At 41.7% G+C, this 252,896-nt stretch overlaps 1 protein-coding gene across 4 annotated transcripts; it reads right to left on the bottom strand.

The window, feature by feature from the left end:
* Window positions 1-18,097: 18,097 nt before the first annotated feature.
* Window positions 18,098-192,570, bottom strand: GRIK1 (glutamate ionotropic receptor kainate type subunit 1). Of its 4 annotated transcripts, none has more exons than XM_074600499.1 (17): window positions 192,297-192,570; window positions 97,627-97,794; window positions 95,063-95,320; window positions 88,256-88,437; window positions 77,272-77,325; window positions 75,381-75,554; window positions 72,041-72,184; window positions 55,496-55,603; window positions 51,126-51,239; window positions 49,734-49,937; window positions 48,921-49,144; window positions 43,527-43,645; window positions 39,106-39,323; window positions 33,697-33,922; window positions 29,044-29,294; window positions 26,492-26,657; window positions 18,098-18,583 (listed from the first exon to the last, which is right to left on the bottom strand). In XM_074600499.1, exons 1-16 carry the CDS (start codon window positions 192,424-192,426, stop codon window positions 26,508-26,510), a joined length of 2,724 nt encoding a protein of 907 aa, XP_074456600.1. In that variant the 5' UTR covers window positions 192,427-192,570; the 3' UTR covers window positions 18,098-18,583; window positions 26,492-26,507. The 4 variants fall into 4 exon arrangements, 3 of the variants coding, with proteins under 3 accessions (XP_074456600.1, XP_074456585.1, XP_074456592.1); XM_074600484.1 differs by lacking the exon at window positions 26,492-26,657 and adding an exon at window positions 54,251-54,295; XM_074600491.1 differs by lacking the exon at window positions 26,492-26,657.
* Window positions 192,571-252,896: the final 60,326 nt, after the last annotated feature.

Genomic DNA, 252,896 nt, shown 5'->3' on the forward strand with positions numbered 1-252,896 from the left:
CTGGGGGCTGTTCTTTTATTAGTAGGTGAAATAACAACTATATTACATAAAGCACACATGAAATTTCTCCCTCAAACTCACTAGTCTGTTCAAATGCCTGTAGTCCCAACTCGTCCCTGGCTGCTGCAGAGGTGACCCTGGCAGGCGGGAGCCTCAGGCCACCCCTACCGCGGAGCAAAGCCCCGTGATGGTGCGGCTGCAGCACCAGGGGAAGCACATCTTCACGCCGCATGGACATGGGCATGCACGCACACACACACGCTGCCATCGCTCATCTTCCTTCCTTTCCTGGCAGGGGAAGTGGATTCATGCATCGGGCACATCACTCGGCGAGCATCCTCGCCCTGGTTTTCTGTATATGCTCTGCCTTGTTGAATGGGTACTTTATAATTTTAAGTAAGGAGGTCTGCTAGCTGGTACGATGCTCTTCAGGAGGGGTTCACGTACTCCATCACTCTTGAAGAAGAGAGTACTGCTTAGTGTCAATAAGAGTGACAATATAAGTGTTTTCAGACTTGCGCAGCTCATCTAATTGTTTAAAGAAGCATCAGTCTAAACTAGAAGACTTCATCGATGGATGCAGCATAACCACGCCTGTCTGTATGATATAAAACCTATATGATACAGACTTTAGCATGTATCTGTAGTCTTTGGGCATGAAAGGTATGCTTTAGTCCTTATTATTTAAGGATTTAAATGAGGAGAAGACAAATGAATTTGGAAATTCCTGTGAGACTTTGCTATTCCTAACTTTCATTCTTGGCTCTGCCACACATGTCTTATGTGACCTTGATCAAATTGCTTAACACCTCTGAAATGGGCTACTCCGCGTAAATTAGTGGTAATAGATTTTTCTCTGCTTTCACTTGCAAATTCTATTTTAAGTGGATGGGAAGTGTCATCTGCTTACTTTGGTTCTATATTTTACTCATGAGCTGTGCTTAGCATAATGTGACCTGACTTCAGCTGAAGCCTTTGGTAGTCTTATACTACTATTATGACTGGGGACCGAGCAGTTTAGTTTAAGTGATGTAGTAAATGACAACTGCTTGAAAACCTGATATGAGTGATCACATTTTAATCCTCTTTGAAAAAAGTTATTTTTAATGCATACCTATCTTAATAAAAAGTTGTAAATTCATGCCTCTACCTAAGCTGGAGCAGTCTGCAAGTTCAAAGTGCCAGATTTCTAAGAGGCTGTTATCAATCACGATTTTTCTGATCTAGCCAAAGTAAGACAGAAAATCTCAGGAGGATTCTCTCCTCCATGAAATTTGTTGACTAGTTTTTCAGCCTCTGAGAGTTTATGGGAAACCGCATGCCTGTCAATAGTTATTACCTTTGAGACTTCCATGCAACTGTAGAAATACGCAGTGCCCCATTGGCTATTTTAGTCTTTCTTGGGTCATTTGTTGAGTTGTGAAATCAAGTTTTGTCTCACCTGTTTAAATAAGTCGAAAAAACTTCCTCAAAGTCTCCACTTTTGTTTCTACACGGTAGCATTGCAGAACTGTTTGATTCCTCAGTTGCTCAATAGTGAAGATGTCAAAGATCAACTTGGTACGTGGATCTAGATATGGAAAGGTCGGGATTTGAGAAAAGATGAAGAATTCTTGGCTTGTAACAGTTCAAAAACTTACTGCATGCATCTGGTCTTGTAGCTACAATATTTTTTGCAACACAATTAGGGCTGAAGTGCCTTCTTTTGGAAAATGGACTTGCCTCTGTATACTGCTTTTCATAAGATAATGGAGGTTGATGTTATCTTCCTCTGTTCCCATGGGCTTTCTTTAGTTTATGGGATTAGATTTCTTACCCAGGCACCCTATCTCTTTTCCTTCATCTGCTATTGATCTAATCAACAGCAATAAAAAAAGTCACAATTTCTTTCTTGTTTTTATATCCAAAGGAAAACTCTTAGGAAACCACTAATGTTCCTACTTCTCCCGAGAAGGGGACCACCCTGAGTCACTTAGGGTTCTCTTTGATTGAAGGAATTAAAGATCGACATCTGTCAGGAATATGTGGGTATCTGCAGCTGTGCTTTGGTGCAGGGGAACTGGGTGACCTCTCAAGACTCCTTCCAGTTCAATTTTCTGATCTCCCTATATAGCATTGCAATACATCTAGAAAGAGCAGAAAAGATCCTGCATGTATCCCATTATTGTGGTCTTTTTTCAATAACACTGGAAAGGTCAGATTTGAAGAGAAAAATCCCCATGCAACCTTTAACTACCATGTTGCTGTTGATACATTAATCTTCCATACTTTTTTAAAGATCACAACAAAGCAAAAAGCAGCAGAATAAAAGCAGGTGTACGACAGTTGCATGAGGAAACTCAGACAGATGTTTCACCAAGAGTAGAAATTTGAGCTCTTGCACAACAGAGAGAAAAACAGAGTTTTACCATGCAGAAATGCTTCATAGATAGGAAATGTGTATTTTTGCTTGGGATCACCTGGAAATACATGGAACCACTGAAGTAGGGATAATAGGCTTGGGTCAATAAGCGTAAAGCCAAACGCGTAGAAGAACACGTTTATATATAAAGCACAAGTTTCTCTCCTTTCCACCGGTGCTATACATTATAATATTTCTTCAGATGGTATAGCTGGGAGTCAGACTGGCAGATGCTTCAGAATAGATTGTCCCCATCTGCTTTTCCACCTCAGCGGCTAAACCTAGCCTCAGAAACCCTCATGTTTCTTTATCTAGTTTCAAATGAAAGATAATATTTGACATTAACTATCACGGTAAGTTGCTACCTGCAGAGGTGACGGATTTACTAAATCAATGTAAATCCAGGAATTTATTAAAAAAAATGAATAAACATCGATCATCTATTAATATTAAGAATGATGCGTCTTGCTGCTGCTTTGGCTCTGGATTAGCATCATCGTTTATTAACATTTTGAAGTAGCACTAAAAAATGGAGAATGCTCAAATCTGTACCTGAATAATCCACAAAAAATCTTCTCTGAGAGAACCTCAGAGGTAAGGAAAGCAGAAACAGAAAGGATGCATAGTTATCAGACAAGATTTATGCAGTGAGTTCAACACCTCATTTTACCCACTTTATATGCATTTTGTATAAATCAAAGGTCATGTTTTAAGTCTATGTTAAATCATCAAATAGCTCTTTTCAAAATGTCAGCAATTCATTGCACAAATAGCCTGCCAAATAATAGTTAATCAATTGTAAATGGCATGCAGATTCTCATGTAAACTTTGGGGAAATTGTTAACCTCAGCTAAACGTAGATATTTTTTAATGGAAAGTCACTTCGTACCCTTTCTTTGCCTGATTTAAACTGGGCAAAGCTCTGATATAAATCATTTCAGAAATGTGGGTTATCCTGAAAAGTCATATTTGATCTTATTAGCATAACTGTACTCTTCATTGCTCTACACAATAGTTCCTTGCTGCATAAAATCAGCATCTTCACAGATCCATGTCACTAGCTTAGGGAATAAATTGAGTCAAACCCTGAAAAATAAAATATTTGTGTAATTACAATAACCCTGGATTTTTCCCTATTTTTTCTAGGATGGGGAATGGCGCATAAGGAGTTGTGTGAGTTGTCTGGTTCTGTCAAAATACAGCCCTTGAGCTCTTAGCAAGACCAGCTCTCCTCTCATTTGCGCTGAGGTTTTCGGGAACTGCCTCCCTTTCCTTCTTCTCTTTCTCTTTCCAGCATTTCAGCTCCCTTCCCTTCACTTCCCCACCACATCAGCTTTGTCTAGGCTGATGTTCATTCGGAGTCAATTTTCTTTATAGCCCATTCTGCTCACATGCGGGCATAGGATTTTCTTTTCCCACTAGCACCTTCCCTCCTTTATTTTCTCACCTATTATTTCTCCTGTTGAAGTAGCATCTCACTCACCCTCCTTTTCAATGGCTTTGCCTTTTCCTGCAGAATCTCATTCAGGACTGCAGCTTCTTTGTCGCTATTTCCCTCTTTTGCTGTGTCTTTTAGGCAGCTTAGGTCACTGCTCCAGGGCTCTTCTACCAGCATGGAACTTTTGCCTGGCTCCAGGACCAGCCCCACTGGTGGGGGCTTCATGGAGTGCTCCAGAGCTCCTGGCCCCAATCACACCATCCTGCAGCCACTCTCCCAGGGGAGGCAAAGCAGCAAACCCATCCAGGAATCAGAGAGAGAGAGGTTTCAGCCCATGGCTGGGAAGACATATAAAGGGAAACTTGGCCACTGGTTGTCACAGGGGAGCGGGACAAAGGTTGGGTGAGAAGTATAGTGTTAAGCCACCTTTATCCAAGGACCTCATCCCATCTGTTTTCCCATTACTGGATTTTTCTGCGGGAGAAAACAGACTTTCGAGTATACTTGTAGCTCACTATGCTTGTAGCTCACTTGTAATTGGGAACACACATAATTTTCTGGTGCAATGGCACGCTTGTTCCCTCTTGTCTGACATTTTCTGCTCAGCCATGCCAATTCTCCTCACATCTTCCTTCCCTTTGCAGCTCTGCCTGGCGCTTTGCGTCTCCGCTTCTCAATGGCAAGCTTATTTCTGATCATGTTGAGGAAAACTCTCTTGCCCTCCAGTGGGTGTTGGAGTCATAATATCTTTCCAGTTCATTTTTCCTGCCACCCCGGTGCCCCACTGCTGCACTCTGAACCTCTGCTGTGCTTTAGATTTGCCACTTCTTACCCCTAATTTATGGTCATTAGTTAGTCAGCAGCCGGAGTTGCTTTTATTTCAGCCCATTATTCTGTGATATAAGTAGCCAGGATCAAAGTATCTGCTGATGTATGTTATCCTTGCTTTCTAGCACTTGAGATACTGATCACCTCTTCCTGTTGATGATGGGAACTGACAGCATGCTACAAGCATTGCACTGCTGCGTACAACTAAATAAATAGAGTATGCTCTGGCTTGGCTCTGGCTGGTTGAGTTACATGCCCTTTCTCTCTCCCTGGTTCACCCTGCCCTTGGATCGGCACACATTCTCCTCTGCAGAGCCCTGGGGAGGGACATGCGGTGGGGCTGGGGCTGGTGGTCCCAAGACGAGCTGTTCCCTTGAGTCCTGTGGGTGCTGGGAGGCACGGTGCCCAGAAGGGGATATTCAGGTGACCATGTTTGAGGTACATGCCTTGCAGAGGGCATCACTTCACTTCTATAATGGCATTTTGGAGTGGCAGACATTATCAAAGTTAGAAGCCCAGGAGGTCACTAGCTGCAGTGATGCTCCAGCGGGGCTGCATGCCACCTGTTCCAGGCCACCATGGGAGGGACAGAAAGTTTGTCTTAGTTGTATGCCAGGCAGTGCTGCCAACTCAGAAAAACTTTATTATGAGAATGGTGTGTTTAGAGACCATTTGTCTTCCCCAAGGCAGGTTCACATTGACCAAGGCAATCCTAAGAGAGCTCTGGCCTGTTCAGCTTCAGGCCTTTTACACCCCCTCCAGACAACCTGCTCCAATGCCTCTGTGTCATTAATGTCCTTCTTCTAGCTAAAGTCTCAATCTGTTCCTTCTTATCTCTGTGCTGCAGATAGGGAATAGTATTTATCTCTGGAGGAACCTTTCATATATTTGAAAATCGTCGTGTTTCCCTTCAAACATTGCTGGACTAAACAACCTCAGTTCTTTCATCTGCCCACAGGGGAGATGCTTTTGGACCTCTGGCTGTTGTCACTGCTCTTCTCTACACCCTTTAATCTCAAAGTACAGCACCCAGATCTGGGCACGGTACTCCACCTGGACCAAAGCAGAGCACGCTAGAGAGGTGTCAGGGTGCTCCTTGCACATGCACTGCCATCTATCCAGCCTGGCATGTTTCCTTTCTTACACAGCAGTACGAACAGTCATTTATAATTCTTTGATGGCTTTCTGAAGTAGTGCTGCACATTCATTTGCTGTCTGTCTTGCGCATAGGCAGCTGGTTATTCATACACTAAATTGGTGCTTCACAGTTGGCCTTCCTGAATTGCATCCTACCTGTGGCAGAGGAGTTTTCCACTCTGGCAAGATCAATTTGCCACATCATCCTGCCCTCCAGAGTACTTGTGGATACTCTAAAGTTGGGATACTCTGCAAATAGGTTTATTATGTTCCACCAGTCAAAGTATTTATGGAAACGATGAATAGGTACTAAAATATTGTCTTGGTTTGAGGTGAAACAGAACCAGTTTTCTGTTCAGTAACTTTACTTTTCAGTTAAGCCTCTTCTAACTAACTGAACTCTCTGAAGTTAATAGCATATGGTTCAGACGCTGTTCACTCCCAGAGTGATGAGACCTGATTGTTTCTAATTTATGCCAAGGAATGGTATCCAGGGAGGCCGTTGCTTATACTTACTGCTATAACGACCAAGGTCAGCTAACTTTGTTATTTGCCCCCTTGGAAGGTCAGAAGTAGAAAAGTGTAGAGGGGTCACACCTGTGGGTAGGAGTGGACAGGACAGGTGACACAAAACTGACCAACAGGGTATTCCGTCCCATCTGCTCAGTATAAAAGCTGAGGGATCAAAGGGTCAGCCTCTTTCTTCAATGGCCAGCATCTGAGGAGGACTCTGTCTGTCTGTCTGCTTTGTTCCTGATCCGTGCATTCCTAAATCCAGATCTGGAATCCAGCTCCCATCCGTTGCTGTGTCCAGTCTGGGACTGTTCCAGTGCCTGCTGGTGACGTGACTGTCATCCTGGGAGCTTGATATGGTTTTGTGTACATTGTATATATTTCATTGTTTCCTTTTTATTATTTTATTAATATTTTTATTAAAGTAGTTTAGTTTTCTTTTAAACTCATAAGTCTCTTTCTCTCTCTTCCTCCTGTCCCTGAAGGGAGATGGTTTCCCTTTTCTGAAGGGAGAGAGGTTAGGGAGCACCTGTCCTTCATTTCAGTGGCCAGTCCTGCCCAAACCACGACAAGTACTGAATGTCTGTTTTGACATTCTGTTCAGTGTGATACATTTCCAACGAACTAGTTCCTTGGGACTGTAAAGGTGATGCAAACAGTATTGTATTAGACATAGAAACCATTAGGTGTATGACTGAGTTGGTTCTTTAATAACTAAAAATAATTTGTCCATAAGCTTTTTGCCTGCTGTGCCACTGTGGCATTAAGAAGTGGTTCAGTAATGCCTGTCATCTCACTAGGATAGTGCTGAAGAACTTAAAAATTAATTTCTTGATGTAAGCTTACCATCTTTCTTACAGTCACTGCTTGTCATTAGACAAAATCTGGGATCTGTTATCAGGTACTTCATCTTCAAACTTTTTCATAGAACAGCTGAATATGTCCCATCCAGACAGTCTACACAACATAGAAACAATTTCACTCATCAGACTTAGCCGTCCACCCGCCTGAAATCTACTATGTTTAAATCCTACGGATGAATTTCAGGTAGTTAAAGTTGTTTCAGCCTTGATGATAGAAATTGGTACTGGGCCTGTGTCTATCCTGCAAAGCAGAGTCAAATGCAGAAACAAACAAGTTAAGCTGGTGCCTCTGCATCACGCAGCACAGTTTAGGTACATTAGGTGAGGAACTGCCTCCAGTTGTGGCACTACTATGTTCTCCAGTGGCATGGGCATCCTTGTCCAGTGTCCCTCTTGAACACTGGAAGCTTGCCTTAGTGGGTCCATACCTCCACAGGAAAGCCCAAGGGCAAAAGCCCCTCCAACCTCACTACCTCCTACTCTGTGGTAGGGAAGTAGCCTAAACTGCTGTTACGAATATTTGCTTTCACTATGGCATTTGTTACAGAGGTAGACCCCTGTGGGCATGTTTTTCACACTTTTAATTTTTTAACAAAATCATGCATGTGAGGTAAATATATTGGTGAGATGCTGGTAGCTACCTTCAGAGAGAAAGTTGAAAGCAATAGAAATAATTAATGTATTCCTCCTGTTGAATGTCTCTTAGTTAGCATTAGGTCTCATTAAAATAAATAGAAGGAATACAGAACTAAAGGACATATATACACTGAATTTAGCCCTTAGATAATTGTGTCAAACAGGTCATGCTAGTTAGGAATTGATTTAAAACAATTTTAATTTGATAATGCCAGCTGTCACTAGGTGCTGCTGTCAGGGATTGTCTTCCAGTTCATTTTCCTTTGTAGGCGAGCGAGTCTTGACCCTTAAAATGCCAGTGTGCTAGCTCTGGGCTGTACAGCCAGGCTCTGTGCAGGTTTGTGGAGATGGGGGTACTTTGCACGTTAAGAAAAGAAAATGGAAAAGATAATTTAGCCATCAATTGAATCACCATTTAATGAAACAGTCAGATAAAGCTTCATATCGCTGGACTATCTGAAGGCCTTCTAAGTAGACTGCAGTTATTGAACTCCAGATATACACTGAAATGAGTAGATAACTTAGACATCTAGTGGATAGCAAAGATCACCTTACAGGGTTCAGTCTCTGACTGGGTTAACATTTTTATATGAAGAAAAGTAGATAGTAGCTTGGGAAACGCAGGGGCAGTGACAGCACGCTGGGAAAGCTTTCCTCAGAGCATCCCCTAGAGATGCTCAGACTGATTTAATAATCGCAGAAAGATTATTTAATCTATCATGAACCTGGGTATTAATTTTTTCAAGATAAGTAATTCTCTGTTTATTTTGAAAGGGAAGCTGGGGAAGCAGAAAACAAGCGTGTCTGTAAAGAAAGCTGTCATTTCTGGGGACTTAATGTGGTGATATCTTTTTGACAGGAGAATCATCTGTCAAATGCATGTGACACTGGATCCTTGTGCTTTCTCTTTCCTCTCAAAAGGAGTAGAACCACTTAATTGTGCTGTTGTGCTGGTGGAGGTGTAGAATGTTTGTTAAAGTAAATAGCAGCCTACTCAACGCCTCCAAGTGTGAAATCCTCTGTAAGGATTTGCAGGATGCAGATGTTCTCCCCATCCCTCTGCCCTGGTCTGTGGGGGACTGATACCCAGCCTCTGCCTTCTGAGCAGGCCATTAATCTGACGTGCAATCTGATTGAATGAAACGGGGTAAATCCCTGTTGGATAACAAAATGCTAGATTAGCAGTTAGGAAACCTTGTGATTAGAGAGATTAACTGCTAAAGACATAATTCTTTCAGATATAAAGCCTCCACTTTCATTTAGAGCTGGTAGCCCGTGAAAAGCTACTGCACTAGCAATTAGGAAACTGTAAACGTGCTGACCTGCCGAAGGGTGACTGAAGCTTAAGATAACTTTGGTAGCAGTATTTCTTGCTGTTTCCTTGTTAGGCACCCCATTTTTCTTTCTCTGGACATTTAAGGCTTTGCCTTCTCAAAAAAGATGCTGTTTTCTTTGAAGAAAAGGGGATTCAGTGCTGGCTACCGCAAGGAGCAAAAGTCCCTCACTTTGGCTTTATCATTTCATTAGGTATAGGACAATAGCTTTTAAGGAAGGATGTGGCTGTAAAGATCAAAGGGTTCCCCACAATTTTCCAACCACCTGCTGGAAATCTACCACTGGATGTTAAAGGTTACAATATCCTCCTCTAGTGGCACTTGCAAAAGCCATAATTTAAAAAAATAATTGTTGAAATATGATACATGCTTTAATAGACACCGTTAAATTAGTTGGCTAGTTTAGTTCAGTATAGACATGATCTTTATTTAGTTTTCGCTTTGAGATGGCAAGCAGGAGCTTTAGAAGGTATATGATAAATATTTTTGCAAACATTTCTGTACCTTTTTCCAAGTGCCAGGTGAGAGTTCAGCACTCATCTCCTCTAAGCACATGTGCATAAAACCTGAAAATGTGGTAACTGCTAAATGAAAGGGAAATATTAATATTTTGTAGAAACCTGAACTGAAAGCTTTTGGGGATTCCTGTGTTTATACCAAGTTCCCTTTTTCTACAGAATAAAGATGATTAAAAAAGGAAAACAGGGAATGCAGAACAGAGAGAAAAAACCTTCATAGAGGATGTATTAGGGATACATTTAACAGGCAGCATTAAATGTGATTTCTCACGTTTCTCCTTTTCCAGAGACATGATAGGCAAGTCATTAGAATTAAGCTAAATGACACTCAGAGGTGTCATTTTCGGGTAAAAAAACCCCCACAACCACCTTGATCTAAGCAACTGCTTTTGAATATTCTGCTAGGAATTAACTGCATCTTCGGGCTTCTAAATTCTTTAAACAGCACAGCTCATATTTGATTTAACAAACAGAGAATTTTTCTAGATAGCCTTCCGTGTCTCACTCCCACTGAAACCAAGACATACTTTCCCCTACACAGACAGGAGGAGTTAAGGGTTCATGCAGCGTGACTAAAGCACTCTGGACATCACTCAGAGTAGTTTCTCTAGTCAGTATTTTCAGCAGCAGGGTGCTGTGTGCATGAGTGAAGACCTCTGGGGAGAAGTTTCAACTCCATCTGTGGATAATTCATTAAAAATTTTCCACTGTCACTGCTTGGGAACTAAGGAGCTCAAGACCAGCTTGCCAGAGCTAAGTTTTACAAGTCTTCATTATCTCCATTGCCATCCTGCAACAAGCAGGAACAAGTCTCCCCGTACAAGGCTTTTCTCCCTCCAGTTGTGCTGGTTTGCTGCACCCCTTCACACGGTTAAAACATCATCCACAGTGCTCTCATCTGGTCCTGCCTCACTGGTGTTTGAGATCAGAATGTCTCCTTAACACTGCCGTTCCCAGGAAACTGGAAAACAGGCAGGCTGCTCTGGGATGGAAATCTGCATTTGTTCTTAGGATGTCCTTAGAAATAACTTGAAAACATCTTAATGCCTTTGCAGCAGGGTTGGTTTCTCTCACAATTTTTGGAAACCATAGAACACTTTTGCTGCAGGAATGTGGTTTTCAGCAGAAACCTAAGCACCAAAACCACAAAAAAACCCAGACATGACAGCTTTGCATGCTATTGCTTTGTAGAAAAAACAGTGCTGAGGGAGAAAAAGCGTATCTAGGCCTCTTACAGTGTCTGCTTTACTACATATTTTTTAACTAGCAGAGTCTGATGTCAGTTGTGGGCAGAGCCCAAAGGAAATAAAATGGGTCAACGGGTGAGTAATTGGGTTATTTCAACCAATTACTGGAATGAGTGATGACTCACCAGGCTGGAGCTCATTTGGAAGTTGGGGATGGTGGGGACCCAGTAACCTTGTAAATGCTCCTTACCCTATCCCTCTGCAAACCTCAGTGGCATCCCAGCTTTTAGCACTTTACCCATCCCTGTAATTCTCCTTGCAGTTTTCAAGGCGAAGAGGCCTCCCTGCTGTAAGTGTTCTGGTGCTATTAATAACAAAATCCCCATTTCTGTAACCGATGCTCAAGTGCGCTTGTGGGGTGGAGGTGCTACAGCCGCATGACTGTCCTGGCAGCCTGCCCCCAACACGTTTGGCTGCCCAGGTGTTGTGTGTCTGCAGCTTCTGGCACCACATTGCTCTAAAATACGTGAAATTGCTACAGTCAGACCTATCCTTGTCCCTCGCTATTGAATTTTGCCCCCCGTCCATCAATCCAGGTTGTGCCCCGAGGATACACAGGCCTGCCTGGAGAGAGGCGCAGCTGCCCTGGTCTGGCAGAGAGGCGAAGCAGGGAGTAAGGCCTCCCCCCGAGTTCCCAGCAGGGCTTGACCCAAGGCTCAGCCCTTCCCCGGAGTCCCTGGGAGAGCCAGCACTCCCACCTCTCCCAAGGGTGACATCTACTTGATGGTCTGCTCAGCAGGACACCCAAGGGGGTACACCACGCACCTACAGCAATGCAAAGCCCTCTGAGATCCTGCCTTTTGGCGGTGGTGGTGTGGACATGCTGTGCACTGAAGCAGGACAGTTGCGGATTGGGGGAATCCGCAGTCAAAGCCAGCCCTGTCCTCGCTCCTAGGAAGGAATGAATTTGGGTACTGCCTGGGGATGAAAAAGTAGATGGCAGACATACAGCTTTCCCCAAATCCCAACAGCAGAGCAATCCAGGGCAGGGAGGGGGGAGCGTGGCCATGCTTACCTGGGGGTGTACCTGTTTCCCTCCTCAGGGGGCTCAGGATGGGGGAACCAGAAGGGACACCAGCAGTCATTTATGTTCCAGCTGCAGTTGCATAAAGCCAGTTTGCCAACTGCATTTCCCCAAAGCGGGTAAGGTTTCTGGGTGCCATCCCCTTGGAGGGCCTCCATCCTGAGCTACGCTAAGGGAGGGGGAGCTCCAGCCTTCATAGGAGTCCAGCTCCTGGAAAACAGATCCAAGCTCTCCTTTGCTTTTGAAAGCCTTGGCTAAAGACATGTACTGCATCACGCAAGGCAGGTCTGTCTGAAGCAAAAAAACTTAGCAGCTTCCAAACAGCAGCTTCTCTGAAACCACTGGGGAGTCAAGAAGCGTTATGAGCTGCTGCATGCTTTTATTTATGGATTTCAGAGCGGATGAGCACAGTATTATCTGGTTCAGGTGTTTCTGTAATTGTGATTCATTAGGATAACCACAGCATTGGGTGGCTGGCACCTCTGTGCACCTGCTGGGCTGGTGTCAGTGCTCTCAGCCGTGATAGGAAACATATGGCTGTACTGGCTTGTTCCAGATTTTTTTTCCTCCTTTTGTAGTCTCTTTGCAATGTATTTGTTGGCCTCTACAGCTTTGACGGTGTCGTTGCAAGCAGCCTTGCAGACCAGCGCAATGAGTTTTATCTGCTCGTCCTCCCCGAGCAGGATTGCCCATGTGCTCCTGGTGGTGCACGGCTGCCACAGGGACCCACGCAGGTGCGGGCTGGGCTGACAGAACCTCTCTTACCCGGGGAACCATTTCTTCTCCACGGAGAATGAAGGATATTTAGTCCTTACTGAGGATATCTGTGGGTTTCATATTATTCCGAGTCGGGCTGGAAATCTGGCCTTCCCCCAGACCTCAGCCTGTGGGAGGCTGCTCTACACCACCAGCTCTGAGCCTGCACGTGGGTCTGGGCTATACGTACACACCACAGATGAGTTGCCCAAGTGTGAGCATCATGTCCTGGACTGTGTGACTGCTATCAAAATCTAGAAATACAAGGGAGAGCTTCACATCTTAACACTGATAGCTGTACAACGTTTGCGCTAGCGTTAACGGAGTTTGGATTTGGGGAGGTGACGAGAGGCGAACAGGAATGTGGCTCGAGTCAGAATTCATCAGCAGGCAAAAACATATGCGTCTTCATTAATCGATGGGGCTAAAATAAAATTGCAGTCCTTTGATGGCTGTAAGTGATGTATCTCTAAATAGTGGCAGTTCTGATCACTGAGAAATCCCGACTCCTGCAAGCTTGACAGAGAGTAATTAAGGGACAAGCTCAGCAGTCAATAAATGCCCCACGGGATTACAGGTTCACAGCAGACCCATGAGATGCAGTCCTCTGACAAAGGCCCCGAAAGGTAGTAAGCTGATCCTCATTTGTTCTGCAGTAGCTTATCAATCATGCTATTGGGCCCTGAGCACACAGCTTAAACAGTTGCTTATATATTTCCGATATTCCTTCTTTTCCACTGATCCTACCTTCCCACTTTCTCAAGAAAGTTAAGGGATGCTAAATAATCCTTACTAAGGCCACTGACTAGCGGTGGGTGGCTGTACGAGAAAGATCACCTGGCACTAAAACAAGGCCATTTCTGGAATGAAACACATTAAAGCTATTCAACAGCATCTGTCAATATTGTATTTCTCTTTTATAAACAATGAGGATGCATGCCTGCTGCTGCCAAGATGGAGATCTAATGAGGACATTGGCTTTCCTAATGGGTAATCTCTAACCAGGCTTCTCTGCTGCTGTATGCTGCCATGCAGGAAAAAAGGCAGGAAAATAATATTTGTTGGTATACGGTGAAAAGGTCAAAGTAATCATAACTGCTACTGCGTCGATATGTAAGATTGCCCTGTGCTTGTCCCTCCTGCCTCAAGACAAAGTAGCTTTCTCAGTCATGGTGTGAATTTACAAGTAGAATCTTAAGCTAAGGAAAACATTTCTAGTGACACAGCTTGGTTTGCTGGAGGGAAGGTGCTTTAGAGAAGGATTTGATTTTGCTTTGAACACATCTACATACAGAAAATACGAAGAGCAGCGTGGCTGTGAATGTAGCAGACCCAGTGGACTGTATGTGCACGGATGCGTGGAGCTGGGACCTGGCCGAGCGGCGAACGAGCAGCCTAGTTGGCGATCTAAACATGTTTGGAAGAGGGTAGAAAAGGTCACATCTCTGAAGCAGGATGGCACTTGGCTGAATCCTTAATAGCCAGTGGGATTTAAATGCGCCCCTACGCATTTTCCTTAGTTACAATTTTAGCCAACTGAAATATAAAATATTCTGTTGAATTAAGGTGGGAGACACGGTGGTCTTAAGCTCCCTGCAGGTCTGCCACTGCTCTGAGCTGTGCTCATGGCCAATGCCAGTGGGGCATGGGGACATCCCGGGAGCCCAGGAAACGGCCCCCACGGGGCAGCGGGTCACCACTGGCCTGAGGTGGGAGCAAGCACTGGGAGCAAGCGTCCTTTGAACTCCTTCGTAGTCTCATATTAATCCTTTCCGTAGTTTCTTAAAAGGAGGCCAAGTGGCATGAGAGTCACAGGCCACCAAAGTGGTGCCATACTGCTGATTTGAGAGAGAGAGGCATATATATACAGTGGCTATAGTAGATAGATAGACAGACAGACAGACAGACAAGCAGGCAGGCAGACAGACAGACAGATAGATAGATAGTCTGACAAAGAAAACCTTGCCTGGGGGCACAGGTCAGACTGATAGGGTAACCTGTCTCTGAATCACTAAAATCACACAGAGAATCACTCTGAATCACTGAGCATTGGGTTAGGCCAGCGGTCCATGGCTGCTTGGAGGTTTTAGGGAACCTACGTTTGCTAGGGTGGTTCAAACCTCAATTCCACCCAGTCTTTTGGGGAAAATTTATACAGGGGAGTGGGTGGGGATTTTATAACCAGTTACAAAGCTGCATTCTTGGAGCTGGCAGGGAAGGGTTAAGCCACACATCGTGATGTGCTGTTTCAGGAAACCATAGCTGGTTAGTTAGCACCTTTGCAGTACCTATAGCTTGTTAAGCTGCCATCCCAGTTTAACACAGAAACTCCCTGACATGCCGTGACTCTTTCAAGCTACTAAAAAGGAAAAAAGGAAATCAAAGAAAAAACAAATATGCTTTATTTATTGTTAGCCCACTGTCATGTATTTCTTCCCAGACAGGAGAGAGCTTCTTTTTTTTTTTCCCACAGCACCTCTAACACCTCTGTATTAGAGGTGCTGTGGAAATGTATTTGAAATGTAAGAAGTAACCAAACAAAGTATCGTCTCTTAGTTTCAGGAAAACGTTAGCAGATTTTTAAAAAACTGAACTTGGAATTCTTTAACCTCAGGGTCTAAGCCATAGAACAGTGTTTGTTTGTTTTGGTTTTCTTTTTTTTAAAAAAGGCCTGATCATAAATCTTTTATCACTTTGAACTCACTTAGTTAAAAATATCTTAGCTGAAGGCTGTGAATGGCAGGGCCATAGACTTCTGCAGCATGAAAAATAATCACGAGCTTTTCAATCATGATATTAGAATGGTGCTGGTGGTCTGAACGGTCTATTTGTAACCTGATGATGACATAAATAAATAAAACTACCTTTGGAAGTATGAAAGCACCTTATTATAAGATCCTTGATGAGGGTCTCAGGGCCAGGGGCTGTTTTTCTTAATTATTGCTTATCAACTCAATGTGTCACTGCAGTATGCAGGAGACCAAACTTCCCAAAAGCAACCAGTGATGTTAAAGCTTCCTACTGCAGTCATTTTAAAAGAGACCCTTCTCCTTCCTTTCCCAGAGGATGACTGCACCAAACCTACTGAGAGAAACTCATGGAAGACAGACACAGTCCAAAAGAAATGCTGTAAAACAGCAATAATAATTCCTGTCTTCAAAGGAAGGAAAAGAAGAATCAAGGGAGTTTTAAGCCAGCCAGCTTAACTTTAGTTGGCCAGCAAACTACTCGCATGAAATAACTGTTTTGCAAGTAATTGGTAGGAAATGAGCAAGAGTTAATAAGAATCTGTCAAAGACAGGTCTTGTTAATCTGATGAATTTCCTTCTGTAACAGCTTAATGGGCCCTGTGGGTGAGGAAAGGGGTCCTCCATTTCAATTTTAATAAGCCTTTGATCCTGTCCTGTGTGACATTTTCATAAACAAGTAGGGCAATAGGCCAGATGACATATGCGGTAGCCAAAGTGCTATTAACTGTCCTATTAACTCCCAGACTTTCACTGTCAAAATCAGAGGGTATCTACAGGGGTCTGTCCACCAGCTGTGTCTCCTTTATGGATGGCTTTTAGCGAGTATGTTTACTAAATTTGCAGGTACCGCCAAGCTGGTTCAAGCAACCAGCATGGCTGGGGACAAGCTGATCTTGACAAACTTGAGAAAAAGTCCAGAAAAAAACCAAAACAAAAACATCACAAAAATGTGCAATTTCATACAGCCACGGCCCTAATCTCAGGCTGGAATGATCATTGCCTACGTCACGGAGGGGTTACCCACCTTACCCAATTCAGTCACGGAGGTCTCCTCATGAGGTGTGTGAGCAGCAGTATGGGCCTTTGAGACACAAGAAGATGTTTTCTGCCCAACTCAACACGGGTGGAAAAGTGGATCTGGTTTGGGGCATTGTGTTCTGAGAAGGATATGGAGTAAGTACAGAGAACTTTGGGCAAAGCAGTGGTAGTGGCAAGAGGTTTGGAAAACTTGACCCCTGTGGAAAGGCTAAATGAAATGGAAATGAAATGGACGTATCTTCTAGTCTATAGTAATATCAAAATATATGAAGCAAGGCTTTTGTACGCAATACTGTTTGTTGCAGATTGACTTTGCCATGCAGCACAGCGTAAAAGCTCCCAGGGGGCTGCAGGGGCCAATGGTGTCAGGTGAAAGTGGAGAAGAGATTTCTCCACTCAGCGGCTTTCACATTACTTTCTCCTTTTGCAGAGGAAATGGCCACAGATGCAAGGGAAAGGTAATCAATGGTAAGCACAAAGTTTGCTGGGGGAATATAAGGACAAGAAAATCTAACACTTCGTTGAAGCACCTGGGTAATGAATGTTGCCACAAGTTGAAGCAAATACTGTTGATACAACTCTGGCTTGCCCATCTCCATGTGCTGTACAAAAAAAGCAACCAGTGGCTCCAGTCTTTTGGTTCCCTTTTTCCAGACTTGCCTTAGGATTAGAGGTGGTCACAGTGGTGGGATTGCCCCGGACAGACAAGGTCTATATATATAACCCAGTGTGTAGGAAGGCAGGGGTCCAGCTCCCAGCTGCTGGGCGCAAAGGTCGCCCATCTCCTACACCCACCCTCGTCCCTTGAAGGGTGGATGTGCCTGCATTTCACCCATTTCCTTTTACAGGCATCCTCAGAGCTAACCAGCTGGCACCAATAAAAGCCCCAGGAACAACAGAATTTATCACAGAGACAAGATAGCAATAAATATAAATGTGTTTCACCTCATTGCAATATAAAGGAACAGGTTGGGGGGGGGGGGGATCTGCTGCTATAATGCATCACTGTTCTTCAGACAAAGGTTTCTTTACAAAAAAAGACTTAATTTCTCCTTCACTGTTAAAACATTTTGCTGGTGCCCCCAGCCGTTGCAAGAAAAGGTTTCGATTCCAGAGCATTGGCTGTATTCCTGTCAGATGTTGTTATCTTTGTGGTCAGGATTTGTTATAAATTGGATATTCTTGGCTCTAATTTCTAAAGGATTTTCATTTTGAAGTCAAGAATTGTTTTATTGGTATCAGGAGCTGGAGGATATGGCAGTGTGATGATGTTCACTTTTGTGATTTTGGTTTTTCCTTTTGAACGTCTAGCACCTGGAGCCATGGCATTACCTAATAATCTTATTTTATAAGAAATGAAAAAGGGAGAAGATAAGGGAAAACAAGTTTCTCACAGAAAAGAACCCAAAGAGTGTTCCTTACAATATGAGAGAAAATAAAAATAACTCATTGTTGGATACCTTTGTATTTAATACATTTTTGTAGTCATTATTTATAAGTTAATTGTATGAATTTTTACTTTGGTTATCTGGGTCCTGGTTTCTAAACAACTGTGTTCAGTAGAACTGCAATCTTTTCTTCAAAAGGAAAACAAAGTTCCACTCCCAGATTATTGGAAAAAAGAACCCTGTCTCTTGTTTATTTATTTATTTAGAAAGCACATACAGCGATGCATGAGGAGGGGAAGAGAGATGCAAAACAGGTGAGCATACAAATCCATCTCAAAAGAAATAGTGAGACACTTCCCAGACGATTAGTAGTACATCAGTCTATGTGAGCATTGAAACTGTTGTACCTCTAGATTAAAAACAGAAACCACAGAGAATTTCTGAAGAACAAGGTAAATGTCTATATTTCAGAAATCCCACCACAATCAACTTGTAGGCAGCAATGTTTTTGTTCTGTTTTTTGTTCCTGATATTTCCTCAGAGGGGTCTCTCTTGCTCACGCTATGGTTTCTTTCCTCAGTGTCCGCCGCTGGTGACAAGTAAGGATACTTGTGAATGAAGATTTCCCCTTCGTTCTCGACCTTTTCTTTAACTTCTTCTGATGCTTGAGTGAAATTCCAAGCTCCTCCATTATCGCGTTGAAAGAAAGACACTGGTGGAATATGGAAACGGCATTAAACACTTCTCACGGAAGGCAGAGTTTGGCCATACCCTTTGCACAAGTGCTGGCTTTTAGAAGCAAGGACCCGAGCTCTTACTGGCGGGCTCAGAAAGCTGCTCTGGTGGGTTCTGCCAGCTTTGAATAAGCCCCTAAGGTATAATAGGTGACTGTATAAGTCATGTTTTTTGCCTAACTTGGCTTCCACTGAATTTAACTTTTGCTTAACTAAAGCTGGTTATGAATGTTTCTGAAATTCTACACGGATGCGTTTGTGATGTTTTGGTGGCTTCATGTCATAAAACTTACCCTTTTTCAGTAGGTAAATTTCCTCCTGACCTTAAAAGAAAGAAAAATCTTCTTTTTTAAATCACATGTACCTTAGCCACAAAAGAATGAGTATATTAGAGAAAGCAAAGAACATCATTCTTGAAGGTACCTTTGTGGTTTAGTTATTTTCCCCTCACAAAATGAACAGACATTTCTAAAATATAGCACAGTCCTCAATCTTCTTTTTCCTTTGGAAAGAATATTTTTCAAATATTGTGTGTTGAAGAAAGGATAAAATTATCACAAGAATAAGGTAGCTGAATAGTTTAGAAAGAAAGCAGAAATCTTTTTTCTTCTCACCATCACAATATTAACAAAGGCATTTGGGTAAGTGGAAACATCCTTTAAAATCTACAGCTGGAATAATTACATGTAGCACAAACAACCACAGAGATGCTTTAAGCGGAAGTATCTAGCAATGCAAAACAAAATGTTCTATGCAAATATATATAAATAGGTTATTTATATATAAAATAAAGTGATAGTAGCAGCATGAAACAAAGCTTTAACCACCTTACCTTCAAGTTGCATAAATCCTTCCCACCAAACCCTTTCTAGAACTGCAGAAGTGACCAGCTTTAAAACAACTGGTTAAAACTACAGTTCTTGTGAAATGACAGCAACAGCACACAGACGTGGTTCTCTGTATCAAACACAAATTCCCTTCTAGAGTGATACCAATGCAAGGTAAGCAGTGTTCAGTTCTCAACCAGTAATACTCCAATAGTGACCTCAGTTATACAGGGCTAAAAAAGGTAAAAACAGGCATATTATTTGAAAAGGAGAAAACCCAAGCTTTCCTAGCAGCCAGCTATTCTAGGGGAATATTTTCAAATGCGAAAGAGAAGTACGAGGGAACCTGGATCAAGATTAAATCATTTGTTTAAGGTAGCAAAGAATCCCAGAGAAGTGGATCCCACACAAGGTGCTGCTTCCTCTCCAGTATAAACTCTCCCTATAATGTATGTAACCCTGGTTCTGCAAATGAGCTCAAGACAAGCTCAAGCTTGTGTGTGTATTTTAAATGTGTATGATCTCGCATATATCGTCATGTCCATTTTTTGGGATGGGCTGCATACAGACTAAGATCCCATAGTATGTTAAATCTATAGTTTAACATGCTCTTCCTTTGAGATGCTTAATTTTTGTTCATCTAAGATTTTTAAGTGTACATAAATTAAACTACTATTAATTCATGGCAGCCCCAAAACGTAATAGATGTAGGCCAGGGCAATGTACTGCTTTTTTTTCAAATTACTGTCTGGTAATAGCCAGCAATTTGCTGGTGCAATTACCATTTAAATATGCCCTTTGACAATGTAATATAGGAATTTCAGCATTGCTGGAGTTAAGAGTCAACGGTGTCTGCTGCAGCCCCTTGCCCTCTGGAAGCACCAGGCGAAGCAGGAATCATCCTAATACGGACACTATTTCTATATTGCTTCAGGACTTTTTAGAGAGTAGCACCACTTCTTTCCAAGCTAATAAAACTATATGCTCTAAGTGGCTGACTTAGCATGGATAATTTTTCTCTACTATCTTAGTTTTAATTGAGCTTTTAAAATCTAGATTGCAAAGTGATTCCAGAACTCCATGGCAAATAAGGAAAGGATCATATTAACCATTTCTAGGACTGATCATGTTTATTTTATTTTCTTTCCCTGTTGTTCTTACTAACCTATGTGTTGTGTGTGTATTTAATAATAGCCATCAGTCTCTGCAATGTCCATACAGGGATGATTTCTGCATATGAAACAGTACATTTTACTGCCTTGTTAATAGGCTTGTATTTTAATTTTCCAAACTGATTCATATTATTCAGACTATGCAATTATCATAATGCCTTTCAATTTCATATCAACAAAATAGTCCCATGAAGATCATTTTGCATCTGCAGATAGATATTTAAAACATATTGCTGACATTAAGTATGTGAGGTTTTTAGTATCTGACTACATGATTGGTGAAGTGCCTACTGGTTCCACTTTGAACTGTGTTTTGAATTTTAAAATAAATATTATCGGAAAGACTTCATGACATTCTTAGGAATGCCTTTGATGTTTAGGTCTTGTCTAAAAATTAGGCTTTTGCCTAATTGTTCATCAATAGCCGTTACATCTAAAACTGAATATAAAAACATTACTCTTCTTGTTGATGATCTTTTCTGTAAACGAGTCATGTTTATCCATTCCATGAAGTATGGAATAGGCCATTCAAAATCTGAAAGGGGTCTGCCTTATCAAGAGTCTCTCCCATCCTACGTTGGCAGTGCAAGGCCCCAGTGGGCTGGGTATCCACAAGAGAGGTCGAAACACACACGCTCAACACAGATGGGAATGGGTTTGGCCGTCCTACAGGGACACTGGGTTGGGAGAGGGACAGGAGTAGGGTTTGCAGTGGTACCTTCCCGGGTCTAACACCTTGCCGCTCCTGCTCCTGGCTTTGTAAAAGCACAAAAACAGTTTTACTTTTACCGTCGTGTTATACTTAGTTTTGAGGGACTTAAAGCACCATTGGCATGAGTTTTGTCAATCTGAAGTCATGAAATAAATGTAGATTTAAGACCCTGGATTGATCCTTCAAAGGTATTCCAATGGTTATGGACATAACTATGACTCTGATCAATTTTGTGCATATTCCTGTCTGAGATCCTACCACCTATGAGAAAGCCAGCTGGAGGTGGCAAAGAGCATTACAAATGTGGGAGACATGGGGCTTTCTTTGCCCCTCTGCCTTCACACAGAACTTCAGACAGTGTAAAAGAGCAATCTGAGATGATACTTTGAACTTTCAGGGGTCTGGCTACTCATTCAGAAGGACAATTACACATTAACTTTGTTTTGAGCCCCAGGAAGCATAGCTCAAGATCCTATTTATCTCGAAGCTTGTCCGTGCAATCAGAAAACTGAACAGATGTCTGAAAAATGGAATTGCCCTGAACTTTTCAAGCAGTAGAAAACTGTGGTACACAGCAAGTACAAACTCAGCCAGAATGCTGTAGGATTTACAGGAAAATCACAAGCAAGAAACACTTTCAGTGAGGACTCCCAAGATGGCCCTCTGAACAGCACCGTGTCTGCAGCATAATTACAGTAGCCTTTAAAAAGGGGATGGTGACATTAAAATTCCATTTAAAAGGGGAATATACTGTTCTTTTAGTCTCATATTTGGATAGCCAGACTTAAAGGGTTTCTTTAAAAAGCTATTTTTTTACATGCTGTTAAGTTCACTTTTGAGGTCTTGCCGAGAATGAGAGCAGAGTAGGCACAGAGCAATATATTTAACAACAGAGTAGTAAGTTTAACATTTTGCTTTTAGTCAGCTTGACTTTCTCATTCTAGCAGTGTCAAAATGCTGCAGGACATGGTACGTGAGGCTAAAAGGAAATGTCATACTTTAAAAACAGATAGGTTTTGCTCTCCTTGTGATATGAGACTCTTTGCCCTTTGGTCGTTTCAGCAGGCTATAAAGGTCATGAAGCTCCCAAATCCTTCCTTAGACTCCCATACAGAAGACTGTGTTAAGCTTTAGGAGAATTATAGATTCAGAATTTAAAAGATAACATAAAATAAAGTAGAAACAAGACTGAAATAAAAGACTCTGTAGTCAGGCTTTATCAATCTGTTAGTTATGCTGCTGGGTGACCACTAGGGAAAAAACTTTTCAATTGCATTTTATTAACACCTTGCAAAAATAAAAAAATAAAAAAAAAATAAAAAAAATAATCCAGTGCACTGTGTTGGAGAACTGAGAACTATGAAAATTGAAGAATGTGGGCCAGATTTTATTCTGGGAGAACACCTGACAAGCTCAGGCACAGAGGAGGAAGCGCAGAAGTCAGGATTTTTCTTCTGCAGTGCTCTCATCTCCGCGAAGGACCCATAGCTGGGACACTGACATATGTCTTCTGCTGAAAGAAAAGAGATTTGTTTGTGCCTAATGCACCGAAGGAAAAATATCCAAAATAGTTTCTCCTAGTGAGCAAACTGCTGTTGTGGCACATTAAGAATCTGTTTGAGTATTCTGTCACTGATGGCTAATTGCATGAGGAGCTCACTAAATTAAGTCTTTTAAACTGTCAGAGTCTATTGAACAGTGAGTGTCAAAACAGTATGACAATAATCCATGGATTATTTTAACTCTTCCTCAGTTACGTTAACTGTTCCTCAGTTTCCTGTTTACAAGGAAAAAAAAATCAATAAAGCTACTTGCTGGTCTCAGAAACCATCTAAACATGAATGGGACTGCTCAGTGAAGGCACAGATGGCCACAGTCGTGTTTGGAGGTGGGGTTGTGGCCTGAAAATGGAGGGACTCATTGAAGAGGGAGAATTTGCAGACCTGAAAAATTCACAAAAATTCTGTTTTGCAAGAACCTCACTGAGACAGGGGATTTCTTTCTTCTAGCCCTTCTCCTCCTTTGTTTCCAAAGAGCTAAAGATGTGAAGCTTTAAGGCTTTGATCCGAGAGAGAAGGCACCAGCACACGATACCATGGCAGTACTTTGAGGAAATATCAGCCTAGTTGGGGAAAGCGTTATCGCTGTGCTTGGTCTAGTTCTGCCGTGCAGGCCATGTTGTTAATCCACCCTCATCCTGGCTCTTTGAGGTGGTGATCATATTGCCTTCATTCCCCACATTCTTCAACTGTCTCGGCCTTTCTCCTTCCTTCCCCCTGCCCCTTTGCCTACTTGGATTGCAGGCTGTGTGATGAGGGCAGGAACTGCCGCTAAATAAAGGTAGGCATGCTGACCCAGCCAAACCAACCTGGCGATGGCTTGGGACTAGCTCATTCATGGACCCTTTGCTTTCAATCGTAGATAGCTTCTGTGTGTCAAAGCATGTGGTGTTTTTTGCAAACACTTATTAATTGTAATATTTGGGGAGTTCTGAGTAAAATGCAGCAACAGCAAACCAAAAATTAATATAAAATTACATAAGGGAATGCTCATAGCAATTTTTTCTCCCAAAATAGCTCTGGCTACGCTTTACTGGTACCGCAGTGCCACAACTGATGGAGTCTGTTGTGGCTCATCCATCACAGGCAGAGTTGTTGGCTCTGTGCTGATTGCACAGCAAGGTCCCCGCGCTGACATACACCTGAGAAAGGATCTGGTTTCATTATTGGGGCCTGAATGCAGTTGCAAGGCTGCAAGTTAGGAAGATGCAACGGTGACCATCTGCATTTGCGAATATTTTTTTTTTGTGGCCAAGTATAGCAGTCATAGAAGCTTAGAGTGCTGAAATGTAGAAAATCTTTGAATGCTTTAACACTTCTTCTTGAAGCTTGTTATGTCTGTGCAGGAGTCCCCCCAGGTGCCACGCACTTCATGGGAGATGCTATGGGCTGTGCCTTCCTTGAGCCTCGCTGTTAACCTGAAGGCACCCGCCTTTTCCTGGAGCCACGGCAAACCTTGCAAAAACTGCCTTTACGTGCATGGATTTGTTAGTGCCTGGGTGGCATGCCGGCTCTTCACTGCCTCAGCTGCTGGCATAGCTGATAAGGAGCAAGTAAGGCTTTTTAATAACTCTTTTTGTAGCTAGGTATAAAGCTCCATCAGGGAAAGGAGGACCTGCTTTATAGTTCCCACAGGCAAGCCAAAGTCTGTGAGGTTGTCTGTGGGGACAGCTAGACATGGGGAAATGGTGACTGTTACTAGCAATGTGACTGTTTCCTTGACAGATATGAAAATGTTTACCCAAAATAGACAGAAACTTTCTGGATTCTGTGTTCATCTAAACAGCGATTAGAAAACTGGTCGAAGCTGCAACCTGGAGGATTTCTTGCGTAGAGCAATGATGGAGATAAACACATTAGGAATTTTCCTTCTCCTCTGAGAGTTGAGAGAAGCTGAATTTAATTAGTTTTAAGTCTCTTCTACTGGGAAACTGCAGACAAAAGTGCTTTCTTAAATCGAGGATACAGAAGATCTAATTCAGGTCTTTGTTGGTAAGAAGGCTCATTTTATGAAGAGCCAAAGCTTTCAAGGCCCTATTCAAACAAGTTAAAAAGCCATTTTGAACAAGGCAATTTCTTGCAGCGTCTGGAGCTGAGCATAAACACTCACATACATGGATGAGCACTGTCAGAGAAGAATTGGTACAGCCTAGCTATGAGCAGTACATCTTCGTCACCAAAAAATACTTAAGCTTACTGCCAGCATAAATAGCGCTGACCAAAAATTGTAACATGAATATGCTCTGGCTTTTGTCAGGAGCCAGGAATGAGAGCAACAATTCGAGAGGTGAGCAGAGCTTCGCCACAGCACTTCAGTGATTGAGTGTGAAGGCATCCACTCCAACAAGTTTTCTAATTGCAGCAGAGTCCAGAATGGCCCCTCAATAAAACAGATCATTAACTCATTTGATGAGGAGGAACTGCAGTGGGCAAGAAAACATAAAGTAGGTGTGAGGGGTGGGAAAGGAATTGGTGAAACTGGTGGTACGCTGGGATATAATGAAATACAGACAAAAGGTAATCAGGTTTTGAAAACATGGTGGTTTGCCACGCTTCATGACATCCTACGAGCCAGCATTTCTGTACATTTTGTGTACCTCAAATTGTTGTCATATGTTTTTCGGTGGCAACAACAGATCCAGTCCATTGTTTCCTGCCCTGTCAGTCCCCAGACTGGCTGAGGACTAGAGGAAACTAGAGGAAACTGTTATTCTTCCAGGGTATAAAAAGCATCCAGTGCAAACCTCCTACAGAAAAGTTTCCTTCCATGTTTCAATACGCAAAGCATGCCAAGGCTTTACTGTTTGATATAAATTGACATCCTGATTTTGCCATAAAGGAGTTTTCTATGTTACAAAGCCTTACAATAGTAAACCTCATGAATTGCTCAAGCCAAGTCAACACGGTTATTCTGTGAAAGGTATATACCGGGGGTGCCTGAGGGTGCTTTTGTCGAATATGTTCCTAAATGTTAATGGATACATGGCATAAAATTTAACTGATAGATATGATTTTGTGCTATGATAGTTACTTGGAGGCTTTGCCTAATGAATTTTAAATGGATGAATTAAAATTCATTAAATATTGACACTGGGAATAAGATATGCCAGCTAAAAATCTCTGGCTGCTTATAATAGGGGTTCAGAAAGTTAATGGAGCCCTGCAGGTTATTTTCTGAAGGTTTATAAAGAGCTGCCTGCCCCACTTGCTGAATGCTTTGGCAGAGACCAAGCAAAATATTTCTCCATGCTTTTAGTAATGAGACTGCCATTGGTTTACTCGGGTTTGGTAGGGGATGAAAAGGAGTTAAATAATTTTCTTACCTGAAAAAGGTGAATCACCCCATGAAATGACAAGATAACAATTGTACATAGAGACTGTGATAACTCTTAAAATCTGCTACAGTCTATTGCACTCACTCTTTGTTGTAGGTAAAATTATTTTCTGTGATATGCATTTAAACTGCCCAAATTTCCAGGACTTTGACAATTTGCATTAGATAAGCTTATCTCCTGCTGAAGCAAGAGGCACTTTGAAGTCATTAACTATGTGTTGGTGAGTACAATCTTTGCCATTATATGCACGGTTTAAGTTTAATGCTTTCCATTGGACACACCTTTTTTCTTTCCTGACTACACAGTGTGAATTGAGGGCTGTGTTCGAATCCCTCGCTCCTCTCGGATTAACTTGCCACAGTCTAACTCCGTAGATAAGGTGGTGCCAGAGGTGGAGTTGGATGGATGAGTTTGCTTACATTGTAGTCCGTAAAAGAAACAAAAGGCCTTGCATGCAAGAAAAGAAAAATGGAGAAAACAAATAAATGATAGAAGTAAAATTAAAAGCACACATGAGAATGAGATTCAAAAGTTATCTAAATCAAAAGAGTTTCTATTTATGGAAGCAGAAAAGTCATAGATTGTATTCGACTCATGCTTTGGATTAGCTTAGTGATAATATACACTGTATAGCATTTTCTGTCTAAGCTTCTTATTTCACCAGAATAAAAATCAAACAAACAGAGAAATCAGAAGGTAACACAGGAATCGCTGGTATTCTACTTTCTTTAAAATTACCTCTGGAAAAGAAGTAGGAGGTTGCCACATTAGCTCACTTAAAGATTTTAATTATTAAGAGACCGCATATAATAAGCAACACATTGCTGTGAACCAGTAGTACAGTTTCAGAAATCGTATATGTATATAGGTACCCCTGAATACTACGTTAATCACCCAACATACTGCTAAGCAAATTAACACTCCCTCATGATGTAAAGCTTCAGGTCTACTTCGATTATGACTTCAGGAATGCATTGCCTTTCCCAGACTCCTGAAAAGTTTCCAGGATATTCTGCACCATGTTAGCATTTAAGTTAAGCATTTTAATTAGCTGCACCTGTTTTCCAAAATATGTTGGAATGAAAGATCTCCTGAGACACGAAGGAAACAAAGATATTGATACACTCTTCATGTATTTTGTGCTAAAATTGTTCTATAGGATTAAAGTATTGCAGAAAGCTGCAATATGTGCAAAATACATTCATCCCTTATCTCTGACTTATTCCAAAACAGGGATGCTTTCATTAATATGGCCTGCAAAACTGCTTCATGGGAACTGTGTCTGCTCGTAGAAAGTGGTACTGCCTTTAATGAGATCTTGCTCAGACACATGTTGAGATGTCTGCACAGCCAGGAGCTGCCCTCACCTGCAGGATACTGTGAGGACCGAGTCCACTGACATTGGCGTTAGGTGTCATGGACCCAAAATAACACTAATAGCCATTTGGAAAATGAAGATGCATGGTAGGATTCAGCTCACTTCCTTCCAGCTGTCTGAACAGCAGGCGTGTAGCCTTAGCTTACAGTGATCCTTTACCAGCAGCAAGGAGATACAGGTGATTTATCCTATCCAAAATCAGATGTTGTCCTCTTGAGGCCTTCAGCCCTGTCTGCTTATTTTTATTCAGGTGTCAATCCCTCTCACGACCCAGCAGCACTGCTGTATGCAGTGTAAACTGCACCTTGGAGACTGGTTCAAAATGTTCTCCTTCTCCTCCCACCCATCCCTGCTGCCTTCATTAAGTTTCTTTTTCTCCACTGTCATTTCTGGCATTTATGTCATCAGCCTTGCAGGATTACACCTTGGATCAAGAGGATGAACTGTCCACAGAAAAGCTCCTGCCTTTCCCATCTGAAGTGCAAAGTGAGCTTAAACACCTCACTTTGAAGTAGATGCCTCATGTCTAGAAACCTAAAGTCAGGTGATATGAACACTCCTCTTGGTGACTGGTGATTGGGCCACTGATCCTTCAGTGCAAGGTCACCCTTGTCCCTATGATAAGTCCTCTTGAAGTGGAGAGGATCAGGGCAGCTATAGCAGTTGAGCCAAACAGGGCCACACCAGGGTCTAGGAGATGGTCAGAACCAAACCGGCACCAGGGAAGGCAGCCAGAGTAAGAGAGCTGGCAGACAACTTCAAGAACAGACTCTGAATTGCTGCTCATGCCTTGTTTCTTTCACAGCGGCTGGTGGTCCGGTAAATGGGTGTTTACACTCTGTTTTAATGATTGATTCTATCTCACAAACTGCTGTAATACTCAAGGCATGATTTATACACAGCATTTCCTTTGTTTTCCCTCTGCCCTTTTAAATTGCTCACTACGCTTCAGTGGAGCTATAACCAGAATTTCTTTGGCTCCATAATCTTACTTTACTGTGGCATCCATCATCTTTCAGTAGGTTTCCCTGCTTTGAAGTGAAGAAAATGCTTTCTAGAGCAAGAGAAAAATTACGCTTTGGGGTTTGGAAGTACATTCCTGTTGTTACTCAAAAGGCTGATGCTAATGCTGTATTAAAAAAAAAATAAGCCAGTTGTGGTGTTTTCCTTTCCAACATAAATTATACTTGAAGTCTTAAAGATCAAGCAGAAACTGTTTGAGAAATTAATTGCTCTTGTTCTGCACTGCCATACTAAACAGCACTAATTGGACTGTGGGTGAGGTACTTCCCTGTTCTTTTTAATAAATTATTTGTCTTTAGAGCCAGAAATGCATGGTGAGAGTTCAGCAATACGAAATCTGCACTCCAGCAAAGAGACTTACAGTGCAATCACCTCCCCGTCCACAAACCTCAGCCTCCCAGAAACATGAGCAAGCTGGAAATGATGACTCACCTGCTCAATATCGCTGTTTTTCCTTGATTTATATATAAATTCACCGATGGCTACAAACACCGAAAGAACAAGCCCCGCAGCGAGCACTATGAAGATGCCCCCAATATTCTCCACCCCGAGAGCGCTGGCTTCCTTGCTGTCCTCCTCAGGGCAGCCGTTGCCTCGCCACCACTTTTCCTTCATCATGTGCAGCTTTCCCTCCTCCTGCAGCTGGAGGATGGCGATGGTGATCTTGTCTCTGTAAGGAGACCCTGCAAGGTGGGAGAGCAAGACCCGTCAGTGCTGGTTGCAGCAAAGCGAAGGCAGGGAGGGAACAAGCTGCTGCTATCCCTTATCACAAGATTGATTATTCCAGTTAGAAAGTCTTGGTTTCTCTTCAGCTGGAAGGGGGAAGACGACTGACTATCTGTTGGTTTCTGCCTGGGGACTGGAAAGCAGAAGGCTCCTTTGGTGTGGTTATTTGTTTGAGAATTCATTATAATTTCTAGGGTCTCCTACTGAGGTTTATTTAAGCCTTGGCAGTGGGTTTTCTTGCTAATTCATTCCTCCATATCACGGTTGAATATTGCTTTGAGCATCCTTTGAGACTTCCTGCTTTGCATCTCTTCTATTTATTTCAACATCTGTTTATTTTTCCTACTGCATGTAAAATGAGTAGCTGTCTAAGAAAAGCCCAGTCAGTCAGACACGTTCTCTTCTCATTTATACCTGCATAAGCCCACAACTCCACTTCAGCTACCTTACAGCTTATAAGAACACAAGGCGACCGAGTCTTTTTTTACGTGACTTGCAACAATATTGGCAAGCTGCAAGCTGAAAATAGCAACTATTTCATGCTTTTTATTTGCAGGCCAACAGCTTGCTAAGTGATGTGTCTTCGGGCTCAACAGAATTAATGGGCCTGTACAGTATCTGGCAAATAGAGGGGTCACGTTGGGCGGTTCAGTCTGTTTAGGTTTGCCTCTCACGCGCTCTGCTCTGGCTCTCCATCTTCCAAAAATCTCTGCCACCTGCAAGTCCCTTCAGCCAGCTTGTGCTCTTGCAGAATCACAAGTCTGTAGCCCTAAAGGGGGACAAGGGGGAGCCTTCCCCTTCGCCCCGCTTCTGGAGCAGCACCTAGTTAAAGGAAATTGCTACCAGTTCTCTTTTCCCATGTTGCCAGAAGATGAAGTTCTCAACAATAATAGCAGCAAACCTGTTTTTAATTATAACAGACAAGTGGGAGTTGGGTTTGGCATTTAGAGAGAGACTTTCCTTTACGGGGCAAGGAATTTATGAGAGCAAGCAGGCAAGGGTTACAAGAAAGGCTGTTTGGCTCTAAAACCACATATGTGCCGCCAAATCCTGCCATGTTGGACTTCCTACAGTTGGAAGTGTTTAGTATCTGGGCTGAAATACAGGGTCGCCAGTCCCTTGTCCGTGTAGCTAACTACCATCCATCCTTTCCTCTCCTTTAGCACATTAATAAGACTGTTTTCTTAAGCTGTAGTTTCAACAAAAGTCACATTTTGCTGCAAATTAAGGCAGTTGCAATTATCAATCAGATCAAGGTAAACAAACTTTTAAGGCAGAACGTGTGCCAGAATTTCAGTGATAGCGTGACACGCATAGACACAGACACAGGAAAACTCTCACCAGGCAACACTTTTGTGTCTCAATGCATCTAATAGCCTTGGAAATGTGGCCTCACAGCTTCAGTTTTCTTTCTTATATTGCCATGCAGGAAATTATTAAAAATAATTGTACCATGAATGCAAGTCCCCCTCTCTGCTTTCCATTTCCTTTAGCCCGCAGCATTGTCTGAGGAGAATCAGTGTGAAAAACATTGCAGTTCTTCATTTGTTGCGCCAACACTCAGCTATTTTTCAGTGTATCTTACTGCCAGCACTAGGACATGCTGTGACCACAGATGCCAATAGACATGTGTCAGATTATACAAAGTCCATCTGGGAAGCCAGCAATCGGCAGCCACTGCTTGAGGTAGCCAGCTTTGAAAGGAAAATACGCCTGCTGTAAGAATAGATGGCTTCTAAGCATGCTATTAAAGAACCAAAAATAAGCGCAACAGAAAACAAAACAGAAACACCTTTAAAATTATCTTTACACAGAGAAGTGAATTATTACCACAAAATTATTACCCATGAGTGGCAGCGCCTCTCAAAAGAAAGAGCAGAATTGTTTCTACCTTAGGAGAGGTTTGTCGCCCTGATAGTTGGAGTCTGTTAGATTGTAGGACTCATCTATTTTCCCTTGTCTGAAAGGACATATCTGTTAGGTAAAGTGAAGCAGCCTGAGTCGCAACGCAGGATTTGTGGGGATGTTCATTCTTTCTTGTGATGTTTATGTTGCCAGCAGGATTATCACAATTCATCTGGAGGGTAACAGGTACATCTATATTTCTACACATGCTTTTGAAGTTTGTCAAGCGTGCCTGCAGTGTTCGACTGGTGATGTTTTATTGGTGAGCACTAAAACCGCACACAAATCCATCTCAACACCTCTTTGAATATTCAGCATACCATTTATGGCCTCTGAGCTATTAACAACCTACATCTCAGGCCAAGAAATGCATCTCTCCACTTTCTTAGCAGTCTCCCAAGTAACTGGTAATAGCTTTAATGTTCAAATTACTAGCATCAGCACTGGCAGTGATACTGGAATTAATACCTGTCCTGACATCTATAATAATGTTGTTTCCTTCAGCCAGATTCCTCCCAGGGTGACATTTTGCATAGGTTTTGCTTAGAGGTGCTTTTGCTACAGCAGTACTTCCAGAGGGCATTAAGTTCACCACCAACCATCACTGCAGATTTTTCATTAGTAATGGTCTTTGCCAAGAATCTGATGAACGCCCTCCTCTCTGTGACACATCAGCTCCGTAATAAACATAAGTTGAGATGTTCCTTGATACACCTAAATCCCCTTTATCCTAACTCAGCACTAAGGAGTAGGAAGAGAGCCTGTATCTGCAGTTTTTTACCTGCAGAAGATGCTCTGATAAAATAGTACATTTCCTGGACTCATAGAACTTTCAAAAATTCTCCTTCCTGTTTTTTTGGGAGCCAAGTAGTGATGGTATTAATCTCATTCGCTGGAAATTTTGGAGTGTGAGGCATACTTTTGCTGCTGCAAACCCTAGCCATGTGGTTGTGCATTCTCCTGAAGGAACGAATGCAGACCAGTTAAGACTTGCTGAAACTTTTGTGTTAAGTCACAGGCAAGTCTTCTTTTTTTGTTCCCATACAGCTTCTGTAATCAATAGTCATGAACGTTATGAGAAAAATAACAGAGCCTTTGGGGTCTATCTGAATAGTGGAAGGATCTCCATGTCTTATCTTGTTTATGAAATCAATCGTTTCAGAATTTAAGATGCCTGATGGCACTGAATTGTTCCACAGTGCTTGGAGATATCTATTCCCCTGAATTTTGCTGGTTTTCCTTAAGAAAAAAATTAAGGCACATTTATCATATAAGAAACATCTTATAAATATATTTCACAGCTGTATTTCCAATGGATGCACTCTCTGAGGATTACCATCTGTTCCAATTATTCCTTCATTGTTCTTGGTTTAAAGTGTGGCAGCTTTATAACTGCAATGAAACTCTTCCTGTACATTTGTCTTTATTCATGATTTTAGCTTTTGTATCATTTTCCTCAGGGTGAGAAGGCTGTTGTCATGTAGCCAGTGGAAAAATATACTTAAAATGTTATCTATACGACAATCTGTCTGAGGTACTCGTAGCATAAAGAATCACAGTTCAAAGTGCAGTGGTCTTTCTCCCTTATTGGTGCCTGGTCTACCAAGCAACCGATGGACCAAATACTTCACCTGTTATATCCCTGTAAGGTGATATTGCCTTGAATAATTCCCCTGAAGACAATAAAATTGCATAGCTATTAACTGAACACGGCATGGCAAATGCATGTATGAGCAGTATGGAGATGCATATTATACAGGAAAAAGATCTGGCTGCCCAGTACCGATTATTCATGACAACACAGCATAAAAAACTGACACTATTTATAATTCTCTACAATTGGAAAATCTTGGAAATGGCACCAGATTTGCTAAAAAAAAGGTCTACTGGAAAGAGCACACAGAGACTGGGAGTCCTAAGACTCTGCTTAGCTAAAAGCACTGAAATCCCTGATGCAGATTCAGAACCTTGCAATTGCTTCTCACTGTTCTTGTGTATTGCTCCGAGGTCACGAAATAGATCAGAAATTCATCTCCTTTCATGCAGCTTTCTTTGGGGTACATTGGACATGACATTTGTCCTGATCACTTCCACTTTCCCAGAGATACTACCTGACTTCTCAAACTAAACCGAATTTCAGTAGAGCGACTTGCACCTTGAGCAGCATGGAGAATACCCAGTTTGCTACGAATGGGATGCTCCAGAAGGCAAAGCAGGTCACTCCACCTCATTCTGCAGATGCAGCCTGCACTGCTATATTCCCTCTTGCTTGCAGAGACCGCTTGCAGATCAGCAGGGCAAGAGTAGATGTTTTGCCTAAAAGGAGGCTCCTAGGGCATGTTTCAATGAGAAAAGTTTCTAAAAGAGTAAGACATGATTCAAACGGCCATCTAACCTTCTGAAGGGGATAGTGCTGGATGTGCTCCACAACACCTGTGCTGGAAAGCATCTTACCAATAGGGGTTCCCACGCCGTAGCCTTTCGAATCAATGAGCCCCCCGATCTGGGTGAGATTGCAGTTTCTCTGAGTCACGTACTCTATGCTGGTCGACTCCATTAGCAGAGCATAGTCTGTTGTGAGCACACGCTGGATTCCCTCATCGTTGTTCTTCACCAGTGCTGTCTGCTGCCTGCTGCTCATGAACGCCCACATCTTCTCATATGTTGATATTTTGGATTTCTAAGGAGGGAAAATTAGGGCACAGAATCAAACCTGCACTCAAATTACACTTGTAAATATTCCTCAGCCTTTTGTTGTGACCAATACCAATAGCACACCTTGAATGAAAGAGAATTGGTAGCAGGGTTTTCCCTCCTGCAGCCTTTCTCTCTTACTGTGCTTTATGCTGAAGAATCTCTTTTTTCAATTCCTTTGCAGTGCCAGGAACTTCATTACTGACACAACTCTCGAGTGCTTTGACGTTTTTTGGGGTTAATGCTGTTACACGGATTACAGCACATAACCCAGCTAAAGTAGTGCAGCTGGACACTGTTGCACTCAGAAGCAGTGCTTCTGCCTGTCAGAGCAAACACACTACTCCAAAAACCTGGCGATGAATAAAGTACTGACTCTTTCGTATTGCTATCACTTGCCTAGAAGTCATGTATTTCAAGAATAAAGCTTGAGAAAAAAACCCAAAGCGGCTTCTGAGCAAACTTCTGCTTTCTGCTTTCCATTGCAATCAGACTTCATCCTTCTCCCACGGAAGTTAAGGGGGGGGTTGCCAGGAGGATTGTGTTTGTGTCCTGTGTCAATGTCCAGCTGCACAGGGAAGAGCGATGCCAGAAGCCCCAGCCACCTCCATACCGTGTTGAACATCCCTTCCTCCCCGCTCCTTTCCCCGCGCTGTGGGAGCCCGCAAGGGACACAGGCACCCCGCAGGGAAAGGCAGTGCTGGTGCCCCCTTGTTCCCACTTCTGCCTTTGTCGGAGGACATGAAAAGAGAAAATGAACCTGCTCAGGGATGTGCTGGAGCCCTGTGCCTGTGACCCTCAAGATGAGCTACCTACAAAGCAAAAAACCTTCAAGCGCTCGCACGGTACTAACATGATTAAACCTCTCTCTTCCTTTTATGCTCTCAAACATCATCTCTTTTGGATTAAATATCAAGGTAGACCTACAGAACAGCTGGACCATTAGAAACTGTCAATAGAAACGATCTTGTCTCAAGATGGCAAAGCCAACCATTGCCGAGCTACTCTGTGCTGCGGCCCAGCATGAGCCAGAAACACACAAACCAACTTTTTAACGTACATATGAGTTGAAGGTCCTCCACACGCTTATGTCTCCTCAGTTCTGGGCGGTATATCCTCACTTCCCTCATAGGCTCTATCTTCATTTTTTAGACATCATAGCTGATTTTAGGCTCACTGTGTGGAGACCATATGTGCTTTTTAAACACCAGTGTCTGGGGGATTCCTGTGAGAAGTTGATTTTCTGGTTCTTTGAGCTTTAAATGTTAATATGTTTCACCTGTAAATTCAACACCTGTGAATGCCACCTAAATTCCATCTACATTTGGTGAGCCACAGGATACCGCTAAACTTTGAAGATGGTTATGTGGATCTTTACTAGTAGAAACAATTTTTACTGCTAAGTTGGGAATATTTTTTGAAATTGATGACAAGTTTATGCAGTAGATTGAGTCTGATATTGAGTTTACTGGATTTGAATTTACTGAATTTACTGGATATTGAATTTACTGAATTTCCTTATTCAGACAAGTTTGAAAGAAAGATCTTAGCTTCTTGACTTCCCAACTCCCATTTTTCTATCAGGATAGATCATATGCCAAATTCTGGCGTTTGAATTCTCATTGATTTCAGTTGAAACATGTCTGCACATCAGAAGGTAGGAGCTGGCAAGAGTTGCAACATGAGATTAAGATCTATTATCACAGAGGGGCAAAAAAGCAATAGAAGATCTATAGATGTGTTAAAAATAGAGCAGGACAGCAGTCTGGAGAAATATGTGTGTGTCACTATTTGTGGATGTGAAACATCTTGCCTTCAGTTGGACTTCTCCCAAATTTGGACATGCACACAGATGGTGAATCCTGACTGAGATCCCGCTGGCTTGCCTGCCTAGAACTCCATCCTCTCAGTGGAGCACTCCTTAACTGTCCAGGCCCTGTTTTCTGGGTATTTTCATCTGGTGTGGACAGATCTGGGATCTGTGTACAGAGAGGAGGATGAGTCTGAGGTTCCTTCAAAGTCATAATTCCATTTTTTCCCCAAAATAACTTTAATTCCTTTTGTTTCCATTCCCCCACCCACCCACACTACCTGGCTAGGCACCATAGTCACTGCGTCTTTAGCAATATTTTTTCTGGGGACACTATTACAACAGGGATATTAGTGTAAGGTATTGTGGAAAACCACAACTGTTAGTATATGCATTATGAACAAGACTAAATAAAAAGTGATGTAAGTTAGAACAAATGCAAATAGAGTTTTCAGAAAAGCAGTGGAAGTACCTCGCTTTCCTCATATGGTTCCTAACCTGCCTCGCATCCAGTAGGTACATTGTGCAATATCATCTTTCAGGGGCTTCCTGCTGCTACTTTAAGCACAAAGTCCTAAACCAAAGCTCTTCAAGGTTTGCTTCCTGCCAGGATCTTTTTCTGCACTTGATGTCTTCAGAAATCCTTTTGCCATGTGTGTCTCTTACAGTCCTGAAAATCAGACTCATCTGGTCTTTGCATCTCATGTTCTACATGACAGGCACTCTCTTGTTCTTCTCTCCTCCATAGTGAGTAACGCCTGGAGGATCATGGTTTTGCTTTAAAAAATGGTGTTCTGAAAGAGTTGTTTCTCTGGCTGTTTCTCTGGGCATTTCTTTGTTTAAGTACTGGGCATAGCACTTGAAATAAGAACCTTCCTTAGTGCAACCCAGCCCTGCACTACTCTCCTGCAGGACATCTTAGCTGCTGTTGCAAGCTGGTCGTGCTAATTCCTCCTTTCCTTTTCCCTGTCACCATCACATCAGCACTCCCAGGTCGCAGGACTGTCTCTGCGGCACAGGCTGCCCATCATGAAAAGCACCTTTCACGCCAGCTCAGCTGCTCCAGCCCTTGAATCGCAGGGGCATGGCTGTCGTGGGGAGCCCTGGGCGTTTGAGTGCTCTCAGAGTCCGTCACGGCATGGGGCAGCCCGGGGGAAATTGTCCAGGCCAGTTCACAGCTCCCAAGAAAGAGGCAGAGTTATTTCAGGTGTCTTCTCTAGAATCGGTATGGCAAAGATGTTTTTTTTTAAACTATATGGTAATACACATGCAGAGCATGAATGGGAGTAACTGCTGCCCATAAACCCTTGCTCCTGCCTTCTCCTCATTCCCAGGTCTCTCACTGGTGTGTGAGCGTGTGTGTGCTTACTTAGCTCAAGAAGCATATGCAGTATTTTACAGTCCAAAGGAGGCAAAGTCATGCCCTCACAGAGCATGCAGTCTTCCTTTTGCATACATAGGTACCTGTCGTCTTTATCATACAGAGATTTGATTGTTTTTTTAAGTTTTGGACAGCGTAAAAAAATCCTAATCTTGTGAGGATCTTGAAAGGCTTCTGTAATAAAAATAATAACACCTTTTATATAACCCTGTGTGTGTCTCACTGGTTTACAAGTGTGATAAATTGTATTTTTCATCTATCTTTCACTATGTCACCTTCACTCTGCCAGAGAATCCATCTCCATTCTTTACTAAAACCAGTCTCCTTTCACTTATGTTTGTATATATGTGCATTTCAGGCACGAGTCAGCTAGCATGTATAGCATAGAAATATTTAATCACTTTGAAACTTTTTTTTAAAGGCTTACATTCTTTTAAGCCTACAAATTTTAACCTCAGCGATTAATAGTGCAAAAAAATCAGTGTAAAGCTGGAAAGAGCTCTAGAAATTTGTTCTGAACTTCTCATGCTGAAAGAAGCTATTTCCTCTGAAAACAGGTTTGGAAGGTTTCGCTCTGACACTGAACATGACTTCAGAATAGCAATGACAGTGACTGGGCAGCGAAGAGCTCGTAGACCAAGGGAGCTTCCCAGAGTCCTTCAGAAGGTGGCACAGGCTGCTTCCTACTGCCTCACATTCCCGATGGGAGTCCAGGACTTGCCTTACGCAATTTCCAGGATTATCTCCAGCTGGGTTTCCCAGCATATCTTAATGGAAATGTCAGCTCATCATTTCAAGAGCTGACTATAACGAGGCTCTGGAAAATGCTGTGGTTTGTGCATTTCTTTCAGGGTGGAAGCATTTCTATTCAGCCACAGGAGAGCCATTACAAGGCCAGTTCACCCCTGACAGCTCCATCAGGGGTAGCCTACCATCGCATCTGTTACGTGATTGAAACATCCTTGACAAGCATTCCTTTTGAGAGATGACCCAAATACTTTAGCCACGTCCCTTTTTTGTCTGCGTGCGTGGAAGCACTTTGCCTCGTGTGGAAGCAGAAGGGTTTGTGGTTAAAGCTCAGGCTGGAGCAGCAGGGGCTTGGGTTCCCAGCACCGGGGGCTGAAGCTGCTCACTCCTGCACACAAAAGTGTGGCACGACTACTATTTTGCCCCACATGCTGCTTCCCCATGGCCCTTCAGCCTCTTCAAAGGCATATTTGACTATCTATAAACACCATTCCTAGATGCTACAGTGAAAAGCGTGATACCAGTTCATTCAGGGCTTAACTTCCCTGCTGAGACTGCCGATGAAGCTGCTAATTAATTCTAATTGTCACGGGATTTTTCTGCGTATATGCTATATTTATAGCTTGTTGGCTTTTACGTTGACATTTTATGAGATTAACCCATTTTTTATGTAATTAATACTAATAGTGAAAAAAAAATTGCAGTTATCTACAAAGCAATTAGCCACAGAAAATGATCTTTTACTTACAGATGTCTTCATGTGCGTATGTGGCCCATATATTAATAGTCTGTGTAATATTGACCACGGACCATTTTAAAAAAGGGACAAAAAACCTTGCATTTTGACTGCCTGCAGTATTTTTCTGGTGCAAACATGCCCTTCAGAAGTGATCTTAGCCAAGTGGCTGTAAGAAGCTGAGATCCCACCCTGAGAAGCAACCTGGAGCAGACTGTTCCCATGTCCATGCCCTCGTCCCCTTCAGATTCTCCCATCAAAGGCATGAGTTTGCCCCTCACAGCAGTATAGCATCAGATTATTTCTCCATATGTCTTGGGGGAAAATCTCCCGTCTTTTACATTAATATTGCTGAAGAATCCTCTATGGATTTGGGCAAATGATGTATTTACCTATTATACTAATCCTTCCAAGTGTTACGATTCCACCTCACCCTTTAGCACTGGAGGGCCATGAGTCAGTCTGACCGTACAGAGCTGGCTGATGCCATCTTACCTTGAAGAAGGTCATTGTGGATCCATCTCTAACAGCCCCATACTCTATCTTGGTTTGCTTTGCCAAATCATCTGCTGAGTCGATGGGGGATTCCATCCTCTCCACGGTCAGGAAGGCAGCCAGGTTGGCAGTATAGGATGAGATTATGATTAAGGTGAAAAACCACCATATTCCTCCAACTATTCTGGTAGAAAGAGCTTTGGGCATCAGCTCTGATCCTGTTACAATATCATCAAAACAATCATATTAAAAGGGTGCTGAAAGATGCCTTTCCTGATACCACAGACTGTTTTTAGGCACAGAATGCTTTTATGAGCTGTAGCATGATAAAATGATTTAAACAATAATCTCACAGATGCACAGCTAACATTTATAATGGTAACACACTGTGAAGGGGATGTATGCCATGATACATGACAAATGGAATTATCCTTGGGTCTAAGCCCCATTAGATCTCTGAGCTAATGCTCACTGTGGTATTAACCTCTTACATCCCCAGCAAGCTACGCTAGTATTTTTGTCTGTTCCCTGAATCCCTTTTTGCCAGTGTACTGTAATCAATTTTTTAATTAGAGATCTGTAGCAGAATGCTACTCTGCTTACAAGCTACCTGGCAGAAATCCCTTACGAGAGAAACCTGCCCTGTGCATCCTATCGACACACCTAAGCAGAAACAGGGCGATCAATACGGTTCCAGTGAACTCATCAACCTGTGTGAACCTGGGCTCAGAACCCAGAACACGTCTTATTGCAAACGTGCGGTTTGAAAATTCAGAGGGTGAATGGACGTATCCTTTGGACCCACAGGGCAATGCAAAATTTTGGACAGTGTATTTAACACTCATTCCTGCTGAAAAGGTTTTAGCAGATCTGCCGGCATGTCACACGGACAAATATAAAAGTGATCTGCCATTGTCATAAAACCCTACAGAACAGTACGAGTGGGTGTTAAGTGCGCTGAAACGGCTTCTAATCATCTCAGACAAACTGTATTTAAGCCTCACAGGTACTCATATTTCTAAGCATTCTGATGCAAGTTTTGTGCTGTTTTTTTTTCTGGAGGCATCCCCACTGAACTTAGCTCATTCTGTGGGATTCAAGAATCTGGTTCAGCAAAGCACTTAGAGAGCCACCTGAATACTTTTGACTTCAAAGTTAAGCCTTTGCATAATTATCTTGTTGATGAAGGATGGACTTAAGAAAGTACTTAAGTGCCTGTGAATGGAGATCTCAGCACGTAAAGCTTTTCATGTGACAAACGTATTTCTATCACTGGAAAAATGTGTTGACATATTGTCTCTCCCCAGCAATTTAATGATTTCTGTAAGAAATCTAAACATGTTACAGAGAATATTTTCAGACTTTGCATAAACTCTGAATGTGACTTTTGGGGGAAAGACCAAAAGGGTAAAAACTTTCCAAACAACCAACAAACAGATTTAACTTAGCTTTGTAAACAAACACATAGACATGTCTCTTAAAGGTCAAAGCTAAGCATAGCCCAAGGGTTTGAGTAGGTTGACAGAATTGCCAAACTGCAAGAGCAGATGCTCTGCCTGTGCAGCCCTGTGCAGCCCTGGTGCTGCACGGATTTCAAATTAAGCCAGCAGTCTAAAAGCAGAAACTCTCGCTTGAAATTTCTGAGTCCAAATGTACCCGTTTCAAGAGCTGTAGCTCTGTCTGGGTTTATGTTTGTGGTCTGTTGTATTTTTCTTGCTTTTCAGACTAGATTATTTTTTTCCAGTACGATGAAATCTCTTCCGTTTTTGTATTGTTGCTCTCAGGAAAAGTGTGTGTTTATTTCTAAGCTGGGGTTGACCTGCAAAAGCTGGCTTCTAGGAGTGCTGATTCAGGTCATCCTGAAGGTTTGGGTTTTTTTAAGCTTAGACAGCTATAAAAATATAATTTCTACACTTGGACCCTGACGTAATACCTAGCTCTGACATATACATCCCAGTAACGCACAATAGCCAGATACCTTGCAGATATCTTAACAAGCAACCATGAAATCTGCCGGCGCAGACTTACAGCAGCACAAGAGAGTAGGCGGAGAACTCCTGTGTGCTCAATTTGTGGGGTGAGATGCCAAACCTCCTGTGATTTCCTCTAGCAAAAAGTTGTTTGGGAAAAAGCAGCAGAATACATTCAGTTCAATTAAGCTCAAGACGCCAGAGTGTATTAATTATGCAGTGAGCTACGGTTCTGCTTTTGTGAGGTGCTGAGCGCACTCTGCTCCCAGCTGAACCAAGCGAGCCCGGCATCTCTTTTGATCACTCCCATGATTATTTCAACGTTCACCTTTTCGAGGGCCTTGACTCCAGCGAAAAGCACTAATATATGCTCCACGCTCACCGCCTTTGCCCTGAGCCTTCTCTTTACCGGGATAGTCCTGGTCTGACCCATCGCTTGGCTGAACTGGGGCTCTGACGGATAGCTTGCCTTTCTGAAAGTGATGGTTTTTTTCTGAATGGATTGGATGAAATGTGCCCTGTTTGGATGCTTTCAGAGTATGCATAACACATCTGAGACTTTCAGGGGAAAAACAGGGGAAGTAACGTCTAAATAAAAAACGTTGCTAGCAAGACTCGGGGTTCAGAGACAATACTTGCTGAAGTCTCTCTAGTGCCTTTTTATGGCAGACATGACAGCCAATCCTGATCCAGACTTTGCTCACGCTCTGTAGAAAAGAGAAAGTCTGATCATCACATTTTAAAATTTAATAACAAGTGGCTTCCAATCAAGCATAACAAGCAGCTGCTGCCAACAAGAAAGAGCATAACGGTAGATGCAGAGTTTCACAACCATTCACATCATGTTCAAACTCTTCACATTAACAATGATGCACTTACAATCACACGCACCACAAGTTTGTACATGGAAACATTTGTGTTGCCTTACAAATGTTTTTTTTTCTTTCTTTCTTTATTTCTCTCTCTCTCTCTCTCTCTCTTTCTTTCTTTTGTTTTGTTTTTAATCTTCTTGAAAGACAAGCAGAGTCTGGTTGGGGCTGACTGTCATGTACCCAAGGTAGTGGTAACGAGCAGACACTGCATCCCACAGTTTGCTGTGGATGATGGTAAACTCCAAAAAAGGCAGTACATCGAAACACAGAATCCTGGGTCACTTTCACACACAGGGCAATCACAGTTATATACACACACCTGCCTGATACTGTAAAACCTCAGCCTGTGTTTTACTGATAAATTGGAAGGAAAACAAAACAAAAAAGCGAAACAGAACGGCTCTTCCTTCACCCAACCTCCTTCAAAGTAATTTCTGTGAGGAAGCTCTATGTCCTGTCAATACATTAGTGCACCAATAAAAGCAAGTGCATCTTAGGTATAATACAAAACTTATTCCCAAGCATATCTAGGAAAAATCCTCATCATGTTTTGTTTTTTTTTTTACTGCTACTCATTTCTGTTAAAGAGGGAAGAATAAACTGTACCTGGATGAATGCAGAGATGATTTTATTTTCCTTACTTAAATGTTTAGGAATTTAATACCAAGGTACTGCTGGGCTTTCCTCTGAATTGCCTTTTTAGTTGTTGCTGTGGGGTGGGGTTTTTTTTGTTCAGCTTTGATTCAACTTGAAATGTTTGTCAGAAAATATTTTCATTCTTTTCAGTGGACCCCAGTTTTGGTGAATAGTGATTTAACTGGAAACCTTAGAACATACACGCCATAAACAAATGTGTTTAGTACACATATCTGTTTGACTTCCCACATGGAGTAAGCTTCACTGCCCTTCCTTGTCAACTGAGCAAAACGTCAGCTGTTTCCAAAATCATCACCAACAGGGACTTGTGACTGGGTTAAGTTAATGCTTCTAGGGTTGGATGCATTTACAGAAGGATGGGACTCATACCTGCAGAAAAGCCATAGAAAAAAAAGTTTGGGTTTGGTTTTGGTTTTAAACAAAGTGTTTGACAAATGCCAACAAACTTAACAACCTTTCTGAAGAAAGAGCATCTTTTTTTTTTTTTGTTTGGCAGTTAAAACAGTTTTTCTAGGGTAGCTAAGGCTGTTACTGCTTCTGTTGGGATGGAGCCCAACCTTTTCCTGTCGCCAAACCTCTTGTACCAATACACTCAACTTCAGCATGAAGCACTTCATATCCCTCCTGTCATTATTTTACGTTTCAGCTCCAGAAACTCCCGTGCGGCCCTGTCTGCTTCCCTTTCTCTCAGGTGCTTCCCCTCCTGCCTCCTGCTGCCTCCCTGTTCTGGGTTTCACAGGGTCCCCTCCTCTGCCTGCTCCTGGTGGCAGCAGCACGTCGTTTTCTTCCTGTATTCTACCGCTTAGTTTCTGAGATCGGGTTTTACAGTATATGCTGTATTTACAGAGGGTGGAGTTTACCAGCACAGAAGCCCTTGAGCAGACTGTGGGACGTGTGCGATAACGAAGTGTAACCGGTGTACCTTGCTGCATGAGAGCTCCAACTCCAAACCAGAAACTATTTAGTAAAGTAAAATTGTTTTCCACCACATCTGAGTCTGGATTGCACGGGTGGGGGTTATACCATTCATATGGTGTAAACCTGTGGCAGTTAACAGAAACAATCTGTAAACATCAAATAGAGTACACACAGCGGCAGCAAACCTGCTGAACAACGCACAAAGAGAGGAGGTTAATGAAGGGAAGGCGAAAAAAGAAAACCCCAGCTGAAAGGCTGTCCGCGGGACGTCTCGCAGCTGCCTCCTGCAAGCTGTGGAGCTGCGCTGCGGGGCCAAGAGCCCTTCGCACGGTCCCGGACCCAGCACCGGCCTACGCCTCGCTCCCTCCTCCCGTGCTGGGCTTAGAGGCTGCCGCAACGCCCCACGGCTCTCCTTCCCACACCGCCAGCAGACAGACAGACAGACATTTGCAGGGGCTGGGGGTGGGTGGAGGGACAACTGGAAGCCACGTAGCTGTTCCTTAGTAAGGCCTTTAGGAAATACTGAAGGACTAGCAGCCCTCTAAAGGCAACCATGGCCAGCTGTACGTAGTTGAGATGCTGGATGCTGAACGCGCTCTGCCTGCCGAAGTCATTTGAAGGCATTTGGGAGCAATCGCAGGGCCCGAAAGGCGTAGGGCCACGTTGTCAGCATTGCGGGAAGAGAATTACGCGGAGGATTATTGCCTTTAACGGAAGAACTCCACTCTGTTCCCTGCACACGCCGTCCTGCAACTGCAAGCGCTGCCCCTCCTGCCCCTCCATCTTGGCAGAGCTGCCTTAAGGACCACGTCTCCCCAAGGTGCCTCGACTGCTGCTGCTTCCCACCCCTGCCGGGCTTGCTGCACGCTTTCTCATGAAGTTTATGAATATAGCTTTAATTGACAATGTCACGCCGATACATTTTAATTACTGTTTCAACTATATAATTAAGCACTGAGTTTATGCAGGGTTGCAAGCAGAGGGCCTTGCTTAGCTGGAGTAATGAGCTCTGATAGTAATGAACCCACTAACTGAAACAGTAAGTAGCTTAGGATGCCATTAGCTGCACAATATTACCATTACTAGTATCATGGTATTAAAAATTGTGACACAGGCGCAATTTTCAGATTCAAGATACAGCAGTTCTGCATACACTGGTTTAAAAAAAAAGCAGTTATCGGGTTATATGTTTCAAATTTGTGCTGGAATAATGGAAACAACTGTTGTGGAGTAACAAAATTGGTCCCAACTCAGTTCGTGCACATGTGGGGAAACACATCCTTAACGAGAGACCCAGAGTTAGGACCTGTAGGTTGCCTAAGCTGCCGACCGCCATAGAAGTGAAGAGGTCCCATGCTGAGCGTTCACCCGCAGGGTCCTCGAGTATAGTTAGCATGGGACTGTAAGAACGTGCACAAATAACTCCTTCCAACCTGACTGGGAAGCCCGAGGCTGGGGTCTTGTATCGTTTCAGGCAGCACAACAACCACGTTCAGTAGGCTGGACCAAATGTCTCCATCACCAAAAGAGCAAAACGGCAGTTGCTAGACAGTGGCAATGAAGTTCTGGCAGCAAAACTCTTTCTGCCAGACTGGAAAGATTTTTATAGCTGTGGGTATATATTTTAATGTGGTACTAGGGTATATGTTTCTTTTTCACCTTGAAACAAAGCTGATTTTCTTCTTGTGTTTCTATTGCTGTGCTGAACTCTAAGAAGAGGCTGGTTTACAATTCTGCTTTGCTTCACTGCTCAGGCCTTCTGTTTTCCTGTCCTGGTTCCTGTTTCTCTTTCCTGCCCCCTGGTTTTCTCCCTCTTTGGACCTTCAGCAGTGGCTATGCTGAAGTTTCTGATAAAGATGAGATGTTCAAGGTCGCCTAAGCAACCTATATAGGCTCTGTGTGACATTATTCACCTCTGGTGGTGACCTCAGCTACCTAGTGCTACCATCGACTCCAACAGCACAGCTGATATGGCATTAGCAGTAAAGGGAAATTTTGGCAGAAAGTGCCACGTTCATTCACTGAACAGGAAAAGAGCTTTGTCAGTCTGTAAACCTTCACAGTGATAAAAGCTTCAGTGTTTGAGTTTAAAAATTAGTGTAACAATGACAGGGCTACATAAGGCTCAAAGACAAATGAGAAATTATTCAGTTGCCAAAAAGTCTGAAGAAAGAACTGGAAGATTATCCCAGTCTGTGAAAATTATTCCCAATTATTTGTCTTCCATGAACTGATGTCAAAATACTGTTAACCATTTAATTTACTATGGCACTGTTAAAAAGTGGATGCTTACTGAGGTTCTTAAAACTAATCTAACCAATATTTGCTGAAACACTTGGCAAATCTTGCAGAAATCTTGACGTATTCGAAGATATGAAGAGCTCTAGACATAGACTGTAAGAATTGCTTAGCTTCTTGTAGTAAATTAAAATTTATGAAGTCTAAAGTAAATTAAGATGACATGTGAACACAGTTTTGTGTACTTCAGCCTATATAGTCACAATCTAATTAGGCTCTGCTTTTAGGCATCGGTTCAAAAAAACCATTTATGTCAGAAAAAATGTAACCATTCAGAAAATGATGTTAACTACTTTGCTGAACTAGTGGGTTCTTTTCCTCTTTTCCTAAAATAGGTGGGTTATGAGAATGATATGCAAACTTGATATATTTAAGTTGTTACAAGTTGGGCTTTGTGCTGTGTATTATGAATGTGGGGGCGTCTATACCTTCAACGACGTGTCAGCCTTTTAGATAATTTTAGCCACATTTGGCAAATAGGTAGAGGCCTTAGAGGTTATTACGCTCCTGCAAGTGTTGTGAAACATTGCAGTGGTAGCCCCACTAGGAGAGAAGCTGCAGGATGAGCTCACAACTTGTTACGTATTAGTTAATCCGCATGGGAAAGATCGCCTATAAATCCTTCAGCTGCAGGGAAAGCAAACAAACAGACAAACAAACTTCAACTGGCGATCGCAATTCACCATGAGACACCAATCTGCAGGGAAATCAGGGTCCATTAGTTACGCTGCTCCTGGAACTACTGCTTTTTAGAAAGATTTAAGAAACAAAACATAACACAGTTACATAGGACAAACCTATGGATTTGCCCAAAGGCTACACTCTGATTTGGAGCAATATTTAACAGCCATGAGAGAAAAGCAAACAGGTTTCACAGCTGATGATTTGTGAGTTTCCCGGTGCATTTCCCTTTGGTTTGCTCCTGGCCACGCATCTGCATGTAGGCAGCTCTGCGAGCAGACAGACGAACCCCGATGCTTATTTATTCTTGCAAAGTTGATGCTGTTATTTTAAAAAATAAAAGTGCGGAGGATAACTCAGGCTTTGTATTCCCTTCTGCCTGTTCTGAGGTGGAGAGGACTGTGGGATGTTTTTAGTCTTGGCACACAACCGCAGAAAAGTCAATCTGTCACAGTCGAGCAGATTTAATATTAGTCATGAATGAGATCATGATTTGCGTACAGTAAGAGTTCTTATTTATGGTACAGTGAGCCACTGCAAGAGCTTGTGGGAAGTAATGACTAATTGTATACAGTCCCATAGCTGCCAGGGATGGATGAACTCTTTCTTTTCACGTAGGGCCAACACTAATAAGTTAACCCATGACCTCTCCTCCTCTGATTCCCTCCTCCTTCTCCACAGTCCTAGCAGTTTAAAGGAAAAAGCAAATCCCACAAATTTCTGTACTTTGGTACTGGTATAGAAACATGCAAACAAGCAAAGCGTTCCCATAGGTTGTCCATCTGGAACAAGGGTTGTTCAGTGAACCATGGAGAAATGTATGTTTGAGGCCAGTCACTCTCATCAGGACCGGTCTTGTGAATAAAGGTTTTGCAGGGCTGTGTCTCTTGATTAAAAGAAAACAGTGAATCAGAGGAAAAGCAGCAAGAGCTTCAGTTGGCCTGGCTCACACAGAAGTGGAAGTCAGGCACAATGTGCTATATTATCAGAATTAATGATTCTGATTACAATTATTTTATGACTTTTGAATGAGGTATATGTACGCATACGTTGCAGCATACACATTATTGCTTACTTCTTAAAGTTGAATGCAATCATTTGAAATAAAAACTGCAGCATTTCTGTTACTTTTGCTGTGATGTGAATGTGTGGACTTCCAATGATTAATCACTTCAGTTCTTATATTTCATAGTATAAATGTTTTCTCAGGCTATTTTCCATGCACTTTATTAATGTGGAATATTATGTTGATGTATATGCAAATCAATACACAACAGAAGTGGGGAAAAGCTTGATTAGGGATCCTCAGTAAACAAAACCAAAACATGAATCTCTGTGAAGCACTAGTAAAGATATTTATGTTTTAAATTATGAATAGGAAAAAATGAAGGATGGGATGAGATTAAATAAACAGAGTTGGAAATTAGATTCCAAGGTCACTATCTGAAGAAAAGGACAATAACTATGCCAGTTCAGAGTCCAGGTTTATTGAGGAGTATGCAAAAAGGTATGCTTCAAACGATCAATTTCCTCTAACAAGTTTCTAAGTTCATTTTCCTTCAAATTTGGTTTGCTCTCATTCAAAGCCCTAGAGCAACTGACTCCTGGACTGTGGTCCATGGTGTCTGAGGCCATGATAAGTAGCTCGTATCCGGTTTGTGAAACCATATCAGCTGTTCAGAGTTTTTAAGGTAAAGCTCAATCGTAAGGGTATAGAGTACTCTGCTGCCCCTCTGGAGATGTGACTGTGGTCCACTGGCCCAGAACCTTTGTGGCACACCTGCCTTTGAGAACTTTATGAGCTTTTGGCTTCATTTGGAAAAGTGGTGCGTATGTGTTTATTTCCTGATTTTTTGGAATAGGGAACATCACTGGGAGCCTGCCACTGACAGGCAGGGTGCGCCTCAGGACTGCGCAGGGAGAGAGCCTGGGGTATACTTCACCTTGCAGATTGTCCCCTTAGGTTCCCAGTCACGTTATCTCTTATTTTCAAGGGGAAGTTAGCTGAGCTAATTAACATCCTTCAGCAAAAATACGTTCACATCCTCTTTCTTACCTTTTAACTGTATGCACTGCTAGTGGAAAAGAGAAGTGCTTACATGCAAGTAATATAAACTGCTTTGCAACATGTAGTCTGCCGAGGTGCTGTGTACTGGCAAAGAAAGGCTGACGCATTTCATTGGATATTTCTGTCCATTCAGCCCTTAAGGAAAGTAGAATCTCATCACATTGCAATATACAAAAGTGATAGCAGTGTAGATGTGAAAATACCAAGAGACTTTCTAGAACGTTATGCTTTAGGACTGGATAAAACCCTTAGGATAGTATTATACTGTGTCTACTTTGCAGAGCGCATGCAACACCTATGGGAGGACAGGTAGTTAATGTGGATGCATCTAAAACTACTTTTGTGACTTACCTTGCAATGACAAAGAGGACGCAACTGACTCCAAGGCAGGCTAGGAGAACATACATCCAAATATCAGGAGAAAGAGGGTTTAAAAAGGAGAAAACACCAGGGTTTGTCCCATTGGGCTTCCGGTACAAGATACTGATTCCCAGCGTCATGAAGGGCTTGGAAAAATCAATTACTTTCTCTCTTACATAGGTAATAGTGAGAGGAGCAACGGCCAGATCAGCTTTCTGAAAACACAAATGGGAAAATACTCATTCTTTTTCATGTTCAGCAAACGCAATACTATTCCTTCCATTTTTCCCCCCAAGCATTAAAAACTAAACCAAATTCGACTATAAATCTGAAGTGTGTGACAAAATTTAACATTGCTAGGCTATTACTGGGTACATGATATTCATCTCTCTCTTTTTGCAGGCAGAGGGATATTCGTGACTTTCATGTGAGTAGGAGAGGTGTGATGTGGGGCTCAGTCCTGCGCAAGGGGGCAGACTGCCAGTGAGGACTGGCACAGCGTCTGGGCGGGGGCTACATCCACAGATCAGAGGTGAGCTTGGCATTGAAGTTTGTAGCCAAGGGGTGGGCAGGACCTGTGCTAGCTCAGTGCCCGCTGCCCCACCCCAGGTGGAGGTTCCCCCCAACACACGCGAACTGTTGGTTCAGACATACTGACGCAACTTCCTACTCTGACAAGTGGCAATAAAGACAGAGCAGAGGCTCTAAAAAAAAGGAAAACCAATGCAAACATTTCATTTAGGCTGGCTTCATACAAAATACCACAGGTGAAAGGAGAATAAAGAGAGAAGGATTCAATCTTACATGATCTATGAGTTCTTTGACCATCCCATTCCACTCTCCTTTGTCATTCTGGGCTCCATATTTACCATCAGAAACTAGTTTGACCTCATAGATGAAGCCCAAAATATTTGACAGCTCCTTTAGTAAGTCCAGGCAGTAACCCTCGAATCTGTCATTTCCATACAAGGGCTTGTCAGACTTCTTGTACATAACATAGGGATCTTCCTATAGAAAAAGACAGCAGACATGTAGCAATAGAAATGAGGCTTGTTTCAGATTATATCAGCTTCTCTAAATTATGTGAATATTTTATAAATGGATTGCAATTACACGGAAACCAGTAATTTACCGTGTCCATTAAAACCTGGTTTAGGTGTGTTAACAAGTTGACTGAATCAATTAATGATAAGCATAAACGCCCTAATTTTCAGTGGAACAGACCATTCAAAGCTCCCATGAGCTTTAATTAAAGTAGTGCTTAGCAGCTCCAAAATCAGATACAAGGTCTGTACTCTACATTGTCCCACCCTAAGGGACAGGAAGGGATGTTGAAGGAGAGAGAAGCCTAAATAACAGAAGAAGGAGAATCTAAAACTGGATATTCTGTGATAAATAAATCTTTATTGAAAAAAATCTTCAAATGTATAAAATAGCTGTGAGTTGAGCAGGTATTCATATGAGAGAATGGAGAACAGCACAAGTAGATTGCAAACTACCTTGTTGCTTTTCTTTTTAAAGGATTTTGGACAGAATGTCAGGGAAAGCAGGTTTCTGCAGTTTAATGTGGCAAAAGACCTCTGGCAATAGAAGAGGAGTGTAGAGGGACCCTTTGAGCGCTTTCCCTCCTGAGGAATTAGGCAGAGTAATTGAAAAAAGTGGCTTTACTGGCCAGGCAGAAAGCATGAGGCTGAACAACTTCTGAACACCCAGTTGCATATTTTCCATTTATCATAGTAAGGTCATACCTCAATCTGTCTATCCACTGTTTGCTCCTTTCTTTCAGTCCTCTTCGTCTCACTTTCAGTAAAAAGCAAGGATGTATAAACACAGACTGCAAAGCTGAGTATTTGCATGCGTTAATTCTTTGGGGAAAAAAAAGCATGCAGGGGTCATCTCTGAAATATTGAAGTAAGCTAAACAATTTTGGAGGTGGAGGTTCCTAAAAGGTTCCATTGGCAATGGGGCATTTTTGAATCCATCTTGTGGATGGATGAATGTGTATGTCGATTCCGAGTCTAAATCAAAAAATTTGCTTGCAAACAGGGTACTTTAACAAAACATTGTTTAGCGTGGAGGAAAACAGCCGTGGAGTGCAGGGCGGAGGTGGCAAAGGTGGCCACAGAGAGCCACCATCAGCAACACCTGCATCCCACAGTGCGGGTGGTGGTGCCACCTCTGCCCAGCGAGACTTACCAAAATGGTGGTGACAATAAGCGTCCGGTTAGCCAAGGAATCTGTGATGTTGGTTGATCGGTCCTTGTTGCTGTCTGTCATGTTAAGGCCACTGTATGAGTTCCAAACCCCAATCTGCGCAAAAGAGAGCAGGTGAGCGGCTGCCTAGCCCCAGCAAGCCGAAACATTTCCCTAAACGCTTACCGCCTAGGAAGAGCGCTCTGGTTCTAGTCACCACAGAAAGAGACAGCAGCAGCACAAAAAGCTAGAGAAGGGAAACAGCTGTAGATCTGAATAAGGCAGCAACATCAAATGGCTGATTTAGAAAACACAGGGAACATATCGCCCTTTCAAAAGCAGGTGGAAATGAGTAAGCTGTAAGAGTATAAGGCATGTCAATACAGTGGTGTATTAGCCAATTTGCTACAGAAGTGGAACACGTTGACTTTGTTTCCTGCTAAAAAATGTCAAATGTCTATTTTTCTGTGTTTTTTTTTTTTACTTTTGTAAATGGTAGAGTTGAAACATATGGCAAGACCTCTCTTTTCCAATACAACAGATTAAAATCTTGAATAAATATGTTGAAGCAGATTGATGGATGCACTGGCCTTTTGCTTCCACTGTGCCTTCAGCAGGTTTAGCAAAGATTATTCTGTCATTTCTTGACTACGATATATGACCGAGCTAGCAAGGTGATACCGTTTCACCTACTGATTAGTATTTGCTCAGGAAATACAAGCGGCCAAAGACAAATTCCTTTCTATCCCCAGAGATAGCGAAGAATTCCTGTATTTAATGTCCAACCCAAAGCCTCAAGGGAAAGATCTTTGTGATTTCAGTGGATTTGGGTCTACGCCTTGTGAGGGCAGAAATTATAACCATGTTGACTTATTCAGATAAATATTTACTTAACATAAACACAATCTGAAAGCATCTTCTTTTTTTGCCTTTGGATTTACATACACAGCATGGCTGAGGGCTGATGTGAGAAAACTCTGGGCAAGGGGCTGGCTCAGGCAGTTTGGTTTATATCTGGACATTTGTGGAGAGCACCAAACGGATGGCGTGGGGGACTGACATTGGCCATCCACAGAGCCATTTGCATCGCCGGCCGCTCTGCCAGCATGTTTCAGCTCTACCCAGGAAGGATCTGCTTCCAGATCCTCCCTGCTGGGATTGCCAGTGAAGCTGCCAAGTAAATCTAAGACAAAATCCACTGACACCTCCTGTGTACTGAAGGTCTCTGTCTGCCATCAGATGCTCAGTCATTTCAGACCCAGGACTCTTTTTCTTTGGTTGTTAACCGAGACGGAGGTTGTGTTGCCTTTGTACCAAACCCAGCAGATTAGTTTGTGCCTGCTGAGTGTGGATTTGGGATAACAACTGTATAATTTCAAACAGACTTTGGGTTTCTGTCCCTGGGTTCCGTTGCTTTTGCCTTTCACAAACTTTTTTTCCAAAGTATGCTCAATGGGGATAGTCATGCCATTTTTTTAATTTATTTTTTCAAGCATTTATCAATCATTCCCTTTGTTTCCAAAACTAGACCAGGTTGGGAAACTGATCCGAAAAGTACATACGAAATAAAAGGTTGGATATTATGATAGCCTGTGCCAGGAATATAGTAAATAACCAGTGTCCTTGAATTTGCACCAAGGTGGCTGACTTAATCAAAAAGCCGTTCTGCTCGCTGTTACTGACTTGATATGCTTTTATCGGCTGGCAGCAGGGAAGAGGAGAACAACCATGAAGAACATGGAGCGACACAGTCACAGTGCATACAAAATACACCAGGAAACCACTCTACGTCTGGATAAAAGAATGACACCGCAGGTCAACCTTGATTAGAGCGATGGAGGAGGTCGGAGGGGCACTGGAAGAATGAGGCCAAGGTAGTACATCACTATGGTGAATCCAGGGGATTTATTGCAGTTTAGTGACAAGCTTGAGAGGTGTCATAAGCCCTTTTCAGTAAGTCTGTGCTCTGAACCAATTGTAATTTGGTTTAAATCAATTCAGCGTAGCACGAAATGCCTAGAGTCAAAAGTGAGATTGGTTCAATAGCGTTCTGCATGTCAGGTAGGATGATCTATTCATCAGTAATGAGGGAAATGGGGTGCCTTTGTGCCTTAGCCTGATTCACTGAAGATTAAAACAAGGTTATTAAATATGTGCTTTATAAGAACAACTAAAAGAGTGCTATAGATTGTTTTGCACTGGTGTACTCTGTAGTATTAAAATCCCTCACAGAACAACCCAAAACCACAACCTTTTTTAACTGTGTAGGTGGGAGGGGTGGGAAATAATAAGATTTGTGTGAAATATATACAAAAAACAATTCTAAGCGTTGTAAGAAATTTTTATCTTGTGACTCCAGAACACTTTAAACAGGGTGAATGCAGTTGTTTTCTTCTCCTTACAGTACAGCAACTGTGGGTTGTACCTCCAGTGGTGATCAGTGCATGGAGCTGGTCTCTGATTCCCACTTCGGTGCCTTTTCCACCAGGCAGAGGCACCTCATGTTAAAAGAGGGCTAAGACTCCTGGGGTAATTTAGATCTTTTATGAACAAGCTTAGTTCCCATTTCCATATGTTAGTGAGTGACAGCACCCACCTAATCATCTACATAATTTTCTGTAAGGAGCTAATAACACACTCATCAGAATTTTGAGTCAACAATGCTTGAACTTTGCCTGCACAGTATGCATTTTGTGGGAGGCAAAAAACCCCCCCAAGCCTGCATGTTAAAGCAGTCCTTGCTGCTGATGTAAATACACATCTGAAATGGTGTAAATTTACTACTTGTCGTGAACCTTAGATGAATCAGGATCCCTCCTGATAATAGGTGAGAAAAAGACTGCTTTTTCTGCAGCCAGGAGCCTCTACTCAAAGAGAGGAAAGGCACAGCTCCCAAGAAATAAAATAATAATTAAAACAAAAAAAAATTTGGTGAAAAAGCTGAATCCTGCCAAGATCTTTTTACTATTTGGAATTAACAGTGTCTTAAATTGGGATGAAGGTTATTCTACCAGAAAAAGTCATACTCTCAGATAGACTGTTGTCTCTAAACTGCAATATGAAAGTCACTGTCAAAACCCAAAGGATGAGTCTGAAGACCCAGCCCAAAGGTTTTTTTGTGTACAAACCTTCTTCCACACTTTATATAAATGATTAGAAACCTCGCCAGCAGCCTTGGTACAGAGAGAAATAAACAGAGTGCTTCATTAAAAATGAAAAGAGAACCAGACTGGAGAGCCATGTGGGAGCAATTACATTTAAAGTCTCAATTAACCCATTAACAATTATCATTCGGCGTCAAGCCAGTGTACGCAGAGTAAGGGACAACGATGTCTCCAGCTGACATGAGCTGGTGGTGTTACCTGGGTTAGGGATTTTTGGATGCCCACAGCAACCAGCTCCTGGGGAGGGAGCCCTGTGGTGCCCGTTGGAAGCCCATGTTTGGTGGCTGAGGGCCAGGGCAAGGCCATCCTGCCTCCCTCCAGGGCCCTGCAAGACCCCCTCAGTCTCCAGCACAGATCCTGGTTGACCATGATGGGGTTCAGATGCCAGCAGCAATGCTGTCCGGCTAGAGTAAAACAGGGCCAAAAGCATCCGTGACTTTGGGCCTTTTCCTATGGTCTCTGCAAGTCAAGGAGCACTCCCTGCCTTACACCTCTGCATCTTCAGGAGAATTTATAAGTGGTAAAGTAAGGAAAACAAGACCTTTGACATGGATTTTTTTTTTCCCAGAGGCATGCTTCCCTGAGTGTCCTGAAGGAATGTGAATTTTATTTGTCTTTTGTTTGAATGCAGAACCAGTTTCTGAAATTGTATCATGCAGAACTTTCTGTTTTCAAACAAAGATGCTACAACTCACTCAGTCCCGTGTAGTCTCATCATTTCAGTGCAATTTATGATAAGCAGTTAGGGATGTAAGAGAAAAATAACTGATATAATCTCAAAAACATGAAGAATTTTTAATATCTCAACTCTTTTTGGGGTTATTACTCAATCACCTTCTTTCCTCTCTCCCTCATGTCACATTTATTAAAAGACATACATGTAAGATACGCCTAGGTTTTATCTATATACACGAATTTACCAGACTAAGTTACAGTGGCATGAACTGAGGATAATGTGCACTTAAAATAATTATTCCCATTCAGACAATTATTGCCAGTCCCAAATTCCCATCCCATACCTTGAAATGCAAAGTACACATTGTAAAATAACAAAACAATCTTAGTAGCTCTGTTTTAACTTTGACTTAAATAATCTTGTGAATAGTGGTTTTTACGCCAAGCACGGGAGATCCAAGCTGCAGAGAATGGACTCTCTTATGCCCCTGTCAAATTAGAGTTTTGTCATTGTTTTACAAACGATCTGGTTACCTTTTCTGTTCCTTCCTCCTTGAGGCTAATTATGTCCAAATCAAAATCTTTCCGCAAGCCGTCTGTTTTGTTGAAGGTTATGCGCCCTGTCAGGCCATCCCAGCGTGCCTGCATGAACACAAAAACACTCTTCCCTGTAATGATTAGTAGGAACTACTCTGAAGCCATAAAAAATATTGCATTTTAAATTAACAGCAGCATTGAATCACTTCCAAATAACATATGTAGCTTTGTTATTTTGATAAAAAACACTTTCCTCATCTTTTTTGTTATCTAGTTTCTCTTCAATATGTTTTGCATTTTACAATCAGGCACAAGTTTGTGGCAGCTTATATATATTGATTTACGTATGTCTAGTACTGTATATATAAAGATACAGTGAAGAGAAAGAAAGAGAATAAAATATGTATTACATGTGCCCAAAGACAAGACAGTTTTGCATTGCCTAAGTAGAATCATAGAATCATAGAATCTTTATGGTTGGAAAGGACCTTTGAGATCATCGAGTCCAACCATACACACACACAAAAAAAACCCCTACAATCTCTGTTACTAGAGCATGCCCTGAAGTGCCAAATCTACACGTTTCTTAAATACCTCTAGGGATGGTGACTCAACCTCCTTTCAGGTAGTTGTAGAGGACAATGAGGTCTCCCCTCAGCCTCCTCTTCTCCAAACTAAACATGCCCAGTTCCTTCAGCCTCTCCTCATATGACCTGGTCTCCAGACCCCTCACCAGCCTGGTAGCTCTCCTCTGGACCCGCTCCAGCACTTCAATGTCCCTCTTGTACAGACGGGCCCAGAACTGAACACAGTACTCGAGGTGAGGCCTCACCAGTGATGAGTACAGAGGTACCATCACCCTCCCTACTCCTGCTGGCCACGCTATTCCTGATACAAGCCAGAATGCTGTTGGCCTTCTTGGCCACCTGGGCACACTGCTGGCTCATGTTAAGCTGGCCGTCCACCAGCACCCCCAAGTCCTTTTCTGATGGGCAGCTTTCCAGCCACTCTTTCCCAAGTATTCACTAAGAAATTAAAAAAGGAGTCTGCTTTGCCTGAACTTTGGGTCTGAACCTTGGCATATAACAGTTTAAATCCACCAGCCTTGCTGGAGTGATCCTCTTTACCCCCAACAAGGACCTTTTAAGTTCTCCATGATGAATGGCAAACTAATGGCAATTGGTGCTGAATGGGAGTCCCCAGAAGGTCTTTAATGAATGAAGGTGGCTAACTAACCCAAATCACCAAAGCTTTCTCAACACTTCATAGAATCACAGAGTGGTTTGTGTTGGAAGGGACCTTAAAGATCATCCAGTTTCAACCCCCCTGCCATGGGCAGGGACACCTCCCACTAGACCAGGCTGCTCAAAGCCCCATCCAGCCTGGCCTTGAACACCTCCAGGGATGGGACATCCACAACTTCTCTGGGAAACCTGTTCCAGTGCCTCACCACCCTCACAGGAAAGAATTTCTTCCTAATATCTAAATTAAATCTCCCCTCTTTCAGTTTAAAACCTTTACTCCTTGTCCTGTTACTACACTCCCTGATCAAGAGTCCCTCCTCATCTTTCCTGTAGGCCCCCTTTAGGTACTGGAAGGCTGTTATAAGGTCTCCTTAGAGCCTTCTCTTCTCCAGGCTGAACAACCCCAACTTTCTCAGCCTGTCCTCATAGCAGAAGTTCTCCAGCCTTCTCATCATCTTTGTGGCCTCCTCTGGACCCACTCCAACAGGTCCATGTCCTTCTTATGTTGGGGACTCCAGAGATGGATGCAGTCCGCCAGGTGGGGTCTCATGAGTAGAGGGGCAGAATCACCTCCCTCGATCTGCTGGCCGTGCTTCTTTTGACGCAGCCCAGGATGCGGTTGGTTTTCTGGGCTGTGAACATGCATTGCCAGCTCGTGTTGAGCTACTCATCAACCAACATCCCCGAGTCCTTCTCCTTAGGGCTGTTCTCAATCCGTTCTCCTCCCAGCCTGTATTTGTGCTTGGGATTGCCCCATTACCCCTGGGATACCCATCCCATTACCCCTGGGATGCTACAGTTGTGCATTTCCTAGTATTGTGTGATAGATACTGCCCCTGCTTCTAAGGGCCCATAAATCCAGATTTCTCCAGGAAGGTATAAATGAAAGAAGGGGTTTTGTCATTCTTTCCTGGTTTCCTGGACAGGTTGTGATTAAATCTCCCCCACCAGCACTGGTCTCCTGATGTCCTTGGACCTTGCTGCAAATCCCAGCTGAATTGTTTCACTAATCCCTACTCAGTTTGCATCACCGAGGAAGAAGGCACAAGTTCCCGTGTAAGCAAATGAGGTGTATCATTCCTAATAGGAGCACTGCCACTGCCTGTGCTCACAGATGTTGATGGCATAATGATGATGGCTCTAAAAGCAGGCTTTCAGGAAAAATTCACCCAGCCACAGAGACCTAATAAAAACTTTGTAGTGTAAGATAACACACAAGTCTTACTTGAGAGTTTGAAGTACAGCATACACGTTGCATATGATCGGTTTTCATCCAGGCAGCATTTTACTGTTCTGTCATAATTCAGTAAAATCACTTTTTTCTTGTTTTAAACATTAGAATCAGGAGTAAGTTAAAGTGGTGGACTTCGTGCATCAGCCCATATAGCCACGATGATTCCCTGTGCTGGGAAGGATTCCCATCCTTCACAGCAACAGGATCAATGTCCAGAAGTAACTTCCTCTGCAATTTAAGTTTTCTGTACCTTGTAGGCTTACCAGCAAGCTCACTTTCTTTTAAATGAGAGCTATCTGTCTCTCATATAGCCCCCATTTTGTCCCCAAAGCTGAAGCTTATCTATAAAAGAAGGTATTTGATGTATTTCAAACTGCAGATGATTTTTCTAATCTATTTTTGGGAGCTCCCACATTAGATTAAATTCTTGAAAGATACAAGAAAGGCTGATGATAAATGATGGCAGAGTTCCTTCATGTGTGTCAGCCATATAATTCTTAAATTACAAGCTTTTCTATTGAGCATTGTTATTTGCTTCATTTAATTTCTTGTAAACAGATGACATAAGGAAAGCTGCATTAAAAATCAGCAGAGTTACAGACCGGTGTCTTCCCTTCCTGTTAAATCTAAATTCTAGCTCTGAATCTGCAGGATTTAACCTCAGATGCTGGGGTGTTATCACCATGTGTCTCAGAAAAATTCAGTCCATCTAGAATTTTGTGGAAATATAGCAGGATTTCTAAGCATGCTTAAGTAGCACAAGAATGGAAAAGTGCAAATGCAACAGATTTTCTATGAGACGTTCTATCTTAATGACATGGGAACATATGAAAATCTCAGCTGTAAACAGTGAAACACTTGCGGTTTTGTATGCTGATATAATTAAGATTGCAGGAGGGGACACGTATGAATGCATTTCATTATGTAATATCTCTTTTCTAGTCTGTCTTTTTATTACTCTGACATGACCCCTATCTCTTATTCATAAAGATGGAACATTTTTTAAAATATGATCTTTAGAGATCAATTCCTCCTCAGAGGGCAATTTGCTTCTGTGAAATGCTCACATTTATTGATTACATATCAGATGCTCAGCTTCTCTGCTAACGTGATGCGATCTTGAATAAAGGAACCAATATGTTATTTTTGGAAATGGTACCAGGAGCATACACGTCCAGTCTTGTAAAAAAGATTAATATGGTCAAATGCTAGCTCACTTTTTAAAATAGGCTTTGGTGCTTCTACCCCGCACTAAAGAAAGGAATGTAAGGAAAAGATGTTACAAGCTGCATAGGCGTATGCTTAAATTTCAAGATAGCAGAGAAGTGCATATAGCCTTCGTCTAACTTAAGTCCCACTTAGACCATCAAATAATGACCCAAATGTGACTTAAATTATAAACAGGACTCAGGGAGTGCTTCTCAGAAGAGTTAAACTTAAATGTTGAAGGGGTTTTTCAGACCCTAATTGTGAGGCACAGCCTCAAACACCATTTGAATTCTAAGTTTACTTTCTGATTTTTATTGGTATTTGAGTCCAGTGAGCTTAATTTAATTTCTGACTTCAAGACAGTCGTGGTGTTTGTGTGTGCAGCACGTCTAGACAGACCTGATCAGAAACAAAAGTTTTCTTTAAGAAACAAAAGGAGGGATGAGCTAGGAACCTACAGTCCATCCCAGGCCTTCCAAAGCCTATGGTAAAACTTCCAAGCTTTTAATATGATTTGAGTCCTAAAGCACAACTGCCTGCTGCATGCAAAGGCAGTGAAATGTGTCATTGTTCCAAAAATCATAGCTGTGTGCCACCACTTCTAGATGCCTGTCAGGCAAATCGGGGATGCAGGTACCTATTAGGCACTGTGTTCAGGCAAACAGAATAGGCAGCAGTCGCACAGTTCTCAAATGCAATTAACAAACAGAAATGAAGCAGAACTTCCTGAATAGTCAGAAACCACACAACTGTTTGATACAGCAATGAGATTTTGTGCTTTTAGATGCAAGATTTATAGCAATTTTAATGTTTCTAGTGACACTCGATGTTAAATGTTACAGGATATAATAAAAGTTGAATCGGAACCTAATCATGTAATTCATCAGAAGAAATTGCTTTTTTGCACTCTGTCCTTGCTTTAATATTAGAAGAACTAAGGGCACAATTTGAAACTCTTGCAGAGAGAATGTGTTTTCGATTTGGTTTGTATAATTTTGAGTATAGCTTGCAGCTTAATTAAAAAATGTGATTTTCAGTGGCTTCTGTTTGTAACATTCTTTCCTTGTCTTAGATCTTATTTATACAAGGTTGCAGGCTGTCTCTGACAACAGAACCATGAGGAAATGCTGTTCTTTTGGGAGTTTGGTTAGCAGCAGAAGGGCAATGCAGTGTTCAGCTGAGGACCAAAATAAGGTCTCACAGTCTTCAATACTGAGTTTTATCATATAATTATTATTCATATTTCTAAGCTGTAAACCCTTGATGACTTTCTCCTGTTTATTAAACAAAATGAGGAATTAACCCAATATCTTGATTTCAACTGGTAGTTGAGAAGCAAACCATACAGAACCAGCAGCTACTAAGACCCTTTCTTACTAAGCGTTGAAAAGGTAGTAGATGGAAGAGATTACAGCTAAGTCTTCAGTCCTCTCTGAAGGCTGTCAGGTACCTGACATGGCAAAAATATCCAAAGCATCCTAATTAAAACTGTGAAACTTTCTATTTTTTCTACTTTAAAAAATTAAGATTGTGGGTAAGCTGCAAACTGACATCTGGGGTTAATTATTCAAATTAGAATATTGGTTTCCATATAAATATATTGATGGAAAATAATGATGACTGGAAAATGAAGCTGACTCAGCTTCTACTTCAGCTTCAAACACTCCAGAATTTTGCTATCAATTCATACCACCATCACATGGTCTTTATATCAATTTTCAGACCATCATCTTGAATCAATTACTATAGCAGCCTTAGTTTCAGCCAAAGCCAACCAAGGGTTCAATCACAGAATCGATTAGTTCAGCTTCTACCAGACTTACTAAGGTAAAACAATAGGTACATTTCATATTCTGGTTTTTTTTTTGTCTCAACCAGACCTCACTTTTATTTCCAGATTTGTATTAGCAAGGTATAACTAGCTCAAGAAATCATAATGCAAGGTGTATATAGTGCATTGACTGAGTAAATACTCAGCTTTATGATATAGCCTCAATGGGATATAGCCAATTTTGTAGATACTTAATTGCACTACTGTACACAAAAGTGTCAGTCTTTCTCATTGTTTGCATTTTTATTATGTATTTGTTTTTTTCTTAGTCAATATATGTTTATCCAAATATTTTAGTAAACTGTTTATCTGCCTATGGCATATTTCTCTTTCTGAGTCCAGTGTCACAGTGACAAATACTGGATAGTTGTGTTTCAAATTAGAAAACTAGTTTTTTCAAGGTCTTTTTAAAGTGTTCAAAGTGCCCTCGCAATAAAAGCATGCAAAGGCATAATCTTGTTTTAACTTTTTAAACTATTATGTTTAATAACGTTTCATAATGTGCAGACATCTCCGCTCCTTTATTAATATTCCACTTATTCCAATAACGTGTGAAATAAAACAGTTTTTCTGAACCTGTTCTGTAGACCTCCACTTGTAATTAATCAAGCAATCTCTTTAGAGTTCCAAACTCAAGCTTTAACCTTTTATTGTTCCCACTGTTCAACAAATAAGACGCCCCATTTTGAACGTATGTCCAGAGCTAATGTTAGAAGAAAACATCTGAAACACAAATATGCACCCACAAATGCAAATAAAACTGTAACTGTATCACAGAATATGTGTACATATTGAATCTGCTCTAAATGGTATAAGGAGAAACTGTCATAACTCTTAACAATTTTTAAAAATATATAGACAAAAGGAGATGATAAAACTTCTGAGCGAAAAGCCAAGAAGAGCTATTTTAGCACAATATTGTGGCAGAAAATGAACTGTTCTGTTGTTCAGCTCCAAACCCCTGCACAATACCAGGCTCAAGCCTGGCTTTGTGCAAGATATTCAGACACTTTGCATCTGCCACTGAAGCCTGAATTATTGTTTAATATGAAAGTATTGTAAACGGATGATAAACAATGTCTTATGTGAAGACTATTCTTGAATATAAGTGCAATGCTAAATGACAGCCGCCTTCATTCAAAAGCCTTACAATGCATCAGGGCACACAAAAAAAAAACCCTACTGCAATTGACTTGAGAAATTCCCAAAGTAGACAATGGGTCATGTGTAGTTATTTATTTTGTAAAACTGTCTGTATCTTTAAGCGCCTCTCTCTTTTTCTTTTTTTTTTTTTTCCTCTTGCTGTTTATGTGTAACTTGAACATTTGGAAACCTTGCCCTAAAGGCATGCAATTAGCAGCGTTTTTTCTACAGATTTAATGGGAGCTTGGAACAGAAATTGGTTATCTGGACTCTTCAGTATGGGAGAAGGACATTCAGAAGCTAGAGTGAAGTCTAATCGAAGATAAGGATATTTTCCTGTCTACCCAGTTTTGTCAATGGGATTATCTTGACCTTTGGTAGGTTGCTTTCCCAAGCGTGTTCAAGGTAACCTACAAAGGCAAGTAATTGGACTGATTTTTTTTCCCTTCGTTTTAATGATGGATATATAGGCCAACTATATCTGTATTTTTAATTTTTGGTATCATGATTTATTTGTTTATGTATTATCAGAGATTACTAGGCAAAACTGAACATCAGTTATTGATTTAATGTACTTTATAATTAACCACAGTTGTGAAGTAAAAGGTATTATCTTACATCACAATCATGCTGGTGTTTTTCTTTCTTTTTTTTAATGATGAATGAAACATAAAGAAAAAATTATCGGCAATCATCTGATCTGGAATTCAGGAAGCATAAGTATTCAACTCCCCAAATTATGTTTGCTCATTTACCATTGCACAGGGGCAGAAACATACTAACATCATAGTCTTTTTGTACCTCTATATATTTTAAAATGAATGCATTATGTGTTTGCACTGAGATTGAGAAATTTGTTCTGCTTCTGTGCTGGTCTACCAAAATGAGCAACTTGAAAGGAAAGCAGTCTTGTCCTGAAGAGGGACTTACTTAGCATCATATTTTCCTTTAGCCACCATCTGACTAGAACATTTAACTTCACCTAAACATTAGCAACCTAGAGTGAACGACAGCAAAGCAACCTCTGCAAGTGCTAGTGTCTCCATGCCACTTCTGCAGATGAGTACACATGGGGATCTCATACCAGGTGTACCAGAATGACAGACCCATTCTGTTTAATCAGCGTTACCTGCTTATAAAGAAGGTGAACACCTATTTTAGTTTTGAACTGATAATCCGAAATTTCTGACAAGGGCTGTGGTGCTAACTGACATCCAAATGCAGGGGTGGGCGATGATTTCTCCTCCATTTGGTCTTAGACTTGTTAACTTCAGAGCATCAGAGCAGAACTCTGATGGTTACAGAATTATTGACAATGATTGATGCACATATACAAGGGACATCAACTGTGTTGTGTGACGGCAAGGGACAAGACAGTGTGTGAGCTCTTTTTCTGATGGGGATTTTTTTTCCCCACTCCAAACTATTGCTTCTTGACTACAGAATCAGGTATCTGAAAAATCTATAAAACTTAGGCATACCTAAACCTACTGTGGCTACATGCTCAGAATACTACAGATCACTTTTCTACCACAAAATCTTCCAAAAACATAAATAACAATACCACTATATACTAACCAGAATGGTAATGACTATGGAAAAATTAACTTTAGTTTTCCTTTGATTTTCTTTCCTTTTGGAAGAGAAAGCTCCTGCTTTATTAGAATTGCAGAGACAGTTGATAGATTTAAGTGATAATGATATTGCTTCTAGTTACAGTGGAAATCATAATGTGCTCTGAGCCACACATCAACTTATGAGCTCTTACAATTAATCCTCTTATTAAAAGAGATCCTCAAGGATTACGGAATATAGTGAGTGCGTGTATGAGTTTTCCATTATCCTAGTCCAAATCCAGCATAACAGATGTAATAAAAAGAATTTCAGCATTCCCCATTACAGGGTTTTATCTACCCCACTGAAAATCATGATGCTTCATAGTCTCTTTACTTGGAAGGGGTCCAGGACTGGAACAGTCTGGGCACTGGAATGTAAAAGAGGAGGTGGGGGGGAGGCTTGTTCTTGTTTAGGCAGCTGTTTTAAGACTGAGCACACCCCTGCCTTGAAACAGAAGAGAGGAATGGTGGGTAAATAGAGATGGGGGATTTCTTAGGAAAGTCACAGGCTGTTCCATGAGCTGCTCAACAGCACACATTTCCAAAGCAGTGGCTGAGATTAATGACGTTCAGGAGTAGTCATAGGAAAGATTTTCAGTGTGGCAAATTTGACAAATGAACCCTGAATACTTGAGAATAACGGCTTAGGTGGTTTCATTTCAGAGCATATGTTTGAAAAGCCTTTGAGTTCCTTTAAAGCTTACACGTACCAGCTTGCTTTACACCAATACCAGAGATGAGGGAGTGGGCGTGCGGAACTGGAAGGGAAGGTCAAACCTTGCCATCCATTTTTTCTAGAAAGAGCAGAGTCTGTCTTACCATTCATGAACATGACTGTCACTGAAGTGTCTGGGTGGGATTGCTGTTGACTATGAACTTGGAAAGTGTAACTTTACACTACTGTGCTAATGGGGATTGGGAACCTCTCGCACCGCTTGTACGGGCAAGACAGTACATAAAGAAATCCTGTTCCACACAGCTAACAGGCTAAATACACTAAAAGTAGACAAAAGCTGTCATCCGTCTCTTACAGAGGGGAATCACAGCATTTCCAGCTACAGGACTTCTTCACCTAGGTTTTAGGTCCTGCTGCTTTTGTTTTAGAGTGGTGTGGTAGCTACAAGCATGGATGGTGAACAGCCTGATCATGTCAGCACATTGGAAATGCCTACCAAACAGTGACCAGTTTTGCCTTATCAGGTAACCACGGCACAGGTTTTGGAGCTGTCCTGAAGTGATTTGCTCATGGTTGCACAGAGTCTGTGGCAGAGCCAGGAGCCAAATCCAAAGCTCTGGCACTCCCACCCATCATCTTGAGTGGGAAATGTCCTCCCCAGCAGAGCTGTTGTTCTATCTGTAATGGAATGACAGCAACCCATTGAACAACGGAGATGACAAGGAGCCTGTGGGGGCTTCATGTGGTGCAAAGCACTGTGTCATTTCCACCTGACATAATGGGACCCAAGTGTTGGCAAATCTGTGAATGAGTAAGTATGGGGTGGTGTAGTTGAGGAACAGATTGTTTCAATGAGAGTACACTGCTCCAAAACCTAAATCATCTGCATTTGTTATCTTGTAAGCTGTTTGAAGCAAAGACTGCAGACTGAATGGTTCGATGGTGATGTGACTAGGGCTCCTGGGAGCTTTTCCAATACAAATATCATCTAGTTTAGGCCATGCACTAACACTTCAATTGAAATACCAGTGTGGTGTAAATGATGAGCACTTTTAGTAGGCTAGGACATATAAAATATGTTCTGAAGAAAGGTTTTGCGTAGCAAATATCAAAATATCCTGCACATATTCAGATAAAATCACTTTCTAGTAGTTCTTGCTCATTTTTCATAAACAAATCTACTTTCCAGGTAATATTTAAGAAAGTAAAAAAGGAAAGGAATAAAATACATATAATCTTTTAGTCAGATTTCTTGTTTTGATTTTAGATATCATAGTATCAGAACCTTTAAAATAATTTTTTATCAATTCAACATGTATTTATTCTTAGTATGCAAGTTCTTGGACCATTATTTTGCAATCTGTGGATAGATCATTGCATAAATTAAGTGATTTTCCATTTGAAATTTGATTTCAGAATAGGAATCCCTATTGGCATTAACATCAGCCATACATTATCTTCATGGAAAGCTGACCTTTATTTCCTAATAAATCATCGTGGGATGCAAGTCTAGCAGTTGTTTTGTTTGTTCTTTTAATTAAGAGTTTTCAGTTTAAAGCAACAGACAGTAATAGGCTTATATCAGAAACGCATGCATTACTTCATGGGCAAGAAGTAAGTTTTTAAAAAGTAAAATGAAGAAAAATGTTTGTTTCAATGAGAGTAGATCAAATTCTAATATCAAATTATCTGGCGAGAGAAGTCCTACCAAAGTAAATAACTGGTTTTCTTCAGTTTAACTAAATATTGCAGAATCAGAGCCCAGAGAATAAATGCAGCCAGTACACATAGATGCTGTAATTGGATCAACACCAAAACACAACGACAAAGATGCAGCAGAAGAGATGCTATTTTATGTTTTGGAGCTGAAATATTGCCTTCTTTCCCCAGTCACATGCATAGAGATTTCTGTGTAGCAGAAAGATCGTGTGACTGACACGCAGACCTTTCCTCATACGGCAGAGGAGATGGGGAGTTCTTGGGTCTTCTGACATCCAGAGTCTTGTACTGCTCACTTCTTTTTTTGTTCCACCCTGTAGACTTTTAATCCCATGAAAATACTCTTACATGTTGATTTTGGTAGTAATAAAAGACCATGAAACAAAAGAAATATTCTGTTCTCTTACAAGATGTTTTGAGATCCTTTGTTTGGAGACGCTGCCAATTTTGACCAAAAAAATTTGATTAACATCTCCCCAGATGGACTGCTTTCCCTTCTGTCTTATTATAAATTTGTACTTTTCCTGTAATGAAAAATCTTCAGTTCCTTCTTCTTCCAATGATGTTCTATGTTTGTTTTATATTTAGTTAGTTATTATCAAGAATCCCCTGAAAATTACAACCTGTGATTTGGTACCAGTTAATCAAGACTTCATGTGTTCCTGCCCTTTCATCAAAATGTTAGTCAGCTCATCAAATTTGGACAAAGTCAACCTGGACGTGGTCATACCATCTTCAACTCATTAGTTCTGTCTTCTCTTCCCTGCACCAGAGCTTCCCAGGAAATCTAGCAGTCCTGAGGATGGTTGCTCGCTGCCTCTGTACCAAGAGAAAACAAACTGGCAGGTTGTCACCTGCACTGGTGGTCGGAATGAGAGAGTAGGAACTTGCCATCCATCTAAAGTGCTGGATAAACGTCAAACGGTTCAGAGATTTAATGGATATAAACTTTTAAACATTTATGTGATGAAAAAAGCCAATATCTGAGAGCTGCAAAACAGCACTAAAAATGTGAGAAAACAGAGAAATCTACTGCTTTCTTATTGTTGAACAGCCAGATCTAGAAGAACTGTGTATATAGCAGATACCTCAGGACAGACGTGAGTTTCTAAATCATTTGTACGCTCTCAGCACAGGAGAGGTAGTCATGCAGATGGTTTTGGAGGCACGTATGGGCTAGCAGGCGACTAACGCACAGAATCGTCTTCACTCAGAAGAATTATTACAAAGAAGTAGAGCCAGAGACTTGAAAGATAGGCAGTCGTGGTACCCATCTTGTTGCTTTTTATGGTTATTAGTTCATTGGTTAATTGGTTAATTGGTTCAACTTAGAGGATTCTCAAGTCTTGCCTGTGATGCAGGTCTTCACAACTCTTTTTTGTGGTGACTGGAAAATATAATGCCTCCCTGTTTCCTAGTCTTCCTAATTATGCTGATGGAGAAGCCTCTTTCTCTACAGAGCAAGGCTATCATTTGCTTAAATGTATTGAGTTTGTAATTTAGGAATGACACGCTGAATTATCATAATGATTTCAAAAAGCAGGCAAAATAACAACTTAAGATAATAAAGATGTCCTTGTTGCATAATTTCATTTCTTGATGCTGAGTCAGTTTCTGTCCTCTTGCACAGGGAAGGACTGGATAGATCTCCTTTTTTTATTAATTTTACTCTTGAAGCAGACTGTCATCTACAGACCCGAGTCACACAATGCTAGATGCTTTAAAAACTGTAGAATGTGTTCAACATCTGCATTACTCTTCCTGTATACTAATAAGCTAATTTAAGGTCTTATTTTAAGTCCTTAACAATGAAAAATAGTGTAATAATGGAAGCAGGCTTCTTCAGGGACTTAATTTTACTAGTCCTTGGCTTTGTAGCAGGCTGGAGACTTTCTGTGATACATACTATTGATTACTTGCAGAAAAGAGAATCAACTAGCAGAACTATGGAAAACCCTTTATAAATTTTAAGGGAAGAGTTTCTTGAGCTTGAAGGCATATGAGTGAGGCTGGCTTTCCAGTCTAACTGGGACCTCTTCACTCAGAAGAATTATTACAAATGGCTTGAGACAGAGGCTTGAAAGTTTTACAGTCATGGTAGTGCCTGTATGACCAAGTCCACTTATCTTGCTGATTTCTGTGGTCATTACATTAGCCTACACAAAGAGCTAGTTCCGCTCAGAGGATTCTCGCGAGCTTTTAATGTCACACCACGAAAGGAAGGCTTTATTCAATTACTTGATGCAGAATCTAGATGGATTGCTCTCACTCCTGGTCTCTCCTAACTAGGGGTGCTTGAAATGCATCTTGTCAAAAACACAACATAAACTGAAATGTAGAAGTAAATGCTTCAGAGTTCTTTTAATCTGAGATTTGTGTTTGTGATTCTGTTTGAGGGGATTTAGTAAAGTCACTAAAGATAAAGTCTTCTGCAATACTTCTCTATACAGAAGTTCTTTTAATTGTTACTGGATTTGAGTGAGTGGAGCTCACATTGATTTAGGTGATAATTGAATAACAGACAATCATTATTTGGGGCTTGTCTCACACTTTAAAGGGGACATGACCAGGGAATTTGATCATTCAATTATAAACACCTGTTTCATGCTTACACACATTTTTCTGTTAGGATAAGCGGAATCATGCTTTCTCTCCTTATTCCCTTTCTGAAGAATGACCTCCTTTTTCTTTCTAGGCATGGGTAAGATGTAGTCCCTGCAAATGCTTCCATAAGGGCTAAAAGATTAAAATATCATTTAGATATCAATGACATTAGGCTGCTGAGAAAGACGAGCTTCTGACAAGGATTTACTTTTCATTAAAAAGATCTTCATGAGCTATTATGGAAGTGTCTTGATCCCAGACAGTGTATTTTATGTAATATCCTCCTTCGCAGGAACTAGCTGATGACCTTTCTGACCTCAAAGCCAGCCTCAGGGCTGTGGGGCTTTGGTCAGGCTTGCTTTTCTCTGCAAATTTCCAAATGCTTCCTGCAACCAGCATTAGCTCCTGAGCTCTTTAGAGCATAGAAGATTACTCTTTTTGTTGCTGTAATTGATTATTCTGTAGCTTCAAACATTTCTACTGGTTCTTTTCTCCTATAGTCTCTCTGGTAGTACTTCAAGTCTTAGTTATTAAGAAAAATAGGCAGTGGATCTGCTACTCCCATTACCTGCATACTTACCTGAAATGCTAAGGCTGGGGAAGGCGTATTCTCACATTGAACTAGCTATCTTTTGTTTCCACATACTCTGAAAATTCAGAAACCGACTCCAATGTACATGTATTTAGACCACCATAAATCAAAAGGCAGTATTTTGCCCTAGGATCTCCACTTTCCAGTTGCTTTCAAGAAGAAGCTAACTTGTGTGTACCTGAGGATCAGATATGACCTGAACCTTGACTGCCCAACAGGACAGTGACAGGTTGAAAAAAAGTTAATTTATCATCTGCTGAGTGAAGAGACAAGCAGCCTATCAGCTGCTATACAAGTCAGAAGCTTTCCACCTTAACCTCTGCTCATGTCCAGGTGGGTTCTGAGATCCTTTTTATTCCTATCAGCCTGGCATTTTATAGCTTTAGCCCACAAAGCAAATAAGATGACTGCAGTTCTTATCACGACAGAAATAAAAAGCAAAAACCCACCACAGAGCCACTGAAGTACTTGCTAAGCTCTAGCACCCACAGGACTCGTTGCAGGCAACCTCTTTGTCTGAAACTTGTTTAGACTACCGTACAGAATATTTGTCTTTAGACCCATCTGTAAAATGCCTTCACAGACTGTCAGTACCATATCACAAAATACTAAAATTAAGTTTTATTTATGTGGGCCCAAAGCATCATTCTGCCTGCTTGACTTTTTTTCTCTGTACCTATTCACTTGATTCCTAATTTATACAGTTCATCTATCCTTGTTGAGCAAGCCAGATCCTAACATGAACCGGGGAGGCCCAAATGTACTTGCTATTTAGTTTCCAACACCTGTTATAATCTTTATGGGAAATGTAATACTGCCTTATTAAACATTATCCTGTACTTTTAGCAACTGTCTTTCTTGGCTAGAACAGAAACAGGAAGATAAGGCTCTTGGAGTATTTAAATCAGTGTTTTACTGACCATGAAAGACACTATCTGCAAAGCAATCAGTAATTAGCTCACATATCTCACTCCATGCAAGAGAAGCTAGCTGTACATGATAAATGGAAACTGTATAACTGTTTAAGCTTTGAATTGGATCTGCTGAGGTACATCTGGTGCTCTTGGTCAAAGTGCTTCTTCTTGCTTAGGATTCAGGATCCTTATGCTATATACTTAGCACCAACCAAAATAAGTAGGTCACCACTGTAGAATTATGCACGTGCATTCACTGATACAAAGTCTTTCGCTAACTTCCACTTTCATTACAATTATTCTTAAAATGCACCAGAAATTGTATCAGCAGCAATGATACCTCATTTAGTCTGAGGTTGAGAAATACAAGAGCAAAGGTTCCCACTTAGATCAAATCAGAAGGGAAGGAGGAAGATCATCATCTTTATTACAGACACTTGTGGGACAATTTTCTCCTGTCTTTCACTGTTCCTGCTATAGTCTTCCCACCTCCTCCCCAACAGGGGAGCTGAATGGAGCATGGCTGATGTCAGCGTGAGAGAAATAATTTTTACCAATGCTGCTTCCCTGTCTCCTTTGGGTGTTCCCAGGATTGTGTCGCAGTGAGGAAAGTATCTCAAAACTTCCTTAATTCTCAAGTCAGGTCCCTGAGTACTGGGGTGACTCTTGTCTTTTCTTTATACTTTCAAAAAAAGAAGCTTACAAGGAAACCTTAAAATCTATAAAACACCCTGTATGGCGAGTACTGATTCAGTAACTTTCAATCATTTCTGTGTAAGTGAATCACTGTGTCGTATATTGCCTGTGTCAATTCTAAAAAGTTTACTTAGAAAGGTTTGGAGAAGGTGATGACAGCTCTTCTACATGTTCTGTAACCACCACATGTCTTGTCTTTCAGTTTGCTCCTAATATATTCCTCTTTTCAGGTGTATGTCCCGATGTGCTGCCACCACTTACCTTGGACCTCAGCCTACAGGTCCTGTTCCACCTACACAAGTGCTAATGAATGGGGTTTGATAGGAATCACACTGTCATGGACAAGAACTGGAGCAAAAGATGAAATATATACAGGAAACTCCACATAATTTCCAATTTCCATTTCCACACACTTCCCTAAAGGAAAAGTTTAGATTTGAAATTCATAATAAAGACTGAATTTTTGGAAGAGTGAAGGCATTTCAGCTAAAACATGTATTTTTTATCTGTGGATCAAGATAGCTCAGTGATGCATTCTTACGAGATAGCGCATGACTTCATGAAGCAATTTACTTCTTTAGAAACACTGTCTGCAGTATTTTCTGGATATTGTATTATTGTGTGTCCCGATCAAACAACCACAAACCAATTGGAATTAAGTGGTGAAACAAGGACAGAGCTACAGACTCACTTTTCCTTCAATTTCTACAATGCTTGTTGTTAGTTATCTCATATTTTTAGAAATTATAAACATCCACAATAAACACCAACCGAGTAAAAAATGTGGGAAGCCTTACGGTGTGTTAGTGTGAGATTTAATCGCACCTTAGGTTTAACAGTTTCTTTTTTTGAAAGACCAGAAAAAGTCTCCACCAAAACACAAGCTACAGCCTTGTGTCTGCAAATCAATGTTTCTCTGCTAGGAAGGTGAGGAAGAATTGGACATCTGAGTGCCAGAAACCAGAACATAGCACTTGACAAAGAGCAGGGAGCAGCAAGACAGTCAGTGCGGTAAAGAAGAAAGGAAGGATTATGATGATGATAAGCAGATGGTCTACACTTGCCTCTTTTATCAGATTCATAAATCTGGGTCCAAAACGCCATGGCTTGTGTCTGTGGCACTGCAGGGAGCTGACAGTCATTTGGGAGGCACGCTGGGAGGCCACTGCTACCATGTAAACAGCATCGTACATCAGAGCTGCTTCAGTCTGCAAGAAAAAACAGAAAGGCTTTCTTTAGTGTATGCCTTTGTGCCCAGTCCCTGCTTTTCTCTGCTGAGAACCATTTCTCTGGGCTGCTGTTATGGAAAAGGCCACTACTGGGCTCTCCATGGAAACCTGAGATGTAACAAAGTCCATGTTTTTTTCAGCTTATATTAATCTGGCCTGGGGCCTTATGGGAGGGCTGCCCAAGTGAGGCCCATACTAGCTCCTCATCGCTGCTCTTATCATGGCACTTATGGGATTGCTTTCTTCCCCAAGCGGTAGGCAGGCCCTGCTCTCCAGGGAAATCAATCCCACTGAGCTCCTGCTAGGCATCCCACCAGACAGGTATCTACTGCCTCTAAGTGTCTACTGCTCTCAAGGACCTTGGCTTTTGGCATGAATACGTGCAATGGCCCTACCAAGATTTGGCCAGAGCTCCTCCCCTGCCATACCTCCCATGCCATCTTAGAGAAAGATTAACCGTCCTTTCCAGATGCCTTTTTTGGTGTTGAAGTTGGACTTACACATCTATCTTCTGTTGTCTAAGAGAGGACAGATGAATACAGCCCTTAGATACCTAAACATTACTAAAATTACTGGATGCTGGTTGTGCATCTGTGTTTCCTCTGAGAATGGGTTTATTGGTTTAAAAGCATGCCCAATAAGCCTCAAACTGAGATCGCACACTCTGTCATCCTTTATCACTGGGAAGTTTTAGAAAAATCTTGTCTTCACCTGCACTGTGCTTCAGTGCTCTCATGTGTGAGGTGGGAATGGCCATGTTTCCCTTAATGCACAGGGGTGATGTAAAAATGAAGGGCGTAATTACCTTTCTTGTAAAGCTACTGAATAATTAAGTAGGGCTTTAAAAACAAGTACTAACTCTGCAGATGAGAAACTGGATTCATTTATATGATGTGCAGAGCTAATCCATTTTTTATTCCTTTCCCATGCAATTCCTTTGGGAAATTAACAGATTTGATTCTTTGTCTGTTTCATTTACCTAAGTAAATTACAACAGCATCGGTCTTATCAGCATTGGAGTTTTTTGCTGGCAATCAAATGTGATCTGAATTTATCAACTAATCTTACTATACTGCAGATGAGGAATTGCTCTCGACACGCTAGTCAGGATCTGCCCAAAACAATGCTCCCACAATCGGAGTAAATTGAAAACATTATAAAAGGTGAGGCAGGCAGGAGGAGACAATAACAGCTGTTCTCAGAGTCAAGTGTCTTAAAACAGATAGTTGTTCCAAGCAGACCCAGAGACTAACGGCCTGATGCAAAATCCCTCAAAATCAATGGAAAGATTCCCATCAATGTCAATGGACTTCAGATCAGTTTTTACATTAGACTGGGAACACGTCCATTCAGGATTGATTATTGCTTGATCGCTGGAGTCCCAGCCTGCCTGTGTCCCAGGTCTAGAGACTCTGGACACACTTGGTGAAAATGCTTCAGTGCACCTCACCTTAGGGTCATATCTGGGACCGCTGGTGCTTTTACTAGATAACATGGTGCATCCCAGTTTTTGTACGTTGGCAGCATTGCCAGACTTTGCTGCTTGAATCTTGTGCTTTTGTAACTTGTCACTCATCCATCCTGCCATGCAGCAACTGGGAGGTTATATTACCTCCCTTACCCTTTTATTTCCCACCTCCCTGCTGTTCTGTTTTAGGGCTGGGTGTTGCATGGAAGAACAAAAGGTCACCTAGTTTTCTGAAGCAAACTGCCTTATATTGATGCCTGTACTGATGCATAAGAAAGGGACTAAGAGTTAGTCCTGGAACTTGTTTTTCTGATTTTCACATTCGATTAAAATTATTGCAAAGAAACTCAAGAAACCCACTAGAACAACTATGCCTCTGTGTGCAATTTGGGCATAAAGTGGGATGTGAACTCAAAGCTGTCTTGGTTATGCCCCACTGAATTCCTGCAAGCTGACATCAGGTCAAACAATATAGCGAGAACCAGAAGGGAGAAATCCTGCATTAACAATATCACATGTAATCCTGATCTCCTTATACTGTGCAGCTTTTCATAGCCTTATTGTCTAATGAAATATAGCAGTATTGTAGCTCTCCATCAAACTGAATAAGCAGAAATTGCTATGAACATTTAAATGATCACAGCCAACTAGGAAGATGCTTTCCTTAGTGCTCATGCTGCTTCAGAGCATCAAAGACACTAAGAGATTATAGAGATGCAAAGGAGAGCATAAGAGTCTAGTAAGAACTTTGGTTTTCCTAGTTTTGCAGCTGGGTGAATACAGGTGAATAACCATGTGTAAATAGCCATCCTGGCAGGTCCTGTGTATTCGCATCAGAAGGTCCCAGGGACAGCTTTCTCCCCTGCTTTGCCTATGAGTGAGCACAATAGCACTGCCCAAACAACATTTTTTTTTAAAATGTTAGAGATAGCACACATAATGCATTTCTCTTCAGGATGTCAGGATGTTTCAAAATTTTCCCTGCAATCATCTGCATTAAAGTCTATTTCATATCACTTCAAACTCCACTCACTACATACGACACGTTATCTCATATTGCAAAAAGATGGCAACCCTTCACCCCACAAAACTGAATAGAGTCATGCTATCCATGTAATTGTTCCTATTCTTTCCTTTACCTCTTGAGGGAGTGGTAGGGAGGAAATTCTAATTTCCTGGCTTGATGATACCTTTCATTTATCTTTAAATTACATCTTAAAAGCCGGAGTTGCTGTGGATGATGGAAATGAAGAGAAAGGGCACTTTTCCAATTTAAAAATGCTATTACCTATCCACATGTACAATATCTTTCCCTGCAGGTTATAAATCGTACACCTGCTCTGAAAGTTTTTTATTTCCTGTTATGTCCTTCACTCCAAGCAGAACATTATTAGAGAAACGAGGCAGCAGTATATACATCTGACAACAATAAGATGAATGATGTTAGCTGGATGGCACCATGATGGAGAATTGCCACTCATCTCTAGAGCTGCCCAAGAGTGGTTTGTCACACAGATGAGGACAACATTGGTTCATGAGGAAAATGCATTTCGGCATAGACGTGGGTAAGAGCAAGTCGTTTTTGGGGATGCTGCTTCAGCATTTGCATTGTGAAATAAAGCAGTAATGGGATCGGTTCACATCTGGTAGAACAGCATTACGAAGCGCGTTGTAGACACCCCTGCATCGTTGTGCTTGTTCACTTACTGTCATCATGCCATCGAGGAGGCCAGTCTCTGGTTTTGGTGGCGCCTGCAGACGCTCCATTGACCATTTCTCAATGACCGAAGAAACTTGCGGGTTCTCGACATTGAGGAGGCGAAACCCTGTCATATTTACTCCGCTGTATCTGTAGGGTTCCAGGTCTAATGCAAATAGATCCTAAATCACCGTTAAGAAAACAGACAAAACCAGATGTAGTATTTTCAAAGCAAAATGCTTGGAAAGTACAATTAGGCCAAAAAGTGCATTTGATTTTCAATCCAAAGCTTACGTGCTGTTTTTTCCCCTGTGAATGCTCTGCTTGCCTTCAAAGCCTAGTCATGACCGCTTCAGTTATAAATCTGAATAAACCAAAGCTGTGTGAAACTTACGACAAACTACATATCTGCTTTTTGGAATGTAAAAATCAGTTCCCTGTAACAATGCTATTTTGCAAGCAACCTGCACAGCAGTATCTAATTTTAATTTATAGCAGTCCTCTTAACAGTGTTACAGCTCTGACAAACCAACATGAGGTATTAGCTGGCCAATGTCAAGCTTATTTCTCAACTCAGGGAAGGAAAATTCCAAGACATGTCGAGAGCGATACACTTTTACTACTTATGAATCCCATTTTTCTCCTGCCTTGCCTCCTTCAGGTGACTTGCTGCCTGTATGTCTAATGGACGTGTCAGGCCAGTGCACAGTAAGTCCATGTGCTTCAGTGCTCAGCGTTTACAGGGCAGGAAAATAATGGGTATTCCAAGTAATATAATTGTGTGGCACACTCTGCAGCTGTATTTAGCAGGCAGTGGAAATATGATAACTGCTTCTCAAAGCCTGAAGGCTGCTTTTCAAAACAACTTTTTGCTCATCGCGGCAGAGCAGTAAAATGACAAATGTGTTGGTCATGGTTTAATACCACAGTAACCGTCAAAATGCCAACATTTACAATAGCACAACACCAAGACACCACAAGTACTGCTTACTGCTTGTTCTAATATGTGCTCTCTGCTATCTCACGCATATTGTTAGTGGTGGTTACCACTTTATGTTAGATTGTTTATTGTATTGTTTATTGTATAAAACAGTAAGTTCCACAGTTAATTCTAAATTTTCACATTTTTCGTGATGTTAAACTGGCCTCGAAGAGAACTATTTCAAATTACTATTTAAGTTCCAAACAGCTAGATAGTCTTTTCCGACTAATGAATTGACTGTTGGATTCAAAATGATGTTTCCCTTCCATGTAAAATTTTATATGGAAAGGAAATAAAGAATAAACAGATGCGCATGATATAATTCAGCTCTTTAGAACTGTTCTAGCAATGTCGGTTCTTTGCTGTCTTTCTAGTCTCCAATGCAAATGGATTGAGATATATTTATATATAGCATATATAGCATATAAGTTAAAATATAAGAAAAATGTGCTGAAATAAGTATTTATAGATTTGTACCATGAAAGAAAATTTAGGGATTTTCTTTTACTATGAAATATCCCAAGTGATTTTATACATGTGTGATTTTGTGTTTTTGTAAGTAAATTAAACATTTTAGCGATGAACCACACGCCCGCAGTGAGTGCTTGACCTCGGCTCCCTGGCAAAGCCGTTCATGCTTTATTTTGTTTCACTCTGATCCACCTGTACCAATGACTCTACTTAAACAAAATACTGCAACTAATTTTAATTTATTAAAGTATTAGCCAGCCCCACAGATACTGCAAAACAGCTTCCTTACAAAATTGTGAGTGCTGGTATTACTGAGGAATGTTAATACTCATTCTCCAGGGGTTTCCTTGAACAATGGCAACAAAGATCTCCTAGAAAAAGTGGAAATTTTTAGTTGCCTTCCTGCAACAGAGAAAATTCACCCCTAAATCTTTGGTGTTCCTTACCAGTGTTGTAAAAAAGTAGTGGTAGTATTCAGTCATCATTCCCATGGACAGAATCTGTTGAAAGAGATTGAAAGGTGAATGCACTTCACTCTGGATGCCTTAAGTGTACTGCACTGTCATTTGAAAAGCATGGGTTAATCTAGAACAATATGTTACAGGTCATGAAAACTTGATTACAATAAAACCTACATTTTTCTTCAGGAGCAAAAAAATATCCTATTGTATTTAAATTATGTTTTTATCACCCCTGCTCAGGAAAGAGATTAAAGATTGCAAAACTTCTAGGACAAGAAAAATTACTAGCGATAACGAGAAGCTGATCTTTTAAAAGTGAAATTCTTTACTCTGCACTTCAGAAGCATTAAAAACGAATTTACTAGCAGACAATAGAATTTGTAGGGAAAAGTGCTTAGGTGCAGATTTTTTTATTCTGCATTACCATGTGAGAACAAGACGCTCAGTGAGTGCTCACTGAAGTAAAGAAAAACAAAAAGAAGAAAGCTTCTATAAATGCCTTTTGTTCCACCTGGGGAATGCAGGTCTGCAGGAGGTTGTCAAAACAACTGGTATGAAAGGATTTCTGGTCTGGATTAATTTTTCAGAGTCAGACCTTTTGCACATCTGCAAGGTAAGGATGGCATTTAAATGCATGCTGACTGCCCACCTCAGGCGAAAGAGGATGAAGTTTTTCTTCCCAGCCCTCACATTGCAGGAAACTTCTAGAGGGATGTGTTTTTTCCCTCGGTCCCTCTCCAAAAATCATTGGGAATGCTTATATAAAACACCCCTGATGGTGTATAACAGGATGCTCTACAGTTTCAGCCCAGCATCACCTACACTTGTTGCCACGTCCACGCACACTATTACTATGATGCAAGCGTTCTGTCCTCTCTGGGATCTTGTGAAGAGGAGGAGGAATTATGAGCTAGGAAACTACTGAAGAATTCATTAGCATGAAAGTAACATAGACAAAGGTTAAATGTTATTCACTCTTGATCACAGTAACGTAAGCATCTGATATTAATAGTATTTTAGAACACTTTTAGCAGTGCCTGAACAGCTGCTTGAAAGACAGGGGAAAATAGTGTGATTTGGCTTGCGAAAATTCTTTCATGGCAAAAGCCTCTGAAAATCATAGAATCATAAATTCATAGAATAGTTTGGGTTGGAAGGGACCTTTAAAGGTCATCAAGTCACCACCCTGGAAGGGACATCTTCAACTAGATCAGGTTTCTCAGAGTTTCATCCAACCTGACCTTAATGTTTCCAGGGATGGGGCATCTACAACCTCTCTGGGCAACCTGTTCCAGTGTCTCACCACTCTCAGCGTAAAAAATTTCTTCCTTATATCTAGTCTCTATCTACCGCCTTTTAGTTTAAAAACAATTATGCCTTGTCCTATTACAACAGGCCCTGCTAAAAAGTTTATCCCCATCTTTCTTATAAGCCCCCTTTAAGTCCTGAAAGGCCGCAATAAGGTCTCCCTGGAGTCTTCTCTTCTCCAGGCTGAACAAACCCCAACTATCTCAGCCTGTCCTCATAGGAGAGGTGTTTCAGCCCTTTGATCATTTTTGTGGCCCTCCTCTGGACCCGCTCCAACAGGTGTATGTTGGGGTCCCCAGAGCTGGATGCAGTACTCCAGGTAGGGTCTCACCAGAGCAGAGTAGAGGGGAAGAATCACATCCTTGGCCTGCTGTTCATGCTTCTTTTGCCACAGCCCATGATGTGCTTGGCATTCTGGACTGCAAGCACACATTATCAGCTCATGTCCCTGCTACTCCCAAGTCCTTCTCAGCAGAGCTATTCTCAATCCCTTCATCCCCCAGCCTGTATTGATACTGGGGGTTGCCAGTTTTCCAGCAGATATCAGGATGGTTGAAGCCCCGAGCAGGACGAGAGCCTGTGAGTGCGGTGCCTCCTGTAGCTGGAGTACAAAGGCTTCATAAATAGGCTCCCTTTGATCTGGTGGCCTGTAGTAGACATCAACCACAGGGTTCCCTTTGTTGCCTCAGTCTCTTATTCTTGCCCATAGGCTTTCAACCTGCTTGAGGCAGTTCTTCAGAGACAGCTCTCCACGCTCTACCCATTTCTTGATGTAGAGGGCAACGCCTCCGCCTCTCCTTCCTCACCTGTCCCTTCTGAAGAGCCTGTAGACATCAATAGCTGCACTCCAGTCATGGGATTTGTGCCACCAAGTTTCAGTAATGGCAACTAGATCATATCTTTCTAGCAGCATGGTGGCTTCCAACTCCTTCCAATCAGTTGTGTGATTGTGTATGGCAATTCCTCACTTAAGAAAAGAAAAGAACCTGAACTTTCTAAGCTGCAGCATATAATAAAAACAGCTCAGTGTTAATCACAAATAACCAATCCATTTCCAGCCACTAAAAATCAAGCCAGAAGGCAAGTATTTTATTGAAATGTTCCACTGAATTTACATGTCAGAATTGCCTTTTTTATTTCTTATTTTATTAATCCTCTTCTATTCCATTTCCTCAAGTTGTTTTATTACCTGTAGAAATAAGCAATCTAGCAATCCTGGAAACTTATATTCCTTCCCTGTTTACGCACAGAAAATGATATATGGTGGCATTGATGGAAACTTTTGCATGCTGTGTTTCCCAGCTGACCTGTCTGGACTCGGCTCTGCTCCCTGGAGCCATTGGATTTCTGTGTCTAAGGTCTCTGCTATGGGAAGGAGGTGCCAGTCAGGATTTTTATGATGCAGGTCTCTTTTGAGCTGAAACTGTATTGAAATAACCCAATTACTTCATATGGGGCACAGACCAGCCACCAGGTTATACAAATGCGGTTTGAGCCCAGGTAACCTCTGTATGCCTAAATTTATTTGGTCCTCTACAGGAAGTTCGCAGTTGGTCCATGGTGTTACGTTAGTATGAACACAAGATCATGCTAATAAATGTAAATAGGATACAAATACCCAGGTTTAAATTATCAATTCATTACACTTTTAATTCTAGCCTGAGATAGAAGAGCTGACATCAGGTCATTGCACTTCTGTTATCAGAAGATGTAAATTGCAATCTGCCTGTGTAGAAATAGTAAGACAATGGAGAACTGGGACAATGCTAAGCCATATAATGCCTTTAAATACAAGTTTACATTAACAACACAGATACATTAAGTTGAATGATTATAAAGTGTGTAACCTGGATGTTTGGGAAGCGTTATCTAGCTGTGCTGCTGCAGATATACTGCTACTGGATAGCCAGCTAGTTAATCCAAGGTAGCCCCGTTATTGCTTTCCTCACAAATCCAAGGGCAGTAGCCTGAGAGGAGTGTTTGCCTCCTGAACACATTTTTGATTAAAACTTTTTATGAGAATATTGATTCCCAAGTAATGTGCTATAAACAGAGGTGGCAGGACACACACATACCTGTGAATAACAATGAGTTCAAAAGTGATGCTACAGGACTGTCTTTGAAAACAAAACAGAACCAAAGCCCCTGAAAACCAAAGACAGCTGCATGTAGAAAGCGAGGTTCAGCCAGCAAGGTTATCTGCCATAACCAAGACATAGGTTCACTGTGGCAATTGCTGGAAGGGTGACATGGATTTGCCAAGGACCCTGCACCCAAGGGCTCCATGAGAGAAGCTCGCTGAAATTCTTCCAAAGGAAGTATTGCAGCATCCCTGAAAGCTTAATCAATATGTTGCTTCTGAATTTTCTCTATTAATGCTGACTCAATTAAGATATGAAGCTCCAGACAGCTGAAAGAGAGCTTGTGTCATACACACAGTACTAATGTCCTTGTCTGGTTAAGGAATCAGAGCTCATGCTGGATCTGTCCCAGGCTGGGCCCTGACCTGCCACTGAGCTCTGCCCTCTCACTTAGCACTGGTCACAAGACCAGCCTTAACTGGTTGTCCTCCCCTCTAACAACCATTAACGCAATTAGTTAACAGTTATATGGCACTTAGACTTTGCTGTGACATGTTAGATCTGTAGACTGACCTAAACAGGGTGCTTTTTATTCATGGATGTAAAAACTTTGCAATAGTAACTTTTTTATGTTTTAGGGTAACAAGGTCGCTAAGTGAAATTCCCAGTGAAGGACGATTTGATGACAACACCAAATGCCCACTCGGGAGGATGGCATTAGGAAAACAGGAGGTGAAGACAAGTCAAAGCAAAAGCAAGAGGAATGCTGAAGACCCCAAAGCATTAATGACTTCCTAGCCTTAATGATTCGTGGGTGTTCTCAGCAGCAAGGACTCGTGTTTTTGCAGCACAGTAGATACAGGGACTGCAGCTTCTAGGAACTACCAGGAGAGAGACTATAATAAAAACATGGTAGGAGCAAAGACTCCTTTCAGGTTGGGACACCTCTGAAGTACCTTGCAAAGCAGCTGCACAGGCTCTTCCCACAGAGCAAGTGTCCCCCCGACTAGACAATATGGGCAGAGCAGCCCAGAAAAGAGAAGGGAAAGCAACAAAATTGGTTTATGTGTATATATATGCCCATAAGAAACTAGAATGAGATTTCACTACACATTCCTATTTAAATAACTTTGCATGTAATTATTTAAATAATTATGCATCTGATATAGATGTCCTATTTAAATAATAACAGCTTTTACTTACTGTGGAACTTAGAGGAATGTAAACTAGTGAAACTGGGCTAAAATATTCTGCATTCTCCTTGCAGATCTCCTACCCTTCCTGGACTGTATAAAATCTATTTTTCAGCCAAACTCACATATGGGTTGATTATCAATTATCCTGGCAAGTAAGAAAAGAGACTTTCATCTCTGATTACCCATTTCAGATCAGATGTTTGGGCCTTGTCTTTTGCAGACCTGTACTTTTAGCTGTGGGTCATGAACTGCAATGTGAATCTGACCAAGTATCAGTGGTCAAAATATATGTGTCAAGTGGATAGGGACTGGATAAAAATATTCTCTCTAATGTCTGTAAATTTCTTTGGGCACCCTGTCCTGGCTTACATCATATCCCAGCTCCAACCTACACTTGTTCATCTTGTAAAAAATTCATCACCTCATTTAGAGCTGGTGTCAGTCTTCCCTCAAGGCAGGCTGAAACCAGAGCGACGGTAAAGCATATTAGCAGGAATTGCATCAAATGCTTTGCTTGCTTTCACTTTGCATTTTCCTCACTCATGCTATTTTTTAATTTCATGACCATTAAATGAATGCATTTAATTATCCAATTAATTAGTACCACCACTGTTTTCTAAGATCATGCAGATACACCATAATGGATAATAGCCCCTCTGTTTCCTTGCTTCTCAAGTGTTTGATATAAAAGGTTTATATTGTGTTTAGAGTGCTTCCCTGGACTCTATGTAGACTCTATGTATTGGGGGAGGTTTAGACTGGATATTAGTAAAAATTTTTACACTGAAAGGGTTATCAAGCATTGGAACAGGCTGCCCAGGGAAGTGGTTGAGGCACCATCCCTGGAGGTATTTAAAAGATGAGTAGACATAGTGCTTCGAGATATGGTTTAGCGATGGGTTTTGTCAGAGTTAGGTTGATGATTGGACTAGATGATCTGAAAGGGCCCTTCCAACCTAGGCAATTCTATGGTTCTATGATTCTAGACAGCTTTACTTGGACATGACTTAACTCACTGGAAATCTGCATCCCACTCAGTCACAGCAGAGGTCCAGCTGGAGTGGTATAGAGTTCCTCCAACATGGACATGAGCCATATAAAGAAACAACACAGCTAAGAAGAGAGCAGCAGAGCTCTCAGCATAGTGCAGTTGTGACATTACATAGCCAGGAACCCAAAAGACTGTACTCTGACTGTGCTGCTCTGTCTTCCAAGCTCAGAATAAAGTTTCTGAGGCAATGGCCGCATTTATGGACACCTACAGTTAGATTTGGGAACGGAAGTGCACTGCCAAATTTCAGCGAGAATTACCCCTGCCACACCATTTATGTGCCCGTGTTCTTCACTGATGTCTTAACAGATGGCTTTTGCCACCTGATGCCATTCAGCAGGAATCAGGTGGCCAGAAGAGGATATCTCCCCGGAAAAAAACCTTTATAAAATGAATACGAGAGAGGAGAACCAGTGAGCTGAGTATATATCTGCTTCTCAGCTTGGGGCTTGGGGGATCTGGGAGGATTTGCCACTGGTATTTCTCCAGTGGCAGTGAGAACGGAGCTAATCCTGCCTTTTCTTAGCAGAGCCTGGGCTTCAGCCCACCTGTCAAATTACTAGAAGGAGCATACTCAAGAAGTGAGGTTTTGTATTCTCACATTTATTATCGTACCTGGAATGTATACTATGATGACACTTAGTTTTCGTACTTTTGTGGGAAATGAATTAATTATTTTGCTCTTTGTCTGTCACATACTGAAAGTGAACACAGAATTCTTTATAAACTGCTTTGTGAAAGTCCTAAACCTGATTAAATATACAGTACATTTCATAAAATGTATTTTAAATGTGTGGAGGAAGGAGTAGATAATTTAAGGCTAGTAGCAACATAATCTATGAGAGATGACTTTGCCTAGCAGTGAAATCGATGTCAACTACTTGTGTGTTAGAAGAATAAATTGAAGGTTAACCATAAGAACTAAACCTGTTGAACTAAGTTCCTCATACAAAAAGGCAATATCAGACTAAATATAGTACATCCAGAATGTATTGGAAGATTCATGCATAAAACAGATCGCAATTTGCAATAGCTAGATTTAACTGACTTGTGGCATTGCTAACCTAGTCTAGACAGAGCACCAAATCTCTGTCCGCAAAGTATTTCAGGCAAATGTTGTAAACACCAGGTTTTTCCCTAAGAAAGTGTTTCCAGCTTCCTTGCCTAAAGGACTCAGTCCTGCTGGTCTTTGACAAGTTTGGTGGATGCCTTATTTTCTCACACTCTTTCAGGGTGTGAGACATCAGGGATAGACATCAGGGATGTCTATTTTTAGGCTTGGAAAGGAAAGAGATGCTAGGCACCCTCGGAGCAGAGCAGGACAGGCACTGCTGAAGTCAAACAGGGAGGCTCCTACAGAGCTTAAGCAGATCCTGAGCAGGACTTTGGAGATCACAATTTTATCCTAAAAAGCCACAACTGCACTTAGCTCCTGCTTTTGGCATCTAATTCTCCACTAGATCTCTCTCCTTGTCAGATTTGTCCAGTCTTCACAAGTTTTAAAGCTCCATCAACCAAGATTTTCAAGTAGACTATGGAAGTATCAGACCAGATGCAATTTCTTCCATCAGCTCTGATGATGCGATATGTCTCGTTTGAAAACCCTGCTGGCATAACCTCCTGGCTCAAGTAATTTCAGAATAACCTGATCTCTGTGGAGCGGGTCACTTTGGGCAGCAGAGCTGACAGTTTGTGTGGTTACCTGGTACAGGCAAGAGGGCTGTAGCACTCCCTAAGCTGCCATGCACCAGTCGCATGAGGTTACCAACCCCCATGAGGCAATATGGAGAGAAAATTCAAAGTGACTATTGAAAAAGACAGCAATTAATAATCACAATTTCCTCTTGCCCCTTCCAGATCTGGGTGGTGAGAGGGCCAGGCCTCGTTAAGCTGGCTGGGCACTGTGAAAGCCTGTGATCTCTGCAGCATTTCAGAGAAAAGAGGAAATGTGTGAGTTTAGGGAATAGGTTATTCAGCTGTGTGCAGGCTTTGTAGTTTGTTTAAATTAGGTTATTGATTCGCCTGTTCTTGGTGTGCACGAGGAAGAAGCGTGGCTCAATGGTATTTTAGTTGAAGCTATAAATAAGTAAAAGATAGTCTCATTTAAGAGGAGAAGTCTGTCTTTTGTGCTGTTTTGTAAACAATCAGTTTAAGGAGGTAAATGAAGACGTCACCTCTCCTAGGCCCACAGCCCGGAAATGCTGCTGGGTCAGGTAGCTCCATGCCAAAACCAGCTCTGTGTGCTGACTCTTTGAGGACATAACTTCAGATGCGCTAATTCTTTTGGTCCCAGAAAGAGCTTTTAGACATCCCTTGCCCTTCCTTCCTGGTAAACAAGCTGTGCCATTGCTGGTAAATCTGAAGCATGGGTGCTAGCAGCCCCTGCTTGCAGTGCCGTTGCTGCTGCCACCAACCCCGGCAGCACGGGCACCGCTGGAAGAAGGGCCGCAGTTTTTCTGCCCTGTCTGTGCCCTTCTTCCACACTTACACCAGCTTGCAGGCAGGCTGGTGGCTGGCATGCCTCACTGCCCCGGAGCAGGGAAACGTGCCTGGAGCAGGTGAGAGATGGCCTCTTGCCTCCTTTCCACAGGCTTGGAGGAGGAGAGGGATGTTGCCCACCTTGGCTGGGGATTGTCCAAAGGAGATGGAGCAGATCCTGGTGCAGAGGGGACACCCTTGGCCTTGGAAGGGGGGAAATGCGGACCTTTGTGTAAAGCTTTTTTTGAGGGGGGAACCTGTGCAGGCTCAGAGGGTGAGGAGGACACAGGCATTGAGCATAAGCTTTTATGTGCCTGTGTGACCCTGCTGCAGTTTTAATCTCTAAAATACCCTCCACCATTCAACCCACTGCAAATCACTTCCTTTATTTGTCTTCTCCTGCATGACCTACTAAACACCTGCTACATTATTGTAAATACAGTAGGCAGACAAGAAATCGTTGCTTTGGGGACAAGTTTAGGTGACTGTTGGCTCTGATTCCTACTCCTATTAGAAATCTTACATACTTTAACAATGACAGGTATTTTTCTCATAGTACCTATTGGATCATTTACAAAGTCAAAAATATTCTCTACTAACATTGCAGAGTTTTCTTAAAATAATTTCTATAGTATTCTCTTTAATATATTGTTTTCATTTAGTGTAAAATCATATAGGGGTTTCTGTGTGCAGTGATGAGAATGTGAACCATGGTACCTCAGGTAGCTAAGCTACAGATGAGTCACACGTGAATTCAGAGCCCTCCACACCTTCCCATTTCACAGCTGCCTTTGACAGTGAGGAACTTCAACACCTGAGTTACTGCTGCGAGCATCTAGATTCAGCCACAGAACTATCTCATATAAAAGCCATTTTCCCTTTCTTTCTGGCTGATATTTATGTTGCTTCCTTTCCCGCAGCTCTGACCCACAGGTGTACCTCTCTTAATTTTCCTGTTTTCTTCCACACTGCCATTCACCATCCTTCTCTGAGTTCTTAAGGCATCGGAGAGCATTATCTGTATCTGCAGCCTGTCAGTTGTCTCCCTGATCCATTTCCCACACAAACCGTTCTGCCACTTTGCCCTGTCTTAGCGCATCTTTTAGCACTTCCTCTTCTTCTTTTGACACTAAGGTTATTTGCCTTTTTTTCCCCATACTCAGCCTGGTATTTTTGAAGCTTTGTGCCTCCTGCAGTGTGCCAGACATCTGCACTTTCTTCTTGCAGATCCTTGAAAATTTGTGTTGGCAGTTTAACTCTTCCCCCACAGTTCTCATTTTGGAGCAGCTTGTTCCTGCTGTCATGTTTTAATGCTTTTGGACAGCCCTACGGGAAGCAGAGTGAGGGAACAGCAGCTCTCCTGTCCACCCCCCTTATCAATGAATGCCGCTTGCTACAGTGTGCTCCCCATCCCATGGGAGAGCATCTGCATGATTGCGCACCCTCCCCTTGCTCTTCCCTCACATTCCCAACATCATGCCTGCCTCTGGCCTTGCTGTAGCTTAAATATACAACTTGCACCAAGAAAACCCTAAAACTGAGTACAGGCCAACTTTCCTGACAGCAATAAATCTAACTCCACCAGCTCGTGGGGACTTGTGTGCTGTTCTCAGCTGCGTTGCATCTGATTTGGGACACGATCCTGCATGTCTGTATTCACAGGACCAAGATTCTCCAGTCTGGAGAGGACGGTTTCAGGCTCCTCAGACTAATGCAACCAGTAAGTTTTCTGTCTTACTTTGATACAGAATGCTGTCCTGCATAACTTTAATATTTCAGCAAAATATTCTGGGTTGGAAGCATAGGTTTTAACCTTTATGGGACAGCCCATATCTGTACATTTAGATTAATGGAAGCTCTCTGTTGGTCTTCTGGGATCAGTGTTTCCCATTAGACCAACTGACAGTAAAAACAACCACCCCTCATATCTACAAAAGGAAAATGCCATTGACAATGTATTATATTGGTATTGCTTGGTATTATTGTCTATAGGTCAACGAATTGCTGGAGCCAGTGCTTTAGACTTTGATTGTCTAGAAATATATAGTAAGTGACAACAGTAAATTCTAATTTACACCACTCTTTGTGCACCCTTGGTAACGTCCCAGCCCATTAACATCAGGCTTTCTGGAGCTCGTCCTTGCCTTGTGCGGCTGTCCCAACTCTCACGCTTAGGTCAGGGCTATGTCAACCCTTGCACAATAGCCTCTCTTTCTGCTTTAAGGTACACATTTTTCTTCTGATACTTTCTCCATTCCATCTTCTTGCTCTACCAGAGTTTAAAACTTAACGAGGTAGTGCCAGCAGACCAAATCTCGCTTTGTTACAAGGAGGTGAATGCAGAGTTACACTCCTGTCTGCAGTGGATTAATGCCCTGTTGTTACTGTAGTCAGCATTGAACCTGACACGCAATCTCTGTGGAGGCGATAGCTCAACGTGAGCCGCTCCCCAGGCACTCCAAAACGGGCTCTTTCTTTTTTTGTAGGGGAAGACATAAAACCTGTATTGATTAAACCAGGACAAGCTAAAAAAAATGCAACAATCTTCCTAGCCAAGTAAAACCTGAAGCATTAAAAAGAAATGCATATTTCCTTCTGAGGAATATCTATGGGCTTCTCTTCAGACATCAATCCTGCTGCTGGTCCTTATGGCTCTGTGAAGCCCTGAAGTCTTGTGGAGCGCTCCGATGCTGCTGCATGTTCTATAACAACTTCTGTCCCTGGTATTAACAAGCCTATGTCCTAATTGGTAAATGCATTCAGTTTTAGTGTTTTCCAGAAAATGAAAACCAGAGAGGCTGACAACTTTCAGGATACAAAATGAATGTCGTGCTTTTTCACTTCCTTCCCCTTACCTGCTTAAGGATTTCTGCTGCCGTTTCATGTGAGCAATCAAATATCACATAGAACTCCTTGCCCTTCTTCATCTCCTTGAGTAAAGGCCTGGCGTCTTTATTCCCAGAGGGCAGTTGGCGGATTTTTATTTTAATGTTGTATCTAGAAGGGGCTTTGATGAGCTCTTGCAGGCGAATTAGACCTGAAAAACGATATGCAATTATACAACTAACCATTCTGTGCAATGAGTATTTATTGTCACTTAAACAGATTCTCTTATCAGTCCCAACATATTTCACATACCCAAAGGGTAGTTGTTAGCATCATAGTTGCCAGCCTCCTAACTACTATTATTATAGCTTTTCCTTTTCCTACTTGGCTTCAACATCTAAATATTCTGAAATGTATTTTTAATTGGTTGACTATAGGATATGTTTCTATTGATTCTATGTTGCTACAGCTTATTGCAAAAAGGATGTAATGCTTCTTCCCTGGCAGCTAATTATTATTTCAATACTAAACAACAAGAGCACAGAACTGAAGAAACCTCCTTACTAACTTTCCTACCTATTGTCAAGCATGAGCAGATGACGAGTCATAGAGGGAGAAAAACATTCAATAGCCAGAACCTCCGTCACGGTTCACTTAGAAGTCAGTGGTTGACCTGAGTGGCTCTTACCAATTATCATTCTTAATAACCATCCATACGGCTCTCATTGTCCTCATTTCAACATATATAGCTATACCCCAGAGGAGGAGTCTTAAATTTTTCTGAACGTCATTTTAGAGACAAAAAGTCTGAAGGCATAGTGACTTGCATAAGGTCACTCAGCAAGTATGAGATCTTATAAAGAACTGAAATGTTTTGAGATCCAGCTCTATGCCTGTGAACACAAGAACATGATTTCTAAGACGATGTCTTCGGCTAATACAAAACTACATGGCTTATTTGAAGTCAGTGGAGCTCAACCAGTTGAAGATTTGTCCAAGTATTTAAACACAATGCAATTCTACTAGCTAATTCAGCACTCCTATGTAATTTGTACTGCCTCCAAAACCTAAGTAAGATAGTTAAGAGTTCTTTGAGGTGTGTGATTACAGTCTCTTTCTCATTATCCATGAATGTAATTTACCCACAAAAAAATCATGATCTGCTGCTGAGTGAAAGTAAAAGGCTGCCTTAAAAATATGCATAAAGAGAGAGAGAACACAGGCAAGAAGCACTTCTTAGTCAAAAATCAAACAAATTATTAATATGAATAAAATCATTGCTCTCCTGCCGGGAGTGGGTATATATTTGTTTTGTGTGTGAATGTCCTTGGTTGAATGGTCCAATGATAGATATATATGAGGCAACACGAAGCATCACTACTTCTTCTGAGGTTAGTGAGTGATTGCTATGTTGAGAACTTTTGGCTTTCACTCAATTACTGGCAATATGTTTTGAAAAAAATAATCTTTCCCTCCGCCTTCAATGCTGGGTCTGTTCTTTGTGGGTTTTCAAGTATCAACAATCAATATAGAATATTAAGCATCATGAGTATTCAAATGTAAATTACTGCACGCGCTGTGAGATCGGAGCCTGGCTGGAAGCCAGCCTGTGTAAATATGAAACAATTTGAGCTCGTTATTATGAGAATGGGGCACACGCTTCCAACACTGACTAACAAGTAGGGGAGTTTATGTAATCTGGCTGTAAAGCTGTAGCTTGGTTGTACCATGCACTCAAGTGTTCAGCCCTTGACCGCAGTGCCTTGGCCACTAGAACAAGTGGCTACTCTAAGAGGGAAAACCTAGATTTGGGAGGAAGAGTCCAGCATGCAGGGAATCTTGCATCTTATCCACAGCTTTAGACTGAGTATTGTTGTTTCTCTTTCCAGCAACAAAAAGTACTTAAGTGCAAGTGAGGTGAAGAGCAGAAGAAAAGGATTTGCCCACTCACCTCCATCTTCTTTTGGGGGGAAGGAAAATGCCGTGTGCCTTAAAATATCTGCTTCTGCCACATGAGACTTGGACCTTGCCCTTCACATCACTTCCTACTGCCACATGAAGTGAAGGTAAATCCTGTGGTCTCTGATATTGATGGATTCAGTAAGCTTTGGGGCTGGATTTCCTGCCACAACTAGTATTAGTGTGATAGTGTGTGTTGGTAGAAATTGTTCACCTCCCCATTTCCCTTTTTTTTTTAATTAAAAAAAAATGTATAGTTAATTCAGACAAACTTAGAATTGAAGAAATGCTTTTACTGCTTTGGGAGAAAGTTCTCCTTTTTATTAGAAAACTGTGTTAGTGTTAGCAAAGTTAGATGTCTCTTGCAACCAAATTCAGTAAGAATTCAACTTCTGCCCTGTGCAAACTAATTGAACTGATATGACAAAAAGATTTGGTTCCCCTGAGCCTTAAGGAAATGCTGGTAGAGCAGGCCAACAAGTAGTGAAAGTCAGGGATTCTAACAGAAGCTGAAGAATTTATTGTAGTTGCCCTTCTCTGCACCTGGTAGGTTAAAGTTATTGAATTCAGGGAAGATAGATCAAAAGCAGAGTCAAACCTGAACTGAAGGTAGTGTTATTCCTTTTGTTTGAGTTGTTGATAACTGAGACAAAGTCATGTGTCTGTTACAGATCAATATGCCAAATAACAAAGTGAGAAAGTGGGATATTGGAAGGGATCTATTAGAGACCACTAAATTAAACCAGAGAACAGTATGTCTACCCAGTTCTAGCATGTGGGAAGATAAACCATAATTTATGGTACCTAAGTTTGGGAAATGCATGCTCAATGCATCATGCAGTCTATTGCAAGGCTTCGTTAGATCATCTTTAAACCTCAGAAGACAATTTTTTGCTTTACACAAAGGCATTGCACTTGATATAAACTAACTCTTTTTTAACACTTTGATAAAAAATAAAGAAGAATTAATAATCAGAATGAAGGCTGATTATGGGCTGGGGACTCTGAACATAACATGGATTATGCTTAATATGGAAAAAAGGAGCACAGTTTCAACCTGAAAAATACATACATTTGCTTAGGAGTCTTACTTTTCCCTAGCATTGGAAAGCTATAGGCATTAATGAACATGATAAGAATTTCAGAAAGAGAAAATTGTGAGATGTTTAAATAAGTATTTACTCTATAACCAGAAGCCATTAATTTACTATCGAGAAAGATGACTTTGGCTGAAAGTCCATCTTTCAATGGCACAGTAAGGACAGCAATCAGAAATAAAAATCAGCTGTAGTGTGCTTTACTATTAATATTTATACTGAAGTCTAAGAGACAAGACAGTAAAAATCTGATCAGCTCAACTCAAGAAACATGAAGGAATTTTGAAAGTGTATTTTAGGAACAAAATACAAGCTTTATAACTGCTGTAGGTCCCTTTGGAGGAGACATAATGTTGTTTAACATGGTGCATTTGGTACCATTTAACACGATATTTGATAAGAAGCAGGATGAAAAAGTACTTCCTATTCCAACTGTAATTTTTAGCACCATTGATTGCAGGTTTTCAAGACCTGCTTATATAAAATTTGCTTATCGTTGACAGCCTTATAGAGTCCACTTAGTAGATTACTAACACTTAACAACTAATGTGATAAATAATGGAATCTTGAATGAATTGCAGTAGACTGGAAAACAGTGCTAATGTTTCATCAATATCAGAAAGGGTATGTGAGATAACATAGAATGGCTTACTCCAGTGTAAGCACTGGACAAGTTAGGAGTAAAGCTGATATGGTGGTAAAATGCTGAAGAATGAAAACTTGGGACTATAATTAAAAGAGACGTTAAGCTGTCAAGGGAAGATAGCTCTGTATCACACCAAGTGCCTTCAGTTGGTGTTACAAGTTCTGTTGACACAGGTACCTTTCTAGATGTGAAGCACTTGCCCTCAGGAGGTGTCCATCTTCATGTATCACACAACCTGCTCATGAAAAATGTGGAACTAGAAAAGAATCATTTGCCAGATCTCAAAAAGCAGATGTCAATGGGAAAGCCTTGTTAAACAGTGGAGGTCTGTGAAGGTTGTTGCTAAGCCATTCACACATTTGTAGTGCTCTTGTCTCTGTATGCACTTCAAAATCATTGACTGGAAAAAAGTTATGGCTGAAAAACATTTGGATGACAAAAAATGTCAGCATGGTAAATAGCATTTGAGATAAGGAGGGTAGGCACAAGCGATTTGGATCATTTGGAAACATGAGCTCACTCAGATGAGCTGGTTTTTTTAACATTGCTCAGTCCAGACTCATAACCGCACTTTCATTGATGGATGTGTCCCTGCAGCTGTGAAAACTGTAACTACTGGAGGTGGGCAACTACAGCTTGGCAAACTGGCACAGTATGTGGCCTCTGTGTTGGATCTGGCCATGATGGCATGTGGGCTTGCAGCAGTGCTGTAGTGTGAAGGATGAAAGCAGGATTTTCCATGCTTAACCCTTCAAAATAGACTAAAACCTGGAGCAAGGCTAATGTCAACCTGAATAGTCTGAGAATGGAAGTTCATTGGTACAGCTATGAGTTCATTGTTTGTTTAGGAATAAAGCTGCTCTTCACATACAATTAGTCTCTAAGAAAAAGATAGGTCAATATGTTTTTTCTTCTTGTAGTGTAACAATGTCAAACATGAGAGATGAGGAATAAAAAGAGCTCAAGCTAAATGGCATCACTCTAACTCAAAATCCAAAGACTATTTATATTGATCAAAGTTGACCTGTTTACTTTCCTGACTCCAAGTTAATAAGATGATTGATGATTAATTTACTTTGTAAATACCTCTGCAAATGAAGTCTCGTTAATATCAGTCATTTTTGTAGCTGAACACGTACACAACACTTAGTGCTTTGGAATGCTAATTTGATAATGGAGTAGGCTGAAAAAGACCTCTATTTGTTTATCTGTGAGTGTATTTTGGCATATTGTGCTAGGAGCCCAGCAGAAATCCTGCTGAGCTAGACCATCATAATGGAAATGCAAGCAGACTGCTGCAGTAAGCCCAGGCTGACTTGTTTTTTCTCTTCTACCTCCAGCCCTCTGGTGTACTCTCTGAGTCCAAGGTGAGCAGAATATAGGCACTGAGGCCCGCCGCTTGGATCCAGGAGGAAATATGCTTCTTTTGTGGTGTCAACAGTACAGTAAGAAATACAATATTTTTAGCCTTAAAATTGAGATTTGGGTTTTTTTTAAAAAGCAGAATTCTGTCTTTCAGACATGTTTTTACAGCATGATTTTAATAGGCATGCTTTTTTTTGCATACCCTTTTTAAAGGCTTATGCAGATGCCTGAGCTCATGACTCATCCAGGTTTGTTTCGTGCCATTATCAAAGAATCAATTTAAATGTTACTTGCACATCTGTAGAGCTCTATAAGGTGTTATGCTTCTGTGGGCAATGGGAAGAGAAAGGGGAATGCAAGTCTGAGAGTGGGGCTGACAGCGAAGTGCTTAATTTGCACCAATGACCGCTAATGCACAACAGGATTTTTCAGAAATGTGTAGGGTTCAGCTGCACCTTTACTGTAAAAAGATAGTGTTGAAGGATGGTGGAGAGAGCTCACAGTGGAATAACTACCAGTGGAAGTCTTATTTAGTTGGCTCTGTTTACTTCACCTCTACAGAGATGATGTCTCCAAGAAAATCTTTGTTGCTACTTAGAATGTGTCCTTACCTGTAATCAGTTGTCAGGCCTTGCTTAGAGCTTCCTATGGTTTGACAGGAGAGCTATAGACCTCTCTGAGCTTTTAATGGCTTGTTTACATGCAAACCTTTTCTTGTGAAGCCAGATTATGGACCCTTAATCCATGACTGAGCCTACACTGTAGGAGAGATTATGTTCTCTGTGGTCCTGCTTGGAATAAATTTCGGTGTGCAATCCTGCTGGACAGGACTCCTTCTGACAGCAGTTAGGTAGGCAGTTCTCTCAATGACCAGAGCAGCTAAAACATTTCTCAGAAAAAAATACAGTACAGTATATGGCATCAGCTACAGTATAGGTATCAGCTACACAAGCCTATATATGTAAAGCCATGCAACAGTGGCTTAGACTTCCTTATAACATCGACGCTCTTACACAGTCTCTGTGTATTAAAAAAAAAAGTTTTAGTCTCTGATAAGCTTTTAAATCACTTGTTCCCAGGAGTAAGCCTGTTATTCTCTTTTTAATCTTTTTTTTTTCGCCCCCGCTGTGAACAAAAAGGGACATGTTACCGATATTGATTGTCCGTTGTATGTCGCTGGACAGCTATGACTACTGTGTGCCCCAGGGGGAGGTTCTTGTCACAAAGAATGAACAATCTTCTCTGAGATAAGAGTCCCAGGCTGGAAACATTTACATGAATTGCAACTTTCAGATTCAGTCTTTAGTACCCAGCTGACAAGTGGGTTGACCGTTTCTGAGACAGTTTCAAGGAACAAGGTAGTCTCTACATTAAAAATGCTGCACTTTGAACTTTTGGTTTTTAGGTGCACCCTTTTTAAGGTCAACACCTCATTGAGAGGGGGAATCCCTAATCAGCCCCACACTAGAACATTTATCAGTTTGAAGCTGTGTTATTTGTTCTACAAATAGGAAGCAAAACATGACTGAGTATTCAGAATCCAGAAGCTACCTCCTGGTGACTTAGGGTCTGATGAAATGAACAGCTTTCCAAAAGCCATAGCAGCAGCAGGATAGCTGAGCCATAAGAGACCTTTTTCTTCTATATTTTGGGGAAAACCGCTTTAAGTAGGCCAAACTGAACTATCACAGGCACTCTCTCTCGCAGAATTTATTCATGTGTGTACAGGAATAGAAGTACATGATCTGCAGCGCACCAGCACTACTTACCTGTGCTGTCTTCATACACTACTGTTACAATTTTCCAGTTGTAGTATAGTACAAGATCCAAAACTGCTCTGCTGATGGCTGCATAGTCTGGATAGAGGTTGATATAAAATGCGTCTTTGTTATCCACTGTAGGGTGCTTCCATCGGGTCTGAATATGTGGGACTTCAAGTGCATTGCAAATGGACTGCACCGCGCTGACAGAGGAGCTGTGGGAAGGTCCGAACAGAGCAGCTACGCCAAGAGCGAGCTGGTCACATGCTGAGGGGGAGAGGAAGGGAGAGGAAGAAGCTGTCAGTTGGCAAAAGCACGTAACTTGTGTGGTGTTCACCGAGATCACTTACTCTCCATCCATCCCCATCATTTCAAAGTCAGAATGGGTCACCATGTTTCTCCCAAACCCACTGAGAGATTTGCAAACAGTTCCTGAAAATGTCTTTACTGATTAGCGTCAAATCCTAGAACCTGCTTGCTACAAGCAAAAACCAAAACAACTTCAGATTATTACCTTCAGATCACATTGCTTCCTAAACTGCCTTTCTCAGTATGGCATTATCCTGGAGAAATCAGGAGCTTTCTGGCTATGGGCTTGCCAAAGGGATGTTGTATGAATTAAGTTTCATGGCAGTGTATCAGGAAATACGTTCATGGAATCACAACACACACTATACGGATTCCCTCTGTGACTGCCAAGCTTCTACGAATGTGAGTTGCTTTAATTTCAGGCTACTGAAGGAATATAAACAGTAAAGGACACTATGATTCATGGCGCTCCATAATCTGTGTTTACAAAACAGGCAGTAAAGGCTAAAGCCCTCAGTAATGACACAGGGAAATAAAGAACCAACACACACTGACATTTTAATACCTTTCCAAATCAGTCAAATGCTAGTATCAGCAAAGGTTTCCTTCTCCTTGTGCCTGTATCTCAGCCAAAAGAACCCCTCCTGTAGGTGTCTTTTCATTTTTCTTTCCCTCCCATGTCCTTTCAGGCTAACAGAAGATGAAGTAATATTAAATTACTTTTGTCCATTAGTAAAATTTGCTGCAAATGTTTCTAATAAGGTCTTTATCAACTGGGAGAAAGGTTTGCACTGAGTTACAGTGCTGTACTTTTTGTAAGGTAGTTCTTTGTGGAAAATTTAGAAATTATGGTGATTGGATGAGATACTAAGTACACAAACATCCACAACGAGTTGAGATTTTTAAAACTAATATTTAGCGCTCTGATTGTAATAGAATATGACAGAAAATCAATTATTTTCTGTTTTCAGTCTACAAATGAATGTTTTACAGACAGCATAAAAGGCACAGGCTATCAAGGTTTAATTCAGAAGGCTTCTTAAAGGATCGCAGGTTTTAACGTGCAAATTGCATAAATAATATCAATAATTCATGATGAGAAGAAATTACTACTGTCTGAATGGATTCCTTGCACGTAGATTTACAAAAATATTTATAATGAACTCCTTCCTACAGCATATAGTTCCAGCATGTATCTGACACTTCAAAAAGACTGCAATAAAGAGAATTTAAAGCCATTTTCAATGTTCTTTGAAAATGTTCTCCTTTTTCCCAGTCTTTAGGAAAAACCTAGAGAACCACGAGGAGAATTTAGTAACTTAGGTGTTTGAAAGGTGACAGCTCACCAGCATTCTAGCATAATTCAGGATGTGAAACATGTTTATTTACCAGCCTTCATTTGCCTCATAGCAGACACGCCTCTTGCCACATAGCAAGCGTATCTTGTACCATTTACAGTGATAGATGTTATAGTAAACTGCAAAGCACATCTGCAAAGTCTTAGTGGCTTATGAGTCTTTCTCCAGACTTGTTTGCATGAGACTGTGTGTACACCATGTAATTCCAGGAACCAGATTGCTGTACATAAAATTTTAGCAAACTTCAATGTTGCCTCCTAGAGGTGAAGAAACAGACTGTCCTTAAGGAGAGTTGTGACTTTTTTCCCCTTTCTGTTTTGGTCTGCAAGTAAATTAGATGCAAATAAATTGGACCATAATTTTCCCTCTGAGAAAAATAAAAGAGTAGGCAAAAACCTCCAGAACTGTCTACTCCAATTCTCATAGTTGTTTATAACAGAGAAATTTACTTCTGTCTCTAACCCTATGAAGCATTAATATTTCAGGACAGGGACACTACTGGTCTCTGTTCTTTAAAGCACAATAGATACAATTTGTTATGAATAATGGATATCTGTGTGTCTGTGCTAATTATGGGTTGTGACATCCCACTGCGCTCCCTGTTAGTCCGTGATCATATTCTTCAGGATTCCAGGTGGCAAATCTATTTTTTGGAAAGAAAAATGGGTTGGACTTGCCACCTTCCATCTGGGGCTCCTAGCACGCAGACAGTATGTAGGTGTTTCATCAGAAACTACATGACAAGTCCAAGCCCGGCTTCATTCTTAGTTCAAATAACTTTGCAAGATGAATTTTATGTTGCCATTCATATACACACATGTTACAATCAGAGCAAAAAAGGAGACCAGGCTGGGGAAAGGTAGCATAGAACGTGTATGTTACTGACACAGTAATTGAGATAATTACCTCTTCTTGAGGCTTCAAAACTATCAAAAAGGTTAATTCTCTGGATGTCATAGGTTAATGTGGTATTAGGCATCAGTGTTCTGTTTCTATTAATGTTGGTGACTGCAAACTTGAAAGCCAATTCTTCAATATTAACAGGTTCATTTTCCACAGTTTCGAATATCCCTCCTGTTGAAACAGAGATAAATGAGAAGTATTATTCACCTCTTCATCACTGTATGTAAAAAGAGAAAAATAAATTATGAGCGATAAAAATCTGAGTGTTCATAAAGGAAAACAGTTAAAATTGCTGTTAAAAGCACTACAGCAAAAGCATATTGGATCATTAGTTTTTATCTACAATGTCACTGTAGGTTAACTCAATATTATGAATGTTGCATAGACAAACATCTGTGAAACATGATGCATGTTTATTATTCAGGCTTTTCAAAATAAAATTTCTAAATGCTTGTGAAAACTTCTATTGAATTCCCAACTAATGAAAGTAGTGATATTCACAGGTCTTGTTCCCTCTGCTCCTATCTAATCTATGTTTAGAGATGAAACCTGAATGTGGTGGAGATGTTTTCTGAACTGTTTCTGCAAATCTTGGCGATAACAGGATCCACGTTCAGAAGTGACTTAGGACTTTGAGTAGAAATGGACTGAAAGTTTCCACCTGAGGTCGGTGTCTTAGTAGGGCTTTGTCTTTTTATAAAACTTAGGCAACATTGTTGGCCATTTCTCAGTTTGCTCAGAGAGAAGTGAGTATTTTTCCTTTTTTAAAGCTCATTGCTGAATGAACTGAACTTGTTGATACAGAACATAACTGAGCCACACGCTGCTCCCACAGAAGATTTCACCTCCATGCCAAAGTGTTGAGTGATCTCTCCAGTGGTGTAGCATCTACTGGTACCATTATGGCACAGGTTTAAAAGTCTTCTTCCAAGTAAAGTGCTAGATCTAGCACAATTGTTCTCAACTTCCTATCGGTCATCTAGACTCTTCTTCCAACATCTGTTTTGAACTATTTGAACAAAGATGTGTCCCAACCCATTCTGTCCAATCCCAGCTGGGCAACTGCTCTTTGAGTGCTGCCCATTTTGTCAGGATATATTTTCTGGCTTTCAAACTGAAATTGTATACACTTCTTGCTCCTTTAAAAAAAATAAAATTATGTGAATCTGAGCTTTTCTTTAACCTGGAAGCAAGTTTTCCAGAAGAGGACCTGTAAATAACCAATGTGAATTTTGGAAGCATTCTGAATGTTTTGGCATATACTCTGAGATGGGGAAGGTGGCTATGTTTCAAGTCAACAGGCTGTCCCACTTACACTGGGATGTCTACACCCTCTAGCCTCTAGAGACTTTATTATGCCAACAACACATTCAGGCTGTCTAGGAGCACTGGGATTTGATGAATGCATAACAAACACAGCTAATTTGAAAAAAAATAGCTCCTTTAAACAGCAATCTCCAGCTTCAGTACTTGATTTTGCAAGTATAATTTACTCATTTAGTGCAAGTCACTAGAGAATACTTTGGATTTCTCAGTTACATATTTTCCCATTTCCCCATGTGAAATTTGAGCCCTAGATATAGCTTTATATTTTCTGAGCATCAGAATGTATTCAGCTAATGCTCTGCAATCTCTTGCAATTTTGATGTCACCAGTGTAGGAATAGTGCAGTCATTAGCTGACAATCAGGAAATGGGAACACAGTGGAATTAAAACCTGTTTCGAATTTTAACTCAGCAATGAAAACACTGGAGGCTATCAATCCCAAGTTGGCAATGTAACCTCTGTCTACTCTTGAATACACAGCATTATGTTATCTCTCAAACCCATTTATAACAGTACCTTAGCATGACTTCAGCAATTTTGCTTACTTAAGCAATTTTCTTTTTCACCATATGTATTTCTCATTTACTATATGCGTGTATCAGAACCTTAAAGACTTTCCTATTTTTTTTTCCCCCTCCATCATAAAACATGATTTTAGGAGACTGTGACACACAGAAATAGCTGGAAAAACAGTTTAAGTGCTGGTTTGGGAACAAAATGTAAAACCTCACGTGGAATGCTGACAGTCAGCAGGATTTTCCAGATTTACAAACTATAGGATTACCAGAAGGAAAAATATCTAATGCCTGTTCTTTCAGGTCTTATAATTCATCATCTCAATGATGATACCAACAAGTTTATTACTTTCTGATTAAATAGAATTTGCTTTCCCTCCTTTCACCTGAGGAAGACAAGTATTTTCAGTTAGCTATAATGCCAGCTTGGGCTTGGGCCAGCAAGATACAACTGTTATGTTTTGCTTACTAGGATTAGCAGGACACTGTTTTGTAAGGCAAGGTGGAAGTCACTGAGTACAATGGGTAGCCTGGGATAACTTACTAATAAGACAGAGTGACCACCATCTCTCCACACTTCCAATAGAATGGATCTCTTCCCACTTGATTTTGGCAAAAATTCTTCTCCGTCTTGGAAACTATTATTGTGCTGTCCTTGTATATTTTTTTTTTTTTTTTTTTTAATTAAAACAACTTCTTTCAACCACCCTTGAGGTAAACTTCATACCTTACATTCACATGCACTTTCTCATTTTAGGAACAGAACTTTTCCCAGACTTCTAATAACTTGCCTATTAAATGGAGATTAATTTTAATTGATGTATATCGATGAACTATTTATACTTCACTAGCAGAATTTTGCAGAATTTTTGCTTGGTCCCTTTTAAAAACGAGTAGAAGCTCACTGGGCAGAGGGAAGGAGTGGAAGGAAAGGCAGAGCCACGGAAAGAAGGAAAGCGTTGCTTGGATATGTTTCCTAAGCAAAGTAATCAAACCTGCATATGCACTATCACATATACATCAAATATATTCGGACAGGTCTCTCTGAAAGTCAGCTGTATAATCAGTATGTTGGTACCCCTTCAACATATTCTCTAGGTTCCTTTTGTACGTTAACATAGCAGTAAAACACTTACGGACAACTTTGGTTACACATTTTAATTTGCTGGTGAGATACTCTGGACAGATCTGGTGTAAGAACAGGACAGATAGTCAAGAGGTTCATAACTTTACACAGGAAATTTAGTTCAGCTGAACTGGAGATGCTGCATAGGGTGCCATTTAGAGCATCTGAAAGCTAGCGCTCCCTCTCCCCGCTAGGATGGGGAAGTTTTCAGATCACAAAAGTCACTCTTCCAAGTCAGTAAATGTTTACTTGACTGAATGCTCTCCTGATTAAACCCAGAAGTAAGCACAAAGAGCGGGGCCCTGCTGCCCGTGACCAAAGTCCACAAGACAGTTTATAGAGGAAATTGTTGCTTACTGTGAGTGAAATTTGGAATAGTTGCATTGTGAAAAGCTTGAACTGCTACCTGTTTGTGCTTCATTTTTCTGTTGGGATCTATGTGTGTAAAAAAGAGTTTAATCAGTCTATAAATTTGCATCACAAACAAGACGGAAGATAAAATCTGGCTGTTCTGTGCTGTTGTGTTTTCCTCCTTGTATCCTTAATGAAATCTAGCAATTTAGTAAACAGTTTCTCTTTTCCTGTGTTCTGCTGATGACTTACAGCCAAGCTTAGAATTTATTGTAAGGTCCAGGTTAAAAGAGAAATAGCAGAATAAGTGACAAGTTTGATAAAGAACCCGTTTGTCAGATGATTCATTTAAATAAAGTAATTACTGTACAACATTTTAAAAACAAATTAACCACAGGATTCTACAAGGGAAGGGAAAAAAAAATCAATGTTAACTCAAGATATAAATCATGCTCCAGAAATGAGGCTATTATTGCTAAGCACGAAAACAAGCACTGGCTTTCAAGGTAGGCTGCTGGTAGCACATACACGAGACAAAGCTTAAATTTTTGAGTCCTTCCTTGCACTTCCCTCTTCTCCTCCCCAGTTACTCAGCCAGATAGTGAATCTGCTGCAGCAGCTTCGGCTGACCAAAGGTTGCTTGGTTCTGACCAGTGGCTGACCTGACCTTTCTTCTGCCCAGGCGCTGTGTCTGCCCCCGTGATGAGCGGGGTCTGGCCACCTGAGTTCATGATGTTGCTGCCGACCCAAAACCAGGTGCGTGCCAGGGCCATAGGGGTTCCTTAGCTTCACACAGGTGTCACCACCTCCCCGAGGCTCTCTCACCAGATAGAGCTGAGGAGCAATGCCAGGGGTAGGTTGCCCGATCCTATCGCACGCAGGGATTCGCTCTCCACCAGCCACGTGTGAGCACGTCAGTGGGAGAACCCAGCGTTCCCATTCACTTAACCGATAATCCTGCTTCAGCGCGCCTGCGTGAGGAAACCTTTCACTTTCAGCATTTACTTTATGCAGTGATGTCCGCGAGGATGACGAAAAAAGCTGTATTTGCCCCTGCTTTGAATTTAGTTGTGGAAAGTAAGAGGCAAATGACTACTTGGCTAATGATGCTCTGACAGAAATGAGGGCTGAGCCACACCAGTGACTGCTCTGTGGAGGCGAGCGAGGGATGCGAGTCAAACTGACAACTATGACAAAGCATCAGTCCCATTCATCCTCTGAAGATAAAAAAATTCCACAGCAAGTAAAATGTCAAAAATATAAAAGCATACCTCTGTAGGCACACCTGAAAAAGCAGCTCCAGCCCTTCTGAGCAAGCAAATGTTTCCATTTAAAGGGGTCATCACGGACTGAGAGAGTTTTAGAAAAGGTCACAACTGAATCAATTTCCATACCTCTCAATGGGTCTCAACGTTTCACTTCAAGACAAGGGAGAGCTCAAAAGCTTGTTATTGGAAAAATTCTCTGTCCCTGTTTTAAAACTAGTCATAAACAGCAATAGCTAAAAATCGTTGACCTTTTTGATGGCAGTTATCGACCTGTCTCCCTGGGCTTTTGTGGTCAGGTTTCCTCAATGCAAAATACCTCAGTAACATATTTCAGTCCCAATACGGTGGATGTAGTATATTTTTTTAGCCGCGTATACACTGAATTGCCTGAGTACCCTTAAAGAAATTTCTGTAATTTCAGTCAGTAGTGTCACTTTGGTGCTTTCAAAGTAAAATGCTAACTTTTCAAAATATTTTCAAAAGCTATATCCCACTTGCAGAGACATTTTCCTTACTCACTCCATAGCAAATATAAGAACAACATCTTACTGAACTGGGGTTTTTTTTGTTATTTGCTACTTCCTATTAAAATACTACCGAAAGCCAGATGAAATGGAGGTAGGCTTACAGAGAAAGTACTGGTAGCCTGCAAAAAAGAGGTGTGAAAATGCCAGGCTTTTTGAGGGTGGCCTATATTTCCTTCTGACACCTAAAGGGGACCAAAAGGGAAAACACACGTGCTGCTCTTAAGCCAGCCTGAGACCCAGTGGTCACCATAGGAATGCCAAAAAAAAAGCAGTTATTTTTCAGATGTAGATCTCGCTCTGGGACATTCTCGCATTCGTTATTTTTGTGGAAAAATTTCATATATCCCAATTAAATTTGTTAAAAGTCTCTCCAGCTCACTGGTGTCTGTGTGAGTCAGCTCTAAGGCAGGTTCATGTCCATGCTTACGCACTGGACCAGCAGTCAACCTCCATCTCACACCAGGAGTCACTGTGTATTAGCTATTGAACTGTCCTCCAGACATATTTTAATAATATTCTTTATCACTAACATCATTCTATCTACTTTTGACCAGTGGAAAATGCTGGCAGTGTAGGGAAGTCATTTACTTGTACTGTTAAAATAGAGAAAAGTATTCAAGCCGCCAGATACAATGAGATTTAAAAGGTATATATTGCTCAGATTTGTATTTGCTGCCAGATTTTCTTCCCCTGGCATACCATCTCTTTCCTATAGCCAGCAGTCCCAGCAACTTAAAGACAGCTATTCATATAGGTATATGACTCCGGGAGTAACCATATTGATATCAACACCAAGTATGTTGATATTCTGACAGAAATTAAAGAGAGGCGTAAAAGAAACCTGAAAGCCATATGTTGTTTATGTTCTTATTCTGATTCTACACTTCAGAAGAATGCTGTTTGAAAACAAACATGCTGACCATGCAGTAAACAACATTTGAAATATTAAAACATACAGACTAAGAAGAATGGTACAGGCAAAATATAGTTAAGATTAACAAATAAGATCTTCCTCATAAAGACATAGGTATTTTTCCTTTTTCTAGGGAAAAGGGGGACTTTCTATGGTTTACATGTCTTTCCAGTTAAGGATGAAATTTTACTCCTACAAAGTTGATGTCCAGGTTTCCTTTTCTTGCTCAAAGAATATCCTAATTTCATAGTCTTGTCTGCCTGGGGAGGTGTCTGTTGCACAGGATGACACGCTGAATTAGCATTGTGGAAGCACAGGGCTCGCTGGATGTCATTGCTCCACACCTGAAGCTTTGAGCCACTGGTGGCTTTCAAAGGCAATTCAGTACCATGATGCGCAGGTGATTCACTAGCAGGATTTCCAGAAACATCCGAATATCTATCTCCTGGAGGGATTTATGCTTTGAGAAGCCTCCCCTCCTTTCCACAGCATCATCCGAATGCCAGGAGGTCCACAAGACCTCATTAAAACCCACCTGTCAGTCACTGAAGAGAAATGAGAGTTAAAATCCTAATGACTGTGCAGCTATGTGCCACTGGCTTCCCGAAAGAGAAGCTGCTGCTGATGCCAAGTTAGTGTAGGAGAGTCATAAAGCCAAATTAGCACGCAGTTTGCCCTTGCTCTCTGTCACTACAGATACAGTCTCACACCGCTCTGTCGCCTGTAAGGCTGTGGACTCACACGCACTTACGAAGCTCAGTGGGGCTGGCAGAGTGGTGGGGGTAGAGCTGCTGGCTCCAAAAGGAACAGGGCAGAGCGCAACAGCGCTCATGAAATATTTTTTTTCTCCAGATAATGTCCACTTACAGAGTTAAAGAGCGTGCCACTTGGAATGAAAGCACTTGCTACTGGAAACCCCTTCCAAGCATTTTTTTCCACCCTTGCCTCTTAGCAGGGGACATACGCTCCTGTGCCACGAGGCGTCCGGCTGAGAGCCGGTGCAAGTGCACTCATTACAGAGCTAAGTCTGGGCATTCATCTCACCAGAAAAGAATAATCAAATGAGTTATTACTTAGAGGCTTACCTTTAGCAGAGAGTTTAACAGTATCTTCCTTTTTAAAGTTAGCTCACTGACTGTCCAGAAATTGGCTATTAACTCTAATTTATACATGACCTATAAACTAGTCTGTTATGTGTGTGTATGTATTAAAAAAAAGTTTCTCAGGAAGAATCATTAACGATCACAATCCTATAGCAAACAGTAATTGCATTTTACATTTACAAATCCAGACTGAAGTGGTTTTACTCTCCCAGGTTTTCATGGAATTAGATGCATGGGTTTGCGTTTGGCTCACAAAATGCAAACTGGACGCATTAACATTCTTTGCATGGGTGAATTTCACCTTGCAACAGGGACCTCTGAGTTAGGCAGCTATTATCATCCTCATTTTACAGAGAGTGAAACTGAGAGCTTGAGCGACTTTCCTGCCATCACTCCCTCTTCAATCTGTTCAGAAGCTGTTTTGGAAACTTTCCATACATTGTGCTCTGTTTCAGCCTATTCCCGCCATTTTTCAAGCCCCTCTCCTTACCTTGGCATTCACCATCTTTGCATTCACCCAGCCTGGTTCCTGTCCAGCCATCCTTCGATTTTATTCCTCATTGCTACACCCTGCCAAGTGTCACTGACATTTCATTGCCTATGCCAGATCTTGGGTTTGGATCATTTTCCCTCTGTAACTCATCATCTGTCTGTGGGCTCCTCCTTTTAGGATGCATTTAAAACAAAACTTGAAGCCTGTGCCCTCGCTCTTTCTATAGTCTACCTGCCATCCAAATCTAAAATAAATGATGAGACGGTGAGCATAGAAAGGCAAATACCTTGCTCTGGTGCTCACCTGAATTTCCTGCCTCCTTTATCCCCATCTCTGCATTTATTTGCTCTGCTGTCTCTACAGATTGCAAACTTCTCCAGACTGCAAAAAATTTGCAGCCAAACAGAATAATTTGGAGCAGGGCTGGCTTTGGGAGGCTGAGCTAATGGCTACGTTTTCCTTTCCATGACTGCATGGTAGGACTGGGAAGCTGAAACCTGGGGCAAGTTCATGACCTGAAACCCGACAAAGAAAGAAGGACGGGGGAGCAACTCAAGCATCAAATTCAGCAAATGTGAGGATTGTTTTTTTAAGAAGATTAGATTTGTTTTCAGAAAGGTCACTGAATATTTGATGAATTGAGTATCTCCTAGGTTCAAAACTGCACATCTGAAACCCACCTCTGGGCACAGGGTTTAGGACGTGATTGTATCCCAATCATTTCTGTGAAGGTTTTTCTCTCAGCTTTAACAAGCGTTGAGGTAGAGTTTGTCAGGCTTTGCAGTCTGCTTCAGAATTTGCTTGATTTAGACTGAACTCTCACAGGGACTCAGCCTTTCTGTTATTTTCATGCAACATGGTTAGTGCTTAATTACACAGCGACGAAACTGGCAGAAATGACATTTTAGTTTCAGCCCTCGTGCAGACAGGTGCGAGTTCTGCGGCTGCCAAAGAGCTGCAACCCCTTATACCAGGTCTGAATACATAACTCACAGCAAACAAGGCCTAGTCAAAGACTGAGATGAAGAGTACAAAAAAGAGGGAAAGGATCTTAAATAGAAAACGTTAAAGCACTTCTCTATCCAAAACCTTCTTTATGTGAGCCGGGGCTGGGGTTTTCTAATTACCTGCACACTAGCAAGGTACTGCATTCAGTGATGCTTTTAAGCTGCGGAAAGCAGAGGGATAAAAATATGTATGTGTGTATTCACATATATATAAAGTTGGGCTTATTAAGATACAAAGATCTGCCTTTTCCAATGGGATTTATTTGAGTTCAGCTTGTGAGTTTGGAGATATTTCCCAAAGGCTCAATCGGCATGAATCATGTTATAGAATTTCCAAGTAATGAACCTTTTCTTTTTTTAACAGGAAAAAAAATGGTTGACCTGATTTAGGTATCTCTTGCAATACAGTGGCAGTACTAGCCGGAAACTAAAGAATCATTTTAGAGGTGTAAACTGTCTATTTAATAGAAATTAAAAATCTATTGTCTTGCTGCCTTTATTGTATTTTTTTAACTCGATGCAGAGGCTAATCAGGAGGTACTGAAAATGCAGGATAATACATATGTTATTTATATTGTTTGCTGTTCTTCCCTCCACATAACCATACCTTCTTGTGCAAACTAGCTATTCATGCATTGCAGCATTAATTTCAAACAAGACAAAAACAGGAGAGGGAGAAAATTGGTTCTAATTACCCACTTACACAGGTAACGTTGGGTCCCATCGGAAGCTATTTCTGGCCATGCAGCAAGGAGGAGGGAATAAGAATGGTCTCCCTTTTCTTCTTGGAGCTAGAATTAGGCAGATAAGCCTTGCAGAGGCCAGGGTTAGATTTTGTGTGAGGTGTTTTCCCCAGGAGCAGGGCACTGGCTAAAGCAGTGCACGCAGAGTTTTGGCCTCTGCCCACACATACGATCTGGGCACATACAGCTTGTATGCTGTTCGTTGCAGAAGTACGTGGCACATCAAGCCTCCTCCTTCAACAGAACCACATTTTAATCAGGATGTGTGGTATGAATGGAGCCCAGTGAAACAGGGCAGAGCCGGGGTGAGATACCGTCCCTCCCTGCAGCACAGCCAGGAAGCCCTCGACCAACGCAGCGTCTGTCCTCTAAGTGCTTCAGGTGAACATTTTTGGCTCAGTGTGAGCACTGCCAAAATGCTTGTGAGGATAGCTAGGAGTAAAAAAGCCATTCTTTTAGTTAATGAGATGATCTTGGTGAATGTGTTTGTTAACCTTGCATTGGCTGCAGCCACGTGGCTGGAATCCATGCCTTTTGCTGTAATCCTCCTGCTTTGCAACTTGTATGGCAAAAACGCTCCCGGACCCTGCAGAAACAGTGGCTTCATTCCACTTTTTTTAAGGCTCCCAGCTACAAAATAACAGGGTTTTAAATTTCACTCACCATCGTGTTGTTCAGAAGAAATAAGAGTTTATTGAATGAGATAACTGTTTCCACTGATTTCAATAGTTTTTGATCAAATTCTCTCATGGCTGAGCATTTCTCCCACTATGCTGTAGCAGCTTAAATAGTCCCACTGGAAGAGAAACTTACTTTTTGGTGTCTTTTTAAATCTTTCAGAGCACTACTTCACAGACATGTTTTTCCTACATATCTGTCTGAGTCAGAGGATTTCCCTCTGAGACATCCAGAGGTTTTGACATATTAATTGCTGGACTAAAAGGTGCTTCTGAAAATGGAAAGGGATGGAAAGGCAACATGAAAGTAGAGAGGAAGGAAGAATCACAGAAAACTCCCAATGTCTATATTAAGGAATAGAGTAAGGCAAAAAGAATTTCACAGAAATAAAAAGTAGATGAGGAGAGCGGAAAGAAAGCTGGTTGAATGAAGACTAAAAGACCGATGGCATTGAGCCGTGGAACTTGCTGGAAGTTTTATTTACTGATTTTATCTGTTTCCATCTCAAATTTATCAGATTGCTTAAAAAATATAGTAAGATTTGTTGCAGGTACAAAGTAAATGTACCTTACATTTGAGGAAACCTTGAACCAAACAGAGCAATAGAGACCCTATCTGAAAGAACAGCAAGGAAAATTTAATTCAAATGGGTATCGTCACCTGCTTTTACATAGGCATCTGGTTAAAACAGGAGGTATATGTGTGCAAAAAGTGCTTTACCACATTCCTTTGCAGTGGTTACAAGATATTATAGTTTCCTGAAAGTACCAATCCATAGCACGCGCAGGCATTTTACTTGTTTTCTGCACTATGACAGCAGATGACCCATAGAAAGTTGTATATATTAATTCAACGGAAGTCCTGAAAAGGTTCCTCTGGAGAGCAATCCTGAGGTGTGAGAACATAGCCTTACTATAAAGCAATTGTGAGTTTGCATATGCAATGGAACTACTTGAGGATTAGCCATTTTTCTCAAGCTGTTAGACAGAAATAGAAAGACATTACAAAATCCTACACTATACTTTGCAATGTGTGTTATTCAGTAAACAGCATTTTTATGCATAAACATCAGGGCTATATCTTTTAAAATTATATACTCTTTCTTTTCATGAGTGCCCATTAAGCACTATTATCTGTAAGATGCTTAGGAACATAAGGTCTTTATTAAAGCCGAAGAAATCTGAGCTTATCCAGAAAAAGCATGGATAAACTCAGATCACAGACTATCCAAAAGTACATCCTTTCCAGAAAGGAGGTGGTGATGGAGGGAGGTTAAAGTTGGTAGGGGGGACATTTTAAACTCTAACTTTAGTCAGTTGCTCTTTTCTTTCTGAAATGCAGCTGTTAGAATTGCCCGAAAGGCAGCGCTACTTATCAATCCAGAAATTATTGACACGGGGGATGCCAAGAAGCCCACAGCCAGCAAGCTACAGCAGAGATCTTCATTTATAAGTGACTATGGACACTTTGCATTTTTAAGCATGCAAAAAATAGTATCCTAATCAAGTATTTAAACATTAAGGATACAAAGATTACATTTGGTTTTGCTGCCACACACTGTGCATGCAGTAATATTGAATTTTGACTTTGTTTTCCTTCTAATACACAGCAATTGTTTATGGTAGATTCCTCTCAGTCTGAAGTTGGTCTTCTCACTCTGGAGGAAAGACTTAAAATCATTCAGCTAAAATGGAGAGGACTTTAACTGTCACCACCCTTTCTTCTCCCATGGTGTCTGGAGCTCCCCCAGGGCTCTTCACTAACCTTGCCGAAGTCTCAGCTCACGGCTGGAGCCTCTGCCCCACTGGTACAGGCAGTAAACGCAGTCAGTGGGGCAGGACTAACCAGAAAACAAGAAAACTGATTCAGTTCTGGTGTCTTTATCCTCCTCATAGGAGGGGAAATGAGACCTCTCATACCTTTTTTTGGGTTTTTTTATGGCAATGTGACATACTTGTGTAGCACAGAGTAGCCAATAAACCAGGGGCTCAGACAGTGGCCTGACATATGTGCCCCCTCTTTCCAGCCTCACCAGTAAATGCCAGTCTATACCCAAAAAAACTTTGTCAACAAAAGGCTTACAGTATGGTTCTGTTTCTGTGAAAGGCATAATAAAAATTTTCGTAACAAATTTGATCCCAGGACCTCTGTGGTCTTCCAACGCCTCTCTCCTGCGTGAGGCAACATGTCCTGTACTCTTAACACTGAGCAATTGAATCGGAAATCTTCCTGACTCAGCTTCAAAAGTACACGAGGCAACACTTGGGAACTTCTTGGCACCTTCCTCTGCTGTCTGTTACCGAAATAGACCATTGAGCCAAGCGTGCTTCAGTCCTCATCAGACTGAAATGATGGCACTTCTTGTAACATCTCGGCAATGGGGAGCATCAGCTATGTTTTATAGCTATTAGATAAAGGTAGATGCTCAGAACCCAGAAGACGTGCATTAATAAAACATAGCCAGCCTGACATATTGCTTGCTGAGCTTGTCTTGGCTTACAGGGGAACTATGTAACATGTCTATTAGGAAAAGATTATTCTGTGGAAAAAGCCTTTGAGCTCCTCTGACCAAAAGAAAGCTAAGGACCGGCACCCTGCATAGCCCCTTTGTGAATAGAGTATGTTCATGCTGCAGCTAACCTAGTGGAAAATTTTCCCAAGTCTCCTTTACTGCTCTTGTACACAGCTGAGCCTGTTGCAACGTGACAGAAAGACTTGCAGACTTCTAGAAAGAGTGACAAAATACAGGTAAGAGTGCCACAAGCCACTCAGATCATGTCAGGTATGTAATTAAAGAAGTATAAACCTGAAGTTTAAACACAGAAACTTAAGGAAGACGTAAGTGATTGAACTGATTTCCCTTAAAATAAATAAACTCCCTTGCCCCTTCATATTTTATTGGTATAGAGAAGGATATAAAACCAAATGTCACCACATTTCCCACTGGATCAATTGTTTTGATTCTCCTAAAACCCCAAGCACATCACTGGGATGGGATACTTCACTGACAGTCCCACACACAGGAAATCGGCAGATTTTGCTTAGGATTTACCTATTATTCTTTAAACTTTACAGAAATATATTTTCTTCCATCCTGATGGATTATTCTGTCCCTCTCTTACTAGCATTAACGTAGCTTCATCCTTAAATCCTCATGTAACAAAAAGGAGCACATAAAAAATGAGCTGACATTTTTCTAAACAAGGAATTATTTATATTGCAGACTCAGCATATAGCAGATGCTTGAAAGAAAAATACCAGAATACATTTTCAGTCTTGAAAAGTATAATGTCTAAGTAGGCTCATCTGAGATTATACTTTTAAGGGTGGGGGTTGCAGATTTTGCAACTGATCCACTCTTACAAGTAATGTTTAATCAGCACCTGCACTTTGAGTTGCTATATTTCTTTATAATAATGATGGTTGGCTCTTGAAAAGACACTTAGTTGAGGTGCCTGCAATTTAAAGCTTTCTTGGTAATTATCAATCTGGAACATTTCTATTCCTCAATCTACTGAGGGCCATTTGTGTCTGAAAAATATCTTATTCACATCTACATTTGCAAATGTTGAAGTAACAAGTGTAAACAGAATGCATCTGCACCTAAACACAACTTGACATGAAGTGTCAAATCATGTAATTTCAATAGAAATTTGGAATGGGAATCCAAACAACTGTTTTCTTGTAATGCTTTTTTTTCCCCACAAAAACCCCACATATTCTTCTAAAACCCATATTCTAGCAAGACTGATTTGAAAATACTTAGAATGCACAGAGGAAATCAAGACCTCCCAGCCATGTTAAACTGTCTGATGGAGAAGCAAATGGTGTTGGAATTCCTATGCACAATGGGGTCTAACATAAAGGGGATATAAGACCCTTAACTCCATAAATTCTTGTTTTGAGGGAACTTTCCAGGTTATATCATCACTTTTCTTAATGCTGAATATTCCTACTGGTGCTTTGGAACTAAACTTTCCATTTGTACGTGAATCTGGGGACTTGAGAGGTTCCTATTCAAATCACTCATGAAACCTGTGTAAGTGGTATCTGCACTTGGGTCAGAGCAACCGCATGCAATGCTACAGGCTTGCGGAAGAGTGGCTAGAGAGCTGCCTGGGGGTGTCGGTCAACAGCAAGCTGAATATGATCCAGCAGTGTGCCCAGGTGGCCAAGGTGGCCAACAGCATCATGGCTTGTATCAGGAATAGTGTGGCCAGCAGGACTAGGGAAGTCATCGTCCCCCTGTACTCAGCACTGATGAGGCCCCACCTCGAATATTGTGCCCAGTTTTGGACCCTTCACTACGAAAAAGACATTGAGGTGCTGGAGCGTGTTCAGAGAAGGGCAACGAAGCTGGTGAGGGGTCTGGAGAACAAGTCTTATGAGGAGCAGCTGAGGGAACTGGGGTTGTTTAGCCTGGAGAAAAGGAGGCTGAGGGAAGACCTTATTGCTCTCTACAGCTACCTGAAAGGAGGTTGTAGCGAGGTGGCTGTCAGTCTCTTTTCCCAAGTAACAAGTGATAGGACAAGAGGAAATGGCCTCAAGTTGCACCAAGGAATGTTTAGATTAGATATGAGGAAAAATGTCTTCACTGAAAGGGTTATCAAGCATTGGAACAGGCTGCCCAGGAAAGTGGTTGAGTCCCCTGAGGTATTTAAAAGATGTGCAGATGTAGTGCTTAGGGACATGGTTTAGTGGTGGACTTGGCAGTGCTAGATTAACAGTTGGACTAAGTGATCTTAAAGGTCTTTTCCAACCTAAACAATCCTGATTCTATGATTTTAGGTAAGCCACTTTAATGCTGCGTAGGCAAATTTCAGGATACCTGAGCCAGCAATGTTCTTACCAGATAAAACCCAAGACCATAATGCTTAAAGTTCATACCTGGTGCATACATAGAAATGTCTTTCACCAGCAATCATGCTCAGATTGAGGCGTTCCAGTGCTGGGACTTACTGCACAATTCTCAGGGATGAATTCAGTATAAAACTGAGTAGAAAAGCCTACAGTAGTTACATCTATTTTTCTTCTTTTTTTCTTCTCCAGAGTGTTTTTGCAGATAGCACTTTTTTCTGTGTTCCAAGAGCTACATGGCAACAGATATGATTTGTCTGTGGGTCTGTGGGGTCTGTGAAAGAGTCCTAAAATTCATTAAAAAAATAAAAATCCTCAAACGTGCATACATCCCTGCTTATCAGCAAGTGTTAAATGAAAATTCAAAACGTATCCCTGTTTATATTTGGTTGCAAATGAAATTATGGTAGCATGACTGTACACAATGATCCTTGGATTTTTGCTGCAAAGGCTAGGTAGAAAAGACTTCTGTAGCAGTGATTTGGCTGAAACAACATGAACGTGTGCAATGTGCCCTGGCCGTTATCCTTTTCCTGTACAAAGATGTCATATGTATGCAAATTTTACATTCTTGAAAAGATTTGCTTGTTATGTGCGATGAGTGTGTTAGCAGTTGTGCACATTTGCACAATGCACATTTAAAACTGTGCTGCTCTGAAAATATACTTTTAGATTTTGTATCTCTCTGGTTGTTTTATCCAACATTCTGTCTCTGCAGGAATATTTTCTTCCTTTCTTTATTTTTTTTACTGATCTAGCCTTATCTGTTATAGGCAATCAATGTGACTGAAGCCCAAGTCTTTCCATCGACTTCTCTGAGCCATGGATCAAGCCCAGATTTTGCAAGAAAAATTCTTACAGGATGCGGAACAACATTAGATACTCCACCTCTTCATAGCTAAACCCTCAAACAGCTTCAGTGGGAACAGCTTCACCAGGAAATATTATATTAACACTAGTTAGAGATGTTAGTTATTATAGATATTATTTTTATTTTCCCATTTTTAAAAAGGGAAAAAGGATGACATGGGGAACTACAGGCTAGTCAGTCTCACCTCTGTGCCCAGCAAGATCATGAAGCAGGTCCTCCTGGAAACTCTGCTAAGGCACGTGCAAAATAAGGAGGGGATTGGTGACAGCCAACATCACTTCACTAAGGGCAAATCATGCCTGATAAATTTGGTGGCCTTCTACAGTGGTGTTACAGCATTGGTGGATAAGGGAAGAGGAACTGATGTCATCTACCTGGACTTGTGCAAAACATTTGACGTTGTCCCACATGACATCCTTGTCTCTAAATCGGAGAGACATGGATTTGACAGATGGACCACTCAGTGGATAAGGAATTGGCTGGATGGCTGCACTCAAAGAGTGTCTGTCAATGGCTTTATGTCTAAGTGGTGAGCAGTGATGAGTGGCATTCCTCAGGGGTCAGTATTGGGACTGGTGCTGTTCAACATCTTTGTTGGCGACATGGATAGTGGAATTGAGTGCACCATCAGCAAGTCTGCTGATGACACTAAGCTGTGTGGATTGGTCAACATACTGGAGGGAAGGGATGCCATCCAGAGGGACTCTGACAGGCTTGAGAAGTGGGCCCATGCAAACCTCATGAAGTTCAACAAGACCAAACGCAAGGTCCTGCATGTGGGTCAGGGCAATCCCAAGCACAAAGGCAGGCTGGGTGGAGAATGGATTGAGAACAGCCCTGAGGAGAAGGACTTGGGGTTGTTGGTTGATGAGAAGCTCAACATGAGCTGGCAATGTTTTCTTGCACCCCAGAAAACCAACCACATCCTGGGCTGTGTCAAAAGAACTGTGGACAGCAGATCGAGGGAGGTGATTCTGACCCTCTACTCCACTCTGGTGAGACCCCACCTGGAGTACTGTGGCCAGCTCTGAAGCCCCCAACATAAGAAGGACATGGACCTATTGGAGTAAGTCCAGAGGAGGGCCACAAAAATGATCGGAGGGCCACAAAAATGATCAGAGGGCTGGAGCACCTCTCCTACGAAGACAGGCTGAGAGAGTTGGGGCTGTTCAGCCCGGAGAAGAGAAGGCTCCAGGGACACCTTGTAGCAGCATGCCAGTACTTAAAGAGGGGCTACAGGAAAGATGGGGAGGGACTCTTTATGAGGGAGTATAGTGATAGGACAAGAGGCAACAGTCCTAAACTGAAAGAGGGGAGATTTAGATTAGATATTAGGAAGAAATTCTTTCCTGTGAGGGTGGTGAGGCACTGGAACAGGTTGCCCAGAGAAGTTGTGGCTGCCCCATCCCTGGAGGTGTTCAAGGCCAGGTTGGTTGCGGCTTTGAATAACCTGGTCTAGTGAAATGTATCCCAGCCCATGGCAGGGGGGTTGGAACTAGATGATCTTTAAGGTCCCTTCCAACCTAAACTATTCTATGATTCTATGATTTCTTATAATTATACTCAGTTGTAATTATCATAGTTATTGATAGGAAAGTCAGATATGTTTGGGGTTTTTTTGTAAAAAAGGGCAGGAAAATTTGGTTGTGGAAAATTTTACAAATGGGATAAAACTGTAGCAAAATAATAAATGAATAAGAAAAAAAAATAAAAGGAAGAAAAAGACAATTCTTTGAAAAACTGGATACATCATCTCTGGGCTCCAAGAGGTGAATATCTGAGTTATGAAGTCATTCATCAGATTTTTAATACATAAAAGCTGAGGCTACTAGGTATAGCTATTGGGGGGGGGGGGCGGTTAGCCACATGGCTTCATTGTCAGAAAATTCTATCAAAAGTCCATAAAATAACCTTGCCATGAAAAGGAAACTGTAATTACTTATCATTAGTACAGTGCGTAAAATATGGCTTGAAACCCATTACATAGCCATAATTTCAATGTGTTACCATCAATCAGGAGAGAAAAACTTAAGTTTCAAAATAAAATTAAAACTTCAACTCAGGAGAGACAAGATTTATTTTCCTTGCTCAGTGACTCACTTTTCCTTTCTGTGTGTAAAACTTCCTATACATTGGGTTACTTTGAATTTTCTTGACATTTTCTACGTCTGAATGGGCTTACATTTTTTGGAAGCTATATACTAAGTTTCGAAGTGACACCAAGGCTAGTCTCCCCCTGAAAATCAAACAGAGCTTGAATTGAGTTCCTCATGTTGACACATTCAAAAACCTCAGGGTGGATTACCGTAATGAGAGGATGGAGATTGTTTCACGTTGCTGAAGCTGCTGTGTTTTGCAGCTGTTGAAATTGGAGAAACAGAACTGCCTGAGCAATTCCATCAGTTCTTGTTAAGCATGAACTGCAGCTCTAAAAGAAATATTGGACTAAGGTTTTCAGATGCCCTATGTCACTTATGAAGGCCTTCTGAGGGGAATATGGCAGATCTGGAGGAAAGGAAGGTATAAAACAGGGGCTGACTAAAGGGGCTTCTGAAGCAGGGCATCCTTGTGCAGAACATCATATAAACTCTTCAGATTCAGGCAGCACTTGTAGGAAGAAACAGACAACTTCCCTCAGAGTACGTGATTCTTGTCCCCATGATGCGAGTGAAACTTTTTCCCACTTACTCAACAGAATTAGTATTTAACCCTATATGCACATTCTTTAGTATTATCCTGTTGTTTTCAGTGAGTCAAGAAATAAGCTATTACAGTGAAACCCTGCTGTTTAAACACTTGGTGACTGGTGCAAATGTGGCAAAGTGGCTGCTTGGGTTTGCTGTGTTGACACATACTTTCTTCTCTTTATGTTTTCCTTAGTTATTTTGTGCCTACAAAATGCCGGTGCCTGTTGGGCATGACTTTGATCTCAGTATCGCTGAAGTTTGGTAGGCTACCTCTATTTACCGTCCCAGATGACTTACGTCCAACATACACTAAAGATAACAAGTGAGTCAGGCCTATTGATTATTGTATTAAAGGACACGTTTGGTACAGGAAGCGTAGCAAATGGAGAGATGTCTCCAGTTATTACTCTCCTAACACGCAAACCTGGAACATCACCAATGTATGTGGCACCTGGGGATGGACAAGCCTCCAAAGACCTGGGTGCCCATAGATTGGTGAAAGTTTTGTATGGCACGAGTCACATAGACAGAGAGAGGTGTTTTTTTTTCCCCAAGGATGTGACACTTGACAGAGTGCTATATGATTTTAACAAACAGAGACAGTTTTAAAGACTGTAAGCCAGAATGCTACTCTTTGACACGTTGTCATTTATTCAAATCAACCCTGAGTGCATTTCTGAAAGACGTGCCATAGTCACACAGAAGTTACTGGTCTCAGTTTGGAGGTAAGGGGACGAAATACTGCTTCTTGTTTATGATGGAAGATAGGTGTGGATCCTCTAATGATCCTGCCTGGCCTGAAACTTTATGAAATTCTAAAGGCAGTAATAAATCATACCAGAGATCTGAAACAAGATGGGCAGGAAAGTTTTCTTTCACAGTTATATATGTCACAACAAACTGGGTAACAGAATTATGTGCACATGTGGTTTTTGCTTGGTGACAAAACAAGCATTGCTTCTAACTATATATGTTTTCTGTGAGATACTGAACATTGAAAAATGGTCAAATTAACAACCGCAATACATTTTCTATGTAAATTAAATGCTGTGTAGACGACACTTCTAGTGATTATAGCTCTCTACATGACATATGTTTAATGATTTAGATTGGCTCCTGTTGAGAGGGATTTAATTTAAGGCACTTATGGCATTGGGCTCAAATTATTTGCAAGAGTTGATTGAAGCTTATGTTTTACCCTGCAGCTTGTGTTCAGCTAAGGATCATCCGCTGAGTACATTTCATTTATCTCTTGCAGGATCTAAACTGTGGGCTTTTGCCACAGTTTTCTCTCTCCATACATATTTTTTAACCAATTTCCAGCACAATAAGCCTTTGTTGTAAAATCAGATGTGAGAACAAAATTGCTGAATTCTTGTATCTGATTTTTTATTTATTTGTTAGGTCTGCAATTTTTAAGGATTCCCCAACTATTTCCCATGGCAAAAGGTTTTGGATGTCTAGTTGCAATCAAAATTAGCAAGAACTGGTCATCCAACCCCTTAAGAAGCTTTTAAAGTCTCCACTTTTCTGTCTATCTGTATCATTGATCATCAATGAAATGCTGATTGTAGGAACCTGTGGATTCACAAGTGTCACCATCAAATTTGGTAGTAACTTAAACTTAATCTGAGGTATGCAGCTACCACTAACCCTTCCCGTGCATTGTGATATTACCTCCCCATGTTGATAAACTCCATTAAGTAGTGTTTTGCAGCCATACGCTCACCGTAAAACATCTGCAGATGCCCGTGCACATCTCCTGCTGGAATGACGTGGGAGCTAGGTGTGTAGCTTTCAATGAAGTTGTTTGAGTGTGAAAGTGTGATTTTGATCCAAAATGTAAAGGTCTTCCATTAACATTTTTGGCCTCTGGATTGGCCCCTCAGCACTCACTGGTCTAGCTCTTATTAGCAGTAATGATTGCTGAATCCAGGGGGAGGGTGGGGAATACAAAGTGCAGATGAGAGTAAATAATCAAAATGAATGTGTAATTTCCCCGTAGCGCAATGCCAGCTGGCTTGGAAAAGACTGAGGGCAACTGAAGCAATGGTTATTTCATTATTGTTTGAAAACTGGATGGCTGATGACGGTCTCCAGATTTGTCAGGTAGTTGGCTATTCTGCTCTGGTTTCTAGGAGCTCTGTGAAGGAGTGGGTTAGTCTTCCAGGACTCTATTAGTGCAGGTTCTCCAAATGTCCAAAGGGTTCTTGCGCATGTTAATTAGTCCTTTAATTCCTTGGGGGAAAGAAATCCAGCTGTTGGCTGCTTGTATTCAAAGAACCTGGTAGTGCTTGTAGTAAGGTGATGGCATTGGGGGACAGTGCAACACAGAAACTCAAACTGCTGCACTTGAGTAGTGTTGACCAAGTAATGACCATGAAGCTTGGAGAACTTTGCATCTAAACCATATTGTTTCTGTCAATGACCCTTTTTCTTATAAAACCCAGCCTGTGCAGAGAAGACTTACACTCCTTACTAGCCTAGAACCATTCTGAAAACACCCTTTTTCCTCAGGGGGAAGTGAGCTAGCTTAAGCCCTGTGCACCATAGAAACCCTCTACAGGTAGCATGCAGGACTGGCACTAGCCCATTGCAGAGAATCGATAGAGCCACTGCTGCAATCTGAGTCCACGTAGCAATAAATGCTCTCACTCAGAACTAGGATGTCCCCTCTGCTGACTGGAAGCTAATTATACATGTCTTCTGGGTATACTACATTTCTTGCAGGCAGTGCAGGTATGTCCAGCTAAAGCAGATGTAAAATATAGGTTGAATGCTCAGCGAAATCCTACCAGAAAGCTGCCTGTGATTTAAAAGAGTGTTAAATAGAAATTAGCTAAATGAGTTTGAGAGGAGAGCAAACACCAAGCATTTTTATGGAAAAGAGTCAGAATAGTTTGCACACATTGCATGTGAAATATCATGCTTTTCCGTGTGTGGGTATCTTGTAAACCTTCATTTTGATTTTTCTTTGCTCCCTAATGATTATTACATTTCCCTTTCACAAAATATGCAGTGTTTTATGGGACACACCTTTGACTTTACGTTCACTGCAGCAAATACAATCTCTGAAATATTAAATTGTTTCGGACAGTTGAACTACAGCCTATAGTTTCATGGTGTTAACTATCAATTAAAAGAAATGCAAGTTATTATATTATGGCACCTCCTGGACAGTTGCTGATGGAAGCATTCCTGCTGAGGAGATTGGAGGCACCTCTTTAGGGGATGCTCTGCTCAGTCCTGGTCCTGGAAAAGTAACTTGCAGTTCTGGGAATAGCCACTGACTTTCAATGCACATCAAGAAAATGGGAGTCTCAGGAAATAATAGTGAGAATTGGTATAACTGAATTGTCAATTGCATATAAATAGTGAGTGTACTACAAATTATTCCATTAAAATAAAAAGATATGTTTCTCAGATCATGTTACTGAATATATAAACCATAATCATCCTAGCCTCCAGAATATTATTAAAAATTTATGGAAATCAGAAATGCTGGATCCAAAAACCAGGTCCCTAAAATTGACCAAACCCCAACTATAGACAAGAGGTATGAAAATCTGAATCTTACTGTTCCTATTTATACTGGAGTTCTGACTTTTGACTTGCCCAGAAGTAGAGTTCAGCTACAAACTGGGATCTGAGCATAGATGTGGACTGAAAAGAAGACATAAAGCCATGGTTATAACTCTTTTTTTTACAAAATATATATATTTTTTTAATCATTTCTCCTCTTCAGATTGTTTACCATATGAAGGATACAATGCATAAAATTGCCATGTCAGGAATTCAGTCGCATGCCTTGTTCTGTTCTTTCAGATAGTACATGCATTGTCCATAATCATGGGATATTCTACTTTTTAATCTATGCCTTCATATGGTTAATCCTGCCACAAATAATACCAGTTGATCTTGACAGGATTTCAACATGCGGTTTTAGCGTGCCAAGAAATGATTTCTTAAATTTGTCCTTCGTGAACTCTGACAGATGGTTTTTCTCTATTGTGGATAAATTTTTGTCGTATACATTATTTTGTGAGCAGAGGTAGACTGAAGGTTTGAATTTTAGAAAAGGCAGTAAAAACGCATTGTTAGGCATTTAGAATTCATTTTTGTTCAATAAAGCTTCAGCAGTAAGCTGAATAAGTTTATTAATACAAGAAATTGCTGTTGGTCCTTGCTACATTTCATTCAATGTGTGAGAATTTGCAAAAATGAAAGGCAGGAGAAAATAGAAGAAAATTAAAAAAAAAAAGATCATCAAAATTTTTGTGACTGATAAATTCCTGTTCCCTTAATACTTTTTTTATTTTTCTCAAGTGTTATCTGGTTAGCTTACAGAGAGTAATTTGGATCTTTTCAAAGGTGCGTATATCTTTAAAATCTTCTTCTGTGGTAACTAAACACTTTTTAAATAGCAAATGAGCCCAGATGGCATGTGTTCAATAAGTCTGGGGGGAAAAAACAGCAGAAAAGTAAAGTAGCTGAGCTGCTAACAAAATATGCAGCTTCTCATTAGTGTAGGAATCATTACCATGAGACTCAGAGGTAGCAAACGTTGTACTAGTTTTTGGAAAAACGTGCTTGGGACTGATGTTGAGAATTACTAGCAAATTCACTACCTGATAGATCGATTGAAACGATAAATTACAATATGGAATTTACAAAATGGCTGATGCAAATAACCTGAGTTATATATATTTAATGATTAATTTAAAAATTGAATTAATTAGACTAACTCTTGCTATTGAGAAAGGACATCTCAAAGCTACTGTGAATACTGTCTTGAAAATCTTGGTGCAGCATCCAGCAAAAGTCAAAAAGCCAAACAGTGTTGAGACATTTTGAGAAGCAACACAGACCAGAACAGATAACACTCTCACAGCAGGACATAAATTGACACCATGGTCCCCATCTTTTTAGATCAAGAAAAACAATGACAGATCCCTCTGGTGCCATGGTATGTAAAGCCCAACTTTGTGCGTCATTACAGGAGAGCAGCCCCGTTTGGACTTGGGGCAGCAGAGGCCAGCCCTGCAGCCTGCTTGGCATCACGCGCTGCCCATCTGCAGGACGCCCGCTCCAGCTGCCAGGGGCAGACCCAGAACGGGAGCAGCAGCACTTCTGCTCCTTAGTGGGGACACTCAGTTCCCTTAGCAGGGAGTTTTGCAGCCTCGTATTTCAGGACACCAGCTCCAACCTATCAGCTTTCCTGTCATTCATATGCAGAAGACACACTTTTGCCTCTGTGCTCGCCAGCGCACATGCCTTGCCAGAGGTGTACAGTGTGCTCGGCCCCCATACAGCCAGCCCTGATCTTGGCACAGGAAATCCTAGTCATAGAATCACAGAATGTGTTGGGTTGGAAGGGATCTTAAAGATCATCTAGTTCCAACCCCCCTGGCATGGGCTGGGATACATTTCACTAGACCAAGTTGACCAAAAACCCATCCAACCTCACCTTGACCACCTCCAGGGATGTGGCATCCACAACTTCTCTGGGCAGCCTGTTCCAGTGTCTCACCACCCTCACAAGAAAGAATTTCTTCCTAATATCTAAGCTAAATTTATTCTCTTTCAGTTTAAAACCATTATCCCTCATCCTATCACTACACTCTCTGATGAAGAGTCCCTCCCCATCTTTGATGAAGCCCCCCTTTAGGTACTGGAAGGCTGCCATAAGGTGTCCCCGGACCCTCCTCTTCTCCAGGCTGAACAACCCCAGCTCTCTCAGCCTGTCTTCATAGGAGAAATGCTCCATACCCCTGATCATTTTTGTGGCCTTCCTCTGGACTTGCTCCAACAGGTCCATTTCTTTCTTATGCTGGGGGCCTCAGAGCTGAACGCAGTACTCCAGGTGGGGTCTCACCAGAATGGAGTAGAGGGGTAGAATCATCTCCCTCGACCTGCTGGCCATGCTTCTTTTAACACAGCTGGGCTGGGAGTGCACATTGCCAAGTCATGTCCAGCTTTTCATCCACCAGCACTCCCAAAAGAAAGCTTCTCCTTAGTTGGCAGTCCCTCCACAGACCCTCGAACAGACCTGGAATTTGATAAAAAACCCTCACTTGGCTTTGAAAATTGGGGTCTTACTATGTTGAAGGTTGCTTTTATTCTGCCCCACATCCCTGCCGCTGGAGGAAGACGCAGGCAGGGAGAACCAGGGAATCATGTGTGGCTGTGCTTGGTGTGACCGGCTCCAGCTCTGTACCGTGTGCCAGCCTCAGGCGGCTGTGGCAATTTCTGCCAGCTGGTGACAGCCGGGAGCAGGTTGTCTGCCAGCTGTAGAGGTGCTGCAGCCACACCTCCTACTGCCATGCCTCCTGCCAAAGGCAGTGGGAAAGGTAAGAAAAGAAAAAAGGGGAAGGGGAAGAGGAAGAGGGAAAAGAAAATGAAAAGGGGAAAAGACTGGTGAAAGGGTTTACAATGAGGGTGGTGAAACACTGGAACAGGTTGCCCAGGGAGGTGGTAGATGCCCCATCCCTGGCAACATTCAAGGTCAGACTGTATGAGGCTCTGAGCAATGTGATGTAGCTGAAGATGTCGGTGCTTATTGCAGGGGGGTTGGTCTAGGTGACCTTTAAAGGTCCCTTCCAACTCAAACTATTCTATGATTCTATGAAAAGGAAAAGGAAAAAAGGAATAAAGAAAAGGGGAAAAAAGGAAAGGAAAAAAGCAAAGGGAAAAGGGGAAAGAAGCAGCACTGCAAGTCACTGCATTAGCTATAGGCCAGCTGGGCTCCCAGCTGAAACACTTGGATGGGTTTCCCGCTAGAGCAATGAGCAAGGAGGAGGCAGCACATCAGGGGACAAGGTGTCCTCAGGAGTCTTCTGTCCTGAGGAGGACAGAGCTGCACGATCCCTTTTTCCCATTTTTGGGTGTAAATGGATGACACTTGTGCTGCCTAAGAGTTCTTCTTATTACTGCAAATGCCTCCTCTTGAAAGCTGCGTGTGGAGTCCACACGTTTAATCATGTCCATCTCATCAGGATGTGAGAAAACCTATTTCTCCTTGACTAATGTGGCAAATGTTTTATTTCCACAGTGATCTCTTTTAACTCTTCCGTGTGTACCCTATGAATGAACAGCTTCCTTGTTTAAGGCATTTTCTGGCAATTAAAAAAAAATAGAAATCACTCTCTGAAAGCCCCATGTAAAGTTTGTAAATGTTTTACTGTGGAGGTTGTGCATTTTTTACAAAAACATGTGAAAATTCATTTCATTATGTTTTTGTCTTGGAAGGAATCTTGCCATACGCCCTACATACAGCCAAATGAATTTAGGAAATGGTGATATGAATTTTACCTAAATTTGTCTATGACATTCATCAAATCAAAATTAAAAATCAGGTTTTTGCACAAAAGCAATGCAAACACAAGTTAACTCTTTTTTTTCTCTTTTTTTTTCACTGAAAATGGAGAGATGTGAGAACTATCTGAAAAACAGTGGGATTCTCTTTTCATGTTATCAGATTAATTCTTAGTAAGACAAGACAGATCACATATTTATAAATTACTTGCAGAATAAGCCTGAATCACACTTTACACAACACAGCAGTCATGGTTGAAGTCCTGGCTCATGGAGGTTTTATTATTGACATCTAAATGAGTAAAATTTTTATATGTGGTTTCTGAAGAAATGTTTTCTTTGTCTCTTATTATGCTAAGACTCTTATATCTAAACTTATGCACATGACTGCTCCTACTGAGCTCAATGGGACTAAAGTTAAAACTAAGCCAGTGCATACTTCTTTGCATGGTAGGTGTTACAGAGCTAAAATATTCTCATCTTGGTAGAAGAGATTTTATGCAGATGGATGCACAGCGTGGTTCTCCGAACCTCGGCAGTTATATGTGTGTGTAAAATCAGCCACTTTTTTTCTAGATAGAAGAAGGACAGTTTTCTCACTTTTTTCAGGTCTGTGCCTGAGAAAATCTTTATAAAGGGCTATTAGAAGAGCCAGACGACCCTCTCAGTTCCATAGAAATAACAATCTCCCTTAAAAACTGAATACTCAAAAAGTTAGACCTAACTACAGTCTCACTGCAGGACATGATACTCTGCAGAGCACTGACTGTAGACTTGAGATAAGGAAGGAGGTTGATAAAAAAACCAATTACTTCATTCTAAACAGAAAAAGAGAACCAGAAAGAGACAAGAAGAGGTTTGGAGTTACTCTACTATAGGTATCTCAAATAAAGACGATAACGGAGCAAGAATGGTTGCAAACACATCTGAAAACACAGTGATAGGTTTAACTGAAGACAGTCCTCTTGGATGTCCATATGAAATTCAATTCACTCTCTACACTTTGTCCAGAGTCTCAGTTTTGAGTCACTGCTGTCCAGAAGAAAATGCACACGGGCTGGACATTTGCTTGGTTGTTTTTTTCCATGTTTAAATTATAGCAAAGCTTTCAGTGTTACCAGCAACTTTTTTATTTATTTTTGACTGTGCGTGTTCTCTTGATGCCTCAATGATCAAAGGCCCCTTCTACAAAATAGGAACTCATTTCAGTAAAGAAGGCAGCTGCTTTGACAGAAATTTACAGTCACCATTAAGATCTTTAAAAAGCAAACCAAGTAGAGCACTACGGAAGTAGGTTTACACCGAGGTAAACCACAGGGGGCTTTTAAGGGGTATGGCACCTTTCGGTGGATTTGCTGCATATCTTGCTGTAACTGCAGGGTAACACTGCTGGGAAAGCAGGAAAGGGCTCAGTCTCCTTGAGGTTCTCACATTTTCCATATGCGTAATTTAACATTAGAGCAGCATTATGGCTATTTGCCAAAAAAGGGTCTTCCAGGTTTGCCACCTTTTGAATATTGCTGATACAGATTCACAGCAAAGAGGAAAATGACACGCAGAAACTACTCTTTTGTCTTTAATTTAAAACACAGCATGGCCTGGATTTGCTTTGATGTCCTATTAGTGACACTGTTTTCTCCCCTTACCACATAAATTATATTATCGGCACTAGATAAAAACAAAAACACAACAAAGAAGAGAGAAAGTGCAGGTATGTCTGGGTCCAGAGTCCGGATGAACTCCATTTTATGGAGGTATAAAACTGAGAAACACAGTAAAGGCCTGCTTCCTCAGCTGCTATATTTTTGCTCTGTTTGCTGCTCCTCAGAGGTGGCTGGGAGCTGGGCAGCATACCAGCTCTGGCTCCCGGCCACAGCACAGGCACAGCAGCACGCATGCTGGCTCGGCAGCACCCCACCAGCACAGCTTTGCCACACCAGGTCCCAGAGCCCAGCTTTATGGCATTAGCGCAGGCTTTGCATGCTGCACTGTATTGCACCATGAGGCACAAATGTGTTTCTATCTGATGATCAAAAGTCATGCAGTCATTTTTCTGTGACCCCTTGTTTTGAGGTTTTAATTAAAATGCCTTTCCCATTCTCCTTTTGTCCCATTCTCCTTTTCTCGCCCCTCGTGCTTCCCTCTCCCAGTGTATATGTATCTGCTCGGCTCAGAGGGCGGCTGATGCATCCTGCATGGCATGATCTTCCTAAGCGCAGCATGCTCACGCTCAGGCTTCCTACCCAAATAGCAAAGGAAGGTCACTCAACAGCCTGGAAAAGTAACTTAATGGGATTTCTGGCAGCAGCCTTCCTCTGTGCCTGATTTCCCACTCCTCAAACAGTCTTAAGAGCTAGAGAGGTCATTGCAGTTGGAAATGCCCCTGAGAGCTTCCCCTGCAACTACTGCATTGCAGGAGTAAAAAAACACAGAAAGGCTCTGCCAGCTCACCCACGATGGCCACCACGTGCTCCAGCAGCTCTTCAACCTCCATGAACCTTCAAAGCCAGAGTCCCCTTTGCAGGATGCAAGGCTGCAGCTGGAGAAGCAAGTGGCAAGGCACTGCCGGCTACTGCTGCACCCGGGGACTCTCTCCTTTCCGGAGAGACTTGTAAAGCTTCCCGTCTGCTAGCAGCGTAAGGGTCTGAAAAGCTTCTCAGCCGCTGTGGTGAAAATGGGCTGTGTCTTGGCGGGCAGGGGAGTCAATAGCACAGCTGGGATTTAAAAGGGTACACAAAAACCTTTACAAATTGAGATGCAACTCTATGAAATTTACCATAATTTAAAACAAACAAACAAACAAACAAATAAATAAACCTAATCTCTTGGTGATGGGGCAACTGTGACTGCTCACAGATGTTAAAAAGAGAGAAACCAGTCTGTGGGGCTGACCGACAAACTGTGATCATCTTGCTGATAGATCACACTGCATCCATTTTTCCTGCCCCTTCATCTGGTTTTGCTGTCTCTAGTGTCACATGAAAGCTTTCAGAAATGTGCAGGACATAGAATACGGCAAGCGTTACCACTGGGTGAAGGATGAAGAAGTGCAGTTTTACTCGGCCTTTACGCAGGGCAAGCTCTGCTGGTGCCACTTTAACCCCCTGTCTGACCAGCACCTACTGCAATACCTGCTGTAACAAGGTACAGTAAATAGGTGTGAGCTATATGCCCTGTTGGCATAAATTCACACGGCTGTGTTGGTTCCATCGGCATACCATTTGCTGCTATATCCTTTGCACGTGCCACATGAAACCAAGACATTTTAGCTTCTCTGTGAGGGCAAGAAGACTCCAACAAGCCCTCTGTCCATCTGTCAGTCATTTCCATCTGTCCTCGCAAATGAACAGCAGCTTTCTCAAAGACAATTCCTCTCCTGTGAATTTTGTCAGGAGCAGCTGGTGGGGAGAGAAGAGCAGCAGCCCCACAGCAGGCAGAGCCAGGCAGGGCCAGCAGGGCCAGGGAGGGCAGGCAAGGCCTAGGCAAGACGCAGGCAGGGCCAGGCAGGGCCCAGGCAGGGCCCAGGCAGGGCAGGCAAGGCCTAGGCAAGGCCCAGCCAGGGCAAGCAGGGCCAGCAGGGTCAGGGAGGGCAGGCAAGGCCTAGGCAAGGCCCAGGCAGGGCAGGCAGGGCAGACAGGGCCCAGGCAGGGCCCAGGGAGGGCAGGCAGGGACGGCAGGGCAGGCAGGGCCAGGGAGGGCAGGCAGGGCCCAGGCAAGGCCCAGGAAGGGCAGACAGGGCCCAGGGAGGGCAGGGCCCAGTGAGGGCAGGCAGGGCCAGGCAGAGCTGGCAGGGCAAGTGCTGCCTGCCCCAGCTGAAGACAGCCGCCCATCTCCCGCCACAGCTCTCCCCAGCCCGCTGGGCAGCCCTGCCAGGGCTGAGGATATTGAAGTGGGGAGGGAAAGGAGGGTTTTGAGAGAAATCTGCTGCATGTCTGCAGATAACCAGGTTTCATTAGATAACCAGGTTTCATTAGATAACCAGGTTTCAGAAACCTCCAGGAACCTGCAGATAGCTAGGTTTCTGCGCAGGGGACAATGCCTGGGAGGACATCGACGAAAAGTACTTGGTTCACCACTGTGCCTGGGCAACGCTTTTTCCTTCTGTGGGCTTGTGGCAAAGCTCAGCTAGGGGCTGTGTGCCTCCATCCAAACTGATAAACACATTTTTAGTGTTTTCTTTTTCTCTTTTAAGGACCATTTTTCTGCTGGTTTTCTTAATAACTCCTTGACATCACTGTTTTAATAAAATTATCTCACGTTCCTCATTTGGATAATGAACTGAGTAATAGAGCTGTCAGCTCTCCGCTCCTCAGCTGACCAGCTGTCACACCAAGGACTGTCTTTTGCAATTGGTAGACGTTGGTTTTGATGTTTAATTCCCTTATTTCATCAAAAGACTTTCTTTGAAAAGAGTATTTGAATCATGCATGTGCTGGAGATGGTTTCTTGTATCTAAATCATCTGCGAGAAGCAACTGGGGTTTCTTGATTAAAGATTTTTTTTTTAAAGAAATAAAGTTTTTCTTCATGTGGGGATTTTTGTTATGAGAGCAATTCCTTTGCATTATTCAGACCTGGTGGTAATTAATTGTAAAATTTCCGCATCCAGAAGAGTGCACCTTGTGCAAGATTTCCCTGGAACTGAAATGGCTTAGAGACACAGTCGACCACAAGCTGAGGTCCCTTTGCCCCTTCCTGTGAGGATCTGTGGGTGGGATGAGGGTAGCAGGAGGCCTTACGTTTAGCAGATTTTAACAGATAGTAGTGGCTGATTGCCACTGCTGCCCTATGACAACTATCTTAGAGTATTTATCCCACAAAAGGAATAAAATAATTCAAAGTTTATAGAAGAGAGTTGGGAGAAGTACTTTTTTTAAAAAGTCACAGAAAAAGGTCTTAGACAATACTATATTAAGCATGATGGGAGAAGTTAACAGCATGTGAGAATCTGGCAAGTCTTCAACAGGCTTTGTTAAGGTAGACACAAAGTTTGATACTTCTGTTTTCTTCTTATTTTTAAACATTAAGAGTCACTCCAGTAAGTATGGGGACATGCAGAAGGACAAGCTCTGCTCTATGGGAGGACATTTACAGCAACGAATAGAACAGTTTCATGAAAATAGAACCATTTCATTAAAACCTGTAGATGTGATTATGAGGATTATATTGAAGTTAAAACTTGGTGCAAAACAGCATCCAGAAATTCTCCTAAGAACACTGTTTTTGCACTCTGCTCCAGCAAACTGGGCAGAAAAGGAGAGAAAAATCAGTCTCGCTTATGAGAAGCAGACCTACGTTTCAGACTCTGCTATAAATATGAAACCGTGTATTCTTAAGTATTGTAGGATTTGCTAGTTGCTTATTCAACACCCAGCAGCACGTTTGAGAGAAGCATTTGAAACAAAGAGGAAATCATCCAGCCAAGGCTTTGCATTCTTTCTACCTGGGACAACGGAATCCAATCTGAATAACCCTCATGCAAAAAGATGGCAAGTCCTGCCACAGTCCTGCTGGCACCCTGCACCAGCTCCTCAGCCCATGTGTTAGAAGGATGAGGTTCCTCAAGGTTTGGGGCAGGTGGATACGGGCAGCCAGCAGACCCAGCTCGTATCTGGTGGACCTAAGTGGCCCAGTGCCTAGCTGTCCTGTGGTGGCTGTGGGGACACAATGGAAACAGCTACCATTCTTACCTGTGGGCTAGTACTGTGTGACTGCAAGAGAGGCATCCAACCTCCGTCCTTGGAAGTTTTCAAGACCTGCCTGGAGAACGCCCTGAGCAGCCTGGTCTGATCTCAGAGGTGTCCCTGCTTTGGGCAGGAGGCTGGATTGGAGAGCTCCCAAGGTCCCTTCCAGCCTGAATTACCCTATTGTCCTATGAGCAGCTGGATAACTTTTCTCGAACAGAAGCTAGCCAGCACAGTTTGGGAAAGTGGCCTTTAGCTGAAATAATGCAGATGAAGTTCCTTTCCAGTGTATTGCGTAGGCTCTTCTCCCATTTTTGCATGCACACACATCCTTCTGCACTGCTCTGGTAGTTCAGATCAAATACAGTGCTGGTTTGATTGATGTCTTAATATGAGAACATTTATACCAAACTTTGGCTGGTCTCTGCTGTGAATCTGGCTCTGCAATTCCCTGCAGTATCCAGCACCTCCTCCCCGTGACCGGTAGCAAGGAGTAAACAAAAAGAGCAGAATAGTTTCTGCAGATTAGTTACTTGCAAATGTATTCTTGGAGGATCTATCTCAATGCACATTTCAGTTCTGAAAAAGGAATACATATTTTACATATTTTATTTATTTCATCTTTTTCTTTTGAATTGTGGCTAGCTTTTGATTTTCATGAAGGCTGGTGTTCCTGTTTATAATATCAAGAAGGATGTAGGGAAGTGGGCAGAACTGCAGGGACTCATTTCCATTTACAGATTCAAATATTGACCTTCTTATTTGTCTGTTCCAGACATTTGCATTGCATTTTTGGAGAAAAGTGAGCCTTGCATCTAAGTGGATGTTGCCACCTTCATGGCATAAGGAAGAAAAAATCTTTGGGTTTCCTAGCTCTTGCCTATAACAGGTAACTACAGAGGGTAGAAGTACCTGGCAGGTAATTCACTACAACACCTCCTGGAAGAGTAGCTGATATTTGCCTTTAGCATGTTATCGTTTGTCAGGAGACCCTTTTTTGTTGTTCTGCACAATCATACAGGTTACAGAAAATTGTGTCAAATAGCATAAAATACAAGACTCAGCAGTTGCTTCTGCTTCAGGACAGCTAACAACAAAAATGTAGCAAGCCAAGACGGCCATTGCTGCCTTGCAGTGCCAGGCCCTTTAAACACTACACTGTAAAGTACTTAACTGCAAGTAATAATACACGGTCTAGGCGTGGATATTCTCGCTATTTGACCAAATGTTTCTTTTCACCTTGTGACAGGCGATCAGGAGCCATATGAGCACTTGCCCTGGGTGGGTTGAAGTGATCTGTGCTTCGATGCTGGTTTGAGCATCAGCACATGGATGCCTCCCTGCCCTCCTCCCTGAACATGGGGAGGAGGGTAGGGAGGCATTAGCTTCCTGGGAGTAGGGGTAGTAACCTGCTAGACCAGGCAGCAAATGAAAAGGTTATGAGTATTTGGGGTGAGTTGTAGGCACTGCTCTGACTTGGAAGAGGAAACGCAAGCAGCTCTGTATGTGGAATTAGGAGTTACTGGGTTTTGTTTCTCTCAGGATGAGGGTTGTGGCTGCTGAGATACAGATCGACTGTCTGCGCAACTGCATGCCTAAGGCAGGCTTGCCTTGCTGTGCCATGCAATGGTGTGATAAAAATCATGTCGTTGCTAAACTAAGCTTTTATAGCAACAAACTGTCCTGGATCAGCTCTGATGCTGCATCTGTATACTGCAGACAGCCCGCCTGAGCTCAGACTCATTGTACGTGTTTGAGAAGCCTTCCAAGGTCTTATCCTCCTATCCTACATAAAACTATTCACTAGCTAGTTCATCTATTCATGGCTAATTCCCCATTATGTATTTAAAGCATTGCCAATATATACCAGTTTGTGTTCCACTGAAGGGCCTACAGTTGCATTTAAATATTGATGACTGAAACTCATTATAATTAAGCTCCTTAAAATTGCTGGATAGCTGTCTGTCCCAGTACTGTGTGCATATGTACAGAATTTTCTCTGTTATTAATAAGCCACTGTATCTGAAATCCCACCATATATGACTGACTGACAAGATTAATGGTGAAACTGAAGCTATATGTGCTCTCAAGGGAATCATTTTAGGCACAAAGCAGGAACTAACCTTCAATAATGTTTATGCATGTCATCCATTATTACAATAGTTAAATGCTATGGATATCCAGTGCCAGAGAAAAGCAGGCTTAGGGGACTTGGTGTGGCTTTGATACAAATGCAAAAAAGCCCCTTTGCCTCTTTAGTGTTGAAATTGCTTTTACACCCTGACTAAGTTGGCCCATATTAACCAACATGCCAGATGGATATAGGAAATGCCTTAGATTTTATGATGCTTTACAACTTGCAAATTACCCAAGCCCATTTACTATAAATTATTCAAGATATTAAGGCCCCAATTTTCAGAATCGGCCTCCAATTCCGCATCTGCAAATAATTACAGGTACAATTTATAGCAAATAGATGCAAGGGCATTTTTCGATATGTAGACCTCTGCCTACCTGATTATCCCACAAAAAGATGGCTATGTGCTATAAAGTGTTTCCAGAGTAATCTGTCTCTGGCAAATTTCTTCCATGAAATTGGAGCCTGAGTTGAAGTCCTCTCAAAAAAACATGAAGTTAAAAAGTAATTATACGATTACTGTATATCTTTGTGGAATACAGCTTTAAAAATCTTAAAAATCTTTCCTTAAATATGGGCTTTATTGTTGTCATCATTTCCCTGGGGTCTGCTGCACTGGCAAACTTATGGTCCATCACCTAAAAATGTCAGTGTGATGCCTTTGGTACACATAAGAAAGATAGATCTACCTTAATGTTGTTATAAAAACTGTTTTCATGTTCCAGCATTTGGATTTATGAAGCATAGTGTATATGTATTATATAATTTTTTTTAAGTAGTAGACTTTCAGAAAGTAAATAGGGCTACAATTAAGTAAAAAAAAAAAAAAAAAATGGAATGATGTTAAAGGAGGCAAATCATCAGGGGTTTTATAAGGCTTAATTTCCACTCTTCTCCAGGGGCTTGAGACAGCTTACATCTAAATATCGGGAGTATTGGGGTGAAGAGGTTATTTAGATTAATTCCAAATTTCTGCTTACACTGAGGCATTGCTAAAGCAGCGTGCCCTCTGGAAGCAGTGGGCATGTGGGTGTGAGCAGCTGAACTGAGGTGTTGCAGTCAGACTTTGGTATGTTGTGGAACAGTTGATGAATTATAAAGCTGAGTTCTATATATAAAAATCTGCAAATAATTTTTACTATGCATTACTATCTTAGTGTGTTATGTCTCCCTTCAGCTGCTTAGAAAAAGTGTGTGGTTTCTTGGTCTTTGTTCCAGAAGCCCATGGCTGCAATTGTGAGTTCTGGTCAGGTTTCTAATAATTTTGGTGAGAAAATTTTTCCATCTAGAACTGGAAGTTAAATATCTGCTGCAAGAAAGAGTGCCTAATTCTACCATGGCAGCCACGCACACACCAAGGCAGCACAAAACCTTGTATTCCTGGTGTATTCCTCTGATGTGCCATCTAAAGCCAGTCTTAGTGAAAAATGTTCCTCTGTGCCAATGAAAAAACACCAGTTTGACAGATCTTAATGGATGATAGCACTAGGGAAAGTCGGGGTAGAAAAACACTTAGCACGTTCAGTAGCCCGGAGACTCTCGTTCACAGGAGAGTGAGGCTCCAGAGTCTTAGGCAAATGAAGCAGGGCCTCCAGTCTGGGTCTTCCCCCCCTCCCCTAGTAAATGCTCTTACTGATGCCGGTTTTGTCATAAAGTTTCACAAGGAAAGGTTTTGTCAAGACTGTCTGACACAGAATGTTTATCACCACCCCCAAAATTATGACCAGGTGGCAATTCAAGAAATGACAAGGTTCAGATTTCTTGGTCATGACTCATTGGACCAGGGCTATTCCCAGTTCTTCTGTTCATTGATATGTCCTTTGTGTTTGGTTGATTTTGGCAGTAGCTAAAGGATATTTCATGGCAGGCAGTATTTGTAATCTTAGATGGTCGCAGGTAAGTGGTTATGGCAACCAGACCTCCCACACTATCTTATGGACCAACCAGGTTTAGTGCCTGCAGCTGTGACCATGTTGCTCACCGGGAAATGCCCACGTCTTCTTTCTGCATAGGAGGTGAGACAGTCTGCACACTCCTTCAAAGTAGCAGGGTTTAATATGCAAAGGAGTCAGGAAACTGAAATATGGAGCTAATGATTTTTTTCCCTGCACTATGGAAGCACCAAGTAGCTGGAAAAACTTGTCAGGGCTGTTAATTCTCTTGAAGAAAAATAAAAGGTGGGTTTTAAAAATTAAAAGTATTTCATTCTTAATCATTCAGGTGAGTAAGTATGCAGACAGTGAGTTACTAAGGTAGCAGGAAGATGCTTCCTAATAAACACCGAAGAGCAGAGATATTCCCTACACTAAGGGATGCAGCATTCATTCAGAGGTAGAAAAAGGTTCTCTGGTCAAAATCACCTTGTATTTTCTGACAGATCCTCTTTACTGACATCTGCAAACTACTCGCAATGACCAGGGTCCAGGTTTATGGACTAATTAACTTATGAAAATAAGAATTTTAATTTCCTACTGAGCTTCCATTCTGAAACTTGTCCCTGTCTTAGCTTTCAAGTTGGGGGGCTTTTTATTTTTCCAGAGAAGGTTGTAGCTACCATGAAATTTAATGCAAATATCATGATACTGATATTGTAATATACATATACAGAAGCTTGTGTAATGGCATATTCCATAAATATACCATGCATTTTCTGGGACAAGTTATCATAGGGCAGGATTCAGTGGATAGATTCTAACTGTAATCTCAATTGAAATATTTGGAGTGGGACTTTGCTAACATTTTTCATCATGTCTTCCATTTGGTACTTCTGGAGAATGCCAGACAGGAGAAACTTCTAAGAAACAGTTCTGAAATCAATAAAAAACGTGTGAACTAAGTAGGAATTCCATCCAGAAAGGAGAGGGAATTAATGTTTTATTCAAACTTTAAAAAAATCATTCTAAACCACAGGCTAAACTTTCTTCGAAGTTAAGGTTCCAGAAAGCTCTCACCAACTGAGAACATAAATGGAAAGGATGTATGGAAAGATGTAAATATAGTGAAGGTTACAGTTCCTTCTGCAATGTTGCCTACTCTTGTGAGCAAGATAATAATCTGCCACTGTGGTCCAGAAGCACCGTTGCCATCTCTTGAAAAGATGAACAAAATCTGACTTCAGTAGGAGATGACTGACAGATAATGTCTTTAGGCTTTTTGATGGCTATGAACTCTGTCTCTCTGTCACTAATGAAGGTAAAAACTGACAGCCCCACAGAGGTGATATGGTCATACAAGCTTCTGTCATGGGGAAAAGCAGCTCTCACGCCAGAGTGTCGCAAAGCCAGCTTGTTAAATACAAATTAATTCTCTTCTCTTAGCTATTCTGTATTTAGGCGGGACAGGAGATGAGAAAAAGAAAAGAGTTCTGCTACGCGTACATGAACTCTTGCTTTGAAATTCCATTTTTCACAAATTCATGTTGGATCTAATTTTGCACACTTTCACCCAAACCTTCCCCAAAGGCAGGCTGAGTTCTGTGTGCCCAAAGAAAGCAAGGATCTGCCTCTTGGTACTGTAATGAGATGAAGCACAGTAACAAGCAGCGTGCCTTGAAACCTGCCAGTTATTGACAAAAAAAGCTACAAAGCACTTAAAAAGAGCGATACTGAGATAACCCAGCAAGCAGCACGTGGCAATCACACAGAAGAAACTTATGAACTGTTGCACTTAGTCACGTCCCGTTGACCTGCGTAGTGGCAGGATGCTTCATCCTACTTCTAAAGGTGATGAGAGTAAATATGCATGAGATTGCCTTTGGAGGTGGTGGGAGAAAAGGGAATAGGACATATTCCCTAATTCCCCCAGAAGCAGGTGTGATTATAGCTTCAGAAGACAAGACAAGGCCAAGGCAGTAATGTGCCACATTTTCCTTGTAAAAACTGTGGGCACCGTTCTTTTGTGTGGTCTCTCTGACATGTCCTTCTGACTGCAGATCTCCTCCTTTGAGCTCATGTCTGGCCTAACTGCCCATCGGGGTGGCCTCAGCAGCCTGTCTCCTGCACCAGACCTTGTCAAAGAGCATGGGAAGACTTAGGGCAGGGGGAAGAGGGAAGATGCAGCCATGAGAAGGAACTTTTGCTTCCTTGATTATTCCTTGATTAGCTCTGCCAACATTTAGGGACACAAGGATGCCTTGTTGGCATCCTCAGATGCCTATAGAGAAATTTCAGAGGTATTTATTAGCTGGCATCCTGGTGGATGGACCATGTGACAAAGGAGAAAAAAAAACCTGAGGTACCTGATGCTTTACTTTGCCTCAGTTTTCAGTGGTAAGACCTGCCATTTCATCTCCCAGTTCCCTGGGGCTACGCAGAGCATGTGGGAGTGTAGCATTACCCCTTGCAAGGGAAGGAGTTAGACATTGCTTAGGCCAATGGGGCATGTATAAGCCCATGAGCCTAGATGGGCTGTGTCTGAGGGTGCTAGGCAAGCTGGGTGATGCTATTGTGAGGCCTTTTTCTGTCATCCTTAAGAGGCTGTGGTGACTGGGGCAGTGGATGAGAAGAATGCAAATGTCACACCCGTCTCCAAGAAGGGCGAGGAAGAGGATCTGGGTAACTACAAGCTGGTCAGCCTCACCTTAGTCCCTGGGAAGGTTATGGAGCAAATCTGTCTGGAAGCCATTCCCAGCTATGTGAGGGAAGGTGGTTGAGAACTGACAAAAATAAACTCCGTCCTCTCTCCCTCCAGCACCGTCCCTGATGGAGTCAATACAAGGCAAAACTGTGTGGAGTTACCTGGGGAATGAAATCCTTCAGGTTTCTAGGTGAAGGCTTCCACATTTTTACTCTCTCAGATTGTGTCTCTGGTCATAATATCCTTGTGGCTGACATATGTCTTTCTGCAATGAGGCTGCTGCTCTATTTTCTGCATAGCTTTAGCATGCTGAGTGGGACTGCTAGCTTTCTGCTGTGAAGTAGGGAAGGGGTAAGGCTTTTAACAGCGGGTTTTATTCTTGTGACTTCAGCCTTTCCCTGCAAAGGTCATAAAAGCATCTATAAAATATTTTATTTTTGCAAATACCCTAAAGCTGTCACATAATCATTGCCTGCTTTTTACTCCCTGAAAGGGCAGCTGCTGTAGTTATGGGAAAAGTACATGAAGAAAACTGTGGAATATTAACAAACCATAAAATTCTAGTAAAAAAAATTGAAGGAAATGGAAAATTTTTGTTGTTGTTGTTGTTCTAGCCATAGTGCAGACTCTGTGTTACATAATTACAGTGAAACTGAGTAATACTGTTTTACATCAATGTCTAAATGCACGATAGCAATGACATTCTGCTGAGCACTTCCCACATTGCTCCTAGTCCCCTTTATCAGAGATAGGTTCCTATGCTAAAACCAAGCAAACTAACAGTGTCTTGGTTAGGTTTCTTTAGCCTAACACTCCGTTCCATTTTCCAGACATTCTTCAAACGCACAGACATCCCTGTCCCAAGGAGGCAGCAATCCATTAAACACCACATACACCACTAAACTGTCAGTAGACTACCAGTATAAATGACAAAATGATAAACAAAATCTCTTCCCTAAATCAGTTTAACCCTTCATTAGTATTTACTGAAACATATCAGCAGTGACAAGTGCAATGCACAACAGGGAGCAAGCTTTGCGTGGAGGGGTCTCCACACATGAACATGAACATATCCTAATATTGTGGAAAGATCATCTCAGGCTGAGCTAGGAGGACAGCTGAAATATAAAAGGGTGAAGTGTCATCTGCTCTTAAAGTATGTAAGGACAATGCCAAGTTTGTGTAAGTCACCTGAACAGAATGAAACTCTGTGTCACTCTAGGGACCGTGCCACACAGTATGACTGGTCACACTAACATCTCCTCATCCTGAGCGTGACAGGTGACAGAGGCCCATGTTTTTATAGAGAGGGATCAAATTAGTGCTAGTATATTTGACTGCATATTCTGCAGTTACTGGTCCATGTCCTGCTTTCATAGACAGAAGGAGAAAGTAAGAAATAGGTCCTGTAGGCTATGGACAAATGTTGGAATAAACGTGCTCCATCCACCTTTACTGAGCAGCGCTCGTAATGGATCAAAGCACACTTCCTTCAATTTACCCATGTAATGTACATGGAAGAATGCCTCATGAGTCTGAGATAGATTCACATGTTAAAGTTTCATGTATGACTTACTGTGTTATGAAGAGAAAGAAAAGACAAAAGTTCAGTGCTGGAAACTTGGAAGAGTTTTTGGATGCCACATCTCGGAAAACACTTGTGTGAACCTGTGCGTGGACCAAAATGTGCTCTTTAAGGCCACTGTGTTAGGTGTATTTAATGGGAGTTGTCTCTTCTACAAGATGTGGCAGATAAGGATTTTCTCCGTGTGTCTGCTTCCAGGCAGTAGATAATCTTGTCTGTTTAAGCCTCAAAGAGGCCAGAAGCTGATTTAACAGCCTTATCTTTCTGGAGAAGAAACCTTATTCTCAGAGGCATAATATAAACACTCACGTAGGTAATGAGCTATTGAACCTTTCCTGAGGAATCATAAGTGTGATCCTGCCTTGCCTTGCAACAGCTGAAAATGGTTTCCAGCTACTGTGAGTTTGGCAGACACAAAATCAGTTGAGTCCTAGCTGCAGCTTCTACACGTTATATCATAAGATAGTACTTTTCATTTTGTAGTGAGCTTTTTGGGTCTCACACTGACTCTTGGGAATGTTTAACCCTCTCCCATGCTGCGTGTTCCCTGAGGTAGGTGTTTTCCCTCTCTGGGTTTCCTTGCATGGCCCTCCTCTTCCCAGTTAAGCACCTTCAGGATGACATCCTCTTTGGGAAGGAGGCAGGAGGTAGGAGGAAGGCAAGTGCTTGCAGGAATTTAGTAGCTGTCGTGAAGCAATGTCACAGGCACCTCTCCCCTGCCCTCAACATCACCAGTAGGTGATGTAGGTGAAGCAGGTTCTTCTCAGACATCTCCTCCTCTGATCTGCTTCTCACTCTCCTTTGGTCTTCCTTCCATTCTGTCACTTCTTTTTCAGTACCTACCACAATAATATCTGAATCTGTTGTCATTAGATTTGTTTCCTTTTTCTTGGTGCTCTCATTCCTTTCTGCCAGTGTCGTGGTCCCTGTTTTCAAGACAAGCCATTTTGTTTCCTTCTGTGCAACAGTTTGTTTCTCATCCCTACTTTTATTCATTCTCCATGAGGAGTATTCTCACTTCTGTTCTTTTACACTGTGCCAGTATTTACTTTCCACGCAAATATTTTCCTTCCTAAATCACTTTGTTCACTTTTCCAGCCCATCCCAACCAATATTCATCATCACTTTGAGTAGCACATTTTATTTTTTATGCTTGCATAAAACTGGGTTTCCTCTACTAAAAAGCCCATTTTCCCCAAAGGTGGTAATAACTGCCATGATCTTTCCTCTCAAACCCTTATTCAGCTACTTTGTTTCTCGTCTTGGTTTCTAACTCACATCATCCTTCTGTATTGTTCTTTGCCTCTCACTTTTTATTTCACTTTCACCTCCTACCCTTCACTTTTCCCCATTTTTCGCTTAAGTTTCTATTACTCAGCAATGCAACGATTCTTATATTTTCTAACTAACTTAGTCCCTGTTGCAGTCCCGCCTCTCTTCCCCTCCTTTTTCATGAGAACCCACTCTCCTGTGCTGGCTCTTTCTTTCCTGGTACAGTAAAGGTTTGACATGGGTGAAGAGATCCTTATCACAGTATCCAAAAGCAGTAGATGCTCGAGACTGGATGACAGCATAGAAACAAGAGGCGTGATCTTTATTAGCACGTATCTCATCTTTCAGACCTTTCCTCCTCTATCTTTTATGACCTCCCCTGTAGATGGCCTCTGCATAGAGAGCTGAAAATTGACTGTTTCAAATTAAGATAAACAAGTATTTCTGGAAATTCTGAAAAAATATGGGAAACGCTGATTCAAAACAAGGAAGTTATATGTCCAAGACGCCGTGCTCACCCCCCTCACCACAATTTTCAGTGCCTAAGCAAGCCCTGCCCCTTGCTTCTTGTTTGGAGCAACACAAACAAGTGTGCTGCAGCAACGAAGGACTAGTTTGAGGGCAGGAGTAGTGTCTGTGGGTGAAGAGGGTGCTCTGTGGTTCACACTGGCTTCAGCAGTACCTGCCAGCATGTGTGAATCCACAGCCCACAACAGAAAACAAAATCAGTAATCAGTTGTTTTATTCCCTACATCCATCAGTAATTGTCTCGCACTTACCAAGAAGCTTGTTTGATTTTGCTGGGTGACAAGGTAGCAAATGCATTGCTTTGGTCTCAGATTAAAACTAAATGACTGCTGCCCAATAAAGAAATCTCTTGGGTCAACTAGAAGGCACCTGGGATGGGAATTGCAGCATGGAGAGCATTGCAGCTAAACATCTGCTGCCATCCCAGTATTCCTTTGGATGCTGGACTAACATAGTTTGGTATGAGCTGGTCATCAGAACATAAACCTCTAGCGACGCTGCCCTCAGCCACTGTTCTTCATAATTAATTGCCTCAGGCTTTCGCACAAAGATGTAAAGATTATACAAAAGGAATACTGCGTCAAAACTGATAGCACTGAGAGATTTCAAAGATAATACAGGTTTCTTTGCCATTACCAATACATTGAGTGGTTTTTTTTAAAGAGATGTTTACTAATAATAACTTTAAAATTACTGCAGCACCACTATTCCCATGCTACACTTGCAGATATGTCAGTAGTTTCAGATCTTGTTTCTAGGGGCTTGCATGAGATCTTGAAAATATAACGACAACTGGAATCAGATGGCATTCTTATTTGATATTATTTTTAAAATCAACTACAGATATATACTCTAGCCTAAAAATGGATTTATAACCTTTAAGGAGAGCAAAGCCAGCCTATGACAATCTAGTCCGGAACTGTGAATTAAACAAACTGTCATTTTTCAAGGGAGCATAATTTCAGCTGTTGATGTAGACTGTAAGCTTTTAATTTAGCCATAACTTAGTCAATATCAGACATAATTCCCTTGCTTAAAAAGTTATTAAAATTTTAATAAAACCAAGGAGATGCTAAGACAAAAGTATATTAAGAAGGCATAAAAGTTGTGCATACATATCATTAATTTAAAGGCAGACTAGATGTTAATTAGAGTGACTTAATTGAATATTTCCAAATATGAACACTTTTAGATTCATTTGGAATGCATTTTCAGTTCTGAATACAGTAGGTTTCAAATGTTTAGTACCAGTAAAGTTGTTCTCATATGCTACAGACATATAAATATTAGGGTTACCTATATATGAGTTGTCCTTACATACTACATAAAACCTGGTTTTGTATGTTACTGGTACTGATACACGAGATCTGCATCAGGTCTCAGCTCTGTGTAGACTGCTTTGGTGAATGTGTGCAATGTAATCTATATACTTTCAGCAACAGATGCAGAGTGAACTCAAGGAGACGAGTTTATGTAGAAGCCAGGTGTTCAAGCTACTTATTAAAATTAAGCTCAATGGAAATTTTTCAGTCTTGCTGAGTTCAGGTTTAGGGGTTTGGGTTTTGGTGGGGGGGCGTTGGGGTTTGCAGGGCTTTTTACTTTCTTTTCATTCCCCATCTATCAAAGCAAGAAATTATTATGAGCTATAGTTCCTATCTTCTTCCTATCTAAATATAAGCTACCACTTTATAGAGTCTGCAAACAGTCATTTATATCTATGAGGTACACATGAGTAATTGGAACCTGGTTTCCTTCATTTCCAAGTGGATTTAGCCTTCAACAAAATATCCTAGAATGTATTCAGCTCATTTTCTAAAAATTTTTTAGAGAATGTACTCTTCTTCTATGAACAATCAAACTAAGATTTTCCCTTAAGCCCTTGAGTACCTATGTGCATATTGCTATTTTATTAGTTAATTTGCCAGTGTAGTAGTCGATGTGTTCCTGAGGGGCTTTGAGAGCGTGCAGAGTATTTGCACACTGTGCCTCATATATACATATGAAGAATCTGTTCTGGTCTGCCAGCACTGGGGTGTCCCATAAACAGATATTATTCAAGGTAACTGAAGTTCGATAAGGCTTTTTCGTTAAAATCTACATCACATGTATATGTTTTCATAAATGTCTTTGGGTTTTTCTGCTTGTTGATTCTTGTATAGCTCAAAAATAACATTAAGTTTTTCCAAGCAAAATAACAACCCTAAAAATGTAAGCACATTTACAAAATGTACAGAGAAATACCTCTTATTCACCCAGACCTAAAGAAGGAAAGAAATACATTGGTAAAGGTACTGTAAAGTCATTCCATGTTTGGATCAAGAAACTGTTGAAATTCAGATCACATTATTAGAGGCTCTGCCATCAGCACCTTTTCACAAGTTTACATAAAGTGTGCTGGTGGGTCATAGACAGGCTGTGTACTACAGAACTACCTGCAGTTGACACCTTTCTTTGCCGACATGAGCAGAAGCACCAAGGGCTCCACGAATAGTGATGCTGAACTGAACTGTGCTGCTGCTGCAGTCGGTCTTTACAAAGTAAAATCCCCGTATTTAAAGTTTTCTTTTATAAAATCAGTGGTAATCTAAATGGTTTCTGTTTGAGTGTGCACGTTCTGTGTAGAATAGATGCTCAAACATAAATACAAACTGTTTTGGAGACAGAAGGCCTGATTTCAATAGTAAAAATGTGTTTCAAAAAGGATGAGCAGTTAGCCTGCACTGAAACCCTTTGCAAACATGAACCAACGTCGAATGGTTCAGAGGAAAGTAGGTGAGTTTTTAAATGCAATTGGCTATGAAAAACATTGTTTCTGTACAAGGATACAATGCTATATTATCCTACATATCCTCCAGTACAGCTGGGAATCATAGAAAAATTAATGTGAGGAGAGAATGTAGCCCTAAGAAAGCTGCTGGTGAAATACAGCATGTTTCTGATCTTCCTCCCTCATATGTGTTGATTACACATGTACCAGACTGGCAGGCCCTCCAGCATCTTTGTTTTGTGACTTAACACGGCAATTTTGTCAATGGCATGATAAATTAAAAGGAATTTTATGCAACAGGATGAAAGGGGACTCTGGACTGGCCTTCCTCCTATTAATTCTTTTAGACACTTTCTTTCCCTGCCTGATCCCTCTTTGCTGCTAAGTTGCTTCAAGTATCTTTAGGCCCCATTCACCTGATGCTCAGTGCATCATCTGAAGGGGAATAACGCTCTCCCAGAAGGTATAGCCATCTCTGCCACCACTGATCTTATCCCCAGCTTCAGCAAAAGGAGGACAGTTTTATTTCCAATGACGACACTACTGCCTTTCACCTTCATATCCTGCCTGTTGTCTCCCCGGGTCCCTGCTGGTTGGCTCTGGATGCCTCCACGGAGGCTGACAGCAGCCCACAAGGGCCCTCCACCCTCCTCTCCTGTGACTGGGGCACGTGAAAGGGACCCAACCAGCTCAGGGGTGAGATCTGGTTTTATTGCAGTCAGTTATGCTGATAACCTACTGATACTCTCATGTTGGTTAGTAGATTGCTAATGAGAGCAATCCAGAGAAGAGAAACAGAGGGCAGCTGTGCTGGCTCAGACCAAAGGGCAGGCTCTCTTGCTCTCTTGTCTCCAACAGTGGCAAACTGTTTGGGTGTTTAGGAAACAGCGTGAGCATCAGGGAAGCATATAATAGTTTTTCCCTGAGTACTCGGTATCTGGGTGTCTGTAGCTCACTCAGCTACAGAGCCAGAGGTGATGTCTGGGCATTTAGGAGGCTTTGCTGGATTATTTTACCAGGACTTTTCCAATGCCTTTTTAAACCCGTGAAAGGCTGCTAGCTTCCTCGGTGCCCTGTAGCAAGTTGTGTGACGAACCACTTTACATCGCTGTTGCAAATTTGGCCTTTGCTAGTTTCATTTCATGCCCCTTATAGTCTCTGTATTCAGAAAGGCAAGGGAAGCTCGTTCCTGATTCACCTTCTCCACTGCCTTGGTGGTTTCGCAGCCCTCTGTCCCAGCGTTACCATCTTTGTATGCCGGCTCTCTACACTTCCCTGTCATGCTTCAAGCTATTTTTATTGCCCTCATCTGAACCTCTTCTATTCCTGAAAATACAAGCAATGCTCTCACAAATAACAGGCTGTCACATTTTCAGATATGCCTCTCAATTAGTATGCGCATACATTCTGCACATGCTGGGATCAAATGACCTTTGTAAATGCGGCGTGCCAGTAGTGTTTCTTGCGCATTTCCACCACGTTATTTGGCTTTTAATCCTGCTCTCAAGGGTTACCCATTTGGTGAGCTCCAGTCAAATAAATACTCAGCTGAGTTTGATCTCAGTGTGGCCAACAGGCAGAATACAAACAAACCAAACCCAAATCCCAGCAATGATACAAACTTTTAAACTCCTACTTTTAGAATTGCTATATACACGCATGTGTATACAGTCTATGCTTTGTGTTTTCTTGAACCTATTTTCCTTCAATGAAGACTATGGCTACTGTCAAAAACAGAAGGAACATTCTCAGTAAATTGCTTCTGCAGTTATCAAATATCTCTGGATTCATTTCAGTATTTAATCACCCACAAAAGCTGGTTTTTGCCTCATATGTTTCTGCATCCTTTAATCATGGAGGAATTAACTGCCAAATCCTGTTCGGGATTTGTTTGTTTGTTTTTTTTTTTATTTTAAAGTATATTAATTTCATGTACTAAAACGAGGAATGATAGGTTTGGTTTTTTTTTTCTCTTTTTGATGAAGCTACCCACAATTCTTCACCCTTAACAAAACTTAATTCTCATTCAGATTGGATAGAGTATTGCTGCCCTCATCCCCATGTATCCTGTCTTCCCACATTCTGTGCCTCTTTTCAAAGAACTGCCACTAAAGAAAACTTTTGCCTCCTTCCAGCCCCCTCCATACTCACTTTTTAAAGTAAGATTGCTGCTGGAGCTCTGTGTACAGACAGATAGATAGACAGAAAGAAGCTGCAGGTTTTTCAGGGACAGATTCAGTAGCGCTTTCCTCTGAAATGATCTTCTGCTATGGATTACTAGATAATGCACCTGGAACTACATTAGTTTGTTCAGGCTCATGGTTTATCTGAAAATCATTTTCCAGTAATCTTATGTACACCATCTGGCTAAACATCCTGTTAGGAGCCAGCCGCTGAAAGGAGGAGGAAGTACTCTCTTCCCCCAAACCGTTGCTAAGCAGCTCAAGTAGTAACAACCACATCATTTATTCGGTTTGTGTGAACCTGGGTCCAGCAAGATCCCCTGGCCCCATCTGGGGGATGGACGTGCAGCAAGGGCTGTCAAATAAACGACAAGAAATGTTTACTCCCCTCCCCTCCAATTGTTAAGCCAACTTATTTTCTTTTTTTTTTCTTTTCTTTCCCCCTATAGTGATTATTAATAGTTAGTCTGCATGAGCCCAGTTATCACAAAAGGGGGCCTGTGCCTGTGACAGCACCAGTTTCGTACCACTTGACACTGTCTCTTCCCACATGCAAGGATTTGTAAGCCACGCAGATGAATAGAGTAGGTCATCTGACACATGCAGCAGTGAAGCAAGGAGGCCATCTGGGATCCTAAAAACTGCTCTCCGCTCAGCCTTGTCCAAACTCTGAGCTCATACAGCTCACAAGTACTTACCCCCAGTGCCACCTCTTTTGCCGGCTGGCTGGTGACAAGAAACCCTAACCTGCTCTCAGCACCGCAAGGGAAAAGGCAGACAAAACTGGGTGCAGGAAAATGCATCCCTCGCTTTCTTCTATGGGGGAGAAGAAGTCCTTCCAAACAGCACCCTTTAAAACACACTCATAATATGACAAGGAAACTGAGTCCTACTTTAATATGTACCAGGTAACTCAGCTTGGCTGCTTGGGCTTCAAACAGGAGCTCCCTGCTGATGGGGCAGGCTATAAGTCTCAGGTTCCTCCTAAAATTCGATGTGGCCCCTGGGACCAAATTTAAGGCTCCTTCCTTACAGACGGGGTGTCTCCCTCTAAAGAGGTTGTTCCCACACATTCACAGGACCTCTCCAGCTGCTTCAGGGCAGGAAAGTGTATTGGTGAACACATGTAAGCAGCGCCCTACTTAAATTAATTCTGCCAAGATCTTACTCATTAATCTCTGGGATGCTGCAGGTGCATTTATTAACGTAAGAGCCCCATGTTAAAATGCTGTGATCCTTTCTGACATATTAAGCCATTTTTAATTCGCTCTCATCATCTCCAGCCTCTCTACTAGACATTGGATAACTCTGGGGTCCTAAATAAGCTACAGTGACTTAGGTAGAAAGCAAGTGAGTTATTAATCTTATGCAAATGCCTGTTTAATTTTCAGGGATCTTGGTACCATTGTAAGTGCTGGAAGTCATGGACTATAAAGAAAAAAGGTAATTTCCTGTTTGTTTAATTGATCTTCTGTAACTTTTCTCCTGGCTGGTAAAGCTAGGTAATGGAATTTGCAATGTAAAATCATTATTAGAAGTGCCAGTATGACATTTGATTAATCCAGTCTATTTAGGCTTAATAATACACACTTGACTTATGTTCTGGAAGCAAAATTGCCTGCTATTTCCCCTCCTGCTTTTTAAATATATTTATAAATATCCCTAGCATTATGATACATGAACCTATTTCTTCATGCATTGTTACTAGGAAGTGATAATTCCCCTAAATATGTGCTTCATGAGTGATAGTATGTTTTCTGTAAGATTTCTACCCACAGGAAACTTTTGGTCTATGGAATGTCCAAAAATTCCTTTAAAGCAAGTGGTGCCTTTCTCACTTCCCAACAGGTTGAGATGGGTCCGTTCTGGCCACCTCTTGAGAGGCAGATTTCCAGGGTAAACCCAGAAGGTGGTGATGACTCAGGAGCTGACATTGTTCTCACTCAGCACTGAATCAATTTTCTGTCATGCTAGTTCTTGATTAAAACAGAAAATAACGGCACTTCTGACTGTTTAAGGAAAATAAAGGCCATTTGTCAGGTCTTTTTGGTGAAAGAGTATTACACCCAGAGCCATGGCCAGCTCCAATTCATGCTAGAGGTTTAGTCTCTACCCACATCTTCCTGTGTCATTTCTATTAGATAAAGCATCTTTTCTCTCTCTCAGTGGCCCAAGCCATTGTTAAAAAATCTTGTCTATTATGACAGGTATTGCTTTAACTCAGCAATGAACAAAGCGTTTCTTCTTACCAAGTGCTTTGGTGTGAAAACATTTTTAAAGTGAAGTACAACTACTGCCAGTGATGCACAAGTACTGTGTAAGATCTGGGTTGCCTTATGGAAATCTTTTTTTGTAATTGTGCTAAAGAAATTATGCTATTCCTGGTTTCATTTCATTTTACGATAATTGCTCTAACTTCTATTTCCATCACAGTAATATTTAGTGCAATCATATCCATTTAATTTGATCATTTATGTTCCACTGCAGTGATCAAAACTGGCAGTCTACTACTTGGTGTTACCATTCGTTACACCTTACTAAGTCAGGCATCCAAATAAAAGCAATTATTGTAAACACACGTGAAATGGTACATTTTACACTGCAAAGTGTTAAGAAAATGCTTTTAAACAACACTATTTTCAATTTAAAAATATTTCTTATGTTGTGTTTGTACATGTTCTGTGCTTCAAAGCCTGGCTTTGGTTTCTAAGTCAAAACTGTAAGGAATACATAATATTAGTAAGCTTAAAAAAAAAAAAAAAAAGAAATGTTATTCCATAATAGGTTTCAAAAGGGAGTTTATTTATATAGGTTGTATTTAAATGCTTCTCACTATATGTCTTTTGGGGCTAGGACTGCCTGTAAAGAACACCAAAAGGAAACAAATACTGGCAAGGTTGATTTGAAACCAACCAAACAAACAAACAAAAAAATAGTCTGGAATGTTTTCAAGTACTTTTTAAATAAAATCAAAGTGTCTTTGGAACCCTGGGATCTGAGTGAAAGAAGAAGTGTTTGTTTATTTGCTTTTTAACAGGAGGTGTACAAGAATCAAGCACAACTGTTCAGGGATGCTGCTGAGCGGCTCTGGCGGAGATGCTGGGGTGGGATGGGGGAGAAGCAAACTGAGATCCTGCCTTCAGAGCAGAGCTGGGACCTGGCCCAGCACCCTGCCCTAATGTGCAAGCTGCAGAGAGCCTTCCTTTTCTGCCAGTGGTGTCAGTTTTTATGAATCTACCCCAAGTGTGAAAATACTAAAATGAACGCTCTTCAAAACCATAGACCTGAACATACTAACGATTTTGGCTTTTTCTGAAACCTTGTTTTTCAATGAATGAGTGAGTCATCCTCCCTTCCGTTCCTCCTGACAAGCTTGTCTTTTGTCTGTGGCTCTTACAAAATGAACCTCTGATTCTGTTTTATGCAATCAGTAGCCAGATGGTGGCTGGACAAGAAGCAGCCTGATTTACCTCGGAGTGATACTGAACTTCCACAGCTGCTGCTGAAAGGGAGCGTTCCCTTTTGAATGAAGATCAGTTTCTGGGGCTCACAATAAAAGAGGCAAAATTGCAGTAGACTGGTGTTTATGTAGAAAATTTATTTCTTAAATGACTGTGCTCCTATAAGCAAGGAAAATGAAATCTTTGGATGCCTCTGTTAAGCTCTGTCCCTTAGAGAGAGTAAAATACTGGCGTGATTGCACTAGGTATTGGTGAGAGCTCACCAGGAAGACAGCACACAGTTCTTGTCACCTTTACTCCAAAAAGGTGTGCAGAGATGGCCTGCCAGGATGCTCAGGAGGTGGAAAATCCATCTTCTGAGGGGGAATAGATGAGAAAGGCTTGATCACACAGCAAAATAAAGGCTGTAAGAGAACAAGGTTTCTCTTTCTGAAACCAATTTTTGGTGGCATGGAGAGGTCTGATATATAGGGAGGCAAAGGCTGAAGGACATAACCAGCAGCACATGGAGAAGTGGATATGAAGCAGTCATGAATAAATCAGGCAGTAATGAAAAAAGTTCTGGAGCAGCCTCCCATCCCGACAGGCTCCCTCTTGCTCACAAATTAAAATACAAGTTCTTAGAAGGGAGTGGGGGGAAAAAACTTCTTCCCCCCACCCCCCTCCCCGAAGAAATGATACAGGTGAAGACAGGGGTGAGGGAGAGAGGGAGCAGGAAGGAGTGACTGCTCAGGATTCCCGGCCACTCTCCAGGGGAAGAGAAGCTGCATTTATATGGTCTCATCATTCAGCTGGAAATGACAGGCAATGATTTCCAGGCTCTTGCCTCTCCTTTTGGTGCCTGTTTAAAAACTGTTTGTGTTGGTTTGGGGGTATTTTATTATACAGAGAATAGGTATATTTGACAAGCCTTAAATATGAATTGCTGCTGTGCTGCATGAAATATCTGATAGCAGACACATTTTTAAACAGTGCTTTGCTGTGATGTCTCCGCTTGTTTCTGCTAAGTTTTCTGCTTTCTAGCTTGTTTATCAGTATTATATCTTGTCTTGCCTGATGCATTCCATGGTTTGTAAATGCAACTTTCATTCTATAGTTAAGTGTTGAGGATTTTAATAAATTGCCTTCCAGTCGTGCTGCGTTTTCTTTCTGCGGTTCTTCTCTTTTGCACACAGAAATAGTTATTACCCATTCTGTTTTGCAGTGAAAACCTATGGAAGGTGAACTTTAAAGCATCTTGCTAATGAGTTTAGACCTGCTTTACATTGTGTGCTGCACAAACAAAAAAGAATAAAGCCTTTTTCATTTTCTACATCCTAAATTCTGGATAACAGTGCTGCCAAAGTATTGCACCGATAACATTCTATTAAATTCATTTTACCAGTTTAATAGTCCTCCTTATGTAAATGCTGTACTCAATCATTGAATGCATTTTGATCCTCTAAAATGGCTCTCAGTATCCCTGCACTGCATTGCTCCAATTGAAATTGGGAAGCTAGGCTTTTTAAAGATTTTTCTTGGTAACTGAGATATTTAATCTTATCCTAAGAAAGTAAATATTGGTTAATTGAAGCTTAAGCTTGCAAAAAGATTAGAGACATTTAATTAGTCAAAATTATATATCATCCTGTAATATAGCAGATTAGATTAGACAGGCTATACACTTCAAAATTACATTAATGACTGCATATATATTCTTAATATTATCATCTTTAATCTTAGACTCCTTAAAATACTAATAATTCTTTAGCCCATCACTGACTTTGGCAACAACATTTAAAATTAGAATCACTTCTGAAATTTTAAATTTAGTTTTATATTACAAGAAGTAGCTATACACCAGAAAAGGCAAAATACATATTGTTGAGAATGTGAGATTTCACTCAAACTTTTGTATCCATAAAGTGCCTATTTTGCATTCATGGCTAACTGGGACCAGCTGCAGTGGTTTCTTTCTTTTATTTAGCTTAAAAGAGGCTGCTTTGTCTGCTTTGTTCAAATTTAACTTATTCTCCTCTGGAGACGGGCTTGGCAGACTCAGGTGGCAGTTAGTGCCGTGTCATCATTTCACGTTCACAGAAAAAGATGCCTGGAAAGAAACTTGCACCAGTAACAAACAAACAAATGAAGTAGGTGGAACAAGACTTCAGGCAGAAACTTTGTTCAAGTGATGGCAGAACTTGCGATCGGGACATGGCCATCATTTTGAGGGTGGGATTTCTTCATCCGTGCCCAGAAAGGGTGGGGCTGAAATTGTACAAGGAGTACGGGACAGTGCGGACGGGAGTACCAGTTATTAATTGTTCCTCACAGACTGAGACTGGCAAGGCCTGAGTGAGTCAGAGATCTTCACCTTTGCTCTTATCTTCACGGTCAGGGTTTGGAGGGAGGTGTACATATTCCCATTCCCCTCAACCGCTTGCTTTCATAGGGACACATCCGAGCTTCCTTCCACCTCTGATAAACAAGTGCCTTTTGGAAGAAGAGCTTATTTTCAGAGTTTCATTCCAGATCTCACTATATCTCACCAGAGGAGCACTGTGGTGATAGAGGATCAGTGGCTTGTTCTAGCTCATCTGCACCCATGGGCTCAGATTCATATATTTAATAGTTTATTAAATCTATTGTATCAGGCATACGCACAAGTCTCCAGCAGGCTACTTCTGCAGAGGAGCTAAATAGCCTGGAGTATTTGATTTGGATTGAGAGCCCTTGGTTCAGCGGTTAAAGCCCAGCCCCCATTGTGCAGGCTTAAAGCTGTTAGTAACAGGTGACGCAGACCAGCCTCACCTCCCTTTGAAAGCCAGATTCAAAGCTCTGATGCTGACTGACCCCATCTTAATCCTAAAGTGCAAGGCGGCCTGGAGGCGTGCTGGGGAGTTTGCATTGTTACGGTGGGCTGGGACTGCTCTGAAGAGTTGTGTCTCCAAGGCTAAAATACAATATCTCTCACTGGCACTATGCTCCTCCTGAAAGGATCTTTGCCTTAAAATATTATATTTTATCTCACTTTAGAGGTTCAATTTGAAAGGATTTTTTTTTCTCCAAAGTGCATTACCTCATGTTTCACTTTAATCCATTTTGTCTAGGTAAGATGCATAAGAAGAGAGCCCCTGACGCTGTGCACACAGGTTGGTCAGGGAACGGGATGTGAGACTGGGAAAATTCAGGAGAGGCAGGGGATGCTGTCTGTTTGAGGGACATTTTGGTACAAGAGGAATGGGAAGAAGAAGGGGATAAATCCATTTTTCTAAGGGCAAAACCAAAACATGAGAAGATTTAAAGGTGAAAAGCAAAACAAAGATGTAAATGTTTCAGCCATTCTGATATATACAACGTCATCCCTCATGTGCAATGTTGTCACTCTGATGTGCACCTGGAACCACAGAAAATACCAAGCTTTAATTCTCACAGTTATCTGCTGAAAAAAAGTAAGACTGGGCAAAGTCCAGCAAATGAGCTCTGTAGTCTTCCTGCTAAGAGAAGATATGTAGTGGCAAGAAGATATCACATAGCAAAGGACAACATAAAATTTCCTATTCGCGGCACATTATGGAACAGACCTCCTTGATGCTGTTGAACACAAAAACATTTAGTGCTTGGTTGCTTGATGGTATCTCCTCAAGTTACTCAAGGGAATTCAAGGGAATTATGTCTGTATATACTGTTTATTGCTGTCTTTACATGTCATTTTAATGCTAAACTTCTCAGTCATAGTCAGAATTAGCCCTGTCCTTTAACGATTTAGTTCAGAATTTTAGTCCAGCAACATGTCTGACTGCATGTTAAAATTAAACAGAAAATTTAATACATCCATAAGAGACAAAATCAGAATTTCTTCTGTCTTGTGGAATTCACAGAGGACAGTCAATAAGTAATCTGGAACTCAGAATGTTCATACTTACAATTTTTTCCCTCTTTCAGGGACATTTTCTTAATTATACTCATTTGTCAAATGTATCTTCATTTTTACAAGAAGTTTCCTTTTCATACATTTGTTAAAAGAAAGATAATTGCAACTGGAAAGCAGCAAAATGAAAAGAACTTTAATTATGCATTATAATAACAAATGTGTTCTAGTTCAGGTGAGCCAGACCAATTATATATGATTAGTGAATGGAAACAATTGATGTTTCTGCATTTTCATTTGGGTCTGCTGACCTTTTATGGTGAACGTGTTACAATCTGTCTTCCCCTGGTGCTCAAGACAGAGCAAATATTTTAATGTATAGAGCCATTTGGAAAAATTATTTCAGTCTGATTAGAGACAAGTTTTACTGAACTTGATCAGCATTTACTCCATTCCCACAGAGGAGAAGAATGCTTCTTTGTAGCTCTTTTTTAAATTGCACATGGCTTGAACATGAGACACAGCCATCAGGCTATCACTGTCCTTTTTTCTTTTTCATGCTATATTGGACGTTATTCTCCTGAGACGATGACCAGTGTCCAGTTCCACCTGGACCTCACGGCCATGGCATCGTAACTGGAGCTCCTTAAAATGACGTCATGTAATGGGATGGCAGCATTGCCAGCATGAAGAACAACTGGCACGGCAGCACTGCCAGCCTGAAGAACTTACTGAGCACTTACCTTCCAGAAAACGTCTGAAAAGACAGAGCAAAAAGTGCACTTTTTAAAAGGACACATGAGGTGATGAGGCATTCGATTTCCTATGGTAATGTTGACATAACGTAAGAAAAAGTAATTAGAACTCTTATTAAAAAGTAAGCTGCCTTTAATATATCCTTCATTTTCCTCTGACTGTGACATGTGATTTCTGATGTTTACTTTTTGCTTAGCGCTTCTGAATAGCTCTTTAATCTGATGCCTGAATCATTTGGGATGCTATGCTTCAGAATGCCTTCTTTAGTAGAGACATATAAAAGATGCAGCATGTAAATGTAATTCACCTCTAGTAACTCAACTCCTTATTTTACTGAAACCTTAGCTTAATAGAAATGTTGGTAAGAAAATGTGAATCAGCTTCAAATGGGCTGTAAAAATGGACCAAAACCATGCAATTACTGTGTCTCACTTACTTCATATTATATTTTTTTTCTAAATATTTTCTTCCCCCTTGAAAGTTCACCAAGGCTTTGACAGTATAGCTGGGTCCTTCCCAGCATCAGCAGAAAGATATCCTTCAGCTAATGTAATATTCTATAACTCCATTACTTTCAGACTGTTTCTTTGGAGAAACCTATGCAAACTCCCTCAAATCTAATGAGACTGTACATCACTGGATTCGCTTTGAAGGTAATAGGGTTGCACAAAGTGACCCGAGGGCATAATTTGGCTACTTACAATGATGATGAGTGAGAGGAAAGAAACCCCCTTGAGTCTCAGAATCCACAGAGAACCTGGAGGTTAGGACGGGAAAAGGCTGTTTTATTCTGGGTAAATCTGACACAGAATCAGAGGAGCACAACAAGTACGGATCCCTGCAGTGACTGTTCATCACATCTTCTTTGGGCAAAGCTTCATTTTGAATCTACTTAGATTATCAGAGAATTAATGACACTTTAATTCATAATCAAATTAGCTGCAATAATCTTTATTAAGGAAAGAATGCCATTGGCAGGGTGCCCTTCTGCTCAAACTTAGAGGAAGGATGCGTGTGGAGGCACAGCAGAGATGTTCACACTATGAAAACATGTGGAAAGGTCTACTCATCTAAGAGCTTGACCATTTTTTTCCAGGAGTATCAGGTAATCAAAGATACCACTTCTCCACAGACTTCTGCGACACCAAATGAGCTGGAAAGAGGTGGGGATGAATGGAAGAAAAATCCTGCAGGTTTTCCTGTTTTTTTTCTCTTACATTCCTCAAGCGTGTTTGCACAGAAAAGTAGCTTTTCATTCCAGACATCCTCAGTGTAATAACATTAAGCATTACTTTCCCAATTGCAACTAATAAAATTATTTTCCCCATAATCAGCAAGTACCGCATTTTATCATATGCAATTGTGAACGTAATGTTTAATATTTCCGTACTAGGAACTTTGGGATTTAACAGAGATTAAAGAGTAACTGCCCCTCATGCCTGTTTCGCATTCACTTGCAACTAGAATTAATCAAAGCTAAATTGTCTTCACAATTTTGCAGTACAAAGTGAGGATTCATGTTAATTCTGCACACAGGAAAACATGAAAAGAATCCAAGGAGGATACAGAGCATATGGCAGATGAACAGTAAGGAAAGGCAAACAGATTTGCATAAGTTATTTATTTATGGGCAGGGGTGAGGGGCTGGTTCTTTAAATGTCCTTGACCAACTCTGCTGTCATTTTCCTTTCCTATTTAATGCTCCTTTTTCTTCCTTTACTTAGCCTGATGCAAACTTGTGGCAGCCACCTCCCCAGACAGTGATGGTCCCAGAAAGGCGAATAGAGCTGATTTGCTCACTGTCTTAACTCCCTTGAAAATAGTATTTATCATTTTATGGGCACCTTATCAATACTGCTTGCCACCTAGACACCGACTCCCAGCGAGGTGTCTAGAGGTCATTCTTATGGGATTTCTCCCGCAAAACTTGCCCTTGCAGGTACGCAACACTGCTCCCCCTGTCCCTCCCCTTTTTAAGTTCTTCAGCGTACATAGGCGGCACACTCTGGCAATCTGCGTCATTCTTTGGGAGACAGTCTGAGATGCTGCAAAGAGCTTCGGTTGCGATTTAGCACCAGCTCCTCAAAACCTGCTTCTCTAGCTCAGAGGTCCTGCACCAGTCTTTTTACTAGTTTCCCATGAAATCATTTTTTTCACTTAAACCAATCAAGCAGTTTGGGCAGTTCTGAAGGTCAGTCAGAGGTACAGGAAAAATAAGTATTTCCTTTATGTTGTCTAAGTGCATGCGGAGAAATGGTTTCTGCCCTCAAAACTTGTAGCCTGACTAGACAAAGGTGAGTAACAAAACTAAATGACCAGCCTTTACAGAACATCTCAAATCTTAAGCAGTGCAATACTTTCTCTGAAAATCCAGGACAATCCTTCAATTTCTTTTTCACTTACAATGGACTTAATGCTATTCTCTGTATATTTGCTTGCTGAAATGGAAATCAGAGCCTAGTATTAAAAGCCCACTCTGTTGGCACGTTGGCTTGTGAGGAACTGAGAGGCAGGTAGCCACCCAGCCCAGGCTTTGCGTGGAGCTCCCCTCCATACCGAGGGCCAGCGAAGGGCATGCGCGCATCTAAAATCCCATCAGGGTCCTCTTTTGAGGCTTCATGTTTTGTTGCGAATGTGACTTCAAATCGCACAGGATAGCCAAATGTGCCAACTGCCTCCAAATCCGGGGCAGATAAAGCACCAAACCTTTTAATGTGCCCTAGAATTGGTGAAATTTAAAGGGTGTGTGGACTTTAATACAAAGTAGTTCAGCAAGCTTAACAGATGTTAAATAGTACACCCTATCTCCCAGAATAGATACAACCTTTTGTAAGACATAAATATTTGCTGCAGTGACAGAAAATGAATATCGCTACCTTTACCCAGGAATTTCTTCAAGTAACTGTTACTTACCCATGCTCCTCATGTTCATGAGAATTTAATTTCAGAGGGGGAAGGTGGATGATGCGCTATACCATGGGGGCTGAGATAGAGACTCGGATTTAAATCCTCTCACTAGTAGGAAGGATGTCAAGGGTTTGAGGCTAGCCATCCTTCAAAACTGTGCAGTTGACAGTTTCTGCTTAGGAAAATCCCAGAACAGCTGGGGTTCTTGTGCGAGAAGTATTGGGATCCCAGGTGAGGAATATCCCTCAACAGAGGCCACAGTAGATGAGATGCGGCACCATCCACATCTATGAAAAGTAGCGCAGGTCCAGGCTTGGAGCACTGCGCCTCTCTCTTGCCATACCACTGTTCCTGTTCCTCCTTCCCATGATCTCAGGATAAGACAAGCTTTAACTTGGGTGAAAAACAGATGCTAGTGTACATTTCTTGCTATGCCTTCAGATGACTGGGGGCTGGAACTAGCTGATCTTTAAGGTGCCTTCCAACCTGAACCATTCTATGATTCTATGATCCAGCTACCCACTGGTGTAAATCAAAACAAATTATGCCTGCCCCAGCTCCCATGGCCGAAGTTGGAAACCTCGCAAGAATTATATATTGCAAAATGTTAACTGCACGTAGGCAGCAGTAGCAATTTCATTTCATATCCTTCTACCTGATACATTATACAAGAAGTTAGCTATTATCTATCTGTGCACCAATAGTGATTATTTATTCGTTTGGAAATACATCTCGTACCAGACTGAGAAGTACTGCTTTCCTCTGAGCCTGAACCTGCACAAAGAATGCAATTTATGCGTTCCAGAGAAAGCCTGCGCTGAATATCCCTACAATCTGCTTAAAATTCATCACCTGAGCAGCGTGAGTCTTGTCTGCTTGTGAAGACAAAACTAAAAATCAGATGAGGAATACTGCAGCAAAAGTTTAGTGTGTGTTAGTGTTTCACTTGTAAATTGAGATATTTTTCAGTTTTACTCTCTCAGCTATTTCAGATTCCATTGTGCTGCAGTTTGATATGGTAGATAATTCATCAGCCTGTATGTCTTTTATTATTATTATTACTGTTATAAAAAATCTTGAGTTTAGGAGAAACAAAACAATAATTTTGCAATATTGTCACAAGACACTGGGTTAGAACGTGATAAACCTTGTTATTATGATCCTGGAATAGCAAGGAATCACTAAGCATGGTACACAAAAGCATTCATTCAGAAATGCAAAGGTTTAAAAAAAAAAAAAAGCCCATAGATAAAATGAAACTTCAAACTCAAAGAGACTCACAAAGTGCACTCAGCTGCAACTGAATCTTTTGGGTCAAAATCGGGATCTGTTCCCACTGCTGCCTAGTGCAAGACCCGGCTCTGGGTCCTTACCTTACGCCAATACGTAATGACTGTTTGGGAGATCACCGCTGAGGTGTAAATTGGCACAGCTCCACTAGCGTTTGACGCATGGTGTTGATTTAAATGCGCTGACAATCTGATGGGCCTAAGTTTTATAATATATAAATACGCTCTGATGAACTGAGGAAAGAACCTTATTTTAGCTGATGAATTTTCCGCTTTGCTGCAGGTTACAGCCAGCAACCACCTAGAGAGCCAGCTGCACCTCTTCACTTTGGTAACCTCTTCAGCCCCCCTAGGTCAGGGTGCTGGCACTTGCAGGATGCAACTGAGAGGGTGTTTACTAGTTTATAATAAGTTTTCAGACTTGACATTGTAATAAGTTTTCAGAATTGACATTAGGAAGCATTTCTTTACAGAGAGGGTGGTCAAACACTGGAACAGTCTTCCTGGAGAGGTGGTGGATGCCCCATGGTTGGCAGTGCTTAAGGCATTTGGACAATGCCCTTAACAACATGCTTTAACTTTTGGTCAGCCCTGAAGTGCTCAGGCAGTTGGACTAGCGATTGTTGTAGGTCCCTTCCAACTGAAATATTCTATTCTATTCTATTCTATTCTATTCTATTCTATTCTATTCTATTCTATTCTATTCTATTCTATTCTATTCTATCCCATTCTATTCTATCCCATTCCATCCCATTCCATCCCATCCCATTCTTCTGTAATTTAGTAACACTAAATCACTGTGTCAAAGGGGTTTGGATCTTTGCTGGAGGTGGGGTTTTTTGACCTAGGGGAGAAACTCTCCACCAGACGAGTTTTTTGGGCTAAAAAGGCCTCAATAGGGTAGCACAAAACTACGTTGCCCTTATTCTCCACTACAGCAGTGCCTCTGAATGGCATTTCACTCATCCTAATTGAGGAGCCTGCCACCCAAGCAGAAACACAATGAGCTGATGCAGATGAATTTCCCGAGCGCGTGAGGACCTCTCTGCCATGGAAGGCTGCCGGAGAGCACTCCACAGAGCGCACTGTCAGATATGAATTATGCATTGACACTTCACTCCCACATCATTATACCTTTCATTCTGCTGTGTCTGCACAGATAGGATTGATTCGCACATCATACGCTGTAACGTTCATAATGGGGGAAGGCTGGAAACGTTTGCACAGTGAGGAAAAAAAGAACATGAATAAGTACACATTTGGTATAACCTTATTAGTGATTGGTCCTCGAGTTTCTAATGGGGCATGAAACGCCACCAGAAAGCTTTTTGCTTTTATCAAAATATTCCCTATTTAGGCAGTAATTCAGAAGTAGACACCAGGGGCCTGATGCAAACTGTCTACTTGCATATGGTCTAGCGAGAGTGAAAAAAAAACATGTTGTGAATTTTGAATATACTGTTTTCCAGAACAATGTTTTATAACAGCCCTGCCAAACATTCAGAACCATCGTTTAAAACATCTTGCAATACAGAATGATCTCATCCATGCAGTAAATTAATCAGAACGGAAACGTTGCATATCAGCAGTGTCATTATGTGCCTGTAACACAGTGCATTGTTTTTCAGAAAAGAACAGACACTGAAAGATAAGCTGCCCATTTTATTTGCCTCAGGATGTTACATCTCTCAGCCTGTCTTCACCTCCACACTCAAGAGAGGATCCAAAATACTTATCAGGCATGCTGGCACAAACACCTGAATGAGATGTTAAGCCAGGATTAACGATCAATTTTCTTCTATCAATACACCTAAAAGTGGAGCTGTCTGACAATCTGGATAAAGAAACACGAAGGTTTAAAAAGGACTTCCTACACAGAGGGGAAAAAAAAAACAGCCTCTGCATGAGGATATGAATCCATCATTGTTTAAGGCTGTCATTAATTAGCTTGGCCTGGACTCCGACCTTTATCTCTCCTACTCATTCCAGGATTGTGAGGAAAAACCAAACTGATTCTGGAAACAGAATTTGAGTTCTGTATCCACTCTGTCTGCGGAGACTTTGGCAGGCAACTGGAAAGGATGCAAAGAGCGATTACCAACTCCTACCCCTTGGAGGATTGTCCAGGGAAACACAGTGATGATTCCACAGCCAGAGCTCAGATCCATACCCGAGTCCTTCTGAAGTACGCCACTTAACAAAGTCACACTTAGTTTCAGAACAAAAGTTATTTTCATTTTTAAGTGTTTAAAAACTATATTGGAGTTATGAGGCGTGAAGATTTCTGTAGCCGTTTGGTTAGGCCTGGAACACTCCAGGAAATGGTTCATCATCTCAGTGTTTGCATCCACCCAAAATTCCCCAATTATTCAGTTTCCTAGAGTTCTGACTTTTACATTTCAATTCCATTCAGGTTGAAAGTGGTGCAGGATTAGCTTAGCTCATCAGGAACATCAGTTCAGAGCAGTTCACACATAATTACATTTCAATTAATTCTGCTAATTTGGAAACTGTTTTTTATTTTGTCTTATTATTAATCTGTGTAAAATCATGGATTTATTAACACAAAAAAGTTTCCTTATCTTGCCATGACAGCAAATAATGCATTTTTTAGGTTAAATTTGTATTTTCGGGTCAACAGAATTTTTGAGTACAGACAGATCTGATACTTGTACTTTTCAATTTTCCACTTTTTATAGCAAACACAGGGTCAGAAAAATACACACCACATCAAGATGTCTGTGATAAGAACATAAAGAAGAGATTGAATTTGCGGCTTAGTCATTTTTTTCATGTTTCTTAGAGAAAGAAATAAAATCAGATAACAAGTACGCATGAGAAAAATAATCTTTTGGTCACTATTTTCATTTTCCTTCAAAAATGTACAGAGCAGGTTCCCTGTGATTTTCTACTTCTGCCTGTAGACTCCACTAAACCCGATCAAAACGGCAAAGTGTCAGCTGAATTGGCAGATGCAGAAATAGGATCACATCAAGCAGGCAGAGAATTCACACCACTGCATTTTAGACATCTAATTAAGGTGCTTAAATTAGCAGTCTAATAAAGTCAATGGAAAGAGAGAGGTACCTAAGCGGGTAACAGGGAAATGCCTTATGGAGAAATGTCTCCACTGGCAATGTGTCCCTTAGGTTCCTAACCAAGGCACCACAGGTAGGTGCCCAAAATTAACTAGTGTGACTGTTCCAGCTCTCTGAGGCAGCTATTACAGCAAAATACTACAGGATACTAAGTTAAGGAATAGTTATAATAATTTTTAATTTTATCATTGCTTTCTGCAGCAGTCGTAATTTAAAAGAGAGACAGTGGTGGTGTTGAATAAATGAATGACACCTACCAAAAGGATTTAATTTTTCAGTGCTGCCTTGCAGGTAAAGCTGGGCAAAACTGTTCGATATTCAAAAGAATATTTTTCCAGTGAGATGCAGCAGTGTAATCAAATCCCAACTTGTCACAGGAACATGGTGAGACTGATCCAAAAAAAGGCACGTTGTTACGCTGAGACCCTTAAATTTCCCGGAGAGATCCTGCAGGTGTTTTGGCTTTGCTGAGTCCGAGCCTGCAGGCAGCACACGGTCCATCCTCATTTCAGAGGGTGTCCCCCACGGATGCACAGGCAGACAGTCCCTCCAAATGCATATGGTGGGCAAGGCAGAGATAGACACCTTGCCTTGCCAATAACGGCATCGCTATTCCCATCCAAGCCCTGAGCACTATTTATGTCCCGCACCTTTGCTCCTGCCAGGGCACAAGGCTGAGAGCAGCCCGGCAGCAGACGTGCACGGGGTGACCCTAATAGGTGGGTGACTCCTTATAGGATTAAGCACACTTCCCTGAATTTGGACCCAGAAGAAATTCAGGAACAGGCAAAAGAGTCCATTTTGAAAGAAGTTTGTAGCAGGTAGGAAGACAGAATGAGCAGGCATCTTAACTCTGCATAATTATTTCTTAGCTACACTATTATTCCAATTTCCCCTGAATTAATAATATTACATCTCTGGGAAGAAAACAAAGATATGTTTTATGTGTCTTTATGTACTTCAATACACTAATTTTCACGTTTTTGCAAGCATGAGCACCAGTATTGAAGAAAAGTCTTATTTCTCAGAAGGGCTCTTTTTTTATGTTAGATATTCATCTACATAATTATATTCTGGATTCAAGCTTTTTCCCAGTTGTTCACCAGCTCCATAGTGATAACTAGTAAACGGTAGAAAATATCTTTTGGAAAAATGCTTGCTCCGCAAGGAGAGGGTCTTCAGCCTGCAAAGTCTTGCCTTTATGCAGCAGCAAAGGATAGGGGTGGCGCATCCCCTCCGGCAGCTCCGGAGTCTCCTCCGTGTGGTACCTGGGGGGTGGTTTGCAGGAAGGGCAGTCCAGACCTGCGCTCCGCAGAGGCGACTGTGCAGGGCAGGAGACCTGCGGCTGTAAGGTTTAGCACATCTTTTTTCATCTCTACTGCTCTGCTCTGCATGGGCTGTTTTGGCAGGTAAAGGAAATTTATTATCAGAAGCACTTAGCGCAGTGGTCAGAACTTTATTAAATGGCGCTTGGAAGCCGAGAGACAGAGCAGGGAGAAATGGATCTGTGGCAGGGAGAAGGGGAGAGCAGTATGATTGCACTTGAGGAAGTAAAATTCAGCAAAAATCGGAAAACGATCAAATGGATACAATAGCAAAGAAGGGCCGGTATAATGAAAGTGTCACGATAGGCGAGACAGAAGAAACAAAAGCAAGGAGGAGGAAAATACAGAAGAGAAGTTGGGAAAAGGATTATCAAATTCTTTCTCTAAGCAGCACATCTAATTCTCATACGAAGGACGGTGCTACATAGATCAGAGAGCATTGTCTAAAAGGCAAGTGGGTGTAATTAAATAACGCTAAAAAGCTACTAACGATCCCAAAGGAAAATGAATTCCTTAAAATAGATTGCACCTTTGGAAAGAACTGGACACACATCACAGGATATGTCAATGATGCCATTGCCCCCACTGATAGTTAAGTAAACTGCCCATTTTACAAAGACTTTGTGCCTGAGGAAAAGAAAAGATTAGGAAAATATAGCCAAACTCACTATACAGCTATCTGAGACAAAACCGAAATGGTGTGTAAATTGAGGATAAGAATATATTAAATAACATTGCAGATATAAAGTACCGTAGTGCCCAGGAGTGCTCAGGCAAGGAAAAAGGGGAGCACACCACTGAGGTGGCTTTGATGTAGCCAGGAAGTTATCCAACTCGCTGCTGCCGAATTTCCCTAACAGTCTGGGCTCCTTGCAAAGCCCCGCAGAGCAGGTCTCTTACTGAAGACAACCGACATTTTCGGGCAATGTTGATGACTTCTCTCCTGTCCCATTTATACATGGATGCAATTTGGCAGAATACTTTACTTAGGTTTGCGGCCTGCTAAGGGATGCCTGAAGCTGTTATAATCTGAAATATTAGACTCAAAGGAAATCGGACAATTTGGGAGAATCTATCTATGAATAAGCTGGAGAGCTGCAAGCTAAAGCAGGATGCAACCCCGCAACCCCAGGCAAAACCATGCATCCCTTAGAAATCCCATCACGATGCCGAGGCCATTTAAATCCCAAATTAGACAGAGAATTTCATCTCCCACAGCAGCACATGCTGGCAGCTTCAAACGGAGCCACAAAATGTATTATTCCTGATTAATAAATACATAAATCAATTTCTTTGTCCTACGTTGCCATGTGCAGGAGCATGCCACAAACACTCAACAGCTATTATGCACACAAAGCGTCTCAAGAGTGCTGTGGTAGTAATCCACAAGATGATTACTTCATTGCTTTTGCCTGGACAACACTTCCATGCGACTGGCTCTTCTCACGTGTCAGGCACGTCCTCTCCAGAGACGGTGGAGGTGCAGCCAGCAGAGGAGGCTCTCGGAACAGCCAACGTCCCTGAAGGGCTCAGGACATCGGAGGGTCCATTACGGCTAACACAGCTTATTTCAGCTGAGATCTGGCTCTTCCGAATGTGAACAACTCTGTAAGCCAACAATGTTACCAGACTCCCTTTCCTATGACATGCAGCTCACCCAAAAAAAGAGAAGTTAAAAGATTCTTGTGCCTGAGACTGGGTTTTTCCCCCCTGCTGAGTCTACTCTGAGGTTTGCTGGTAGTGAGGTGACTAACTTGCTGTGTATCTGAAAAGAAGCTGCATCCATTTTAAAAACTCCAGTTCTGTGTAGCCGTGTCTGCATCCATTTTAAAAACGCCAGTTTCGTGTAGCCATGTCTGTATCCAAAAGGCAACAACAATAAATAAATAAATACAAAAAGTTAAAGAGTAAACAGCTTAATTTTTGCTTGAAGACCACGTCTCTTTAGAAAAATCCAGACCAGAATATAAGCACAAAATGCAATTTGAAGTCACTTTCCAATGTTCAAGCTATTAAGTCAAATATATACTTAAAAGAAAAACCTCTTCAGAGAATTCACTTTCATTTGCCACTTAAAATAACTCTCAGCCTGGACAGGTACTGGTGGCACTCTTCATATTTCTTATGAGAGCAGTAGAAAAAATTGCTACAATTCCACATGGACAATATTCAGTTACTATTTTTTCATCAGGGTTGCACACCATTGATCTTGACAAATGAATCCTGTCAAACTGGCTTTTTTTCCCATAAACTTCCTGTGTGATCAGTTTAGAGCTCTTGAGGCTGATCCAGTCTCTACGAAAATGCCTCATCAGATCACGGTTATCCCCGTCAGGTAAAACTGTAGTTCATCCTTCAATTTCCTTTGATTCAGGAATTGAAAATAGGAGGTATTGGATCAAATGGAAACCAAGCTACCATAGAAACTACTTATTCCTGTGTAAATAAAATATGTAACAAACTCTGCTTTTAGCCAATGAATACCCCCATGGCAGAATATTTGTATTTATGAAAAAAATTGTTCTATCGTGAGGACTTATGTTCACCTCTAAGCACAAACAGAAAAAGCAAAAAAAAAAACCCACCTAGTAGGGAGAATTGTTGTAACCACACAGACACTGAGGCAGTCGGCAACGTGTCAGTTACTGACCCAAGCATGGCTGTCAGGAAAATCACCATGTCCCACAGTTCCCCCTTATAAACCAGGCCCAAACAGTCATTCATGGCTCCTAGAGGAACTTCTGAAAAACAGACAGCTGTTTGAGCTGGGACACGGGACACGGGCAGACTTTGTTTTGGCATCCACTTCTTCCTTACCCCAGTCTCATGAACAGGGAACACAGTCACCAAATTACCTGATTCGCAGACAATACTCGTGTGTGCTCATTCTTCTCTCCGCTCCACAGGTCTTTTCTTTGAAAAATTACTAAACTTTAAGAATGTGCGACATTTCAGTACTTAAAAATGTGTTAGGCCAGATGGTGCCGAGCCACCCAGTGCAGGGTTCACGACAGGGATATTCTCTGTAGGCTCACTAAATATTTTAATTGCCTGTTTGTTGGTTTTTTTATTTATTTATTTACTTATTGTTTTGTTGCTCTATATATAGTCGGGGTCTGGGGGGGAAATGCGTTTGCACATTGCAAAAGTGCTTCTGTCTGAAGTTTCTCATCTCTTAGTTTCCCCACAACAGTCTCATTTGTACGCCAAACAACTCCTGGACGTCTTCTCAAACCTGAATGACTGACACCTCATAAAAACCTTAGCGCTTGCCACCACGAAATAGAATAAAAACAAAGCTGATAAGAAAAAAAAAGCTAAAAGGAGCTTTATAGCTCACAGGATTGACATATACAAATAGGGGTTTAATCTCCGAGGCACGAATTAAACTTCCAACTAGATCATTTCTTCAGCTTCTGTACGGCTAAACCAACGCAAACAGGTCAGGAGCAGCAATTGGCACGTCAGCAAATGGCTCTTAAAGTAGGCTTCCTGGGGCAATTAAGATCACACCACCTGGGGAAAAACTGCCCCAGTGCTAATATTTGACTAGATTTTCAATATGTGAGAGTTCCCAGCTGTTTCTGAACTTATTTTAGGAAGGAAGCACAACGTGTCCAAGACAGCATCTCACATTGTGACAAGAAAAAAAAGACAAAGGAGGATTTTTTTTATAATACCCTAAACTTGAAAACCTATGGAAAGCCCTTCAGGCCAGCGGAGGACAGACAGACTGGTTCGTATTTTCCTTTCTGCCAAATGTTCCCTGTAGGAACAGGTTGGGGAGAAATTAATTTGAAGTTGTACGGCGGCAGGGATGCAATTGCCCTGACCTATGGTTAACTCCCGAACGGCAGCTGAACCACAGGGCATGCCGGGCACCCACGTTCCTCCTGTTCAGCTGCAAATTCCCAAGAAATTTCCCATTTCAGAGGGGCTGAGCATGACAACTCTGCACACCCTGGGGCAGTCGGATGTTGCGCTCGCTTGAACAAGTGAGCTCAGAACGCGAATCCAGTGTTTTCAGTGTCATTTTTAGGGATGTGTACTCTGCCCAGGAATTTCTTTTTTCTTTATGTTTCCTGTCCACAACCGAACACATCATTTTTACTGATAGAGCTTATATTTAGAGACTGATGATTAAGTAACTACTGCAAGAAGCAGATTGATTCTGAAGCTGTGTTACACATTTCTGTCTCTTTCAAACTCATTTATGATAAATATATTTATTTCAAAGAAAGGAAAGCTATATTGGATTTGGAGTCTGGTCCCTGGCTCACTATTCTTCTGCTATGTGGTGTTATAATTAACTCAAGGAATCCAAAATAAAAATAAAAGATGTGTCTTCTTTCTTTTTCAGCCTTCATTTGCCTCCTCCCAAACTGGACAGAAACTTCTGAGAAATTACAGTTTATTGTTACTGGTTCCCATTATAACAGACAAAAATGAACTAAATTTAAATCCTATTTACTAAATTAGCCCAAGGTCCCCCGAAGATTCTTTTCCTGGGGCTCCAGCCTATTCTTGCTTTATGGCAGTTATACATTTTCACTGTGTACAATATGACTCTCCCGACAGTATATTTGCTTTTTAGTTTGCTAGTTTCCTTATCTAACTTTATCACAGCCAGCGTGCAATTTTTCACACTTCCTTTGACTGCTCTTACCGCCACTTTTGTCAATGTCCCCAATTTACAGTCACACATCCTCCTCAGCAGGACCGGCTGCTAGAATGATGCTGCTGATGTTTGCGCATGCTTCCATTAGAAGCTGCAGTTTCAAATGTCACAATTGACACTGGTTTTGTTCTGTTATTAGCACAACCGGGGTTTGTTCGAGTACAAGAAGGACAGCTGCCAAATAAAATGGTTGGCACACGAGCCTGTGAGTGACGAATCCAGTACAGAGTGAAAATTTGGAGCACACAAACATATTGCATATCCCTTTTAAGAAAGAGGGCACACAGGGTGTATACAGAGTTTGTTAGAAGTGACGGCGCTGCTGTTGCTCTTAGGTGTTGAATTAAAAGCTCCTTACGGAGCAGGTGTGTGTAGCATTTTAGCTCAGCCAAAGCTCAGAGTGTGGTTTTGAAGTTAATCTCCCAAAGGCCCCACTTATCAAATTTTTGCTTGCATCCCGGAGCAGTCTTGGGGCACCCAAACTATTTCGCATCTGGATGAAGCTAAACGGGAAGACGCACTCCGGAAGCTTAACTTAAGGCAAGCCTCCCCAGCACCAGCAGGCATCTCGTGGGGGCACAGCAGAGCTCGGCCACCATAGCACCTGCAGCTGCTCGAGTGGGGCTGTCATCTGTTTTGGTGGACGGGTCTACAGAGCCTTCTGCTAATGCAGGAAAAGCTTCATGCCCAGATGTGTATAAAGATACCGTAACTGAAGAGGGGGTAGCATCTCAGCGCAATAATATATATGTTCTCAGGCGTGTATTATTTTTACCTGATTGTGAGGACAAGATGCTCCTCACAGAAAGAGTATGAGGATGTGGGTTTTTTTCCATAGAAAAAGGTCCTTACTTGACCTAAGCAGTACAGGGTTATTTCTATTTACCTTAGGTACAAATTAAGCAACCTCACAATGTCCCCTCTATAACAAATTACTCTGTGATAGCACAGATCAAAGCCACTTAATGATAGTGAGCCTCTCTATTTCTATTGATCTGCAATTTTTAGACTATTAAGTTGATACAAACTTGATGCTGTAGGATTTCACTCCTATTTCGAATTACATTTCACATTTGCTTCTTTGGGAAATGTGTGTGCTTGTGTAGCACCTTGCGCAGTAGACATCCTGTTAAGGCATGTCTACGCAGATATTAAGCATCTCTATCGGCAACCCAAGGTGGGTGAATAAAAGCAAGGACTGGAGTTGAAACTGCGGGGCCACGCTAGTGCTCCCTTGACACAGCATGCTAGCCTGGGCTGTGTTCTGCAGTGATTCATTGAAACCTCTTTTGGACTGAGCTGGCTGTGTCTGCCTGTAGACATCCGAGCAGGTATGTCCTTACAAACCTCTGAGGACTTACACAGGTAAATATTGTGTACTTCATATTTCTCAGAATTCGGAAAAACTAGATTTTCAGGAAAGTGAAAAGCAGGTGAAGTGACAGTAATTTTAATTCAAGCAATCCTGGCTTATTTGAATGGACCTACAATAGCGAATTTCTCCAGTATGTTTGTACTCCTCAGGGTTGTTCCCTGGGGAAGTGCATAACTCTCACCCTGGGGAAAAAAGGAAATACCACCTACTCAGCTCCTGGCACCTAACTAGGACTAGTTCCTTTCTTTTTCCTTTTTAAGAAAAGAAAGAAGGAGTACTGGCAGGCTCGTTGTGGTTGTAAAGTGCATTTTAAAAATATACTCCATGGCTGCAGGGGTGGCTGTCCTTTGGGAGTAAGCACGTAATCTATTCTCATGCTCTCAGGAGTCCTTCAGTGTAAGTTCTTCCTACCTGTTATTACCACCTCCCTCAAAAGAAACCCACAACACCCAAGTCCAAGTAGCTCTTTTTGACGTGGCTTTCGGTAGATTTATGTATTTAAAGAATTGCTCTTCTTTTTTTATCAAAAATGAATTCTCAGCAATTCTGGAGTTGCCAGAATTCCTGCATGGGAAGTAAAAGCAATGGGACTAATAAATATTAATAGTTCTGTATAGACTCCTAGGGCTGGACAACCAGGAAAGACTTCTGGTACATTTCCAAGCACCTAGTTGTATATGCATCATTATAGTTGGATAAGGATCATTAAAAATATCTTTATTCCTTTGCAGCAACACATACCTGGAAAAAAACCACTTTACCAGTACAGAGTCTAGTTTTGCATCTATTGATGTACTGAGGACAGAAAACCAGCAGACAGAAATATCTAGAAATGTTTGACATCGGCCTAACCCTACTTCAATGAAGTCTGAGCTTTTACCATCAGGAACATTTGGTGCAAGCAAGATGAATTACAGCATTTTTGTAAATCCCACACTGAATATACAAGTATTTGGTTACACTGTGCCTAGCAAAGTAGCTCCCTGGTTTACAATAAAACAAAGAATAACACCTGTTTTTAAAGAAAAAGCTGAAAATAGTTGCTGCTGCAAGTAGAAGCCCATTTCGTAGGGATGAGATACATAGCACAAATGGGAGCAGAAGAGGGTGACAGTAATGTGGACACAAATAACTAGACCCTTGGTTTTTGTAGTACTAAAATTAGATGACAAGCGTTAAGATGCCAAGGGCGCACCCTTTGCTCTCTCAATTTCATAGAGAGCTTTCATCTTTTCGAATAAGACAACGGACTCATGCCTGCCTCTGACTTGTTCACACACACAACTACTGAACTTAAAGAAAACCATCATTTTTATTCCTTGTGTGGTAAGCCATGTCTCTGTTTAAAGCCCCACAGGACTGTTTAGATCACGGCAGGGTTTACTTCCAGGCCTGAGCTTGGCCTCAGGGAAGCATCCTAGCCTTTCCAGAGAAGATCACAGAGCATTGTCCCTGTGTCTTTTCTATATAGGTGCTCATCTTGCTGTTGCATAAAACATGTATTAGATTATTATCTGTGGACAAATATAGCTAGCAAGAGTCTAACTTTTCTTCCTCATAAAGTGACCAAAAACCTTCTACAGAATAGGCCACTTGAAAGACCTCCAGAAAATCGAGTGTTGAATAAAAGGTGGGAGGTGGATCTCAAAGGAAACTTTGTCTAGTGAAGTGGACAGCCTACTTTCCGAAAAGCTAACTTTATACAGGGTGGAAGGCCTGATGTTATACCTGGTGTTATAATTTACATATGGAAAATTACCCTTCCCTTTACATCGGTGCCTACACAGGAGTCGATACCTATCTCTAGCTGTATCTCTAGCGGCTAACATCATAGGCTTTCTATCTGAAAGAAGTTAAGCTCTGCTCTGTACAAGAAAGTGTCCTTCAGAGGGAGAAGTGCTATAAAAAGCATGTTTGGGTGACCTGGAGTGCTATGTCAAAAAAATACAATGCCACAGCAGGGTTTACAGGAGAGAGCTCACCTCTGCAGGGCAGTTAGGGAAGTGGGATGGCTTTTTTTGGAGATCAGAGGATGCTGCTGAAGATGCTGCTCCTCTCAGGGCATCCTTTTCTGACAAAGGGAAGGGAGAGAGCAGAAGCAAAAGCACAGATGCACGGCTCCAAGCTGCGAAATTTCTGCTACTGTTGTTTAACCTTGGAATTTTCCTCTCAGGACCAAAATTTCCCATCAGGATGCCTCCAGAGGGAAAAGTAATCACCCTTCTTCTCTTAGCTGTTCCTTTCCTCGCCCCTCAACAAAACAGCACTTTGTTTAACTGCAACTAAGATTTGGATTTGACTGTTAATACTAAGGGGAATGAAGACTAGCTCACAGCTCAGGCTCTGCCTTTGGGGACGGAGAGCCCAACAGATGGGACCGAGCAGAGAAAATGTGATGCAGATACAGAAAATAGCAAGAGGGATACAGGCGGAAGATTATCCTCCCCAGTTTATCCTTTTCATTTGTATGGATACATGCAGATACTCAGTGAAATAGGAACGCACCAAATTTGAAACGGATAAAGGAAAATGCTGTTTGATACAAAGAATAATTAACTTGGGGAATGTGTTGCTACCAGGTGATACTGAGAACCGAGAGTTCAACTGGATTCAAGATGAGACACTTAAAGGAGAATGAGAAAAGCTACGATTACAGCAGATAAGATTAAATGCAGAATTCATGCATGTTAGTAATAGGTGAAACACCAGAGGGTAAGAAGCTGGGAAGGAGCTTTCTTGAGGGATATCGTTCCATAATTCTCCATTACAGGGTTCCTAATTTCTTCTTTTCAAGCCTCTAATACTCGATATTTTCCGACATTGAAAACTGGAATGAAAAAGCACCAGAGGATGCTTATATTGTAATTCCTCTGATTTATGTAACATTTTCTGGGAAGTGCCTGTTCTATAAAAATAAACAGTCTGACTGTGGAGCTAAAACTGCATATCAGTACTTACCTGGGTAAAATTAACCTTCTGTTTCAAAGCTGCTGACAACAGTGAGTTTCATACGTGAATTGGGGACAGTATGCAGCCCCGTGTCCATAGTATGTTATCTAACTCTCCCACCGAAGACCCCAAAGAGCAACAGCACCTGTTCAAACCTTGTATTCATTTACACTGACAGATTACAAACCACCTCCAGCTCACAGAGAGTAGGGAGAGCTCTCCAATAAATACACAAACTACCTTAAATTTAACATCTGTGTCTCCAAGTGGCATTCTAATATCGGGTTTGTGATCTGTGGACAGTAATCTCTAACTGCTCGCTGGACTAGCCATAAAGTGTGTCTGGCAATTTCACCATTTGGTGGATAAATACTTGTGGCTGGGCAAAAATAACACAACAGATTCTGACTCCAAGGGGAAGCCCATTTGCTGTGATTTATACACTTACTGCAGTGGATAAACACTAATGCCATCATGATTGCCCGTTGTAAAGATCTTGTCATCTGTAGCAACCTGTCTTTTCCATTGGGGCCAACTGTTCTATCTGATGATAAGCAATAAAGCTCTGGAAGGTGACTGTAAAAGTAACAGACTGTCAGTAGCAGTCAGAGTTGTCGTTGCCTTGTCGCTGCCAGTTATTTGAATTTTTAAGACTTACAAATCCAGGAAACTTGCTTCCTTTCTTACAATTTGGTCTTTTTTTTTTTCTCCTGGCAGAAATACTGAATGTCTTTGACTCTTAACTTTAAATACAAAGGTGTCCCTCCTGAAAGAAAAAATAATAAATCCCTTATGCCCCATTAGCTGCCAATGCATTCTTATACTGTCTTGGTAGTTTTATAAGCACATTCACGTGACTTGTTAGATGTCCGAATTCACACTGCAGAGTTCTTTCAAGCTTGGGTCACAACAACGCAATATGCCAGGATAAGAGAAGTGTATTTGAAGATTTCATGACAGTTTTTGCAATAAATCCTGCATTCTGTAATCTCTTAAGCATGTTGCACACTGGAAAGTACTTGAGTTTCACTAGAAAACGTGCATAAACACAGTTCCACGTACTTAAGATTATCAACAACCTGCCAATTTGCTCTTATCTAAGATTTTGTCATTCCATTTCCTTTTCTTTATCCTCCTTGTGTACCGGTGCTTGAGCTCATGATAACAGGAGATAGCAAGACTGCCATAAAGGGCTATTGTAGCAGAACTCCAATCACTGAATCTCATCAAAATGATCACCTTTATACGGCAAGCCTGCAGGCTTCAGAAGCAGCCTCCAGCTCCAATTTTTAGGGCTATGAGGGCAGGTGAATGGAGCATAGATTGAAAAATGGTGACAAGCAGGAATTTGGAGGACTATAACCTACCTTAACGTCAGCAAAAGACTACAGCCAAACAGCACAGTACTGCTTCAGGAGGAGTGCTGCTCCTGTCACCATATGTGGTCCATACATTTAAGCTTATCACCATATGCAGGTTATCACTGTACAAATGTATCATCTGCTTTCCTAATGTCTCCGTGTCCTTTCTGCATATTGCAGCAATCTGAGTCATTGAGAAAATAATATACAAGTCCCAGCTCCTCTTCCACCACTTTAGGTAGTAGAGGACATCATCTGCCTCAATTGCTCTCTGCTGTCTTTGCGAGGGTTTTTTTTTTCTTCCTTCTAATTCAAACATAAATGTTTATGAAGCTATCTGTGAATATCCCACATCACAAAGGACTTTTACAGCAAGACGAAAAATTCTCTCTTTGATTTTGTGCTTTACTTATCATCCACAACATAACACAGCGGCGTATATTTTGAGATGCGTGAAGGATGTAGATCGCACTTTTTGAATAACAAACATCAGTGTACTTCTGAACTTCCTATGCTCCTTGATTACTTGAAACATATTTCCCCATAATGAAGAGAAAGCTGAGCTACATCGATGGGCCTGATATTCCAGAAACTGCTATCAAAGCCTTTCCCTCTGATGTCTGTCTACATCCTGAATTGCACTGTCTCCCAGGCTGGAGAGGAAGGAAAGATATTGGTGGCATAATGCTGTGTGGCTTGAATGGAACTAGCATAATATCTTAATCTGCTCTTGCCCCACAAGGAACACAAATCTCCCTAGATCTAATCTTTTGCAAAAGCACGGGCTGCACAATAAAAGCGGCCACGCTTTGATTTCAATTATACATCTTCACAGAGTGTAGAAGGGGGGAAACCTGTATTTTGGCTATCTCAGATATAATCTAATTTCTGGGTAACAGACGCACCTGATTTATTAAGTTAAAAAAAATTAAGTCCCTTTTTTAGCAAGATTTTCTACAGAAATGAGATTTGCAGAATCATGCTATCTGCTCATCTATCTCAGTCCCGTTAGCACCAATAATAAAACCACTGGCCACCTTTAGCCAAGTCTGACATATGGGAGAGGTCTCAGAGTCATGCAATTCCAACAAATTTTGTGAGGACCAGTTTGAGGAACGTAGTAAAGGCCTCAATGAAGGAAAAGCTCAAGTTACCTGCAGGTTTGGTCTGCTGGCTGTGTGTCTCTTGGAAACAACACTACTGCCTCTTGCTGCTTGTCACTTGGGGATAGGCAAGAGGACTTTGGAGAAAGAGGAGAACAACAGGTGCTGCCATGGGGTCAAGAGGGAATGAGAAAAGCAGCTGAGGTGATAATAACTGTTGGATGGGGAGAAGCAGAAGATAAATCTGTGCCTCATTAGGTCAGCTATTCAGCAAATAGTTTGTTTCTTGGACCTTCCTTCCTCTCCTCTCCTCTCCTCTCCTCTCCTCTCCTCTCCTCTCCTCTCCTCTCCTCTCCTCTCCTCTCCTCTCCTCTCCTCTCCTCTCCTCTCCTCTCCTCTCCTCTCCTCTCCTAGCTGAACAGACCCTGATCCTTGGATGATAGAAGTCCATGTGGCTCTTTGGAGGTCAGGGAGCTCTTCAGATTATATCAGATCTCATCCAAAGTATTCCTCTGTATTTAGACATCAATAATGTGGGAAAATATTAAAATTAATAAAATTAAACAAACTAGCTTGTAACTCTGTGTTTTGTGTGTTCAAAGCTGTCTTTCCTTTCACCGAGCAACGTACTCCAGAGTCCATCAAGTATGTAATGAAGAATGGCAGAAGTAAATCCATCCTAAAGTACAATAGGCACTATTCCTACTAGCTATACGACAGTTACGATGACCTCAAAATATTTAGGCAGAATCACAAGCCATGGAGACCCAGAGACCCCTGTACCATCCTAGGTGTGAATACAAAGGAGATTTCTAACTCTGTAGCTTAGCATTCAGGGTCTCATTTTGGCTCTCATCAGGTAGAAATGTGTCCGGCTGCCTGCGGTTCTGCCGTTAAGAGCCGGTTTCACAAATGGTGGGGGCTGTCTGCTGCCCCCCTACACACAGGGAGCTCTCTGCTGGCGACGGGGGCTGCTTGTCCTGTGGAGACTGATGTGTTCCCCCTTGGCTTACCTGCAAAGCTCACCGGTTTGGGTTTCTTCACTCTCATTTTTATAAGCAGTTTTGCCAGATTACATTTAAACATGACCCTTTTAATCAAGTTACTCAGTATAATACAAGCAAAATTATGATGGGATGGATGCTGTTATTGCATTACCTATTTTTATCTCCATTGATTCTTCTGTATCTTTCATGAATCACCCTATTGAAAATGTGACAGGTTTATGTCAGTCACAACAGGACTGTAACAATATTAGCTTTACCATGAATTCAGCGTGACATCAAAATTGTATCATACTTGACCTTATTTGATATATTCGTGTGCTGAATCAGAAGCTCCACGCTAAGCTGCACAAAGCAAGGGAAGATTCTTTTCTAACACGACATTCTTCTATATAAATAGAGTTTTGTGCTTTTAGTGTTTGCTGTGCTAGCTCCAACCATGTGATCGTATGTAAATAATAAGGCTATTTCTGGAAACTGTGGCTAGAAGACATTCCAGCTCTCTTATTCAAGCCTGTTTACAGCACCATCAGAAGTCGGAACAACTTACACCTGACAGCATCTGTTCCTACTACAAACTAGTGAATTTTGGCATTCTTTCTATGCCTCCGCTTTGGTGAGAACAAGCAGGGCAGAGAAGAAAACTACAGAATCAGAATCATAGACTATCTATCTCAACTTGGAAGGGACCCATAATGAGCATCAAGTCCAACTCCCTGCTTCTCACAGGACTACCTAAAACTAAACCATTGGACTAAGCATCGTTCAGACGCTCCTTGAACTCTGACAGGCTTGGTGCCACGACCACTTCCCTGGCGAGCCTGGTTCAGTGACCGATCACCCTCTCAGTGAAGAACCTTTTCCTAACGTCCAGTCTGAACTTCCCCTGATGCAGCTTCATTCCATTTCCTCATGTCCCATCATTGGTCACCAGAGGGAGGAGAGCAGCACCTCTCCCCCTCCTACCCACCTTTAGGAAGTTGTAGACTGCGATGAGGTCACCCCTCAGCCTTCTCTTCTCCAAGCTGAACAAGCCTCACTAACAAGTGCCCTCAGCAAAATCTTGCCCTCAAGGCCTTTAACCATCTTGGTCACCTTCTTCTGGACACACTCTAATAGTTCGATGTCCTTCTTATACTAAGGCAGCCAAAACTGCGCACAGCACTCGAGGTGGGTCCACACCAGTGCAGCGTAGGGTGGGACAATCCCCTCCCTTGAGGGGCTAGCCATGCTGTGCTTGATGCAACCCAGGACACCGTCGGTATTTTTGGCTGCCAGGACACGCTGTTCACTCATATTAAACTTGCCATCAACCCAAACCCCCAGATGTCTTTCCGCGGGGCTGCTCTCCAGCCCCTCGTGCCCCAGTTTGTATGTATAACCAGGATTACCCAGTCCAATGTGGAGAATCCGGCACTTGCTCTTGTTCAATTTCCTATGGTCAGTGATTGCCCAGCTCTCCAGTCTATCCGGATGTCACTGTAAAGCCCCTCTACCCTCGAGGGAGTGCACAGCTCCCTCTAATTTAGTATCATCAGAAACCTTTTCAAAAGTAGGAGACCTTGATAAAATCAGCAGCTGGAGAAAAAGAAAGTAGGAAGAGGCTTTTTACCGTTGATTTCCTTAAACTAATGGAATCCAGAACCTTCATTTGCAGTTTGGATGAACCGCAGTAAATTGCCCAACTGTTCTCTTCTGTCAGAATAATGCACTTGCCAGAACCTCATCACTATAAACTGCCGCAGCTTCATTGAATCTGGGAGAGGCAGAGCTAAAATAGCCTTTGGGTCATTTTTTTTTTTTCTGGGAGAAAGTGGTCTGTCACTTAAAACAAAGGACAGAGAATCAGAAGAGATGACTTTGTACCCCATTTTCTCACAGATTTTCTGTAAGAACCCATAGATAAGACTGAGGGCTTGGTTTTCAGTTTAAAGCCCGTGTCAATCAAACTTCCCAGAGAAGCTGCATGCGCAGTCATTGGTCTTCACCTGTTGGCGATGAAGTTTATGACAAATTGACTGCTATGGAAGAAGGACTGAGCTCTGAATCTTTGAAAAAGTCTGTGCCCCCTTCCTTCAGCCCCTGCCAAACGTAGGAAAGGATTTTAGATACGACATATGCTGAAGGAACTTGTCAGCATTACTTGACGCAGTAGGAATCAACATTTTAATTGTAAGCCTCGCTTTCAAGGGGTTAAATCAGAAATATAGCTGACTATCACCTCTTTCTATCCTGCCTGTGTCTGTTTTAACTTACAGGAGTAATGAAGGAATGGAGTTGTGTGTATTAAAATTCTAAAAAGTGCAACTACATATGCTGAATATTCCTTTTGAAATGCTTCTTTGGTTCTTGTTAATTCTCCAATATGGACTAATCCAGCAGTGGTAACGAAATATAAAAAATGACAATTTGGCATGAGCAGTAACTACATTTCATTCAGATTTTTTCCTGTGGAATTGGAATTATGGGTCAAGTAATCAATGAAGAGACTTTAATAATACAAATGTGCATTCATAATACTTCATTATAAAATACCATGAATCATTGCATCATTCTAAGAGTTGTAATAAAATATGCTATTGCCTTTGCAAACAGCTGCGTTGCAAACACAAAAGCCAGGAATTCTAGCATTAATTAAAGCTCCCCATCAAAGCTTGCTCTGAATCCTCTAAACTAACTTAGTTATTTACATTATTTAAAAATCCCATTTCATATTGCAAATGAATAGTCAGCTGGTATCACTGAGCAGCTCGGTCTCACACCTAAGAACTCCTTGTAACAGCAGTTAAAAGTCATCGGAGAGAAGTAGCTTCACACTGTTCTTACTAGAGGTTGCTAAAAATGAGCAATTCCAATATAAATGCCATGGAAAGAATGCTTCTTAATTTTTCCACATCCTAGTTGTGGTGAGTTGACCTTGGCTGGCTGCCAGATGCCCACCCAGACGCTCTCTCACTCCTCCTCCTCAACAGGACAGAGGCAGAAAACTAAGATTAAAAAGCTAGGTAAGGCCAAGATCCAGGTAAAGACAGGGAGATCACTTAACAGTTGTTGTCACCCACAAAACAGTCTCCACTTAGGGAAAAATAAATTAATTTACTGACAGTTAAAATAGATTTGAATAGTGAGAAACAAAGATGAATTAAAACATCACCTTTCCCCCTTACCCCGGGCTCAACTTCACTCCTTCATTCCCGACTCCTCTACCTCCTCCCCCCTGAGCGGTACAGGGGTGATGAGGAATAGGGGGTTGCAGTCATTCCATAGCATCTACTCTCTGCCACCCTTTCCTTCTCATGCTTTTCCTCTCCACAGGCTGCACTCCTCCAGGATAGACCTACTGCAGCGTAGGCTCTCCATGGGCCACAGTTCCTGCAGGGCACATCCACCTGCTCCAGCCTGGGGTCCTCCACAGCTGCAGTGTGGATATCTGCTCCACTGTGATCTCCTCCAGGGCCTGCAGGGCAATACCTGCTCCAGCGTGGTGTCTCGAGGGGCTGCAGGGGATCCCTGTTCAGGTGCCTGGAGCGCCTCCTCCCCTCCTTCTTCTCTCCCCTCCGTGCTTGCAGGAATGTTTCTCACACTTTTCCCCTCACTCCTCGCTGCCGGGCAGAGTTTTGTGTTTGTTTCTAGGAGCAGTTTCAGCAAGTCATAAGCATTATTTCTAAAGTTTGCGCTTTCTTGGGCATGATACTTGTAAAACAATAGGTAACCCTCAAAACAGGTCAAGACTGACTCTGATGAAGTTTCTCACAGAAAAGAGGGAAAGCGCTAAGGATAAGTACAGCTCCCCAGAACAAGATTCACCTGTTTACTGACAATGCATAATAACAATTTAGCACTCACAGAAATACTCAGGACAAAGACTCACACAACAGCTTCCTGAAATTACCTTTGTGAGAAGGAAGAAAAGGTGGGATCTCATCACCCTTTTCGCTTACGGACTAGTAGAGATAAATTAGTACACAAGTCATCTTAAAACAGCAGTTGTCATATGAATTATTCTGGATTTATAAGGAATAATTATCTTCTCCCTCATCACCATTTCTCATTATCTTGCTGTGCAAAGTATTTCAGTACATTATAGAAAACTGGACTAACTTTTGCCTATATAAAATAGGCTATGAAACACCCTGATTAACACAGAATTAATCTGCTTACACATAGAAGTATTCCCATTTAAAGCAAAGAACCAGAGGGCATAAGGTATATAGCCATCTAATTAGCACAAAACATTTCCTTTCTCTTCCGCTGATTTTGTGCAAACCCCAGCACTCCTGAAAAGGTTGAGGCGTGTGCTGCACACCCCGAGTGTCTCTGCTGATGGAGAACTTGACAGGGTGGAGATGGCCTCAACACACTCACCCAGAGGAACGCTGCCTGCCACAGTCCCAGGTGTGTTTGCCACCACTGCGTCCTCTTCAATGGAAAGGAGGTGCTGTTGCTCCTGAAAAAAGGGGAGTACAGCTGCCACGGGGGGCGGAAACAAAATGCCATGACAGCGTGTCTCCCCTTTTGCTCCCCACCATGAAGGCAATGAGGACAACACAGAGAAGGGGCCACGGGGAACATCGATGATGGTTCTCTTCCCACATTGGTTAAAATCCTCCAGCCCCTTGAAATGTCACAGAATCAGAGAATCACAGAATGGTCAGGGTTGGAAGGAACCTCTGGAGATCATCTAGTCCAACCGTCCTGTCAGAGCAGGGTCACCTAGAGCAGTTGCACAGGAATGCGTCCAGGTGGGTTTGGAATGTCTCCAGAGATGGAGACTCCGCCACCTCTCTGGGCAGCCTGTGCCAGGGCTCTGCCACCCTCGAAGTAAAGTTCCTCCTCATGTTTAGATGGAACTTCCTATGCTCAAGTTTATGCCCGTTACCCCTTGTCCTGTTGCCAGACACCACTGAAAAGAGCCTGGCCCCATCCTCCTGACACCCACCCTTTAAGTATTTATAAGTATTGATAAGGTCCCCCCTCAGTTGTCTTTTTTCCAGACTGAAGAGACCCAAATCCCTCAGCCTTTCTTCATAAGAGAGGTGTTCCAGTCCCCTAATCATCTTGGTAGCTCTCTGCTGCACCCTCTCCAGCAGTTCCCTGTCCTTCTTGAACCAGGGAGCCCAGAAGTGGACACAGTACTCCAGATGCGGCCTCACCAAGGCAGAGTAGAGGGGGAGGATGACCTCCCTCGACCTGCTGGCCACACTCTTCTTGATGCACCCCAGGATGCCATTGGCCTTCTTGGCCACGAGGGCACATAGCTGGCTCATGGTCATCCTGTTGTCCACCAGGACTCCCAGGTGTCTTTCAGCTGAGCTGCTCTCCAGCAGGTCAGCGCCCAACCTGTACTGGGGCATTTGGGGCAGCAATAATATTTGTCTTTTGTGTGCATACATGGGAGACAATTCATAAGAGGAAACGTGACTAAATTCATCCTTTGATACAGAAGCAACAGAACTGTTCGCAGCACTCGATCCTATTGGTACTATGTCACTTTAAAGGAGGCACCCACTTAGTTTCCTCCCAGGGGCCGGTGTTAAGCACAGAAGGAAACAAACACAACTGAGAGATCCCCACATTGGGAGAGTGAAGAGAAGAAGGCTGGAAGGCAGGAATTCACCCTGATAGAGGCATGCGTCTAAGTAAAATAGCAGCGTGTAAGTATTTCACTTGGATGCTACAGACAACTGGTTTGTTAAAACACATCTGTGTATCACATATACATCGGGCATCTACAGGAGAAGGTCTAGGCAGATGAGAAGATAAACATTTCTTGCCAATTTTTCTTCATGATAGTTCTGATTTCAAGATGACAGCATAAGAATTACAGTTCCTCAGACCACTTGCTGTTCAGGGCACATCCCACACTCACTCCATCTGCAGATGCTTTTTAATGTCAGTATACGGATCAATGACAGGACATGGTCCCCGTGGAACAGCCTGGCACCCTAATGTAAAAAAAAAAGGCTTGGGCAGCAAAGTACGCAGTGAGTCACACTGATGCAGGACAGATGCTTCATTTCAAAGAGAAAAAACTGCATTCTTCAGAGAACAGTGTTCAAAAATTTAATCTTCATTCAGTTCAATGGAGCAGCTTTATAATTTACAGCACCAGATAAAGCTAGAAGATGTAATGTGAAATATCTGAAGCAGTTCTTCCCCTGTATTAAAATGCACCTTGGGCAACAGAGCCTTAACTTCTCTTAACATATGTTTCTAGCAGATAAGTAAACAATTTGGACGTGAAATGAAAATTTTCAAGATAGTTACAGTTGGAAAAGCATCAGCTCATATTAGACTTCAGCTGCAGTGCCCCACTGATAAGTTTTTGGGGTGGTTTGGCCTAGTTGAAAGGAAGCAGCTTCAGAAGAATAAAAAGCTTTTTGTGTACAACTTGTCGGATCAGAGATAGTAAGAAGAAAGACATCATTTTTACATCGAAACTCTGAAAGAGGCCTTGGTGGCAGGATGGAATAACACGCCAGAGCACGTGGCTGGAGCGAGCTGAGCATCTCCACACTCAGAGAGGGGGGAAGCAGAAACAGAGGGGACAAGGCTGGGAAGTTCAAAGGCTCCTGCGCAGAGAAGCGATCCGCTCAATGCATTGAATTGCATCGACGTTCCACTTCCTTACAACCTTCGGACTCCTTCGGCTCTGTGCATAAAATCTTTAGTCACGTGCACATTGAACTTTGTGCTCAACGGCGTCCGCTCTGCTCCGTGGGTCTTTGTGGGCCGCGGCGAGCTGCGGCTGAGCGCTGAAGTCATCCCGACACCAACACCACGACAGCTTAGCAGTGGGTCACAGACCAGCAAATCACCCCCCTTGAAGCTCAGCACAGTCACAAGCCAAGCAGTCTCTTTTCAAAGTTCCCCACCACCCCTCCCCATGCTGGCTTATATGTACTGAATACGAAGCCTTTCTCTGCAGCGAGCTCCCTCTCTGCCCAGATCCCTGCCACCGGGCGTAGGGACCATGTGCTGTGGACAAGAATGTTTTGTGTCCTCAGAGGGACCTTCCTCGAACCATTTCCGAATGGAGAAGCAGGGAACCTTGTACTTCACACTACTTGGCCATTAGCAGACAAACAAATGGAAACTCCTTCAACAAATGCCCATTTTAAATGGGTTTATCTAAGCAGATGGAGCTCCAGTGAAGGAAACAGCACATCGGTGTAAAGATCTCGGTATTTCACTAGGCAACATGTCAGGAGAAGAACAGCCCATGGTGGCTTGTCCTAGCAGGCCTGTTTCAGACAAGCCAGACTGCCCTGCCACAGCTGTCGGCACCGCCGCAGGCCACCATCCTGTCACTGTACCTCGAGTTTCCATGGTCCTTCACCAGATAACAGACCTGAAACATGGACCATCCAGGTCAGACCTGCAGGGCTGGCAAGGCTCATGCTGGCTAAGGAATTACGTGTGCTTCACCCCAGCAAAGACAAAAGAGCTTTCCCACGAGGGAGCTCCACCTCATCTTTTGTAAGAGCTGTCAGTAAGACCTTGCAGCAGCTGTCAATAAGAAAGGACTCCAGACTTTGTCTCCATTGACTCCAGACATGCAACCTTGTCTTTAGCTGCTTATAACTCCATCAAGTGTTAGCCATCTAAAGCAACATTTCCCCTATCCTGCAGCTGTCTCAGACTGAACACAGGAGGCTTAGCTGCTCCTGAGAATAACAAATACATTTTTTTCCCAAACTACAAAGATTCTGATCTGAACTTTTCACTGAGAATGTTTTCACCAAGAACATCTTCATGCAGGGACTTAAAATTTGATGGCCTGGTGCTGTGAATGCAGTCAGGGACAGCTTTTTACCAACAGCCAGGTAAGTACCTACCCTACCCACTTGCAGGATGGACATGATGCCCGGAGCCGCAGAAACAAGCCTGTCCCTTGCCAGGTTTGGTGATGCCGCAGTATGAGCCAGGAGCCTGCGCTGCCCCTTTGCTATGCTGCCAGCCATCTTCCCGCCACCAAACACCTCTGGAAAAACACCAAGAGAAGCTGTCTCGTCCTTCTCTAGGGCCGGGTCCACAGGGAGAACAGCCACATCTGCTGGCGATGGGTGGCGCAGGTCCCCATCCCGCACTGCACAGCTCCCGCACCACCAGGGATCCTAGTCTTGTCCCCAGGGTGTGAGGGGAACGTTCCTGGCAGTTCTATTTCTTACAAAACAATAAAGAATTACACCAAAAGCTTTTTATATAAACTTGTAAGATTCAAAAGTGAAACCCCAGAAGATGGGAAATCTTGAACCAACGTTGACTGAAAAACTTCAAAATCCCACCTTTTGTTACTTAACTGCAGACATTATTCTTCAGGATTTCTGCTTCATTTACTGCACTCTTTTACTACTGTCTTTGGCATTTAATATTTTTAAGTATGGATGAATAAATTGGGGATATAGGATTCTAATAACAAAGCAATTTTGTTTCACACAAAATACATTTGAACAATCATAAGGGAAAACAGTACAGCCGTGACTCCATGTCCTTCTTGTGCCCTGTACAAGATATTTACTCATTGATCTCCCGTTCCAACAGGCTATCAAAGATCATCTGTTCAATTAATCTCCTATGCTCTTTCTGAACCCTAAGATGAATAAAAGCATTCAAAAACAAAACATGAAAATATTTTAATCAGAAATTGTAGTTGTCTCCAAATTGCAGGGAAGATTTCTTAAGTGGCTTACTTTAGTTTCTTCAATAGTACTCCAATGGCTTATTACTATATTATTTTACGTGGACAGCTAACTTGCTATCCACTTGAGATTGCCGAAGTTATTCATCATGCATTTTGACTCATTGGCCAACCTGACAGTGACTGACAGTCTCTAGAAAAATACAGTACAGCTAAAAAAACCTGACCTAACTTATAAACAGCTTTCTCTCTGATACCGACATAATCAAATAGAGTTTTACATATGTCATGCTGTTGCTGCAGCAACCTGGCCTCCTCTCCTCTGACTACTGATAAGGAGCCTCTAAACTTGATATGAGCTCAGATGTCTTGAGATTAATCTCTTGGGGCCATTCCAGCGAAATCGGGATTAATTTGCAGTTCCTCAAAAATGAAGTAACGATTTCACGTAAACTACTTTTCACATTTCATCAGGCCTGAGCTTCCTATTCATAACCTTTATCGAAATGACTGGGTTGGCACAGGGCCCCCAAGACATTTAGGAGAAAGCCGAGCCTTTTGCACAGCGGGAAGGAGGATTAAAATGCCTTTGGCTTCTCTTTTAGTTTTCTTGAATGTAAGCAGAGAAAAGATTATTTTTGTGAAAGTAAAAGTTGTATTTTGGAGGGTTTTTTCCTCTGGATGTTTACATCTCAGTGCATCTAATTTTCAGTTCTCCATATCTTCATCAGGGATGAGACCGAGACAGTGAAAGCAAAGGATTGTAAGCACTGAGATGTGTAGTTCCTGAAGCCAGAGTTAATTCCTTGCTAGCCTGGCTGAAGAATTTTATAAGGACACCTGAATATTTGATAAAGACTTCAACAGTTTTGATGGTATGCTCTGAATGCTCTGATGGAATGCTCTGAAAGCCTCTTTCCAGCTGCTTAGACCCTTTCTTGGGGGAGAAAGGGGAAACACAGTGCTGGAACAAACATGATGCAAGAGAACGAGTCAGGGCAGTTCACACGGGTTGCTGTATTTGCCGGGGAGTTACAGCCTAGTAAAACCCTTAACCACCTTGCCCATGTATGTAATATCCTTCTAGAAATGACATAAATAATAAAATGTTTCTGTATCCGATACATATATAATTACAGAGAGCATGTGTGCCATAGTGGAGTAGTCTGTGGGAGTGCCAACATGGGGGGAAAAAGATTGTAATTCTTCTATACCCTAAAGGTGTCCATCCCTTGCTAAGACTTACCACCTCTGATCTTCAGTGGAACACCACTGTGCTGAGGCAGAAGCCGGAGGCTGGAGAGGACATGGCAAACCATGCTGAAAAGATGCTCAGAAAAAATCTGAGCAGTGAAAAGGCACTTCTGAGGGCTATGAATGTTGGTGGCCCCTGAGGGGCTTCTGGCTAAGGTCAGACACAGCACCGAATATCTGGCCACTACCCAAATCGGGAGAGGAAGGCACGTGCTCTGCTTCTTCAGAAAATCCTCCAGTGTCAGGGAAAATCTTTAGCATTGTCTGCTTTGCCCTGCACAGCCAGGGCTGAGCTCCAAGCATGTGCAAACCTACCTATAAATGGATTAGTTAAACACACTTGGGCCTCTGTAGCAGCAACATTTAGTACTTCATACGACTAATTTCCAAAGGATCTATGCAAATCTTCACCTCATATACAAACTATAAGGAAATGTCAAAGTTGTGATGCCATGGGCAGAGGTCTGGGGTGATGGCATTCGAGAGACCTGGAGTCACTCCCAGCTTTGCCACAAGTTTGCCAGCAAAACACTTGAGTTATCTGGCCTTGACTTCCCCAGTCATAAAATAAAACTAATTGTATGTGCTTTGTGAAGTACTCCAAGCCCTACTGCTTCAGAAGATCTCACTGTTGTTATTATCCATTACAATGCTTGTCGAAATATGACACAATTCATACTACATGCAATGGAGCAGTAAGGAAACTAGTTCTAATACAACCTTTCATCGCATGGCAGACCCCAAAAGCACCGGCTTCCATGGATCTGCCTTCTAATTCTATGATCCAAGAATACAAGGTACATACAGCTTTTCTTCTCAGTACTGTCTTGCAGAATCATGCTAAACCCAATTTATATAATCTGGCTTCCCCTAAAGATAGCACAGTTCATAGTAGTTGTTCATTGTTTAATTGTTCCACTGCACTACAATGCACAGCAGCAGTGTCACTATACCTCAGCTAAGCTATAGCGAGGCAAGACTCGTAAAGAGAAGTAACACCCTTTGATTTACCTGTTGAGAGGCATAGCTGTAAGCCCAGGTGCGTGGGCTGCTCTTGCTATTCACTGCAGGAAAGCACAGAGTTACCTGTGTGTGCTCTCATGGACCACGAAGGCCAAAGCTCTCAGGTAGGAGACACGTAGTACTAAAGTAAGCAACTAAAGTAATACTGAGGATACGCTGGGCTGACATCCGGGCTGCCATTAACTGCAGAAACAGCAGTGGCAGGTTAGGCAAGCCTAATTACACACCTGGGGATCTGGCTTGCATGCTGAGGACATTAATGACACATCTCTCCCTGGGAGGGGAAGGGGAGGTGATCTTTAGTAGAAGTGAGTGGCACCAAGTGCCTCATAAACATCCTGGCGGGACTCTGCTCCATCGCTCATCCCAGGGGAAGGCGAGAATAAATTCCTATCTTCAAACCTTTTTTCTTCTTTTCTTACAGTTACCTAATGTTGTTCTTTTAACATAGCATTTTTTTCAAACCCTTTGATCCACAGTGTACACTAATGTCTTTTCCTACTTATTCTGTCCAAAATATTTAGAACTGAAAAGCCTGTATTACTTACGTTGCTGTGAATGGCTCTTACTATATTTTAGCATGCTTGATATTTAAAAAAAAAAAAAAAGTGTTGGGTTTTTGTTGGATTTGGTTTGTTGGTTTGTTTTATTCTCTGTAGGAAAGCATGCAAAATCGCAGTGATTTTAAGGTCTTGCTGCCTGTACCACTGAATTCAGAGGGGGCTCTGTTCCTTCTCCATCTGAGAGCCAAAGCAAAGCCTCAGCATCTGTGGCAATGCTTCTAGCAGAAGTGTTGCTTGGACATAACGGCTGTGGGAAGTTTCGCAGCTCCTTCATACGTAGGTAGAACAATGAGTTTCGCACACTTGCTCACTCAAAACAAGTCCTGCTCCATATTTCTGGAGGTACTTCTGCACTCTGACTGTCACTTCCACCTACTCAGCATTGCACCAGGACCTCCGTGCCATTTAGCAATATGGAAGGATGGCTGGTCTTGAACCCCAGCCAGAATCAATGTGCTCTAAACATAACTTTCCTTGAAACAGACCAAGTTTGCATGTGCAGATCCGATGGCAGAATGTGGGAACAATTTTAACGCCGACAGAATTTATAACGCTCCTCTCTTAAACTTGTGATGGTGCAGTCTGAAAGCCCAAAGGAAAAGACAACTAGAAGGTGAAATTTTAAAGAGCCTGATGGACCCAAGAAAAGAAGCTCAAAACTGAGCCTCTGAGACCACTTCTAACTCTTCGTCCATACTGCTGGGCCATATAACTGATTCATACTTCCCAGCATTTGTGCTGCCCTAATTTAGTGCCTCAGCATGGGTGAAGCTGTAAAAATAATATAAGGAACCTTCTGCACTGTCAGAGGAATGACAAAAAAAACCAAACCAGGTATTTTTGCAGCCCTATCAGATACTCCTCTAGCTGAAATCAAAAAGATGCCTATTTAGAAATGGAACAGTTGCAATTTTGAATTTTGATTTTGCTCGGTGAAAGCAAATTCATCATTTGAAAGCTAATCATTTTCTAGATAATATGTATCACCTTCAGCAGAAAGAGAAAGAAAGAGAGAGGGAAGCGTAATAACATTCCCATTTCAAAGCTTTCCCCAAATCATAAACTCATTACTGCAAACTAAAATCTGAAGTCAAGCAAAAAGTAGGACATACTGGGTTTGCGAGTTACAGATCCAAAGCTGTGGAGTAAAACTAATCAGTTCTTCCATAGGATTTTTCTTTTTTTTTTTTCTTTTTTTTTTTTACTGCAGTACAATCTATAGTCTAGTCGGTCAAATCAAGCCTTTCTGAGAAAAGAAGATTAGAGGCAGTTGTTTAAAAATTGAGGGGGGGGGGGGCGGGATTTAAGCTTTATTACTGACCAGGATATACAAAACAGACTGTAATGAAAAAACAGTATTGAGATTGTACTTGCGGTCTGAATGGAAAACGTTAAGCGAAGACAGGGCCATATGGAGGAGCTTATAGTTACAGCAAGAGCTGATGCTCAGGCAAATGCCCTCCAAATAAGTCAAATTAGGCGTTATGGGAAAGTCGTAGGAATTTAAAAAAAAAATAATTATTACACCTGAACACTACAAATAGGCTATTAAGCAAGAAATGAAATTCGGAGAAATTTAATTTTATTTTATTTATGAGGGTTGTTCCTCCTGCAATGATCACTGTACTATCTATGAATTGTTAATTGAAAAAGTGCTAGGTTAAGCATCAACCATTTTGCATAAACAAAATACTTGATGAAAGATTCTTATCCTTTGGCAAAATTTCATCAATTTCATTGTTTTGAAGATTTCATCCTGTATTTTACCAAAATCTTAACTGTCTGAACTGATGCACACATGTCACATAAATGCATTTGAAGCCTTGGTGAAGCACAGCAGGATGTCCTATTTATCTGGCCACCTGGAGCTCACCGCAGCTCTACAGACCGATGTTGCACAGGGGCACATTAGGATACACCTTACATAACTTAAGGGAAAATAATAAAATACTGCGGCACAGATACCAATGCCCTGGCATGCCTTCCATTTCATTTTCCTATAGCCCACTTGACTTGTCACTACTAAGATAGCTACGTGAAATTTGCCATAGTTAACCACATATCTCCCAAGACATGAAATGCAGGACTAACATATCTTCATGATGTATCTTTAAAATGTTTTTATCTCCCTCAGTACTGTCTAAACTGTCCTACCTCTGGTCCAAGCTAGGCAAATCCAGCTTTGCTTCCTTGGTTTTCATTTTCTGGTCTCGGGACCTTTTCTTTGCTGTTCTCCATCAACCTTTACTGACAAGTGGTCCAAGACAGAAGCAACTCAAGCTCGGTGTTTTTAATATAGCCCTGATCGTCTGGCTGCCTTCAGCATAATCATAGAGCCTTAGTATTATAGACTATTTGAAGACTATTGTGCGCCTTTACAGCTCATCTATTTCATGCTAAAGCAGATATTTTGGATGTAGGTATGTTTTGACGACAGAGACACAAAACCACCAATTTTCTGGAAAGTGAAGGTCTCCTCTATGGTTTCTTTAAATCCTGAGCAGCACTTTACACCACCCCAGCAATAAGGATGCTCTGGCCATGGCACAGAGACCCAGCAAACACCCTCACTGAGGTATCAAGAGCTGATGGTGTAACAGGTCACCATAACACTGGCAAGCTTCATGTGCTCAATGACCACCATTGCTCAGCCTTGGGAGCGAGCTCCAGAAGTGCTCCGTGGACTGCACTGGCGTAAAACAAGAGCCAAAGACGGGCAGGACTTAATTTGACGGATCCTACCCGTCATTAGGAAGGGTGGTACGTAGGTAGGTTAGTCAGGGGAATTGCAAAAGTTTCATAATTCTCCATATATTAAGTATGTCCAGGCAGCTCTTCAGGCAATTTAAACCAGCATCACTCCCTTGAGTTCAATAAAAGGACGCCCATTTACATCAGCTGAGCACCTGCTTCACGACTTTCTAATATTCCTCAGTGGAGCAACCCAGTACGGCAAACACCTTCCACAGTATAAAAACCTGGAAATACAATGGTATGGAACCCAAAGTAATCCACCCCTCCACATCATCAAGCCTAAATGGCAGAACACAAAGAAATCACCAACAAGATCATGATTTTAATAATGTAGGGTGAAACTATGCAAATCGTTATGCAGTCCAGTGCTTTCCCTGAGCTCACTCTATACGTTGAGGCCACTTGGCTGCACTGACCTTTCGAGTGCCCTGCTACAGTGCTGGCTGTAGATTTTTCATCTGCCTTTTATAGGGTTATTTTTACCTTGATTAACCATTTAAAGTGTGCAAGCCAATCCTTGCACAGTCTCACACTTTTTACCGTACCTTCAAATCCAATAAGGAGAGAGATGCATAAAAATTGCTGTTTGGACATTTTGGCAGCAATCCTTTAGAAATATTTGTAGCAAAGTCATTTTACGTTAAGTGTAGAATGAGGAAATTTAAGCAAATTGTATTGCAGTGAAATGATAAACCACTGAGCATTCAGGATCTGGTGAACAAAACGTAGTAATGCCTGATCATCTAATGATAGCAAATGCAGCCCCACTTCCTACAGCATTATGGAATAGAACAACTTGTAGACACCTAGTAAGAAATACTTTTGAAAATTAACATTTTTAATGACGTTCAAATATGATAGCGACTTTCCAAATACATTTTTTGCCATGTCACACTGATGAAGCTCAAATGTGTACTAATATCGCTCCCTTCACAAACAAAATCTTGAACAGGGTTGACAAAAAGTAGCAGATTTGCAGAGAAATTAATTAGGTTTTTGTCTTTATCATTCTCACAGTGTGGGAATGGTAACATCACGCAGGAAAAACCTTCACAGCTCTAGCCCTGCTTGGGGAAATATAGGCATTTATTTTGAAATCTATGTTGAAAAGTTCAACTTATTGGAAAATAGTATTTTGCAGCTTAGGTTGACTTATGTGTGTCTGTTTTAAATCTATATTTCTCAACTGCAGAGAAATATTATGGGCTAATCCTGCATCTTTAAAAACACAATTCACTAAACCATTGGGAATTTTGCTTACGCAAGGTATAGATGAGTGCAGAGTAACTACAGAAACACACAAATTACTGGAAATTACTTCTGGTACAAACTGAAGGGTATCTATTTCATCACCTAAAGCAGTTTCTATGAAACTTAAAAATTACTCATTTGCTCGTTTTCAGAAGCTGTTAATTTTAGAGATTAATTGCAAAATTCATCCAAGTATAGCTTCCTACAAGTATTTGTTGAAAACTGCCACATTCTCTTTTTAATTAACTCCAGTGATATGTGAATAACTTGCATAGTTTCTCAACTATTGGTTAGTTCTAATCCAGAGTGTAGCTTGAATGACTAGCATTTATAAATTTTCATGTAATATCACTGAAGTATATTCTTATAACCTAGTTAGAAGTTGTAATGTCCTTAAGGACGTACAGTAAGAAATGAGGAAGCTCTGCATCCAGTGCTAACAAATAAATTTTGTTGCTGCTGAGCTTCTTGGAGGCCGTTTCTGCAACTTAGTGCCTGCTTGCCTTAATTTATAGTCTTCCTTCTGTTATTTGAGTTCATGTATTTTATACAAGTGGTACAAGTAGGAGAGATAAGAAGGTTTGGTTGACTCAGTGTAAAAACTAGAAATTCCTTGGTATTAAATCAAAAATATTAGGGTCATGAACTTTAAATATACCTTTATATAATACAGTCTAGTGGGTTATGTGTAGAAAAAGATGGTATTTCCTTGGACAGCTCTATTAGTTCGTATATCAAGAGAAAAGCCTTTTAACGTGAACGTGAAAGAAATACTCACTAAGACACTAAAATTTAATTATTGTATTACCTGAGACTGAAAACTGTATCTTATCTCAAAATCCATTATTTTTATCCCAATGAGTTGGTTTTATGGGTCATATTGCCATCCCTCATTTTCTTGTTTAGAGGGCTAGAAAAGTAATCATTAGCTGGATGCTGAGAAATAGATAGAATTTCTATCGCTCGCGTGTGCTTTCTCAACTAATTAAATACCAACAAGAGAATCCATTCATTTGTATTATAAGCCAGAAAAATTAAAAAAATAAAAATCCAAAAGCTCCTTAACAGTGGAAAATGCAATTAAACTACCAGTGTATTAATTCAGGTTCAAACTGCCACACCATTGTATAGCAGTGCTTTCCTTTCTTTAATTAACTAAAACATGAAGAAGAAAATCTGATGGCTTAATAGCATTTTCTTCACTGTCAGAAATTCTTTGGGATGATTTTATTATGTTATCACAGAGAGTGTCAGAGGAGTTATTGCCATTAGTTCTGTTTGTCACCTCTAAGAGTGACAGATTCCACAGAGAAACTTACTGCTGTTAATGGATGTGAAGGATTAATATTCTATAACATCATTACTTTATAGGCAGGATGACTATAGTAATAAGAATACGTGTAGTATTTTATGCATCGACAACCATGTAACATACAAGGAGCATTTATTCTCCGGCAGCATCTCTTTGGATGTATGTTTGGCTGCTGTGGCTGAAAGCTGAGCAGTTTGTCACACTTATTGTTTATATTGTGGTGGAAGTAAGGGAGTTGACTCAGTATTAGGGTACCATCACTGCACACACTGACGGAGCGAAGCCGAACCAGAGATAGGCATAGATCTTGCAGCAGAGAGTCTACAAACCACACAGAACAATTTTAGGGAAAAGCAGCGTGGGCAATTGCCTGGGAGCCTCGCTAGACCAAACAGAAGAGGCAAAGCAAGTTCTGCAACGGGGAGGTTGACAGAGGGAGTAGCGCCCACCCTAAATCTCTGCCTGGGTCCCTGCAATGCTGATGCCAGCAGTGAAGCCCAGGTTTCATCCTCCACAGAGCTAAGCATTTACACTATGTTCAAGCAAATATGTTTCGCTTTAAACTCCTGCATGCTTCTGTTCCTTCAGAGGCTATTCCCATTAAAGCTAAGCAAGTAAAGGCTGCCTAGCAGCAGCAACGATGCTCACGTACTTCCAAAGCAACCTGCTGTAGCATGTGGCTAAGTTATTTGAACATGTTTTACTTTCTTCCACAAGTTTCTTTGGCCTCAATTTTACCAGTGTGTGAAAGCACAAAGCTTTACGTTTCGTGTGCTCTGTGTATGTGCCCAGACAGCCATTCCCCTCGGCTGCAGGCTGGCACGGTTACACTGTAGTGGTGAGCAGAGAAACAGCAAACTTCACCTGCATCCCGCCTGAAAACAGTGAGCATATACTGAACGTGGACAGTAATAAACTTATTACAGGTTTTCAGCTGCAAGGTGCCGAGTGCCTTCAGCTTTTCTGCTTGTTTTTCTCCCCTTGCCTTTGCTCAGCACTTGAAGGGACTGTGTCCCTTAATTTATTTAAATGTTTCAGTCATCGGGTCCCTTGCTCTCTAGGCGTCTGAGGAGCCTTCTACTTGGTGTTCGAAGGAGCGCTCATGTGAGTAAAGCTGAGTGGGGTTAACGCTTGCCAGGTCGAAAGGCATCAATCTTTTCCTTCACACAGGAACACGCCTTTAGGAATGCATCTCCCCGGGTGGCATAAACAGCTTCTTTTCTCTTTTTCTTTTTTTTTTTTTTTTTCTTCTTCATGTTCTGCGTTTGTCAAACAGAAGAGGGACAGGCAGAGCAGCAGAAGCGTGGCAGCTTCTGCCTCCATCTCTTCCAGAGTTTTTCCTAACCCCTAACTCTTTTGATACTTTGTATTCACCGTCTCACTTGAGTGACACAAGAAACCCACTGTAGGGAGCGAGGCTTCCTGTGAACTGAGCCCCGTTTCCATGGTGCGGAGTTTTCCACTTAAAAATAAATCCCTGTTTTCTAGGGGGGACACGTATGCACAGCACTCGCGGAGCCCCCCCAACACCCCAGGGCTGGGGGGCCGAGGGCGATGGAGGGCAAAATCCCGAAAGGTTACCCTTGGCAGCTTCTCCGCTCTCCGCTCCGACCTGGGAAACCTCGGCACTTTTCGGCACGCATTTTAGGGCCACCGAACCATTGATGCGGTGTGCCGTCCCCCCCGGCGCGGCGGGGAGAGCGGCAGCCGACTGGGTTTGGGCGCACTTTCCACCCGCGGCCGCGGAGCGCTTCAGCCGTGACGTCCCCCCCTCGCCCGCCGCCAGCCCCGAGCGGCTCCCGGGAACCTCGTCCCCATCCCCATCCTTATCCGCATCTCCATCCCCATCCCCGCTCCGCCGGGATCCCCGTGCCCAACTTCCCCGCGTCCCGCCTCCCGCGCACCGGGGCAAACTTTCCGGAGGGAGCGGCAGCCGCCGAGCCCCGCCGAGCCCGGCAGCGGAGCCAACGGGGCGGGCTGCGCCCCGCTCCCCGGCCAAACGCCCCGCCGAGGAAAGCGGCGGGCTGGGAGGGAAGAGCCCAGCCGCCGCCGCCTCCCGCAGCCCCGGCCCCGCCGCGGCGGCTCCCCGCGGGCTGCGCCGCGACCCCGCGGGAGGTACGCGGTTCCCGCTGCCCCGGCACAAGCCAACACCCGGCGCAGCGCCCGGGGCGGGATGGAGGGGAGGCGCGGAGATGACGGGGGGCACTCACCGATCCGCAGCACTTGCTGGCCGCTCCGGGGCAGGCCGGCGGAGGCGCAGAGCAGCACGAAGAGGAACCCCCCGCCGCCGCCGCTCGGGGCCGGGAGCCGGGGCCACCGCCGGCCGAAGGCGCTCGCCATCCTCCTCGCCCGCCTCACTCAGTTCATGCCGGGCTCCCGCGGGTGCGGGGCGCGGGCGGCTACCCCCGGCGCGGCCGGCTGCGCGCCGCCGCTCCGCGCCGCCCGCCCATGGCGCGGGGGTTCCGCGCCCCGCCGCCCGCGCTCCCGCCGCTGCCGCGCTGCGCTGCGCCGCCGGCCGCCGCTCCCGCTGCCCTCGCCCCCCGCCGCCACCGCCGCCGCCGCCGCCGCCGCCGTCGGGAGGGGAGGGAGGGGACCCGGAGGGGGCGGCTCCTCCCGCGGGGCGGCCCCGGGCGGGGCGAGGCGGCTCCGGGGGCTGAGCGGGACGGGGACACGCACCCACGGACAGGCGAAACTGTCCTGCCGCTCCCCGGCGGGGGCAGGGGTAGGGGCAGGGACAGGCGTAGGGACAAAGGGCAGGGAGAGGGGGCAGAGATGCTCCCTTGCCCACGGTGCCGCCAGCCGCCGCCCGCCCCGCGTTGTGCTGTGCCGGCCCCCGCGGGTGTCTCCCCGCAAGGCTGGAGGCCCCTCCTTGGCCTGGGGGAAGCTTATCCCCACCCCGTGCCTGTCAGCCCCAAAATTTCTGCTTTTTCCCTACAATTCCTTTCCTTCAGCCCCCACAGTTCCCCCACATTCCTCATGGCTGTTTTGAAATCCGGACAAGAGGCAAAGCTGGGGCAGAACAGCCCTGTGTGTGCACAGCTCCCTCCTAGAGGGGTGGCATGGGATAAGGCGATGGTGCACCATTTCTGGAGGCTAAGGGACACTCAGGGGAACGAGGTGGAGGGAAGGTGGCACCGTCAGCTGTTTGCCCTGTTGGCAACCATTTCTACGATGTGTTTGCTACCCTGGACCTCTGCAGCTGAGCGAGGGACAGGAGACATGTCCCCACAGGGCATCCCCCCAGATGTGGCAGGAGCCTCAGCAAGGGGACTGTGTGGCTGCTCACCTGCGATCAGGAGTTCACAACATTCAAGTCATGAAAACTCAAGGCCAGTTTTGAACAGCTGGGCACAGGGACCCTCACGCTCTCTGGCCTTGATGTGGCCAGCAGAGCACTTTGCCCCCGTGACTTGACGTTCTCAAATTATTTTTAAAATCCCGGTTTTAAAGGTTCAGCGAAACTCAAAATGCTTCACTACAGAATAAACATATGGATCCTGAGCTGCTCTGAAAAAAGAAAAAACATAATAGGAGAATGACTCCCACCTAGCAACAGAACTAAAATTGCATTGCTGAGATCCAAAATCGAAATAATTTAAATATGTTTATTTTGTATTCCTCTCCAGTCTGTCTAACTATTGTTCCAGAAATTAACTCCTCAGAGCAGTCGCAGCACATGCTGAAGTGCAATGGAAATGCAAGTGTCTACATTATATCTCCCAGTCAGTCTCAAATGTTTCCTGAAAAGCCTGCCTCTACTGTTTACAGAGCAATTTAGGCTATTCAGGAGTTCTCCCTCCCGACATTCCCAGCCAGGATACTAGTTAGTGCCCCACTTTACATTTCTTACGGCACTTATTACGTGCATCTTGGAGAATTTTTGCCCGGGATGTTTATTTTTCGTTTGTTTACCTAAGAGACATCCTTTCTGTAGGAAGAGAGCTAAATCCACCGGCAGGCACACGCTCCCTGCCATCCCCTGGGGTGAAGTAGCTTCATTTCCCATTAGCTTCCATGCCTTGTCTCCCGCTGCCCTGCCACAGTGCCGGCGTGTAGCTCGGCCCATGTCTCCTCTGGGGCCACCACCCCTCCTCAGCTCCCAGCCGTGGCTGCGGATGTCGCCATCGCTGCTCTGGCCCTGAGTGGGCTTTCACAGCTCTGCGTGACCGGCCGCCCCCGTCTCTCACTCCTGTGGGATGTGCCCTTAGACAAGGTGAAAGACAGGCTCAGCCTGCACCCTCGCCTGTCTCAGGCACGTCACACCAGCTAAAGGTGACAATTACATTAAATCACTCGCGTGGTTAATAACTGCAGCGTATGCTCTCATGTAGGAGGCAGAAAAGGAATCCATCAGGCCACTCTGGACTGGGCTGAATGGCTGGGTAACTTTGGCACAATTTTATAATCTGTCATTGCCTTTCAAATGGCTCTACATAAGAGAAGGGGTGCGTCTCCTAACCCAGGGAAACCTCAGCCACGGAGCAACAACTAATAACAGCTGCCCTTCAGGTACACATTCCCCCACTGTACAGCACTGTGCAGTAGAAGTGGCTCTGACTGGACCGGCAAGTTTTATTTTCACAGTGACGCTGGCACAGCAAATAACACTGATATAACAGCAAGCACCAGTTTCCAAAGGGAAGTCGTATTAGTTCCGCTTCACTGAGGAACGGTACTATTTTGAAGGGGAAAAAAAGGGAAATATTTCATCTGGAAAATACACTTAGTGGTATTTTCAGAACCACTGGTCCTCAATGTAAATGGGTTTCTGCAAAAGTTAAAGACACCTCAACGTTCATTTCAGTGAGATAAGGAGTTGGCCAGAACTATATGCTTTTGAAAATACCGCTGGTTTTAGTCTTATGCTTCTTTGAAGCCCTTAAGAACATGGACTGAACAGAAGGGGAAAAATAAGAGTTTAATGACAACTGCGTGTCAGAGGTCTGCGGAGACTTGGTACCAGCAGTAGAAACCTGAACAGCCCAAACTCTGCTCACCCCCCTAACCCCTGTAGCAGGAGGCTCAAAGGAAACTCGGAGGAGGTACTAGCTTCTGCTTCAGGGTGTAGCTAAGTGTTACCTAGGTTGTGTTACCTAGCTTTGTACATAAAGAGCAATGGTTTTTTAAAAAAATACAAACAGCTATGGAAAAATTTAAATTGGCTCTAATGCTGCAAGGACTGGCCAAACTTTGAAATGAAAAATAGTCTGCTTGCTATTGTGGAAGACCTTTTTTTGCCCAGTTTTTGTCATTTTATTTGTGTATACGACCCCTGTGTCCTGTACTGGTCACAGCAGATATGAAGTGGAAGGTTGTGTTTTCACGAGTCTTCACAGGAAAACTGGGGGAGAAGGAGAGGGGTTTTAAACTGTCCACTTAGAGACTTTAAAAATTTACTTTTCTCAAAATAGTTATGAAAAAAAAAATTAGAATTAGAAGGAGGCCAATTTGAAACACAAAGGGACAGAAAAAGTTTTAAACTGACTTAAATTTCCCTGAAGTATCTTCCAGGTTTCTAATTTTACAGTAAGGTCTGATCCATGTGGCTGTTGTTACTTGCAACATAGTAAAGTAAATAATCCAATAAGCCGTATCACACAAAATCATGGCATTCTTTACAGGGAATGTTGTTTTATTTCTGACTGATATTTTAAAATGAGACATCTCATTACAGTTCATCTTGCTGGTCCCAGTTCAAGAAAGACAACGAACTACTGGAAAGAGCCCAGCAGAGGGCTACAAAGATGATCAAGGGCCTGGAGCACCTCTCTTATGAGGGAAGGCTGAGAGACCTGGGTCTGTTTAACCTGGAGAAAAGACTGAGAGGGAACATAATCAATGCCTATAGATATCTAAGGGGCAACGATGGCGCCAGACTCTTTTCAGTGGTGCCCAGCGACAGGACAAGGGGCAACAGGCACACACTGGAACACAGGAAATTCCATCTTAACATGAGGAAAACCTTCTTTACTTTGAGGGTGGCAGAGCACTGGAACGGGCTGCCCAGAGAGGTGGTGGAGTCTCCTTCTCTGGAGACATTCAAAACCCACCTGGACGCGGAGGTTGGACTAGATGATCTCCAGAGGTCCCTTCCAACCCTGACCATTCTGTGATTCTGCAATTCTGTCTCCGGTTATCGATATCCTCGAATCTTTAATCTCCTTTTGGACTTCATTCAGAAAGAGTAGGGAAAAAGCCCGGGTCTCTTGCCAATCTTTTTCCTTCCAATTAAGCAGGTTTGAATGCCCAGAGCCTTAACATGTGGGCTGTTGTTCAGCTCATACTGGCTGCCCCATTTGCTCACTGATTCACTGCATTGCCAATATTTAGGTGAATTTATTAGTAAGATGTGTTGAAATACCTCGATAGTGAAATGTAGTGTGTGTAACCAAAGTCTGTTTTTATCACATAGCACATTTGTATTACAAACGGTAACACAGAGTCCTTTACACAGGAATTTGAAGTCTTTATTCTTGTTTCACAGCATCAAACTCCAGTTAGACATAACGTGTAATTATTATGCAATTTGCAGTTTAAGTAATACTATTACCTAAATAGCTAAAACCTTGTCTGGTATCAGGGCCTCATGATTGAGTCTGGGGATGTAAACCACCTCCCTCACGTTTTGCATCCATTTCAGAACTCTGGTTTTGATTTTGGATGTGGTCAACATACCAGAAGGACAAGTGTATGCAAACAAGTAGGAAAATCTGGAAATCCTCTCAATTTCTTGGTCGCGTTCTGAGAAATCTTAGCTGCCTCGTGTTGTCCTCAGGACTTTGACCAGACCTTATCCAGTCTGAGCTATTTTCTAAGTTGAGGCCACAGGCTGCAGTTAGTGTTCATTTGGGAAGGCTGTGTTTTCCACATTTGTCTCCCAATAGCCTTCTACCATCACACAGAACAAGACTCAGCAACAGCTTGTAGAATATCACAGTAGTAAAAGCTCCAAATGGAAACATAATAAATCAGATTTCCCCAGGTCTTTCATAACCTATGTGCAACACCTGATAACACAGAAATTGACAGCATCATCTAGAAATAACCACACCAAATCAACGTTCTGCTTTTCCAACAAATTGTTGGGATCTTCAAAAAAATCTTTCACTCTGAATGTACCTTAGAAAAAAGCTGAAAGAAACTGAGGAGTAAAAGAAGAGACAAAATCATCCCTTTCTTGCCCTTTTATCTTTCCACTTGCTCAAACATTTTCTTTCAAGATCATTTGCAAAATAAGTATTGCTCCAAAGGAGATAGGAACCAAAAGCCCAAATGATTTGTCGTTTTCTTCATCTCCTGAGCCCCAGTATCCATTGCAGCTCCTTTGGTTTCCGGTTCAGGTTTGGCTGCTCCATCAGCATTTGGACCTCCCCGGTGTGTCCTGCCTCCTCACACCTCCTGTGCCTGACCATGGTCTTGTCCCACCACAGAGACCTTGTCATCACAGTGAACCTGTCCCACATACCTGAAAAATTCTGCCACTGCCAGAGACGGGCTCTGTTCATCTGACGAACTTTTAAAAGATGGTGCAGTAGCTCAGATTCCCCTTCTCAACCACTGTTTCCCTCTCAGACCAACCAAATGCTGGGGTATCTCCCACCCTCCATTCCTGTCATCTGTCCACTGGCCTCTTCAGTGCTTTCTGCTATTACTCCCTCACCTTCTTGCTGTTAACTTGCCCCATTTATCCCCCTGCAAAATTAATTTCTGAGTCTCCACATGTCTTGCCTCTAGTCCTGACACCACGTCACTGTGCTTGAGAAGGAAATCCCGAGGAGAGGAGAGGGAGAGGAGAGGAGAGGAGAGGAGAGGAGAGGAGAGGAGAGGAGAGGAGAGGAGAGGAGAGGAGAGGAGAGGAGAGGAGATTTGTCCTCCACTTAACTGGCTGGGAACACACAAGGAGAAAGCCCCAAGTATCCCTGCAGCCAGCGGGAACACAAATAACCTCTATGCCTCTGAGGGTGACGTTGCCCGTGAAGAACAGCTGTCCTGGGAGATCTGCTACAGAGATCTGTGGAAGGCGACATGACAAGGCAAGAAATCTGGTCTGTAGAGCAGAGCTGGTGGATGTGAGTGATGGAGCGCCGTGCTGGCGTTGGCAGGGGAGAGGAGGGAGCTGTTTGAGTGGAACTATTCCAGATTCTCCTGACATGCCCTCAATTTTGCTTCAGTTGAAGTCAAAGATTATTTTTATAATTTTTTCCCTCTCTCTTTAAAAGCATGTTACCAAAACACCACTGAATTCCGCCTAAGTGAGGAGGTTAAATTAATTTTTAAACTTAAAAATGTTGAGACACAAGTATTTTTACTGAAGCATCATCATACATAGGAAAGTAAATATAAATTATTTTCCCAATGAAAATAGCACCATGATTACAACAAGTTTAAACGTCACATTTTAAAAAGCTCTTTTTGGTTCAAGTGCTCTCTTTATTTATGTTCCCAAACCCATAAATGCAGTTCTCCCCTTTCCGAACTCTTTTCACTAAAAATGCTACAGCGAATCCCTTAACAAACTAACATTGATCCACTCCATTGAACGGGTCTAACATTAATCTGCAAAACTACTTTTCCCTGAGCAGTAGATACTTTTATCCACCATACTATTTAGCTAAAAGACATAAATAACCTGCAACTCAAATGCAACCTACTGAAAACCTTTCTCAGCCAAAGACCTATCATGTTTTTTCTCCAATACATGGTACACTAGAGACTTTTTGAAAAAGAAGACTTCTACTGTATATACATAGAACATCCTGGCACATCTTCCATTGGAGAAAATACTTTTATCAATTTCTTCTTAGTCACATTAGTAGAAACCTAGAAAGTTCCACTAAAATGAGAGGAGTCAATGCGAGCTTCCAACATGTGACCAAGAGCAATGCTTCTGCTCTTGAAGCTCTTGTCATATTTCCTTTCTACGGAAAGAAACCAACCCAAAACTTTTAGCAGATACTGCAGAGGGGAGAAGAATTAATACTATTTTTTATTAAACTGTACTGTTTTCCCCAGTGCATATTTCTCTTTTCTGCCATTGAGTTAATATTAATTATGAGTAAGCTGGTGGGGTAAATTAATGACTGTTCCAAATCTCTATCCAGTATTATTTAAATGTGTCCTAAGTAATTTTTCTCCTTTCACACTTATTTCAAAGAGTGACTTAAATGTCAAAAAGAGAGTATTTCACTTTATTATTGTAGTACCCCAGCATTGACGAAATCGAGTGGGACCTGAGGGAGAAAGGATATTATGAACCTACTATTTTCTGCCCTTTTCTTCTTGGATTGACAAGAGCAGGGGAATTAGTTCCCTTGATTCTCCAGAAATATCTTTTTTTCCTGCTTTGATGCAGGAAGAGACGAAGAGCTTCTCTCAAGGACTCCAGCAGATAATTCACCTCTTACTACCAGCTGGAGCAGCTCTGGGGTGGTAGGTACCTCTTTGCTTCAGCAGATCCTAGGGGTTAGTGCAGACTTTGGAGGTCCCTCAGAAGTGCCCTACTCCTTTCTGCAACTTATCCTTCGTGTTGTGCAGCTCAGTCCACCCCAGACCAAAATGCCCCTACTCCCAACGGTAGCCCCAGCTGAACTAGTAGCAAGGAGTGCCAACAGCCACTACTTCAGAAAGACTATAAGTTTGCCCATAACAATGAATGTTTCATTTTAAACATGTATGATTTATATTTTGATCGCTCGCATCATCATTTATGTAGCCCCTGGCAAAATTAAGTTCACAGAGAGCAGTAGTTTTTGTTTTTAAAGCTTGGCATTCTAAGGATCACAGAAACTGTGTTTGCTCTGTGAATGTTTTGTCTTTCACTTGGCATTTGTATGATCTATTTTATATATCCACAGATAATAAAATATGACCAGCTATCTGTGATAAAAAACAATATATGGGATTTTTAACTTAGTGTATAGATAAACAGGTTTTAAAATATATACCTATTGGCACGTAATTTAAAAAGCTAGTTAGAAGATTTTAATATCTGTATATTACATACTCGTATATATTACATAATATAGTGTAATATATGTATATTTTAGGTACATGTGTATCGTTAATCATCTGAGTTACCAGATCTTATTTATTTATATTTACTGTTTCTTTTGTGGCAACGCAGAGCGCTTCCAGCCCAGACAGGGGTTCCGTTGTTGCAGGCACACATGCGGGCAGCGCTGGGAATGAAGCAGTACGCATTGCTATGCCATACCAACCCTGCTCAGAACTCTACAATTATCTATTAGCAGACTTTCCTCTCCTCTCTCTATGTGTGAGAGGAATTGGTTGAACGCGGGATTGCTTGTGCTTCTTCTCCTCTTCAATCACTATCCACAGGGAGATCTTCTCCCCTCTGGAAAAAGCTTATATTAGAAAAAGTAGACGGGTGAGCATCAAAGCAGGTAACTTCACCTGCACAGTCAAAGAGAACATGGAAAAGCAGCTTGTGCTTTCCATTTTTTTCTTGATGTTGATCATACTTAAGTTTTATTATGTGCATAAGAGTTAGCACAAATACTAGAGGACTAAATTGGTATACAATTGTCAAGGAAAGGAAAGAAGTAGAAGGAAGCCTATTAAGAATGAAGGATGGAGGGGAGAAATGGGAGTCCTAGAAGGAAAGATGAAGAAAGAAGATGGGCAGGTGGAGCTGGAGTGGAGGCACTAAGAAGCAGACAGAAATTATTTGGAGTTCATATATCTTGGAAACAGTATGCTCTTGTGGCTGCAACCCAAGGATCAAATAGTCCCTGAATTAGGCGCAGAGAGTCTGGCATGTGGCACACAGGAAGGGGGAGGATTTTATTCATTGGGGGAGGAAGAAGAAGCTTTCATTAACAATCTCATTTGTACTTCCCACAGGGCTACTTGTGGTGAGACGTGAGGTCCCACCTGGGCCTCTCCCTATGCTACAGCTCTTGACAGCTTTATTAGTACTGATGAATGACCCGTGCCCATTGCTGGGTTTTCAGCAAGGCCAGATCTCAACACAGAGGCGAGTGCCTATAGACAGACAGCAGTGCTGCAGCGTCACCGAGTCTTGGGCGGACTTGGACGCCTCCATGTTCGGACAAGGGTCATCAGTGTGTACTTGTGTATGTGTACTTTTATATATGCAAATACAAAAGTACAAGATCAACGTCATCCAGCCACCTCGGGCTGCCCTTGCTCCATACAAGCGAGGCCTGCACATAGCTCCCACCTCTCGACCCTCAGCATTGTCCCTGAGGGTGATGGAGGTGCAGAGCCCAAGGGGGAGGACACATCTCCAGACAAGATGAAAGGGAACAGCAGGAAAACATGCCATTGTGGCTCTTCTATCAAGAAGGACATGTCATGTAAAGACACTTCTGTGTCATTCTAATGTCTAGCATCACTAACGCAATGCTCTGCTCAGGCTCATTTACTGTATTTCTTAGTAGTGCATAAAAGTTGGGGGAGTGTGGTGTGTCCAGTACCTGCTATTCATGTGTCTGAGAATGAGGTGGACGAATTCCTGCTCTTGCCATGTGTCTAAATGTCGGTAGATTGTGCAATGCAGATATTTACCCTAACTCTAATGACAAGTTGAACAGACAGTGTCTGGAGCTTCCTCTTAGCTGGTGCTCCCCTTGCAGCTAACATCATGTTGGTCTTGCAGGGATTGAGATTGAACATTTCATTTCCAGCTGTGTTCGGCTCCTCAGGGGGCTGCCCATTCCATTGACTTTGGGGTTTGGATCAAGTTCTTTAATATTCTGATGTTTGAAGTAAGTTTCTCATCTAATATACTTCCTATAATTACTAAAGGAATTATACATGAAAACAATTCCAGTATTAAATGCAATCAAGTTAACGAGAAATGTTCTTTCAGAGTTAGCCTGAAGTTCCTATGTACAAACAAATTGTGTTATCCTAAAGTCCATGCCTTAACATGCTAGACTTTTACGGTCGTTTTTATAACCCAAAGCCTACACAAACTGCATTTCTGTAAGGAACTTGTACATATTTTTAAAGTGACTCTCCTCTGCAGTGTTCAAATTAAACTTAAGCTGCTACATTGCATCTGTAAGCCAATTTCTTGCATGTTTTGCTTTTTGCCTCTCATATGGCTAATGATGCTGAAGACCTCAGCATTAGCATTAGGTTGTGAGTTGAAAACAGTCACATTCTCCATATTCTTCGTTCCCGCCTGGGTTTTTGTTTTGTCCTGAGTCCTGACTAATTCACATTCTGTCCACTCTGTTGTGTTGCTGCATGAATGCTCTCCACAACTAGCTGATGACTATCCCATTATTAGACCCACTAGAAACACTTTTCTGCCTTTTCTGTAGGAAACAGAAGAAGATAACACATCTCAGCCAAAATCCTTCATTTTTTGGTGTTGTGTCAAAAATTTAGGGCTGTCATCACCTAATGCCCCTTTGGAGAAAGCACTGTATATAACAAGACTCAAACTGGCTGTAAGTGTACCTTTTTCCTTTCTAGCCGTGACACTGTTAGCTCGCCATGTAAATCAAAGACAGGGTCAGGAGGAGACGATCATATCTGAAACAATGATGTTGTAATTGAGAAATCCACTGCCAGCTTTCCTAGATCTCTTTTGACTTGTGGTTCTGCATTAGCTTGAAGTACAGGTTAATTGAAACAATCCAGTTGATATAGGGTGACTCCTATAGCTGTGAGTATACTTAGTGTGGTGTCTTTTAGGAATGAATAAAATGCTTTCACAAGCTGAGAAATTAATCAGCACAGTTATTTTTACTGCTTTGGATTACTTAAGCCTTCCTTCACAACACTAATTTCCAATTCTTTCCTACTTATGTAATCTATATGCTGCTGTGAGTAAGCTGATTTTCTCGCCATGACAAATAGAAGGTTTTTTGATTACTTCTGCCTTTACATGTTTTACCAAAGCAGAAAGAAGAATGGAAAGGTATTTCACCACTATAAACAAAATACTGAAAAATCCCACCAGAGAAAGCTTAAGTATTCGGTGCTCATAAGTGGGTATACTTGCATGTCTTGCTGATTATCCGTATCAACAGTGTTAATATCATACATAGAATTTAGGGCAAGGCAAATCAGTATAGGTCCATTTGTCTTTGTTGGACCTATGCCAGTTTATGCTAGTAAGGGCAGAGCCCATTTTGGGCTACAAACCTACCACATTTTAAAATGGATTGTACCTAGAGCTGTATTAAAGAGAAGAAGGGAATATTAAATCTTCCAAATTGATGGAGTTTTCCCATTTGATTTAAGACTTAACACTTTAAGTGTTATAAGCCAAAACAACCTGAAATCCGGACATAATGACTTGAAATCAATCAGATTCTTATCCTGAACTGTGATATAATCCAGGGACCCAAAAATCCAACCTCTGTCACTGGAGGAGTGCCATTAAAAATACTGAGCTGGTTGTGTTGCACTGAAGGGTGTTTTCAGGCTCCTTAGTATAATACTAAAGTTTAGCTGAAGTACCCATGGAGCAATGAAACAGCCTGAGTAAATACATCTTACACCAATATCGATGAGGTATTTGCCTTTGCGGATTTGGGATTACGTTGCTGACACTGAACTCCAAAAATTTCATTTTCCTCTCAGATTAGATATAGTACAGAAAGCATGCAGTGGCCAAAAATCTTCACTTATTCTTCTGATATTTTTATGATCATATGATCAGGATCCTCCTGGTATTCACTAAAGTAGATTTCAACTTCAGTGGAGCTGGTTTTATTCTGAGAGCTGCTGATTAATGTGCGCATATACTCTGATACTGCTTATGGTTTCATTAGCTTCAGCACAAGGCTTTTTATTAGCTTTACTAATTTTCTGATAACCTTACTGGACCATCTTCATGTTTAAATATTGTATGGAAAATTACTGATTGAAAACATCATCAAAAAGGAATTAAAGAAATGGTATTGTTAAAATATTCTAGCTAGCATGTCCTCCAAACGTCCACTTCTGAAGATCACCTGGAATTTCCTGGAGGAGAAGAAGCTGCTTTGGAAAGGCTGTGTCAGGCAGATAGATCAAGGCTAACCCATTGGATTGTGGCCATCCTAGGAACCAAAGGGCAGGACTTGTTTGGTTCCTGAAATTGTTGGAGACCCTTCAGTCCCCAAGGCCTTTCCTCCCCAAGAAAGCGCCTGCAAGTTCTTCAGGGTTCTTAGTATGTAAGCACATCTGTAAAGATGTCAGATCTTCATCATTAAGAGTGCTTGTGACCTAGTACCCTTTCACCACATGAAAGCAGATCAGTGTTTTCTTTTCCACATGTGGAATTTTCAGGGCTTTTCATTGAAAACTTTCCTTCAGAGAAATGTTAGTGAATATAACGAAAAAAAAATACTTAAAGAACATATCATCTTACTGCCATGTTTCCATGTTTGTGATTTCATCTGACTTTCAAAAACACTTATTTTTAATTACATGATTAATAAAAGTTTGAAATGAATTCCAGGATGTGGGGTCCACATTCAAAACTGAGCAGCATCTCTGTCTGAATCACAGAATGACTGAGCCTGGAAGGCACCTCTTGAAATCATAGAAACATAGAATCATAGAATGGTTCGGGTTAGAAGGGACCTTAAAGGTCATCTAGTTCCAACCCCCCTGCCATGGGCAGGGACACCTCCCACTAGACCAGGCTGCTCAAAGCCCCATCCAGCCTGGCCTTGAACACTTCCAGGGATGGGGCATCCACAGCTTCCCTGGGCAACCTGTTCCAGTGTCTCACCACCCTTGCAGTAAAGAATCATCTGGTCCAACCCCCATGTTCAAGCAGAGCCACCCAAACTGGGTTGCTCAACAACAAAATAAAGTAAAAAACTGTTCAGTTTCTTACTTCACTCAGCAGGAAAATTGTGGGTCAAACAAGAATTGACATACATATGCACTTGCTTGGTTGTTGAGCTCAAAACCTTTGCTCGCATCTCTTAAATGATTCATTCTCTATGATTTTCTTAAGTATTAAGGTTAATTGATATTTAATGGTTATTGCTCTTGTTTGACAGGGAAAAAACCCCCGACACTGAGGAAAACATTTATATCAAAGGCCAAAGCGAGAATGATGGCTATCTTGTCTTTACAGAGTAAGTGTCCTGTATAAAATCTGACTTTTAGGAATCTCTGTTCCTCTAGCTGTTAACTACAGAGAAGTACGAGGAACAGTAATTCCATGCCCCAAAGGTATTCTGAGACAAATTCAGAGACCTTGAATGTGAACACAAGAGAGTTCAACATGCTTTTGAAGTCACACTAAGGAAATGATTATGGGAAGAGCTGCCAGGGGTTGGACTAAAGGTTCATGAGCCCCGTATCCTGTCTCCAGCGAGAGCAGCAGCAGGTCCTCAGGGGAGGAGTGTAAGGAGAGGCATAAGAGATGAAGATGTTGGCTGGTACTTTCCCCCACTCCCCCATCCCAGCTCTTCCCATCTGTGTCTCAGGCACTTCTCAGTGCAGCAGCACCAAGTTCAGTGGAGCTGGAATGATTTAATCCCATGTGAAGCCCACTCTCCAACATAGTCCATATATATGTGTAGCGTATATATATATATATACGCTACACATAGTTATGTTACACACACAGCTACAGAAACAGGTCAAGGGGGGCTTGAAGGGTGATGACATTTTCTAGAAAAAAATCTGGGTGTGAAAAACTTCTTTCTGCCTTGGGGGAGTAGTTTGTCAGAATGTTGTACACAGCTTTAAAACATCGTTTTCATACTCTAGTTCCAGAAGAAACATCAGTGATACATCTTTCATCTCACACATGCCCAAGCATATCAGAGGTTCACCTAAATTAACAGGCTTTCACTTCATTAAGCCTGTAACAAAGAAGAAGATCTATGGTCCAAGGACCACCAGTCTTCTGAATTTTTTACACCAAATAAATGCAATGAACTTATATCAAATCTCAGAATCTCTTCATTTGTTGTAGGTGGTGGAGATAACTGATCTCAGCGGAACAATCTGAGAGATGATGTGTGAGGCTTACCTCTCTCCCTTACAAACACATGGAAAGGAAAAACAGACTGGTTGACAAAGAATCGGAAAAAAAGCCCAATCAGTTAACACACATAACAAAGCAATTCACTGAATGCAACAGTGTAGAATGCACATGTGTATCCTTTAAACTTTTCACCATCCCTGGAGGTGTTTAAAAAAAGGGTAGATGTGGTACTTAGGGGCATGGTTTAGAAGTGGCTTTTGTCAGGGTAAGTTAATGGTTGGACTTGATGATCTTAAAGGTCCCTTCCAACCTCAGGAATTCTATGATTCTATGATTCTAATTATAATAATTATAGTTTAAAACTTTTCCAGGCAGAACTGTCATTCATTTCAGTGGCCAGTCTGGCCCAAACCACAACAGGTGTGATATAAAAAACTCGTAGTGTGGTGATTCTCTATCTTAAGTTAAGGAAAAGATAAAAATTATTGCTTAGATTCCTGTCTTCATATATCCCTTTTCAAATATATAATTTATTGTATAGCAACTATGCACATTTTAGCCTTTATTTTTCAAACAGATTTCCATAACTTTAACAGGAACCTAGCAAACACCAAAGATTTATTTCGTCACTAATGATGTTCTAGTAGTGATGCTGACAAAACTCTAAATGTAATTTCTTAGGACTTGACTAAATTTCACAAGATATCATGCCTCATTTTTAACTTACCTTTCTTGAAAAGTTAGCAAGAAGCAGTTTGGCCATTTCCAGGAGAAAAAAAGCATATATTTTCCCAAGGTTATAAAACAACAAACAAACCTCACAAATATTTCTGTGAAGAGCTCATTCATGTTTCGGAGAGCAAATTTTGCAGCACTGAGAATAAAACTTAGTCTCATCTATCTACCCGTGCTACCTTTCTGGAGAAAGAGTGGGGAGGCACTAATTCTGCTTGCAGACCTGTAATGTCCGTGACCTCATGATGAAATACCTTTGGCCAAACCTTAAGTATAAGAATGGTCACTGCTTTATCAACAAGTTGCAGATAACTGGAAGAATAACCTAAGTTCAAAGTAAAAAGAAAAAAAAAGTATTTGAAATTTGAACTGCAGAATAAAATATTGGGCCACTATAAGGTGAGCAGCGGCAGAAGAGAAATGGACCTCCAAAATTGCTGGTCACTTGGAATCTCTTTTTCATATCAAAAAGCGCTATGTTGTCTACACATACGGGCTACTGATTTCAATGTGCATGCTTTCTCCTCTCTGATAGGAGAAAAGAGAAAATTTTAAACTAGATATCGTTGCTGTCGTCTGGTATATTTTAGTTGTCACATATCAGATGTCCCTCCACCAGCTGAAGATGTGATGAGTTTCTCTGATTCCTGTGGCTACCTAAGGATCAGGGTTCTTGTCAGCGCTGTTCAGGAAGCTCTTTCCTGTAACATATACGGGACAAAGCACACTGCATCCAAAAGATGACTTAAATTTGCTGCTACTCTAATTTAAATCCTGCTGCCACTTTCCCAGGTCAACCAGTCTCGTACAACCACAGTCCTTGAGGAAAGTATGAAGTTCTCTCTCTTTCTGCCTCACTTTCTCTGACACAAAAGTATGTGGGAAACCAATGCACTGAGTATCTGCTGTTTACTTTACTTAACTACTAAGCCAGTTTTCTGAGTTTTTTTCCCCTATTCTACCATTCGTTGCTCACAGACAGCCGTCGTTAAACATTACACTGTTAGGCATTTACTGTTGTAAAGTGACATAGCTATGCATCTATGCCTACTTATATGGCAGCCTGGCTGATTGTAAAGTTCAAGTAAACGTACTAATAGACTATGCCATTCCCTGTCCATCTTGTTGTGGGACCACCCCAATTCCTCTTAGCTGTGTTGTTGCGGTATATGTGATTATTCTGACTCTTCTAGATCTGGTTGGTACAAGTATTTACATCTGGCTACTAAGGGTGTGTCATTTTCTTAACAGACAGCATTACTGTTTAATCTCCTTTCTTAAATTCTGACTGTTCTGATATCCTAATCTACTCCCAAGCACCCAGCTTTGCAGTTTGGTGACAATTTTGTAGAACGGAGCAGTAGAATTTGTGCCCAGAATTCAGATTTTTTGCTATCAGTTTTCTGAAGCATCGCCCACGCAACGTTTTCATATTTTCCCCCAAGGAAGATACTGTTTTTGATGTGGCCTTATAACTAGTCAAACACTATTTGCAGCCTGACTTTTTAATGCAAAGAAGCTAAGCATGCCCAGAGTTTTGGTTTAGCTCATGTCAAGCCCATTGTGTTCACACATAGCATCCTGAGATTGACTTTTATTGGCACCGGAGTTAGAAGCTCCTCCTCCGATTCATTTATAAACCACATTCTTCACTCTCTTGGTTCATCTTAAGGAAAGTTTAGAATGGTAACTCCATTATCTTGTCCCAAAAACTTGCCCTTTCCCTTTTCCAGTAAAAGCACTACAAGTTGCTTAGTGTTTTTATCTGAATAACCTGCCAAGGAAAATAACTTGTAACTTTCTAAATAAATAAGCCTATTTTAATCCCAAGCTATGAAGGAAAGCAAAGATTTCTGTTGACACAAAAATAAACTAATCTTGCTTATGGCAGAAAGCCTGTTCTGTTTGAATCTGGATGCTACTGCCATAGAGCAGCTGTCTTCACAGATACAAAAGGTACCGGTAAGCCACCATTGAACTCTGTCTTTGTGAATATAACAGGACTTTGCCCTTATGCGAAATACCTGTAGAACAAAACAGAATACGTTATTTTCAGCTAAAATGTCAAAGGAAATATTTTCTTTCTCAAAAGTGGTCACTGGCTATATGGCATAGAAGTGCTAGAGATAAGACTTAATTCACACTTTGTCAGCCAAGTGAAATTCCCATCGCGAGGGAAAAAGATTCAAAATACTATGTTAGAGTATTTATTTTAGAGTGCTTGGAAGCCAGTGGCAGCTGGCATTGCAAGAAGTGAAGACAATGAAGAAACTTCGCCATTTACTATATAACCTCAGTAAAAAGTTGTATTCCGCAATTTATGCTGCTCTTTTTTTATTGGAAGACCATGGCCATTTATTATGTGCTCGTTTATAATAATGAATTGAGTCCAAATAGCGTTAGGCCTTTCTAAGAATGCTTCCGAAAGGGAACTGAATCTATATTGACGTTTAGTGAAATTAATGATAATCTTGAAAAATAAAAAACATAGGAAAACTATTGGACAAAGAGGGTCACGTGTCAACAGCCATGCCTGTGCTACAGAGCATACTACTCACAGAAACACCCTTCCTGAAAGCCCAAAAACCACCCCGGCTGCAGGCGGTACTCTGCAGGATGAATGGTATCAGGATGGTTCCACTGAAACAGCAAGAGTAATGAGAGAGCAGCAGCCACAGTAGCAGCTACGTATTTATGGTAACCTAAGAACTCAAGTCTCATAAACGGTACCTTTCGACCTTGACGTTGGCTCAGGAGGCCATGGCAGAATAGAGGACAGAGATAGCTTCAGGTCACCAACGTGCTGCTCAGGATGCCAGCTGTGCTCTGTGCCGCCTTCCTGCCACCACCCGCTGGCTGTGCAGGGAATACCTGCCATTTAACATCGTGTTTGGCACAAAATGGCTATAGCACACCAGAAAGGTTGATGCCACACTTCTTTAATGCAAAAATAAAACCTGTCCTAATTAAGCACATTGGTATTTGAGCCTTTTAATAAATGTTGCTGTATTTCATACTCAGATCGATGAGAATGTCATTTACCATTGTGAAGATTTTTGGTTGAGAATGAATTTTTGGACTGATAGAGAACAAAACCAAAAGTGCAACCATGGAGTTGAGGCAGGGCTATGGATTTCACACTGAATAACTTGTGGCATTGACCTTAAAATGTCTAAACTAGGAAGTAGGTTCCCTGTGTAGTTAATCAACAGAAACATGTTCCTCCAGGGGGCAGCTAAAAGCAGAAGCCTGTTTCAGGTGCTCTGAAATGCCCCTTTCTCAGCACAGAAGGAGCCTAAGAGATGAGCTTAGTAATTAGGCACCTAAAGTTAGTCAATAAGCATGCCCATGGATTTAAGTTAAGCCATTAATTTTACTTCAGCCCATCATCAAAATGACGTTCAGAAGAAACAACAGCTGCACAAGGCACAGCCAGGCACTCTTCGTCCAGCAGATCTTCATCAGCCTTAAGCTCTGTTTCACATGAAAGAGCCAGAGTTGCAAATTAAACTTACATATTCCTCTTCAGCGTGCGTACATGATGTTCATCTGTCCTTGTGGGAGTCAGTGTTCGAGATAATATACATGAGTTGTAATACCTCTGAACATGTTTATTTAAAGTCGTCCACTGCAAGATGTTATGCTAATACCTCAGAGAATGACGTAAATTAGGATGAATTGACTAAGTCCTCAGATCTTATTGCCGGGAGCACCCTCTACAGAGAAGCATTGATAGAAAGTGTTATTGTATTATTACTAAAATGCATCAATCACTTTCAGAGTCTTACGTTTAGGTACCGCACAGATATATAGTAAGAGACAGTACCTGTCCAAAAGAGTGTGCAGAGCAGGACAAGAAAGATGTATCATGGCAGAAAGTACTATTATTTTAGCTTCATATAGCAGAATATAAAGCATACAGGGATTAAGTATATGTATTTGATGGCTTTATATATCCATTAAATTGGAAGGAACCCAATAGCAAAGACAAAATCCAACCCAAAACTCTCCTGAATTCCCATCGGTGATTTAACTCCTTCTCTTGTGCTTGACTAGCTGGCGTCATGTCAATGATACTTCTTAAACACTGCATACTCTTTAAATTTGGGGAGGGAAATGCCTCTGGCCTTAGCACTCTTCATTGTCATATCACATGTCTCTATTCTCAAATGATTTACAGCAATTCCCTTTCAAAGTCCGCCTTTAAAACAAATTTCAAAAACATATAAAGCTTCTGAGGTATAACGTGATGAATAGCATTTCTCTGGGAAAAAAGTGTGAATTGTTAGTAGCATCACTGTTACAACTTCAACATCTTTACTGTTAAGAAAGAAACCAGGCATTTTTATAATGACTGAAAAATGTTAAATGCTGTGCTGAGAAATAGAAATGGAGTAAGAGGGGTTGTTTAATTTTATTAAGAGGATGCAAATGACTAAGTGACTGAAATACACCAAATTCTCATTATATGCCCTTCAGTTGGCTGTTCCTCTGAATTTTTGAACTCAGTGATTCTCACAGTGCAATCAGAAAAATCAGTGAAATATCCTATTCGTGATGAACCGTGTTGTTATAATGTTTTGGTGCATTTTACTCATCATAGTTATCTCAATTTGTGTATGAGGGAAGGGAAGAGTAGTAGACAGGAGGAAAGGGCAGAAGGGAGTAGTGTTACAGATAGGTATTACCAGAATTTGCCTCAGTCAATTACATATACATTAAAATTGAACTTCAGTAGATTTGCATGCATTAAAATACATTTTATCTGCATGTCATAATTACTTGCTTTCATTTCAATTATGTCCTTTTGGTGTATTGAAATGGCAGTTATGGCCTGTGCAGTATTAGCCTTGTGACTTGAACTGAAATCCAAACAAGCTTGTAATGAAACTGGTTTTGTTGACTTCTTGTAGGTCTGTGTCATGCTCAGTTAGATACGTCTGCTGGAATACATGGGTGGGTATCATATAACTGAATAATTTTGGGATGTGTAATTAAGTTGTGTTAGCTGTTTGCTGATGTAGTCACTATTCCAAATGAAGAAGCTCTCATCAATACACCTAGATAGTATCAACATATGATCATTAAATAGCTAGCTGAAAGAAAGGAAAACCTTCTGCTTAATAGACCAGTCAGGCTTTGAATTACATAGGAGACTATAGCAAAAAAAAAGTCAGTTTGGTTTAATAAATATATATATATTACGGCAGGATCACAAGCCATTGTACACAGTGACTCAAGCACGTAAGAGAGAAAAAGCCCTTATCCATATGTGTTGCTCCCAGTGTACCATGGGTACTTACAGCCTGCTATTTCACTCATTCACTCCAAAGCAATTTGAGAGGAGGCTATACAGACCAAGATAATATGTTGGTAGCTGCAGGCAAGTGGTTTGGAAATGTGCATTGCAGAGAGAGAGGGTTAACCATCTGACCAGCACGGTGCCACTGCCATCGCAAGAGAGCTCCTGCACAAGCTGGACATGTGCCACCCAACCAGCATCCCTGGATGGCAAAAATGGGGCTGTGGAGCTGAGAACTAAAGTCATGAGGGGAATGTGGCATATACCGACAGTGCGCCTCCCCAGTTTTTCCTAGGATTGAACATAAGGTGCATGTCAGCAGCAAGAGACAATAAGGCAGTCCTCATGGGAGAGCTCTCTTCAAAACACTTGGCAAGCGTTAATTTCTTAAGACACATTGCAGAGAGCAGCAGTATTCCCCAAATAGTGATAATGCATCTGCTTGAACAACCTCCTGATTGCAAATTATTGCATAACTGCGATAAGAAGTGGGTCTTGACCTGTTCTTATCTTCCTGTGAATCTTCCAGGCTCAAAAGCCTTATACATGAGTACAATGCTAAGCTGGAAGTTAAGCTACACGAGCCTAGGAATCTTTCTTCCCTGGCCGTCTGTATTCAGGGAACAGACGCTATTTGTTTTTCTGTATCTAGCTTCTTCAGATGCTGGGAGAGTGTATGTATAAGAGAGGAAGACCTAGCATGTGCTCAATAATTAGCTTCCGAAATGGAGAGTAACTGGCTGTTTGGGATTGCCTCCTCCTGGGAGAACACGTTTGTTGGAGAGCTTGATTTTGATTAGTTTTCTGCAGAATCAAGTATTTCCCAGATAGTTTCTTTGTTTTGTAGCTTACACATCTAAAGGCTGGTCTCATAAACCTCTTTAGGGCAAAGATAAATCTTCTTTTATCCCCCTAAAAGATTTTTCATGCTTAATGCTTAATGGTTATTTATCTTATTTGTATTCAGATGTCTTATTTCTGTAGCATCTGATCATCACTTGGCCATGGGGGGCAAAACTTTGCTCCCTTCTGTTTAGTTCTCTCAGAGTTTCTCAGAGAGACCAGCAGAGGTGGAAGGGAAAGCAGAATAGGGTTTTTACAGAGTATGCAACTGCCCATTGGCACCTGTGGCCTAGAAAGTCACGACAAGTCTGGCAGCATCTCTCTTAGATCTCTCTCTGTAAGGCTAACTTCTCTAAATTTCATGCAAAATCTGGAGAGAGAATGCTTTCCCGAAACTTTCCAAATAATAGCTCCAGTAACCTTATACCAATTACCTGGCCTTTCATGAGTAGACACTGGCTCATTTTCTGCCAGCAAAGTTTTGGTGGATTGTTACATTTAAGTAATGTTACTCCTAGAAAAAAAAAAAGGTCTTGCTCTTAATGGGTAGAGCTGATCCTGGCCAAATATAAAGTTTAATTACTGGCCTATAAGTCCTGTACATTAAAAGAGGGAGTTTCACCACTATTGATTTTAGTTTCTGCAGGCCAAGCAGTTTTTGTTCCCTCCCTCAAACTCCTCATCTTTTGCATAAAATATGCATTGGCTCATGCCAAGCAGCAGAATCAGTGAAAGGACCATGGACACCCTATCCATCAACTCTGCGGGAACTAGTTCGGTACGGGCATCAATCTTCACACTTTCTGACTGGAGAAGGATGCTGCCTGCTCTGAGAAATTGCTCCAAGAAGAGTCTTTAATGTTTGATTCACTTTCCTCAAGAACGAGTGCTGCCTCTGAAGAGAGGACACGAGCCATGGGGGAATTCATAGGAAATAAATGTTACTGAAAACACCTGTCTGAAAAAGTGGCGTTTTAAAGAGGGTGTGCTTTCTGACTGCACATAACCTTTTTTTTCTCTCTTAATTTCCACACTGTACTGTGCTGATATTTATTTAGACAGTGCTTTGGTTCCCACAGGAGAGTCCTAAGGTGCCAAAGGAAGGTTAGAGGAATACTGGGTACTCCAAATTAGAGGTGAAATATAAAGCAAAAAAGGCTTTTTTGTGTGTAACTCCTATCTGATAAATAAAGAAGACCCTCTAGCCAGAATTATAAATCATCTGAGGCTGGGGTTTGTTTATACTTTGGAAAGGAGGAAGATAAGCTTCCTGCTCAAGGTGACGATAAAGGAACCCTGGGAGGGTCCTGGGAGGATGTGACCAAGGCTGTTGTTTGGGATTTTCTTGTTCCGTCTGCTGGAGGAGGGCAGAGAGGCTGATCCACCACCTCTCTGTAGCACACATGCATGCAGAGCAATCCTGTTTGGCATTTTCTTTCCATTCAGAAAAGTCATCGCCACACATTTCTTCCTGATTTTTCACCATATTCTCAAGTAAAGTGAACAATACTAGAACATATTGTTGGAGGGTGGGGGGAGGAGGGGAAGGAAAAAAAAGAAAGGAATAATTTTCTATTTAAAAAAATTACTTTGAAATTTTCAGCTTACTTTTAAATGAGCTAAATACCAACAAAGGCCAGAAATCAGCTTTGTACTTGGAGGTCCTCACCCCTTCTTCACTACGGTGACTAGTTTTCGTCTTTTTTGTCTGGATTGCAGTCAATGCAGCAGCTATTAGAGTTCAGTTAATGCCAGGTTTTGGCCTATATCTACTTTTTTTTTTAAAGCATTACTATTATTCTGATTCCTGCGGCACTGTAGGTGAGCATGGCCCTTTGTAGGCAAATAAAAAGACCATCTCCTTCTCTGCAGAGCTTAACATTTAAGTTTAAAGCTCCAATTCTGTATTTTCAGACCAGCATTATACCACGCAGAGCAAAGAGGCAACCTTGGACTCTCTTTCCTGCAGAGACGCATTATATGTTTCGGTGACGTCCCTATATTTCCCTGAAAGATTGAGAGAAAAGTGACTTGTTCAAACTGTACTTGCAAATATCTCACAATTTAAAGTAAATCCTAGGCATTCATGAGGAATAGTGGTTAGGTCATTCATCTGGCCTACAAGATTAAGTTATGTCTTAATGAGACGCTATTTTTTAGGGGGCATATGGCCATGGAAGAAGGTTTGAGAGATGGAAAAGAATGAGTGGAAGGAGAGCGAGTGCTCTGAAAAATGGAACAGATGAAAACTGAAACATACATCCATAATTAGGGGGATTACACTGAGGATGAATATTGCTTCAGTTTTCTACACTCATGTAAATTCATTACGTGCTGTATGCATATAAAGCTAGCAATTAATTGGATACTCTATCATCAAGTATTTTTTTGTAATGCAAAGGTTGTAATCTAAAGAAAATAAATCTAAACTTGTTAGTAGATGGTACAAAAATACTCTCACGTAATGCGTTCTCATTTTAAAAACAAAAGGAAGAAAGTACACCATTTCTCTCACCCCCGCGCTTGGGCAGATGTTAACGCAGACAGCCTGCGTGCATTTTCAAGGGCCCCCAAAATATCCGGCGCACAAACTGTACCTTTGCCATGGCATTTCCACCAGGGACCATGATTTGGATCACTTAGTCCTCATGCCTTAACACTACTCTTTGCTAACTAATATCGTTAGCCGTGAATCTCAGACTTTTTAATGGGCTTTAATGATCCTTATGGGAAAATTCCAGTTTTGATCTCTTTAGTAACTACAAATGCAAATATAAGTCCCTCTCAGTTAACAGCTTGTTATGCTTAAGAAGTAAAGAGCACCGGAAATTATTATGGCCCATATGTTACTAAAAGGGTTTTGATGTGGATTAGTGGCTTATGTAACGGGTGGGCCTAACCCACATTGGGCTTAATTTAGGGGGTTTTCTCCTTTTTTTTAAGAAAAGGCTTGTTTCCTAATGATAAGCTTGAGTACTAATTTAATTTACATTTTGCTGCTCTTAGGCACAATCAGCATACCTTGGAATAAACATTTAAAGCCCCTTACGAAACAATTTGTTGCTTTTGCCATTATTTGTTATACTTTTTGAGTAATGTTCTAGTTTTCCCTTGATTAAATAGTCTAGTTAGGTTTGATTTGGAATTACAGAAACTGCAAATTAAAACAATGAGTAGTGGCCTGTAGTCTTCTCAAAAAAATTAAAAAAAAAACTTCAGGAAAGTTCAGCAACGATGGGAATTTTTCAAAGTTCTGGTCTAAACAAATGTCAAAAGATAGCTTCACACATACAAAGAAAATTAAAACAAACTCTACAGTATAAGATAGTAGAAGTGAACGATTATATAGTGTAGTTGTAAAAAAGAAGAGGTTGAAATTCATGATGAGTTCTAAGTGTATCACTAAAAAATTTTCAAAAATCGAAATCACTGAAGCGTATATTCTTTGTGTTTCCCAATAGACATTACCAGCACTTCAGTGCTGCATTTTAGAAGATGTAGGCTGTATCTAGACACTCAAATGAAGTTTTTCAGAGAAGACATATGTTTGCTTATGATGTGTCAGGTTTTTGTTGCCAACTTGATATACTCTGGGGCAGTTCTAAAATGCTGAGCTGTTTTAGAAACAGTTCCAAATTTAATCAGAGATATACATTTATTCATCTTCTCTGAAAGCCAATTTAAAAAAAAAGGACAAGAAGTCATCTGTCTTTTACTGTCGGGTATTAGTCTCCTTGCTAATTTGAAAAGAATCTAACCGATTCACAAGACATTTCTTCCTTTCATAGAAGGCATGTGGATACATGCCCATTATCTATTTATGCATGTACTAACTTGGGGTTTACTATTCTGACTAATTTACCTATGCAGAAATTTGATCTATTTTTTTGTAATTCCTGAATTTCTCCTGTCCAGGATGATTTTTTTTTTCCAAAAATTTATTTACGTGTGTCACTGTCTCTTCCACTGGCCTCAAGGCTATGTTAGGAAACAGGTTACCAGCCACGGCTGGCAGGTTAGCGGCTGCATATCTGAATCACTTTAGCATCTTTTTCTCATAGCTGAAGCCGTTTCGTGCCTCAGACTGCTCACATGGTGGCCCTCATGGGAACGCTGCAAAATTCTGAAAGCTTCTCTAGAATGTGTAATCCTGGATGCCAAGAATTAATTGGTCTCCTTCCCAAATACTGATACAACTCCCACTTCTGAAAGCATTTCTTTGTTTACTCTTTCACTGAACTGTTAATCATTCTTGTTTGGGATGTTTTGGGGTTGGGGTTTTTTTGCCCTCTGAAAAAACTTTAAGTTTTTATTCTCAGCCTGGAATATGGTGATGTCCTGAAGTGGTCTTTAGGTTACCTGCAAACATTTTACCCTTCTAATGGTTCCTTTCAGTGTGCTCTCAATAAAATTCTTTACTTGATTATAGTTCCACTTCTTAAGTTTAATGTTGTTATTGTGGATTTGTGTTTTGACTTTTCAGCCTACAAGAAGGTCAAATTTTAATACTTTATGGCCTCTTTTACCAAGAACTTCAGTGACTGCATCTTGAAACAGGTCACATGCTCTGCATGAAGCTAAATCAAGAATGGCTTTTCCTTTGTGGATTTTCTGAACAATTAATTGAAAAAGCAATACTTTACAGTGTTTAAAATAATATTGTCTATAACATGCCGTGTCAGGAGGGGTATCGAGTCTATCTGGAAGAGATGAAGTCTCCTATTACTATTGTGTTACCTGTGGCAGGCAAGTGTTCAGCCATCTCCAGGAAAACAGGGCTCCATCATGCGTATCGGTTACATGGGAAGACAAACACTGTAACTCCGATCATCCCCACTTCTTCCTTCTTCCCCCAGGTTTTATTGCTGAGCACAACACCATATGGTATGGAATCTCCCTTTGGTCAGTTGGGGTCAGCTGTCCTGGTTGTGTCCCCTGCCAACTTCTTGTGCACCCCTAGCCTACTCGCTGGTGGGGCGGTGTGAGGAGCAGAAAAGGCCTTGACTCTGTGTGAGCACTGCTCAGTGGTAACTAACACATTCATGTATTATCAACGCTGTTTCCAGCACAAATCCAAAACATAGCTCCATACTAGCCACTATGAAGAAAATTAACTCCATCCCAGCCAAGACCAGTACACACAGTTAGAATATTTATCTTATTTGATTCCAGCCACTCCTTAAATTATTATTTTACTCCCTGAAATCATAACTGTTCTGATTATGTTCCTTCTACAAAGTTTCTGAGATATTACTTTATTCTTTATGTCAATTTTAAACCAGACATTCCAGTTTCTCTGTCCTTAGTGTGAATCAGATCTCTAGCAGTAGTACAAGCAGGCACATATATTCAGTCTTCACTCGCTTGCCAGTTTTTATGCATGTGCTGAAATGGGGATTTACTTGTTAAGCTGTGCTTTGCTGTTGCTTCGCTGCATTTTGTATTTCCACCGTATCCTTTATTTGAAGATACAGAGGTTTTGTACTTTATTTTTGTGAGATGCACCATCCTGAAGTATGAGCTCTTTCGCGTGACTTGACTTTTTCCCAGTCTTAGCTTAAAAATCCCCCCCTTAAATTTTTAATTTTAATTCTCAGTTACCGGGTTCAATTTTGGATTATGTGGACCCTGGCCTCCCCAGATAGTAATAAATCTCAACTGTCCTTCCCCGCATTGTGTTTTCACTGAAGCACCGAGCCTCTGCCTCTCCATCTGCTGCCATGTGTAGGTCTGGTAAGCCTGAGCTTCTCCCTACCTACGCTTAGATCTCATCTCCACAACATACATCACAATGTTGTTGACATTTATCCCTATCGTTTCTGAGGAGATCTTTTACGTGCTTCAGGAGGTGTGCCACTTTTACACTTGACAGGCCAGAGCAGCTCTTCTCTTCATCTAAGTGCCATTATAGCAATCACAAGACTAGATATTTATATGTCAGATAATTGCAACCCTTCATGTTATTGTCCAAATACTGAAAAGGTATACAACAGTAGCAACAAGGAAAATGCAAAATAAAAATAACTTTAACAGACATGGTCTCTTTTTCCATGCCTTTTCCTGTGCCTATATGGCTGCAAACACAGAGTTATCAGTTGCGAATGCACCAGGAAATCATCTTGGAATCGCGGTGTGAAATGTACTGAAAAAGTCAATTTACTGCTCAGCTGTGGTCTTTAGGAACTATTTAAAAAGTCAGAGAGAAGAAAATAGATGACATCATTATGTCACTGTGAAAATAAGCCACTCACACAATGTCTTGAATATTGTGCACCAATCCTGTCACCTCAAGAGTATGCAACAGGACTAGGCAAGTTCAGATGAAGGGAAATGAGGTGGAGCAGGGAAGGACTTCTGAAGAAGGGGAGACTGAACGGAGCAGGACGTTTTAGTTTGTAAAAGTGGCAATAACAAAGGGATTGGAAATCATCAACAGCAGGAGGAAGGTAAATGAGGGATAATTATTCCCTACTTCAGTAAACACAAAAACTAGCACTCGCCAAAGGGAATCATCAGGTGTCATGTTAAGACAAGCAAAAAAGAAGCACTTTTTCACAAAGTACACAAGCTGTGGAGCTCATTCTCAGGTTGTGACTAGGCAAGTTCAGGGAGGAAGAAGCAGCAATGTTAAACATGAAGCTCCAGTTACAACCTCTGGCTAAAGAAATCCCTGAAATGCAGATTGCTGAAAATGGGGAGAGCAAACTGCAGGAAATATCACCCTACACTTGCTATGATATTCTTTCCTTGAGTGTGTACTTTGGGTCACATCAGAAACAGAAGGAGCAGGGAGATTTTTGGTCTGATGCAGTACAGTTAGTCTTATAAGGTCCTTTAAAACTGTAGCTACTCAGAATAATGAATGTTGAAAATGAAGATTCAGCTCTTGGCACGTCTCTATTACACTGCTGGCCAAATGCATTTACTAGGGTTTATTGTTTTCCTTTTACTGCTTGCTATACACTACAGTATTATTCTATGAAAACACAAGTAGTAAACAAGCTTCTAACTGTTTGCCTAGATTTTAGTTTTTATGAAAAAAATATTTTCCATCTGGAAATGAGTTTTAATATTCTAGGTAGAAGAAATATCCCATGTGTAAATCTTTCCCTTGTAGATGTCACTGCTATAGACATAATTTTACATGATTGAACCATGTGATTTAAGATTATACCATACTTGCAAAGAACTACCAAATGTATATGTCAGACATGTGGTTGAGACAGAGAGGAGTATGATGTGTTCTACTCATTCCTAACCATAAATAACAAAAAAGGCATAATATGAGACATGAAAGATTGTACAGTATTTTGTGGACTTTTTTGCAATAACTAGAGCAAAAGTGTGTTCCTGGAATGGTTCAGCGTTGACCTGAAACTGAGTTTTGTATACTTATGACTAATTTTTTGTTGCAGTCACACAAACAATAGACATATTTCTGTTGGACACACAAATGTGGAGAGAAGCCACATGCTCAGCACCAGTTATTCTACACACTGAAAATATATTACAGAATACTGTGTATTTTGAGAACAGAGCAAGAAGGGTTTAATAGGGAGTAATTATGATGCATTGTAATTTGACAAAAACAGGAAGGGGATACCAAAGTTCAAGAGCTCAGGAGCATTTTAACTCTGCAGAAAATGGCCTGGAGGTCCTTGGTGGACACCAAGTTGAAAATGAGGCAGAGATGTGGCCTTGCAGCAAAGATACCAAATGGTACCCTAGGCTGCATTGGACAAAGCATTGCCAGAAGATCAGAGGAGACAATCCTTACCCTTTATTCAGTGCTGGTGAGGCCACAGCTGGAGTGCTGTGTCCAGTTTTGGGCTCTCCAGTGCAAGAGAGACATGGACACACTGGAGAGAGTCCAACAATGTCACTAGGGTCACTAGGGACTGAAGGGACTGGAGCACATCACATATGAGGAAAGGCTGAGAGGGCTGGGACTGTTTACCCTGGAGAAGAGAAGGCTCGGGGGAATCTTGTCATCTATAGAAATACCTGAAGGGAGGGTGCAAAGAGGATGGATGCAGGCTCTTTTCAGTGGTGCCCAGTGGCAGGATCAGAGGCAATGGGCACAAACTGAAACACAACAGTTTTCCACTGAACATCAGGAAACACTTCTTTACTGTGAGGGTGACTGAGCATTGGCACAGGTTGCCCAGGGAGGCTGTGGAGTCTCCATCCCTGGAGATATTCAAAAGCCATGTGGACAAGGTGGCCCTTCTTGAGCAGGGTGTTTCGACAAGGTGATCGCCAGAGGTCCCTTCCAACCTCAACCACTCTGTGATTCTGTGATTCATGGCATCCTCAAGGCTGAAGTAGAATAAGGTTGAAGCAGTCTAGAATGACTCGTGTTCCTAGATGAGAGGGGCAGCATGGACTATCATGTGGTTTCATGAAGTTTGGGATTAAAAACAAAACCATTGGCTGTGAACAGAAAAATGGAGACATAAGGAGACCTCTTGAGGCATTCAGAGCAAAGGGTTACAAAATGAAGCTGTTATTCGCTGAGAAATGAAGGCAAAAAATATTGTAAGTGAGTAAAAATACATTTGTGAATAGTCAGGGAGCAGGAAGTAGTGGGCATATGAAAGACCCTTTGGAAAGTGTCACTACAACTCTTTTTAATGACTGTCCTCAAAATTATACCTAGGAGTAAGAAAGTACTTTGGTCTTAGTGCCTATTCACTTGTTGGTATCATTTCACTTTCCACTTTCTGCTTTGCTTAAGGAGTCCAAAATCACAACAGCAGCAACTCTTTTTATTATTTTGGAGGCTTTGATCATGGGTTATTTATGCTAACAGTTGCCTATTTTAGCTATGGCTGTTAGGTTTGTGTGTTACATGATCGTATATGATGGCAAACTCTTTGGACATTGACTGAAGGAATGAATGCTCCCATCAGGAAAATGTACATACTTTGCTGGTAAATTAGCACAATTCCATCAGCCTCAAAGAAGCGTATCGGTTTTCTCCACCTGCAGGTCTCCCACTGCCTCTTCTTGGGCACAATGTGAGAGTGACAATTTCCAGTCATTACCAGTTTGGAGGAGCTATTTGGAGCTGCAGCAGGCTACCAGATCTCCCTAGCAATGCAAATGTCATCAGCCAGCGCTAGATGCTACTCACCTCTCTGTATGAGCAGCACACCTTAGTGCCTGTTGCACATGCCTCAGAGCCCATTGGTAATTCTGGAGTTCAGTCATTCATGAATGTTTAGGAAACAAGTACACCTGAATATTTCAGGGGTGAACAACCATCCTGCCATCTATTCAAAACATATTTTTCCTATGTATCTGCACCTAGTTAAAAATATACTTTTAAATGTTAGTGAAATAGAACAGACATGATACACCCAAAGGAAATACTTCATCAAAAAAAAAAACCAAAGTAGTTTTAAAATGAAGACAGGTTTTAGAGCCATCCTTAGAGAAATGTGAGAAGATGAAGAGATGTGAACATAATGCTCTTGAAAAGGGGAAAATATTAAAGATTTCTTTATTTTACTCTTTCGTGAAATCAAATTCTTTGAGAAATCACAGCTGTACTCAAGCTGACATGAACACACTGAGCAGTATCTTCCCCTGATAGGAGTCAACATTCCCTTTGAATTCAACACAACTGGGACTTCAGCCATGTTGCAGACATTAATTTTCTATGGATACTCAAAACTACCTCACTAACCCACTTAGATGGGCTCATCCAGTCACACAAACAACTTCCCTAATGCAAGACCCGAGGTGCTAAACAAGGTTGTAATCTCTTTAGTTCTTCTAGTAAATCTGGTTAGTAAAACATTTTTAGCCACCTGTGAGCTGAGAAGGGCTTACAAGTTGTTTAGATTCACAGCTACAGTAAGCTTGCTGGCACTAATGCTGTTCTTCTAGCTGTCATTCATCTCCTCTGCTAGATCCTTTATAGTTTACAAAATAATCTATCTAAACATTTTGTACATGGAAAAGGAAAGCCATGAAGCTTTAATCTTACAGTGTGTTTAAAAAATACATACAGGGTTTTTTTTTCAGCTGTTACCTCTATCACGGAATGGAAATAAGAAAATTGGTCTGTAAAAGATTCATTGAGATGCTTTTCCATTACATTAGGTTCCGACCGGAGCTGTTAATTTGGTCTGGGAAGGTACTACTGAAATCAAACAGTTAGAAACAAAGGAGCCACATGAGCAGAGGAGACAATGCCTCTGCACAGCTGGAGAGGAAGAAACCTCACCTGGGATGTTGGGAACCAGCAAGATGAGGCTAGATGAACCTGTTACAACAGTCATAAAATGAGAGAGTGATGATGCTCGTTGGGATCTGCCTATTGCCAGGCAGGCCTGGTCACAAACACACTTTGGAGAAACCTCAGAAGTATTGTGCTGCTACATCTGTGCCCTTAGTGCCACATCTCCAGTGAGCTCTTGGATCTCCAAGCATACCCTTAGGGCTTGCTTTGCCTGAGGGAAAGCTGTTGACTCCAATGAGTTGCTGCTGAAAAGCACATTAGTTAATAAATCCACCATAGTACGAGCAGTGAAGGACTGCAAATATGACCATGCCTTGGTTTTGGGAGGCAGTGTGCAGGGGCCGTGTGTGATAGTTGCCTCCCCCCCTGCCCAGATGGTGGTGTCTGATGGCCAGGGTGTCAATTTGCAAGCCAAAGTCTGCACTGCAGTTGCCAGCACAATTTGTTTCTTGTCAATAAAGCAGCAGCCTAGGGCTCTGCATCACTGAGTAGTAATGAAGCTAAATTAATTTCAATATTAGCTCCTAGTTCAACAAAGAAAAAAAGGCAGCCCGAAAACAGTAAACCTGGGAAGCAAAACCAAACTACATGAGAGATCCTAGATGGCAATAGGCAGAGCTTTGCTCCTGATGACTTTTTTTATGAACTAAATTACCTTCTATTTGGGGTTTCATTAAATCTGAGCCCCTAAAGCTTATTTCTTCATAGTTTGGAGCTTTAAATCAAGATTTGAAAGTCCCAGTTGAAGAAGCAGCAGATAAATTTCTCGTCAGCCTTGTGTGAGCGTGCATTTTGTGCTTTTTCCATTCAGGTGGCATTTGGTACCCTCCTTGACTTCCATGACAAATGTAATTATTCCTTTCTCATGCGTGCAGTTGGTCTGAGTCTCATGTGTATAGTTTAATGATGCATTTATTAGCATGAAAATCTCACTACCATGAGTATTGACTAAGGCAAAACTGTTTATTGTTTTGAGTAGGAGGTCTCCCCAAGCCTAAAAGGGGCTTTCAGGAGTTAGACCCATCAGACAAAACTCTTGCCCTGTTGAAGTCAGTGAGAATCGTACTGTTAAATGGCTACAGGCAGAATTTTAATGGCGGAGTGTTGCACCGTGAGCTATCTTGTGGCGAGCTCTCAGCTTGACTGCAGACAGTGGGGATGCACTGATTTACACCGGCTGAGAGCCCGTCTGCTCCATTTCACACTCGAAAAGCAATCTGTGCCTGCTCAGTAATGCATGCAAGCATGTACTTAAAGTTAAGCATGTGGTTAAATGTTTGCTGAAGTGGACCTCACAGCACAAAAGATGGGTATAGTTCCCTCCTCTAACTACCCTTTTTAAAATAATTTCATCCACTATTTTGCATGCTTTTAGGGAAATGATGTTATGAAGAGCTCTGATTACCTGCTGTCAGTGAGCTGCATGACTTTTCCTAGCACAAAAACAAAAGTGAAAAGTATGTTAAATGCTGCTTCACTGAAAGTAATTATTTCAATGCATTGTCTAAGTGCTCTTATAAAAGCTGCAATTAATAAAAATGCATTGACTCAGGTATTCTTACGCACAGTGTTCAAATTTCTTAAGGCTAAGAGGTAGCAAAGCCTGTGTTCTGAACAGATATCAACTTTCCTATTTTTTTTCTATATTTTCCTGACTATTTCTACCATTTCTTTGTTTGCAACTAGTACTACAAACAATACTAATGTTTTTGTTGCAGAGTGATGAACGAAATGTTTTCCCCAGAGTGCCATCCTGTAACTCACATCAAGCACAACTATGTGCTTTTTTAGTCTCAACATAAACAACCTAGTGATGGGTTTCAGTCGTTTTTATAGTGGCAGCTGTGGACAAATGTGAAAATTGTGCGTTCAACACTTTGAGTTCATTTTGATCATTGTTGAAAGACTGTTAGTTGCTTTTTACTAACATGCCTGAAAGAAGTCTTCTGCTTTTGCTGGGGCTTGTTTTACTCGTAGCTAGTTCTGAAGTGATTGGCTGATTTAATTTCTTTCAGCCTCCAGAAACCCACAGCCCAACTCTTCCAATATGCTTTTTCAGAGATTCTCTATTTGGATATTTGGAGATTTGAATTTGGGTTTATGGAGGGTTAGTTGGTTGGTTGTTTCCGAAGGAGAAATTCAGACATACCAGGTGCTGAAAAAAGCCCGAAAGAGTTAACCAAGATCTCAGGGCCTGCAGGTTACTTCATAAGCCCCTTGAATCTCTAGTTCACAGTTCACCCGCAGTGCCTACAAGCTCCACTTTCCTAAGGCAGCATTCCTTCTGTCAACTTTCTTCTACTGCTTCAAATGTTGTAGCATGTAATTTCAAGACTTAAATGTCTCTATCCCTCCCTAAAGCTCCCACATTAAATTAGAATTTAAATACAAAACTTGTTAGCCTGACAGTATTAGCCGAACTAATGAATTTTGAGATCATTTTTTTCTCTCTTCTATCTCAAATTATTTAGGAAATACAATGATACAAGGTATTATTTATAAAAAGAGAGCTCCTCTGTGTTAGTTGCCAAATATCCCCATGCAGGGAAAGACAGGCCTCATGCCAAAGAATATATCATTGTAATCATTCCCAGGTCTGTATTTTCACCAGTGACCTGTGGCTAGCAATATCTGCACTTACTCCACATCACACTACCATCACCTGCTGTGCAAAAAATCTTCCAATACTTTTAAAAGCAGGATATAGGCACCTGTCCTTTCTCTCTTTTCTTTCTAAGTCTATTTTGACTACTAAGCCTACAATAGGACAAATCACTGATGCTGATTACAGAAATGTCCCCCTTTAAGGAAGAAAAATGCCTCCATAGGCAAAGCAGTAAGAAGAAAATGCGCTTTGGCAATTGAAGGAGTAGACTGGCTTTGCAACCATTCAATTTCTCAGCAAGCACATTAGGTAGTTTAAAGCTACTCTTCCATTGATGCTTGCTGTTGAATGCAATACGCCTCCATAGCAAACAGAAGAAGAAAAAAAAATCAGTCATCAGAGACCAGGGCTGTGTAAGAAGAAAGGAACATTGTAACCTGAAATAGAAATAATGTCCGGATCACATTTTTACCTTGTGTTTAAAGGATATTTCCCTGTGTAGTACATTACAAGAAAAGCAGTACTAAGCACCTTTCTGTTTCCCTAGAGGACTGTCTGCTTATTTTAGGGCTATGATGGATAAAGCTATGAAACATGCAGTCTGTACCTGTGAGCAGTCTGATATGAACATTATTTCAGATCGCAGACTCAAACTTTAAGGAATAGCCTCAGGTCCTGCCTTAGGAACTCCTCTGTAGTAGCTTTGATATGACAAATGTAGTCATACACGCATAGAGATACAAAAATAAAAAGAATGGGGAGAAAAGGCAGGGGGGGAAAAAGCCCTAATCAGTGTTCAAGATGATGGAATGATTTAAAAAGAGATTTCAGCCCAAATTCCGTTGCAGCAGGAGTTGCGCTGCTGAAGACATTATGCAGTGCAAAACAGGGTTGTGCCTCCACGCATGCATGAGCAGCTTGCTGAACCTCTCGTGTTCCTGAGGGAGAGTAAGCTTACGGTTCCTGGGGATCATAGAATCATAGAATGTGTCAGGTTGGAAGGGACCTTTAAAGGTCATCTAATCCAACCCCCCTGCAGTAAGCAGGGACATCTTTAACTAGATCAGATTGCTCAGAGCCTCAGAGGATGCCACCTCTTGAGTCAGATAAGTCTGTTATGAATATCCACCAAAAAGAAAAAGTGGCTTCCTTAGACAGAAGTTCCCAAAGCAGGTTGATGATGACAATATCTTTGACCACGGCATAAGCGTGATGTCTTCTGAACAGATATTTGCTTGTCTCAGGTCTGAGGAGCCTAAGCACTAGTAGCCTGAAATGTGTTTGCCTTTATCTGTTGTATCTTGAATTTATGACTGCATAAGGAATTTGCAGGACTCGTTACCACAATAAATATAAAAGGTGTCAAAATAATCTATTTCATTTGTAAAAGTTCAAAATGAGAAAAATTTGAATTACAGGCAGAGAATGTTTTGGTCCCTTTCCAATATTTTGCACATAAATATAAAGGTCAACAAATGGAGTTTGCTTTTCCATGGAGACTACAACAACTCTTGATTTAGTAAACCACAAAATTCGATATATTTAAGCAAACAATTTCTTAATTCATCATAGCATTTTAATGACTCAGTGTTTACTTTGATTTAAAGTTGTTTTTTAAATGATGTCAATTCCTTTTTACGCAGGTAGAATATATAATCCTCTCTGGCATAAAGCATGCAGTGCTAAATAGATCTAAAAAAGTCATATGACCTTAAAAAAGTCAAACAAACAAAACACTCCAGAAGATTCACTTCAATGGTCTGGTACCCAGTAATAAAATTCAAGGGTCTTATCCAAACTATTGATGCATCAAGGGCAAGAGCAGCCTGATCCTGAAAGGTCCCGAGCACTCTCAGAAGGGAGCCATTGCTATTTCCCATGTTCATGCTCAGGAGATGCCTGGTAGGCACCAAGGCTTTGACCAGAGGCCAAGGTTAGCAAGGAGTGAGCTCTGGAAATTTGTGTGAGACAACTCAAGATGGGTAATTTAGGTACTGTTCCCTGTACGTGAGCATGTCCCATGGGAAGAGCTTGCTGCAGGAGGCAGCCTTGCACTTTCCTGACCAGTCCAAGGTGAAACTGCAAAGGAATCAATTTACTTCTTCAAAGTGGTTAACACAATCGATTCCTTTTTGGCAGTCCTGAATGTCATTTAGGCAGCTCAGATTTCTTTTTTCAAGCATTGCTACCCTGACTATAGCCAAATTCCTCTAGGTTTTTCCATTATTTTTAATTTAGGTAAAGCAAAAAAATCCATGCCTTCTGGTTTTAGAGCCTTTCTTTATTTCAGCTGTTATAAGAGGAAAGAGCAGAGTTCTAGGGCTCTGTTTTGCATGATGCGTGTTTTGTTTTCCCCTGATCCTTTCTGCCATGCCAGTGTTATATAATAGGTATTATTAAGTACCTAAAAAACAAAAATGTGGAAATTCATGAAGGAGGAGAGAAGTGGGCACTTCTTGTTGACTCTGGTCAACTCCTGAAGACAAAAGTCTTCCTTTAATCCATAAAAGAAATGTGATATGGAAGGTACTGTAATCAAAGAATCTGTTGCCTATTAGGACCCATATTATTAAACATGGCCTCTAAAAAGGATACCTCAGTTTTCTGTTTCCAGTCTCTTGACAATAGGTGACTTTTGGAAATTAAAAGATCCACAGAATTAACTGGAGCTTTGGGAGCTCCATGCCCCAGGGTATCTGGCTTTTCATATCTGAAAAGGTACAGAAAAGAGAGAAATGCAAAATTTCTGTGTTTGTCCCACTAGGTGTAATATCTCCTCACTAAGATTGCCAACAATGGGACCAGCTGTACTTTTTGCTTTCAAGGTATGATGTGTAAATAACGTAATGTCCATTATGGTGAAAAGGGCTGCTTGCTCAGTCATAATCATATGACTTGTTTTCTAAAATAACAGATAAACACTGATTTGTCAGACACTGCATTTGTAGCTGCATCTCAGACTTTTAAACAGAAAATGCCAGCTAATGGTATGGCTTGGATAAGAAAATTACCAGAGTGCAATTCTTAGAGACATCTGGGTCTGCTGTTGTTATCCCATTAGTAGGTACCAAGTAATATCATACATCACACACCACCAGAAACCCCAAAATGTGTGCACTGCCTTGTTGCTTAAAACTCTACAGTTGTCTTAACATGTTATCAATATGCATCAAAAATCGAAGACCCAGGCACTTCAGTGCCCAGCAGCCCTCAATACTTCTTGCATAAATCTATTTAAAATGTGACCTTAGTAAATTAGGTTAAATGCTGTAAATTTGATTCCTGAAATGAGGCCAAGATACCAGTTCTGCATGTCTCCTAACTTCTTTAGGATGTGAATGGATTCTTTGCAGACTTGTATCTCCATCTTATTGAGTCTGCTTTAGACTGCATTTCTATTTCTTGAGTCAGAGTTTAGTCCTAACATGTGAAATTTAATTAACAACTGGAAAAATGAAGTTAATCTGGCTTAATAGCTGATAAGGATCTCCAGTCTATTGTCAGATCCTTTTGCTTTCCAAATTCTTTTGCAAATGTGACATGCTAATACAAAAAATGCAGCCCTTTTTCCAAAATTCTGAATTAGCTTATGAGGTTTTTTTACAGTTGCATCTGTGTTCTTCCTGAAGTCCCCTCATTATCATTTTATATATCTATATAGTGTTCCTTAGCCAAACAAGAGAGCAATTGATTGCATAAAAAAGGAGCAAAAAGTTGGACAGTGCCCCACTCCATTTTGAATAAGTTCAGCCTTTGATATGCTATAATCAGAGGTGAAAAACCTGATAGCCTATTACTTTTTCTCTTAGCTGCTTTAGGCTGATCACTCTTTTACTTTGGTGTTTAAAATTTTATCTCTGATGTTTAGATTCCTACAGGTGGTATTGAAAGAAAATATCTTGATGAAATAATCTGCATCACTGGCAAAATATTCACAGGTGTATCCGTTCCGCAAGCCTGCATCCCTGAGCCTGATGAGGGGTCCCTCATCCAAGAGACCTGGGTCACGCTGATGGAAACTGGTTATCGGCTGCAAGTTCAGTTGACCTGTGGGCAGAACCACACTGGAAATGTGGAAAGGAGGATGTCCTCTTGGTCTCAGTCCTTCAGTGGCAAAAGTCCACTTTATTTAAATGGGGATGAAGTTTCTGGAGTCATAATTATAGACCGTAGAGCAATTATAGACCTTGCAGCAGGTCTGGCCTATCCAAGCAGCAGCCAGAACAGAAAAGTTACCCCCCAGTCACCCATACAGAGAAAACCTCACCTGTGCTTAGTTTTGTAGTCTATGTGTTGTTTAGTAATTTTGGAGTTGCAGATCACAAGCCTTCTGGGGAGCGGGAACAGTCGGGGGGATTAGGACCAGCCATCGGATGTCAGTGTTGAGCTGCATGTATCCAGTAAAATGGAGAGCTCACCAACAGGCGGCAAAATGCTTGGGTCTTAAAAGTTTTTCTGTTTATTAGTTGAAGGTAGTTTGTCACTGAGCTCAACCTGAGAGGCAAAGCAATTCGTCACCACGCACGTGTGTGCGTACGTGTGTGTTTGTTTGGATTTTGATGACACAGGGAATGCCAACCCCACAGACTCATCACACATCGTGCCGTTGGATCAAGACAGCACCCAGGTCTTCGTGGTAATATTCGTGGTTTCTTTCTAATGGGCGCGACTAGTTTGATATTGCTAATCCGGGAGGTATCAAGAGTTTTCAGTCTAAAATTAGCAACATTTTTCCATTAATAAGCAGGCATTTACTTTTCCACATAAACAAGATTGCAGAACTGTAGCACATGTATGCATATGCAAGAAGAAAATAGAATTAATTAAGCAACAGAAACATTTTTATTTCCTGTGTCATGTTTTTTCTTGTGTCTAGTAGCTCCTTTCAAGGACAGGTCTAGCACAAAAAATCTAAATAGGTAACAAGAAAGTGGGAAAATTTGCAAAATGATTAAATGCCACTTAAATTAAGTAGGTGGCTGGGTCAGCAAATCCAGAAGTTAACACGGCCCAGAATTGCTGGATAATCTGCATATGGATTTATATCAGTCTTTCTTTAAGTAATGGCTTGTCACTGAGAAGAAATGGGAGTTTTCCTAATGGCTAACCACTCCATCAGAAAAGATATATTTGTCAAATCCAATGCTCAACATTAAGCAAAACTGAAACATATGTTGTTCTTCTTTTGAAAATATTAGGTCTTCAGCAAGCCCGTGAAGTTTGTATGGGATACATAGGTAACAAATCACCAAATTTTGAAATGCAGCCATGTCTGAAGCTTTCTGCTGGCCAACAAAGGCAGACAGGGCAAGGTGTGCAGAAGGGTGTCCATTTAGAAATGGAAGAACACTTAGGGGAAAGGAAGGGATAACCTGCACTTACAAGTTACCAATTTTAGAGGAATATATTATAAAGTGGTAATAGTCACATTTTCAGCTTTTTGTCCCGTTCAAAGGGTATAAAATTTCCTTTGTGACTTTAACAATTCTATTGGTTGTGCTTTTACTATGTGGATGACAACAGAAACCTTGGTGACGATGCTGCTGGCTCTGTTACAGTGGCACCCAGTGCCCCCAGATGGGGCTCAGGTTGCCCAGCTGCTGGGTGCTGTAAAGGTTGGAAACACTAAAAATCATTCCATAAAGCTTTGTTTTTGATTGCAGGAAAATTCTTTTAATGAAAGGCATTATGAAGCGCTTACTGAAAAATGTGTTCACTTTCTTCGCTCCTAAGAAAATCCGACAGCGTTTGTTTTCCTGGCGTCTTCACAGCCAGGACTTTCATCACGTGCTCATTTTATTTCTTCTTCTTGCCACATCCTGAAGTTAAGTGTGGTAGCTTTGACCAGTTCCTCCTCTGAAGGAATTGGGACAGCCCAAAGAGTCAAGGAAGCAGGGAGGGAAGGTTGATGGGCAACTGGTGGCTGTGAAGGGGAGCCGACAGCTACGTAAAAGTGGCTTTTTTTTAGGTTTTATCCCCTTTTTATTAAAAAAAAATGTGAGATACTTGTATAAATTTAAAGAGATAAATACAATCATACATACTGTTTACCCACTGGGAAAAACAATTTGATTTTCTGAAGGAAAAATAAAACCTTCCACCTCCCCGTGTAAAGGTAACTACACCAAGCAGCATTGCAGATTGTTGGGGGGGGTTTTCCCATTTTCCTTGGATTATATGGAAAGTGCAGCATAATTAACACAGAGATCAAAGAGAAGGACAGCATATGGATTGGCATTGGACTGAGTCGGGGACAACTCATGTAAGATATCGGGGGGCCCCTTTAGGACTCAGCTACAAAACATTAGATGGAGTCGCTGGTTCAACAGAAGTAAGACCTTGCCGATGCAGTTAGGGTCACTGCATTGCCTAGCAGAAGAAGTTGAAGGAGGTTAGCTGTAAGGACACATGCAGTTGAGCCAGAGGCTTCCTTTGTTGCTGAGAACTGTTACAGTACCAACGGCAAGAGACAGCCATGCCACTGTGATATTGCCTGAGCAAAACTGTAGTACATTTTGTGGCGTTCAGCAAATCACGTACTCTCAGAAATGCAACCAGGACGCTGGAAATATTTGTGATAGAAGACCTAAGGCCCTCTTCCTGACCAAATGAAAATTGCAAATGTTTATCAAAAAATGGAAAATCTAAACCAAGAAAGACTGAGATCTACTCCAGAATCGCCCCAGCTTAATGATTAGATGTCTCTCTTGGAAACGGGAAACACAAATTTTCTCTTTCAGAAGGAGGCAGAGAGGCTATTTGACCTGAGGCTCTGGGAAATAGGATTTTAGTGAACCTATGTGATCCTCCCATCAGCTACTGCATCTGAGCAGAGCTCAGCCAAAGCCAGGGATTGCACTGTAGACAAATGCAGAGACTACAGGTTGTATGAACCAGCTTTTGCTGTAGGGCTTTCTAGGACAACTTCCTAAATAAATGCCTAATTGGGATTGTGTAGCTGTGAGTTGTTCTTACAGGACTGGCTCTTTGATTCTTAAAACGGGCAGAGACCTTCATTTCTAAGCTGTCCTGTTTTGCCTCATTTCTTCAGGTAACTGATGCTGTTTCCTTTTTTCATGAAATGCAGAGAATACTTGTGTTCATTCGTATATAATATCAGACGTGGTTTCCTCCAGCTCTCCAAGGAGGCTTGCAGACTAGAGCTTAATGATTCTATACCCGTTTTAGATACCAGCATGCTGACAGTTTGAAGTATTTATCCCACCCATGTTACACCTGTACTTGAGCACCTCATATTCTTTAGTGCCTTTACCCTCATAGTACTAACACCCCACTTCTGAAATCAAAACCAAGGCCCTTCTCTTGTGCTTGAAATCAGGGTCTTAAACTGTGTTGTGGATGTAGGCATTAGCAACCTGCCTAACATCGCCCAGGGGTTCAGCAGCAGAAAGGGGGCTCTTAATCTTTTCCCCCATGTCCAAAGCAGCTGTCCTAAAGGGTGGCTGCTGTCCCGCATGCAGGACTGCTCCAGGGCTGTGGTTTCCATCAATTTCATCAGGATTCAGGACTGTTCCTCACCTTTGAAAATCACACGTGTAGATTTTCTGTGTTCTGCCTGAACTGGTAAATGGGGATGTCTATGTGCTTGTATGTATGTTAATGGTCTCCACACGAACCACACACTCGTATTTCTGAGTGCATGCAGAGACTTGCAAACAGATCAATAAAATTTATGATAACCACGTGACTTCTCAGCTTTTGCTTTCCTGAGAAGGGTTGAAATTTGCTGTAATGAATCTGCTGTGGAACTGCAGCAGCTGGTTAGACAGTAAGGGCTTTACCGCTTGATGGAAGTGAAAATAAAAATGTTAAATAATTATAACCTCTTGTAGTCATACACTCTGCAGAAAGAGTTCTGACAGTAACATATTGTCCTTTTCTTCCTTCATTTGCATCCTGAATAGTCTGGGTTATTCCCTGGGATACAGCAACGTGCTTTGCTTTGTTTTGTACCTCCGTGTACTGCGGCATTTCCCATGTTGTCATCACCAATGACGGGATGCACGTTCTTCTGAGCTATTAGGCACAGCTCAAGTCTTAAAGCTTATCAAGCTATAGGATGCCCGAGATGGGGAGATAATGCTGTGGCCACAGGGGAGAAAGGAAGATTAAGAAAAAACTCTGCTTTGTAGTGATGGTACATGGTCCAAGGTCCCACAGCCTGCTTCTCCCTGAGTACTCAGTAGCTTGTCAGGCAGGAGGAAAGGGTAAATAACACTCTTCTCATGACTGGCTGAGGAATATATAGCCATTAAATTTATTCTCAAGACACACTGAGCTTGAGCAGGGCCTTTTCAGATCTCTAGCTCATTCTACAATTGTATGTATAATGATTTTAACAACACCAGCTCCATGACTGTTACTCAATTCCACACACATTCACTGCAGAGGTTTTGCAGATGGCAGTGGGGGATTATACTGAAGAAAACCAGCTGTAAAAATGCAGGCATTTGGTCCAGAATTTAAAGGAGAATATATGTTATCTCTCAGGAGGAGGTTTGTTAGCTATAAAACAGACTTATGGCAAACAAGTGTAGGTCAGCCCCTGAAAGTGATCTAGGATCATTGCCCCTGTCCACATTCTCGAATAGGTCTGACAGACCTTGATTAGTTTTAGTAAGGAAAAGTGGTGTGCACACGCCAAGGCATTACCATATCACCTGTAATTGCAATAATGCAGAGAAGATATAACACTGGAAGAGACAGTTAGGAAACTCATGGTGTTTAAATTCTGTTTCTTTAGGGAGTGTGACTGAAGAAAAGGGAACTTGTGCATATTCACAAGTTTCATCCAGCTGAGTTCCTGAACATCCCAGAAACCTCATGGGAATATGGTAACTTCCATTGTGCTTGACGGCTTTTTATTTGGAGCGCAAAAAATCCACCTGTACCATATCAAAATAATTTTCATTTAAGCGACTATAAATTTACTACTTTTCAGAATTATATATCAGTTTTGGCTCAGCTACTTCACTGTTTATTAAAAGAATCTTACAACCAGCTTTTCTACAGACGTATAAAATCACTGCAGTGAGTGATGCCCCAGACATTCCCTTCCAATTATGTTCAACTACAAGAGTCAATTGCTATAAGACATTTCATTCTTCAATGACTATTTTCATGGATGTGATTTAAATTATACCGAAGGTTTTTAATTAAAGTCACCCTTGTCATGAAAATATTTAATTTGTATTGATATATTTGTAGCTATAAAACACTGTCCTGATGCTTGGAAAAGGCTCTTTAAAATTCATAAGACTATTTTAATACAATGCCGACACTGTGTTACTTGTGACATGAGATATCTGTCAGTCATTCGTTATCTGTCTGGCTGGTGAGGCTGTAGAGGTGAAATTCTAGCTTTGACTGTTTCAGAACAGTAGAGGTTTCTGACAGGCTTGTATAGCTTCAGTTAAGTATGAGTAAAAATAACGTTTCATAAAAGTAGGGTTGCAAAGTCTTGCAACTTTTTACAAGTCTCATGGTCATAAGTGTGCTTCTCAGAGGCTCAGCTTTTGAAGTCACCTCTCTGCAGGAATAGCTGAAGTTTTTTTTCTGAAGAATTCTGGTTCTAGCCTTTGGCATTGCAAGTAAATGCTTTAATATGATATCCTTCAGGGATCATAATCCAAAAAGTGAGTAGAAATAACTTGATACAGGCATCTTTCTTTTATTTTTATTTTTTTACCTGGCAGCACTGAAACGGAGAAGTTGTAGAATATCAATCTTTCAAGATATGGTTAGAGAAAGCCACCTGGATCTAGTGTTGAGTGGGAAGCCGGATTAGGTGGCCTCTGGAGGTCCCTTGCAGGCTATGCTTCCTAAAATTCTATGATTTGAAAGTCATTTTCACAATATGTTATAACCTTGAGGATTTTCACATACTAAAAATCAGTATTTCTTTTCTAGGGCCTGGAGCATTAGGTCTCTACTTATTATGCTTCCATAGTTCCTATTGTATAAGCCTCCTTCTCTGAGTGAGGCTGTGCTGTGCCTTGGAGAAACAACAAAACACTGTGCCTCAAAAGCCTTTGTTTTGGCTTCTGTTTCTTATGACATTTAAGGATGCCCAATGTAACAGCAATTATGGGAGAATATGGCATAGCAGCTTTCTAGAAGGTGGTAATGTTTGTATATCAGTAGTATAAAGCTAGCTGCTAGCATCAGCAACTTTTGACATCTCCCTATTTGTTTTTTTCCCCATCTCATTTTGGAAGCCTCTACTGACGACCTTCTGCTAGAGTGAAACCAGCCACTTATTCCTACCTACTTTTTCCTATATTTCTCAGTGGATCTCCAGGCATGCAAAATTCTCCTCCCATCTGGTGGCTGCTTGGCTTCTTGAAGACCCACTGGCAAGGAAATTTTTTCCCTTTGTAAATCCGTGCCAGCCTCATCATCAGGCTGTTCCTGGTGTATGTGCTCACTGGCTCTTTCTGAGGCCTCCATCCAAAAGATTTGTAAGGCTTGATTTCCCTTTGCCAAAGCTCTGCTGAGCTTTCCCAGTACCCACTGATTCTTTTTAGTCTAGCTTAACCAGGCTGCCTAGTGGAGGTGTCAGGCTTTCTGATCACACTCCTCTTTCACACGGGGTCCCACCAGTTACCCTGCAGTTCTGCAATATGGACACTGTCTCATGCAAGCAGTTTCACATCACAGTTCCATCATTCAGTTCCTTAGAAACTCCATCTGGTCCAAGAGATTTGTGTCTGCTCTTTCCATCCATTGATTTCTGGTCTTGTCCAATGCTCTTATTTGAGACAGAGCCTCTGCTGTATCCCCCACGAAGATTTTCAGCATGGGAAATGCCTTGAGCTTCTCCATGATAAACATATGCAGAAAGATAATTTCATTTCTCTGCTCTGTCCTTATCTTACTTGAGCATTCATTCCTTTTATGCCTTTGCATTCTATCAGGTCTTCACATCTTCTGGCAGATGTCCTGCAACTGCTGTGTCTGAAAAAAATGTTATGCTTTTTGCAAGCTATTCTTCAATATCTTCTTTAGCGTTCCTTATGGCATTTTCACAGGTAACCTGGCAAAGTTTAGGATCCTGTCTATTTTCCTGATCAGGCCACAAATTCCCAATCCAGTGTGCCACTGGCTGTCCACTTCATGTAAATTTTGCAGACTGCCTCGTATGTCTAGCTCATGACTTTCCAGGCCCTCAGATGTCATTCTTCGTGTCCTAGGGCACTCTGAAACCATAGCGCTTCTCATTTTACAAGCAGCAGTGGGTCAGTGAAGAAAATAGGTAGTTCCGTGATGAGCCAACCTAACGAAGGCAGCTTCCAGATGAACTGCTGTGAAGTGGTTGTATTTCCTAGGACTTAAAGTACCAGCTCTTACCAAAAAGGTTCCTGCAATTGAAGTATTCATAAAGCCACTTCTTTTAATATGGTTTCTCTGTTGTGTGATAATGTAATTGATCTTATGGTGCTGCTTTTCTCCCCCAAAACCAGGTTCAATAGGACTTTCTCTTTCTACCAAGCCAATGAGGTTTACAAAACTCAGAAAAAAAATCTCTGTCAAATTTGGTTGAAACTTGCTAATAGATTCAATATTTTTTAAGGGACACTAACAGATACATTTATATGGATAGCACAACCACGTAGTTCTAATTTCTAGAAGAATGGAGACAGAAAACAAAATCTTTCAAAGAAGCAACACAGAAAGAGTAAGCAGTGATTCCTGTGACAGCTACGGCAGCTGGTAACTGTACCGCCACACCAGTTTTCAACAGGCAGAAATCTTTTCCCACGTCACATTTTGGTTGTGTATCCAGAAAGCCCAGACAGTGTCTTGATATCAGTGAGCAACCCACATGCAGGACCCAGCTCACCTCCCATCTGCCGCAAAGCACTGCCTGGTTGTGTCCTTTGCCCATGCCACCTGACCTGCCTGAAATGGTTTCAACCTGATCACTGACCACCCTGGCTAGTACTCACTGCTGTTTCACCTCCCCTGCTGTCCCTCTGCCCTTGCAGACAAGTGTGTATAGCAGCTGCCCATGGGCTCCAAAGACTCCCTCTCATGGTGCAGGAGCCTCAGGAGCAGAGGGACAACAAAAAAACCATACCTCGGAGACAGTTAGTGGAGGTGAGCCGCTGCCTTTGCCCCAGGCAAAAATCTCACTATCCCTTTTCTCTAATTCAGTTGTGTTACCCAACCAGTAAGTCTGAGCCTGCCTGCGGTCACTGCGCCTTGCAAAGTGGTGATGGAGGACTACTTAGATAGAAAGCCTATGCAGATTAAAGTGTGCAAATTAAAACGAGTGTAAAGATAATTGCATCTCAATAGCCTTTCCTCCCTCATTCACCATCCTTTAACCTCTCCTTCAGGTCATAGGGTACGTGTAATGATTAGGCATCTGCTGTGCCTTGAACCACAACAGCTTTGGCTTTGCTACTCTACACAAGTGCCTCTGTTACCTCATATGCTCCCTTCCTGCTACCTCATGTGCTCCCTTTCTGTTGTATCCTGTGTCCCTCATCTGAAACTCTGACTGTAAACATTTGTGGCTAAAGTTGTCTCTTAGTTACATTTTCAATGTATGCAGAAAAATGGGCAGTGGCATTTAGACCCCTGTAAAACAAACAAAAAATAAACCCGAAGGCTCATACGTTCTTCTGCGGTATTGGGAAAGTTCCTCCCTGAACGCTCTGTGACTCAATCCATTTAATGCTGGTTTTGTACATCGTGTTTGATAAGTTCTGTGTAAGTAAAAAGAAAATCTGTGGCAAAATGAGGACATAAATCATTCATAAGATGGTTACAACTGTGTGTCATTTCAACTTCTTCTTCTTGCTGAGACTTAATTTTTCTAACTATGTATGCAGAAGACATCCCCTGAAGTACTTAATAACACCACACTGATTTTTCCTGTGGTGTAGTTGATCTTACAGAGTCCAATTTTACATCAAGTTCACTATGTCTGTGCTGAAGACAATTATATAGTAAACCAACAGATGAAGTAGATGGAATTAAAAACAAGCTGACAATCCTTATATAGCTTCTTTAAAAAGTTAAATGGAGCAACAAAGACAGTAAAAGCCTAAGAAAGGAACCTATGCTGCTTTTCATTTCCCTACAAATAATGCTGATAAGGGCTTTTTTTGGAGTGGGGTGGGGGTTATAAACAAAAATATTATTACAGCTTTTGGCTGTGAAATAGCAGTCAGAGAAAGCCAAGACAGATTTCAGAACATGTTTCTGTTCAGTTAAATGATTACTTTTTTCCCAGTCAGATTTAATATTCTCTCCCTGTTTAAAGTACGTTTAAACACATAGCATATGCAAACATGCCTCATAAAAATTGGCCCTTTGTCTGTGGTCAAAAAGAGAGTATGCCTACAAAAACGTAGATTGTATGTGGGCTCGCAGTAGAGGAGGAATGCTTTTTCCAATCTCTACTGCAGAAATTTAGCTTTAGCTTAAGAAAACTGGTTCTCCCTTTGCTTTGTGCCGTGAGTCTGACTTTGCTTTCTACTGTTACCTTTTTCACCTGTTCAGGTGGCCTTTAAAACAAGTACATGTAATGTACTTCGAAAAAACATTGTTATTTCAAGAGGTACTTCAGGAAACAGAAACCCCACAACAGTGTTGGGTTTTTTACATCTACTGGCAAGACACAGATTTCCAAGATAAAAGCAGTGGCATCCTTTGGTCTAATCAAGGTTTAATTGAGTCTGCACTGTCAGTCAGGCAAAGGGCTGAAAGAAACAAAGCAGAATTGTAGAGAGCAGCCTCAAAGAACCATCATTTAGTAATTTCCAGAGGTTGCCAGCTGGTTGACAGAAGTGCTGCTGAGCTCTTTTTAAAACAAGCTTTTCTAATTACTAACGTTTCTGGTTTCTCTAATTATCTGCTCATTGTTCTGTAAAAGACTAAGCACTTTTTTAGCATTCCAACTAAGAAATCATAATATGTTAGTAATATAGCAATATAACAACATATAAGCTGGTCCCATCACCATTAGCAACAGCTGATGTCTCCCTCTATGCCAGCCTAGACCCCATCTGCCTCTCCAGATAGAGAACATGATTCTCTTTTTAATGCATCTCGCAGCATCTTCTGATGAACCAGTCAGCTGGTTTTGTTCCTCCTCTTCTTTCACACCTCTATTCTCCTAGTAACAGTGGGGATAAAATGACAGATATTTCAAATAAACGAGTGCTTTGAAAGAGAAGCTTTTCTTTTTTGAAAAAGGCAACAGGAGCACTTAATTTACTCTTGTCTTGTCTTGTGCCTCTGGAAAGCCTCTGGAAAGGCTGGGAGAATTAGGGAGTTAGATGTCCATACTTGAAGGCCACCTCTGCTAGAACAGGATTTGTTCCTGTGTTCCACCTCTCCGGCGCACAAATCCCAGCCACCGCTCTTTGGCTGCAATTAACAGTTTAGTAGCTAATTCACATACCTTTGGTTACCATTTCGCTCAGCGCAGAATCCCACATCTTCCACCAGCCTCTGAACTCCAGCTCTTACAGCAGTCAGTGAAAATATATTGATTTTGGTGACCATTAGGAATGTTTGCCTCAATTCCAGTATAATATGTTCTTGCACTGTAGATTAACGTGACCTTTTGAAAACGAGTATCAAACATTTGTTTTTAGAAGTTACAGTGTTTACCTTAGCATGTATTCATCCAGTTTGCACTGCTAATGTATTTTGGTTATTGCACACTCAATGAAGTCAATAATTGCTTGCTAGACATCCAAACCTTTCAAAAACGTTGCACTTAGAATACCTTTAGCACGTCTGCTATTGTTTGCAAGACTAACCATGCATGCTTTTGGAGTAGTAATGTGAATTTTTCTTCTGATGGGGATATGGCAATAAGTCAAACTCAATCTGAAATGTAAATCCATTGATGTGATTACTGGCTTCTCATTCACAAAGTTGCTTTCTTTTTGGTTTTATTTGAGATGTCTGTAGTTTGGGGAAGATTTTTATCAAATGTACTTCATGTAAATTGAGTATAACCAGTAATTTGCTGCTGTAATTTTTTACATCTGGAATGACAACAGTTTCTCCATCATTTGTCTCACTTTGCCACTGAATACTGTTGTATTCTAGCACCTTCTACATCAAATCGACAGTAATAATGAAATTATTCATAAATTTATGAGCCTGATTCTCTAGCTCTTCTCACCTTTTGGGTAAAAACTCACTTTGGGCTAAATTGAGGGAGTTAATTTTTCATATTTTCATTGTCATATAGACAAATAGTTGATCTGTGTTCTTTGTTTCTGAAGAGTGTTTGTTTTAGGTTGATGGCAATTTTCCTGGTGGAACGGAAGGTCACCAGTACTTGGTTTGTTATATCTGCAGTAAAAAATGAGAAGATTTTGGAAAATGAGAAGTGTACAGTGTTGCTTAAAGATAGTCAGGCTCTCTTCCTTGGGAACTTCCTTCAGGTGGAGTGAAAACATTCCATCTCATCTACTATAAATTTTCTCCTGGTCTTCATGACTTGTATTTTCCCAGGTATCTGTAGATGATGTGGTGATTCTTGCATCAAACCCCCACATTTTTAATGGACCTCACACTTTGTCTGTTAATCCACACTTACTCATTTTGTAGGGAGTATATTCAGCATTACCATTTCAAGAAGTCACCACTGCCAGACCACTTTTTAAAATGTAATTGCCGCTTTTATGAACCTTGAATAGGTGTAGATATGCTCTTAGAGAGCTGAGAAACCACCCCCAGGTGATGTCTTCCAGCTGGGAGAGACAAGAAAATCCTGGCTTCCAGCTGAAACTGTGACCAGGTCTCAGGGCAAGCCCATTCTCATAGAGGCAAGTTCTTGCCTTGGCATGAAACAGATGGGGCAGTGCTGGATGTTTCTTCCAGAGGCACGTACCAGTGCCAGTCCCCCTTCCTGCCATGTCTACTACACTTCAACTGCTGACACATACATGCCAGCCACACTAGGAGATTAAGACTGCAAACTGGCATCACACTCCAAGGAAAAGCCAGCCAAGGGGCACAAGTGTGGTTCAATGTGCCTGCAGCAGCCCAAACCATGGAAGGAGGAGACAGCTGCCCTCTGGACCAACCCAGAGCATGTGCATTGTCTTCTCGTTCAGCTTTGAAATGCAGTGAATTTCAGTAATCCCTCCCAGAGGTGACAAATTGCAGGATTATTAAGGGGTTCTTATCGTGGCAGAGGCAACACAATTTTTCTTGCAAGCTAGAAATGAAAAAAGTATTTTTTAGAGGTTTTGTGTTAAACTGGTTGTGTACCTTTTCTTCTAGTCCTAGAAAGAAACACAAGTATTGGGCAAACCAGAATTAAACAACATTTGATAAAAGCACATATATATTTTTTTACAGAAAGGATATCTTTCTACAGATCCAGCTAACATGCCTCCACACTACACAATAGCTCAGGTTTATATACAACTGTTGTAAATCAGTGCAGCCCCACTAATGAGTGGGTAGCACTGCGTCACTAGAAAAAAGTGATCCTACTTGGTGTCTTCACTTAAGAAACACAGCTAAAATCCCGATTCGCTCTAAGGCATCACTGACCAGAGCACCGTACGATGAAGAAAAGCACAGTGACAAATCAGAAGGCAATATCCTTCAAGAGTTTGATCGATTCCCTGAGTTTTGCAGAGATTGTGCCTACCCCAGCTTGAATTTTCTGTTCAAGGTGATTCTAGAAGGAAAATAAAACTCTTCTCCCATAGTACTCCTGTTTCCTCAAATTGAGCTCTTATTTCAGGTTCTTTTGTTATAACCTCAATTTCAGTATAATGCAGATCGTAGAAAATGAATTTTCTGCCAGGAGGGTGTGGAAATTTCATCTTGGTCAGAGAAATGGAGGCCTTGTAATAGACTGATGCATCGATCATTAGTGCATCAGACAAGTGATTCCTGAATTAGTATGGTGTTTTCTTAACAAATATTTCCTGAATATGTTTTTTCCTGATGTCTTAGCATGTCCAAATCAGCCTTTCCAATAGCCATAAGCAACGCTCTTTGGTTTCTCCTGTGGCAATCAGGCAAATGTAACTTACACAATGGTCACAGTAAAGATATCGTTGGATCATTGTCTGTGACAATTGTTAATTCTTAGGATTTAGAAAACCAGGGTATCTTTAATTGTTGCTTTGATGACCCAAGCACAGTGCAGGGGTATATAATACAATCCAGTAAGAAATGTCATTATCTATCTATTGCAAATAAAAATATCTTTGCTTTTTGGCAGAGGTCTGTTATTTCATCTACTGCAATTACACATGCTTTCCAGGAATTTTCTGAGAATCAGACTGTAACAGACGCGACTTTCAAATTTATTTTTACTCTTCTTCATTCATTTTGTTCATAATATGACCATAAAAAAAAAGCTGGCTTGCAATAATTGTATAGAGAGAATCAAAACAACACTCAACAACAACTACTTTACCCCAGCTCTCCTCCATAGCTCCAAACAGCAGAAGTTATTGGCAGCCTTTGTATGATATAATTTTAACTGTGTGTGCTTAGTCTAAAGCCTTGGATGTTGACAGAAAGATTACAGGGTTTTTTTTCTGACCTTGAGCAAAAAGGTAAGTGCTAACTGTTGTGCATCAGCAGAGAAGGGTGAGTAGTATGTGGGTTAGGATTTGGAGGCAGTACTTCTAAAAGACACCATCACACCTTCCCACTTAATCCCAGAAAAAATGTAGCAATGCGTGACAGTTTTGCTGATGATCTGAATGCAACCAGATTTAAATTAATATAATGCAAATAAACACAATTCCTGTGGCAGAAATTTCCTTTCTGTGGAGGCTTTGGCCCATCTCCTCCCCCCCTCACCCAAGTCTATTCAAAACATAGATGGTAGGATACAGTGGGAAACCTCAGACACGAACCTGAGAGTGCTGTACTTAAAATGGGTTTTTAGATGGCCTTCCAACACAAGTGCACAGAAAACACTCTGGCTTCCTTTGTAAAGCAGACTGCATTCCCAAACCACGCTTACTTTTTTCTTCCATAGTTGTCATATCCAATTCCCCTTCCATGCAGCACATATACATGTATACATAAACACTTTATGTATATGTTTATAGTTTTGTCCATGAATCTCATTCTTACTTGCTTCATGTTTTCTTAGTTACCAAAAAGTTCCTTTTGCCAAGTTTTCCAAAATCTGCTTTAAATGCTTATTAAGGTAATGCTGAATTTGCTCTTTGAAGAAGACTCAGGATCCCACTGAGCTTCTTTTTATTTTTGTTAATTTTGAAAGTACTGGAAAGAATGCTACAGTTAACCAATGGAATCATTTTGATAAAGGCCACTTTTATTTTTGGTACTTCTCTTAAGTGCCAATACACTTTAATGGGACAGTAATTCAGTTTCAAAGTGACTCAAGGCTTTTATAGCATATCCCAACAAAGGAAATTGAGCCAGTTATCCTACCACTGGGAAAAGTTGTAATGCAGTGAGTTTTAGAAACAGGAATAGAGAAATTGCACTTCATTGCGGCATTTTATCTTCCTGGTGTTCTAAAAAAAACTGCATTATAGTCATAGCACTGAAAAATGAGATGGTGGCTGCATCCCTCACTTTCCTGGAAGCTCAGTGCTGTGGGACCTTGACCAAGTTGTTCACATCCCCAGTCCAGAAGGAGATGTTCAGCACAGTGGCACCAGAATTCACTGTCTTCTCTTCCACAGCTCACCCAAAGACTTGCACAATGCCCAGGTGGGAAGAAGCACCCCTTTCTTGGGTGCTCAGAGGAGACAAGTAAAGAGCTGGTCTCTGGTAGCTGGCTGAGCACCACAAGAGGGTGAGCTTCCACCAGACACATGTGTAGCAAGCTGGGCCATGAAGCTCCAGGAGCTATCAGAGGTGTCCATCTGCTCAGCCCATGGGCTCCTGTGGCATGAAGAAAGACGTTTTTATGCCTGGCAGGTGATATGTGTCCAGCTTAGTTAAACTGGCCTACTGCTTCCAAGAGTCTGCACTGAGACATCCTACTGAGTCCAAGCTGTCACTCATCCACCGAAGACTCCAGGAAGGAGGAATGGAGAGTCTTCCCAGCAGCATGGTCCTCTGAAGATCATGCTGTTCTGCAATATAAGACTTCCAATGAGAAATGACAGAAAAGTAGGAAAAGATCAATTCAGGTCCATCCGCATATCCACAAAGGCCAATTAGAATAAGAAAGGCAGTTTCTTTATGACAGCCAGGTAATGAGAGGATGACATGCTGTCTCTCACTGCAAATGCATAACTAAGCCTCCCATCTGAGGGAAGACATTATCCCTCTGTACTTTCCTTAGAAAGAATTTTACAAAGGTAAATATATTCTACTAAAGGAAATACTTCACTGCATTATAAGTCTTCCTAATTATAGCTGTGGAGGTGGAAACAAAGACAAGAAGCAATGCAGGGCAGCTGGTGTTTGTCCTGTCAACAGCAACTAATTTCCTCTCTTGTATCATTGCATGAGCGCCTTCACAACTCCTATCCCTTAATATGGGGTATTATAGACTTTACTCTAATTGGGATGTTCTGAAAGACACACAAAACCGGAGATCCCATCTACTCTGAAGATCCAGGGGTTGTTTTTAGAATACAGATTTTTCCATGCATCCTACAGTTAAAATAATTATTTCTGTCTTTTCCCCATATTCTAGAGCATGTGCTCTTTGCTAGGTGAATATTGCATCTCACCTCAAGGTGGATTTATGTCATCAGTACTGCCTGTATATCACTTGCAAAGCACTTAGGTATCCTTCAGGGTAAAATGTACTGCATTCTGCTTTATTTCATATTGTGTCCTTGCCTAGATCCTTGAAAGTTTTTTATTACTTGGCATATGTTGGTTGGGTTTTTTTCCATAATCAGTTTAAATGCAATGTGTCCCTTGTCCAAGTTAATTACATGGTTGGGTTAATGACTCATTGCTTCAGGCACTTGAGTGGGAAACTTAGCCAGTCATTAACGCACTGGCTATTTTATTGCCTCTAAGCTCAAGTTTCCATCCAAAACCTAGAATCCAAAGTGGTTACCTTCATCAGAATCAGGTGAAAGCGGAAGACTCAAAGACCTTTTCTTATGCAAAACTACCACTGAATTCAGAAGCTACTGGCTTAGGTGCTTCGCAAACTAGATAGCTGAGAGTCCGGGGAATTATATCATATTAATAGCAATGTGACAGAGGGCCGAATTCACAGCCTGGTTAGGATGGCATCTGCTGGCTGGAGAGCAGGAAATGAGACCACTGAAACAAGCAATTATAAAATCTCTGTGGAACACTTCACGTAAAGCTACGTCAGAATACATTTAGGGGTGAAAAACCCATATAACTCAGAAACCATAAAAACCCAGTCAACCAGAACTGCAATTCTCAGAAGAAACTGAGCAAGAGTTTTGTAAGTTGTGGTCTGTGGGAAACAGGCATTACGTTTGTTTCTGGGAGACACATGCCCATCCATCACTGCAATTCTCTGTAGAAGCAAACAAGAAATCCCCCTCAGCACCTTTGAAAATCCCCGTCTGCTTAAAAAAAAAAATGTCATTGACCACTGGAGGCATTTTTTCCTTTGAGCACAAGAAGCAGAGGGAGAGAGGAAGCGGAAGGCTCAAGTGCAAGTTTCATTATGATGCTAATTATAAGCTCCTCCTCTGAGCTGGTTAGCACTTATTTTGATAAGCTGATGTTCAAGACCACTTTCTGTCACAATTCTGGCAGTTCTAGCAAAATGAAATACTTGTCTCAGGCAGCTCTGATCCCCTTCTTAGGTAAGCCAGTTCTGTGCAAGCCTGAATGCATCTCTGTTTGTATACAGTGTCCCAAAGGCAATGTTTGTGTTCTTTGTTTCAGTAGACAGAGGAATTGGTTCTCTCATGTTTTATTCATGAACGTATATCTTGTGAATGTGGCCTCCAATATGTATTAGAGGCAAAAATATCACTAGCAGTAATACCTAAAAGACTCTTTACTTGTGTAACAAATGGACACGCAAATTAAATTACCACTGGTAATGCATGCCCACTCCACAATTGTAGCCCAGTTTGGAATGCTGCTGAAGCAATTATCTTAGTTCAGAATTGCAAATCAGGAGTTCGTTTTAATCAGGAAAGTAGGACATCTCATCTTAAACAAAGACAGTAGTACAGGTCTGTAACACATCTGACAAATTACTGTCGGGTTGGCAGAATGTATCAAATTGCCCTCTCTTGACACCCAGCCTCAAAAGGGAACTCCAGCTAAGCAGTCCTTTCTTTGTTCATTCCCAGCAGCCGTATTTGGTTGCAGAATGGCTAATTAGAACAAAGATCTTTGCTTTCCTTGTTTGTGACTTTGTCATTCTAACTAGATACAGCCCTTATATTTACCTGCAGAAATGATTAAAGACAATGGGAAGCAACTATTCAGTTGGTGATATCCTATACTCATTTAATCATACCGACACTGAAATGTCTAGGTGCCGGGGCAGGTGGCAGCTGAAAACATCCAAGCAGATGCAAACAAAGCAACACATCAGTTCATCTTTCCTGGAGCAAATGTATGTTGAGTCCCACAGTGCCACAATCTGGGCCTAGAAATCAGTCTTTGCTGTGGTTTAACATCGCGACGAGGCACTGCCTCTTCAAGAGATGCTTAGCTCAGTCTGACGTCACCACTGCTCTAGGAGCGAGGGGTCAGGGATCAGAGATGGTTCATACTCTTAGATTCTTACTTAGGAGAGAAATTCCCATCCACTGGCTTTCAGCGAGAGGTTGGCTCTGACCCCCATTCCTGCCTCAGGCAGTCTCCAGGGCAATGTGCAACGTTATATCTCTTGTTATATCTCCTCACGCCTGGTTGCTGCCCCTTTTCTCTTGCAGATTACTGCTCCAGAGCACACAGTGCCCCCGTCACTCCAGTTCTGCTGGTTTCAGCAAAGGTGCCAAATTAGTTAAGGGAGCCCAGACAGGCGTGCACATCTGCAGACTTGGCCCCAAAGGCACCGACTTGTGGCAGAGGACCCGGGCAGACCTAACTCTCATCCGTCTGAGACCTAGCTCCTTGAGTGTCATTTGTACCTTTGAAAGTCTTTCCTCAGTCACTTTTGTTAAGGAGTTCAGCTCTCCACGTTGCTTTGGCATGACTGAAAACTTGACTCAAAATCTTATACTGACACATTACTATTTCACCACAAATATGATATATTTTTATGTCAACACACTGAAAAGGAAACCCAGTTTTTAATAAAGTAAGCTTAGTCCCAAACCGTAGATGACATTCTTCTTTCCAACTAAGCTTAAGTAATCTGATTTCACTGAAGATTTATTTATTTCATACCACCATTCACATTCTTTGTGCATATGGAAGAGCTCTCAAAGAAAACAGAGCCTTCTATTTTGCAGGAACCGAGTGGTTTTTGGAGGTCACCTAAGGAAGGTAAAATTGTTTTTTATTTTCATTGCGTTGTTAACATGTCCCTAGCCACAAGTTTCAGCCAACACTTTCACGGAGAATTAAACTCTGCTAGAAACTAGTAACTGACTATTCCGCTGTACTTGTGCAGAATACAGGAAAATACTTGCAAGCTGAGGAAATGTGAGAACTTTAGAATAGGGATGTCTTCTCAGCTGTAAAAATAGTGTTATTAACAAGCACTGTAACATGAAAAGGCATCAAGTGCAGCTATCATTTCTCCCAAGATTTACTCCATGCCCTTCTACCTTCTTAACGCTTTCCAAATATCACACCTTTTGATATCAGAACTCAAAAATGTTGAGTTCCCAGTAGAAATAAGTTTAAAATAGGTCTTTGACTAAGAATTTCCATTCCCAAAACTCACCATGGACCAAGGTGGCTTTACAGGGCACAGGCAAGAGATAACTGTTCCTTACCTACTTTTCTGAGGTGGTTTAAGACTAATGATACAGTGTTTCATCTGAATTAACAACTAAGAAAAATTTTCCTGACAGGCCCAAGCAGGTCCCAGAAGTAACCACAAGGGAAATAACTTTTCCTACCTTTCTCTCTCCAGGCACCGGAGCAGCTGTAGATCTACTCTTCCATGAAGTCTTGTTCAGCTCCAGTGCCACTTCAGAATTAACTAATATTAACGCTCCTGTTTTCTTGGGTAGACAGGAGTAATGTCAGACCAAAAAAAAGAACAACAACAAAACCCAAACGAACCCTGAGGAAAATAAACAAAAAGATCAAGAACTAATCAAAGGACCCTGTTTCAAATATTCATGGACTATTTATGCCAGTGATTGCACGCATGGCCTACAGGAATTAAAACTCATAAGAACTGTAAATTCCTTTAAGGAAGGGAATAATTCTTTTTATTATAATTATGTGCCTGTATGCAAATATATATGCATATATATATATATATGAATTTAGTATGCCAGCTATTAGGATTTACTTGAAAGTCTAACTTTGTTTGATGTTCTTAAAATCCCTTGAGTCAATGGATTATGGAAGAATCCCAACTTTTGAAGTTCTTCCTAACTTAAAACAGAATTCCAGCTTTTATGATTTCGATGTAGAGCTCATGCAGAAGAACCTAAGGACTCTGACATCCAGAACACATACAAAAACGTAAGTCAGTCATTTTGTTTTAAAATACGATTTTAAGCCAATTTGAACAATTTCATGGCAGTGGCAAATAATTATACACATTTTGGTTTCAGCAAGTTTATGTCAGGTCTCACGCTCTGATCCACAGACTCCAGAAACTACCATATTTAATGATACTAAAATTTCTGTCTCTTTAATTCAATTTAAAATCAGAACTTTCAAAGTGGGGCGCTCAGTTGACACACTGTTCTCCATCTCTCCAATACTGAATGCCCAAAAGAAAGAATTTGAGGTTCAGTCACCTGAAAGGTATAGTCAACCCGGAGTAGATTACTTCTGTGTCCTCTCTCAGTGTAAACCGGGTGACGAACTACATATTTTTACTCCATGTTGATGTTTATTTAAATAACGTTACCTGTACAAACTTCTATAAATGACAGAGGTGTTTTGCAGTGACACAGGCACATGCGGGTGCAGTTCTCAGTGGCATAGGATGATGAAATCTGGGCTGTTCAGTCTCTCCCAACCCTCCACCCTTCTCTTGTGCTAGTGTTCACGTCAATTGAACCACAGGGTGGGATACTTCAGACAGCTGATCTGGCTGAAAACTGATACTTCCTTTTTCTCCTGGATTAACTTCAGCATTAGCTTTCAGATCAGAGACCTTCCTGAACTGGCTCACCAGTGGCCATGTAAGAGCGTCTGACGGCCATGAGACTGATTTATCTGGGTTATCACAAGACACTTCAAGCACGTTATTTTCTTTTGTTGGTCTTTATAAATACTTGCAACTGTTGTCTACTGTATGTCATAAATAAAGCCATTTGTTTGCATTCCTCTACCCTACATGAGTTACCATTCTTTTTAAGGCAACTAGGTAAAAAACAAATGTTTTTAATCCCAGGAAACAGGACAAAAGGGCAGTTTATGAATTTCTATAGCTTCCCATCATACACTCCAGAGCATCCAAAGCATAGCAGGATGTCTCCTATTGCAGCTGCAGGGGTCATATGGCAAGCTGGTATCACAGGGGCCAGGAAAATCAGAATCATCTTTCAGTAGCCAGTGGTAACTGCCTGGCATGTGACACAGACGTAAGGTGCGTGCTTAAGTGCTGGAGCACCAGAGACTATGTGACATTATTTATTTTAGGATTCCCCAGAATCCTAAAGTGTTCCCAGAAAGCAAGTGTTCTCTCAGGGAGTGTAGGGGGACACACCTTGTCTGATCACAGGAAAACAAAATTTAAGGGAGGGCTGACAGGCAGAGATATTCTGGAGGGGAAATCAGATGGTGAGAGGGAAATAAAGGGAAAGACAGCTAGGGAAAATGCCAGCAGCAAGACTCCAGAGGCACAGAATACCACAGCTTTTCTGAATCTTTAGATGAGAGCCATCTAGCACAAAGCATGTGTATCTAGAGCTATTTAATGTAGAGCCATAGGGCACAAACTTTACTGTAAAAATTCCTTCATCATAGTAGGATTCATTCCTACTGCTGAAGTTATTCAATATTTGTTTCGGTGGGGCTGCCTTGGGTCATAGCATGCACTGCAGGTCACAGCTCTCAAACTAAAGAAAATGAATAACAGGACTTGCTGAGCGCAAGCCTTGTTGGTAGACCAGATACTGCAACACAGTCTCCTATTCCATGTGTGGGAGAGTCATGAATTGTGGTATTCAATTTTATCTCTCTCAGCAGTGTTGCCACCATGGCTTCTTCTACATGCAGGGACAGAGAAGCCCCAGAGAAATGGTTAACCCCCAACTATGTCAGTGGGGCTTCTAGTACAGGTGGAGCAAAATATTTGTTGAAGATCAGAAAAATGTATTTTGAGGAACTAGCCTAAAGGAAAAGCGTGTCCTGCATACATGTCATTGGGCAATAGGCAAAACAGACAGAAGAAGTGTATTTAATCGTACAGAAGTACTCAGAAAAATCATTTATTAATCCATGACTGAAATCTGTGTCTTCACTTGACAGTGTTTGTAACAACTGCAGCATTTATGTGATACTACCCCCGTCACCTACCAAGCTAAATGATGAAGACTGAACAAAGCTGAATATGCCTGTGGCCTAGATTAAATTTACTAAATTATGACTTTCCTAGTGGGCCAAATTCTTCTGTCTTGGCAAGATCCTAAAGTCATGAGGATGAGTTTGTCTAGATTTTAAAACATGGGAAAACGATTTTGAGAACAGCTTTACACGCAACGGGATCTACCCTTTGCATTTCCTAGAATGCAAGTAGTAAGGTTACCTAAAGAGGTATGTGTCAAATTTAGGTTAAAAAATGTGTTTTCTGCAATTATAATCACACTTCCTGATTTTGTCTTTGCAGAAATTTCTCTCAGTCTTTGTGCCCCCCTGACCAGACAGGTGACAACAGACAACTAGCAGGTTATCTCACTGACAGCCTCCCTAATGGCCATTGCCGGTGGGAGCCCCCTTTCCGCCCCTGCCCTCACGCTTGGCCCTTTGCTGAGGTAAAGCAGAGTTGTGCCATGTGCAGGCTTGTACCAATTTAACGTCGTTGCGAGCAGGCCAGTGTTTCCATGTGTGTTCCCAGTTCATAACTGGAGAAGGTGGTACTAGTGCAAACCATACTCCATCAGCGGGAGATTTACAGGGTTGTAGAAATCTTCCCAGAGAAGAGGCCTCACAGAGTGTATTCAGGTAGAAACCTAACTTCCCATTTCATCATGTGCTGGAAGAGAAGACAGTGTGTCACAGCCACACACATTTTTGGACATCCATGCAGTTGAATCAAATACACCCTTTTAGAAATCATAAAGTTTTCCAGGAAATAGATTTCCAGACTAAGCATGGCTGTTTGTTTGAATTTTCAGCTTTTTTTTTATATAATAAGCCTGAAAGTTTCCATTATATTGAGAGCAGTCAAAGGAAAGGACCTTTTTCTATCCACAAAGTGGCCTTTCACAGCTCATGAAAATGTCCCCTCCAAGAGCCAGACGTTTGGCTGGTATATGCTCAACTCCACTAACTTCCATAAAGCTACGTTGACTTACGTTCCTGGTGACAACAGACACCTTCTAGGTGCCCAGTGTGGATGGAGCCTCAGCTTTTCTGTTTCAGCCTGTGGGTCGTACACCTACTGCCAGCAATTTGGGGCAGGAGGTGGCGGGGAATGGTGGTGGTGGTGGTGCATGTGTGAGGTACCCACCACAGATACAACTGCATGTGTAAAGCCAACCTCTGTACGTAATATAACCAAGGCAGGTGACTCTGTCTTCTTGGATCATTCTGACTGCTACTACATACGTTGCTCTTTTTTTTACACAGTTCAGGATTTAACTCCATAAATTCATTTATTTCCAACACATTTGTGCCTGCTTCTGTTGATAACTCTCCACAGTCACTGGCACAGAATTCGGCTGCGCAGTATTAATCTTCCCTGCTGTAATGAAATCTGATTTTTACTTTGGCATTCTGTAGGGAAATATAAGCAAAACTTACACTTTTGAAGCATAGAAAGGGACCACTATTGTGAACTTATCATTAAAATGTTAAAAAGTTCTTCTGCTCCAAGAAAACTCAAACCTGCTAATTTACATATTAATAGACCTTTTATGCT

The sequence above is a fragment of the Larus michahellis genome, chromosome 1 (assembly GCF_964199755.1).
Source record: "Larus michahellis chromosome 1, bLarMic1.1, whole genome shotgun sequence".
In the NCBI taxonomy this organism is placed as follows: domain Eukaryota; kingdom Metazoa; phylum Chordata; class Aves; order Charadriiformes; family Laridae; genus Larus; species Larus michahellis.

Excerpts from the sequence above, each read along its gene's own strand:
- GRIK1 (XM_074600484.1), bottom strand. The coding sequence starts at position 192,426 with ATGGCGAGCGCCTTCGGCCGGCGGTGGCCCCGGCTCCCGGCCCCGAGC. Across the intron at positions 75,555-77,271 it reads ACTACTTTTTTACAACACTG|GATCTATTTGCATTAGACCT; the intron begins GTAAGGAACACC and ends ACGGTGATTTAG. Across the intron at positions 49,938-51,125 it reads TTATTGTCACCACCATTTTG|GAAGATCCCTATGTTATGTA; the intron begins GTAAGTCTCGCT and ends CTTTTTCTATAG.